The 250,543-nt window shown below is 41.0% G+C and overlaps 4 protein-coding genes and 1 long non-coding RNA gene across 12 annotated transcripts; 3 read left to right on the top strand and 2 right to left on the bottom strand.

Annotated features, from left to right (window-relative positions):
• Positions 1-45,060: 45,060 nt before the first annotated feature.
• On the bottom strand, positions 45,061-52,728 carry LOC128124717 (uncharacterized). The gene is made up of 4 exons (XR_008222944.1): positions 52,621-52,728; positions 46,563-49,441; positions 46,065-46,165; positions 45,061-45,281 (listed from the first exon to the last, which is right to left on the bottom strand). It is a non-coding gene; the product is annotated as an uncharacterized LOC128124717 (long non-coding RNA).
• Positions 52,729-53,393: 665 nt separating this feature from the next.
• Positions 53,394-55,578, top strand: Gemin2 (gem nuclear organelle associated protein 2). Its single transcript, XM_052714223.1, is given in 7 exon segments — positions 53,394-53,402; positions 54,895-54,937; positions 55,028-55,111; positions 55,114-55,212; positions 55,215-55,375; positions 55,377-55,501; positions 55,503-55,578. Coding segments are annotated over 7 exon segments (597 nt in total).
• Positions 55,579-124,677: 69,099 nt separating this feature from the next.
• Ranbp6 (RAN binding protein 6) lies at positions 124,678-129,258 on the top strand. 3 transcript variants are annotated; one of them, XM_052714480.1, is made up of 2 exons: positions 124,678-124,870; positions 125,986-126,178. In XM_052714480.1, exons 1-2 carry the CDS (start codon positions 124,735-124,737, stop codon positions 126,054-126,056), a joined length of 207 nt encoding a protein of 68 aa, XP_052570440.1. In that variant the 5' UTR covers positions 124,678-124,734; the 3' UTR covers positions 126,057-126,178. The 3 variants fall into 3 exon arrangements, with proteins under 3 accessions (XP_052570440.1, XP_052570437.1, XP_052570439.1); XM_052714479.1 differs by having other exon boundaries at positions 124,706-124,929; positions 125,986-129,258; XM_052714477.1 differs by having other exon boundaries at positions 124,705-129,258.
• Positions 129,259-131,621: 2,363 nt separating this feature from the next.
• On the top strand, positions 131,622-217,094 carry Kiaa2026 (KIAA2026 ortholog). Of its 6 annotated transcripts, XM_052714485.1 has the most exons (9): positions 132,389-132,502; positions 151,388-151,484; positions 156,306-156,506; positions 169,876-171,293; positions 182,228-182,307; positions 191,033-191,122; positions 201,529-201,644; positions 210,677-210,864; positions 211,872-217,094. In XM_052714485.1, exons 2-9 carry the CDS (start codon positions 151,456-151,458, stop codon positions 215,486-215,488), a joined length of 5,739 nt encoding a protein of 1,912 aa, XP_052570445.1. In that variant the 5' UTR covers positions 132,389-132,502; positions 151,388-151,455; the 3' UTR covers positions 215,489-217,094. The 6 variants fall into 6 exon arrangements, with proteins under 6 accessions (XP_052570442.1, XP_052570441.1, XP_052570443.1 ...); XM_052714482.1 differs by lacking the exon at positions 151,388-151,484 and having other exon boundaries at positions 131,622-132,502; positions 210,677-210,804; XM_052714481.1 differs by lacking the exon at positions 151,388-151,484 and having other exon boundaries at positions 131,623-132,502.
• Positions 217,095-225,158: 8,064 nt separating this feature from the next.
• Mlana (melan-A) lies at positions 225,159-235,393 on the bottom strand. Its single transcript, XM_052712698.1, has 4 exons — positions 235,175-235,393; positions 230,082-230,178; positions 226,699-226,827; positions 225,159-225,277 (listed from the first exon to the last, which is right to left on the bottom strand). The coding sequence occupies exons 1-4, from the start codon at positions 235,243-235,245 to the stop codon at positions 225,209-225,211; spliced, it is 366 nt and encodes a 121-aa protein (XP_052568658.1). The 5' UTR covers positions 235,246-235,393; the 3' UTR covers positions 225,159-225,208.
• Positions 235,394-250,543: the final 15,150 nt, after the last annotated feature.

Genomic DNA, 250,543 nt, shown 5'->3' on the forward strand with positions numbered 1-250,543 from the left:
TAAACTAGGAGCAGAGGCTGTGCCTGGGAAGCATAGTTCCAGGAAGGGATTTACAGATCAGAATGGGGAATCTACCAGCCTATGGAGACCTGGTAACGAGGGAGGTCAGCAAAGGAAGGCTTTGACCTTTCTCCCATCTGATCTATTCCAAGAGTGACTGATTGTTCAGCTGGAGTCCCTCAATGAGAAGATGGATGTGTTAGCCGACTCCCAGTGTCCCACATCCGTAGCTAAGCCAGAGAACCAAAGACATGGTGCTTCCCATGACTCCCATACAAGAGACAGAAATAAGTGCTTGCTGTAAACACCAGTTTGCTTCTGCACCCTATCACTCAGTGGAAGCTTATTAAATCCTGTCACCTTGCCTGGAAGAGACTTTGCACAAGGACAGCCTATAAAGTCAGGCTGTGTGAGCCTAGAGCAGAGTTGAAAGGCTCGGGGCGTAGAGAAGCACACAGAAGCCATCCAGCCCACAGTCTAAGGATTCTCTAAGGATATTTGATCTATCAGTCATGTCTGTCTGAGGGCATGAAATCTAGTCTTCTGATACTTAGTGATTGCAAGATATGTCTTTTTTATCCAGGTACTTTCAATCTGTGTATAAAGTTTCTCTCTTGTAGAGTATACTCATGGGTTTTCCTCTTTGTAATTCATCTGGAGGTAGTGCAGTGAGACTTCTCTCCCTCGGTGGATCCTATGTGCGTAGACTCAGATTCCTTATACCAGAGTAAAGAGGGTACAGAAGCCAAAGGATCATCAAAAACCAAAGCCTGAGCATGCCCAACGGTGTCCCTGTCATCCATTTTCATCTTTTCAACATTTGTTCCATGCTGTGCTGGTTAGTTTTTGTTAACTCACCACAAACAAGGTTCATCTTGGAACCTCAGTTGAGAAAAAGCCTCTAGAAGACCGGCCTGTAGACAAGTCTGTGGGGTAAGTTCTTGATTAATGATTGCTGTTGGAGGTCCAACCCACCATTGCTGTGGGATGGTTTGTATGTCAAATGTGTTGCTGATTGGTCAATGAATAAATCACTGATTGGTCAGTGTCCAGGCAGGAAGTATAGGCGGGACTAACAGAGAGGAGAATTGAGAGAACAGGAAGCTGGGTGAGGGAGACACTGCCAGCCGCCGTCAGGACAAGGAAGATGTAAAATACCGGTAAGCCACAAGCCACGTGGCAAGGTATAGACTAATAGAAATGGATTAATTTAAGCTGTAAGAACAGTTAGCAAGAAGCCTGCCACGGCCATACAGTTTGTAACCAATATAAGTCTCTGTTTATTTGGTTGGGTCTGAGTGGCTGTGGGACTGGCGGGTGTCAGAGATTTGTCCTGACTGTGGGCCAGGCAGGAAAACTCTAGCAACACACCATGGGTAGTACCACCCCTGAGCAGGTAGTTCTGAGCTCTATTTAAAAAAAAAAAAAAAAAAAAGCTGAGCAAGTCATAAAGAATGAGCCAGAAAGCAGCACTCCTCCAAGGTCTCTATTTCAGTTCCTGCTTCCAGGTTCCTGCCTTGAGTTCTGGCCCTGACTTCCTTAAGGTTGGTGGACTACAACTCTAAGCTGAAATTAACCTGTTCCTCCCCAAGCTGATTTTGGTCATGGTGCTTATTACATAAATAGGAACCTAACGAAGACACAGTCCAGAGATATTTCCTTCTTGAACCACAACCTTAAACTGAACACACTCAGGGATGTTCTCACCCTTTAAATGATTTTCTACATGAATACATTTAGGCAAGTTTCCTTTATTTGAGGAGGACTTTGCTTTGGCAATGACACCCATGATCTGCTTACCTCCTGTAGATGTTCTGTTGGAACTTCTGGCCCTTGCACAAGCTGGAAAACCCTGTCTGCCCTACTTCCCAAAATACATCAATAAGTTTAAACCATAGATTAGGTAGATTGATCTCCACTCAGAGCAGAGAATTCTGAAATGATGAGTTAACATCTCTCCAAACCCAACTGTATTGTAGTGATCTGAAAGAAAATGGCCTTCAAATGGAGTGGCACTATGAGGAGGTGTGGCTTTGTTGGAGGAAGTGTGTCACTGTGGAGGCGGGTTTTGAGGGCTCATATATGCCCTCAAGTGTGACAGACCACTTCCTGTTGTCTGGAAGTCAAGATGTAGGGCACTCGGTTACTTCTCCAGCACTAACTACGTCTGCTTGCACATCACCATGTTGCACCATGATGATAATGGACTAAACCTCTGAAAATGTGAGGGAGCCACCACCATTAAATCTTTTCTCATTATAAGCATTGCCATGGTCATGGTGTCTCTTCACAGCAACAGAAACCCTAACTAAGACATATCAAATAGCTTCTGTAGAAACAGATCCCCTACTCCTCCATGCAAAGAAACAGGGGCTGTGTGCAACCCTGGCATGATGAGAATTTATAAGGAAAGGGGGATGTTTGTGCATGAACTCGGATGTCTCTAAAACCCAGAGTAGGAGCCTCTGAAAAGATGCTAGAATGTCAGATTTGGGGAAGAGCAAGGCCTGTGGAGAGTTCCTTCCCTACGCAAGTAAAAGAAAATCAGGTCTCCTGGAAAAGGGAGTTTAGGGTCTCCAGAACAGCATTGCACAGCTTGCTGGTGTCTCAGCACTCAGACTGAAGCCTCACCCCCTATCTGCTGTGGTCCACCTGAGAACAAAGACAAAGCTCTTCTCCCAGTGACTGAGGGAAGACTTTTTGTTGTGTTTTGTTTTTCAAGACAGGGTTTCTCTTCAAGACAGGGTTTCTCTGTGTAGCTTTGCGCCTTTCCTGGATCTCGCTCTGTAGACCAGGCTGGCCTCGAACTCACAAAGATCTGCCTGGCTCTGCCTCCGAGTGCTGGGATTAAAGGCACGCGCCACCACCTCCCGGCTAGAGGGAAGACTCTTATAAGGGTACTTCAACAGCAAAATTATCCTCAGTGATGACACATCATGATAATAGAAGCAGCCCACCATAATAATAGCTAAGGAGAAGGTCAAAAAAGAGAACTCTTTATAAACAAAATGTCAAAAGAAATATGTTCATATGGTTCGTTAAGTCAAAAGATTTTTGGGATTCTGTTTTTACTTAAAACCACCAAGCAATTCAGTAGATTTTTGTGGGGGTGGTGGTGGGGGAAGCTGTTGATTTGCCACAAAGATACAGAATAAGAAGGGGGAGAGAGAGAGAATCTTTTGGAGAATACATCTGTCAAGATGATTTTTAGGGACTTCTGGAACAGGTAGGAAGGAGAGATTTCATTTTTAACTGATGAGAGGCTGGAGAGATGCTTCTGTGGTTACAAATGGGTGCTGTTCTTGCAGAAGACCTGAGCTGGTTTCCCAGAACTCACGTCAAGTGTTTCACAACCACCTGTAACTCCAGCGCCAGAAGATCTATTGCCCTTTTCTGGTCTCCTCCAGCTCCTGCACTCATGTGGGCTCTCTCTTACAATTTTTGTTTTTAATGTGTTTAAATGTTTTACCTGTGTGTGTGTGTGTGTCTGTGTACTGCATGTATACTGTGTGGACTGAGGCCAGAAGAGGGCATTAGAGCCCCTGGAAGTGCAGTTATACATAGTTGGAAGTTGACATGTGGGTGTTAGGGATCCCAGGCAGCCTAGCTGCTCTCCTACTCTTAATTTTAGACATAAATAAATAAAATCTTTAAAATACATGGAAAATCACTAAAATAAATTGAGAAAGAAGTAAATTAGAGGAAGATTAAATAAAAGTAAATTACTCATCAAAATATCAGATTCTAGTTAGGCATAGTGATGCATGCCTTTAATCCCAGCACTTGTGAGGCAGAGGCGGGTGGATCTTTATGAGTTCAAGGCCAGTCTGGTCTACAGAGTGAGTTCCAGGATAGCCAGACCTACATATTGAGACTATGTCTCGGGAGGGGGAAATCACTCTCTACCTATCATTGGAAACCTCATGCCTTTCTGGTTATAGTGTAGAAAAAAGACTCTAAGGTGAGGTTCCTCATTTATTTCTCTGCTGCTGCAATGAAACACTAACCAAAATCACCAAGGGGAAGGAAGGGTCTATTTGGCTTACAAGTTACAGCCGTCCATCATGGAGAGAAGCCAAGTTAGGAATTTGGAGGCAGAGGCCATGGAGGAGTGTTGCTCACTGGCTTGCTTCCCATGGCTTGCTCAGCCTGCTTTCTTATACAGGCCAGGACCACTTGCTTAGGTACAGCACTTCTCACACAATTGGCCTACAAGACAATCTTATAGAGGCCCTTTCTCAATGACGGCTCCTTCTTTCTTGGTGACTGTAGCTTGTGTCAAGTTGACAATAAAACTGACTGGCACAGGAATATTAAATGTTTTAGAAAGGAATTCAATTAGGAAGCTATTGCAATAGTTTAAAAGTGATGATAAAGGCCTATGCTGAGGTGACATTTTATTTGGAGTATATTTTGAAGATGGGATCAGCAGAAAAATTTAAAATTGAACATTAAGGGAGAAATTGAGCTTCAGAGAGCTCCCATCCCACCCCCGTGTGACATGAGTTATCGTTTGCTGAGATTGGGATAAATAGGTAAAGATAAAGTGGTAAAAAGAAAGACAATCTGAAACCCTTTTGGAGACTTACTGGTTATAAGTCTCTACTAGATACATTTAAGTGGAAATTCAAAGGGACAGACAGAGAGTGCTGGAGTTGGCATTTGTGTGGTTTTGTCGTTGCTCAAAGAAAAAGACCACAAGACTTGATGAAATTAGACAGGGAAGAAGTGAAGACTGAAAAGAGAAGAGACATGAAGATTAAACCCTGAAGCATTTCGACAGTAAGGCACTGGAAAAAGCTAGAGAATCCAACAGCTAAGGCAGGGAAGAGACACTAATGAGGGAAGAGTAAGGAACATGGGATGTTCTGGAAACTAAGTGTAGACGGTCTTTCAAACGTGGTGGCTGGATCAAACCTCTAAGATATTAAGAGAAATTTGTAGCGACAAACCAATACATTTTGTCTGAGATTTTGAAAAGGATAATTAGGGTGGCAGGAGCTGCTTTAGAGGAAGGGTGGGAGGTTATGAAACAATTTTGCCAAAAGGAATGTGGTTCCAGAGGATCTTGATGTGCTGTTAGGGTGGACAGGCTGCTTTGAGAGTTCTGGTCACAGTCCATGCTGATCTCAGAGAGCAAAGAGGAAAGGTACTAATGTAAGGGAGTTTGGGTGACACCAGGTCAGAATGTTTAGGCAGACTCTCCACGGGATATGTATAGGTTACTTTTCTCATCACGAGCAGAATTCTTGGAAGATGTCACCTAAACAGAAGTTTGTTTTGGTCAACAGCTTCAGACATACCGTCCTTCGTAGCTGAGAAGGCATGGAAGCTGGAGGAGCTCAGCCTGTGAGGCCAGGGCTTGTTCACATCTTGGTGGGTCAGGAAGTAGAGAGAGTGGACTAAACACCAGGGTATGATCCATTCCCCTAGCCAGGTACCACAATCTCCCAAACAGTGTACCAGCTAAGGACCATGTGCTCAAATACATAAACCTGTGGGAGCATTTCAGATCCAAACCACAAGATGTGATACACTTTTGAGTTAGCTAATATTAGACCCATGCATTGTTTTAGAAATGGAGACAGGGTACACGGCATCATGCAACACGGGCTATCAATTTGGGTATAGTTTCTGTGAAATTCTGTTTGCTTCTGTTTTGCCTAGAGGACTAAGAATGAGGCCGTTCAATGTTTGCATGGAAAGACTAGAACAGAACAGGACTAGAGGTGTGTCTTGGTTGATGGAGTGCATGCCTAGCATGTACATAGCCCTGGATTCCATCTCCAGAACTACAGAAAACTGGGTATTGTGGCACATGCTTATAATCCAAAGGGAGGGAGAGGCAGGATGACTAGAAATTCAAGGTTATTCTTGTCTATGCAGCAACTTGGGGGTCAGGTTTGTCTACATAAAACCCTGTCTCAAAACAAAAAAAAACAAACGAACAGACAAAAAAGAACAGAGAAAAATAGAATAGTTTTCTGAATCTTGAAACGTTGACCGGGAATACATAAGATTCTGGACAAGCCTGAGTACCACCTACATTTAGCCATCTTACACTTAAATTGAGACCCATCAACATACATTTGCCTTTTTCTTGAGATATATTCAGCTGCTCTAGTGCAAGTACTGAACAGATAGAGAATTGTATTCAACTAGGAAGGATTAAGTTTAGGAGATGAGAATAATAGGAGGAAACAGAAGTGAAGGAGGAACTGGAGGTGTTTGCAAAGCAATGAAAGTGACTGAGCATGGAAAGTAAACTAGAGGGAAAACGCAGTAGTTCAAGAAATGCACAGTGCTCACTGAGGTGGTTAGATCAGTGGACTAAGGACCCATGTGATAACAAAATATTTCATGTTCATTAAAATCGTTACGATAACATTGGTGGTGAAGATGAAGTCTTTAAAGCAGGTATTCAAATCTCTAATGATGATAAAGGACCAACCAAGACAGCGATACACGGTTGGAATAAAAAGTGAGAGGATGGTAGGCGTCATATTCTGATGAAATAGGTCTTATTTGTGTCAGTGACTTCCAGTCTCAAGTTTTCCATTTGAAAATGAGAACGTCTCTGTGTTAGGATAGAAATTACCATTGTCTTCATGTTTTAGTTGACCTCCTCTGGATTTCATCTAGCTTTATTATGTCTTTAATATTTTTACGTTGGGACTTCTGTAATGGAGGTCTCCTGTGAAACAGCTCTAAGTGGTGAAAAATTTAATGAAAGTCTCTGAAAATTGTTCTAAGGGCATCTAGCAAATGGTGAAAAGTATATTCAAGAAATCTTTTCAATAATTTAGTTTTTAACAGGTGCATGAAAAATATATGTAATAGATAATGTGGTGTTTTGATATATGTATGTGTTGTGTATATTCAAAACATGTTACACCTGTCTATCTTCTCAAACATTTGGCATTTCACTGTGGTGAAAAATTTTCTACATCCTTTCTTCTAGCCTTTTGGACTGTCCAGGAAATGGTTGTTATCTACGGTCATCACACTATACACTAGCATACCCAAACTACTTGTTCTTATCCAACTGTAATGTAATAGAGCAGTCAACTTCGCCCCATCTCTCTCCCAGAGCTCTCCTCAGCCTCTGGTGATTCCACATGTGGGTGTGATCATGATTATGTCCTTCTATGGCTAGTTTATTCACTCAACACAATGATCTTCAGCTTCCTCTACATTGTCACAAATGACAAGGTTTCATTATTTGGGTGATTGAATAGAATTCTGCTGTGTGAGTATAACACCATTTTTTTAATGGAGCAAATGTTGTATGAAGCTGCTTTTTTTTTTTTTTTTGGTTTTTCGAGACAGGGTTTCTCTGTGTAGCTTTGCGCCTTTCCTGGGACTCACTTGGTAGCCCAGGCTGGCCTCGAACTCACAGAGATCCGCCTGGCTCTGCCTCCCGAGTGCTGGGATTAAAGGCGTGCGCCACCACCGCCCGGCTGAAGCTGCTTTTATATTAAAAAATTTGGGGGACAGGAACAGGAGGATTGGATGGAGAGGGGGAAGAAAGAAGGTTTTGCGGGAGCGAACATGGGGAGAGACAGCTAGAATTGAGGGACATTTGAGGGTTGGTATGGAAACCTAATGCAGTGGAAACTTTCTAAAATATATGAAGGAAATCCCAATGAAATCTGCAAAGAATGTGTGAGGCAGAGTTCCAACTGACCATCCCTTGTTACGAAACGAAGCTTCTGGTAATGGGACTGGGTCATATCCAATTGAGTTGTCGTCCAAAGGGGTCCCATGGAAATCCCCAAACAACTCAGGTTGCTACCAAGGCTATAAGTTGCTCTCCACAAACTGACAGCAAGGCCCCATTGGAAAAAAAAAAGAAAAAGATTAAAAATTTAAAAAAAATCAGCCAGGCAGTGGTGGCACACATCTTTAATCCCAGCATTTGGGAGGCAGAGGCAGGTGGATCTCTGTGAGTTTGAGGCCAGCCTGGTCTACAGTGAGAGCTCCAGAACAGCCAGGGCTACCTACACAGAGAAACTTCTCAAAAAATAATTTTTAATGATTTATTTTATTTTGTGTGTATAAGTGTTTTGCCTGTATGTATGTATGTGCAGCACATGTCTGTCTGTCTGGTGCCTGTGGAGGCCAGAACACGGTATCAGATCCCCTAACACTGGAGTTACAGACAATTATAATCCACCATATGGGTGCTGGGAAACTGAACCTGGGTCTTTCGCAAGAGGAGCAAGTGTTCTTACCCATTGAGCCACCTCTCTAGCCCATACACCACATTTTGTCTATTTATCACTGACGGGCACTGAAGTTCCTTCGTTTGTTTGCTACCATGTTGCAGCGACCAGTTCCTGTGTGTGCGCCCAGTAACAAGATTGTTGTTGGATCATATGGAATTCTCTCTTTTCTTTTTAGCCAGGAATTTAGATTTATTTATATCACTGCCTAAACATACGACCTTTAAAATAACACAAGCCATGAAAATAGATTGTCTAAACTCTGGATTTCCCTTTCTTGTCTATTCTAATGTCTTCGTCACACTAGGGAAGGACACTGCAGTCCTAGGACTCTGTGGTTCTAAGAAGAGTCTTGATGCTACTAGTTATTCTGTTCAAGAGTCTGATGTGAGAAACAGCTTTCAGACATGACTAGTTTTTAACTGGTACATGAAAACAAACTTGTCTGTAACAGTGAGATAATGTGATATCATTTTAAATAATGTTAAAGCAATACCAAGAAGATATTCAAATTCCTAGAATATGTAGTAGCATTTCTTCCATGGAACATGGCACTGACAATACTGGATTATCCCTTAAACACCAATTACCTTTCTTCTCTATTCTTTTGTCCTCTCCACAGAACAATACTCCTTAGACTGTTTTGCCTTATAGCTGCATCTGCCATAGTACTGTAGCTCACTAAGTCATACACAGCAAGGACCTTTCAAAAAAACTTCTGAACCTGACATGAAAATATAGTGCAGTCTAGTTGCCAAACATACTCTATTATCAGGCAAATCTCTGTGTTTGGCAAACCTTTACATTGAAAAGATTTGTGGTTCTCTGAACAGTAGAGGTTGGCTTGCTACTACGTTAAAAATGGGACGTAAACTGTGGCCCGTGTTACCATCGAAGGCCATGTGGATGGGTGTCCGTGGCCCATGCCACAGCAGAGGGCCATGTTGATGCTCGTGGCCAGTCTGTACTGCCACCAGAGACCACGCTGAAGTCTGTTGCTCGTGCTGACCCTGGAGACTATATGGAAGTCTGTGATCCCTGCTCTCCCCCGCCCTCAAAAAAAGTAACAGCCTAGACAGAAGACCATCTAAAAGAACTCTTAAAGATTGTGATAAGGATGCTGAAATGTGGCTCTTCACAGTTGAGGGCTTCTGGTGGGGGGACTCGGTTTTCTTTAAGGGCTAGGCACTGGGAATTTGACCATACTCCGGTGAGTATGTGGGCAACACAAATTGGACATGCTTTTCTTTCTTTTTCTGGGATGGGGAGAGTCACAAAGGTAGAGGGCAGGCTTGGGAGAATCAAGAAGTGAATACGATCAGGGTGCATCATGTGAAATTCCCAAATAATCAATAAAAATATATTAATATTGAAAAAATAAGATAAAAGGGGGACACAAAGAAAGATACGCATTTTTATCTTAAGCGTGCTAATTGATCATTTCCATCTGCTTAAGCATGTTTGGTCTAAGTGAATTGAATTGAGTTTCCAAAGGGAATATCCATTTATTGTTTCATAGCCAGAGCAATTACATTTCTTTCCCACAGCACTCGCTCCTCACACCCCAAGTTCAGTGAGGGACCTGAAGGAATCAGGTATCACGTGCCGGCACCACGGCTGTGAGTGAGATACTGAGGATGTTGTGGACACTGGCAGCCTTCACTGACTCATCTTGTCTTTATTTTATTTTATTTTAATCGGAATTGACTCAATTAATCTCTTCCTTTTCTGGAAGTGCGCACAGCTCCTAGCCTCTGACAGCTGCTGATGGGAAAGTCTGTGTCATCCCTGTCCCCAACACAGAAGAGCATTTTTCTGCTCTGCGGCAGTGATTTATCTCAGATGGACAAAAGGACCACTCTCTTTCCCCATCAATTTCGAAAGAAGAAGAAAACAAAAGCTCCCCCAAACCATCTATGCATTTAAATTTTTCTTTATTCTTCAGAATTTCATACATATTTCATTTAAGATGACCAAAATATTCCCATTTCCTTCCCCATTTCTACCCACATACCCCCCCCCACCATCCCAACTTAATACCATTTAAAAAAATATAACCCACTAAGAGTACTTATTGCTACCCATATGAGCCTGGAATTTTGGCTGGCTCCAATTACTATTTCGGGGTTGGACTGTGAGACAACATGCCTCTATGTGGGTTTCATAAACTCTTCCTTTGGGTTAGCCCTCCCTCCACCTTCTGGTTCGCCCCTTACCTCTACACCCCTCCCTGCTTGATCCTTTCTGCCCATATCTTTCTACATCCCTACTTTTGCTTTACTTATAACCTACTGCTCCCCCCTTAACAAGTATGCCCCCCACAAAAGGCCCCTTTCTAGTTTCCTGGCTTCCCCGTGTGCTCCAACTTAAACACAAAACAAAAGATTAGAACCGGCATCCTGACGCGAGAGGGAGCAAGCAGTATCTGTCTCTCTGGGCTTGCCTCCTTAGTCTCTCTCCTTTCCAGATCCAGCCATTTACCTGCACATTTCATGATTTCATTTTTTAATAGCCATATGATGTGCCGTTGTGTGTATGTAGCGCTGTTTTCCTATTCGTTCATCTGCTGATAGACATCGAAGTCAACTCCATTTTCTAGCTGTTGCGAACACAGTAGCAATCAACACAGATGTGCAAGTGTTTCTGTAGTAGGATAAAAGCCCATTGTGTATATGCCCAGGAGTGTGTATATGCACTGGGTCATATGGCAGTTCTACGTTTAGTTTTTTGAGAAACCTCCAAACTGATTCCCAAAGTTGCTGGACTGGTTTACACTCCCGCCAACAGTATATAAGTTCCCTTTGCACCATTTGCTGGCATTTGTAATCTTGCTGATGGCCATTCCTGCTGTGGTAAGATGAAATCTTAAAGTAGTTTTAATTTACAGTCCCCAATGGAAGGGATGTTGAGGACTTTTTAAAACTAATACCTTAAAAAAAATATATAGCCGCGCAGTTATGGTGCATGCCTTTAATCCCAGCACTTGGGAGGCAGAAGTAGGTGGATCTCTGTGAGCCTGGTCTAAAAAGTGAGTTCCAGGACAGCCAGGGCTACACAAAGAAACCCTGTCTCAAAAAAACAAAAACAAAAACAAACAACATGATTATATATAATACATATAATATTGTGTATATAAAATATTGTATTATATAATTTGATATATAATGTATTTTATGTAATTATAGGTATCTATAAATATATATGCATATAATTATATCATTTCCCATCCCTTTCCTCCCTCCAGCTTTGGTTTCCTCTGTTGAACAGAGCTTTTTGGTTTTGGGAAGCCCCATCTGTTGATTGCTGACCTGCTTTCCTTGCTCTCAGGGCCGTGTTCAGAAAGTCCCTGCCTGTGCCTGTAAGTTAAAGCGTGCACCCTACCTTTTCCTCTAGCGGCTTCAGAGTATCAACTCCGATGCGGAGGTCCTTGGTCCATTTAGAGCTGAGTTTTCTGCAGGATGAGGAATAAGGATCTAGTTTCATTTCCTGAATCTGGAAATTATTGTCCAGGTGCCATTTGTGGAATATGCTGTCTTTCCTCTAAAGTATCTTAGGGCGTCCTTGTCAACGTTCAGGCAGCTGTAGATTTTTTGGTTTGTGTTCAGGTCCTCCAGGCCATCCCGTTGATCTGTGTATCTGGTCTGTTTTCATCACCACGTCTCTGTAGTATAATTTGAAACTAGGTATGGCAGTTCCTCCTGTAACATTCTTTTTGTTCAGGATTGCTTTTACTGTTATTGGTCTTTTGTGTGTCTGCATAAAATTTTTTATTTTTTCCTGTGTCGGTGAAGAATGGCATTGGAATTTTAAGTGAGATTACTTTGAATCTATAGATTGCTTTTGATAGAATGGACATTTTTACAATATTAATTCTTCCAGTCCATGAGCATGGGCTGTTTTTTCTTCCTCTAGTGCCTTCCTCAGTTTCTTTCTTCAGTGTCTTAAATTTTTCACTGTAGAGGCCTTTTATTCCTTCGTAAGGCTTATTCCCAGATTGTGTGTGTGTATTGTGAAAGGGTTGTTTCCTTAATTTTTTTCAGTCTGTTTGCCGTTGGTATATAGAAAGGCTACTGTGTGTGTGTGTGTGTGTGTGTGTGTGTGTGTGTGTGTGTGTGTGTGTTGATTTTGAGTCCTACAACTGTGCTGAAAGTGTTTACCAGATCTAAAAGGTTTGGGTAGAGTCTTTAGTGTCTCTTAGACATAGAATAATAGAATTGGAAACGGGATATTTTATCTTCTGTTTATATCCCTTTTGTTTATTTCTCTTGTCTTATTGCTCCAGCTAAGATTTCAAGCACAATATCGAATAGAAGTAAGAAGAGTGGATGCCCTTGTCTTGTTCCTGATCTTGTTAGCAACACTTTGAGTTTCTCTCCACTTAGCATGATGTTGACTGTAGACTTGTCATGTATAGCCTTTGTTATACTGAAGCATGCTCTCTCCATCCTTAGCCTTGTCATGACTTTTATAAGGAAGAAACATTACCTGTTGTCAAAGCTTTTTGTGTGTGTATGTATATATTAAGATGACCATGTGATTTCTGTCTTTTATTCAATTAATATGATGAATTACCTTTATTTATTTACATATGCTCAACCATCCCTGTATTGATGGAATAAAGCACATTTAGTCATGATAAATGATCTTTTAAATGTGATGTTGAATTCAATTTATGAGTATTTTATTGAGGATTTTCATAACGATGTTCATCAGGTAGATAAGTTTGCAGTTTTCTGTGATGTTTTCTCTGATTTTTACATCAGAGTAATACTGACTTCATTCAAAGAATTTGGAAACTTTCCTTTGTTTTTTATTTTATGGAATGTATCAGCTATGTTTCTATTGCTTTGATAAAAAACCATGACCAAGGCAGCTTATATAAGAAAGAGTTCATTTAGGTTTACAGTTCCGGGAGGGTTGCGAGTCTATGGTGCTGGGGACGCATGGCAGCAAGCTTCAGGCATGGCACCTGGAGCAGGAATCTGAGAGCTCACACCTCGAACCACAAACAGAAAGCAAGGAGTGAACTAGAAACTGAGTCTTTAAACTCTCACAGTCCATCTCCAACAACACCACACCTCTTAAACTTCCCCAAATAGTTCCATACACTGGGGACCAAGCATTCTAATGCCTCAAGACTCGAACTACCACATGGTTTCACACTACCACATGGAGTGATTTGAATAGTGTTTGTGGTTGCTTGAAGCAGAATTCTACAGCAAATCTGTCTAGTTCTCCATATTTTTAAGGTAAAAGGCTTTTATTACTGCTTCAATCTCATTGCTGGTTATAGATCTGTTTAGACTGTTTACTTCATTGTGGTTTAATTTCAATATGTCATAAACATTTAGAAATTCACCCCTTTCTTTTAAGTTTCCCAATTTAGTCAAGTATGGTTTTTAAAGTATGCAGTCATGATTTTCTGGATTTTATTGATGTGTGTTGTAATGTTTCCATTTTTAGCTCTTATTTTATTAATTTGAGTCTTCTCTCTCCTGCTTTTGGTTAATTTTGCCAAGGGTTTGTCATTTTTCTTTATCTTTTCCAAGAGCTAGCTCTTTGCTTCATTAATTCTTTCTATTTTTTGTTTCTATTTCATTAATTTTGAAATAGAATTATTTCGATGATTTCTCATTGCCTATGGTTTTGTGGTTTGTTTGTTATTATTGTGTTAGTATTGTTTAATTGTTCCTGTGGAATCTTCAGTGTGTTCATTTTTTCCTTTAGACTGAAGTATTCCTTCCACTGTCCTCTGTAGGGCTGACTTAGTGATCATAAATTCCTTTAGTCTATTTTTATCATGGTAAGTTCTATTTTTCCTGCAATTTTAACAGATAGTGTTTCGGGTGTGTCAATTGTGTCTGGATTGGCAGTTGCGGTTTTTCAGACCATGGAACACATCTTCCCAGGCCCTTCAGCTTGCCATGTTTCTTTCTGTTGAGAAACCAGGTGTTGCTCCGATAGGCCTGCCTTTAAAGGTGACTGGGCCCTTCTCTCTTCTGACTTTAATACTCTTATCTTTTTGGTCTGTGTATTTAGTATTTTAAATGTGCTGTGTCATGGGGAGGTTGTTTTCTGGTCCTGTCTACTTGGTATTCTCCAGTCTTCTTGTACTAGATGTCTAGATGGCTCTTTCTCTAAGTTTGGAGACATTTTCTTCTTTGACCTTATTGAAAATATTTCCTATGCCTTTTCTGTGGTATTCTCTTTCTTCTATGTCCATAATGTGAAGATTTGGTATTTTCATGCTGTCTCCTATGCATTCTCTTATGTTATATAACATTCTCCTATATCTATATAATATATTGAATGTATGTGTGTGTGTGTGTGTAACACTGATCCTTATTGTATGATCAATTCCTCTACTTTGTCTTCCAGTCTGGATGCTCCATTTTCTACATGCTCTGCTCCGTCACTGAGGTTTTCATTTGACTCATTGAGGTTTTTTTTTTTTTTTCCTTAGCATCATTTTGGTTTGGAGTACCTTTAGCAATTCTATTTCTTTACTGAATTCAATTTTCATACCTCATGTTGACTTCCTTATTTCATTCAGCTTTTTGGTTTTGTTCTCTTGGAGTACATTCATATCTTCCTTAAATTTCTTGAACATAGTTGTAATTATTCTTTTAGTTAGTTTGCTGGTTGAGGTTTCTTTCAAATTTTTTACTTTTACTTTTTAAATTCAAGCCCACCCCCACTCCAAATTTTCCAGTGGTGGCATCTGTGATATTCAGGAGAGAACCAAGTCATAGTAGGGTTGAGGTGTCATTTGGCTCTGGGGTCAGGGGCTCTATTCCAAGTCTTTCTCTGAGCATCAGGTCTTGTCCTATGTCAGCTCATGCTTCCTTCTTGTGTCTGCAGCTTTTGCTAGTTGTAGAACCCAGCATGTGCCTGTGGGCCTTACTCAGAGTCAGACATAGTCCTCCCCACAAGCCCAAAGATTCAGCTGAAGCAGTTGCAGGATGTGGAATTTCCCTCCAGGTCAGACATAGTCCTTACCCTCAGTCCCTCAGCTTCCATTGATGGTGCAGATGTGGAACTTCCCATGTTTCTCTGGACTAACCCAGAGCAAGGTGTGGTTCCTATCTCAGGTCCCCAGCTTCCATGGAAACATTTGTTTTTATACAGACTCTCATTATATAACCCTAGAACATGATGTGTTGCCCATGCTGGCCTTGAACTTGCACTGATCCTGCTGCCTCTGTCTCCTGAGTGCTGGGGTTACAGGCATGTACCACCATGAGTGACTCTATTTTTAAATTGATGGTGGGGACAGCTGCGTAACTGTGAACATGCTTTAAAATACTGACCTGTATGTCTTTACATGAGCAAATTATGTGCACAGAAATTGTATTTCAGTGAAGCTGTTAGTTTTTGACTAGTGATTGGAACAATTATAGCAACCACTATCAAAGCCTGATTTCTCACATAAAATGTCAGTGCTGTGTCTACGCTTTCATTCTCTTAACTGTCATGCTTATTTCAAGTTATCCCAAAATAAGTATTTTTGTGATAATCACTCATGACCATTTGTATAAGATGAAAACACTTGCTTTAAATTCTTTTGCTATGCTCAATGAAATTTAGAGCACTTATTAAAACTTATTTTCATGAAAGAACAAAGATCGCTTCTCAGATCTGGGTAGAACACTGTATTTTTACACCTTTTATTCCTGCTCTTACGTGTTTTGGAGAAAGAGGAAGAATATTGGCTTGGATATCCAGACACTTTCAAGTCAGGGCTAGCGGCCCTTGCCTGCAGCATTCAGATGGCAGAGGTAGTAGATTGTCAGTTCAAATCAAGGCCAGTTTGAGCTACATAACAAACTCTTGTCAGACAGAGACAGAGACAGACAGAGAGACACATACAGAGAATGTGTTTAACTTTCTAGACCAAGCTCTACCATTTTCTAGGCCAGAGAGAACAGCAGACATTCTTAATTTTATGCACATTTGTCAAAAGTGGGGCCTTTTTGATAATTTGTAGTTATGATAACTCAAATTATGATGAAAATATGTTGAAAGAAAGATGTGAAATTAAGTACCTTTATATTGATTACTACACTGAAAATAAATGGCTGCAATCAAAGTCTGGTGTATTCTCGTTGTAGGGGCTCCTTCACTAGTCAGAGTCACAGGTTCACACTGACGTGCTTCTTTCCTGGGACTCCTTCTCTTAGAGGCAAGAGAAACCGTCCCAGCCCAGCCAGGAAGACAAGAGCTAGGGCCTTCTGAGGAGAGCTCACTCCCACATACAGGAAGCATTGCAGACCCACATGTAACTTAGGAGCAGACCCTTGTGTAGTCTCATCTAAATGTAAGATGGTCAGAGGTGAGGGTCCTTTAAAGTATCACCCCTAACTGGTACTGTATGAGCTGGTAATCCAGATCAGCAGCTTTTTTGCACAAAGGCATTATCCAGGCCTTTCTGCCATTTTTGTTTATTTCCTTTGGACGCCGAATGCCTCTCTCGATTGTCTGTGCTCTGAAGGTTGCGGGAGATGCTGTGATAGGATGTGTTTTCTCTCCTAACATCTGTTACAACTCATACAAAGTCTTAGGAAATATGAAATTTCTGTACAAATACACAAACCCACTCCAGCTTTCCAGTTATGGAAATATCTGCTGTAAAGAGCTGCAGCTAGTCTTTCTTCCAAGAGTGTAGGTATTTTCCATACACCAGGCCATAATTTTTGTGAGTGTGACTCCTCACTTACATTTGAATTAGGTTTTCCCAAAGTGAGGATTTCATTTTGGCATCACATTTCTCTTCTGAGAAATAAGCTTTCTAGAAATTGCATTCAGCATTCCTTGCCAAATACACTACTTAATTTCCCTCTAGTTGACTTTCTCAGAGAATCATTTTTCTGTTGTGACCTAGTTTTTTGTTGTTGTTGTTTTATTGCATCTTAGTTCTTAGGATAAGATTTACTGACATAAATCTCAGGAATCTATGTTCATAAATCCAAGCCATGCTCTGGCAAGTGTCAAATGAGGGTAATACAGAAAACTGAAATGCCTAGAATACTTACAGAATGCCAGGCACTTTTCATATGTCATATCATTATGTGCACAACCTTGTCACTTCATCTACATAATGGTCCTATGAAGGAAACTGAGGCGTAGCTAAGTTTCTCACCCAAGATAACAGTGTAAATAGATAATGGAGCTCGGTTTTAACATAGGGCTGTCTGGTTGCCTTTCTGTGGCTGCCAATGCCATTAAACAGCATAGCTGCTTTCTTCTCAGCCCAAAGTCTGCACGCTTCCGGGAGCCGTACACAATTGGCATTGCTCTCCATGAACTCTTCACCCCACCGATTCCACTCACAGCTCCTCTCTTCCCCCATTCTCCTAGTCTTTCCCCAAGACCAGCCTTTGACAAAATCTACAGTTGGCAGACCTTTCAACACCCTGCCCCCCAGGAAGTAGCGTCCTAGCATTGACTCTTGTCACCCTCTTGGTTTTACAGACCTCTTTTTGTGCAAACTGTGTGGCAATTCAGTGTTCTGGGGCTGAGAGGCTTGGGGTTTTCTCCTGACTTCAGGAGAAATGGGATTTATTGGAAAGACATTCGGTGACTCACACTGGTACAGGAAATCTATAGAAACCGTTTACGAAAGAGCAGGATCCGAGAACTAAGAAGTGATGGAGTTGGGACTGCAAAGCACTTTTGTTCAATGGAAATCACCATAACCAGCTTTCCTTCTTTAGATTTTGAAGGATTCAAAGTCCAAAGGAAGAGAACTAAACTGGTCAGCCTTGGAGGGCAGCCCCTTCACTACGTACGAGAGGCAATTTTTCAAACCAATGCAGGAATTCTGTCACTTAAAGATATGAAAATAGTTCCTGGGCAGAAACGAACCAATAACACCACCAACAAAATAGGAACCCACAAACTGGATAGCCCCGTAAGCCCTCTGACCCATTTGGTTCTCCTCTCTCTCCACTTGAGTCCCTTTCGTATTCCTCTAGGATCAAGGGATCCTCTCCCTTGATGGGTGCAGGGCCATCTTCCTTCCCTCGCTGGCTGCCTGGAGCTTGGTGAGTCAGCTCGCCTAGGAACCACGTTTCCCTTACACAGCTCTTCTAAGCCACAGAGCAGGCGGTACCGTTCGAATGGGAAAAGCCTCCACTGACTCATGTGTCTGAACATTTGCTAACCACTTGGTAGGACACTTTTGGGATGCTTTGGAACTCTGGGGACTCAGGGATGGACACTGGCAGGTGCGAGACACTAGAAGTTGGCTTTGAGGCCTATATCCCAGGCCTGCCTCAGGTCCCATCCTCAGCTACTTCTCTGACACTGGGATGTAGAAACCCCAGCCATCCACCACTGCCATAAACACTGTGGTAGTGGACTAAATCCCTTGTATTGTGAGCCCAAATAAACCCCTCCTCCCCCAGGGTGCCTTTGTCAGGGACTTTGTCATAGCAGCTGAAAAAAGAAAAAAAAGCAACTGATACACCAGGTTTCTGTACACATGTGGAACCATGCATGTATTGACTTAACTTGGAACTTTTGGAAAGGATCCCTTAAGAGGAGTCCAAGTTTCATTTGAATGTGAACAGAGTTTTAACGAACTTTGAATCTGATGAAGATTTCATATCATCTTCTGCGTTCCCTATGGAGGATGAGCTACAACAGTCATGTTTTTTGTTGTTTGCTGTTCTTCTTTTCAATGATTGTGTTTATCGAGTATATAGCCAGTGGGAGTAAAAGAATAAAAAAGTGAGCAGCAGATTGGGGTGCCTCTGTAACAAAACCGCCAGCTGGAGCGTCTGGTCGACAAAGAGGGTCCTGGGGCAGAAAGTCTTTCTCTGGGTGAGACTTTCAATTAGCCATTAGCAGCCTACGTGTTTTTCTATCACGACATAAATTGTAGCTGAGCTTTTGTTTGGAGAAGGTGCCTTGGGATGATTGGCCTGTTTTTTGGCCTGTTTAAGAACACGGTGTCAAAGGATTTAGTCTCTTTCTATTTTTAAGCCACGATGTTTTTACTCTTGGACTGTCTTATTGTTTGCTTGTTCCCTTTAAACTTTGCTGTGGGACCAGCCCACCCCTGAAGAAGGGCTCATGGAAGACAAACACGCTTAGGTCTGAAGTGTGTATGTGTGTGTGTGTGTGTGTGTGTGTGTGTGTGTGTGTGTGTGTGTGTGTGTGTTGGGAGGGTAGCTCATCTCCAGAGCCAGCCTCACAGTGAGCTCAAACAGCACATCCATTGATAGATACAGCGTAAGTTACACTCTACAAACACCAGCATCCCAAGTGACCCTCTGAACTCACAGCTTCCCTAATGAGAACAAAAAACAATGGTGTTTTCTTGTTCTGTCTATACCTTTCTTTCTCTCAAGGAATGTTTTCTGGCTTATTTTGTCCTTCTGGCTGATCTAGTCTCCATATTAAATACCTATAGCTACCATTTATTATGCATCTGTTTGTTTGGAAGCTTTATACATATTATTTCATTTATTTTGCACCAACCCCAATAAAATTCTCACTACAAAGATAGCACAATCTAGGGTCAGCAAAAGTTAAATACAACATTCATATCTGAGTCAGTCAGCCTGATTTCCAAATCTCATGCTCTTGTACGGGATCCGTGCTGCCTGGTGGGGACACAGGAAAAGGAAGAAAGGTTGTAACGTCCACTCCTGGCTCCGGAAAGGTTTTTGTTACACAAGAGAACTTTGGACAGAAGGAATGTGGTAATATAAACAGAATTAGAGGAGCAGGGAAGCTTTCACTTTCGCATTTATTCAGGTATATTGTATTATTTAATATTGACACTTGCAATTAAAACAAAAGTTTGAAAGTTAGCTCAGATGACTGAACACACTTTTTGCTTCCTGCCTGCCTGCCTGCCTTCTCCCTTCCTTCTTTCCTTCCTTCCTGCCTGCCCTCTTCCTTCCTTCTTTCCTTCCTTCCTGCCTGCCCTCTTCCTTCCTTCTTTCCTTCCTTCCTGCCTGCTCTCTTCCTTCCTTCCTTCCTTCCTTCCTTCCTTCCTTCCTTCCTTCTTTTTATCCTTTCCCTTCTGTGTTTTGTTTACAGTCCTGGGCTTAGCAGATGAGTTGATTAACAAGCAAGAGAACTGCAGTTCAGATCCATAGACATACAGAGATATCAAGTGACTATGAGGACTTGCTTGTAATTCCAGCCTCAGAAAGCAAAACACTGGGTCCAGCAAGACTAGCCATATCAATGTCTGGGTTGGACTGAAAGACTCTGTCTGGGAGATTCAGGTGGAGCAGCAATCAAGGAAGATTCCAGATCTATACATCGAGGTACATGCACATACATGAACTTCTGTACACATGTGTATGCATGCACATATACTTGCACACCACAAACATGTGTAAACAGGAAAAATCTGTGTAGATGGAAGTTTCTCGGTCCCACCTAGTCCTGTCTGGGCAGTAGCCACTTTTATAATACTCACTCAGAGGCTTAATATTCATTACAAACTGTTTGGCCTATGGCTCAGGCTTATCATTAACGAGTTCTTAAAAATTTTAAACTATTTTTTGTTTTGTTCTGTTTTTTTGAGACAGGGTTTCTCTGTGTAGCTTTGGAGTCTTTCCTGGAACTCACTTTGTAGCCCAGGCTGCCCTCGAACTCACAGAGATCCGCCTGCCTCTGCCTCCCGAGTGCTGGGATTAAAGGCATACAATACCACTGCCTGGGAAACTCTTACAATTTAATTCAACTCATTTCTATTAACCTATGTTTTGCTATGTGGCTTCTTCGTGGCATCACCGGTGTTCCGTTACATCTTGCTCCCCCAGCAGCGTCAGCATCTCCTCTCACTTCGCCTTTCTTCTCCTTGTCTCTCTCCTTAGGTTCCCTGCCTGGCTCTATTCTGCCTTGCCATAGGCCATAGCAGCTTCTTTATTAACCAATGGTAACAACACATATTCACAGCGTACAAAAAGACCATCCCACAACACTAGACAGTTACAGTCACAATCCTCTCATATCTTAGCTAAGAGAATGTTAGGTACCAGATTCAGATTCTTCAGGATAAGACAGCATTTGGAATAATCTCTGTAATTTTCCATTTATCTATGATCTGCACTTTCAGTATGTTTCTTACTTGATGTTGTTCTTGTTGGTTATAGTTCCATTTTTGTTTATGTTATTACCCTTTATGTCTCTTGGACAATACTTGATAATCATTCTTATTGTATATAGTTTGCATTAGGTTTAGAACTTTCTTATTTAAACAAAAAGGGAAAATGTAGTGGTATTTGTTCCACCCATGATCTTGGGATATATGGCCCAAAGGAGCTAATGCTTCTTACCTGTGGGTGTGACCTCTTAAAAGGAAAGTTAGAGGGGTCATGGCCTCTTCTTGGCATGATTGGACACTGGATGGCCAGGTGCATTCACTTTTGGACAGAATAGAGGGAGATTTCAGCTGTTTACTCAGTTCTGTGTTTCTTGAGTATATTTCCCCAACTTATATCTTAATAAATTCCCTGATACCCCTTAAGCAGATTCCCATGGATTTCTCACATCAAATCTGTTTACAAAGCCCTCTGAAAAGTCAGTTCTATCATTGAAGGCACCTTATCTTTACAGATTTGAGGAGGATTCTGTGTCTAAATGAAAACAGCTGTGCTCATCTCCCTTGCAAATGTTACATTCCTGGAATGATGAGTTCTTTATGTGTATTTGACAAGCTTCCTGGAGCAGAGAGTAAATGCCAGAACACCCCAAAACACAGGAATCATTGCATAAAACCTCATCTGAAAATGCACAATACCGCTGTGTTGTGTCTAAATGGAAGTCGCTGTGCTCGTCTCCCTTGCAAGCATTACATTCCTGGAATGATGAGTTCTTTGTGTGTATTGTGATCAACTGTGACAAAGATTATTTCTTTGAGTTCCCAAAGAATTTCTCCTAAATAGCAGTGTGAACGCCTGTCTTGCTGGACCCTCTCATCTCTCCTGCCTCGGGCATCAACTTGCTGCAGATGGCAGACATCCAAATATCTTTTGTCCCTTCATGGTCATGGAGTTTGTTGTCAGATGTATTGAGAGTCAACATCTCAGACCTCATGGGTCCGTTAAACCAGGTTGAGCCGCTCTTCTTCAAAAAAAACAATTAAGCAAGTAATAGTAATAAACAAGGGTGGGGGAGAGTTATTTGGTGTGGCCAGCCACCTTGAGAAGATGGACCTGGGAGGTAGCTGGATCTTTGTCTCTCTTCTCAATGTGGCCACATAGAACAAATCTCCCTTTTCTGCTTTCACTGTTGTTTCCATAATTGGCTAATTAAGGATGGGTAGCTCTGATACAGTACTGTTCTCCAAGCCAAACTGCCGCCATTGTCATGAGTTCAATTGTGGCCGCTTGTAAGACATCACCACAGCTGGCCTTGTTGACTGCTGGTAACCTCACACAATGCATTAGTTGACAGTCGTAGGATGTGTACAGGACCATCCTCTGAGCCAAACTGTCACCATCTTCACAAGTTCAGCTGTGTCACTTACAAAAGATGCTCACAGCGGGCTTGTGGCCTTTGGGTTTGTTGACTGTTGATAGTCCCCACAGGAGAAGAGGCAGGGGAGGTCTTGGGACTCCCACCCAAGTATCCAGTCCTGCCTCTTAAAACCAGTTGTATACAATTTTTCCCTAAGTGCAAGTGGCCCCAGGAAGGGGCTAGAAATATACAAATTGGGAGGGACTAGGGGGGGGGCCTCCATCTTCGGAGCCATAGGGAAGTTGTTGTCCATGTGCGGTGCAGACCATCTAGTGTGGTTGTTTCAAGGACACCGCCACTCCTGCCCCTAACTTCTCACCCATGCTCTGTAAGCAAGGCTAATAAACCCATTGGTTCCCCAGGGTGAGCTGTGGTGGAATTATACCTCAGGCTGTCTGGAACTTTATAAGGAAGGGAGGTAGATGCTGCCTAGTTTCTCCTCACCACAGAGAAACTTAGCACAGTGGCTGAACCTGGTTTATCGCGGCAGGCAGGGCCCAGGCTGCTACTCTTGTAGCTGTCATCGTTTAAAGGGGGCATGGTTGGCCTTGGTTTCCAGCCATCTTTTCTCCATATGCAGTTTCCTTCTCTAGGACTATTCTGTGTTCACCTCTACAACTGCCTTATCAGTCAATGACTCTTAACTCTGTGTCACAACCCAGACTGCCTTTCACATATCTCTCTGTCTGTCAAAATCTCTCTGGGACAACCCACCGGCATCTGCAGTGATCTGCTCTGAATGGGAGCATTTTCCAATCACTCTGCTCTTCCTGCTCCAACGAGTGGCATCCTCGATTGTCCAAATAAAACCCTGGGTAGTTTCTTTGGCTCTCCTTTTCCTTTGGCGTTCTCCACCCTACAAACCTCCACTTAATGGATAACCAAATCCTTCCAATTCTATTTTCCAAGTATCTCTGGAATCCACGTTCCTCTCTCTGTCACGGACCCTAATGAACTGGTAACTGTTCAAGTAACTGATTTAAAATGTGCCAGAATGTGAGTAATATCCACGTCTTTAATAGTCCACTACAAAATTCCAAGGAAGAGGCTGAAGAGGGAAGATGGTCAATCCTTGTTTTCTCCTGTGTGGATATGCTGGTGGCGTCCATTTACCATTAAAGGGGCCACAACTGAAGGGTTGATGCCTGGGCCAAAGATGAATAAGATAAGGGAAGGGTAACTGTGGGAAAACACTTAGCGTTGAGTCCAAGAGGGAAAAGTGCCTTTAAGGTTCAGAGATAAGATAAAGCCCTCCAAGTGGAGGTGCTTGGATGAGGAACAACAGACCTGGGAAAGCATGGCGGACCGAGTCCAAGCCTGCGACTCCAGAGACTGTGATGCCTTGACTGTGGACCTTGTCAGCTGTAGAAAAGACACGCTCCCCTCCCTCACCTCCCACTCCTGGCCCCGTGAGGCCTCCCCGAGAAAGCTCTGTGATTACCTGCGGTCAAGTTTGAAAGACCACACAGGATTTTGCCCAAATCCTAATCCCACAACTTCTGTCCAGCTCCCCTGGCCCAGGACATAGTCCTCTCTAGCCTCCAGAGTCACAAGATCCACCTCACGGGTGCCCTGGAACCAGTCTTCCCATCCTCCAACCTGATCTTTATTATTAGTGCGCGTGAGCGTAGTGCATGTGTGTGGCATTTGCATACATAAGAGGAGGTGCCTGAGCCTGTACAAACATGTGCAGAGGCCAAAGAGGGTAGTGGATACCCTCCTCTATTACTCTCCACCTCATTCCTTTGAGACAAGGTCTCCCTCTGAATCATGTGGTCATGTTTTTTCAGCTAGGCTGGCTGCCAGTAAACCCCGGTGATCCTGCCCAGTCTCTGCCCCTGCTCCCACCAACACTGCTGGGGTTGCTAGTACATGCAGAACCACACCTTGTAGCAAGTCTTTCTCTGTACTGCTATCGCCCAAATAACAACACAGATGCTTATTATTAATTAGGAAAGCTCAGCCTTAGCGTAGGCTTGTCCCACTAGCTCGTATAACTTAAATTAACTCATTTATTCTAATGTATGTTCTGTTGCGTGCCTCGTTACCTCATTTCTCCATACTGCTCATGCTGTTTTCTCCTTGTCTGGCTGGTAACCCCACCTTTCTTCCTCTCTGACTCCCCTCTGTCCCCAGAAGTCTGGCCTAACCGCTCCCTGCCTGGCTATTGGCCACTCAGCTCTTTATTAAACCAATCACAGTGACACATCTTCACACAGTGTAAAGGAATATTCTGCAATATTTCCCCCTTTTTCTTTAAGTAAAAAGGAAAGATTTTTAACTCTAATGTAGACGAATTTCTAAACAGTCTTATTAAATAAGAAACATGGAGCCAAATATAGGGCTTAAAGCCTTAGAGATAGTGATAGCCACTAACCTTACCTCTCCAGCTCTGCAGCTACCAAAAGGGGCTACTTCCTGTCTAACCTATGCCTTTATTGCCTTGCTGTTCTACCTTCTCATTGGCTCTTAGCCCAGCTACTTCATTTCCTTGTCACTGCCTGTCTGTACAGACCTCCAGGTCTCTATGGTTGGTACTGGAATTAAAGGTGTGTGTCACCATGCTTGGTGCACAAAGACTCTGCCTGCCATGTGATCGGATTAAGGGTGTGTGCTACCACTGCCTGACTTCTGTGTTAATGGCTTGCTACTACCTCTGATCTCCAGGCAAACTTTATTTATTAACATACAAATAAAATATCACCACACTCTAACATAATAAAACTATAAACAGTAAGAATCAGGTAAGAATTACATTGACAATGTCCAGTCTATTTGTATTTGGCATATTTGGAGAAAATACTCTATTATCTATCTTATCTTGATGAATTTAGACTTTTACACCTGAACCATTTCCTATTATAACTTGTATTACCATCTTAAAACTATCTTTTTAGACCTCAAAACATTTTTTTTAGATAGACAATTTAATCTTTTATGTCTCTCAACCTTATATATTTTATACCTCTTTTGTGAGTTTCTTTTCTGAATTTGGTAACAAAGAAAATGTAACTATAACTATTTCATCTTCAAGTCCATTAGAGACCCAAGAAAGATATAATATTATCTGAGTATACAGGAAATTCAGAGCAAGAAACTTCCAGAACTGTGAAATGGCAGAGACATCTGGCTGACTGGACAGTCACCCCAGGGTTCCTCTGCAATGTTGGAGTATCCATTTTTGGCCTACAGGCCTAGAATATCTGACAGACTTTTTTGTGAAGCAGGAATTTTGAAGGACTGTCCCACCTTGTCTTGACAAAGTTCAGCAGTCACCGTCTTTTGTGTCCTGCTTGTCCAACAGCATGCTGTCACCAGTCGAGGCAAGGGCAGTTTCTTGGCTTGTGGCTAACTTTACCACAAATGAAAGCAAACTCCGTAAGGAGGTTCTTTGATACCTGTCATCCTCTTTTGGAATAGATTTGGAGCTGCCAGGAGCAGATGTGTCTCACTGTCATGAAAAGCCTTATGTTATTAAAACATTAAAATGCCATATTCTGTAGGTCACTGAAGTGTTTGAAGACCATCTATTTATTTAAAATATTTCTGTGATTGACCCTAAAAATATACCTAACACGACTATAAGTTTGATTGACTAACTACTAACCTGTATTTCTTTATTTTTCTAAATAGCTTTCAAGAACTAGAACTTTACATTACATTTTTAAATGAGCTGCATAGGTACAATACCTTAAACAATAAGTAGAAACATAATGCAGTATAACAGAAATAACTTTAAACTTGTATCAACATACAAAAATATCTTAGAGCGGAAACATATATACAGTATAACAAAAATGACCTTAAATTTGTATCAATATACAAAAATCCATACCAATGTAAAATATTTGAGACTAGTGGTTGTTCAAAAGTAGATTCAACAATCTATCCTTTTATCCCATCAATTCTACACTATATCTCACTTTTTCCCTTTAGAAAGAGATCCCTTAATCTAATCTTCTTTGTTTATTTTTATTCCTGACCATGACCAATAACAACTTGTAACCAACACCCCCTAAAAGATGACAAACATCCCTAACCCACTGAATGACCAAAAACCACTCACCCTACCTCTTTGGAATGTGGGCATTGTGTTCTCTAGACTGCTTCCTGTTGTCTAGGGGTGATGGAATCTTTAGGGGACCCTGAGAAAATTAGGATAATGGTCATGTCCTGGGAGTGCTAGCTGTACCATTTGTTGTCCAATCTCTGTATAATGAGAAAGTGCAGAGCTTATCTGAAGTCCTGGCAAGAGTAGTCTGTGAGGCTGGACTATCTCAGCTAGCAGCTTTGAAGATGTTCTGGATGCAGAATTTTGAGGAAACTGCAACAGAGGCATTCTGAGAGGCTGGATCACCTGGGCTACTTGTCTTTATTGTTATCTGGTACAAATATGATTTAATATTAAGATCTTATCATGTCCATATCATTAAGAACCCCCAATAGAAATGGACTTTAACTCAAATGGTTAAAATGAAAAGCTTTGGCAATGGGTCTGGTTAGGCAGGTAAGGGCAGGATTAAGGAGATGGGAATATGTGGAGTTGTGTTCATCTGCAGTCCTAAGGGGCAAGAAATGGTTATTCAGAGGGAGCTGGAGCCACAAAGGGACATCTGACAGGACCTGCAGTCAAAGTGAGGTAAACCCACTGTGACAGATGTGGAACTGAAGCAAGGGAGCCATGCCATGGACACTCCAGGGATGGACCCAGTTGGAAGCCAGCAGGCCACCTGGATGAAGGACCCAGTGGGGGTCCTCATTCCAGGCAGGAGCAGAGAATGCATCCAGAACTAGTGAAAACGGAGCAGCTCTTCTGCTTGAAGCTACCCATGTGCTCACACCGCATGTTGGGAGACACAGCTCCTAGATATATATGGTTTCCAGGACCCCTGGGCTGGGCTGGGCCTGCCTCACCAGTTCATCACATGCTCTATCTGCTCTTTCTCTCCCTTTCCACTGTGCTCAGCGTCTTTGGTTCTCTCATACCCACAACTTTGTCGGCATTTTTCTCCTTTTTTTCTCTTTTTTTAGCTACCCTCTCTTTAGTCTTGCTGTGTGTCACTCACTCACTGTATTTCAATTAAATTGTCACTCTCTGCGGGAAGTCTAGTGTCATGTGATCCTGACCAAGCTTACCATAGGTTCCCACCTCCTATTTCTACTTCAATAAAATTCCCAATTTGGGGAAATTTTAGCAAATTTTTCTTGTAGCTCCAGTCCTATTAAAAACTTTGGGCAGCTCAGACTACATCTACCATGTTCAGAGTTGTATTCCCAGGATGCATCTGGTACTGGTAAGAACTTAGATACTTACAGAATAAACATGTATTTAGTATAAGAACTTTTTGTTAATTTTCCTTTTTCTTTAATTAATAGTGAAGCTGCGAGTCTAGTCTGCTTAGTAGGTGGGTTTCCAAAACAGCATGGGCCAATCCTTTTTACATGTATGTAAATATGTGTATAATAAATATATAATATACATAATACATATAATGTGGGGATTTAACAAGGCAACTCCACATAGTTAAAAAGAGGTTTATTTTGGGGTAACTTACAGCCAGTAAAGGGATTGGTTACAGGATCCGGGATAGGTGAGGTACAGTCCAGCGGGATTCTCTGGAGAACTCTGACTTGGTCTTCCATCCAGCATCCAGGATCACAAGGAATCAAGAGACCTGGCATGTCCAGATCTCTGGTCTTAAGGGCTCCCGTCTTGGCCTGCCTCAGGGGCAGATGTGGCAGTTACCAGAAGCCTCACTAGGGGTAGTACTTCCAGGTCAAAGCTGGAACAGCTACCCACTACATACATAAACACATATGAATGTATGTGTGTGCTACATATATATTATTGTACATACATGTGTATTGCATATATATATTATAATATAGGTTAATGCTAAGTGGTATTATTTTAGGAATCTGAAAGTGTGATCTAAAACCTATCATTTAACATCATTCACTACAACAGAAATTTAAAGAAGAAACCCCACATGGTCACACCAGTACTTGATAAAATTCAGTAGCCTTGCCTAGTAAAATCTCCACTTAATGAATTGATGGTTTGTTTCATATTACACTTTACAGTCTATGATGTTGGGAAGCCAGGGCAGGAACTCGGATGGGAACTGAAGCAGAGCCCATGGGGAACAGCTGCTTACTGGTCTGCCCACTCTCTTTCTTCTAGAGCCCCAGCCCACCCGCCTCAGGAGGGCACCACTCACAGTGGGCTGGACCCCCCCCCCCACACTCATCAGTTAATGTCAATTAGCAATTAAGAAACTGCCTCACACACATAGCCACAGGGCATTCTGATTGGGGCAAATTTTCAGTTAAGGTTCAGCACATGCCTTTAATCTCAGTGCTCAGGAGGCAGATACAGATGAATCTCTGTGAGTTTAAGGCCAGCCTGGTCTACATAGTGACTTCCAGAACAGCCAGGGCTGTCTCAAAAAACAAAAACAAAACAAAACAAAAACAAACAAATAAACCCTAATCATCACGGTTTTACCTAAAAACACAAAAGGGGTGGGTGGATCTTGGTTCCACCTAGGAACAGGTTCTACCACTCATAGGTGGACAAAGATTAAGAAAATTCACTGAGCCCAATGTGACAGAAATACAGGAGTTTTTATAGCCAAACAACATCCAAGGTGCTGTTTGGGGTACATAGAACACAGGATTATCGGTAGTCTTAAGGTCACAGTCGCACAGTCAGATGCAAAGAGGGGTCTTGTGCACTTGACCTTAGGAAGAAGGAACCTATGAGCCCCCACGTGTTGTCTCCTGGTATACCTTTTTTTTCTTCCAGTATTGTTTTTATGTGTATGGGTGTTTTGTCCACATGTCTGTCTGTGCACCACTTATGGGCCTGGTCCTGCTGAGGCCAGAGGAGGGTGTCAGATCCCTTGGAACTAGAGTTACACAGTATTGTGAGCTGCCGTGTGGGTACTGGGAATTGAAGTGGAGTCCTCTAGAAGAGCAGCCAGTGCTCTTAACCTCTGCACCATCTTCTCTCCAGCCTCCCTTCTAATGAACCTTTAAGGTAAACAGCCCTAGGCCCTAAGGTAGAGATGCAAGAAGGTGAATTAGTTACAGTCATTTCTTAAGTCCACAGAAGATGTTGAAACACCACCTGATTTTCTTCCCCAGATAACTTTTTCTCTTCGCGGCTCCTCTGGCAGGAAGATTGGGCTTTGAGGCCAAGGATTAGTGCCCTAGGAAAGGAAAGGCAGATGCAGCAAGGCATAGGTCAGTTCCGTGCTTGGGAAATCATGAAACCCCTTTTGGAACTGACAAATTATCTGGTAGGTTTCAATTAGACTGACTCAGAACCAAGTTAGGTAGAAAATTAACCTTGGATTATCTGAAGGACTTCAATTAGACTGACCAAGAAGCAAGTTAGGTAGAAATTTAACCCTCTACCATTTTGATTCTCAGCTAAAACCACAAGTTGCCTAACTTGTTCCCGGAGCCTGTCAGTGACCAGTTGGCTATGGACTCATGGTGTTAACGCTTCCCTGATCCATTACTGTAGGTTTCCACCTTCTTAAACCCCACCCTTGTTCTCCTATTCAGAACAATCTTTTGGTTTTAATCAAATCTGTCTACCAAATCACACTCCCTAGAGCCCTCAAATCAAGTTCTTTTGTACTGTCTAGCCTTGATATTGATCATGGATATTTATTAGATTAAGTCCAGACTTTCAGAGACCCATAAGCTAATGTTTACGTGGTTAAAACAGAAGCTTATGTGGACAAACATAGATGAAATTTCAGTTGGAGAAGTTCCATCCCATGGAAAGTCGCTTGGATGGAAGGGAAGGTTCAAAAATGCTACTGTGTTCATCCGCAGTATCCTTCGATTTTGCTATGCTTATATCTAAGTGTTTTTATAACACATTGCAGGCTTTTTCCAACAGTGCTGGGCAGTCCTCATCTGCAACTTTTCTAACTTCCACCTTCAGCGGTTTCTAGGGCACTGAGTACTTCTGTCATGTGGACAGAAGTGGCAGCTGGGGCACAGGAGGAAGAGGCATTTTTAAAGAATAGATTTGAGCTGTAGTAGACACCTAGACATTATAAATTTTGTATTCAGTTACAAACATCTGCAAGTAACCACATCATTTCCTATGTTTGAATGAGAGATGCTGTAAAGTTGGAGTTACCAGAGAGCGTTGCCGGATAACACTTGGCATCTGCTCTTGCCTTGCCTTTATTTACCCCAGTCACAGGAGCATGCTAGATGGAGGGTGGGGTGGACACACATTGTTAAAAATTTAATTATTTTATGTTTATAGGTGTCTTTCCTGCATGTATATCTGTGTACCGTGTGTATGCAGTGCCCACAGAAGCCAGACAAGAATGTCAGACCCTCTTAGAATGGAGTTACAGACAGTTGTGGCTGCCATGTATGTGCTGGGAACTGAACTCCTGGTTTTTGGAAGAGCAGTGAGTGCTATTAACAGTCGAGCCAGCTCTCCAGCTCCTGGACACACGTTCTTTCAGATGCAAAATGGACAGAGGTGAAAAGGGGTTAGCATCTATGGCATGAGAACATGCCTAGGAAACATGAGACTTTCTAAGGGAGCAGAGATTTGGGGGAATGCCAAGAGTCTGCCTGGACATTTCTTTTCTCACAAATTTGTGGATGCATGACCATCTTGGAATGTGTCTGTGGTGACTGTTGGGGTTTGTACAAGTTAACTATTTTCAATCATGGAACAAGCTAATTAACTTACTCATAAGTAATATACCATTTCTTTCTCACCTCGTTCACATGAAAGAAGTGTTTTTAAATTTTGCCTTTGCAATCGGTCTGTTTTGACTGGCAAACCACATTCTCATTCTTCAAAATGATTGCCTGTGACTTGGGACCCGAACAAAGCCTACGGCAGCCATGACTCAAACACTGTTCCAGTCACATCTCTCCAGAATTAACACAGAAGACTCCAACTGGAAGAAGGATCCTCCTAGAGACTGATTTCAGCCAAATTCCTGTGAGTGTGGAAAGTACCCAGAAGAGTAAGCAGGTAACTTTTTCCATCTTTTTATTTTTCCCTGCAGGTAGAAAGAGCTACCTTTATTATTATAAGTTTTGGGGTCCTTTGCTTTAGATGAAGGGAATGGGAATGATGGTTAGGGAATGAACTGCCATGTCACAGTGTGACCACATCCAGCTATGGGAAAGGGAAGTTGGAAGAGGTTGGTGTTTCTTGAGGCTTTTTAGTGATTTCAGAGCCAATTTTATGATTTTTGCTTCCCCTGTGTTCTTGTGTCAGTATTTTTACAGTAACACATTATTACTGTGATGTCACATTTTGATGTGTTAGCTGTATTTTCCCACTAGGCACGTTATAATTCGAGGGAAAGATTGAAAGAGTCCCATATAACTCAAGTGAGCCTCCACCTCTCATGTGGTGGAGACTGACCTTGAACTCCTGATCCTTTTGACTTCCCCTCCCACGTACTGTGATTACAGGCATTTGCTACCATGCCTGGGAAACATTACAATCTTAAATGGTTATCTCTACACCCAGAGAGGCTGTATGGACCACAGTTTGGAAAACGAGCTTACAGGCTTCATGAGGATCCTTTCAGCTTTAATATTCTAGCTGATTGTCTTTTGCCACATGGGGAACTGGTATTAGACAGCTAGGCATGGGGGACTTTTTGTATTCCCTCTGGTTCTGCATGCGTTGGCTGTATAAACCAGGCGAAACCTCTTACCTACATTGGCTTTTCCCACCTCACTGGGTTGCTATGAGTCAAGGAGACAACTAATGCCAAGTGTTTACTGAGTGCTTCCCCCTGCAGCATGCACTTGGCTGAGTCAACCACTATTAGCAGCACCGGAATCACAGGACAACAGAACAAGGCTTTGCTGCAGGGCACTGGAACTCTAGAGATAACACAGTTTTCAAGCTACCGAATGGGCACATACTTGACTGTCTTGGGAAACTGCTTACTGGCACTTTTCGTTAAGGTTGTCTGGCTTTCTCTGAGCCTAACACCAGTCCCCTTGAGATCAGGAGAAAATGAACTTCAACAGGTTAAAGAGAGCGACTCTAGTTCCGGTGCTTTTGAGACCCCATGCTAGTCTTAAACTGACAATCCCCCTGGCTCAGCCTCTCATGGGGTGGAATTTCAGGCCACCATACCCTCTTTAGGTGGCCATTTCGTTCCCATGAAAGAGGTGTTTTTAATGCTGCCTTTGCAATCAGTCTATTTTGACTAGCAAACACATTCTGGCTTTCTCTGAGCTTTAGGTGACCTTTTAGGTGTGATGGGACCATTTCCTCCCCACAACATGCAAATCACACCAGTGATTTGAAGGGAATGTGTTTCTGTTTGCTCTTAAACGAGTTAGGGCTAGTTCTCACGAAGGGTGGACATGGGGGTCGAGGTGAGCTTTGAGGAGGAAATTGTTTTCCTGTGGGAGTTTTCCTACAATTCAGGAGAAGAGCCCTGCCTTGACGTAAGTTACTTTATGAAAGTGACTATCTCTGCATATTTGACTCTTTCGTGGTTGGTCCTGATAACGTTATCTAAAAGTCATTAGCCTTCTATCACAGATGAGAAAAGTGAGACAGAGAAAATGAACTAACCCGAAGCCGTGGGACTGTGAAGCGGCCAAGCGGCGATTCAAAACCAGATGTTTTGGCTTAGAACATCTGTTCTTACCGTACCAAACCCAATGTCTCAACATTTGCCTTTTGATGATGTAACCTCTTCATCCCCACTTAAAATCAACCCCTAATCTGTCTAGCCCCTATTCAGAGAAATAACAGCATGATGATTAAAGGTAGGTCACGATGCTTACCTCAGCCACCTGCATATTTCTCTGCATATAAAGCGGAAATGGTCATAATGCCTATTTCATGGGGCTCTTGTGGATATTAAATAAAGGGCTTGGAACTCATAATAAACACATCATAACTGTTGGCTATAATTAGTTTCTTCCCTCAAGACTGAATATAAATTTATCATATGTATCACAAAATATTTGAAATTTAGACCCTTCTGTGGTTTGTCTAAAGTGTCTGCAGTTTTGGAGAGACTCCTTCCTGTGGAGCTGCTGGAGCTCCCAGCAGAGTGATCTCAGGGTTCCTCCCTGGACTCTGTGTCCTGGCCTGGCAAAGAATAAATGTGGCTCATACTTGAAGGAAATTCTTTCCTGAGTCTTTTTCTATAACCAAGAGCCTTCCTCCTCACTCAAATCTTTATTTTTCTTTTCATTTTGGAGAGCTTTCTTTTCTTTTCCTTTTTTTTTTTTTGAGGGGGAGGTGTTTGTTTGTTTATTTTTAAATATCTTCCTTCCTCCTCATCAAAAAGTTAGTTTTGATAGGTAATTTGCGGCGAATCTCTGGATTTCTACAATGTTCTTCTCATTCATCCTCTTTAGCTGTGCTCTTACCAAAACAGAATTTAAAAAACCTATTTCTGAAATAGTGCAGTCGTAAGTCTTGAAAATCATTTCTATAAAGATCACAGAAAATATATCACTCCCAGAAAGGGGATATTTCTTTCCTTTCGTAATATGTGAAATAGGAAAACAAACGAACAAAATCCAAATAAACAAAAAAACCTTTTTTGGGGTGGGCAGGGTTTTCGAGACAGGGTTTCTTTGTGTAGCTTTGGCTGTCCTTGAACTAGCAGTCGGGGTCTGTGTTGATATGCATGGCCCGTGTTGGCACCAAGGGCCACGTGGACGCCCAGAGTCTGGGCTGCCACCTAGGGCCAAGTTAGTGTCTGAGGGCCGGGCTCCTGCCGAGGCCATCCGGACCTGAGTGGCCTGAACTGCCTGCCCCTGGGGGCCATGGGGTCATCCAGACCGTGCTGCTGCCAAGGGCCATGACAGTGCTGATGTCTGTGGCTCATGTTACCACCGAGGACAGTAAGAACAGGGCTACAGTGTTGGCCCCGACCCTCACTGCTGCAGCTCTGGGGAGAACCTGCCTGCCCCTCACTCAGGAGAGCTGGCCCTGCACCTAGCCTGAGCAGCACAGTAGAGCTGACCCCACTGGCGGGGATGGGGGGTGGGGGTTGGGGGGGGTGAGCCCGCCCAGAGGCTGTGAGAGTGGGAGAGCTAGCTCCACCGTCTGTCTGTCATGGGGTGGTGTGAGCGAGGGAGAGATGATTCCCTTGACCCTCAACACCTACTGCAGGTGGGAGGGCTGGTCTCAGGATCACCAGAATGGAAGAGCCTGCCCTGCTCCTCACTAGCTGTAGCACACAGGAGAGCAGACCCTGCACCTTGCCTGGGCAGCACACTAGAGCTGGCCCTGTCCGTGGGGTGCTGGTGAGCTGACCCTGAGGGCATGAGAACAGGAGAACTGGCCTTGCTCCTTGCTCATCGCTGCGGTGGATGAGCTAGCCAGGGCAGTGCTGCGGACCTCACCCTGATGGTGACGGTGAGGGAGAGCTGATAGCCTGATGAACCCAGCTACCACCCAGGCTCAGGGCTATGAGTTGGCCCATCCCAACATCCACCTCATCTGTGAACTGCTGGAGCATGTGAAGGGGCCTGACCAGCAGATCCAAAGCTCCAGGATCTCCATAACACAGGACAAAAACAAGATGTCCAAGAGGAGTCCCAGTGAGGGCCCAGTATTGAGGGTATAGCAGAAGCTAGAGGCCTCGAACAGACTAATGAATAATTGTAATGAACACTTACGAGTAAAGATGTATGACCTAAAGGGTATACTGTGTGACTCACTGTGTCACACTACGGCTTCCACACCAAGACTGTTGGTTTGTTTGTTTTTAGTTTTTAATTTTACTTTATTTTGGGAGGAGGTTACAAGGGCACAGGGCACTATGAAGGAACAGGGAGATGAATGGAATAGGAATGCATGATGTGAAAGACACAAAGAATCGATAAAAATGCATCAAGGACGCTGATGCATGCCTGCAATCTCAGTACTCACCTAGGAGGTGGAAGCAAGAGCATCAGAAGTTCAAGGCCAGCCAGCTACCTGAGACTTGGTCTTAAAAACACATTAAAATATTACTTACGTACACTGATCCATTTTACATTAATCTGCATAAATTCATTTTACCTTTTTTTTTTTTTATACAGGGTCTCTCTATATATCCCTAGCAATTCTGGAACTTGCTATGTAGACCAGGCTGTCCTTGAACTCCTACCTACCTACACACACACACACACACACACACACACACACACACACACCACAAATTATAAAATAAAATACACATAAACTTATATAATTTAAAAATAAAATAAATCTTTAACTTTTTTAAAAGAGCAGAGCTAGAGAAATGGCCCAGCAGCCAAGAGTATTTCTAGCATCCATATGACAGCTCACAACCATCTGTAACTCTAGTTTCAGGGGATCCCATGTTTTCTCTGGCTTCTGCAGGCTCCAAGCATGTACAAGGTACACACATACATGCAAGGCAAAACACTTCTACATAGAAAATAAAAGTAAATAAACTCCTTTAAGGTTGTTTTGAAGATGTGCACAAATCTTCATTCTTTATAGCTGGCATTCTCTTTGACCTGGCAATTCCCCCTGAATAATAGTATCCCAAGGAAGAAGTCATATGAAGATGTAAATACTTACACTGATATACATACAACATTATTGATAACAAATAAAGATTTGAAAAGGGCCAGAAATATGTTAGTAGAGAATTGGGAAAACTAATTATAATATACCTGTAACACAGAATAGAAGGGTCCATTGAAATTTGGTTAGTGTCAATTTAGATCAAATGACAAAGGTAATTACTATTTTTTTTTTTTTTTGGTTTTTCGAGACAGGGTTTCTCTGTGTAGCTTTGCGCCTTTCCTGGTACTCGCTTTGGAGACCAGGCTGGCCTCGAACTCACAGAGATCCACCTGGCTCTGCCTCCCGAGTGCTGGGATTAAAGGCGTGCGCCACCACCGCCCGGCGGTAATTACTATTTTAAGTTTTTTTTTTTTTTTTGATATGGAATCTCTCTGTGTAGCTTAGGCTGACCTCAAACTCAAATTCACTTTGTAGCCCAAGCTGGTCTTGAACTCATGATCCTCCTGCTGTAACTTCTCAAGTTCTAGGATTACAGATTCATAGCTCTATGCCTGAATAAGACATGAATTAATTAATATGAAATTTTGTTTGCATCCATGCCTATGCATACACTTAAACGTATATTTAGAATTGTGTCCACTTAAAAGGTACCTTTGGCTTTTTTTGCTTTATTTTAAAATTCTATATTTTGAAATAAACTATAGTGAAAAATTTTTGCTTCAAAGATCATTCTAGCAAAAATGAACATATAAAAACATAAATTATGTGTGTAATTATTAAAGACAGGACCAAAACCACATCCTCAATTCCTTGACTTCTTATCTAAGCAAAAACTCCCTGGAGTTTGCCAAAAAGTTTTTCCAGGGATGCAGTAATTCTGCAGTGAAACTCCACCGTAATCCACGTTCCTACAGGTCTTTCTTGACCCTGAGTTGTGGCTGTAACCGAAGTGTAAATGGCACTATCAGCTCTCCAGTTACGAAGTACCCTGGAACCAGCGCCCTGACCGGAACTCAGTTACTCAAAAGCTGGCTCACACGGCTTTTTTGAAGAACTATCCTCACTTAACCTTAGTCAAGTCATACTTGTGCCAAGGGGTTTTCGATTCTTTCTAAAGATTTCAATTGATTTTTGTGTTGGTTCTTCTTGACTCTCAACTCGAGTGAATTGAGGTTTTCTTAAGAGGTTAGCCAAGTGCACACGGAGGTGTGCCTGTGCACGTCTGCACAGCACAATGACGTACCCTAAGAATGAGCGACTCCATCAACAGGTGGGGGGCCTGCAAGGGAATCCATGAGGAGGGAGCAGGAAGGCACAGTGTGGAAGGATTCTGTCTCTACTTGATGACTGACATGGGGTGAGCTGCTCTGCTCCATCATGCCCTCCCCACCATGAAACCTTAGAACCATGGGCCCAAATAAATCTTCCTTCTATGTTGTTTACATCAGGTATAATTTATAACAGCAACACAAAGGCAACTAACACAGTTTTTAACTAATACATAAAAGCATAAAAGTTGCACACATTTGTGGGATACCATGTAATGCTTAAGCATTACTTACTATACAATGCTTAAATCCAGTTGCATACATCTATCTGCTTGAACATTTATTATTTCTTTTAAAATATTTATTTATTTATTTATTTATTTATTTATTTATTTATTTATGTGTAAGGGTGTGCTATTTGAATGAATGTATGTATCACATGCAAGACCTGGGGAGGCCAGAAAAGGGCATTGGACCCCTGGAACTAGAGTTATGAATGGTTGTAAGCCTCCATGTAAGTGATGGGAATCGAACCTGGGCCCTTAAACCACTGAGCCACTTCTCCAACCCTATTACTTCTTTACAGCAAAAAACAAAAACAAACCAACAGCACAAAACCCTTTTAACATTCTTCTGTCTCTTCAGGGTAGACAGAACATCATTGCTCTCTATAGTTGTCCTACTGTGTAATAACACTGCAGAACTTTTTATTCTACACTGCAGCTCCATTCCCATTCATCAACCATTTCCCATCCTCTCCCCAAGTTCTCAGGTTTTTTTAGGTTGAGAATTCAAGAGACTTTGAATTAAACTTTTTAAATGACAGTATTAGAAACATCCTTTGGGCTCGTGTATCAAGCCCCAGCCTGCTGTACTGCTTTGGGAAATGCTGACAACTTAGGAATTAGGACCTGGTAAGAGTAAGCAGATCACAGGGGTGTACCACCAAAGTGTATTTTTCCCCTGGCCCCTTCCTGTCTCTATCTCTCTTCCTGGTTGTCATGAGATGAGCATTCTCTTTCGAGTGCTCCTCAGTCATAGCCTTCCTCCCCTCAGGCCTAAAACAATAGATCCATCCAACCTAGAGCTGAAACTGAGAGAAAGCGTTTCCCTTTTAAGTTGTTCCTGGTGATCTGTTTCAATAATGAAGAAGTAACACAGAACTCTAAACTTTCAATCCACTCACAGGTATTGCAATGTTTAGTCTTGACTGTCAGTTTGATTGCTCGAGACATGTCCTAGGGATTAGTAACACACCCTTTGGTAGGTTCGGGAGAGCATTTCCAGAGAGGATTCTCCGGGGAAGACCCATCCTGAATGCAGGCGGCCTCAGCAGGTGAACTGGGAGCACAGCTGCTCAGGCAGGCATTCTTTCTCTCTTTCCGTGTTCTGGCTGCCATGATGTACTTCCTGTCTCACCACAGGCAAGAACAGTGGGGCCAAGGGAAAGGGACAGAAACATCTGAAAGTGTGAAGCAAAATAAGCCCGCCTTCCCTTTGAGCTGTTTTCTCTTGTATATATCACAGTGACAAAAGAAGTCTAGCACAGACCTACTAAGAGACGTGTCCCTCAGTTGATCTCAGGGCCAACAACATCGGCAACCAAGATAGACAGTCGAGCTACGTGTTAATTAATCTCTAACCACATCTATGATTTACAGTATTTCCTCTCATTCTGTGGATTGCCTTTTTACTTTGTCGGTAGTGACCTTTTTGTGCATAAAGTTTAAAATTTTTTAGCAGTCTGATTTGTTTTGTGTTTGGTGTGTGTGTGTGTGTGTGTGTGTGTGTGTGTGTGTGTGTGTGTGTGTATTGCCATAATCAACAAATTATTGGCAAATTCCATTTCATAATGCTTTCTCCCAATGTTTTAATACAAAGTTTTTTATGTTTTGTTTTGTTCTTTTTCTTTTTTGATTTTTTTCGAGACAGGGTTTCTCTGTGTAGCCTTAGCTGTCCTGGAACTTGCTCTGTAGACCAAGATGGCCTGGAACCCACAGAAATCCACCTGCCTCTGCCTCCAGAGTGCTGGGATTAAAGGCATGTGCCACTATCGCCTGGCATACAAAGGTTTTATTATTTTAGAGTTTATATATCTGATCCATTTTTAGCTAAATTTTATGCGTAGTAAAGTAAGATTCCAACCTCATGCTTTTCCATGTATGCTCGTCAGCACACTTTAACTACTGGTGGCATGAGCACCCTTGTGAAGAATTATCAGCCAAATGTGTCAGGGTTTACAGTTGCATTGGGTAAAGAAGTGGCCATTTGGAGGGTGGTCTTCCAAATCTGGGGAAGGAGAGGCAGCCCAGAAAGTGAGGCTTTACGGTGACAGAGTGGTCAGATTGAAAGGGCCAAGGGGCTGGGAGGCAAAGTCAACTGGAGGTACCGGGGGCAGTTCAAGCATTCAGCCTTACGTGTAGTTACTCAGTTGAAGTTTGCCAATTCCTGCCAACACCGGAAAGTTAAAACACCAATATGGTATAACCCCAGAGTTCAAGATTCCAGTCTAATTCAAGATTAAACTGGCTTAGCCAGGAAATTTATTCAAGAAAAATGAAGTTCTTTGTGACTTGGTGGTAGATAATCAAGTGAATTACTATGCCTTGGTTGAACCATCTGTGTTTGATAGTAACCACGTATGAATTGATATTTATAATTGTTTCAGTGATGCCTGGCAACTACTCACTTAGTCTTACTACTTGTTCTGAATCATTCAAGCCAGTTTCTTAAAGCCCAACGCCTTGTAGGCTTCGCTCTTGGCTTAGTTTGTGAGTCATGAGTCATGGTATCTCAAATTCACACCACTGATATGATCAAAGAACATTAACACCTCAGCTGACTTTGTAGAAATCTTTTTTAATTTTTAGTTTTTATTGTTTCTAATTACATGTATGAGTGTGATTATGTGCATGGAAGTGTAGCACCTAAGGCAAGGCAGCTGATCTCCCCGCTCCACCAGCTAGAATTACATGCGGTTATGAACTGCCAGATGTGGGTGCTAGGAACCAAATGTGGGTCCTCTGCAAGAGCAGTACGTACTCACAGCCACTGAGCCATCTCTCCTTCCACCAGGAAGGGCCCAGTGATTGACCTCAGGTGTCAGACTTGGCACCAAGACCCTTCCTTCACTTGCTGAGCCATCTCACCAGCCCCAATTATGCCTTTAAAAGAAAAAAACAACAAAAAACCACTGCTCACGATAGTGTGAGTTTGATGTCCTGAAATTCGTAACAAGTTCATCAGAATAAGCATTAAAAATTCAGCGGTGGAAGCACCTGAGTGTATTTCACATCACAGTCACCCAGAATGCGTACATTGTCTGACACCGTCTAAGTTCTTTGCTGAAGTGTTAAGTCCTTTGACTGAGATCCCTTGCAAATAGCTACTGAGTTTTTCTGGTTAGGGTGAGGTGAGATGCTGTCTCCAGAGCCCTTTTGTTTAGAAGAGCACTTCCTCTTAGCAACTCTTCCTAATAATTTCTCAGCCCCAAACAAAACAAAACAAACAAAAAACTTCTTAAAGTATCTCTCAATGCCAAACTCTAGGTGTTGGGGGGTATCCACCAGAGAAGACTGCTTAGACCTGGGTTTAAGCCAATAGAAAGTCTTTATTAGCCAGCTGACAACTACACTGGTGTTTGGGATCCCAGTGTAGCCCTGAGTCTTTCTCAGGATGAGCTTTTAAGCATAAAAACCTCATTTTAGGTTGACATATTTCAGTTAACAAGAACAGTTAGCCAGAAGCAGAGCTCCAGAAGCCAAAAAGCAAGGTTAGTACATTTAGAGACTTTCCCAGAACTATGGACTTTGATGGATTAGGTCTTTCTTTTCACTTTTGGCAGATGGTGCTGTCTATGTGCTGAGTTTTACAGCCTGAATGGCACTTCCATCATGGAGTCAGTTGTGCTAAGGTCTGGGGCCTGTTACATTGGAGAATTTTGGTCGACCTGTTTGGTCAAATATAGTTATGGGAATCGTGTTATAAATTGCTTGCCACGGGAATGTAAGAAGCTCTCTGAGGAAAATCCCTGGGCAAGTCATTGGCTTGCCAACTGTGAAGACAATTTCAAAGCTGGGTCTTTTAACAGCTATTTCCTCTGCTTGTTCAGAGATAGACGCTCAGGTCTCTCCCCAGCTTCAAGGTCCAACTTTATCATATAATATGGTTTCAACTCCTCTTCATCACTCTGAGGGTTAATTTGGAGGCACACTCATTAAAGTAGTTAAGATGTTGTGTGATAGCTTCAGATTGTCTAGGTGTGGTAGCACATGACTTTAACCCTAGCACTCAGGAGGCAGAAGATGGGGTACCTCTGTGATAGATAGATAGATAGATAGATAGATAGATAGATAGATAGATAGATAGATAGATAGATAAAGGCTGCAGCCCAACAGAAAAGTCACTGTACTCTCTATCCTCTATGGGGTGAGTGTCATAGTTTTGGCCAGAGATGGAAGGAACAATTCCAGATGAAACAGTTGTTTTGGTGGTGGTTACTTCTGTAGTTTATTGTTGCTGACTACCTACAATTGCTCATTGTTGACCATTGTTTATACTGAAACTGGGGGAACCCTCTAGCTTCATTTGCTTTAGTGGCTTTTAAATATTACTCTTTGAGATGAACAGAGCTGAGCAATACATTATTCATCCCCCTCTAGTTTCGCTAGGGATGACATTTCCATCTGAAGCTGCCAAAGGGGTCAAAATTTTTTCCCTGGCCAAAGGTGTATTACGTACTGTCCAACCCTGATCTGTGTCTTAAACGGCAGGGTTGGATATTTGTTTCCAAACGAGACATAAGTCATTCAACTTACTCATCTGTGACTCCTCTTTAGATTTTTAGATCTCAGCACATGCAGCATCTTCAGACAACATTAAAATGTTGCCAAGGACTTGCTAATCATGTTATGTAATTAAGAGTACAATGATATTTGACTTCCAGGGAAATGATGTATTTGCTTTAAAAAAAAATTCCAGATACTAGCCCAGGAGATGAAAACCATTTATTAATACAAAGATGTTGTAGAAAGGACTAGAGAAATAGACAGCCAGCAGTTAAAAGTGCTTGGTGCTTTAGTAGATGTCTGGGAGTTTGGATCCCAGGACCCACGTTGGGCAACTCACAACTGACTGAACTCCAGCCCCAAGGGATCTGAGGTCGTCCTCTGGACTCTTCCAGCACCTGCACTCATTTGCACATACCCACATACAGACAGACAGACAGACAGACAGACAGACACACACACACACACACACACACACACACACACACGCACGCACACACACACACACACACACACACACACACACACACACACACACACCGTATATACATAAATTAAATAAAAGCAAATATTTAGGAGAGTAAATAAAAATAAGTTTTAGGAGAGTAAATAAAAGTGTCCCAAGTGACAGATGGTTAGGAGCCTGGATTTGTGTGACTCAGCTTGCAATCTTCTGCCTGTTGCTCCCCGACTCCTTTTCTCCATATAAAAGTTCTTGAATTCATTCTTGGGTTCCCAAAGATCAGCTTCTGCTGTTAGGGCCAGCCTTGGAATAAAACTTAATTTCTGAGCTGCATAGTTCAGCAGTTAAGATGGAGTGCTGATCTTCCAGAGAACCCAAGTTCGGTTCCCAGCGCCCCCATCAGGTGGTCCAACAGCAGCTGTAACTTCAGATCCGAGGGAATCTGACACCTCTGGCCTCCACAGGCACCTGCACTCTGCATGCACATACCCCCACACAGACACAGAAACATAAAAGTTTCGAAACTTGATTTCCTTCTCGCTAACTCTCAGTCCTTGGGTATTGGCTTTCCAGCAGTGAACAGCTGGACTTGGGTTCGGGAACGGTACCAGCTGTTCTGAACAACTACTTCTTTTGGACTGGTTCAGACCAAAGATAAGGTTCTCACTGGCCTAGAACAAAATGGGAAAAATGAAAACAATGTCAGGAGTGGAAACGGGCGACAGTTCTCTTGGGGACAGTATTACCCTTTATTATGATGTACTCCTTCTACTTGATTGGTGAACGAGAGGGTTTTGATCCTGTTGTTCCCAGAGTCTCCCAAAGACCACCAAGAGACCAAATCCCATGCAAATACAAAGAGTCTTTTTATTTTGAGTTAACTCGGGACACTCCGTCTGATGCAGCAGCTGAGCAGGAGAGACCCTGAGTAGCAATGGGGCAGGGTTTTTAAAGCAAGGGGGTCTTGGGGTCTACAGACTACATAAAAACAGACTCAGGCCGGGCGTTGGTGGCGCGCGCCTTTAATCCCAGCACTCGGGAGGCAGAGGCGGGCGGATCTCTGTGAGTTCGAGGCCAGCCTGGGCTACCAAGTGAGTTCCAGGAAAGGCGCAAAGCTACACAGAGAAACCCTGTCTTGAAAAACCAAAAAAAAAAAAAAAAAAAAACAGACTCAGGATTGGTTTATGTGAGTGGCATCATGTTAGTAACTTTTAATTGGCTAGTTAGTTAGGGGTTGCAGTTATCCATTTTGGGGCAGGTCTGGACATGTCCCAGGCTTGGTCCTTGAGCTACCATGGAGGGTGGCTGGCCTAGCATGTACTGACTGTGGGAGCTAGCTCAGTGGTCAGGCTTTCATATTGACCCATGTATGTACATAGCTCTAAGTTGTTGAGGGGTCCCAGACAGTAAACAGTAAACAATTGGCTGAACTTTGAGCGGTCAGAGTATGTGCAGAAAGGGAGCTACTGTAAGGACTGTGTTTTTTGTTCACAACCCTTCCAGAAACTGCTTGCTCAAGTCTCAGGAAACTGAAATTGAGGCCTGATCTCTGAGAGAAGACTGAGCAGCCTGTTATGGCATCTGCCTGGTCCTTTCAATCCTATGTACAATCTGCTAAACTTAACTACAATAAAACTTTATTTACATGATATTCAGAACTAAGACAATTATTTCAATTACTCAGCAGGTCATTAGCAGTGTGTGTTTATTATTTCAATAGAAACCCTTACAAACTCCAGAAAGAATCCTAAATAATTGAAGATTTCTTCCTTTAACATGGCCCAAAGTACCTACAAGTGGCCTCATTTGTTTCAGAACTCAAGATTCCTTAAAGATGAGGAGGATGCTGAGCTTACATGGAGTTGTCAAGAGAAGAGAATTAGGGTCTGGTGATGTACTCAGTTGGTAGAGTACTTGTGTAGTATATACAAAGCCCTGGGTTCAATCTCCCACACTGGATGAATTAGATGTAGTGGCAAATTCCTGTAATCCCAGAATTTAGCTGGTGGAAGCAGGAGAAGTTCAAGGTCATCCTCAGTTTCATAGCAAGTTCAGGACCAGCCAGAGACGCATGAGACCCTATCTAAATAAAAGGAAGATTTCTTAGCAGGTAGCGCATTTGCCAGCAAAGCTGAGGACATGAGTCTTCAGGACATCCTGGGCCCACAAGGCGGAAGGAGAGAACGAACTCCCAGTAGGTGTCCTCTGACCTCCATATGTGCCCCTCCATACACAAATCTTAGAAGCAATGTAAAAAGGGAAAATATCAAAGAAGTTGATTGCTGGGACTTTTCAAAGCAAACTTTTCATGGGGAAAAATATATATAGCTTATAGCTTTCATCTCTGACTTCAGAGAAGCCCAGCCCCTACCTTATTACTCCAGTTCCCTAGAGTCCAGCAGTGCCTGATAAAGTAATAACAATCTTGAGTCTTTCATAGCACCCATATCTGACAATGTTACCTGGGTCTACTCCTCCTTCCCCCTGCATCTCGGATTTCTCTGTGATCCAGTTCCACACCTGTAGATGTAACCAATGGTCTTATTAAATAAGAAACACAGAGCCGATTCAGAGAAGAAAGCCAAGAGGTCAGAGCTAAGAGCCTCACCCTTCCTGATTCAGGGATCCTCTTCAGCCAAGAGAGCTCTCCTAAAGGGACCTACTTCCTGTGTGTATGTCTTTATATAGTCTAGCTGTTCTGCCTTCTCATTGGTTGTAAACCCAAACATCTGACTGCCTCGTCACTGCCTGAATGTACTGCCCTCCAGGTCCTTAAAGGCGTGCGCCACCGCCGCCATGCACTTGCTATGGCTCTAATAGCTCTGACCCCCAGACAACTTTATTTATTAACATACAATTAAAATCACATTTCAGTACAAGTAAAATACCACCACACACACCCTGCCATTTTTGGTATCCAGAATCTCCCTCCTACATCGCTTTTCTCAGATTTATAATCCTCAGTACTCCCTCCAGATTCATTCACTAATTTGTCTAAGATATACTGAATATCTTCCTTGTGCCGACATTTCCCTGGGTTCTGAGGACAAAGATGAATAGTTTGGATTCTTTCCAAAGGAAATATTTGTGTGTGCACACACATGCCATGGCATCCGTGCGGAGGTCAAAGGACAATTTAGGAGTCAGTTCCCCATGTCCGTGGAGGGATCTGGGGTTCAAACTCAGGATGTCAGGTTTGCCAAGCAGGTGATTTTATCCACTGAGTGATCTCATTGGTCCTCGTTTTGGTTCTTGGAAGATGTCTGACTTGGTAAAAGCCAGGAAAACGGTAGACATACTAACCGCTAGTATTGCTGCATTCTTATTATGTAAGCGAAGGTCCATGCTTCTGGTATCTATAGTGCTGTTTCTGCTCAAACTCAACAATATTGCTCTGTCACAGACTAAAGAGAAAAGAGCAGAGGTGAATTAGTCAGGAGGCTTTAGAGGAAGGCGAGAAGTGCTTTATAACATTCAGACAAGTTCACTGAGGCTCTGCTCCACACTGCTCTCACAGAAATGGCCCCCAGAGCACTGGCCCTTACACTTCCTTAGCTCTCAATCAAGTCCCTCAGGGATGTGTGCCAGGGTACCACTGTAGATGGAATTTAAACAGATAAAGTGCAAAACACACGGGACTTTGCAAGATACTAAGAGTGTTTCAAAAGAAAAAAAGGAAAAAAAGAGAGTATTTGATCAGATAATAGATTTTTAAGAATTTAATGAATTAAAAATTTTATTAATTTTATTCACACAATATATTTAGATCATTTTCTTTGCCCTCTCCCAGCTCCTCCTCACCTTGCTCCCCACCCAACTTCATGCTCAAGTGTGCACATGTGTGCTCTCTCTCTTTCTTTCTCTCTAAAAAAGGAACCAAAAAGAAATCCAAAAATGAAAATCGAAACAAACTAAATTTGGATGGTGTTAGATTTTCACTTTATCCAATATAATTTTTGAAAAAGCACCTCTTACAACCAGGTAATTTATAAGGAATAGAGGTTTGCTTATCTCATAGTTCTGCAGATGGGGAAGTCCAAGTTCTTGGAACCAGCATCTCTTGAGGCCCTTCTTGTTGCCTAGTGAGACAACATTCAAGACAGAGAAAGCCTGCTGTTCCTGTCATAACCCAGTCATCCAGGAAGAAAGCAACTCAACGATTAATCACTTTTTTTGTTACTAAAGCAAAATACCAGACACAGCTACTTATGAATAAAAGGTTTATTTAGCTCAGAGCTTTAGGAGATTCAAGGTCATGGCACTACATCATCTTAAGTTTTAGCTGTGTCAAATGCTGGTGGATGCCATGATGTGAGGACAAGAAAGTGGCTACATCTTGGGCCAGGAGCCCAGAAGAGCTTGCTCCTTTTATAAAAGACTCGCTCCTTCTATAGTGACACTCAAGAACTACCAAAAGGGCCGTGTGGGAGCTGTAAGAAGGTTCCCAGAAGACAGCCCTTATGCTCTTAGTGACTTCAACACTTCCCACTGAGCCCTGCTTCTCAACAGCATCCCCTAAGGACCAAGCCTTCAGCTACACTGAACCCCTGGGGACTTCTGACCCAAGCCGTAGCACAATTTAAGAGGGAAAAACCTCCACCTCAGGCTCCCTCCTCAAAATACCATTAAATATGAATGTGGAGATTAAGCTTAGTACAAATGCTGGGAGACACATTCAAACCATAGCCGAGCACTTGCTTGTTGCTACAATCATGCTGTGTAACAAACCATTACCGAGTTCAGTAACTCAGCATAAGCATTAACTTCAAGCTTGGAGAGCAGTAGAGTGGTTTGTTGATTCTGGTGGTACTCTTGTCGCAGGTGGGACTCATCTATTGGCCGGCTGGCTGTTGGTTGATCTAGGATGAGCTAGGCAGGGAAGAATGACTCTGCTCTCTTGTCTTACCCTCCAGTAGCCGAGCTCCTGCATCTTCTAAAGCAGTGGTTCTCTACTTTCCTAGTGCTGCAACCCTTTCCCATGTTCCTCATGCTGTAGTAACCCCCAACCATAAAATTGTTTTGTTGCTACCTCATAATTGTAATTTTGCTACTGTTATGACTCATAATGTGAATATCTATTAGGCAGGTTATCTGATACGTGATGCCTGTGAAGGGGTCGTTTGACCCCAAAGGAGTGGAGACTCACAGGTTGAGAACTGCTATTCTAATGAATGCAAATTAACAAGAAAGAACAGAAGTGTGTAGAATTTGAAGCCTAGGCTTAGGGCTAGACCAAGACACTTCTGTTGTGTAGATAATCTTAAGAGTTTAAAGAAAACAGACTTAAAGAAACAGATTGCACTTAATCTGGAGCTCACTGATCACCTACACTAGACTGATAGCAAGTCTGGAAAATTCTCTTGGCTCTGCCTATCCATCACTAGAGTGACAGATGTGCCATGCCCAAGTTTTTACATAGACTCAAGGGATAGAATTAATGTCCTTATGCTTCCATAGCTTCCCTGGTTTTAGGAAAAAAAACAAACCAACTTTCCTACCTTGGTCCTGTGGCAGAGAGGAAGAATGGTTAAAGCAACATTAGCATTAATGACAAGGTGACAGTCAACATACCAGGGGGTAAAAGATGCCAGATAGAAGAATAAAGCATTGCTAGTGTTCGGCTGGAAATGTTCACATAGTATCTTACGGAGCTACTCAGAAACACAGCCAACATGGGGGCTTCATTAGTCAACTCTCCATCCTTCGACAAAATACCTAAGAAAACAACTTGAAGGAAGAAAGATTGATTTTCACTCACAGTCTCAGAGGTCTCAGCACATGTTCCATTATTTATGGGTCTGTGGTAAGGCAGGATATCATGGTAGCGGCAGTGTGGTAGAGAGTAGACCTGCTCTCCTGATGGCAGCCAGAAGGAAAAGAGAGAGGCGAGAGCCAGAAGAGACAAGGCACACCCAGGGCATGGCCTCAGTGAGCTACTTGCTCCAACAAGGCTCTACGTAGTTCAGTTTCTACCACTACCCAACAGTCCTCTCAATTATGAATGTATCACCAGATTAATCTGTTGGTAAGGTTAGAGCCCCATGATGCAGTCACCTCTGACCACTGAAGCATTCAGGGATCAAGCCATCAACACATTAACCCTCACAGCTGCTTCAGATCCAAACCCTAAGAACGCTTATTCCATTAGCTTTAATCAGAAGCAATTCTGAAGACTATTACAAGATTTTCATGTAGTTTATTTTTCTCTTTTGATATTTCCTATCTTTTCACTTCTCCCACAATCCCACCCCTACTACCTTACATGCTTTAAAGAGCCTATCTTTTGATTTTTTTAAATCCAAATATGAAAAATAAAAAATGTTTACAGAAAACAGCAAAATTAACAAAAAGAAGGACGCACACCCCCAGAGACTAGAAAAAGGATTTTGCAGGGAGAATGACAAAAAAGAAAGGGACATGGATGACAGTTAAAGGGCAGGTGACCTTGTGAATGATTCCTGGGCACCTAGGAGAGCATGCAGAACAAGCAGGCAGAGAGAGGGACTTCTGGAAGATCCTTCAGACTCCATGTAAAGGGAAACAAGACTTGCAGGGCATCTGAAGAGAATATGGCACACTTACTAGAATTCATAGATCCAGGAGCTGACTCTAGGAGGCCATACCTGGTCTGACTGACTTCACTAGCTTGTGTGACCTTGGTGTCTTTTGGCTTCCTTGTTCTGCAAAATTGGGATAAAGAGAGAACCACTTTAAAGGGCTGGTATATACATAAAATTAGCATTTGCAAAAATGTAGCCAATGCCTGGCCTGTGATAAGCCTAGGGAGGGGAATCGGTCATTCCCAACACTGTCATCTCAGCAGTAGTGTTTTTGGTCCTGTGACTAGTTGGGCTTTCAGTGTCTCTGGAGGTATCTGGTGGCGACAGCTGTCACTCAAATGTATCCATCTCTCATGTTTTCACACCGTATAAGTCCCAGGAATTCAGAGTCAACCCCGGAAAAAGAAGAGGAGAATCCCGAGTTTGCCAAAACCTTGTTTCTGCCACTCTGTGAAAATCAAACCTTGGAATAAGGATAAAAGTGATTTTGAAAAAAAAAATGAAGCAAATTTTACTTCTTCTTACTTCATGCTTTGGGATTATCGTCCCTCTGCATGTGCATCCCCTGGACTGGACTGAGCACCTTCTGGTTGGACTGTTGGCCTTTTATGTGCTGAGGTCATAGAACCAAGTACTCAGTGGACAGCAGATGAGCGAAAGAATATGATTCATTTTCTAAGTTCATAAAAATAATTTTAATAATTATAGTAGACATCAAAATTTCCCTCTTCACTGTTTTCAAGTGTTCAGTAATATTAAGTATGTTCATGTTATTGTGTAATTACTACCTCCCTGTAGTCTTAACGTCACCCTAAAAGGAAACTGCAACCCACTAAGCATGCTCCTCACACACCCCTTCCCAGTCTCTGAAAGCCTGCTTCCTCTCCCTCTGTGGATTTACCTGCCTTAGGTAACTTGTGTAGTAGATTCATACGGCATGTAATCCTTTATTTCTGTTTTGTTTTGTTTTTTCTAACGAGAAGGATGTTTTCAAGGTTCATCCGTGTTATAGCACACATGCATTCTTCATCCCTTTCCTCACCAAATAGTCCACGACTACTTATCTGTTTATCTTGTTACCCTTTCTTGACATTCAGATCATTTCCACCTTGGGCTACTATGAGTGGTGGTCATATGAAATGGATGTTTATGTATTTCTTGGAGTACCTGTGTAGTTGCAGTTTTCTCCAGTCCTTTCTGGTCGACAGTCAGGACAAATCTCTCTCAGTCGCTAGTCCCGCAGCTACTTAGACCCAACCAAGTAAACACAGAGACTTATATTGCTTATAAACTGTATGGCCCCAGTAGGCTTTTTGTTATCTAGCTTTTATATCTTAAATTAACCCATATCTATTAGTCTATAAGTTGCCACATGGCTCTTGGCTTACCCGTACTTTACATCTCGCTTTTTATGGTGGCGGCTGGCAGCGTCTCTCTGCCTCAGCCTTTCACTTCCCAGAATTCTCCTTTCTCCTTGTCCTGCTTATACTTCCTGTCTGGTTACTGGCCAATCAGTGTTTTATTTATCAATCAATCATCCACAGCATACCTGTTTTGATTCATGAGGAACTGAGTAGCTAGATAATGTGGTAATCATGTTTAACTTTTTGAAAGATAGCCAGACTTGTTTCCACAGCAGGAAATGTGGTTGCTGATTAAATCAAAAGCCTTATATCATATATTGTCCTTTTAACATCTTTGGGTGGTCAGACTGTAATCTGTATCAGTTTTCCTTTAGCTCAACAATTCTCAGAATCCCTCCATTCTCTAGTCCCTAGAGCCTGAGCTGGACTTCAGGGCTGCTCTTTCCCAGTTAATGGCTGGAGCTTCCCTTTATCTCTTGGAATAACTCCTGGAACAAGATGACCAGATCCACCCTGTCCACATTCTCCTCATTCTTTTGTCCTAGAACTAAGTCTTGGCCCCTCTTTCCCAGGGTGTGTGTGTGTGTGTGTGTGTGTGTGTGTACACTATATAGCATTACAAACTGAAATCTGCCATAACCTTCTTCAAACTAATTGATTCTTTTGTTTTCTCATTAAAATAACATGCACACAAAAGAATACAAATACTTGAATACAAAGAAGGTTGTGGCAGATAAGCAAATGTGTTTCTAATGACAAAGCAAATCTCTTGGTTTGGGTGCTAGAGATCAAACCTAGGACCATGCACATGCTCAGAACACACTTTGCCTCTGATCAATGCCCCTGCTCTAGCAGGCTTTCTTTCAACCTCTGTCTGCTCAAATAGAACTCAGCCAGCTTGCCCAGAGGCTCTGCTTGTGTTCCCTCTGTGGAGAGTGACTGTCCTAACCTTTAGAGGAATCACTTCTTCGCTTTTCTTTCTAGCCTTTCACTCAGCTGTGAATCTCTACGCTTTGTATTTCCTGTACGTTGGTAAGTGGATCCCAGGGACAATCGGAATCCAGGTTCATTGTTTTGAGTGAAGCCTGCTTTACGGGTTCTGTGCCACTCACCTGGAGGCACCCACTGGGTTTGTTGTTCAGAGTCATGGAGACTTAATATTTAGAGCCTTCATTCATTCAATATTATAAAATGTTGACATTCCAGTGCCATTATTTCTCCCTCATTTATTTGTTGGCAGAGTATGCCGAGAGAAACATCTGCTCCTCTGCTATTTAGTTATTCAGCAGGACTGTTTATATTTTGAAGGCACACATTGGACTCTTGCGCCCTCCTTACTAAGTTTCAAAATAAACAATCTCTTGGCATCTTACAGAGGTGCACAATTAGAGTTTCAGAGGACACTGTTAGGAGCAATTAGTCTGGTGCGTTTTGGTCTGCCGCAGCTGTTGCCTTTATTGATGCTGTTTGCCAGTTTTAGGAGGTTCTTTTTTAAATTAGTGTATATTCATTGTGCAAAGTTAATGGGTTTCATTATGATATTTTCACGAACAGGTATCAAGTATGTTGATGTCATTCACATCCCCTCCCGTTACAACCTCTTTGCTACTGCTCCATATTATCACACATGTGTGTCATGTACATTGGTCTCACTCACGTCTCCTCCCATTATACTCTCCTCCCCATTGTGCTAGTGAGGAGTAAATGACCACCGGTTGTATAACAGGATTCACTAAACTAAATCTGGGAAGTCCCTGGGGAAAAAAAAAATCATACTTTTAGAATCTGCTGGTAAAGTGTGGGTCTCTCTCTACCTCAGCAAAAGTACCATGGAGCACTGAACCTGTTGTTAAGATAAGAGTAGCTAGGAAGTGGGATTCTCTTGGGACCCACCTCTGCACCTCCCCCAGCCCAGTCCAGAGTTCCCTTACTCACACATGTGAGCAGGAGCTTGGGTGAGGCTTGTGTCTTGAGAGGTTTCCTTTTCCTCTGATTCCCACTCTGCCCCAGCCCCTTGCTTCTCCAAAGGACACTTCCCAATTTACAAACACACTATTCCTAGTTAAAGGAGAAAGGGGAAAAAAAAAAATCATACTTTTAGAATCTGCTGGTAAAGTGTGGGTCTCTCTCTACCTCAGCAAAAGTACCATGGAGCACTGAACCTGTTGTTAAGATAAGAGTAGCTAGGAAGTGGGATTCTCTTGGGACCCACCTCTGCACCTCCCCCAGCCCAGTCCAGAGTTCCCTTACTCACACATGTGAGCAGGAGCTTGGGTGAGGCTTGTGTCTTGAGAGGTTTCCTTTTCCTCTGATTCCCACTCTGCCCCAGCCCCTTGCTTCTCCAAAGGACACTTCCCAATTTACAAACACACTATTCCTAGTTAAAGGAGAAAAATGGGAGCACTGTTTTGGACTCAGAAAAACAAAAACAGAAGCAAAGTCTCCAGAGACCTTTACTAGGACACATCCTTCCGAAAGGAACTACACAGTGACCTAACTTGGAAATACAAGGGTCCCAGCTGTGTTAGCAAAGGCTTCACCCTGACCTCTGAGGCTTGGACACTAACACCTGACAAAATATCGCATCACAGTTGAATTTCTACAGTTCCTTTATATTTCTTTTTGCAAACCTGTGTTTCCACAGAATTCTCATGTAAGTGCAATCACATGATAGTTGTCCATTTGTGTGGAGTGTTCCACTTGCCATAATGTTCCCAGTATGCATCGATACTGCATTCATTTCTAAAGCTGAACAATACCCATTGTGTGTGTGTATATGTCCATACCACATTTTATCTCTCAGCTCATCTGTTGAACATCCGTTATTGTGAATGGAGTTCCTGAGAACGTGGGTAGATGGGTTTCTGGTTGAGGATCAATTTCTTTCCTTTTTCTTTATTCTTCTTTCATACAGTACATCCTGACCTAAGCCTCCTCCCTCTTCCCCTCTCCCCAGGTCCACTCCTACTCTGTTTCCCTACAGAAAAGAGGCTTCTCAGTGATATTAACAGAATACAGCATAACAAGATGCAATAAGACTAGGTATAAACCCTCATATCAAGGCTGGACAAGGCAACCCAGTAGGAGGAAAAGGGTCCCACAAGCAGCAAAAGAGTCAGAGACACCCCTACCCCCACTGTTAGGAGTCCAAGAAAAGACCCAAATTAGACAACTATAGCATGCAGGCAGAGGGTCTAGTGGAGGCCCATGGCATAGTATTAACTACTGTCTTTAGATCTTTGATTCATTTTGAGTTGATTTCGTTTGTGTTGTACAACGTCTCTGCCAATATAAACAGTGTTCAGCGGTATTAAGTAGCTTTCCCAAATCAGCTTCCTAATAAATCAAGAATTCCCTAACTCTCTGTCACTTCCCATCACTTCCTTTGCTCTTCCCCGATCTGAGTAAAATCCCTTCCCCCCAGTTACTGCTCTAATGTCTTTCCTATTCTCTTTGATTCTGATCCAGCCCCAACAGGCTCGTTTTGGGGTAACGCCAAACAGCTTCTTAAATACCTGCACTGGCTCCACACTGTTCTATCAGGAAAAGCCAGGCTTTTTCATTGACTCTTAAAACTCTAACGTGATCTGGTTACCTCTGTGTACTTTTCATATCACTCTAATCTCCCCCACGCTCACAACAAACCTCTTGGTGTTTCTCAAGCATGCCTCACGTTCTGGCCTTGTGGGCTTGGCCCGGCTGCCCCCTCAAATTAGAATAGTCTTCCCCCAGCTACATCCATGACTAACTCTTCATCTCCCTCAAAATGTCAAAGCGGAGGCCTTCTTGTGTAAAATCGCAGCTGATTACTTCATGTCCGTTTCCCTAGGTTCGCCTACTGTCCCTAATGTTTCCTGCTGACACGTTCCGATGTTACTTCATTATTTCTTTATCATGTTTCCTTTCTTCTGTCTCTCTTTTCTCCCATTGGATTTTTCAGTCCCTCACTGACTAGTAATATTGTCTGTATCACGCTCTGCTACACTCTTAAGTTTTCAGAATAGTGCTTGGCATACGATGAGCATCTCATGTGTGTTTCATTAGTAAGTGAAATTACAGGACAATATAATGAAACCCAAAGTAGGACAGACTGACAAAATCAGTACTCAAGTACTAACTAGTTGGGCTTGTGTATCCCTGCTGGTGTTCAGTCAATATGCCCTTATAAATTACTTCCTGTTGTCTCACTATCCCAGTCCTTTTTCACAGGTCACAGCAACCTCCTCAGGCTCCTCAGACATCAACTCCCCAGGTCAGTCTGTCCTGGAGAAGCACTTTCTTTTGTTCACTCCGGCTGGCTGTACGTTTTCTGTTTTATTCTTAGACTGGGCATATTAACCAGTAAGGATTGGTAGGACTGAAGGCTGTGTGTGGGTACCAGGAGAGGCTACAGTTGAAGAGTTGATGTCCCAGCTATTGGTGGAGCCCACGAAGTGGTTCAGTGTCCAGATCTTATGGCAGCCCAATTTGAGGCGAAGAAATTGCAAAAGAAGGGAAGAGGGAGTGCTTCTGTTTCAGGAGGCCAGCCTGCCCTTGAGGTTACTTCCCAATGCTCCGGTGGCCACCGCAGCAAGTGGCATACATGAAACTGTTCGATGGAAATCCCAGGAGCTGGCTACTAACAACGACAATGACCAAGTCTGAAGATAGGGATGGCTAGGAAGAATTTTCTCTGCGGAAAACGTTGTGTTGCAGAAGGAGCTGCTGGACTACCTCAAGATAAAAGCCTAGCAGCTGATTCTGTGCTGATGGGCTTTCCTCTCCTGCTCGGTCTTGCAAATAGAATAAGTCAGGCAGCAGTTACTAGTGTTTTGGAATAATAACTGGGTTATAGAAAGAGATTTTGCTCCAGGATTGGAAAAATGACTTTACGCTTTGTTGACTTCTCTTTAAAACAAACAAACAAAAAATCTGTATTGCCTGCGGCCCATTCCCGCTTTAATTAACCTGCTTGGTCAGCAGGTATTTCGACCATGTGGTTTAGGCGATGAGCCATCTTGCTGCAGCTCATCTCTTGGGGTAGAGGCCATATCCGACGAGGGCAGCAGCCTAAGTCTGAGGACGTGCAATGCCAACCTGAGGACAGAGTATCCCACTTCTTCCACCCCACGTGAAGGGTCTTAGCCTAATCTGCACAGGTCAAGTCGCTATTCAGAATATAGACGGAGTTGGTGTGAGTGTCTGAAATATCTGAGGAAATGTCACCTGGTATCTGACAGACAGTTTGAACAGTTTTCTTTAGTAACATGCAACGTATCACTAAATCAGTTTACATAAGAACTGATGAGATTTTATAGAGGTCCAGTGCTGTTTCCTTGTTTGTTTATATGCTAGGCATACATATAATTCATTGTTGAAAATGTACTTAGTTTACTCAAAAATCTTCTGACTTGTGAAAAAATTAAAAGACACTGAATGTCCAGAAAATACCCACAATTTCCCCTATTTTATTGAAAATAGATTTTTTTCTCACATAAAATATCCTGGTTATGGTTTCCCTCCCTGTACACCCCTCAATTCCTCCCCACCTCTCCTCCCATCTGGATCTACTCCCTTTCTGTCTCTCATTAGAAAACAGGCTTCTAGGGGATAATTAAAATAAAATAAAATAAAACAAAAACCTAATACGTCAGAATTGAACAAAACAAACAAACAGAAGGAAAAGAGCCCAAGGGAAGGCACAAGAGACAGAGACCCACTCATTTGCACACTCAGGAATCCCATAAAAACACCAAACTGAAATATATACACAATATAATATATACATAAAGGAACCGGAGGGTAAAAAGAGAGAAGAAAAAAAATATATAAATAAATCAAAATTAAAAATAATAATATAATTTAAGAAAGGAAATAGAGAGAGAAAAGGAAAAGCCTTGACATGACCTTATGGGACAAGGGACCTCCAAAGACGCTGCTGAGTTGTTTTCTGTTGGCCGTCTACTGTTGGGCCTGCGCAACTCAGCTCCTGTCAGAGCTCCTATCAGTTCCTTTACACCTTCAGGAGCAGGCACCGGGCACAGAGGACACAAGAAGACTGAGGCACCATTAGGAATTTTCTCTAGGAAAAGATGTCATCTGGGACCCTGCATTCCAGCACTGCCTCAGGCTGCATCTCTGGCCCTCAGACAGATAGGAAGGTGCTAAGAGACAGGGACTCCTGGCCTTTGGGTGGAGTGTTCTCTGTGCAGCCTTCCAGATATACTCTCCGCCCTCCTCAGGACTGCTCTATAACCAGAGAGGCTAGTTTTAGAGAATTCTAAGAAATCTTGCTCTTGTGCTTTTTGGTTCATGGGCAAGGGTGGTAAGCTTTATCGACCTAAACTGCATAGCCAACAACCTCAGATTACTACAAGTATCCGTTTCCATCTCCTGACACCTGAGGGCATTTCCAGAGCTCTGCAGCTTGAATCAGTGCATGCTGCCATTGCAAGTCTGTTCTACATGTCTATCTTCTCATCGTGGGCTCCAGCTAAAGACCAAACACCCTTGGGAAACACCTGATTAGAGCAAGGTCAAGATTTTATTTCCTAGGCTGCTTTCCTCATAACTGTGACTAAATACCTGACGGAAGCAACTAAAGGGAGAAAGGGTCTATTATAGCTCAAGAACTCAGAAAGTCCAGTCCATTGTGGAAGAGCAGGCACGATGGTAGGAGCATCTCTGTCTGTGCTGGTGGGAGAGTAAGGCAACTGCAGTTCATGTGGAGGCTGGACCAGGAAGAAGCACGGGGATGATTGGAAGGGGCCAGGGATCACATATCCCCAAGAAACAACTCCCAGGAACCTACTTCCTTTAGGTAGTTTCCACCTCCTGAAGGTTCCATAATAGCACTGTCAGTTGAGGGACCAGATATTCAAGCACATGAACCTGTGGGGAACAAATCGTGACAGCTCCCTTATTGCTAGGTCTCTTTGGGTTGGCCCTTTGCTTCCACCAACAGCCAGTGACCATTAGACAGTTTCTTTCTAGAACTGTGTTCTGTGGGCCCACCCTGTTCCCTGGATTTGACCCTCCTGGGTGGCTCCTTTAACCCTACGCAGTTTGTTATAACTGGCTCTTTCGTTAACTCTCCTTATTCTGCCTGTTTGGGCATGCTATAGTTCAAATATTTTTCTGTCTATACCAAAATTCGTGTTGAAGCTTTACTCTTCCATGTGCAGTGTTACGAGATGGGGGTCTAATGGGAGGTCATGGAGGCCAAGCCTCAAGGACTGGCTTAGTTAATGAGAAGGTAGGCTTTATAATGTAAGACAACCCCTCCCCATGTTTTGTCTCTCCTCCTGATCCTTCTGCCCTCCCCTCCCTCAATCCTCCACCTCCCCTTGCTACACATACACATGAGAACTTAACCTTCCACACCTGCCTGATCTTGCACTTCCCAACACCCAAAACCATGAGCCAAGATAAACCTATTTTCTTTGTAAATTACCCAGTGCTACGTATTCTGTTACAGCAACAGAAAATGGACTAAGTGCCATGGCTTTCCTGTCAGGACCTGTTTGATTGAGCATTGTTACCAAAGCTGGAAACCACAACGGTGGGGCTGTTTTCAGTAGACAGGACAGGGCACAGAGGGGTGGGGGTGCCTGAGACCACAGAACCTAAATCCTAAGCCAGAAGAGGCAGCCTTGCCAGCAGCCAGGGTGGCCCACAAAGCTCATCTTCCCCTTTGTCTTGTTCTGGCAGCCCTGGTCCTTGCCCTGTGTTAGAATAGGTCTGTCCTCTGTATGCCCGAGACATTCCTGGCATCTTTATCTGTTGGTCTTTCTGCACCCAGGCTTGTGCCTTCAACTTCAGGGTTTTTGTTTTGGTTTTTTGTTTGTTTGTTTGTTTGTTTGTTTTATAATGACTGTTTCCTGGAATTGGATTGAAATTTTGCTCCTCTCCCCTTGATGGATGAGGCCAGGCTTTACAGCCCCCTCCCCGGTAAGGTGCAGTAAGGGGAAGGTGGGAAGAGGGTGGACCAATGGCAGGAAGGAAGCTGTCAGTTCTCGACCAGTGCTTTCTACAGTTTCTTCATCTTTCTCTTCTCCCTGGGAGCAAAACCAAAAGTGTGGTCCACCACCGCAGGTTCTGAACATCATTGTTTGAGGACCAATGAGGTAGATGGCTTTCTGGACCATAGAAGAAAGGGATCAAGGGCACTAGAGCACAAGGTGATCTTGCTGTAGAATGTGTGTACCCTAGCCCCTCAGAACAACCAGATCGCCCCTATAAAGGATAGGCAGTCGTGGGGTTGGCGTCTCTGAAGAGATCACTCCAGGTCTTGAGAAGATGCCTCATACCAGCGCTGTTTGCTCTTCACTTCCCCCATCCTAGCCCATCTCAGGCCCCTGCTTGTCTCCCCATCCTAGCCCAGCCTCCTAAAGCACAGAAACTGCCCGCTATGGCTGGTCTCAAGGAAGGTCAGTTAGCAATACTAAGGATTATCTAATGCCTGTGTCCAGTATCACCTCCCCTCTTCTCACTCTTCCCTGCATCGTTTTTGAGACACTCGACCCCTTGCTAGTCAGACTGTCCAGGGTTATATAGCTATAGATTGGGAAACTGAGAATTGAGTAGCTGACTCTAATAAGATTTCTATGGTTTCCTCTGCCATTAACAGAGGGACCAAAGAATGGCTTAAAAGGACAACACTTTCTATAAATTTAAAACTAGAAATTCAAGGATGTCTTTAAAACAACCACGACCACAATCACAGCGGCACCTCGTTGTAGTGAGAGCCAAGTGATTTCATCTCACTGACACTGTGTCAAATTTGCTGAGATGTAAAATTTGGTAATGAGAAAAGCGGCAAATGTATATTAACACAGTCATGGTTACAAGTTCAGATTTTCATGCCATGTTTATGGCGAGTCCTCTCCCAGTATTTTTTCCCATAGCACTGGGTATTGAAACCAAGCACTTTACTACTGAGCTGTATTCCGTAAACCCGTACTGGCTTTTTTTGTGGGGGGATCCAGGGTCTTGAGCCTTGGATACAGCTAGAAAACAAACCATAGATTCTCCTAAGTGGTTCTGTACCTTATTAAGGCAGAAGTTCCCAAATAAATGATGCTTCTCCCATGTTATGCTATCCTAATCCTTCTCAAGAAACAACTACTTTGTCAATTCTTGGAAATGAATTTGCAAACTTTCTATAAAGCATAATCCCGTGCTGGCATGGCATATGACTCACTGGTGAATCCATCAGATGATGAAGACTGTGTACCAGAAAAAAAAAAAAAAAAAAAGAGTGTGCTCATGAGTGGGGACAGCCTGAATGGGAAATGCCTTTGCAGAGGTGGGTCATGTGGACAAATTGTCCTGGAGTACAGTACAAGAGTGTATTGGGTCCTTTGGTGTGGTGAAGTTCCCCAATGCCAGATCCCCCAATAAGAGATACAGAATCTGTGCCCTAAGCCTCATGCCTAAGCCTTTACTGCATCCTCCACTTCATTTCATACTGCACTTGGTCCAGCACCACTTTAACAGAGAACCCTTCTTTTCTGTTGCCTGGCACCCCCCATCCATCCTGACTTGTCCAAGCACATGTGCATTCATGGATATAAACCAATACAGCATGTCACCACTGAGTGGCAGTTTTTACATTCTTTTCTTTAGAACAGTGGTCCTCAACCTGTGGGTCTCGACCCTTTGGGAGTTCAACGACCCTTTCACAGGGGTCACATATCAGATATCCTTTATATCAAATATTTATATTATAATTCATAGCAGTAGCAAAATTACAGTTATAAAGCAACAATGAAAATAATTTTATGGTTGGGGTCATCACAACATGATGAACTGTATTAAAAGGTCATGACATTAGGAAGGTTGAGAACACTGTTTTAGAGCATTGAGGTGGCCATAGACTCAAGGTGGGATAAACTGTGGTCATTAGTTAAAGTGGCTCCACTTTCGTAAGTTTATATGCAGATGTTTTATGTAAGATTTTATTTGAGAAGAAGTTTCTGATCATGAAAGATGTTTGAAGGCTGCTGTGGTGGTTTGAATTGAAATATCTTTCATAGTCTCATTTATTTGGACAATTGGTCCCCAGTACTGGTCAAATTATTTTGGAAAGAACCACTAGTTGGTGAGTGAGTCACTGGGGGCCTGATCTTGAGGTTGACAGTGTGGGTCCCACTTTCTATCTGCTTCCTAATTACAGATCCAAGATGTGAGGCAGACCAGCTGCCTCACACTGTTGACACCAAGTCTGGACTGTCATGGTAGGCCATAACTCCTTGAATTTTAAGCCCAAACAAACTTTTTCTTCCTTAAGTTGCTTCTGGCCAGGCATTTGGTCAAAGCAATGTAAGAAAGTGAAACTGGCCTGTTGCATGAATCCTAAATGTTCTTATTTTTAAAAAAACCTGGAGCCAGGTATTGGGATAAATGCTGAAAGATCAGAGAGACAAAGGAACAAACCACTAGAGAAACTTCTCACCACTAACGAATCCTCAGGCCAAATGGAAGGCAAGATCCTATCCCCACAAATCCTCTGACTGAAAGCCTCTGAGTTCTCAGCCAAAAAGCTCTAGTTCCTATCTCCTTCACACCTTATATACTGGTATTAAAGGTGTGTGACTCCACAGGCCTGGGATTAGAGGTGTGTGCCACCACTGCCTGGCTCTGTTTCTCTCCTAGAATGAATCAATCTCTTGTAGTCCAGGGTGGCTTTGAACTCACAGAAATCTAGATGGATCTCTACCTCCCAAATGCTAGTGTTAAAGATGTGTGCCACCACAGATTGGCCTCTGTGTTTAATCTAGTGGCTTGTTCTGTCCTTTGATCCCCAGGCAAGCTTTATTTGATACACAATATATCACTACACTAGCCATTCACCAAAAGCAACTCACAGGTTCAACTCAATCCATATCATCATTCCAATGCAGCTTCACATAAGTTGAAAGAGTAATCTTAACAGAGGAAGCCTACACAATGGAAAAAAGTCTTTACTAGCTATACATCTGACAGAGCTAGATATCTAGGATATTCAAAGAGCTCCAAAAACTAAACATAAAAACCCAAACAACCCATTTTAAAAAAGAACATGTAATTGATAAAGACCCCCCACCATTCTATAGGCTGCCTCTTCTCTGGAATGATGGTGTTCTTTGTTGTACAGATTAGTTTCATGTGGGCCAATTTATTGGCTGTTGGCTAAATGCCTGTGCAATTAGAGTCCTATAGCAGCTTCTTTTAATGTCTTATTACTAAATAAAGTTCAGGAGTCAGATATTAGGGTGTAAATCTGATAGATCCACAGAGAGCTGGAGAAAAAGATCAGCTGCCCTCCTCTCCACCTTCCCAGATCAAAAAAAGCCTGTGAATCTTTCCAAGCCCCTCCATATTCCTCTCTGTGTCTCCCTGTCTTCCTCTGGGTCCACCAGAAAACTTTATGGCTTATTCCAGCCAGCTGACTCCACCCTCTGAATCAAGGTTTAATTCCATTGACTGTCTCAGAGCAGCAATATAAACAAACCTCCTGCAACATTTCCCCCTTTTTGTCTAAATAAAAAGGAAAGGTTTAAACTCTAATATAGTAAAACTGTATACAATAAGAACAATTATCACATAAGAATTACATTCACAATGTCCAATCCATTTGTATTTGGCAAATTCAGAGAAAATACTCCATTATCTATCTTTTGTTGGTAAGTCCAAAGTTTTGTACCTAAATTATGTTCTGTCATAATTAAGGAAAACAGTAACTATAATTATCTAGTTTTCAACCCCATCAGAGACCCGAGAAGGATGTATTACCTGAGTAAACAGGAAGTGCAGAGAAAATAACTTCCAAAATTATAGACATGACAGAGACATCTGGCTCTCTGGACCGTCACCCCAAGGTTCCTCTGCAACCCTGGGGCATCCATCTTCGGCCTACAGTCTGACAGACTTTTCTGTGAAGCAGGACAGTTTGAAGGACTGTCCCACCTTGTCTTGTCTGAGTTTGACAGTTCCCTTTCCTGTGTCCTGTTTGTCCAGTTTGGACAGCATGCTGTCAGCAATTGAAGCAAGGGCAGCTTTTTGCCTAGTGGCTAACTTTGCCACAAATGAAAGCAAACTCCATATGGAGGTTCTTCAGTGCTCATCATCCTTTTTTGAAGTAAATTGGTGCTTCTGGGAGCAGACATGTCTCATTGTCATGAAAAGCCGTGTGTTATTAAAACACTTTAAATGCCATATTCTGCAGGTCTCTAAAGTGAAGACCATCTGTCTATTTAAAATATACCTCTATTTGACCTTGAAAACATACCTAACGTGACTATAAGTTTGATTGTTATAGATGACTAACTACTAACCTGTATTTTTTTTTTTTTTTTAGTTTTTCGAGACAGGGTTTCTCTGTGTAGTTTTGCGTCTCTCCTGGAACTCACTTGGTAGCCCAGGCTGGCCTCGAACTCACAGAGATCCGCCTGCCTCTGCCTCCCGAGTGCTGGGATTAAAGGCGTGCGCCACCACCGCCCGGCATGTATTTCTTTATTATCCTAAATAGCTTTCTTTCAAGGACTAGAACTTTACATTACATTTTTAAATGACCTGCATAGGTATAATACCTTAAAGAAGAAATAGAATACAATATAGTATAACAAAAATGACCTTAAATTTGTATCAATATAAAAATATCTTAAACAAGATAGACACACATATATATATAGTATAAAAAACTTAAATTTTTAATCAGTATATGAAAATCCATACCAATGTAAAATATTTGAGACTAGTAGTTGCTTTTTTTAGTTTAAAGGTAGACTCACTAATCTACTCTTTTATCCAATCATTCCTGAATCCTCCCTTTTTCTTTTCAGAATGAGATCCCTGAATCTAATATCCTTTGCTTAGTTTCTTCCCTGAACCACCCCACCCCCAAATGATGACAAACATCCACCAAATGACCAAAAACCACCCACCCCACATCTTCGGAATGTGGGAATACTGTTCTTAAAATTACTTCCTGCTCTCTGGGTGTGACCACATCTTTAGGGGACCCTGAAAATTTGAGATAAAGATCAAGTCCTAGGAGAGATAGTGGCCCAGCCGTATCTGATGGGAGTGGCAAAAGTCGTAAAGCCAACACCGCTGCTTGACAAAGACCCAGCAAAGCTGAGCCCCGTGATGGCCGCTGTGCCACCTTTGGTTTTCATCTCTACCTGTTGCATGCTTGAGGGACTTTTAATATTTGTACAGTTTAGGGATATTGGACTGATGGAAAATTTCTCATGAATAATGTATGACTTTTCTCAGGAATGCTGCTTCTAAGCTTCCCCAGGACAGTCCTGAACATACTATTCCCCTTGCTTTTAGGGAGATATACATCTGCTTGATGGTCTTTATTACTCCTTTTTGTTTATTTTTTTTTTATTTATTTTTTTTTTTTTTGGTTTTTCGAGACAGGGTTTCTCTGTGTAGCTTTGCGCCTTTCCTGGAACTCGCTCTGTAGACCAGGCTGGCCTCGAACTCACAGAGATCCGCCTGCCTCTGCCTCCCGAGTGCTGGGATTAAAGGCGTGCGCCACCACCGCCCGGCTCCTTTTTGTTTATTAAGCATATATTTTTAAAGTGTGCTTAGATTTTTCTATAATGGCTTGTCCTGTAGGATTGTGTGGTATACCTTTAATATGCAAAAAAAAAAAAAAAAAACCAACCTTGTATGGTGATATTTTATTTGTATTAAAATCTTATTTGTATGTTAATAAATAAAGTTGCCTGGGGGTCAGAGCTATTAGCAAGCCATAGGAAAGCAGGGCAGTGGTGGCGTATGCTTATAATCCCAGCACTTGGTAGGCAGAGCTAGGTAGATCTCTGTGTGTTCAGGGATACAGCCAGTATTGGATACACATGCCTTTAATCTCAATACCAATCATAGAAAACCTGGAGGTCTCTACAGAGGCTGTGATGAGGCGGTCATGTGGTTGGGTTTACAACTAATGAGAAGGCAGAACAGGAACTCTATATAAAGACTTTAACACAGAGGTAGCTCTGGTTCAGAGAGGTAGGACCACCGCAGGAGGAAGGGTAAAGTTTTAGCTCTTATCTCTGACCTCTTGACTTTCTTCTTTGCATTGGTTCTGTGTTTCTTATTTAATAAGAAGGTTGGTTACATCTACAACCTTGTTTCATTTTACTACATACATGTGGTGGAGCATCACCAGTCTTAATTAGTACAGGTATCCCCATGATGGCCATAACTTCTACTAAATGTGTAATTACAGAATCAGCCTTTTCAGAACTCAAAGCAGTTGCCCATTGAAATCCTGAATAGGTATCTGTGGTGTGGTGTACATATTTTAATTTTCCAAACTCTGCAAAAACACATCCTTTCGTCAAATTTTATTCCCTTGAGTACCCTTTGGGTTACTTCCTGAAGGTAGTAGAGTTTGGTTATACAAAGAACAAGTAGGACATTTCCTTATAATTTCCTTGGCTTGTTGGCAAGTGATTAAAAAAAATCTTCCTTCAAACCTTTGTTATTCACATAGTATTTCTTATAAAATTCTGAGGTTTCTAGCACAATTCCTATCAATAGCTGATCATTTTTATCATTGCCTTATGCTAGAGGGCTTGATAGGCCTGTATGGGATCTGATATGTGTTATACATAAGGGATGATTTCTGCTTCTGATTATTTCTTATAATTGAATAAATAGCAAAGTTAATTCTGAATCATCTGGAATAAATTCAGAGGTTTCAATATGTAAAACAACTCTTTTTGAATATTGAAAGTAAGTAGCTATAGTAAGAGGTTCTGGAAAATCTAATAATATCATGAGAATAGCATGTAATTCTGACTTTTGAATGGAATCGTAAGGGCTTTGAGTCACTTTACTTATTTTCCCTGATTTAATAACCTGCCTTTCCTGATTTGTTTGCATCAGTACAGAATGTAGGGGCTCTAGAAGTTGCTGTTCCTCATACAAGTTGAGGAAGAATCCAATAAGTTCCTTTTATAAACTGAAGTTTCTTATTTTGTGGATATTTGTTGCTAGTATCTCCCAAATAAATTACTGCAATGTTCATATTTTGCCAATGTTCATTTTTTGCCCATATTGAGGAAATTTCAGCATTAGTAAAAGGTACCACAATTTCTGCTAGATCTAATTACTGTTAATTGATGAAGTCTCAATTTTCCTTTCAGAATCAATTCAGAAAACTTTTCTACATAGGTCTTTAACTTTTTACTCTGTGTGGCAAAATTATGCATTCTAAAAATATTACCTTCTCTCTGCATAAGAATTCCTATGGTAGAATGCAAAGAAGGTAAAATAATAAAAATACAATCAAGCTCTGGATCCAATTGATCCACATGTGCATCCTGTAATTTCTTTTCTACCAAAGCCAATTCTCTCTCAGCCTCACCTGATAATTTTTTTTGGACTATTTAAGTCCTTATCACCTTGCAAATTACTTAGTTCTTGGGTTGTTAATGCAATTGTGGGCCTTAGCCAGTTAATATCTCCCAGTAATCTTTGAAAATCATTAAAAGTTTGTAATTGATTTCTCCTTGATTTGAGCTTTCTATGATGGAATTTTTTTATAAACCTATTTTATACCTTCAGTAATTAATAGAATCTCCTCTTGGTATTTTTTTCAGGAGCAATTTGTAATCCCCAACAAGGTAAAATTTTCTTTAGTTCTTCAAACATTTTTTTTCTATGGCATCAGCATTTGAATCAGCTTGTAAGTTATCATCCATATAGTGGTAAATTATAGATTGAGGTAATGCTTACAAATTATTTCTAATGGCTGTTGTACAAAATATTGACACAAGGTGTGGCTGTTTAACATCCCTTGTGGAAGAGGGGGAATGAGCCTCTTGAAGAGCAGATGTAGGGAAATAAAGAGTGGCTGGGACACAGCATGGGAGGGGACCAAGGCAACTGCCAGGAGCAGTGGTAGGTGACTACCCAGGGAATGCAAGGAGACTGCTGCTGGCTGTTGCTGCTCTGCACAGCTGGGCAGAGAGCACACGTGGTGCACCTGGGGTCAGGCTGTAGCCAGAGACTGCAATAAGAAAGGCCATGACTCACTGGGAGGGTCTGGAGCGATGCAGGAAAGCAGCTGCTGCAGTGGCAGCTCCACCACTTTAATGTGACCTAAGGCCCCATGTTGGGTGCCAGAAATAATGGCTTCCTTTATTGTTTTATTAATAAATAAAGCTAAGGAGCTAGATATTAGGACATAAACCTGATAGATCTACAGAGAGACAGAGAAAAAGATCAGCTGCCCTGATGTCTACCTTCCCAGACCAAAAAAGGCCCATGAATCTTTTCAAGCTCCTCCTTATTCCCCTCTTTGTCTCTCTATCTTCCTCTGAGTCCACCAGAAAACTCTATGGTTTATTCTGGCCAGCTGAATATGGACTCTACCCTCTGAATCAATGTTTAACTCCATTGGCAGTCTCAGAGCAATAATACGAACAAATTGTCCTGCAACAGAGTCCTGTTTCAGGGAGAACTGAAAATAACTGTTAGTGGCTCTCTGCCCCTGTCTCAGCTGTACTAGTGCTGCTCACCCCACAGTCCGAGAGCCATGGTGCTCCTTCTCCAGTTGAGAGGACTTGCTTGCAGTAGATGGGCTAGTTCTTCCACCAGCCGCAGAAAGATGACTTGGACATTAATTAACCAGGTAAATCACAATTGTGGCTGTTTCTAGACTGGACTTAACAGGAAACTCTGGCAACTGGATATCAGAGGAGGGTGATGCTGTGAGCATGCTCATGTAATATATCTTCAGGTCTGAGAAGTATGCAAATCACTCAGTTCCTCACCTCAGAGGCTCCTGATCTCCTTGCACATACCTCCTCTTCTGCTACTCATAAACCCTAAAGTGAGACCAACTTTCTTTAATCGATCTCCGTTTGATAGAGAGTTTTAAACCCACTGTGAAGAGCCACATTCATGCTCAAACTTCCCTTCCTCATCTTTTTCCCCAGATAGACTCAACATATCCCTTACTCAAGTTATATGTTGGAAATTTTTGAAACAGCCACATTACTCAACAATTGAAGAACTTGTAAGTAAAATACACCATAAAACACAGGACAGTTGGGGTTGGTGAGATGGATCAGTGAGTAGGATATTTACCACACAAGCATAGAAACTCAGATCCCCGCACCTGTATAAAAACTGTGTGTAACAACATGTCTGTAATCCCAGTGCTGGAGGTGGACACAGGCAGATCCCCGGAGCTTGTTGGTCAGGTTAGTCAGAGTGGCAAGTTCCAGGTTTAGTGAGAGACCTGGGGTCTCAAAAAATAAGGTAGAAAGAGAGTAAGAGACCTGAAACTCACCTCTGGCCTCCACACATGATTGCACCAGAGAGTGCACTTGAAATATATGTGTATACACACATATGAACACATACAAACACACACACCATACACCACACATATGAAAACAGGACAGTGTGTTGTAAAACTTTAAAAGCAATCTTACTAGGATTTGAAAAGATGGATCCGTGGTCAAGAACACTTGATGGGATTTGTTGAAATTTTTCCTATGAAGATACAGAGCAAAATGTGTTATAGAAAAATTGGAGAAAAATAATTCATGATGTTTTTCAGAAATAAACATAAAAGTATATAAATAGCAATTGTTTTACTAGTGACATGGAAATAATGAATGTTTTTTTTTTTTGTTTTTTTTTGTTTTTTTTTTTTTTTTGGTTTTTCGAGACAGGGTTTCTCTGTGTAGCTTTGCGCCTTTCCTGGAACTCACTCTGTAGTCCAGGCTGGCCTCGAACTCACAGAGATCCGCCTGCCTCTGCCTCCCGAGTGCTGGGATTAAAGGCGTGAGCCACCACCGCCCGGCTATGAATGATTATTTTTAAATTTGTTTTAGTAACAATTTTTAAATGAAAACTAGTACATAGGATTCAGAAAGATTAAGAATGATATTTAAGTAATACTTTATTTCATTGAAAAGAAGAAATGGACAAAAATAAGAGTCATTTGATCATTTTTCATTGTATATTTTCATTGTCTATAGTACTGTGTTACCTAAGAATATTTTCATAGACATATATATACTGTAGAGTGAGGATGTCCAGCCACACCACACTCCCTCTCCCCCTCTTCTCCCTCTGCCTCACATAGGTGCCTTTTGTTCACTCAGACAGTTTTACTTCTACTTCATCATATACACACATGATTTTACATAAGTATATAAAATCAAGGAAAAATATAGTAACTGTCTTTCTGGAAACTGGTTTAATTCACCTAATATTATTTCCAGTTGAATCCCATTTTCTATAAATAATGTAACTTCATTTTTCTCAGCGCATGAACACCATCCCTCTGTTGTAGCCACCTGGGCTGGTTCTGTAACTTAGCTCTTGTGAATAGTGCTGCAATTAACAGTGATGTGTGTCTGTGATACAGTGACTTCCAGTCTTCCAGATAAATACATAAGAGTGTTATATCTGGGCCATATGATAATTCTATTTTTACTTAAAGGACTTCCATTGCTGTGGAACAATCTTTGTACACTGTAAATATGTGTTGCTCTCAATGTTAGTAAAAAGCTGATTGGCCAATAGCTAGGCAGGATTTGGGGGCAGAGAGAATGCTGAGAAGAAGAAAGGTGGAGTCTCAGGAGTCATGAGCCAGATGCAGAGGAAGCAGGATGTGTAGAAAATCAGGTAAGAAGCCATGAGCCATGTAGTAGAACTTAGATAAGAAATATGGGTTAATGTAAGTTGTAAGAGCTAGTTAGTAACAAGCCTAAGGTATCAGCCAAGCATTTATAATTAGTACAAGTTTCTGTGTGGTTATGTGGAGAGCAGCTGGCAGAACAAAAATGTCCACCTATACTCCATACTGATTTCCACAGTGGCTGGACTAATTTACACTCCCACAAATTGATTGAAAGGGTTCCCTTCTATCCTTTCTGCTCTTCAACCAAGACTACACTAACAGCCCAATTAATGTCTCAGTCAAGATTATTATAATGAGTAAAATGAGTTAGTTATGGACTACTTATGGAGATGTGGACAACTATGAACAGCTACATTTTCCTGAAATTGTCCCCACCCCAAACTACCACACTCTCAATTTTATATGGCTCCATGTCTACAACAGAACTGATTCAAACCTGGGTTCAGATGGAAAGTTTACAATTAAAGCAGTGAGATGACTACAGGCTCAGACAACATGGGGCATACATGAAATTACTTTGGGAAATTTATTTTTTTTAAAGATTTATTTATTTATTTATTTATTATGTATACAGTGTTCTGCCTGCACATATGCCTGCAGGCCAGAAGAGGGCACCAGATCTCATTATAGATGGTTGTGAGCCACCATGTGGGTGCTGGAAATTGAACTCAGGACCTTTGGAAGAGCAGCCAGTGCTCTTAACCTCTGAGCCATCTCTCCAGCCCAGGGGAAATTTATGTTTATGTATATTCTACCCTTGTCTATATCAAAGAGTTATTGTCCACCATTGGAAGAATAGATTGTTCCATTGCAGTCTGTTACACAGAGCTAAATGTTAGCTTGACAAGATAGAGTTACTAGAGTTGGGAGGATTAATCTCACTATAAAAAGCAAAATGCAATAGCTAATGCAATACTGATAAAAAATTGGAGGATTAATGTTGCCTAAATTAAAGATTTACTATAATTACAGTAGTCATAGCAGCAGGCTGATAATGAAATGATAGATACAGAAGGATCAGTGGAACAAATAGAAAATACAGAAACAAAATCTTATAAATAGAGCCAAGGTGATTTTAGGCAAAAATATAAAAGTGCTCATTGGAGAAAGGGCAGTGTTATCTACAAATTATGTGCACCACAGTGACCACCTGTATATAGAAAAAGAGATGCAGGCTTTATATCCTACATAACAACTAACAAAAACCATATCTAAAGCTCCAATTGCAAAACTATAAAAATTCTAAAAGAAAACACAGAAGAAAGTTGATGTGACCTTTAATTTACTGATGAGTAATAAACAAAATAAAAGTTCATGAAAGAAAAATATAGAGGGCTATGCCACATCAGGGGCCATACAGATGAGTTGTGGTTCCTGTTGCCACCTAGCAACATGAGGATGCCCAGGGTCAGATCAGACACCTGAGTCCAGGTTGGTGTCAGAGGACCAGGATGCATCCAGATCTGAGTAGCCTGCACTGCTACTCAATGTCATGGTGATGTCCGGGCCAGAGCTGTAGCTGAGGACCATGTCAGGGTCCATGGCTCTACTGCAGCCAGGGTCTCTCTGTGCTGATGTCCAATGCTCCCATTACCATCAAAGGCCATGCAGACACCAGAGATTGAGGGTGGATTTAGCCTTTGCTAATACATACAAAAAAAAAGAAAGGAGGAAGGAAGGAAGGAAGGAAGAAAGAAAGAAAGGAAAAGTAAGAAAAAGAAAGAAAGAAAGAAAGAAAGAAAGAAAGAAAAAGAAAAAAAGAAAGGAAAGGTTTTTGGGCTACATGCTGCTGGATGGAAGCATAGACCCACTGCTCCCCAGAGTTGGCAGTGAGCATGGTTCCCAGAGTTGGCTTGCAAACGTTGTTCTGCCATGTTGGGAAGCTGAGTTGGGCAGAGCCAGCAGCCAAGGCTGCTGCTTCAGTACTAGCCACTGCAGTTTAAAGCAATAGATTCACAATAAGGCAGATTCAGATGGAGTAAGACTTTAAATGGTTTACAATGTGTGTAAAAATGTACATAGGCTTAAAAGAGAAAAAAAGAATATATGCAGTTATATAAAGAAATAGAAAGTTTTCAAAAATGAAGCCTTTAAGAAAAGGTAAAAGTAATATAAAAAAATAAGCCACATAAAGATGGATATTACACAGAGAATCTAGATTGTGTTAAAAATCTTTGGGATTTTTAACTGTAGAAAGACATTTGATTGTAAAGTCTACTCATTTAAACTAATATGTATATTTTAAAGGTACCTTGACTTCAAAATTTGGATCTAAGGATATGTTGGTTTGGAAAGGAGGCTCTGCTTTTGTTTCCACAGGAAGCAAGAGGCTATGGATTTGTTCCAGGTTTGAATCAGTTCTGTTGTAGATATGGAGCCATATAAAATTGGGAGTGTGGTAATTTGGGGTGGGGACAATTTCAGGAAAATGTAGCTGTTCATAGTTGTCCACATCTCCATAAGTAGTCCATAACTAACTCATTTTACTCATTATAATAATCTTGACTGAGACATTAATTGGGCTGTTAGTGTAGTCTTGGTTGAAGAGCAGAAAGGACAGAAGGGAACCCTTTCAATCAATTTGTGGGAGTGTAAATTAGTCCAGTCACTGTGGAAATCAGTATGGAGTATAGGTGGACATTTTTGTTCTGCCAGCTGCTCTCCACATAACCACACAGAAACTTGTACTAATTATAAATGCTTGGCTGATACCTTAGGCTTGTTACTAACTAGCTCTTACAACTTACATTAACCCATATTTCTGCCCGGCCATTAGCTCAGGCCTACCACTGACTAGCTCTTACATTTAAACTCAGTCCATTTCTGTTAATCTATATGTTGCCACATGTTCTGTGGCTTTACCTGTGTGCCATTACAGGCTCATGGATTTGAAAAATTGGTCCCTGGTGGGTGGCACAGTTTGGGGATGCCTAGGAGGGGCTTTTGTTGATCGAATCTTAGGCTTTGCTGGAGGAAACATCAGGAAGGACAAGTTTTAAGGTTTCAAAGTCTTACCCATACCAATGCTAGATCACTCACTCTCTCCCTCCCCTGCTCCCTTCCCCTCCTCTATGACTCTGTCCTTAGTGTGTGTGTCTCTCTGTCTCTGTGTCTCTCTCTATCTCTGTCTCTTCCTGTGTGTCTCTGTCTTTCTCTGTGCTATGTGTTTGCAGTTCAAGGTATGAGCTCTCAGCTTCCTCTTTTAGCCACCATATCTTCTGCCTGTCATTAAGCTGTTCCTGGCCCTCAAGACGCTTATGCTCCAGAACTGAAAGCCCAAATGAACGTCCATAGGTTGCCTTAGTCATGGTATTTTATTACAGCAACAGAAAATTAATGACTACAGAGGGAGTTAAGAATAAGTCTACAGTAGAAAAACCTGACAACTCTAAAATGTTACAGAAGGCAGAGCAGAAAGAACGCAAAATTGGGTCAAAACAGGGATGAGACATGAACTCTGTCTTCAGAGCATGGCAGCCATTACAACCCTGATCTCATAGCAGATGTGGACTTACGAAACACTGGGCCTGTCAGCATCCAATCAGGGATCAAGGAGGGGCTCCAGGGTTCTGGTGGTGGGGCAGTCATTGCTTTTAGTTGCGTATTAAATGGTGATCCTGCCAGGCTCCAACAGAGTTTTAAACCTGTGGCCACACAGACAGTCCTAGTTAAAATCAAAGGGTCACAAAAACAAAACAAATACGGGAAGGGACTTGGATGGGAGGTAAAAAAGCTGGGAGGGAGAGAAGAGAGGGCGAGGGTGAAAATATGACATTGTCAAGGGACAATTTTTTACAGTAAAAAGGAAGAGAAGGGGCTAAGAGCACTCATCGCTCTTCCAAAGGACCTGAATTTGGATCCCAGCACCCACACTGGGCAACTTACAGCCAACCATAACTGCAGTTCTATGGGATCCAACACCCTCTTCTGGCCTTTGCAGGCTCTGCATACAGGTGGTGTGCATACATACATTTAGGCACATAAACATACACATACACATAAATAAATAAATAAATCCTTAAAAAGAAAAACTTGACGAATACTGCATTAGCCAGAGTACCAATGTCCACATCAACAATGTGAGTGTGGTCCCAGGATGCACCTTCCTGTAATGTGATGGGAATGATTCTGTATCTATGCGATCTGCCTCCAAAGAACCTCTAACCCTAATCTAACCATAGGGAGGGGGACGAAAATCTCAAATGGGTGAATATTTTATAAATACTTGTCAGTCATTCTCTGATCTCAAGATCATCTGAAATCAAGAAAATACAAGAAATTGTCAAGCAAAGAAGAACCTAAGATGATGGGATTTCTAAATGTTAATGTGGTAGCCTAGATGGAGTCCTGGGATAGAAAATGTATATTAGATAAATTTAAGGTAATCTAAATAAAATATGGACTCAGCATTGGTGGATCAATATTGATATTAAGTTCCATCATAGCAAAAGTCCTACACTGACATAAGATACTAATGACTGGGGAAACTGTGCAAGGCAGAGGAGAACGCTGACCTTTTTACAGCTTTTCTATGATTCATTTTTCTTAAATGGAGAAAAATAATCACAGGATTTGGGAGGCTGAGGCATAAGGATTACTAGTTTAAGGCTACCCTTAAATACATAATGAGTTCAAGGCTACCCTGGAGTATGTTGTGAGTCCCTCTCTCCAAAAACTGGAGAAGAAAATGAGAATATAGATAGCATTAATATAGATAGACCAGTATGCAACTAATGGAGATTTCACAAACCCGGGGGAAAAAACATACGAAAATTATTAAAGATGGGAGTATGTCCCAGAAGTAAGAGATTCGTTCCAATGAAAGAACTGTCTGCCTAGTATTCACAACAAATGACATATTTTTAAACAGTCATAAGATTATTTCATTTTTTTTGTAAACAAAAGACAATAAAAAATGTTAAGGGGTCAGAGAAGAGTCACGCAGCGCAATAGAAAATTCTAAGCTTCTTCCCTTTTTTGGCTTTTCAAGACAGGGTTGCTCTGTATAACCCTGGCTATCCTGGAACTCACTCTATAGACCAGGCTGCCCTCAAACTCACAGAGATCTGCTCTGCCTCTGCCTCCCGAGTGCTGGGATTAAAGGCATGAACCACCATCGCCAGGCAAAATATTTAAACCACTTTAATAAAAGGGGGGTCAGGGAGTCTAACTTCCTAGAGGTATATCATCAGATGTAGAATGCATTGGAAAATGCTTTAAATATTCCATGGGAAAGCTATTCTTCCTAACTATAGCAGTAACCAAGTGGAACAACAGAATCAAGGCACTTTATATGCATATGTGGCACCAATAAATGTTCTTTCAAGTATTTTTCTTAGGAAGTCATGCTGAATGTGCTTTATCAAATGAGACACTAAAAGAAAGTAGAAAACAAAAGATCCAAGAGTCACGAGCCAAGGCAACAGTGGCAACGTGAGTTCCTGGGGTGATGGTGATGCAGGGTCCAGGGTGGTCTCTGTATGGCAGTCCCCAACAGCACCAGGCACATGAGAGCTCCAGGAAAAGCAGCCAGACATCAATAAGACACCTGAAATTGGAATATGTGTTGATAGTTTATTGTAAAATGTAGAGGAATTATAATAAGTACAAAGACAATCAAGCAATTGAAAAGTAAAAGTCCATTACGGGAAACATCATTATCAACAAAGTCTTAGCATATTTCGTAAGCAATAAAAATATTGAGGTGGATATAATAAAGATTTAGTAAAAAAAAAAAACTGTTTTGCTTTGCTGGGTTTTTTTTTTTTCTTTTTTTGGTGGTAGAGGGCGGGGGAGACAGAGTTTCTCTGTGTGTAGTTTTGGAGCCTGTCCTGGAACTCTCTCTGTAGACCAGGTTGGCCTCAAACTCATAGAGATCTTCCTGTCTCTGCCTCCTGAGTGCTGGGATTAAAGGCGTGCACCACCACTGCCCGGCTTAGTAAAAAATTTTAATGAGCTTCTAGGAGAATAATAATGAAGGAAACAAATAAAACAGGGTGCATCTTAGTTGGTTACTTGCTAACTCAGGCTATCCTAACAAAGGATCACAAATAGTAGGAATTGTTTGTTGACTTAAAAGTCTAGAGCAAGGCTATGCTCTCAGAGAATACCAGCTGGCCTCTTCACACCTTTTAATACCCCAGGAATTCCTTGGCCTGGGATAGCATCACTCCAATCTCTGCCTCTGGCTTCACATGACACTTACTCCATGTCTTTCAAGATGGGGATGATTCCATTTCAGTATCCCCGCTATTCAGTATTTAAAATTGAAGCCACACCATCCTTCTCCCAGAAGTCTCTCCCCATGGTGAACTTCATTGATTTCTGAAGACAAGGAGAGCTAAAAAAGAAGCATCCCTGTAGGGACTGATTTACATCTGAGGGTGTTGAATCCACTGAAAAATACCCAATAAAATGCTTGCAAACTGAATCCAAGAAGACATTAAAAAATCATCTACCATGATCAAATAGGCTTCATCCCAGAGATGTGGAGTTCAATATAAAAATCAGTAAATGTAATCCACCATATGAACAAACTGAAATAAAAAAAACACATGATTATTTCATTAGATATAGAAAAGGCCTTTGACAAAAATCCAACACCCCTTCATGATAAAAGTCCTGGAGAGTAGGGATATAAGGGACTTATCTACACATAACAAAGGTAATTTACAAGTCTATAGCCAACATCAACTTAAATGGAGAGAAACTCAAAGCAATTCCACTAAAATCAGGAACAAGACAAGGTTGTTCACTCTCTCCAAACCTGTTCAGTGTAGTATTTGAGATCTTAGCTGGAGCAATAAGACAGCTGGCGGACATCAAGGACATACAAATCGGAAAGGGAGAAGTCAAAGTATCTTCATTTGCAGATGACATGATACTATACATGCATATGTGACCCTGACAATTCCACCAGGGAACTCCTACAGCTGATAAATACTTTCATTGAAGTGGATGGATACAAGATTAACTCAAAAGAATCAATAGCCCTCTTATATACAAATGAGAAATGAACTGAGAAAGAAATCAGGGAAACAACACTTTTCACAATAGCCTCAAATAACATAAAATATCTTGTTTAACCCTAACCAAGCAAAGTAAAAGACATGTATGATTTAAAAAAAAAAAAAAAAACCTTCAAGTCTTTGAAGAAAGGAATTGAAGGTATCAGATGGAAAGATCCCCCATGCTCTTGGATCAGTAGGATTAACATAATAAAAAATGGCCATCCTACCAAAAACTCTACAGATTCAACACAATCTCTATCAAAATCCCAACTTAAAATCATCTCTAGTGAGGTAACCGCAACCCAGAAGTACAAACATGGTATGTACTCACTTATAAGTGAATATTAGCTGTTAAGTAAATAATAACTAAGCTACAATCCATAGACCCAGAGAGGTTAAGTAAAGAGGAAGAGTCTAGGAGGGGATGCACGGATCTCCCTGGAAAGGGGAAATAAAATAGAGTTGGAGAGGTGGAGAAAGAGAGTGTGGGGAAAGATGCTTAGAATTGGGGGCACTTGAGAGGTGGTATGGAAATCCTTGCAGTGAAAACTTCCTGGAATTTATGAGGGTGATCTTAATGAGGACTCCTAGTAATGGAGGATATGGAATCAACTGACCTTCTCTTGTAGCTAAGTAAGACTTCCAGTGGTGGGACTGGGTTGCTTTCAATTGAGTTGTCGGCCAAGGGGGGAGGGTCCCATGGAAATCCTTAAACAACCCAAGCTGATGCTAAGACAAAGGGTTGCTCTCTGCAAACTGACAGTGGGCACCCATTGCTGAGGACAACATCCGCACAACTCATTGAACATGGAAAAATTAATCTGGTGCCCACATGGAGCCTTTACCCCTAAGTTCTAGTCTCTTTGGTGTGTGAAGGCACTCTGCAAGCTACCAAAAGTGAAACACGGACACCAATCCAGTCACAAAACCTTTGACCTACAATCTGTCCCACCAGCAAAATATGCTAGGGCAATGGTGACACAGAACTTGTGGGAGAAACCAACCACTGTCTGATTTGACTTAAGGGTCACTCCACAAGAAGTAGCCCATACCTGACACTGGTTGGGTCACAAAAAAAAAACAGACTAGATAGCCCAGAGACCTAGGGTATAACCGAATATTATTGGTCTTTAAAAAAATATGTATCGCCGGGCGGTGGTGGCGCACGCCTTTAATCCCAGCACTCGGGAGGCAGAGCCAGGCGGATCTCTGTGAGTTCGAGGCCAGCCTGGGCTACCAAGTGAGTTCCAGGAAAGGCGCAAAGCTTCACAGAGAAACCCTGTCTCGAAAAACCAAAAAAAAAAAAAAAAAAAAAAAAAAAAAAAAAAAATATGTATCAATAAAATGACTCTTAATGATATGCTACTATACTCATAGATCAGTGCCTTATTCAGCCATCATCAGACAAATTTTCTCCACTGGCAGATGAGAACAAATGAAGAGATCCACAGCCAGACATTATGTAGAGAGAGAGAGAGATTGGAGGTCTAAATTGGAGGTCTCTGTCAAATCCCTCCCCTCAGAGCTCAGGGAATCTCTTGGAAGAGAAGGCAGAAAGATTGCATCAGAGGGGATGGAGGATACCAGGAGAACAAGGAAGACCCTCTGAATGGACTAAGCAAGGCACATATGAGCTCACAAAAATTGAAGCAGCAAGCACAGGGCCTACACGGTTTTACCTGGGGTCCTCTGTGCATATATTCTAGCTATTAGTTTAGTATTTTTATGGGACTTCTGACTGCGAGAATGAGTGAGTCTCTGACTCTTGCCTGCGCTTGGGACTCCTTTCCTCCTGTTGGATTGCTGTGTTCAACTTTGATACAATAGTTTATCCCTCATCTTATATTTTATTTTGTCATGTTTGGTTGTTATCTCTTAGAAACCTGTTCTTTTCTAATGAGAGATGGGAAGGGAGTGTATTTGGAGGAGAAGGGAGGTGGGGAGGAACTGGGAGGAATAGAGGGAGGGGAAACTCTAATCAGGATATGTTGTATGAGAACATAACCTATTTTCAATACAAGGGGAAAAGGGAGGAAGGAAGGATGGAGTTCAGATCTAGGAGCTGACCCTGATTCTGATACTCCGAGCAAAGGAGTTGGATTGTGTGATTGTTTACATAGACAACAGAACTAGAGGGAAGTCCACTAACTTCTAATCGTGTTTGCCTCTGTGAGAATCAGGAGAGAAATGGGCTTGAGGATGTAAAGGTAAGTGAGGAACTGGAAACTCTTAAAATAATCCTACATAGCTTCTCTAAATAAATATTCTGTGGTCTGGATATGCTTTGAGCATGTTGTCCCCCCCCCCCCAACCTCACCCAAAGGCCTGTGAGCTCCTGGCTCCTCTGTCAATGTCACAACTCAGAGGAGGTAGAAGCTTTAAGGGAGGGGTGGGGAGAGTAATCAGGTCATTGGAGGGATTGCTCTTGCTAAGGGTTAATAAAGCTTTTCTGTTTGGTTGGTTTTGGCTTTGGTTTTTTGAAACAGGGTGTCTATGTAGTCCTGGCTGTCCTGGAACTCACTTGGTAGCCCAGGCTGGCCTCAAACTCAGAGATCCACCTGCCTCTGCCTCCTGAGTTCTGGGATCAAAGGCATGCGCCACTACCTCCTGGCTAATAAAGCTTTTATAGGACCCAGGTTAGCTCCTATGTGAGATGGTGGTTAGAAAAGGGCTGGCCTGGGACTGCTCTATATAGCTTGTAGCCTCCTGTCTCTCCATGTGATCTCTCTCCATCAAATGTGCCATCTACTATCTTGTGATATAGCCAAGATGGTTCCCACCAGATGGGGGCTGAATAGATGGGGACAACCCAATCTTGCCCTTTTAGCCTCCAAAACTGTGTGTTAAATAAACTTTTTTTATAAACATGTTACATGTAAATGTTATTTCTATCTTTCAATGGTGATGCTACACAGTGTGCTAATTTTTTTATATAGTTACAATTTTAGCTTTGGTGGGGAGATTTCTGATTTTACCTGCATATTTCATATAGCCTCCTTACAGCTAATTTTAACCATGTAGCTAAATTCTCATCAGCCAGGGGGTAAATTAGATGTTTTTCATGGTCAGTGTTCAAAGCCGTACATGGTACACATCGGTACTTTAAAAATATGTATTGAATGAGCTGGTTGAGTTGAAGACTTCCATAGGTCTCCTGAAAGGAAACAAGATGAACAATGCCTTTATCCTTTCTTCCAGGCTGGGTTTTGGAATATCAACACTTAAACTGTGTGAACTGTCTTGGACCATGGGGATGAAGACTAGGGGCAGAGCAGTGACTGAAAGAAATCCTTACGACTACAAAAAACAAACAAAACAAAACTCTGCATAATGTGATGCCTCCTGTCTCTGTATTTTCTTTACTTAATAAAATGACAAAATGTGAGTCATTTCACAAACCATGAATGGATAAAAATCAGCCTCATGTCTCTGCCGCTTCTGACATAGAACTTCTCCCAGGTCCCTGCTCAAGCTCAGTTAAGGCTAGGCCTGTGCTTGGCACTGTGCTTTGAATGACCGGAAGGAACAGAGCCACGTCCCTGTCTCCCAGGAACTGCAGTTTAACAGCTGGAACATAAATGCATAGGGACTGCCATCGAAAGGAGATGTAAGACAAGAGCCATTTATTTTACCTAGACCTTGCCTACCTACAGCCTTCAGCCAGAGAAACTTCACTTCCAGTGAATTCCTCCAGAGGATGTGAACGTTCCCCAGGGTAAAACTCAAGAGGCCCAAGCAGACAGGAGGATGCTGAAACATAATGACACTTCAAGAACTACAGGGTCAGAGCAAGAGGGCCTTTGCGGCTCTCAGGAGGCTGAGGCAGGAGAATCACCACAAGTTTGAGCTTGCTTTGACTATACAGCCATGCGGGCTGGCGTTTTACATGAGTCCTGGGGATTCAAACTCCAGTCCTTAGGTTTGCACAGCAAGTGCTTTACACACGGAGCCACCTCCACAGTCATGGATATTACTTACTTTTCATCCCAATGAAGGCTAGAAGCGATCTAGGTTGCCAAGGTTATGCAGAACTGCAGGGCTAGAACAAGACTTCCCAGATGTGCAAAAGCAAGAAGCCTTTTCCAGCTGTTTGAAGGTTTATAGGCCTGTGACTTCATGCCTTTTAACTTTAGGTGAGTTTAAGACCAATTAAAGAGCAGAGACAAAAGGGAAATTTTCTTCTCTAACTATAAAGGAACAGATAGATGATTCAGGTAGATCATCTGCCTGATGCAATGATTAGTTCTGGTCACTTACTTGACACAGCATAGAATCGCTTGGGGAAAAAAGCCTCAGTGAGGATTGCCCATAGTAGGTTGCTCTGAAGGTTTTTTTTTTTTAAATTGGGTTAATTGAAGTGCAAAGACTGTGGCCATCTAAATAGATGTCCTCCATTGTCTCTGACAACGCAGGACAGTGAAGATAACTTCCTCCTCCTTCTCTTCCTCCTCCTCCTCCTTCTCTTCCTCCTCCTCCTCCTCCTCCTTCTCTTCCTCCTCCTCCTCCTCCTCCTTCTCTTCCTCCTCCTCCTCCTCCTTCTCTTCCTCCTCCTCCTTCTCTTCCTCCTCCTCCTCCTCCTCCTCCTTCTCTTCCTCCTCCTCCTCCTCCTCCTCCTCCTTCTCTTCCTCCTCCTCCTCCTCCTCCTCCCTTCTTCTTTTTTGTCTTTTTTTTTTCAAGACAGGGTTTCTCTGTGCATAGCCCTGGCTGTCTTGGAACTCACTCTATAGACCAGACTGGCTTCAAACTCACAGTGATCAGCCTGTCTCCTTCTCCCTAGTGCTGGGATTAAAGATGTGTGCCACCACAGCTTGGCCAATGAGGACTTCTTGCACACCAGAAGAGGGCACCAGATCTCATTACAGATGATTGTGAGCCACCATGTAGTTGTTGGGATTGAACTCATGACCTCTGGAAGAACAGTCAGTGAGTGCTCTTATAACCTCTGAGCCATCTTGCCAGACCCAGTGAGGGCTTCTTAATCATTGGTGAATGACAGTTGATTTGAGGAAGAGAAGTTGATTTTAGTGGTCGTGGTTTTGTGTGTGGCATTTATTTAACTTTTCAATGTCACTGATCCCTTCCTGCTCTTTCTAACCTCATATCTCTTGTCACTGTAACTACCTCTAAGCAAAATTTTTCAATTTTTCATCTATTTATCTGACTTTCTAACATCTAGCCAGACACTGAACTGTAATCACTATGGCTTCAGGTACCCCCACTGTTCTGTCCACCGTGTTCTCCAAAACCCAGCACAGAAAAGGTGTTGTGTAAATATGTGTTGGACAAATAAAGAATTAAACATATGCTTCCATTGTGCCAGGAGATGATGGAATATTGAAAGAGGAGTCAACATAACGTTTCCTCAAGCACAGTTCTGCCAGCAACTGGCTGACTTTGATACTTGAGTGAACTGTCTGGACCTCTGTTTTCTCATCCATAAAGGAGCAAAGCAAAGGCTCCCTCACAGAAGTGGCTCCGGAAGTGAATAGCAGCATCAACCATGGAGACTTTCTAATTAATTTCCATGTAAGGGCACGCGTTCATTACTCTTCCATTTGTGTCGGCCACAGATCCCCTCTCTGTCTGTGTTGTGAGTTTTGTGTCCCTCCACCAAGAATGTCAACGTTATTGAAGAGGATAAAATATCACATCGTTTCTGTTGAACATGTTGTTAGAGAGGGAGTAGATAAGACATAGAAGTTCACCTTCTAGACTCAGGGCTTAGCCACAGATGAGCACCCTTGGCTGACAGTCCGTGAAGCAGACAGAGCTAGCTGGTGGGCAAGAATGTTCGAATCTCTTCTCCCCCTTCAGCAGTGGTAAGATGATACTGAGCTCCAGCAGTTTGGCCTTTTCCGGTCTACCAGGGGTATTCTCTGGAAGTAGGGTGTGGGGATTTTGGACACTTAACGAAAGGATTGTTTGTAAAGAATGTGAATAATGGAAGGTGTGCAAGGAAGAGAAACAATATTTTAAGCCAAAAGGGATTTGTTCACTTTAAGATTACAACTCAAATAATACAAGGGCAGGAAAGAACATGTATTTGAGTTCTACTTGAAAGTTACGTAAGTTTGATCTTGAAAGTTAGCTTTGGTTAGGAATGCAGGATCAAATGATAATCAGAGTAGCCTGGGACCATTCATGCCCCATGCCTTGAGACTGAACTCATGTAGTGAGTGTGCGGAATGGGTTCCAGAGACAATATGAGTGGCCAGCCAACCTCTCTAGGCGTTTTTATCTGAACATCTGGCTTCTGGGCTTAGCTCTACTGCTTGGCTATGTAACCTGGGGTATACATCTTCACCACTGTTCACTTTCCTGAATGGATTATGAAGATAAAAATGGGACTCACTCAAAAGACCCACAGAGAAGACTAAGTATCGTTCATAGTGTTCAGCATGACTCCACTTCATAGTAAGCTTTCAATAAGTATTAGTCACTAATTATATTAAACTGTAAAGTGCATGCAAAGGTAAGAATACCATACCTTTACTTTTGTCCTACAGTATTTGTATTTCAACAGGGAATTTAAAAAAATGAAATAGTTAAATTAAGAACTATTCATCACTGAGCTTCTTTTCCTCATGAGTTTGAGGGATAACAATATTCTCTTTCCTGGGCTGGAGGTACATCTCAGCAACAGGGAGCTTGCTGAGCATGTGCAAAGCTTTGGGTTCAATTCCCAGCACTAGGAAAAAAAAAGGTATTTTTGATGAAATCATGGGGAGTACTTAACAGCATCATGAGGCAAAGTACAAAGCAATTCTAAGTCAGCCAGCACGACTGTAGACAGTTTATCACTGTGTGAAATGCATGCGTCTTGAAGTCACAAATGTCTTACAGCTGCTGGCATCTTAACAAGATAGGGAGAAAGCACTGAGCCCCATTTCCTGTTACACAGTGGGAATTTTTCCTAGTCTTGAATGAGGAGTTGGGAAGATAAGGAAAAGAAAACTATCAACCCCTCAACACATCTTGTCTTTGAATGTAGTAGACTCGTTTTCATTAAAGGAGTTTTATATTCAATTCTTGTATCTCCTTCTTCTTCTTTCTTATTCAATTGTGCAGTTCTGGTCCCAAGACTGTCCAAACACCAGCTATGCCTGCCAGGCTGGAGGAGGGAGAAAGATGTGTGTTGACATGGGCTTCTGATAGGGCTTCTGTGGGCTCTCTGCAGGAACTCCTTCCAGATGGGTGGTACTGTGCTACACTGGCAGCTGATGGCAATCTTCAGTCTTTCCAGTATTTTCCAAACCAGCTCCATCATGCTTCTAACCTCAGACATACTAAGGAGATAGTATCTATCCTTAAGGGCTTTAGTCTCTGGCCCTCAGAGCTCCTCATTCCAACCCAGAGGCAACAGCTCAAGCTAAGACAAATCCCAGCAGCCCCTCACTTTTCCCAGTACTGGAGACTGAAGTTTGTACCTGCACTTTCTAGGCAAGTGCTCTACCACTGAGCCATACTCCCTGCCCAGTTGACACATCCCTGTTGTACAGCCTTGAGTTTGACCTCTCCAAAGCCCCTTCTCTAGTTATCTAAGATCTAATTTTCCAGCTGCTCCCTTCTGCTTCTCCAGACCCTGCCATGGGGGCAGCTTCTGGCAGTAGATATCCACGTGATACCTTTGTGCTCTTTTGCTTTTGTTTTTCATCCTTCAGTTTCCTAGTTATTGGCCTTTCATAAAATTCTCTCTGTTAAGCAAATAGTGTGGCCTCTATCTCCTGTCACAGTACAAGTAAATCTATTTCCAAGAAAGTTTCAAATTTTCAAGTGCTCAGCATTTACTTTTAGGCTTGTAAAAACAATCACATCTATGGATTACTCTAAAATATCAAATACAAGAGAGCATAGCCATTTCTTTTTTGTTTTTTTTAATTCATTTTACATACCAATCCCAGATCCCCCCCCCCATCCCTCCTCCCGCTTCCCCTCTCTCTCCCCCGACTCCTCATCCCTTTCTCCAACAGGGTAAGTTCTCCCATGAGGGGACAGCTAAGCCTGGTACATTCAGTCGAGGCAGAACCAAGCCCCTCCCCACTTTATCAGGGGTGAGCAAGGTGTCTGATCATAGGTAATGGGCTCCAGAAAGCCAGCTCATGCACCAGGGATAGATCCTGATCACACTGCCAGGGGCCCCTCAAACAGACCCAGCTACACAACTGTCTCCTGTATGCAGAGAGTCTAGTCCGGTCCCATGCAGGTTCCACAGCTGTCAGACTAAAGTTCATGAGTTCCTTTAAGCTTGGTTCAGTTGTTTCTGTAGATTTCCCCATCATAATCTTGACCCCCCCCCTTGCTCATGCAATTACTCTCCCTCTCTTCGACTGGACTCCCAGAGCTCGACCTGGTGCATGATTGTGAATCTCTGCATCTGCCTCCATCAGTTACTGGATGAAGGCTCTCTTTGTCCAATCGGAGCTAGCCGAGTCTGTGTTGAGCATAGCCATTTCTAAGCAGCACTCTACCTTGAATGAGTCTGTTCAACATTATTTAAATATTGGAAAGCAAGAAAGTCCTACCTCATCAGTTCTGATCCAGGCAAACTTTAGTGGTAGTCCTTTTCCTCTGGGGAGTATATTTTAAATTGAACCACACAACTGTCAATTTGGTGGGGTTTAGGGGGATATGCATGCACTTGAGAAAGAAAACTTTCTCTGACCCCAAAGTCTCACTCTACTTTTCACTGTGTCACAGAACATTACTCTGCTACTTCAGTGGAGCAGAGAACTCCAAAATAATCATGATCATATAGAGGGAATGAGGAGGGAAGGGCTGGGGTCAGGAACCAACTTCTGTGAAGTATTTTCTCCATTCCTGGTGCTGTCTCTTGTATGCCCCCCCAACAACCCAGTGCTCCTGTTATCCACACACCTGTTTCACAGGTGAGTACCCCAGGGCTCTGAGGCATTAAACAGCTAATCTGCTCTGAGTGTATCCTCAAAGTTGGATTACAGTTCAGCCCCCTGGGATTCAAATTCCCTCTTTGCTTTAGAAAACACTACCTGGGGGCCAGAGAGAGAGAGCTTAGTGAGGTAAAAGTGTTTACCATTTAAGCTTGATAACCTGAGTTCCATCCAGGGAACTAATGTGAACAATCAGATGTGGTGGTAGGCCTCTGTCCCTCCAGAACTCCTATAGCAAGATGGGAAATAGAATAAAGAGAATTACTTAGACACTCTGGAGCCAACTAGCCTGGAGTACACAGTGTGGCAGAAATAAGGGACACCCTGCCCTAAAAGAGGAAAGGCAAGGACTGGTTCCTGAAAGTATGTGATCACACACACACACACACACACACACACACACACACACCTCCTCTCAATTCTAGAAATAAAGTGTAGCGATAATGCTGTGAACAGTTGTTACTTGTTGACCATGTAAATAGAAATCCAGTACTTGTTTTATTATCATCCACGTGGTCCTGCTCTCCCCACACCCTTTATAAAAAGTTCACTGCCTTTTCTCAGGAAAGCAGCTTGCCAAACATAAGTCTCCATGAATTTCAGAGCAGCCAAATACCTGCATGGCACAACTTTCTAATATTTCTTCAGTGATGCTTGCCATACAAAGAAGCCTTCAGTAAAGACATTCAGCTGAGAAAAATAAATATGGATCCAGGCATAAATATTGGTGGAAATAAAGAGGTCACTGACATTTTTGAGGAAGAAAAATGAGGAGAAAGCTGAGAAGATGTCAGCATTAGAAACCTTGATGATGGAAACAGAGATGGGAAGAAAGATGGAAGTGGCAGGAGCCAGATGAGAAGCCTCTGTCAGCCTCCACCCCACAGTGCCGCCTGGTAGAAGAAGAAATACCGTTTCCTCTTCTCTACTTTCTTTCTCATCTTGAGCTTGCCTGTGTCATAGAGTTTCAGTAAATGTGGTTTTATGAGTAATTTTACATTAGTATGTGTAGGATAGATTTGAGAGAAAGGGGGACCAATAAATGCTATGATACAAAGCTCTATAATTCCTTATGACAGTTCCCGGAAGCGATTACTTGTTGCCAAAGTGATTTCTTTCAAACACCATTTCTGTTTTGGGGAACTAGCCTGAAACAAAACGTTTGCATATGCCTGTTTGTGGTATACACAGGTGTGGATATGTGTGTGCAAGTGTTTGCCTGCAAGGGTGCAGATGAAGACCAGAGGTGATCATCAGAATGTCTTCTTCAGTCGCTTCTTCTTCTTGTGTTTTGAGACAAGGTTTCTCACTGAACCCGAAGATCACTGTCTCAGCTAGACTGGCTGGCCAGTGAGCTCCAGAGACCCTCCTGCCTTCACGCTCCACCCCAAAGCATAGGTGTTACAGGAGTTACAGATGCATGTGGCCACATTCAGCTTTTATGCCAGTGCTGGAGATCCAACTTCAGCTCTTCATGCTTATGCAGCAAGCGGGTTAACCACTGAGCTGTCTCCACAGCCTCAGACTTTTGAAATCAGCTAGGTTTGCCTCTAACACTATTTCTTACATTGCTCTGCTTCCTTTTCAGGGAGCCCTTGCTTTGTGCAACCATCACCCCCACCACCCCACCCTACTTTTATCTCCTACTATGATGACTTGAACGTTGCCTCCTGGCCCATACTCAGGCTTCTACCCTACCAATTAACACGTACTAAGAGTTTAATGTACCCATGAAGTCATTAAGAAGGTGCTGAGATATGGGGGTGGCTAAAAGCTCATTGCCAAGTTATGAGAACTTACAATGTTCTGTGCTTTTTTTCACCACTTTCTTCACTTTGATGGGTGATGAACAGTAGTCAGTATTATGATATAAATGACACTAACCACCCGAAGGAATATCTGCATCCCTGGAGATTCAAAATTCATCCTAAAGGGAAAGTTCCACTGACAGGTGGATATTTTAATAGACAGCAGGTAATGAGAGAGAAATATGCTTGGGCCATGAAGTATATTTAAAATACCACAGAGAATTATTTACATATATTAATAGTTACTTACCCTTGTTAGTAATTGTTTATCCATGTTAAATGAGCTCCACACAACAGGGGAAACTCCTGATACATTGGTCAGATTCATGGAAAGACAAACGGAGAAACCAATGGACAGTAGGTTGACAGACAAATGCCTCTGGGCATCTCGGGGACCCGAAAAGGAGGGTACTGGCAGACAGAGACACGAGACTTTGGGTTAACGTCAAGAAAGAACCATTTTTGTTTTCCCACTGCTGTTTATATGTTGTTTAGCTAACGATAGCATGACAAGCAGAGGTTGAGAAAACAAAATCTTTGACCTCTTCATCGTAGTTCTGTTTGCACTTCCCTGTCCTTGTGGCCTTGTTTCAACCCAGATGATATTCATCCTAGGCTTTATCTCCTGCCTGAAGTTTTCCATGGTCATAGGGCCACATCAGGGTCAGGGTTTGTACTTGAGGAAGGAACTGCAGAGTATCTGGACCCCAACAGACAGATGGCCTACGATGACGATAATGTCTATGAAATCTTGTCACCTATGCAACAAAAAGCGTGACAAGAATTGACAAGGCAAGAAGAGAAAACTAAAGCCATCCTGGCTGGAGATGCTGAAGGACAGTCCTGTAACTGTTGGAGTTGGAGAAACAAAAGAAAGAGTTTGAAATGAAATCTTAGATGTTTAGTCTCATTGAGACAGAAAAAGTGCATTTAAAAAAAGGATAGCCAAGCATAGTGGTAAGTGCTTTGAGACCAGAAAGTCAGGAGTTCAAAGCCATCCTTAACTACACAGAACATAAGGACAGCTTGGGCTCTGAGACATCCACCCCCAATGTAAGCATTGTTTAATAACAACAAGAATTATAATATAATCCTATCACCCATAAATATCCCTGATGCCATATCAAATATAATATGGATATGGATAGCTGTGATATTTATAGCTTAAAATGTTTGAAAATGATATACATGGTTATAAAATGGAAATTAATGTACCCTCCTCAAATTAAGAGACCTGGCAACCGAACTGCAACATCTATGAGTTTGGAGTCAACTTAATGATTTTTAGAAGATATTTTATACTCTATTTAGAAAACTCTGAGCATTAGAACCAAATATTAGAAAATAAGGAAATAAGCTAGGCTCAGAGATAAATATGCCTGATCTCGTCTATATGTGGAATCTTAAAAAGTTGTTCCAATTGGAGTAGAGAGTAGGATGGTGGCTATCGAAGATCAGTGGAGGGAGGGACTAAAAAGAGGACATACTGGCCAGTGGGTACAGTGATACAGTCAGCAAGAATTAATGCTGGTGTTCTAGAGCAAAACACAAATGTTACATGCTTCTATGTACTGTATTCCAGTTATGTTTGTTTTTAACAAGGGTCTTTATGTCAAACAGTTGTCTTGTCCAATAGATAGCCTCTGGGCACATATGGCTGCTTAAATCTGGATTTAAGCCAAAGTTTGAAAACCTTAAGGACTTAACTTCCTTGTCACATTGGTTACATTTCAAACACTTAAAAGCCACAGACAGCTAGTGGTTATGACCGAGAATGGATGTACAGAACACTTCCATCCCTACAAAGTTCTATCAGGCAACTGAAGTGCTTAAAGTTCTTAAAGCTTCACAAAGAAGTATCCACCGATGATTTTGTAGATTGAGATTTGCTTTAAAAATAAACCGGCAGAGGTAGAAGTAGAGCAAATAAGGATATAGACAAAGCAAGTTTATCTTGAAGGGTTTATCTTTGAAGCTGGATATTGAGGAAGAAGGAATTATATAATCCTCTCTACTAACCATTTATTTACATTTTTCCAGAAGAGAAAGTTAAGACATCTTCAACACTCCTTGCCTCAAACATTCAAGGCATGGGGTACACTGTCCTATGAATAACCATTTTCTTTGGAATCCTTACAAAAATAATAAAAATGGTCCACATGTGTATGTGACAACATTTCACATATTACTGATACTTTAGCATGTATAGTGTTCGGTACTTTGTGATTATTAAATACAAAATCCCAGAGAGCTTTTATCAAGCATATGCATTCATTCTGTCTAAAATCTGTTTGGTTTTACATTGTTTTTAAGTAGTCATATGTGGATCAATGTAGAGAATGGATTTGGGAGGATTCTGAAATGTAAGTGGAGAAGACCTGAAGTTACCTCCCTGAGAGGAAATGAATCTGTCTGAGTGATTGAGTGCAACTGAGAAGAGCTTACACCCACAAACCTGTGGTTAATTACATTTTGACAAAGCTATCAAGAAAACACAATGGGAAAAGGATAATCCTTTCAGTAGGATAATCTTTTCAATAGATGGTGTTTGGGAAATGGAGTATTCACATGCAGAAGAATGAAAACAGACCCTTCTCTCACTCTTTATGCACGAATCAGCTAAAAATAAAGACTTAAATATAAGACCCCATAATTAAGGCTACTAGAAGAAAACGTATGGGGAAAGCTATGTGAAGTATGGAAAAGATTTCTTAGCTATGACCCCAAGACACTAACACAGTAAGCAACTATAGGTTAAGAGGCATCAAGTGGAAAGGTTTCTGATGACAAGGAGAAAATTAATCATAACACACAGATTTGGAGAGGATATTTGTAAATAGTAGTTCCAATAATGTGATAATATGTAAAATACACAAAGAACTCAACAGCAAGAAAATAATCTTAAATACAGACAAAGGTCCTAAATGAACGTTTTGTAAGACAAAACATACAAATGGATGACAGATATATGAAAAAATACTCCACATCTCTAATCACCATAGACATGCAAATTTAAACACAATGACTACCACCGTATACTTGTTTTACTGGTTATTATTTTTTAAAAAGATTAAAGATAATGTGGGAAAGGATGTGGAAAGGGCAATTCATACACTGTTGCTGATCACATAAAGCAGTGCCTTCATTTTGGAAAATATGAAAGCTCCTCAAAACACTGAAAGTAGAATTAGCATATGATTCAGCTATCTTGATACTTGTTGTGTCCCCAAAGTGAGTGGAGCAGAAGGAATCTCCAGGCTTGAATATTCACAGCAAAATTATTCAGAATAGCTAATGTACAGAAAGACTCTAAGTACCCATTGATGAATGAACGTATGTTTTTAAAAACATTCTTTCAATCTGGAATGGAATTCTATCATCTTTAAACAATAAAAAAAGCAAATAGGTTTTGTCATTTGTGGCCGTGTGGACAAACCTAAATGATATTGTATTGAACCTTATAAGCTAGGCATGGCGAGAATAACTACATGATCTCATTTGTATGAGAAATCTTAAAATGTTTCACTCTTGTATTAAGTAGAGAGTGGAACGGCGGTTACCAAAGGCCAGTGGAGGGAGGAACTGAAAAGGGGACACACTGGTCAGTGGGTTCAAAATTAGTTAGACAAGAAGAACTAATGCTGGTCATAGATCAAAGCACCATGACTACAGTTAATAATGCAGTAACGTTTCAAAATAGCTAAAAGTATGTTTAAGAATTTTCACAAGGAAAGAATAAATGTTTGTGGTGATGGATTGGACAGTTAGCCTGACTTGGCCATTGCATAATGTATACATATATCAAAATATCACATTTTAGCCGGGCGGTGGTGGCGCACGCCTTTAATCCCAGCACTCGGGAGGCAGAGGCAGGCGGATCTCTGTGAGTTCGAGGCCAGCCTGGTCTCCAAAGCGAGTACCAGGAAAGGCGCAAAGCTACACAGAGAAACCCTGTCTCGAAAAACAAAAAAAAAAAAAAAAAAAAAATCACATTTTAGCTCATAAATACATACAAGTATTTGTCAATTAAAAATAAAATAAGTTTAAAAAATTAACCTTACAGCCGGGCGGTGGTGGCGCACACCTTTAATCCCAGCACTCGGGAGGCAGAGCCAGGCGGATCTCTGTGAGTTCGAGGCCAGCCTGGGCTACCAAGTGAGTTCCATGAGAGGCGCAAAGCTACACAGAGAAACCCTGTCTCGAAAAACCAAAAAAAAAAAAAAAAAAAAAAAAATTAACCTTACATGTGTGAGGGATGAATGTGAGAGGACCACTTTGTGGAGTTGGTTGTCTTCTTGTACATCTACATAGATCTCAGGGATTGAACTCTGGTCACCAGACTTACAGATTAAGCATTTTTACACACTGCATCATCTTATTGACTTAAAACACAACTTTGGAGATTAAAAAAAAATGCTGAATTACATTACCAGCTACAGTGCTGAACTCTACCAAATTTGCTCCTTAAGTATGAGGACGGGGGAGGATTTGTGTCTTTTCAGTTTGGATAAATTACAGTGTGGGTCTTAATGTGGCTAGAGGGAGTAAACAGTTGACCACATGCATCTAAAGTCAGCAAAGGGACAGAGACCCCGAGGCAGTACATTTTGTGCTAGAAACAAAAAGGATGAATTAAATGACATCTGGTTCTTCTGGACCTCATTCCCACCTCCATCTCTCCAACCCCCAAGGAACACACATAACTAGTGTGGCTGTTCCCAAGCCAGCTCCATGATGTTCTGCTGTGTGACTTGCCCATTGCTCACACAGGCACCCTTCCTGAACGCAGAGTGACGTGATTGGTGCTTCAGAAAGGTTACATGGTGGAAAAGGAAAAACCAGGACGTTCTCATTGTTATTCTAATCAGCTACATTTCTAATAATGAAGGCCTAATCTGATCAGTGCAATGGGCACAAAGATGAGAGAACAGACTTGGGGAATACTTATGCTAATTAATTACTCTTCTAAGATTCAAGGCACATAGGCCCACTCAGATTATCTCAAGTGATAGATTGTAAAGAGGAGTGAGGAAATTAAAAAATGAAACTAATTATTTACAGCAGAGAAGTGGCTCATTGTCAGGATGTTACACAACTCATGTATCCTGTTATTTCAATTTACTCAGATTTCTGACTACACATGACTTCAATACCCTGTGACTTTTACATTTAGATTGCTCCCACTGCCCCATTTCTGCATTCTTTAGCATCTGAATGCTTCTCAATCTGTCTTACATTTTAACTCCCTAAGAGGAAATATGCTTGGTTGAATAAGCCATTAGCAGATATAGGATGGCCTTGTCAAGGAGAAAGCTTTTCTCCTCCCTTGTAGGTTTCTTCTGAGTTGGATTCCAAGCCTTCTTTAGCTTAGTTTGTGTATTATGAGCAAAAATATCACCTGTTAAAGTTCAAAACAAAATTTAGTTTGTTTCCACTGTTGCCAGGTGAAGCTGGTAGGTGTCTATCCCCTGGAAAGTTTCCAAAATGATGGATTTCTCACAAAGGATTTCTTACTTCCTTGGTCTTGAAGTCTGAAAAACGAGTTTTAAAGTGTGCCATGATTGAATATAATACTCAAGATGAACCTCAAATATATATCCACAGAGTCTAATGTATGAAGCAGAGTGCCAATTTATCAATTTGCATGCAACTTATACATTCTCTTCACTAGAAAGACTCATCTGCATTTGTTACAAGAAGAAATATACAATCAACAATCCAAAAATTAAACTCAAAAAGTAGAAGACAAGGGCTCAAAACACCAAGGAATCCATTGCAAGAGAAAAGTAGAGATGGTCAAGATTGACAGGGAAGGGAAGTTCCAGTATGAGAGTGTGCAAAGCCTCTAGAGAAACAGGTACACACCGAGTGTGAAACAAGAGTTGACCCATGCATGCAACAGATGAGTTTGTTCATGCTAACAGTCAGTATGCAGCTCTGGTGGAACTTGGCACTAATTAATGAAAGGTACCGAACATTGAGCAGAAAGGCAGTTAGAGCTACAAGAGAAAGAACTTCTGAGTCATAAAATGCTACAAAGGCATTCTGGAAATGTATGGTACATACTTTTTTAATATCTTTGAGTCTCCATATAAAAACAACAACTGGTTTCCAGGTGGTGATGGCACATACCTTTAATCCCAGCAGTTAGGAGGCAGAGGCAGACAGATCTCCATGAGTTCGAGGACATCTCATGTCGAAAAAACAAAAAACACAAACAACAAAAACAAACCAAACAACTAGGGCTGGAAAGACAGCTCAGTGGGTAGGGTGCTTTCTGCACAAGCCTGGCAGCCTGTGTTCACTCCTTAGAACCCACACAGTGGGAGGAGAAAGTGGACTCCTGAAAACTGTCCTAAATATACACACACAACATGACATGCACATGCCTTCTCTCTCACATACACCCATAAAATAATATTAATAATAATACAAAAACTTAAAAACTGCAGCTATATAGTACATCAAAAGATGTCATTTACAATACAATTGAGTGGTGAGTCATTCCCACAAACTCTAAAACACAAGTAGTTACAAAACTTCTAGAAGAAAATGTAGGAGAAGAATTCTGCAGTCTTTGGTGTACACAAATATTTCTTAGGGTATAAAAATTATAAACCATAAAAGAAAATGATAATTTGAATATCACCAAAATTAAAATAATTACACTTCAAAAGAGACTACTAATATTAAGAAAAGACAAGACTGCCACAGTGGCAGATACCTATAATTCCTACATGCCAGAAACTGAGGCAGGAAGGTTACAAGTTTGAGGACAGTCTCAGCTACACATTGAGAGCTTGTCTCAAAATGAATAAATAAATAAGCAACCTAAAAAGGGATACTATATACATGATCTTTATATAACTAACAAGGGACTTACATATTAAATAAAGAACACTTAAAATTCAATAAGAGGAGAACAACTTGATTTTTAATTGTCAAAATGCTTAGCAAACACTTGACAGGAAAAGATCAAAATAGCCCTATACCAGTAAACATATAAAAAAAAATTCAGCAAATTATTTATAAAAAAAATTAACCTCAATAAGGTTTGACTCTCCATTCACTAGAATGGCCACAATCCAACAGTCTGAAGTGTTATTAGATGAAGCTCATCCCATTTTGGAAAAGCCAGTGTCTGAGAGGTCAATGTTGGAGGAAAGAAAGGCTTTGTTCAGAGGCCCATGGAGGGAGAAATAGAAACTTTTGCTGACAAATCAACTTCTCGATTCCAGGGAGTTAGGGGTTACAGACATAGTGGGAAGAATGAAGGAGAAAGACAGGCCAATGGAGAAGAGGGATATACATGTCTTTTCACGGAACAGACAAAGATATTCCAGGAACTCTGGTGTCACATTTTTATGTTTCTTTCATGCTCTGAAGTTCCCAGTCATGGTGGCTGGTACGTGTCTTTTATACTTGAAGGGGAAGGAGATAGACAAGACAGGTCCAGGTCAAGTTAACTTTGTATAGTTAACAAAACATTGCTTAGTGGTCTGCATGTCTACACACAGCAGTGACTAGACTCTAGACCTTCAGTCTAGAGATAAACCATCAGCTTTCCCAGGTCTCCATCTCACCACTTCACCTTGAAAATCTTAGGATTCAACTGCCTCCATACTTACATGAGCCAATTCTTTATAATGATACTCTTTACATAATATACACACATGTATGAATGTCTGCTCATGTATATGTGTGCCATGTGTTCACCCTATTGAGTTTTTTTTTCCTCTAGAGAATTCAGCACCCAATGCACATGATAGGAATATTTTTTAATAAATGAATCTTTAAAGGTCCTCAGGGTCCTAAGCAGCCTTCCTCCCTGCTGCCTTGCCAACCATCGCTAATGCTTCTCTCATCATTGACTTTCATCTTCATTCTTAGATCTCTTTGTTCCTAGAAATGCCATTTTCTAGCCCTTATTCTTGACACAGTTCCATCCAGCCTTTAAAATTCTACTCTAAATATTGAATCTTCAGTGAGGCCTTCTCTTATCCCCAGAGCAGGTTAGGATCACTGCTTATATATCCCCAGTCATCTGTAATGTAAATTTATTCTCAAATACCTGTGTATTATTTGTCTTTCCATGAGCCTTTCAGCCCCACAAACAGAAGGACTCCTCTGTTTTGTTGAGTACTATATCTAAGAGTATCTAATCATAATAAAATTTCGTTAACTATTTGTTAGATTTTTAAGTATTTGTTAATATATGTTTTAGCTTTTAAAGAACAGCCTTACAATCTTTCTCTATGCCTGCCCTAGTAGAGGAGGCTAAGCTAGGAAAGAGCAAAATTTCTATTTTTTTTCCATTAAGGGTAGCATCATTATTAAGCTGAGAGAGACAAGACACTCTTCTGGTTGAGAATCTAAGAAGTATAGTCTCATGGGTAAAGACTGAGTTTGGTCTGTATTCACCGCTTTTGGAGCAGATGTGGAAACTATAGAAATATTTGCTAGGCAGCTAAGTTTTCAGCAACAGATGAAGGGAGAATTTAGTCAGTGCAAAGAGAAGGCAGACCAAGATGGTGACCCTAGAACATTATCACTTGAGAGGAAGGAATAGGGGTGTTATGAAAGGGAAGATAAGAAGGGGCAATCACAAAGTTAGATGGGAAATTAGAAGGATGGTTAATGTAAGTCAACGAAGCAAAGCGTTCCAATACAGAGAATGTCGAGACAGAGTGTGCTGGGAACCACATGAAGGAAGGCAGGCAGGACTGAAAATGTCCTTTGGATTTGGCAATTAGGTGGTTTAAAAGACATGCTGTATTGTGTCAGAGCCAAAACCGGTTTAGCTCAGTCACCGCAGTTCCTACGGGGAGCTAAGGAAACCTTCTCCCAGACCCCATTTCCATGTTGCCCAGTCTACTGACATTTCTGGGATATGAAGACTTTGCTCTGGATTATTATGCTAACTGTACTTGAATTCTAGAAGCTCAGTTATCAACCTGCTCTTCCTGGTGTTCCTCACAGGCTGAAACATGAAGAGAGTCTATGCTTCTCTGTTCAGAACAGCACGCAGGTGAGATAATGCTCGAATTACAGCTTAGAGCCCACACTCGCGCTTAGGAACTCATAACTGATGGCATGGTACAAGAGCTAAAAGTCTAAGTGAAGAAACCTTGTTGTCTAACCCAACATTCCCCCAAACTAGTGTGAGCCTGTATGCTTCTTCTTTTCTTTTTTAGAAATAGTACATCTTTTTTAAAGTTTTCTTTTTTACATTTATTTGCTTATTTATTTATTTATTTATTTATTCTATGTGTATAGATCAGAGAACAACTTGTACAAGTTGGTGCTCTCTTTCCATCGTGTATGTTCCAGGATCAATCTCAGGTGGTTAAGATTGGCAGCAGGTGCCTTCACCCTCTGAGCGTCTCACCAGCCCTAAATATTTTTCCAATAAACAGTCAACAACTCTTGAGGTAACATGTCCTGGAACATCTTTTGAAAAGTGTCTCTGAGGGGCTAGATGGTTCTCATCATCCACATGGCATCTCACAACTGTCTCTAACTCCAGATCCAGGGGATCTGATGCCCTTGCCCTCTTCTGGCCTCCTCAGGCACTGCATACATGTGATGTACTTGCATGCATGCAAGCAAAACACTCATACATATAAAATAATTTTTTAAAAAATTCTGCACCTTGAGGGATGAGAAGTATGTTAATACTGGGACTGAGTAATGAGTACCTGAATTGAATTTGAGATGGGACTGATTAGATTGAGGAAAGGCAGAAGAAATAATGAAGAAAGGAGAAGAGGAAGCTATGGAGTTGACATCAAAGGCTTCAAGCCAAAGCAACTCTGTGTGATGGGGATCCTAGATGGGAAGTCTTGAAGAATGCTTCTGGGAAGAAGAAAAAAAATGGTCAAATAACATGTGGCTTTTGTAAGTTGAGGAGTCACATTGTGTGTGGGGAGGGTCAAGCAGAACTGTTGTGTCCATGGGATTAATGTAAATTGAGTAGGTTCCTGTAGTGATTTTGTGACAGTCAGGTACTCTGGCTTTAATATGCTTTATCCTTCCTCAAATTCATGTTGAAATTTGGTTCTTGTAACAATGTAGAGAGAAGACTGTGTCGTGGAGCCACTGCCCTCTTGAATGAATGGACACAGCTCTTACAGGACTAGATTATCTGCTGTAGGGATGAGTAATTCAAAATGAAACTGTGCTGGTTGGTGTTTGTGAACCTGACATGAGCCAGGGTCATCTGGGAAGAGGGAACTTCAATTGAGAAAAGGCCTCCATCAAATTGGCCTGTTGGTAAGACTGTGGTTCATTTTCTTGATTGATTGATGTGGGAGTGCCCAGCCTACTGTGGATGGTGGCATCCGTGGGCAAGTGGTTCTGGATTATATATACATATATATATATTTAAAAAACAAGTTGAACAAGACAGGAATCAGCATTCCTCCATTCCTCCATGGTCTCTGCTTGAGTTCCTGCCTCCGGATTCCTGCCTTGAGTTCCTGCCCTGACTTCCCTCAGTGATGGACTGAGCTGGGAGTTGTTAAATGAAGTAAATACTTTCCTGTCCTTAGTTGTTTTGGGCCCCAGCATTTATCACAGCAATAGCACACAAAGTAGGACACAAGGCCACCTCCTGTGTTTACGGTTCCTCACACCCACCTGTCCTTCTTCTTCCCCACCCTGCAGCTCTGGATCAAAAAAAACCCCATGAATTATGTAAACTTATTCTCACTATAAATGATCCAGTCTCCATTAGCCCATTATAGCAAAGACAGCCCAGGTAGACCAGATACTAAGAAACCAGTGTTCTGATTGTTATGGGATTGTTGCAAAAGGGAAGTTATGATGGCAAGAGAAGAGCCGATGCATTCGGAATAAAACTCCAGTATCAGAATGTGTCTGGAGATGGTTAAATACACAATAGAAAATTTGAATGAGGGCCTGGAGATGGCACCCTGGGTAAAAGCGCTTGCGGCACAAGCTTGACAGCCTGAGTCTGGATCCCTGAACCCCATGTGAAAACTGGACCTATTTCCTCTGACCTTTACATATATGTTGCAGCATGTACTCACCCTCATGCACCAACAGGTACAAACGTATACACAAAAATAAATATGTGTTCAAGAAGGAGGTAAGGGGAGGGGGAGGAAAAGGGGGTTGGGGGAGAGAGGGCAGTGGGGGAGCCATTGATGTTGTATCAGGAACTCCTGGCAGTATTTTGTTCAGTGGGTCATCAATTTGATACCTACTGGGCAAGATGGCCCTTCAGAGATGTAAAGGAAATGACCACTTCCTGATGAAGTCTTGAGTGAGCTGGTAGGGAGCTTTGGATCCCAGGACTGTAGGCCTGTAGGCCTGTACCTATTTTAATTGATTGAGAGAATACTCAAGACAGTTTGAAAGCAATATGTACAAGTTAAAGAATCCACCATTGATAGGAAAAATAATCTCAGAGTGAAACCCGGCATCTTTCCAAAGTCTAGGTCAATGCAGCAGCTGAGTTAATGGCCAAAGTAATAAGAAAACAGGAAGCAGTAGACAGAAGTAACCGCTACCAGGGTAGTTTAGGACTGAACTTCTGAAGGCCAAGTTAAGTTAGGCCACATGTGATCCCTTTCTGTGCTCAGCGTGGCTCCTGAGGCCTGGGGTAAGCTTAATGAGATTGTTCCCCCCAGCAAAAGAAAAGGAGGACAGAGTTGAAAGGATGGAGACTTGAAAGTGTCTCTATGGAGCTTGTGCCCAAAGAGTCTATCACCTCCAAAGGATGGAAGAAACTGAAAGGCCCAACTGAGTCGTCCATTAGGTTAGACCATCCCAGCGATCCAGAAAGAATAGATTTCCTCCTGCTAGTCAGCTTCACCCTGAAATTTCTTTTAGGAATGGTCTGAACTCTGTCATGTAGGAACAGAGAAAGCAACTGACATCATGTTCCAGAGTTGAGCCTCAGAAAAGTAAATGAGTCCCTGTGTAGAAACAAGTCCATTTGAGACTTCATGGTGACTTTTTAGAGCTGTACCATTTTTAAAAAAATTTTTTTACTGAAGCAAAAGCAGTTATCCAAATTTTCACTTGAAAAGATATCAGTTTAGAAACAATTGTGGTTCTAACAATTTTGGAGAGGGACTTTATGGAGGCATCAGGTGTCCCAAAAGACCAATGTTTGGCTTCTTATTCCCTATAAACTCAGGGTCCAGACCCCCCAGTGAGTTGTAATGAAGTTTTCAATTCAAACTTGGATCCTATTGTTTGTCCTCGTTTCTGCTGGCAAGACCCTACTGCCATACTGGAATGTTCCAGCCTTCATACAGAAGTGTCTGCCAAAAGAATATTTTAAAGGCAGAATTACGACCATTGTACAAATAAAAAGTAAGAATGTGCCAAAAGACTTTAACTTTTTGGCAAGGGACTAATAAAATTTAACACCTTCCTCAGAGGAGAACTCAAAGATACATTCATGTACCTAAAGAGACAACAGGAATACCAGAAATAATCGAAAAATGAAGCCCAGTTGGTTGAGAGTAGGTAAATAGATTGCCCCTCAACTAGACAGAATTCACTTGCACATCATGAATTAGAATCACAGGAGTTGCTACTGGTTTCCAAAACTTAAAGCTAAAAATAGTTCATAGACCATTAGAGGCACAAGACTCATAGAATCCAATAACCTGGAAGGGGTATGCTAAGACTCCTAGATGCTACAGTCTTTCTCCATGACCTACCTTCATGTGCTACCTTCTTCTTCTGCCTTGTGTTTTTAAGACCATATCTTTGACCTTATTTTCCCAGAATAACACCTTCTAGGAATTAACTCTTCTGTGAATGAGGTTGTCCCAGTTTGCCAGGTTCTCTTCAATTCTATTGATTTTTTTCCTTTTCTCTTCTCTTGGTGTGTTTGTGACATGATTTCCTCATGTATCACAAGTTAGTCTTGAACTCTCTGTGCGCTCCCTTCCTCAGCCTCCAGACTACTAAGGTTAGAAATGTTTACCACCATACCCAAATTATTCTCCCCATGTCTTTCTAGCTATAATATGACTAGTTGTGGTGGTCCATGGCCTTCGAGTACAACATTTTTGGATGGAAGCACTGTTAAAGACGAAACTGTAGTAGGCCATGGAGTTATGTTGACACGAAATCTATTAGAAATAAGTAGCCATGCAGTTCAGGAAGAGAGGGAGAACTGGGTCTGGGTGGAGTAAGTGGGGATTAGAGGCTATTAAATAGGGCGAGCTACTTAGGGAATAAAGATATGGTTGAAATAAGAATAATGCCCGAGAAAATGGGTATCGCATGACAGAGTAGTGTGACCCACTATGAAAAGATCAAGGGCTCCTGAGTGCTGTGGAGAGGATACAGGCATCCTTAGTCATAGAATTCTATGTTATTTCTTTTGTCCAGAGTCCAAGCTAAACATCGAAGGTATGTGCTGTGGCACTCTGAGCTGCTGTAAAACAAAGTCTTTATAATGCATTTCACGGTCTCTTGGCTTCAGGAATTCAGAAAAAAAAATAGGAATGGTATATCAAATTCCAATATTGTTTTCTTTAATGTCTTCAACTTTCAGTTAAATCATCTGCCCTGGGATGGATTTCCTCCTCTCTGTTCTTACTACCTCAGATTTGGAATGACCTACAGCTAAACGTATAAAGCATCTCTCAGGAATATTGAAGCCAAAACTGAGGCCCAAGGCCCACCTATATCTTGCCTCCAGTGTCTGGAAGACCACAGCACAAGTTCTTAAAAGTTTCAGAAGATCTGGAGTCAAGTTAAAACACTTAGCAACCAGACTTGTTGCTATACAGTCAAAAGCCTACCACTTGGACTTTGGGTTATAAACAAAGGGAAAGACATTCACTTTAAAATAGAGCTTTTCTCGCCGGGCAGTGGTGGCGCACGCCTTTAATCCCAGCACTCGGGAGGCAGAGCCAGGTGGATCTCTGTGAGTTCGAGGCCAGCCTGGTCTCCAAAGCGAGTTCCAGGAAAGGCGCAAAGCTACACAGAGAAACCCTGTCTCGAAAAACCAAAAAAAAAAAAAAAAAAAAATAGAGCTTTTCTCCCAAGTATGTTCACTGGAAGAAATTAAGTTCACTAGAGAGAATATATAGAGTAGAAAGAAGAAAAACCCATCTAACATCCTGCCAATTGCAACATTTGGTACTTGTGACAATTTCTAGTTGGATTTCTACCCCCAAAAGTGGTTCTGAGCTGGGAAGATAACTCAGGTGTGTAAAAATACTTTCCACACAAGCATGATGATCTGAGTTCAAATTCCCAGAACTTCCCTATGTAAAAAAAAAAAAAAACTAGACATATTGCCTGAATGTTTGTATCACAGTGCTCCTCCAGGGAGATGGAAGGCAGAGACCGGAGAGAACACACACACACACACACACACACACACACACACAATGGTTCTGATCCTACTATATGTGTGTGTATATACATATACACATATATAAATATATATATGTTGCTTTTCATTAACATAAAGCATTTTATTAAAATTCATTAAATTGGGCCTAGAATGTAATTCAATTGGTAGAGCACTTTTATACAAAACACAAAGTCCCAGGTTCCCTCTACAGCAACACATAAATAGGCCTTGGTCACACATGCCCGTGTAATCCAGCACTTAGGAGCTGGAAACAGGCATATCAAAAGCTTAGATATCTTAGACATCTTCTCTTAGATACAGATGTCAAGGCCAGCTACAGAACAGAGACTCTGTAGAAAGAAAAAAGAAAGGGAGAGAGAGAGAGAGAGAGAGAGAGAGAGAGAGAGAGAGAGAGAGAGGAGGGAGGAAGGAAGGAAGAATGAAAGAAAGAAAATAGAGAAAAGAAAACTGTTTTTACTTTAAAAAATTACTAAAACTTGTATTTATATGAATAAATATTAGTCTGGACCCATAACTCATATAACATCCACAAAAAGTCATTCTATGTAGATCGTAGCTGTAGTAAAAGCTAAAACTACAAAGCTAAACCATGAAGTCCAAACACTTAAGCTAAATCTATGAAGAAAATAGAAAAATACCTTCACAATCGAAGCAAAGTATTTTTAGAACAAAAAAAGCCACTAACCATAAAGAAAAATAGCTTTAAACATCCTGCTCACCAGGAAAAGCTCTTTTTAAACATGAAAGAAACAAAAGCAGGTTGAGATGTAACATTTTTCCACAGTAAAGAATTTTAAGTATCTAAATGTATCGAGTTATGTGGTGGTTTTAAAGCTGACCTGTTATAATGAAGTACTGGTACACAGGGAAAGGGAAACACATTGCTCTGTATAAACACTGTGTCCTAAGTGGAAAATGCAATGTCTTAAATAAAACTCTTTAAAACTGGCTCCCCCAAAATAAAAAGAGAAGTAGCAGAATTGGAAGAAAATATTACAATTCATAGATCGAAGAATTTGTTCAGGTAATTATGGATGAGTCCCTCTAACAGTGATTCTCCACCTTCCTTATGTTTCGACCCTTTAATACAGTTCCTCATGTTGTGGTGACCCCCTCCCCCACCATAAAGTTATTTCATTGCTACTTCATAACTGTAATTTGCTACTGTTATGAATCATACTGTAAATACCTGATATGCAACCCCAAAGGGGCCATGGCCCACATGGTGAGAACCATTGCCCTACACGCTGTAATGTGAAAAGGATAATCTAGGTTCACGCTTGAATTCATTTCAAGGCATGGTCAGGTAGCTGCAGGTCATTCTTAGAGGAGGAGTGGAGCCCAGCAATGGGGAGGCAGAGGAAGGCAGATCCTATGAGCTGGAACCAGGTCTATATCACAAGCCTCAGTCCAGCCACGTGCTACACAGTCAGTCCCTATCTCAAACAAAACAGGAAAACAAGAACAACAAACCAATCACCACAAAAACCTGTCTTTCCTTTAAACTCTCATGAAAATGTCTTCAGGCTTCGAAGAAGAAAAAGAAGAGGGAAAAGGAAGAGGAGGAGAAGTGGGTGGATTAGTTTGCTACGAAGCAGGAGCATCCTTGATTGGGTGGGGGGTGGGGTATTTACAATCAAGGAAAAGAAAAATTAAAAGAGAATATCAAGGAAGAGTAAGAACCTGGAAAAACCAACTCAGTATGCCTAAGAGTTGGGTTTACTTTACTTTGGCTAAGGGGTCTCCACAGTTGAGACCCTGTCTCAAAACAAAACAAAATGGAAAAGCCACAAAACAAGCCAACAAACGAAACTACCTGCTTTCAGAGTAGGGTTTGTGGTTGGAGGTGACAAAGTCTCTCACAGAAGGATACTGGTGATATCTAGAGGCTTTTAGGGCTATCACAGTGCACATAATGGGAGAAATAATTCTAACATATATTATTAGATAGAAACAAGGGGTGCTGCCAAACAAACATCCTACCATGCTCAGGGATACCCCCCCAACACACACCTGTCCCCAGAAGAATCACTCTGGTTTAGAAGGAAAAATTAACAAGTTAGGCAATGATACAGGGAAAGATGTTGAATTTGGGCCATTTGTTGAATCCTAAAAGAGCTTAAATACTCTTATTAGAATTTTTCATTGAAAATTTTTATAAAGAATTATCACCTAAAATGATGAAAAAGTAAAAGTTCTAAGCCTATAAGAAGTAAAAGTTGTAGTATATGAACCTACCCTCTCAATTCCCTTTAAAAATTTTTAGTTTCTGACTTATATTCTCATGCCTTATGTAGTGGTTGGTGTTGTCAACAGAATCTAGAATCATCCTGGAGAAGGGTCTGCCTTTGGGGAATTACTTTGATGATGTTAACTGAGGTGAGAAAGTCCACTAATGTGGATGGTACCCATTCCCAGGACTGAGATTTTAGGCTGTATGACATAGAGAAAGTGAGCTGAGTATAGGCATCCACCCTCTCCACTTCCTAATCCTGTGATGAGGCTTCTGCTCCTGTGGCCTTGACTCTCCCACCATGATGAACTACACTTTGGAACTATGAACTAGAACAACCCCTTTCTCCTCTACGTGGTTTTTGTCAGATGTATTTTATCACCGACACAGGAAGAGAAACTTAGACATTGATACCAGGAAGTGATAAATCTGACCATGTGTTTCTGAGGCTGTTGGCACTGTTTTCTAGCTGGAATGTGGAAGAATTCTGGGGTTAGAAAACTACAGACTGTGGGAAGCCTTCATTGTTATCTTTGAGGGGGGGGGGCTTCAAACATAACAGGACCAGCTTAAAGCCCCTGCTGCCTTAATTCCCTTGTCATTGTGGAGCTGTGAGCTAAAGTAAATCCGTTCTTCCTTAAGTTCCTTTTTTTCAGGGCATTTTATTATAGCAAGAGGAAAAGAAACTGAGACAGAAATAGAGATGGTATTGTGGTGGTAGGTGTTAATTGTCAACTTGACAGAATCTAGAATTTCCTGGGCACATCTGCGGGTGAATATCTTGATTATGTTGAGGTGGAAAGACTTGCTCCGAGGATCCTGGACTGTATGAGATGGAGAAAGGGAGGTGAGCACAAGTCCTTATCACTGTTTCCTAACCACAGACTCATGTGACCTCAACCTCCTGAGGTCATGACTTCTCCATCTTGAACTGTGAACCCAAATAAATACTTCCTTCCTTGGGTTGCTTTTGGTCAGAGTGCTTTTTTTGTTTGGTTGGTTGGTTTGGTTTGGTTTAGCGTTTTTGTTGTTGTTGTTATTGTTTTGTTTTGTTTTTCAAGACAGGGTTTCTCTTGGTAACAGTTATGGTTGTCTTGGAACTCACACTATACACCAGGCTGGCCTTGAACTCACAGAGATCCACCTACCCTTGCCTCCTGAGTGCTGGGATTAAAGGCGTGCGCCACCACCGCCAGTCAGAGTACTTCAAAACAGCAACAGGACAAGAAATGAAGACATCCTGGCTCCACATATCACACAAAAGTGATGAGTGTGTCGGTCTTGGGTGCTTACAAGTGCTACAGTTTATTGCACACATAAATTACTGTTAACCAAGAGGTGTCACTGGCAAATGTTCACGATGTCATTTCTGAAGCAGCTCTGGAAAGGGAGAACCTCAGAAAACATCCCCAATAGGTCAAATTCTGGCAACACTGCCTATTTTCAAATCAGCGTCTGTTGAATCCAGTCCCTCTGGACTGGATGTCTGGCAGGAGATGGTTGTTATTACTGTAAAAGTTAAAAAACATTTCCAGAAGATACTGGTGGAGGGAGGTCGGGTCAGATCTCTGATATCTGGCTTTGACCATAAGTGATATTTCTAATGATTCAAACTTTATGTTAGGAGCATGATTAAAACTTTTAATCTTACACACACCTGCCTTTCAGTGTTATTTTAGAAATTACTGTCTTAAAAACCAAACATCACAAACAAGAAAAAAGAAAAGAAGAAAGCAATGATACTATCATTGAACTTCTCTGTGAAGTTAAGGCAAAGTCTATGGGTCCCCTGAAATGTCATTTTCGCCATGATGTGACTGGATGATACTGTTCAGTTAGAACTCTGTTTTCCCTTCAGTAAATGACAGAAAACTAAGTGTCAAACACTATGGGTGAACTTAAAGCTATAGATTTAAAGCAGAAGTCGGGATATTAGCAAATGAAAATCCCGGAGTATTAGTACACGTATGTAGGGATTTGACCAATATGAACTTTGAATGATAGCCTTTGCTTTTCAGGGACATATTGTTAGGAACTTAGCAACCAGCAACAGAATTAACAACAGTTTAAGAATGGAGAAAGAGGAGGAGGACGAAGGGGAGGAGGAGGAGGAGGTAGTAAGGGGACTCATTAAAGGCTACCTAGTTACTCACAGACTCTGTTGGAGGATGAAAAACCAAAGGATAGCAGGGACATACTGTGGGTGGAAGCTGGCTTCCCTGGGTTCGTCACTGCCAGTACCCTAAGTGCCAGAGGTATTAAGGCACCTATGATGCTTAGGACACAGGGCCAGAAGTTCATTTTCTGCCTGAGCCACACCATCCCTGCGATCTCTGGCCCTCTCCTCACTTCTGCATTTGAAGAAATTGGAGTCTCCTGGGAATACATGTTGACTAGTAACAACCAGCAATAATGCTTTAAATGAAGTTGAAATGTATTCCTTCTGAGTCCCAGTGTGCCTCAGAAATGCGGAGGCAGCATGGTACACAGAGGGATGGAAAGTCTTCTGATCTTGCTCCACTCAGCAGCTTTAGTCTCACTGCGCAAGGTAGCATTATCTACATCCTAAACAGGACAGAGGAACGGACAGGACAAACAGATGGCGTGCTTGTGTTCTCTTAAAAATTGTCCCACAGGACAAGGGAGTCCACAGGGAAAATCTCAGGTTCCTGGTGTAACTTCAAGCATTTACTGAGCCTGAAATGGTTTGAGCCATCTTGGCCTCATGATAGTCCAGTGATAACCCATCTTTTCCTGACCTTCTCTTTGAACTTACGCTTAGAAGGACAGCACCCTTGGGTGTCGATTCATTCTCCCTGAACCAAATACCAGTTTTTCACACTTGCTCCTAGACCCAGCTTTGTGCTGGGACTTAAACTCCTCATAGTCTTCCACAGATATACTACGGTTTTCCATCTTTGGCCCCTAACAGTCAAGGTCATCTCAGCAGAGGTGAGCAAAGACCTATACAATGCAGAGGCTACCCCGGTTGATGTGAGAGCGCCTTCTAGAGCCCAAAGGTGGTATGAGGCAAAGCCCTCTCTATTCGCTGCCTTTCAGTCTGTCTTCCTTCTTCATCACAGTCCTTGGTGGCCAGAAGGTGACACTCAAGCTTCTGGATTCCTGTATTACAGGAATTACAGATAGTGTCATCTGTATCTCAAACTCTTTATCCCTTGGTAGAGCCTCAAAGTTAAACAGAATAAGGGAGGAAAAATATCCAGTTTTCCAATGAGATAGCTGACCACATTACTAATAGGGTTAGAAATAATTTTTGGTTTAAAAGAAAATGTATTGCTTCACTATTATTTTTTTCCTTTGACTAAGAGAATAGAGTACTGTACATGTATAACAGATTAAATTGTAATCGTTACTTGACCTTGTAAAATTAAAAATAGAAATGCCTTATCTTATTCTGAAAGCTCTTTTTAAAATGGGAGTTTTCTTAAAGCTGGAGAGATGGCTCAGTGGTTAAAAGCACTGGCTTGTCTTTCAGGGGACCCAGGTTTGATAGTGGCTCACAATTGTCTATACTGCAGTTCTAGGGCACCTAATGTCTCTGTGGACACTTCATGCATGAGGTGTACAGACATACATGTAGGCAAAACACCTATACATATACAATTTTTTTAATTAAAAAAAAGGAAAACAAAAATTTTCTGAATGCTAAGAAAGATCAGTTGAAAGGTTTTTTTTACCATCTTAGAGCATGAATGGAAACATTCATATATTTTAAAGTAATTTTATTAGTGCTTCAAAAATATTAAATTCCGTGGACATATATTTATAACAATCTGGGAAAATCTTTTGTCAGTGGACATAAAACATTTCTTAAAGCAAGTATATTTAAATAAACCATTGTTAATAAGAATGGACTAGCTAAGTCTTCTGGTTCTTAGCCATGAAGAATTCACAATGGTAAGTAGGAACACTGTCCACCACTCCTTTGTGTCTAAAGAAGCTATGGCTTTGTCTTCCCTAACTCCAGATTCTCTGCTGACGCTGTCACCCATCTCTTTATCCCAGATTCACCCCCAAACAAAAGGACGGGACAACTGAAACTTCACTAAAACACCAACTTTCCAAGCTAACACAATGTTGAAAGAAATACTTTTGTCAATGAAAGAAAATTAATCAAATGGAGGCTTGAGAAACATGACTCAGTACTACACATTCATTCAGTTTTTTCATTTCCTGTGACCCACGACTTCCTCTGTGTCATCCTTTCCTTCCTACTAATTCTGCGGCTTGGTGTGGATTCTCACACACCCAGCGTTGATCACAAGAAATTCAGCTCTTTCATATTGTTAAGTATACATCGATTTTATTCTGAATGAAAAATTTCAAATACATACAAAAACAGAGATTATACAAGAGCCCTCCATTCATTTATCACTCTGCTTTGGCAAGAGTCGCTCAGAATTCTGACTTCATCTGTACCTCTGCTCACTTCCCTACCATCACCTCCTCCGCCCCAACTTTTTTTTTTTAAGTAAAAATTGTTATTTGCGATTAGGTGTTAGTTTTGTCCATAGAAACTGCTCTGTGTTGTGTGTGTTCCTCTGTTTTATATACCAGGCCCTAACATCTTAGTTAGTGGGCTTGCATTTTATCTGCTGGAAATTTGAAACTTTCACTTACAGTTTAGGAATATTGTTACTTTCTGGGACTAATTCTCTCCCATCGTTCCTCAGCCATCTATGAAGCCTCCTTGCTTTCTTGCTCAAGCGGCTTGCCTCACTCTTCCTGACTCTTAAAGCAAGGGTGCCACCTACTGGTAAAATTTAAAATGCTTTCTCATATAATCCCTCCTCTCTCTCGCCGATTGGACTCCTGGAGCTCCACCTGGGGTTTGACCGTGGATCTATGCATCTACTTCCACCAGTCACTGGATGAAAGTTCTGTCATGACAGTTAGGGTGTTCGGCCATCCAATCACCAGAGTAGGTCAACTCAGGCACTCTCTCAACCATTGCCAGTAGTCTACAGTGGAGGTATCTTTGTGGATTTCTGGGGACCTATCTAGCACTTCTTCCTATTTCCATGGGGTCTTCATTTATCATGGTGTCTCTTTCCTTGTTCTCCCACTCTGTTCCTGATCCACCTGGGACCTCCTGCTCCCCTAAGCTCGCTTTCCCCTGACCCTTGCCCTCCATTACCACCCCCCTCACCCCCAGTTTGCTCATGTAGATCTCACCCATTTCTCTGCCATTGGGTGATCCCTGTGTCCTTCTTAGGGTCCTCTACTAGGTAGCCTCCCTGGAGTTGTGAGTTGCAGTCTGGTTATCCTTTGCTTTACATCTAGTATCCACTTACGAGTGAGTACATACCATGTTTGTCTTTATGAGTCTGGGTTACCTCACTCAGGATATTTTCTAGTTCCATCCATTTGCCTGAAAACGTCATGATGTCACTGTTTTTCTCTGTTGAGTAGTACTCCACTGTATATATGTACCACATTTTATTTATCCATTCTTCAGTTGAAGGGCATCTAGGTTGTTTCCAGGTTCTGGCTATTACAAATAATGTGGCTATGAACATGAGCAAGAGATATCAAGACCATGATGGAAAAAGCACAAGGACAAATAGCCAAACTAGCAGAAACACATGAACTGTGAACTAATAGCTGAGGAGCCCCCATGGAACTAGACCAGGCCCCCTCTGGTTAAGTGAGACAGTTGATAAGCTTGAACTATTTAGGAGGCCCCCAGGAAGTGGGACCAGGACCTGTCCTTGGTGCATGAGCTGGCTTTTTGGAACCTAGGGCCTATGCTGAGACACTTTGCTCAGCCTTGATGCAAGGAGGAGGGGACTGGACCTGCCTCAACTGAATCTACCAGGCTGGGCTGACTCCCCGTGGGAGACCTTGCCTTGGAGGAGGTGGGAATGGGGGGTGGATTGTGGGGAAAGGTTGGGGGGTGAGAGGAGGGAAGACAGGGGAATCTGTGGCTGATATGTAAAATTAAATTAATTATAAAATAAAAATATTTTAAAAAATAAGCAAAAAATAAAATAAAATGCTTTCTCACACTGTGGTGATTTGAGGATGGCGCCCATAGAATTGCATGTTCGAATGCTTGATTCACAGTCGGTGGAAATGCTTTGGGAAAGATTAGGAGGTGTAGCTTTGTTGAAAGAGGTGTGTCCGTGGGGGTGAGCTCTAGGTGAGGTTTCAAAACGCCAGGCCATTTCCAGTTAGCTCTCTCTGCCTCCTGCTCATGGATCAAAGCACAAGCTCTTAGAACTACTGCTCCAGTGCCATGCCTGCATGCTGCGATGCTCTCCGCCATGATGGTTATGGACTCATCCTCTGAAACTGTGAACCCCCAATAAACTCTTTCTTCTATAAGTTGCATTGCTCGTGGCGTTTTGTCATAGCAATAGAAAGGTAACTAAGACACTGACTGAACTTAAAATTCTTAACCATATTGTTCCAGTTTGCTTTCTGTTATTGTGACAAATACCATGACCAAAAGTAACTTAGAGAAGAGAGTGCTTATCTCATCTTACAGTTTTCCGAGGGATGCTAAGGCAGGGATGTAGTGGGTAGCCATTCCAGCTTTGATCTGGAAGTTTCAACCCCCATTGAGACTTCGGCAATGTCACGCCTACAAGGCGGGGCCAAGGGAGGCGCCTGGGGACCCGAGAGCTGGATCGGCGGGCGCTCTCTCTGTTGCGGGACCCTGGACTGGAGAGGTGGACCGAGCAGAGCTCCAGAGAACACCGCTGGACTGCGATACACCTTCCCCAGACTCCGCGACCTACCTATTCCTTAATTTGTAAGTTACGCCATTAAATAAATCTCCTTTTAACTACGTGGAGTGGCCTTAATAATTTCACCAATACAGGGACTCAGGGCAGGGACCTGGAAGCAGGAACTGAGGCAGAGACCACAAGGAAATGCTGCTTACAAGCGTGCTTCCTCTGACTTGCTCAGCTGCCTTTTTTAAAAAATATTTTTACTTTATAATTAACTTAATTTTATATATCAGCCACGGACTCCCCTGTCCTCCCTCCTCCCACCCCCCAGCCTTCCCCCCTAATCTGCCCCCAATTCCCGCCTCCTCCAGGACAACGTCTTCCCTGGGGAGTCAGCCCAGCCTGGTAGATTCAGTTGAGGCAGGTCCAGTCCCCTCCTCCCTACACCTAGGCTGAGCAAAGTGTCCCAGCATAGGCCCTAGGTTCCAAAAAGCCAGCCCATGCACTAAGGACAGGTCCCACATTCTTGGTTTTTCAAGATTTTTTTTTTTAGTCCATTCACTTTATTCTTCTAAGTCAATTCTTTTTTTTAATAAATATTTTTATTTTATAATTAATTTAATTTTACATATAATCCATGGATTCCCCTGTCCTCCCTCCTCCCACTCCCCAGCCTTCCCCCCCAACCTATCCCCCAATCCCACCTCCTCCAAGGCAAGTTCTCCCCTGGGGATTCAGCCCAGCCTGGTATATTCAGTTGAGGCAGGTCCAGTCCCCTCCTCCCCGCATCAAGGCTGAGCAAAGTGTCTCAGCATAGGCCCTAGGTTCCAGAAAGCCAGCTCATGCACTGAGGACAGGTCTCAGTCCCACTGCCTGGGGGCCTCCCTAACAGTTCAAGCTAACCAACTGTCTCACTTATCCAGAGGGCCTGATCTGACTGCGACATCTGTCACCCCATTGATCTCCAGGATTGATTCTGAAGATCTATGCTGTGGGATGTTCTGTATGGCAAATGTGTTGCTAATTAGTTGATAAATAAAACACTGATTGGCCATTGGCTAGGCAGGAAGTGTAGGCGGGACAAGGAGGAGAATAAAGCTGGGAAGTGGAAGGCTGAGTCAGAGAGACACTGCCAGCCGCCATGATGACAAACAGCATGTGAAGATGCCGGTAAGCCACGAGCCACGTGGCAAGGTATAGATTAATGGAAATGGATTAATTTAAGCTGTAAGAACAGTTAGCAAGAAGTCTGCCACGGCCATACAGTTTGTAACCAATGTAAGTCTCTGTGTTTACTTGGTCGGGTCTCAGCGGCTGTGGGACTGGCAGGTGAGAGAGATTTGTCCTGACTGTGGGCCAGGCAGGAAAACTCTAGCTACAGATCTGGCTGGCTAGGCAGGTGTCCCTTTCCTCCCTCACCGCTCCATGTGCGTCCCTCCGGAAGCTGCGCACTCGCTTGGTAGAAGAGGACGACCTTCCCTGAATAGAGGAGGACCGGTCTTCGGTCAAGGGTATGCGAGTAGCTGCGCTCCCCTGCTAGAACCTCCAAACAAGCTCTCAGCTGCCTTTCTTATATAACCCAGCTCTACCTGTCCAGGGATGTTACATTCCTAGTGGGGTGGACCCTCCTCTGTCAATTAGCAATTGAGAAACTGTCCCACAGATGTGCCCACAGGTCAGTTCAGCAGAAGCATTTCCTCGGTCATCATTGCCTCTTCCCAGGTGTGTTAGCTTACTAACACTGACTATGACATGTGCCAGCCAAATCATTCTCCAGCACATTGGATCTTTGGACTCTTCAGATTAGTTTTAAACACACACACACACACACACACACACACACACACACACGCATGTATGTATATCACACATATATACATATATACATACATACACTATATATATATATATATAGAGAGAGAGAGAGAGAGGGAGAGAGAGAGAGAGAGAGAGAGAGAGAGAGAGAGAGAGAGAGAGAGAGAGAGAGAGAGAGAGAGAGAGAGAGAGATTGAATCACAAAGGAAACAAATTGTATGAAATCACTGTTGCAACCAGGAGTCCATTGACTCCAGTTAAGACGCCATAACAGATAAGAAAATGTGATTGTTCCTCTCTCTTATTTTGTAATTAAGAATCATTATTCCAGAAAGGCTTCAGGAATTGCATCGTACATTGTCCTCACCATTGTAAATATTTATATGTTTTATAGATTTTAAAAAGGGTTATTGAAGACATAAAGGACATTTCTATTCAATAAAAATGATCTACTTGGGCCAAGCAAGACGGCTTAGTAGGTAAAGGCTTTACTGACAGAACTCATGACCTGAGTTCCATCCCTAGGACTTACATGGTAGAAGGAAGAACTGACACCCTTCAGTTGTCTCTAAGTATACACACACACACACACACACACACACACACACACACACACACACACACATTAATGAATAACTAAAAAAATTTTAATTGGTGATTTGGAGAAAAATAATGGGTTGTGTGTCTAAGTTCTATGAATTCTAGAAATTTGGATGCTTTTGTCAAGGCGAGAAGGTAGACTCCATAAAGAAGCTGAGAAAGCTGCTCTGCAGTGGTCCCGCTTCCCCTGCATGTTTTTTCGAGGCCCACAAAGCAGGGCAGAGTACAATTAAATGCTATTCTTCGACTCCTCTAAATAATGTCTGCCGCGGGTTTCTGATGAAGTCCCCCGGGAGGACTAACAAAGTAGCTCTAATCCCACTAGAGGGCACTGTTGAGTGCTGGTCAGATGGTGGGCAGGACAGCCAGCCCTCTAGAGAGACCCAAGAAAGAGTCCCTTCCATACAAATAACCCTCAAGGAAAAGGTACGCAAATGACCTCAGGAAGAGGAGAAGGGAAAACTAGTGGAGACAGCGACATGGTACAGTTTTTCCTACATTCTTATCTTCTCTCGTTTAGATGCTGCAAATCCTAGTGAAGTAGGTTTTATTACTCCCCATTTGAAATAAACAGAGTTTATTCCCCATTTAAATAACAAGGAGGCATTTACTTTACAGATCTTCCTGAGTTCTCTAAGGACAAGCAGCATTCGAGGTAGCTACTGAGGCAATTACAAGGGGCAATGTCTGACTGCTGACCCATAGTGATCATGTGACATCCTTGTAAAATAAATCCCATATTAAACCTGAGATATTTGGGGATGAGGCGTTATCACTCATTACTACAACATAATACAACTCATCTACAGACCTATTTAAATTCATTGAGAGCCAGGCGGGATTCTGTGGCAAGGGCATCTGGTCTGAGGTATTTTTCCAGAATCCAGGACTTCCCAGTGTTAGTTTATTTTAGTATTCCACAAAACACTTCTCAGAACACCTCACACTACCAAGTGCCCAATGTGCTTTTAAATGCAACTTAATTTAAGAAATTAAGTATTTGTATACTCATTCCACAAAAAAATGCATTTTCCTCCTGATCAAAAAATATATTATACTGCATACCAGTTACAAACAGATAAAATTCCCTGCCTTTGTGAAGCTTACATTCTAGAGAAGACAAGTGGTGAATATTATGTTAATGTATATATGTATGTGTAATATGCATATATATTGCACTGGAAGGTACATGCTAAGGAGATACACAAGGCGGAGAGGGCAGGTAAGTGACTCCTTGCATGAGGTATACACATATTAAAGTTTGAAAAGTTCTGATAATAATGGACAATGATCCATAGAATGTTGTGATGCAGAAGAAAGGATGGAAGTGCCTGTCAAATGCAAACCAGCTCTTTGGGGAAGCAGGGAAAGACCCCAAATCAGTTTCGGTGGGGGCTGGTAGAGCCCGACACTAACATACAGGTACAGAGTCATAGCCCACCCTAAGTTTGGGGGGTTTTGTTTTGTTTTTGTTTTTAGAGACAGGCTTTCTCTTTGTAGCCCTGGTTGTCCTGGAACCCACTCTGTAGACCAGGCTGGCCTCAAATTCACAGAGATCCGCTTGCCTCTGTCTCCCAAGTGCTGGGATTAAAAGTGTGATGCCACCGCCCCGCAGCATCCTACATTTTTTTGAAGATTTTGTTTTTATTTTGTTTTTATTTTAAGGCAGGTTCTCACTAAGCAACTCTGGCTGGCCTGGAACTCACAGAGATCCCCCTTGTATCTGCCTCCCAGGTAAGATGATTAAAGGCATGTAGCTCCACACTTAGCCCCAAGATTTGTATCCTTATATTTTAGACATGAGTATGTATGTATTTGTATGTGAATGCTTATGTGTATTAGTGTATAATTAGAACAAACCTTGTTATTTTTTTAAATGCTTATAATATTATGTTGTTACTATAGCAAAAATACACCATAGACCACAGAGGATATATCAGAAAGATTACATTCACATTTAACCAAACTAATCCTGCTTCTGTTCCAAAAGTTTATGTCTCACTTTATGCTCTCTATACCTCATATGCCGTAGTCATTATTAAGCTTTGCTCCTGTGCCGAACAGCGGGGCTCTTACTTCGTTTCCCCTACGCCTTGGCTCTGATTCCAATCACAGTTGCAGATATTAAAGGTCCCTTAGAGCGTCCACTCTCTCTGTGTTGGTAGTGGACCTCATCTCAGGCTTATTCCCGTAATTCCGAACACCTCCCATTCAATTAGGTTTTTTGTGTTGTTTTGTTTTGTTTTAAAGTCCCGGGGGCCTCATCAAGAAAAAAAGCAAGTAGAGAACTCTCTGTGGGCTTGGGTCACAAGTGCCACCACTACAAAAGCCACCACTGAGATGCTCATTACTCAAAATCAAGTGGCCCCTTTGGAGTAGGCAGTCGCCACACCACCTCATTTTGCATGTACTGATATTTCCCAGGGCTAGGAGCTTTGCAATTAACAATCAGTCTCACCTTTATACCACAACCATGAGAGGACCCAGCTCTGAAAAGCATAGTTCCCCATCCTTACAGAACCTCCTTCATCTCCATAACCCTGACAGAAATATCCACTCTGTCTATTCCTAATTCTTTCCCTGAAAGGTACCCAGCATCCTCCCTGTTCCTTCTTCCCCACCCCGCCCTGGCACAGTCTCCTTGATGAGCTGAAGTGTCTACAAAGCAGAGAAAACTATCTTCAGACAACTGCTCCTTTCCTTATAAATAGCCCCCAAGGAAAAGGTGCGTAAATGACCTTGGGGAATGAAGAATAGAAAAAATAAAGGAAACAATCCCATATCAGTTAATGTTGTACAGTGTTTCTACATTCACATTTTCTCATATTTAACTGCCACATTGACCCAGTGAAGTAGATTTCATTACTCTCCACTTATAATGAACAGTGGTCTGGGGGAATGACTCAGTGCTTAAAGCCTTGCTGGGCAAGTGTGAGGACTGGAGTTGGGATCTCCAGAATCCACATAAATACAGGGCATGCATGGCAGCCCACCTGTAACTCCAACCTCCAAAGGCAGAGATCCTCAGAGCAAGTCTGCTGGCCAGACTAGCCATATCTGACTGATCTGGATTTGACTGACAGATCCTGCCTTGTAGAATAAGGTAGAAGTGTAATCGAGGATGATTTCCTACAACAACCTTGGGCCTCCACATGCAATGCAGTCACACAGCTGTTCCCCACAACATACATACACACATATTCATGTACACATATGACAAATGGGGAGAAAGCAGATAGATAAATGATAGACAGACAGATAGGGAACAAACTGGGGACCCAGCAAGATGGGTAAATGCATGTGCTGCTACAAGCCTGTTGATCTGAGTTCAATTCCCAGAACTTGTAGGGTGAGAACAAATCCTTCAAATTGTCTCTTGACCTCCATATGCAAACCGTGGTACACACACACACACACACACACACACACACACACACACACACACACACCATGGATACTATTTATCGGTATGAATTTCACTTTGACTCTTGGTCTTTTTGTATTCAATTTCTGTTTCCTTTATTAAGAGAATCTTATGCTCCCGGTGTTCTTCCACATTGCAGGCATCTTCTCATTTACCTTTCTCTGCTGTATTGATGCTTAAAGGAAGACTGGAATTGAAGAACAGTATTTCAAGAAGTCAATTAGTATGCTTTAAAGTTTATGTTGAGATCTGGGTGTGGTGGTGCACATCTTTAATGCCAACACTTACGAGGCAGAGGCAGGCAGATCTCTGTCGAGTTTGAAGTTGAACTGGTCTAAATAATGTGTTTCAAATACCCAGAGCTAAATGGTGAAATCCAGTATCAACGCCCTCCCCAAAAGGTCTATGTTGATACAAATACAAACAGAAGGAGGAATTCTGGGTCAGTCATAAAATGTCTGCTATTACCACTTGTCCCAGGTGACAAAGAGAACCTGGAGTCCTCCACCATAGCCAGGAAATGATCTGTGGAGAGCTGTCAACATCTAGGCAAATAGGATTGTATGAGCCTTACAGATCTTTTCTGGTTGCAATGGGTCTTAATGGACAGAAGTAAGCACTGTGGCTCTTTGACCCTCCTACTCCAACAGCAGCTGACCCAGATATCACTGTCCTTTCAGGGCTGGCTCCGTTTTAAACTAAGTGACTTATGGGGCAGCTTCATGCTGTGCAGGAAGGAGTCATGCAGGGGTTTTGATGGCTCTGAAACTCCAAGTTTCCCTAGACAGGTTCTGGATGTTCCCTGTGGCAATGAGGACTCACACCCAGGTCAGGCACCAAGAGACCATCACTTCACATTCGCCATGTTTTACACATGTTAGTGCAAAAACCACATCACTCAAAAGAATCAAACCGTACAAAAGTATGCAGAATAGATAGCAATGTCCTTTTGTTACTGGGGAAATTGGGGCTCTCTCATCATGGTTGGTTCTTAGTCATTAATAAAATAAATTTTTTTTTTTTTTTTTTTTTTTTTGGTTTTTCGAGACAGGGTTTCTCTGTGTAGCTTTGCGCCTTTCCTGGAACTCACTTGGTAGTCCAGGCTGGCCTCGAACTCACAGAGATCTGCCTGCCTCTGCCTTCCGAGTGCTGGGATTAAAGGCGTGAGCCACCACCACCCGGCTAATAAAAGAATTTTTAAAAGGGACTGAGAAGAAAACTCATGCACAGCTTTATTCAAGCTTGTGAGAAAAAAAAAAAAAAACTAGGCAGGCAACAGAAAATCTTGGCAGGAACCTAGAGGAGGAGAATGGAAAAAAGGAAAGCCATGCCTTTTGCAATGGAGATTGGCAAGCAGCTGCATGGCTGAAGGGAAGGTGGGCTTTAGAGAGAGGGTAAGAAAGCCAGGAGTGTCCAGGAAAGCATGCTTAGGCTTTTGGGCAGTGTAAGAAAGAAAAAGACAGAGAGAAGGCGAGAAGAAAAAGGTGGGCAGTCCTACTTCTCTGTCATCTATATAACACATACAGCTCGTTTGGTTGGCTCAGGCTGGCTCTGCTCCACACCTGCCACTGTCCCAGTGTTTGTTCAGTGGTCCTGGCATTTTGAATGTCTTGGGGTCTCTACTGTAATTGAAGCTTCACATGCCCCTTCATATACATGCACACATCTTTTTTTTTTTTTTTGGTTTTTCAAGACAGGGTTTCTCTGTGTAGCTTTGTGCCTTTCCTGGAACTCACTTGGTAGTCCAGGCTGGCCTCGAACTCACAGAGATCCGCCTGGTTCTGCCTCCCGAGTGCTGGGATTAAAGGTGTGCACCACCACCGCCCAGCACATGCACACATCTTAAAAACCAGGTGCATTGTGTTGTATAATTTTAACAGTGGCCACAGGTCTTACTATTCATTGTTTCCCTTAGGATACAGAGTAATGCATAGACAGTTTACACAAATAAAACATTTATGAACACAGTTAACAAATAGCTGCAGAATGTAACCAAAATTGCAACACACTGAAATAACATGATTACATTTAGTCACATACTGATGACAGATCCAAAGGGCTCTGATATAGGAAGTCTCTGACCACATACCATTGCAATATATGAAGTTACCTAGAGTTCTGAGATTAATAGTACAATGCTCAGCCCACTGAGATTGTGGCCAGACAGTGTCAGATTGCTAGATTTGCTGATATCCACTATAGGGCATGATAAGTCAAGTGAGTGGAGGGAAATAAGGGGAGCACGAGTCCTTGTACCCTTGGATTTCCCCCTGGACATGTGACCGGTGTCACAACCAATGTAAAGATGGGTGGCCTATAGCAGAGATTTCCTCACTTTGTGTAACCCACCAACTTGATGGTCTCACTGATGGATTGGAAAAATGCTTTCATTTCTGACTTTCTTTGTTCGGCTCCTATAAAAACCCAATGAAACTATTGTGATATTGGAACACGGAATTTGGGGTAACCTATATCTGTATCCCTAGACCACGGTCACTCATACTAGGCTGCTGAATAAACTATCCCTTATTCCCTCACAGGTAAGAGGTGTGTGTGTGTGTGTGTGTGTGTGTGTGTGTGTGTGTGTGTGTGTGTGTGTGTGTTTATTTTAAAGGTTACAAGAAGCTGCTGCCTCTAGAAAGAAGAGCCATTGCTGAGGCAACCCAGAGAAAAACAGAAAGAACAAGAAAGGAACAACCCCTTTCCTGACCCTGCCTCTTTTTAAATCGTCCAGTCTCTTGAGGTTCTTGTTGGCAGAACCCAACAGAGACCCAGCTCTTGTTTCCAAAACCTAACCTTAGCATCAGAGAACAAATTATACAAGTACAGCTGGGTCTGAGCTTCAGACAACTGGCAAATGGCACTTCCAGTTTAGTAACAGAATGTTTAAACAATGATTTCCAGTGGCTTCAGCCTGAACTCTCCATTTTAAAATTCCCAACGTGTGTTTCATCTAATGGTTTAACACATGTTGATTACCATTACCTCGATCCATAGTTCCGTTCAGTGTTGTGGCAGAGCAATCCTCTGACTGAGGCATTCTCTTTGCATTTATTAGGTGGAGTCTGCACAGAGAAACATTCCCTCACCAACTATTTGGTTGATTTGAATTACAATTTGTGCGGGAAAAGACAGGAGAAACTTGATTATTGCTCTTAGTCAATTTTCAGAGTTGCTGACTTAGGAATCTAAAGCTGATCAATGGTCTAATAACTTCTGACATTAGAAATTTGTCACATTTGTTCATAATTTTGATCCTCTTTCAATGTACTGTAGGCATTTTTTTATATTCAGGTTGTCTCATTTTAGGCCACTTAAAGTATTCATGACATTTTCATAGCATTTTGTTTTGTTTTCTCCATTTTTTTAGTTGTTCTGGATTATTCTTGAAAAAACATCATGCATGACCAACTTAATTCTATCCCATTCGTTTGTCTCTAACTCTCCCAGTTCTTCAGTGAAATTAGCAACGTATCCTGAACTTTCCCTGACTTGGTAAGATGCTAATAAACACCTTAATTGTCTGCTGTTGGGCTACTCTGGGGAAATGACCCTGAGATGCCCTCTCCACCAACACAACAAAGCTAGAGTTAATTACAGGACTTAAAATTGTTCAGTTCTAACCAAATTGGCAAGCCAATTTGGGGTATTATGTGCACTTCTCATATGGGGAAAGAGGGAGACAATAACAATAAAAAGTAACTACAAGATGATTATTCATTCTAAAACGAAAGCTAAGATTTTAAATCATCTTCTGTATTTCAAAAGCAAGCAGTCATAAATGACTGCCCTAAAATGGGTTCACTTTTTCTCCTACTGTTGAAATTACAATAATCATTTTAGCACGTGGGGAGCAGTGAGAGAACAAAATATGGACCACAAGATTTACCTTCTTGGGAACAGCTTTTCCCTCCTAAATAGTTAGCAGTGTTTTGATTGACACAAACATTGCTTTTTATTCTTTGAGAAATAAATAAACTGGCAAACAACAGCACCTTAAACCAGATGACCAGGGCAACTCTTGGGAAGATGTTTTAGTCTCCTCCTCGTATACCGTGTGCTATTGATAGCTCTCCAGGCCTTGCCTTCTTTTCCCGCCATCGAATTCAGCTACTGGAAATTTAGACTTTCTGGTTAACTGAACTAGGTAACTGACCAACATAATGTCTCTATTCTTTATGCATCGGTTTTCCTGTTCTTGCCAAAGAAATCATTCTAAAATTTGATTTATAGCACTTGATTAAAATCTTGTCACCTTTAGGGAAAGAACCCACATTTCTTAGCATGGGGTGTTCATCATCGGTTCTCTACTTATCTCCCTGTCTTCCTCCTTGCTGCCCCAGACCCCTCAGGCCCCACACCTAATGCCCTGACACTGGAACACTGGCAGAGAGCTCTCCCAGGTTGCTTCAAGGCCTCTGCATGTCAGCAAGTTGTTCTCTCTACTTAGGACAGTGCTCTTTCTCTTCAAATGGTTAACTAGGACTTCGAAAGCCAGTTCAGATATCACCTCCATCTGAGATTTATGTCACCCACTCTGGAAATTTACTAAAAGGAATAATCACGTTTTCCCCCTGCCTTTTCCTGCACAAATTGTAATTCAGATCGATCAAATAATTGATGAGGGAATGTTCTTCTGTGCAGACTTCCAGTTGATTTCCTCTATACCCCAATGTATTAGGTGGCTCCTTAATGCCATGGGCAGAATTATTTCCTTGAGCTAATTCTGGAACTAATTCCTTGAGTATGTGACATTTACCATCTCTCATAAGCATCTTCATGAAGTTGATCTTTGTGTGTGTGGTGTATGTTTGTGCTCATGTGGGTGTGTGCACATTTGTGCAAGTGGAGGTCAGAGGTCAACTTCCGGTGTCTTCCTAAATTACTTCATCTTATTGAAAAAGAGCCTCTGACTGAACTTTGATGCAGGGGGCCGTGGGAATGTACAGCAGGTGACAACTAGTGTTTGAGAAGTCGACCCCCCAGACGTATAACTCCCTGATGGGGAGCACCATCTGGCAAAGCCGTGGGGTCACTGGCTATGGAAACTGGTTGTTTTCTGTCTGTAACTTTTTCGTGTGCCACTGTTATACCTCCCTGAAAGAAGAGCTGTGGGGTGCTTTCCACAACCCTTTAGTAGTGTGTTTTACGTATTTGGGTATTCTTACAGTTGTAGATGGTCAGGTTATCATTTCTGTTTAAGCTGTATAATTTTGATGTATAGAAATAATTCTGGGATATTTTACATTACTCAGACTGACAGGATTCTCAGTCACAAGGACAGCCTTTTACACAGACAGCTAATTTTGGACCTCAGAACAAATTCAAAACAGACTAAACTTCCCCTACAGAATATACACAAAGACTAATTCCCAGGCATTGTGTATTGCTAAATCAAGGTCAGGCTGTTTACACTGAGATAGAGCTCCTTCAAGTAGCTCTCTTTCTGCATGTACCCTGACCGCTCAAGATTCAGCCAACTGTTTACTGTCTGGGATCCCTCACCAACTTAGAGCTATGTGCACGGGTCAATATGACATCACTGGCCTAAGAGAAACTACGTGACTTATCTTGCCTTATGAGAAGAGGTAGGGCCCTGAAAATGTAACTTATAATTGTCCAGAGTTTGGCTGTGGGGCAGTGGTGGTAGTGTGGGGAGAGACGGCTGTGTGAGAGCTGCTGCAGAATGTGAGTGTGCGTGTGCGTGCGTGTGTGCGTGTGTGTGCGTGAGTGTGCGTGCGTGTGTGTGTGTGTGTGTGTGCGTGTGAGTGTGTGTGTGTGTTGCTGAGTGAGAGATGAAGAAGAATCATGAGAAAAGTGAGGGTGTGAGTGGGTGAGTGAGTAAAAAGTAAGTGAATAATATAGAAGTATGTGTGTGTGAGTGAGTGTGTGATAGAGAGCTGTGTGAAAGAGCTGCTGCTCTGTAGAGGAGCTGTGCCTAGGAACTGTGTAAAGGGCTGTCTGGGGAGAGAGCTGTGTAAATGACATGTTCAGCTGTGGCTGTGTGGAGATGTGTAACTGTGTGGAGGCAAGGAAGATGAAGTTGTGTAGAAAAGAGATGTAGAAGAGAAATGTATGAAAAGATAGATGTGTAGCCATGTGAAATATGTATGTATGTAAAGACATATGGCTGTGCGCAGCAGTGTGGAGATATGCAGTTATGTGGAAAGAGTCAGAGACTATTCTTAAGTTGAAGTAAAAGAGAAGGTTATCATCAGAAAGCATGTGTTTCCTTATTTCACCAGTCACAGATAGATGAAAACTTATTCCTAAATACCCTCCCATTAAAAGTTTCCTATCCCTCCCTACTCTGAGGCATTCCTTTTATTACCCTGAGCTGATCGTGGGAGCTGGTCTCCCATGCTCTGCATTACTTTGAGCTCATCATTTGTGTCGGCTGACCATTGAGCTCTAGAGATCTGCCCGTCTCTTCCTGCTCCCGCCCAGTGCTGGGTTATATATGTGCAGCGGGGTGGCTGGCTTTTCCATGGATATTGAGATCCAAACTCAGGTACTCACCATGTTTACATCACAGGAACTTTATCAACTGAGCCATTTCCCTAGCTTCTCTTGTATTTAATTTTTGATGTTCAGCACTATACTTGATATAGCTCCAATGAATAGTTTCTGATGGAATAAATGTGTGACTGAACAATCTTAACAGGATTTCAACCATTTTTTCAAGTTGTACTGTTATATGTACTCCCAACAGAATATAACTGAGCTCCCTGAGGTTCCACATTTGCATCAGCCTTAGCATTGTCAGTCATTTACATTCCAAACACAGCAGTGGGTCTGTCATTGTATCTTGCTGTAGCTTTAATAAGCCCTTAGTATGCTAATGGTTGTAGCTGTAAGGAAAGCATTTCTCCCACATTCATTAACATTTCCTAAAACTGCAGATGCTGAGGTTTTTTGCAGTCGAATTTTTTCTAGGAGTAGTAAGTATGGTACAAGATGAAGAACTATAAGGAATATCTTAAAATCAGAATGAAAACCGATCTGATCCAGAATTCTCAAATTTGGGTATTTATATGAAAACTCGCTGTGCATATTTAATTTATACATGCTAGGATTACAGGTCTCAGAATGCTAGGATAGCAGTTTAGAAGCTGGTCCTAATATCTGTATTTCACAATAAACATCCTAAATGATCTTGACATGGTCCACAGAATGAGGAACACTATTCAGAGAATAGTTTCATATTACAAATTAATTTATGAGAGCACTCTGTCATCTTGTTAATGTGAAAACTGTCTTTTCTCCATTTTGTGTGTATATGCAGCAGAATTCCACAAAACTGAAATGCCAACCACTTGGCAAAGTTTAAGACAGAAAACAGTAAGTGAAAGTCTCTGATGATGTTGCAAAAGCAAGAGTAGCTACGGAGAAGTTCTGTGGTGAAAAAGATGCCACTTTAAGAATAGGTAGAGTTTAGACTTGACTGTTGTAGGCAAGTCCTTCAGTCTCCCCGGCTCTCCATTTCTCACCTAAAAGTAGGACTATATCTGTCCTTATCAACCTTATAGAATTATATAAGGCTTAAAATGAGTGTGGCAACTGCTGACAGTAAGATCTATTCACAGACAGTTACACTTTATAATTATGGTTTTAAATGACACACCTGCCGAAATTATAAGATACATAGCCTCGGGGACTTTGTTCTTAGGATAACCTTTGCAGCTTCCTATCAAAGGGCAATTAGGATTCTAATAACTGAACTCGGTCATATTGCAGTTTAGAAACACATGTAAGGAAAATCTTGAGTGACAAAGATACAAAATTAATTTAAATAGAAGACCAGGATTGAAGAAGTTTTTTATTACTCCAGATCATTTCACCATACTTACTTAGCTGTTTTTACTAATCTCTATTATAATTCACAGGACAAGAGATTATGATGTACACCCAAATTTGAGCATCACCGTTCTACTTCGTTGGATGTGGTAGTGGGGAGGAAATCGTTATCCTTTAATTGAGCTTATTTTGCAAACAGCTTTATTATGGTATTACTCACGTATCCTATTCACCAATTTAAACTGTAGAACTCAGTAATTCTTAGCATAACGGCATGGCATTGGGGAACCATCATCACTATCAATTACAAAACATTTCCATCAACCCTCAAAAAGAAATCCCCGGAGAGCGGACAGCAGTTATACTCCATTCCTCCCCTCCTACTCCATAGCAACCGCTAATTAAAGTCCGTATAGACGTGCTTATTTGAGATCTTTTATAAAAAAAAAAAAATAAGGGCATCATACAGTATGTAGACTTTCGGGGCGAATTTCTCTCCATCTATCTCCTTCCCGCCACTGCAGGCGCACACGAACCGGAAAACACAAGGACGACACCTCCAACGCGATCCCTGCTGCCTGCTAATCTTAAAAGCCCGACCCCCGCCTTCCAGCGTTACCCCGGCGTCTGCCCCGGGGAGCGAACCCCGCCCATCCCCGCCGTCGCCTCAATGACGTCACTGCTCCAGCCGCAGACTCCCTCCCTCCTTCCCGGTCGCGGTAGCTTTGACAGCGCGCGATGGCGGCGGCCGGGTCTGCAGGGTTGCCGGCGACCGTGTCGGAAAAGCAGGAGTTTTACCAGCTTCTGAAGAACCTGATCAATCCAAGCTGTATGGTGCGGAGGCAAGCAGAGGAAGTCTATGAGAATATCCCAGGTCTGTGTAAGACTACATTCCTCTTAGACGCCGTCCGAAATAGAAGAGCAGGTTATGAGGTGAGACAAATGGCTGCCGCACTGCTACGACGGCTTTTGTCCTCTGGGTTTGAGGAGGTCTATCCAAATCTGCCTCCTGATGTGCAGAGGGATGTCAAGATTGAACTGATCCTGGCTGTTAAATTAGAAACGCATGCTAGCATGAGGAAAAAGCTTTGTGATATTTTTGCGGTGCTGGCCAGGAATTTGATAGATGAGGATGGCACTAACCATTGGCCAGAAGGTCTGAAATTCCTCATTGATTCGATTCACTCTAAAAATGTGGTTCTGTGGGAAGTTGCACTTCACGTTTTCTGGCACTTTCCTGGGATTTTTGGGAACCAAGATCGCCACGATTTGGATATCATCAAGAGGTTGTTGGACCAATGTATTCAAGATCAAGAGCATCCAGCAATCAGGACATTATCTGCTAGAGCTGCGGCTGCATTTGTCCTTGCTAATGAAAACAATATTGCTCTTTTCAAAGACTTTGCAGACTTGCTTCCTGGAATCTTACAGGCTGTGAATGATTCCTGCTACCAGGATGATGATTCGGTGCTAGAATCCCTTGTTGAGATTGCAGATACTGTACCTAAGTATTTGGGTCCCTATTTAGAAGATACTCTGCAGTTGAGCCTGAAGTTATGTGGAGACTCTAGGCTTAGTAATCTGCAACGCCAGCTGGCTCTGGAAGTAATAGTGACCTTATCTGAAACTGCAACTCCGATGTTGAAAAAACATACCAATATTATTGCCCAGGCCGTGCCTCATGTATTAGCGATGATGGTCGATCTCCAAGATGACGAGGACTGGGTAAATGCTGATGAGATGGAAGAAGATGATTTTGACAGCAATGCCGTTGCTGCTGAGAGTGCACTAGACAGGCTGGCTTGTGGACTTGGCGGAAAAGTTGTTTTGCCAATGACCAAGGAGCATATCATGCAGATGCTTCAGAGTCATGACTGGAAATGTCGACATGCTGGATTAATGGCCTTATCAGCCATCGGAGAAGGTTGCCATCAGCAAATGGAACCAATTCTAGATGAAACAGTTAACTCAGTTTTGCTTTTTCTTCAGGATCCTCATCCAAGGGTGAGGGCTGCTGCCTGCACTACACTGGGACAGATGGCTACAGATTTTGCACCTAGTTTCCAAAAGAAATTCCATGAAATAGTGATTACAGCTTTGCTGCGAACCATGGAAAATCAAGGTAATCAGCGTGTGCAATCTCATGCGGCTTCTGCTCTTGTTATTTTTATTGAGGACTGCCCCAAATCCTTGCTAATTCTATATTTAGAAAATATGGTCAAAAGTCTGCATTCCATCTTGGTAATTAAACTTCAAGAGCTGATTCGGAATGGAACTAAGTTGGCCTTAGAACAACTTGTGACAACCATTGCCTCAGTTGCAGATGCAATAGAAGAAAGCTTTGTTCCATATTATGATATATTTATGCCCTCACTCAAACATGTTGTTGAGCTCGCCGTTCAAAAGGAACTCAAGCTTCTTCGGGGAAAAACTATTGAGTGCATTAGCCATGTTGGTCTTGCCGTTGGGAAGGAAAAATTTATGCAAGATGCCTCGAATGTGATGCAGTTACTGTTGAAGACACAATCAGACTTAAATGCGATGGAGGATGACGACCCTCAGACTTCTTACATGGTTTCGGCGTGGGCTAGAATGTGTAAAATTCTTGGAAAAGACTTTCAGCAGTATCTTCCACTGGTTATCGAGCCTCTAATTAAGACTGCCTCAGCTAAACCTGACGTCGCTCTCTTAGACACACAAGACGTGGAGAACATGAGTGATGATGATGGCTGGCAGTTTGTAAATCTTGGAGACCAGCAAAGCTTTGGAATTAAAACTTCGGGACTTGAAGCAAAAGCAACTGCTTGCCAGATGTTGGTATACTATGCTAAGGAGTTAAGAGAAGGATTTGTGGAATACACAGAACAAGTTGTGAAGCTGATGGTCCCTTTGTTGAAATTTTATTTTCATGACAATGTTCGAGTGGCAGCTGCAGAAGCCATGCCCTTTCTCTTGGAATGTGCAAGAATTCGTGGCTCAGAGTATCTTTCACAGATGTGGCAGTTTATATGTGATCCCTTAATCAAGGCTATTGGGACTGAACCTGATACTGATGTACTTTCAGAAATAATGAATTCTTTTGCAAAGTCCATTGAGGTAATGGGGGATGGTTGTCTTAATGATGAACACTTGGAAGAACTGGGAGGAATTTTGAAGGCAAAACTTGAAGGGCACTTTAAAAACCAAGAGTTACGGCAAGTAAAAAGGCAAGAAGAGAATTATGACCAACAGGTTGAAATGTCTCTTCAAGATGAGGATGAATGTGATGTTTACATTCTGACCAAAGTATCAGATATTCTACACTCATTATTTAGCACTTACAAGGAAAAGATTTTGCCATGGTTTGAACAGCTACTTCCACTAATTGTGAATCTAATTTGTTCAAGTAGGCCATGGCCAGACCGACAGTGGGGATTGTGCATATTTGATGATATCATAGAGCACTGCAGTCCAACCTCATTCAAATATGTTGAGTATTTTCGGTGGCCGATGCTACTCAATATGCGAGATAACAACCCCGAAGTCAGGCAAGCTGCTGCTTATGGATTGGGCGTCATGGCACAGTTTGGTGGAGATGATTATCGTTCTTTATGTTCAGAAGCTGTTCCACTGTTGGTAAAGGTTATTAAGTGTGCAAATTCCAAAACCAAAAAAAATGTCATTGCTACAGAGAACTGTATCTCAGCAATAGGAAAGATTATGAAGTTCAAGCCCAATTGTGTAAACATAGATGAAGTTCTCCCACACTGGCTGTCATGGCTTCCGCTGCATGAAGATAAAGAAGAAGCTATTCAGACTTTGAATTTTCTCTGTGACCTAATTGAAAGTAACCACCCGGTTGTGATTGGTCCTAATAATTCCAATCTTCCAAAAATCATCAGTATAATTGCAGAAGGAAAAATTAATGAGACTATTAGCCATGAAGACCCCTGTGCCAAACGCCTAGCTAATGTTGTTCGGCAGATACAGACTTCTGAAGAATTATGGTTGCAATGCATATCCCAACTCGATGAAGACCAGCAGGAAGCTTTACAAGAATTACTCAACGTTGCTTGAAGCACTTTACTATCACTTGAATATCAGCTACCATAAAAATAACTACAAAGTGTTGTGAGTGGATCCATTACAAATGAGAGATACCGCTTCTCTCTGCTAAGCAGTTCATACTTCCATGTTTCTCCAGGATTAGTGTTAAGGTCTTCTGTTCATTTTGCATGTGTCATCTCTTAAAGACACTGTGGTTGTAACTTGTGCTTCCAGTTGTCTTAGAGCTATTTGTCACCTTCCCTCTAGTGTGAAATGTATAAATCATTGCTGTTTGTCTGAACTGTTGACGCTGGGTAAACAGTATACTTGATGCCAAGATGTCTGTGACTATCACAAGATGTAAAGAGCTGACACGGAAGGGAAACTTCCAGGATAAGCATCTTTGGAATTGAGGCTGGAGTATATTAGCAGACTTACTCTTCCTTGGTGATACTTCTGTTCATTATGGTAATGAAAGGATGCTAGAACTGAAAGAGTTTCAGGGTACTACGTGGATGTAGGAGTTTGTTTCTATGCTGTAAATGAACCTTTTCGTATAGAACTCCTGTAAAGTGCTTGGAGCATGACTCCATTCCAGTTTCCAAGGTGTCCGGCTGAGAGTTATGAGAACTTAACCAAATTGGTCTTAAAAAATTACCTAGAACTGAAACATTCATGGGTGTGGAGAAGGAAGTGCTGATACATCTAACCCTGAGAACATGTGACAGACTCTAACAGAGCTTAATAAATAAAAGTAGTCGATGTTTGTGGGAGTCAGTTTCTGTTACATGTTTTAGCAGAGTATTACTTTGTGTTTGTATGTAATATCCCCCTACCCCCACACCAAACAAGGAAGGAAACCTTTATTTGGAATGGGGATTAAATAGATTTGTTTGGAAGCAGTTCCTAACAGATTCTACAGAAACAGTGAGACAAAGTTAATTTTATCTTTAAACATTAAAAAGAAAAGAGCTTTAAGAGTGGTCATGCATCAGTGTATTGTTTTACAAAACAACTCTATGAATTTAGGGTTAATTATATTAATTGAAATGTCTTTACTGTTGAAGGTGTTTTGTAGAGTAGAAAAAAGTTTCTACTTAACAAAACTTCTTTCAAAACTTCCAAACAAGAACGTCTGTTGTGATTTCCTAAGCCTGTTGTGAGTACTGTGTACGTAATGGAGCAAATATGTCAGACCCAGTAAGTGCTCAATAAATTGTCAGTGTTACTACTGTTGGTTCTTCTGCTGTGCTCTTTTTTATACTTTAGAATTTGGTTTACACAGAATTGCCCCCTACTAGTTCTATCTAGACTACTGTAGACAGGATATAAAGTTACTTTTAGGCAGTTAAGATCTTGATATATAGTATGGTTACAGGTGTATTTAAACTAAATAGAAAAATAGCTACCTTGAAGTTTAATCATTTCCTCTGAGTGGTGGGATTAAATGGCAACTTTCCCTCTTGTCTATAATTTACCTGCAAACATATTTCTCATATAATAAAGTGTTTTTTGTAACGTTCAAGGACCTGATTACTGTCATCTTGACCTCTTCATGAACTGGAGTTAAGTTCCTTCTACTTATCTGTATCTTGCTCTTTATGTGGCTTAAGAAATCTTTCAGCAATACATTGTTTTCAATTCATACAGTCTTGTGAAACTCTGCCAAATGATTTGTAATTGGGTCCTGGAGTTTTGAAGAGAGTTTTTAAATTTGAATCTTGGCAAACTATTTTCTTAAGTGTTCATTTCCCCATCTGCAAGATAAGGATAATCCATAGCTTATGGGATTGTTGTAGGAATCGAAGGAGATAATGAATAAAAAGTGCTTAGCAGCACAAGGGTCAATAAATGGAAGCTACTGTGTGAGGATTTGAAATAGGTCTGGTGGCTAAAAGGGAGTGGGCATTTGCTTGAGTTTGGTAGGCTTTAGATTCCTGGGTTTTGTCAAAGGAAATGAAGGAAGCCCAACCAGACATATCTACCAGTTGCTGAAGTAGAACTGGCCCCTACCTTTTCCCCCATGAGCTGAGGTATGTCTGAAGAGAGGAAACCATAAATACCAGATGAGTACATGCATGTGTGAAGGTGAGTGTAAGTACTCCAAAAACTCATGTTCACTTTTCACTGTTTTTTTTTTTAACCTACAACTGATATTTAACTTACCGATCCTCCCACAACAAAGTTTTAAGGCATTACATTTTATCAGTCCTTTAAAAGTCTTTGTTTATACAGAAGGAAACAATCTTGAAGGTGAGATTATCTCAAACTTTTAGATATAAATTTTATGTTCAAATTGCATTTCTATAGTTTTGGTTTTCTGTATCATTCCAAGTTTCAAGCAAGTAAGTCTGAATAGTATGTGCATTAGAAAACAGTAATGTCTATTTTATGTCTTATTACTATCTCATTAATTTCCCCCTTATTTTATGCAACATGTAAACTAATGTGAATGAGTCCACTTTTTAGTCATTTAAAAATTAAAAATATGTAGCGAGATTGTTAAAGCCATACCGACGACAAGCTGTACGTACAGCTTAGAGTAGAAATAAGTGGAGACTTTATAGCGAGCTTGCATTCTCTTCATTGTGAGCCGAACTGAAGAATCCAAGTGTTTTTCAGTTTTAAAATTTCAATAGAAAACAGGATTCGATTTAAAAATATAGTTTTAAAAATGTTAACTGGGATCTGGCGTTTCGAGAACTAGGGTTCTACAATCCTCCACTCGTCTTTTGCGGAGTCCTTAAACTTCCTTTCTCATTTTTCCTAAAGCTAGTTTTATGTAAAAAGACCGGCAGTCACAAGGGAGGAGGGGTGCAAAGATACTATTTTACTACGGAGACGATTTACTTCTGTGCATTTCCGTTATTCACTTGTCCTTAATAAAGGTTGCCTAGTAACTGCTTTGAGAAAATAGTATTAAAAGTTGTAGGACCAGCAAGGGGGCTCACAGAAGCACTTTTCAGGCTTTGCAAGCGCGGCGCAGGCGCCCTGCGTCTCCCTCCACTCCACCCCTTACACAAGTCCGCATGTTGATGACATCACCGGCCCGCCTCCACACTCGGCCTCCGGGGCCGGCGGGGCGGCCAAGTCCTGGCTTTGGCGTAGCAGGGCGGGACGCAAGGGGGGGGCGGGGCCACCCCGCGGCACTACGCATGCGCGCCGGGAATGGCGACGGCGCCTCTTTCTTTGCCTCTCTCCCCGGCTCTCCCCGGCTGGGGGTGCTGAGTGCCCTCCCCTTTCCCTCTCCGCCCCTCCCCTTAACTCCCCCCCCCCCCCGCCGCCCAGCGGGGCTTCTAACTGACAGTTGTCGCCGGGCCCGGTCCGTGCGCCGCCTCCTCCTCCTGCCCAGGTCCCCCCGCAGGTAGCCAGGGGCGGGAGGGGGTGTGAGGGAGAGGAGGAGCCGGAGCCGCGGCGGCCCGGTGCTGCGGCTCCCTCGGGAAGGAGGAGAGCCCTCTTACTCCTCGCCCCCTCCCAGCGCCCCGTCGGCCCGGGAGGGGGTGGGGCGCCGAGGCCGCGCCGGCCGGGCCGGTGAGCGAGCGAGCGGGCGAGCGAGCGGGCGGGCGGGCGGGGGGCGGGGGGTGCAGCCGGCGCGGGCCTCGCGCCGCCGGGGGGGAGGGGAGAGAGGAGGGCACCTCGGCTCTCCTCTCTCCCCCCCTCCCCTGCGCGCCATGTAACCCCGCCCCGCGGGCGCGAGCCTGAGACCCCCGCGCGCGCGCGGGTCCCGGCCGGCGACGGGAGAGAGCGCGGCGGCCCGATGCGGCAGGGGCTGCGCGGCGCCACGGCTCTCTGAGGAAGCGGCCCCCGCGCTCCCGCGTCTCCCCGCGCCTCGAGCGGCCGCTCCTCTCCGCCCAGCCTGGGCCCGCCGGGGGGGCATGAGCGTGCCGGAGACGCCGGGGGAGATGGAGCGGGCCGCCGAGGAGGAGCGGCCGCCACCGGCGACCGGGGAAGGGAACGAGGAGGAGGAGGAGGAGGTGGTGGCAGCGGCGGCCCGGGCCTCGAGGCTGGTCCGCAGGAGGAGTGCCTCCTCGTTGGACGACGAGGAGGAGGAGGAAGAGGTGGCGGAGGCGACGGTGGTCGCGGGCGGTGGCTGCAAGGAGCAGGACCTGACCTACGAGCTGCAGCAGGGCTACCGCATCCTGGGCGAGTTCCTGCAGGAGAAGCACCGCGGCCTCACCGCCCCTTTCCTGCAGCCCTTGGGGGGCGTTGCCGCCGGGGACGAAGAGGTGGCCGAAGGGCGGCGCAGCAGCGGGGGCCGGGGCAGTCGCGTCCTCCCGCAGCAGCCTGGCCAGGGCATGTGTCTGTTGAAGATGGAGGAGAAGTTCTCCAGCGGCCAGTACAGGGGCATCACGGAGTTTGTGGCGGACTTCAGGTTGATGCTGGAGACGTGCTACCGCCTGCATGGAGTCGACCACTGGATCTCCAAACAGGGCCAGAAACTGGAGATGCTGCTGGAGCAGAAGTTGGCGCTTCTCTCTCGGTAAGCGAGCCGGGTCCCTGGTGGGACTGACAGACCGACACAAACACACCCGCACACGTGTCCGAGGAGGGGCTGGGCCAGGGCCTGGGGGGCGGCGCTGATAGGTGCTGAGACGGTGCTGGAACCGCGGGAGGAGGAGCAGCGCTGGGCGCGGGGCCGGAGGGGTGTGGTGGGCATGGCTGGAAGCGGGAGTGCATCCACGTAGAAGCCTAGAAGGAAGCCCGGTCCTAGGAATCCAAAACGCCCAAGAACAGGCAGAGAGGTTCTAGATGTAAGAGCCACACGAGTAGGCAGAGGGAAAGCCTTTTGTAGGATGGAAGTTGAACCCGCCACTTGTAGACGGTTTAAGACAGCGTGCAGGGGAAGAAATAATTAGAGAAGAAATACTTACTTCTTTAGAGAAATAATTTTGGCTCGTGTAGAAAGATGGTCGCGTAAAAATTTTCTACTATCAGTTTCAGCCGTTGGAAATTTAGTGTTATTAAATGATTCCGTTTCATCTGAGGAAGTTAAATTTTTGCAGTGACAAGAAATGAGTGCACAATGTCTTTCTTAAGTTTAGACTTGCATGGGGGGGTGTGTCTGTGTCTTTTTCTTCTAGTGCTAGATAGAACAGAGGGTTTCAAACATATCGGACAAGCACTCTACCACAGAGTTAAGTACCCAGTCTTAGAAAATTGTTATTCTACCAGAAATTACAGGTAATTCACATTGTACCATGCTTTTGGTATACATCATCTATTTACTCCCCCCCTTTTAGGAAGGGAATATAAGTTAACATAGGACACTAAAATTAAGGTATTTTATACAATAATCACTATATAGTGGGCATGAGTCCGGTTAATTAAAATTCTTCAGTAATAGCAATATCTTTAAATATTAGGAGTGCTAATAAAGATGGAATAATTTATTACCAGAGTTTTTTTATTTTGTGTGTGTGTGAGAGAGCGTGTATGTGCACTTGTGTGTGGGAGCGTGATCACAAAGTGGAAGCCAGAAGAAAGTGTCTGGTGTCTGCTATCATTCTCCACCTTTTCCTTTGAGGCATGACCCCTCTCTGAACGTGAGGCTTGCATTTTCCTAGAGATTGGAAGCCAGCAAGCCCCAGCCAGCCTACTGGCTTCCTTTGGAGGTGGGGTTATGGGCTTGTTCCGTGGTAATGAGAGCTGAACTCGAGTCCTCTCTATTGGGCACCAAGGGCCGTTACTACTGAACCATCTCTCTAGTCCCTGGAATAGGAGTTTGACTGTTTATTAGCTGAATGAACTTGACTGAACCACTTTTTTTGGCCTGTTTCCTTGCCTATAAAATGGGAACAATATTATCTACTTAAAAAATTGCTATGAGCCCTAAATGGGTTTTTTTAAAAAACAAAGGCAATACTGTTGGTCATGTAACTCAATGTAATAATCACAGTAGTGCAATAAAATGAATATTATCTCAAGTCTGAACCTGGGCATTTTATATATGTAAAATAATCTATTCTGCATTTATCTTTGGCTGCTCATATATTATTTTCAAATCTATTGCTGACTAATTTCACTGAAAGAGTAATATGGTGAATGCCTAAGTCATTAAAAAGCAAATTCCCTGTAAACAAACTAAAGTTGTTTTTGCATTCTTCAATAAAGTAGAATTATTTGGTAATAGGCTAACTATTTACAAATTAGCTTTGTAGAGTATTTTAATATTTTTATTTGGTGGTTGATATTTCTTACTGTGTTACTCATCTTTACAGAGCATTGTGGCAGATATGGTACATATTAAGAAACAGTCCATTCACATGTCATCATTTTAAAAAGCTTTTTTTAAAAAAAGATTTATTTTTAATGCCAGTGTGTGTGTGTGTGTGTGTGTGTGTGTGTGTGTGTGTGTGTGTGTGTGTGTGTGTGTGCGCGCGCGCGCGCGCGCGCGCGCGCGCATATGTGGAGGAGGTTATTAATGTGCATGTAAGTGCAGTTGCCCTTGGAGGCCAGAAGTGTTTGTCAGATGCACTGGAGCTCAAGTTACAGGTGGTTTGAGAGCCACCTGAAGTGAGTTGGAGGACTCAAACTCTGGTCCTCTGGGAGAGCAGTAAGTACTCTTAACCATCTGAGCCATCTCTCTAGTCCCACATGTCGTTATTTTTAAATAGCTAGATATACTCCATACTGATGTCACAGGATTTTAAACACAGAAGGAACCCTAGAGTTCTTGTAGTCCATCTAGTTTTACAGGTGGAGAAAACAGGCATGTAGAATGAGATAGAACAGCTTCGTGGAAGTTCTAGAAAGTAGCATATAGATATAGGTAAACTGTAGATATTTTCAAAATTACTGTGTACATAACAAATCTTTGGCCTCCAAAAGGACATGTTACTCTTTTCTGTTATGCAGGGGTTTTTGTTTTTTGGGTTTTTTTTTTTTTTTTTTTTTTTTTTTTTTTTTCTTCGAGACAGGGTTTCTCTTTGTTGTTTTGGTGCTTGTCCTGGATCTCGCTCCGTAGCCCAGGCTGGCCTCGAACTCGCAGAGATCTGCCTGGCTCTGCCTCCCAAGTGCTGGGGTTAAAGGCTTGCGCTACAACTGCCTAGCGCAAAAAATTTATAAGTATCATTATGCCCAGTGTTTTATGCCCAGTAATATTCCCATGTGATCTAATAGTGTCTACACTTAGAAATTAAACTTATAATGTTGTAAAGTTAATAAAAAATACTTATCTCTGATTCATTAGGCCAAAAGAAATAAGTTTTGTGTTTTAGTAGCAAAAGTAATATGATAGTCTCAAATAGATAAAGTTGAGTCTCTCATGTTTTTGTACCAGTATTTGATGTATGCAAACATTTTGTAAGTGCTAGACTATATTTGTGGATGCTAAAAAAATTTTCTTATAATGTATTAGCTTAAAATCTGAGTCATAACTGAGTAAGTGTTTTGAGTGGGCGGAACTTGGTGAAAGTTACAGCTGCTTGGAATCTAAGTTAAATATATAGATGTTCTAGAACAGTATACTACAGACTTTGTGTGTGATTAGGATCGTCAGGAAATAGATAACTTTGTGACTGTCTTAAAGTGATACATGGTATGTTAGTAATTAAGCCATGTTATTTGATTTCCCTTGTCTTGTGATATGTCTTTCTTAGATACCTAGTTAACTGTTATTTTCAAATGGTAAAGATGACTTTGAAGTGGCTGCATATATGAAGCTGGCAAGAAGGCTCAGTGGGTAAAGGCAGCTGCTGCCAAGCCTGAGAACCTGAGTTTGATCCCTGGAATTCATGTGGGAAAGGGAGAGAATTGATTCCTGAAAGCTGTCCTCCGACTTTCAGTTGTGGAGATACACACCCCCTTCCATAAATAAATGTAACAAAAAAAAAATGGTTTTTGAGCTGCTCCATACTGTTGCGCTTTCTGTTGAGCATTTGCTGAGGTATATTAGGTAAAGATGCCACATTATCATTAGAGAGCAGCCTAGTGGTCCTGGTCCTGGAACATGTTAAAACAAATCTCAGTTTCTTCATCCATACAGTGAAAATGTTAGACTTGCTTAGTTGATGGTACAAATATTTCTATATTTAGTAGAGTTAGGCATTGTCCTTGAAACGAAAACATCAAAACTAAAAGTGGTGGCACACACCTTTAATCCCAGCACCAGGAGGCAGAGGCAGGCAGATCTCTGAGTTTGAAGCTAGACTGGTTTACAAAGCAAGTTCCAGAACAGCCAGAACTACACTGAGAAACCTGTCTCAAAAGAAGAACAACATGGGGGCGGGAGGAGGGAGAGAAGAGAGAGAAATGAAACATCAGTCTTTGCCCCCAAGTGGTATGGAAACATTTAAAATAATAATTATATGATTATTATAACGATTGTATAATGAATATACAGAACAAAACTTGAGGGGAAGTTGGCGTAAAGCTTAGGGAGAAGGGGGAGCGGGGCAGGTGAGAGGAGAAAAAGAGTAGTTTAAAGCTGCTGGAGGGTTTATACTTGAACTGATTCTTAAAGGAGTTGAATAATGTTCTTGGATTTTTCAGGAGGGTTATATGGGAACATTCCAGAATGGTAAACTACAGTGAATGCAAAGTATGAAACAGTTTCTAGAAAGTACAAATAATTCTGTATGCTTTGGTAGGGGTCTAAAATCATATCCATGCCACAGAAAGGTATGTAGAATGATCCATTGAGGAAGGGAAGAAAGTATGAGAACTTGTTTTAGCTTGTGTCTTTGTGGCTTTTATAATAGTGTTAAACATAGAAACCTATAAACAAAGTTTGTGTGGGTTATTAAATTGTTTCTTTCAGAATTAGGCTTGAGACTCAGGTCTGTTCTTTCAGTTTCCAAAACCTGGTTAAATGCTTGCAAGCATTCTAAATAGAGCTACAGATATCTATTCTTTTTCTAAAGTGATGCCGTATTTTTGAAAGGCCCAACATACTTTTTTAAGTAATTAATTTAAAAACTATACTTAATACTACTTGTCTTAGTTTCTGCTGCTGTTTTTAAACACCATGACCAAAAGCAACTTGGGGAGGAAAGGTTTAATCTTACAGTTCCATAGTAAACACTATCACTGAGGGAAGTCAGGGCAGGGACTCAAGGCAGGAACCTGGAGGCAGGAACTGAGGGAGAGTGATAGAGGGGTGCTCTCCATGGCTTGCTCAGCCTGCCTTTGTAGTTGGAAGATTTTTCCAGTCCTGCCCGGGCCCTGCGGTCAGGACAAATCTCTCACCCACAGTCCCATAACCTTTTATAAAATAATCACACAGAGGCTTAATATTATTTATAATTGCTTGGCCATCAGCTCAGGCTTATTACTGACTAGCTCTTACACTTAAATGAACCCATAATTCTTATCTATGTTTAGCCATGTGGCTTGGTACCTTTTTTCAGTTTTGTCTTGTCATCTTGCTTCTTCTGTGTCTGGCTGGCGACTCCTGACTCAGCCTTCCTCTTCCCAGAATTCTCGTCTTCTGCTGGTCCTGCCTATACTTCCTGCCTGGCTACTGGCCAATCAGCGTTTTATTAAACCAGTGTACAAGGGCATTATCCCACAGCATGCCTTTTTATACCATCCAGGACCATCTGTCCAGGGTGGCACTGCCCACAGTGATCTGGGCTCATCCACATCAATCATCAATCAAGAGAATGTACTACGGGCCAGGTTAGTGGGAACAATTTTCTAAATTCAAGTTCCCCTTTCTAAAATGATACTAGCTGTGTCAAGTTGACAACTAACCAGGATTCTTCCCATTCCTATAGACTCTTTTCTCTTTACACAATGTGTGTATTCTCAAGAAAGTTAAATTGTGGAAAGAATATCATTTATCATTTGAGGCAACCAAGAAATACCAGTTAGCATTAGAAATGGGGATTAAGCTGGGCATGGTAGTTCACGCCTTCAATCCCACCATTCAAGAGTTAGAGGACAGCTTGGTTTTTATGTATGTGTGTATATACATATGTACACACACACGTTGAGATCCATGTAGGCCAGCTTGAGCTACATAGTGAGACCTTGTCTTTAAAAAAAATAGAAATAGGGGTAAAGTTATGTAAGTGGAAAGGAATAGAATGAATGTGTAATAGGAAGTTATATATAAAATTTAGGAAAATGGACTGAGAGCTGGTTCAGTAGTAAAGAGCACTTGCTGATCTTACAGCAGGCCTGAGATCACATTCTAGCACCTATGTCAAGCAACTCATAGGTGATGCAGTGGCCTCTTTTAGCTTCCACACGCGCACACACGTGCGCATGTGTGCACGCACACACAAATCTTTAAAAGAAAGATTTAGAAAAATGACACATTTTAAGATTCTTTCAAAAATTGAGCAGTGGAGGTATTTTTGAAAAATTGAAGACTATTTACATGGGGCTGTAGAAATGGTTCAGTGGTTAAGAGCACTAACTGCTCTTCCAGAGGACACAGGTTCAATTCCCAACACCCACATGGCAGCTCACAACTGTAATTCCAGTTCCATGGGATCAACATGCTTACACAAACAAAACACCAATGCACATAAGTAAAAATAAGTAAATAATTTTAAAAAAGAAAAAGAATAGTTACATGTAGTCCAAGATAGCTTTATCTAGTTTTAAAAGGTTGACATTATAAAATATCCATCGTTGATGACACTAATGGCGGTGAATTAAGATTTTTGCATTTGAACATTTCAGATATTTTGATGAAAATAATCTTAAATATCCTTATTAAAATTATTCTTTCCCAATTAAATTGCTATTAAAATGATATGTGTATGGGTTAAAATATCTCTTAAAACTGATTCTCAACCTTCCTAATGCTGCAGCCCTTTAATACAGTTTTTCATTTTGTGGTAACTCCCAAGTATGAAATTACTTTCATTGATACTTCATAACTGTAATTTCACTACTATTATGAATCAGAATGTAATTATCTGTGTTTTCCAATGGTCTTAAGTGACCGCTGTGAAAGGGTCATTCGACCCACCCCCCCAGAGGTTGGACCCACAGGTTGAGAACTGCTGTCTTAAACTATAGCTGAAGATTAGTTTAGTAATTGCTTTTTAATTGGCAAAATGGTTTCCTTGGAAATAGAAATATGAAAGCATCATTATTGTGGACAAAAGCCTCAAATTTTAAAAGTTGAGATGTCTAAGTGCAAGCAGTAATTGAATCAGAATGAATTCTGTAGACTGATTTTAATACTGTCGTAAGTTAAATTTGAGGTTTGGTTATTTTGACTAAGATCAAAACCCAGAAATTGGTTGAAAAATTTGACCAGATGCTTATTTTGAGTAGTCTAGCCCCTCCCACCAAGTGCTGTCATTCTCTTTTGTGAAAAAGTGAAAGGTTTGTAGGAGCTCAAGAGAACCCAAAGCATAGAACTCTTTTTTTTGTATCTAGTTAAACATTGGAGACTTTGGGCCTTTAGTAACAGAATCTGGACTTGCCTCTTGTTCAGAACTGTAGACTATTAAGAGTTTGATATTGCATATAATTCTAGTTATAATAATTGCCATTTGTTTTAGAATAGTTTTATTTAGAAAGGGCCCTGAAATTGTTTAAATGTGGGATGAAAATAGAAGGACTCAGTAAGACATTTATTGATCTCATCTTTTGTTCTAGGGTTTGAGAGCACTCCCTATTTCCAAAAGATTTAAAAACACATACACAGATGTGGTAAAAGGTACCACATATTCTGTGATTCTCAAAATAGCTCCATTGACAGAACACTTAGGTGGCATAATGCTAGAATCACAGCGCCCTTGATGTGGTTATATGTGACTTGCTTTATTTTTTCTAAAAGGTCCAAAAGGCTTAAGACAATTATGGGAGGAAGCCCCTCATGGAAAAGAGTATATCTAGACCTTAACTGTTTTTGTACTCCAAATTGAGAAAAATAATTACTTGATGGAGGTTGGTTGGTAAATCTTGGCTTACTTTATAATAAAGTACTTTGTGTGTTCCATGGGAGCATATTTTAGGAATACTGTGATGAGCTATGTTCTAGAGTGTTAGAGGTATGTAGAGGTGGCATAACTACTATTGTCGGGACGGGAGTGAAGTTTCAAATCCCTTACTATAGTTTATTTAAGACATTGTAGTTTTGAGCCAGATGAAATTGATCTCATTGAATAAGTGTTTAAGCAGTTCTGGACTTGATAGTACATAAAATTTTCTGGATATATTGGTAAACATTGTCTTGTTCCTTCAGGTAGATAGGTGAAGAAATCACATAGATGTGGAGACTGGAGTGTACAGTGTGAGATGAGGGTACCAAAGTAGCACTTCATGTGAGAATTGATTTTCTTTATCAGTCTTCGGCGAGAAAAAAGTTATGGAAGATTGTGATTAAAATGAATATACCATAAATAAAAAGCTGGACAGCTTGATAGGAAGCAGCTAGTCAGGCTTAGAAAGAGTATATTATGGCACCAATAAAAGGTATTATTTTTAGTACTGTATACTTTATTGTCTAAAGTTTCTGTTTCACTTGAAAGTATTTGAGAATGTTGTAGATTTCATATAATAAAAATGCCTTGATGGAGTGCAGTGTGTTTTTACTTTGTAGCCTGTCAGTATGTTTGTAAGTTCCAGGACTATGGCCACATACTTGAGAAAAACAACTTCAAGAAGAAGTTTATTCCATTTTATACTTGTATTTTAGCTTTCAGATCATTTTTAAGCTAGCTTTTTAAAATTAAAATTACATAATATCATTTTCATTGTCCACAACCTTGCATAATATTATGAATCTTTAAAATCTTTATTACATTACCTGAGGTTTGTTTGTTTTGCTTTAGTTGGAAAAGACTAATAAATCTCAGTGGTAGGTAATGTTATCTACCAAACCTTTGGCTATATCATCTTCCACCTGAGACTTGTAAATGTTCTAGAATTATTCATACTTAGGTCTCAAGATATTGAGTGTATAGACTTTGAAATAAGGAAAATCAACAAAATAATAATTGTGGTTATTGCCAAGTAGAAAGTTGCTAGATTTAACCCCCACCTTTTTTTTTCCTTCCCAGAGTCTCCTAAGTGTCCTAATCCGACCTTGAATTCACTGTGTAGTCCTACAACACACCTAGTTTATGTAGTGCTGGGGATCAAACCCCAGGGTTTGTGCATGCTAGGCAGGCACTGTGCCCACTGAGCTACATTCTCAGCCCCTTTTAAAAACTTTTTCTGTGTATAGTCCTAGAGTTTATATAGTAAGTGTATAACTTTTATGTTGAAAGATTTTATTGAAAAATATTTATAATTTTAAGTAAGTTATATAGGTAAAAAATGGGTTTGAATATGAATAATCAGGGCGGTTATATATTATAGAATATGTAGTTGTAACTGCATGGTAAAATTGTGGGTATTTAATTTGTCTTTCTACTCTTAATTTTTCTGCAAAGGCGTGTTTTGCAGTTTTATTTTTTTAATTTCACTCAAAGTACAGAAGTTTTCTAGTTGTAGTTTTAAAGATTTAGAAGAGCTAGTAGGGCTAGAGAGATGGCTCAGCTGTTAAAGGCTAGGCTCAAAGCCAAAAGTAGAATAGCTAGTACTGAGGATTGAATCCAGATTTCGCTGTGTAAGGCTTTTGAGTACAGACATCTGAAAGTCTTTTCAGATAGAAATAATGCTTCTGATAGTGTTTTTATACTTTAAGAAATGTTAGACTTAGAGTTCACATTTGTTCATTTGATGTTGGGATCCACTAAAATATTAAAAAGTAGTGAGTATAGAAGATAAAACTGCTTGCCTTATAAATGTTGCTCATCTGTGAAGTTTGTCTTTTGTGTTAAAAAAATCAGTGAAAAGCAATGCTAAGAGATAAAATTCAGGAAGTGTTTGAATTGGTAATTTAAAACATGAAATGTGCTTGGGCTCTTCCTTTCCCGAAGGATATCCCTTTTCAGATACATTCCATTGGTTAAGGATGAAATTTCTTTCAAATGATAGCATTCTAATTTGTACAAACTACAGCCTTGGTTTGCAAAGGCTTGAAGGTTAGCATGTTAGAAGTTGAAACAGTTTCTAATCCAAACCAGTCTCACAAAGACAAGTTATCATATGTTTTTTTCTTATATGTAGAATGGTGGGGGGCATATCATGAAAGTTAAAGTTGAATTATTAGCATGTGAAAGGGTAGAAATGGAGAGTCAGGGGTGACAGGGTGAATATGATCAAGTATGCTGTATTCATGTATGGACATGTCACAGTGAAACATCCTTGTACAATTAATATATGCTAACAAAAATAATTTTTAAGAGGAAAAAAAATGGAGTGAAGAGATGGCTCAGTCAGTAAACACCTTCCCTAGAAAGAAGCATAAAGACCTGAGTTTGGATCTCCAATTTTTTTTTTCTTTTTGGTTTTTTGAGACAGGGTTTCTTCATGTAGCTTTGGTGCCTTTCCTGGAACTCACTCTGTAGCCCAGGCTGGCCTCGAACTCACAGAGATCCACCTGCCTCTGCCTCCCGAGTACTGGGATTAAAGGTGTGTGCCACCACCACCTGGCTTTCCAATGCTTTTGTAAAAGCTGTATATGGTAGCACTGGGAGAGAGATGGGGAGATGTAGAGACAGGCAGGTTGACAAGGCTTTCTGGCAAGCCAGTGTAGCCTGCTGGTAAGCTCTGGGTTCAGGGAGAGAGAGTGACCCTGCCTCCAAACAAGGTAGGAAGGGTTGGAGAGATGGCTTGGTGGTTAAGAGCACTTGTTGCAGTTGCAGAGTACCCAGGTTTGATTGATACCAAGCACCTGCATGGTGATTCTGCAACCATCCATAACTCTAGTTCCAGAAGATCCAATGTCCTTTTATGACCTTCATGAGCACAAGGTATGCACATACATACATGCAGGTAAAACACTTGTATACATAAAGTAACTCTTGCCAAAATATTAAGACAGAGAGTGATGGAGAAAGACACCCAGCCTTGATCTCTGGCCTGCATGTTTGCACTAACTCATACATGCACACAAACATGCACATGTACACAAGTTGTTTTTAAAGGAAGAAATTACACTTTACTAGCATAATGTATTTTGTGGTAGTGTATATTCTCAGCCTTTTTGGTTGATATTAAACTTTTCCCTAAAATATGCACTCAGAATACTATTTTCCCAGGAGCATTTCATATGTTTTGTTTTTATTTTTTATATTAATTCTTACTGTATTTATTTATATGTTTATGTGCATGTGTGCACACATACACAATAGTAAGCATGTAGAGGTCAGAGAACAGCTTGGGGAAGTCAGCTCTCTTTCCATCATGCGTGTCCTAGGAATTGAACTCAGGTTGTCAGACTTACCTGCCAAGCAATCTTACTGGCTAATATTTTTGTCTTTAAAATTGCTTTTCAGACAGACCTGATTACTCATGCCTATAATTCCAGCACCTGGAAGTCAAGGTAGAATAAGCTGTTCAAGGCCTTCAAGGCTCTATGAGGCCCTACCCTGGAAAAAAACAAAAAAACAAAACTGAAACAAAATACTATACCAGAGTTGTGGAGCATGCTTTAGATCCTAGTGCTTGATCGTGGAGGCAGATTAAAATCCAAAGAACTAGAAACCAAAAAATGCTTTCTTTTAAAATTTTACTAAATAGACAGTTCCTCAAGAGACAGTTCAGAGTATTTTCCATGTTTGTCCTCAAAAGGAAGAGTCCATTTCACACAGAAGGCAACAGGCTATTTAAAAAACTCATTACATACTTTTCTCCTGCAGTTACAAAACTATTTTTGACATATCTGAATATTTTAAATTTGAAGATGAAAATATTAGAAAATAACAAAACTGAAGACATGTTTAATATTTGCTTTGAATATTTATGCTTATATTTGGGAATATACTACAGATATGTTCATTTCTGACTCTCTTATTTTCTTTCCTGATGCTAACTTATCTAGAATTTTCTAACCCTTCTTTCTTAAATAATTTTCCTCTTCTGGATCATTATCACCTTTAATGTACTTTGTTTTTAATAGGTTTTTTGTTTTGTTTTGCAACCTAACACATAATGTCATTCAGTTTATGTTACATATAGTATATTTCTCTCCTCTCAGTAGAATATAAACTGTGAGCAAAGAACTTTTTCTACTTGATTTGCTATTTAACTTTTGTGAATATTCACTTGAAATTAAAAAGTAGGAGACTGTTAAAGAACAAAGGAATTCTGTAATTACTTGTTGGGTTGTAAAGAGGCTCCATACTCTCTCCCGTAAGGAATGGATACAGTTTTAGAAACCTGATAAAATTCAAGTTTGAAATTAGGTCAGCCTGGGCAATTGAGTGAGACCCTGCCTGGGATGGATGGGGTAGTAAGTAATACTAAACTTGCCTCCTTTGTACAAGGTGCTGGTGGGTTCAGCGTCCATACTACAGAAAGAGGGAGGGAGGGAGAAAATAAGAGAGACAGACAAGTGTGTATATAATAAAAAGTAGTGTGGGCTGGAGGAGATGGTATTTACTTTTGCTACCAGCACTTTAGAGGTAGAAGCAGGAGGATCTCAAGTTTGATACCAGCGTGAGCGATGCAGTGAGGCCCTTTCTTAAAAAAAAGAAAGTAGTGTATGGTTACTGTGGGCTAGAATCTAGACTGAATAAAAAGGAGAAAGTGAGCTGAAGCAGCATTCATTTCTCTCAGCTTCCTGACTGTGGACCCAATGTGACTAGTTGTCTCATGTTCCTGCTGACATACTTTGCCTGCCATGATGGACTGTACCCTCAAACTGTGAGCCAAATATTCCTCACTTCCTTAAGTTGCTTTTATCAGTTTTCTTTACATAAATAAGAAAAATAATAGAGCTGCTAAGAAAGAAGAGAAAACCACTTTGACTAAATCGGCCTGACTCATTAAAAACTAAGTTGATGCCTTAATCAAGCCATGATGGTTTTTAAAGAATTATAAGTAAAACTATACCTTACAAATATTTTTTTTTGAAATTTCATGTCATACAAAGTTAGCTAGTTTCCTCATGTTTTCATTATTTCATTCTAATTTGTAACAGTACTCTCATGGTTAGTGTATCAGTCTAGAGCAGTGGTTCTCAACCTTCCTAATGCTGCCACCCTTTAATATAGTTCCTCATGTTTGGGGACCCCCCCCAACCATAATACTTCATAACTGTGATTTTGCTACTTTTATGAATTGTAAATATCTGATATACAACCCCTGTGAAAGAGTCATTCAATTCCCAAAGGGGTCGTGACCCACAAGTTAAGAACCGCTTGTCTAGAGCAAGCACTAGATAAAGAGCCTGTCTTGGTTACCTTTAATATACAGAATCCCAGCAAAAGTTTTGAAATTACATTTTAACACCAGTTAACATTTATTGTCACTGCTACCTTGTTTGAAGGGCTTTACATACATTGTTCTTAAGATAATTATTGGGAGGCCACAGAGATGACTCAGAGATTAAAAGCACCAGCTCCTTTTGCAGAGGATCCCAGTTCAGGTCCCAGCACCCACAGCAGGTGGCTCAATACCATCTGGAACTCCGGTTCCAGGGCATCCAATACCATCTTCTGGCTTCGTTGGGCGCACTGACACACATATGGTACACGTGTCTACATGCAGGCACTCACACATATACATAAAATAAAATCTTTAAAAAAATAGTTATTGATTTCATGAGCTGTTTTACAAATGGAAAAATTGGGCCACTTAAAGATTAGTTTGCCCAGACTAATTAGTGGTAGGACCTGGATATGACTGCAGGTGGTTTGGTTTAAAAGCCAATGTTTAACCACTGCGCTGTGTTGCCAAAAGATGTAGGGAATGAGAAAAAGGGAGTCTACTGAGAGACAGGCTAGGAGGAAAAGAGTATAAGGAATTTCAAGGAACAGGGGCCAGTTAGAGACCTAGCGTTGTAGGACTGACAGTATTTGCAATTTTATTTTTAAAAAAATAACATAGGCAAGGCATGGTGGCACATGCTTTTAATCCTAGCACTCGAGAGGCCAAGAAAGATGATCTCTGAGTTCGAGAGCAGCCTTGTCTACACACTGAGGCTAGCTAGAGTTACATAATGAGACCCTGTTTCAAAAAACCAAACCAATAGCAAAACACATAAAATAGCTATTAAGGAAATCTAAAGAAAGTGATTGAAGTGTATCTAATGTGTGTTGAATAATTAGCAATCCGGTGATTAATGTTTGCATTGTTAATTGTTTATTGGTTTAAGAAATGGTGTGTATATCTGCTAACAAAAGCTAAATAGTATAAGAAGAAAGTAAAATTTTTCTAAGAATTCTGCTTGACTAGGGAGTTGGTTTAGGGGGTAAAGTACTTACTGTATAAGCTATGAACCTCAGCACCCACATAAAAATTGGGTGTGACAGTGTATTCCTGAAATCCCAGGACTGGGAAACAGAGATGGGAGGATGGTGAGGAGCTTAACAGACCAACCAGTCTAGCCAGTTAGTGAGCTCCAGGTTCAGTGAGAGATCCTGTCTTCAAAAATAGGTGGAGGCAATGAGAAATACACCAGATATCAACTTCTGCCCTCCACAGTTCTACACACAGGCATGGCACTTGCACACATATGTATATTGCACACACATGCGCACTTAAGTAAATAAACAGTATCTCCTTTTACCAGCCATAGGATCTCTTACTGTTTTGAGGCTACAATTATTTCCTATCTCTAATTGGTATGTAATAACCATTTCAGACATGTTCAAACCTGTACTTGTGGCTTGTTTTGTTATGGTAGTGATTATAGTTTTACTGTTGCTAAGCCTATGTAGCTCTGGCCAAAAAACTTGTGTTTTTTAAGTTTCCTCCAGTTCATTTATTTCCCTTATTAAAAATAGCAATTCTGAGCTTGTATGTTTCTAATGTTGCTACTGAAGTTCCAGCGATTACCATTTCTTACCTGTAGTTTCCTAATTTCTGCTTTTTCCTTTGAATTCACTTTCTATCCATCAACCATTTAAAAATATACATTAAGAGAAATCATGAAGTAATCTTACAGATAAGTGCTTCACTGACATTTTGGGTATATTAAAGAATTTAACTCTGTTCTTCTTATATACCTGTCAGACCACCTACACACCAACCCACCCCCCTTTCCGTTATTTATTTGGTGTTTGGGTGAATGTGCTATGGCTCTCGAGTGGAGGTCAGGAGACAAACTAGGGAGTCAGCGCCCCCCTTCCACCACATGAGTTCTGGGGATCAAACCTGGGTCATTAGGCTTGATAACAAGCTCTTTACATGCTGAGCCATCTTACCACCCCCCTAAACTATTTCTCACCTCGTGTCCTTTGTACTTCGTCTTTTTTGTTTTTGTGTTTTTTTTTGAACACATATTCCTAAGTTGGGTTTTTTTTCCCCCTATTTGGATTTGTTTTTTGCATGGTCACTTCCTCAGAGAAATTATTCTTGACTGAACTAAGAGTATGTAACTTAGAACTTATGTATATGTTTGTTTACTTTGATTTTATGTATCTTTACTGTAGCAGTTGTACCATACATAGCCACACTACTTATAAGCATTTAACTAATGCTGAATGAAGACATAAATAAAATGAAAAAAATGAATGGATCTATCTAGGATTTGTTAGTCAAGAAATGAAGTTGAATTCCAGCTGTTTTGTTTTTCTCGTGCAGCCAGTTGTTGCAACATCACTTTTCTTCATTGATTTAAAATACTATCTTTGTGATAACATCTGTCATCTGTAGTGTATTTTGAATTCTCCACTCTGTTGCTGATTTTTCTTCATTTGTTGATGTATTTATTTTTGTGACTTTAAATTTATTTGTGTGTGTGTGTGTGTGTGTGAGAGAGAGAGAGAGAGAGAGAGAGAGAGAGAGAGAGAGAGAGAGAGAGAGAGAGAGAGAGAAAGAGAAATACATGCATGTGTACTCTGCTTACATGTGTGGAGGCCAAAGGACAACTTGGGTGTCATCCTCAGGAACACTGCCCATCCCTTTTGAGACAGGCCTAGACTAGCTGGCCAGTAAGCCCTGGGGATCCTCCTGTCTCCACAGTATTGGGGTTACAGCTACCGAGCACCCCACCCAGACTTTCTAACCTGGGTTTTCATGGTGAGACTTAGGCCCTCAGGTTTGCGGAGCAGGTGCTTTTAACTGATTGAGCCACTTCTTCAGCTCCTGAAGTCCTTTCATTATGGTAAAATGGGGCCTCTGCTGAGACCAGTTGTTTGTTCCTCCCTGCAGTTGCTTTTCTTTTCCTTTCTGTAACAAGTTTGTCTTTTTAGTAATTCAGTGGATTCCACATTTGTAAAAACCCATGTTAGCTGGGCGGCGGTCTCGCACGCCTTTAATCCCAGCACTCGGGAAGCAGAGCCAGGCAGATCTCTGTGAGTTCGAGGCCAGACTGGTCTAGAGAGTGAGATCCAGGACAAGCATCAAAACTACACAGAGAAACCCTGTCTCAAAAAAAAAAAAAAAAAAAAAAAAAAAAAAAAGAACAAAAAAGCCCATGTTTTGGTCCATTGGCCCAAGAAATATATGAGAAAACCATACAAATTACTGATTTGTAGAGAATAGAAATAGTTTTATTCTCATTTGTGAAATGAAAGAGGAAAAGAACAGTTGAAGCATTAGGTATTTTTTGTAGATATCACAATATTCAATTGCCACATCCTCTTAATTTTAATTTTGTTTTTTAGCTTTGCTAGGTTCCTATATCTTTGTTAAGACTTGTTACTTTGTTACATGTTGACAAAGGCAAAACTTGATGGGTTTATCTAAATCTGAAAGTTTTACGAATTTATAATCTATTTCAAAGCCTTATTGCTGCTTGGTAGATATAGAGAAGAGCCAGGGCGAGGAAGCTAATGTATCTACCTGCCTCAGGTATCTTTTAGATAGCACCAACATATTTGGACAATGAGTTATTAACTCACTTAATAATGAGCTTATTTATGTTCTGCCTGCAACCTGCACTGAGACCTCTTAAATTACTCTGTGTGGCAAGAATTAGCTCTAAGTAGTAGTAATATGTTTGGGAGAGCAGGCCTAGCTAACCAAAAATCAAACTTGTCAAGTTTGGTAAGGTATTTTTCAAACACATTTTTATGTAAAAGAGAACTTTTTTTACCAATGAATCTTAAATTCAAATAAAATCAAGACATAGATTTATTCTAAGCAAAATGTGTGGTTTTAAAAACTTAGAATGGTCTGTCTTCAGTTTGGGGTAGTATGTTTATTTATCTGCTGCTGTTTCTGAAAATGTCCAAGGCATAGAAATGTTTAGCTTGTAAGGGTCTTTGCAGTAGTTCCTACTCAGGTTGTCTTGGCTTTTACTAATAATTGAATGCCCTCTTTCTCAATCCTTGGCTTTCACTTTGTTCTTTCTCAGTCTGTTTGGAAATTTAAGAGTTTAGATCACTTAACAATTAAACTTTTGGTCTCATATTTTGCATTTTTAAGTTATGCCTTAACCCATCTTTTCAGTGTTCTTTTGCTGGTTTGTTTGTTTTTTTAAATCTGTAGGTAATTCCTGCAATTGTGCCTTTAGAGCTTACGTTTCTTTATTTAGTCCTCTAGATACATTACTTGTTTTCCATGGCATTGCTTATCATAAGATTTCCAGGTCATTATTTTAAGACCTCTTTCCCTTTTAAAAAATAGTTTATTTCTGTCCATAGAATTTTTCTACTTAGTTATACAACTGCTACCTCAAAAATGCTAACTATTTCTAACCCAAATCTCTTTGTTTTCCTTTGGGCTTTTAGATTTTTTTTTTTAGGTTTTTGTTGGTGCTGTCACCATTGTTTCAACCTGAATGTATCAATCATCTTTGATATTTATACCTTTAATTTCATATATACAAATTGTCAGTATATTTATTGTTGAATCTTTATTGTTTAGTAGATATCTGAATGAATTTGAATTGTATGAATAGATATTCCCTCTACTTTCCTATCCCCAAAAGTCTTGTGTTAAGTTACAGTTAATGGTCATGAGAAAAGAGTGACTAGATAAAAGCGAGCTTGAGTAAAATAAAAACTGGAAACTATCCCTTTAGTTTCATAACAAGAACACTGGGAAGAATGGTTCAGTGGAGTATGTGCAGGTAGTTGCCATGTTCTGGTAGATTGAGGTGTGAACACAAGGACTAGCAGTTTAGGTTTGAATATGTTCAAGGGGAGTGGCTGTTTTTAATCAGACTTGGACTTGATTTTATGCTAAAGGAGTGCACAAAAGAATTCATGAAACACAAATACTGAACACCTGTGCAATGATTGGTTTTAGGTCAGAGACATTTTCACTGAAACATTAAGACATGCCTAAATTCAGCTAGCCTTGGTTTTTCAAAAGCAGAAATTAATGGATATCTTACTTAAGAACCATCTTACTAAGTTCTAGTGGGCAATAGGGTGAAGCTTTTACATAATGATGGCATTAGAAGTGACTTATGGGCACAAAAGAGGATGTTAACTACCTTCAAAGAGAGTCTTAGGATAGGTTGAACCCAGTTGTTTATAGCTAGAAAAGAAACTACAAGGCTTTGTTTTGTTATTAACGGTAGTGCTTTAGTAGTAGAAGTATATGAGCAGAGGGTCTAAAGGCGAAGATTTAAGAGAAGCTGAATGCAGAGGATAGAAAAGAAGTTGGCCAAGGGCAATAAGAAAAGTTGTTAATGCATTTTGAGTTCCAGCCGATTTTCATGACTAGTGAAAAGAAGCTGAATTATGTTCAAGCAAATGAAAGTCAAGACAAGGTACTTCTTTTCTGAGTGAGTTGAGAATTTCACAGGGAGTAAGAAGAATGGCCGAGGAAACAAAAGGGAAAGAGGAGTAGAAAATAACTATAGTTTGTGATTAGTGCTTTCCTGCAGATGATTTCTTTTTCTGAAAAAAAAAATCTTGGATATTAAGTAGCTTAAAGATAAAAGCAGTAGTCTCCAAACTTGTTTTTTTTTCTTTTTTTAGCATATATTATGTACAAAATGATTGGTTTCACCAAGACATTGTCAGGTCTCTAAACTTCTATAAGCTGATCTTTGGAGGAGGAAAAAAAAAAGAGTCTGTATTCTATAGTATGTTTATACTTATTTATAAGTTGCATGTAAGAATTTCTCTAAGCATTAATAACACAAAAATTATTTTTATGAGGGCATTGTGATTTGTTTGTCAAGGTTTGGTTTAATACTTGGCTGTTTGAGATATTTGAAAAACTTCTTTTATGCTAGGCTTATTTGGATACTGGGTTTTAATGATTGGTGCAGCTCAGTGCTCATAAAGGTACTCACATTTAGAGTACACCTCCAGCTGCAATGCCTACGTTGCTTATCTATCAAATGTGCCTAAGTTTTTGTTGAAGTCCCTAGTAAATCTGTCTTTTCTAATTTCATTCAGTTGTTCTTGAAAACTAATGCTCAGGTTGTGCTGTGCTGTTAGTCATCATATGCTTCTCCAAATGCGTTCTCCACCCTTGTATACTCTGCTCTGTGCCCCAGGAGGCTGATTTCTAAGGACTGCATCAACTGGTCTGCCTTGTCCCCTGACTTCTGATTGGGTTCAGCCAATGGAAGGCACTGACAGGAGGACCGAGAGGTAGGAGTATTTCCTTTAACATCTTCTTCTTTCCTGGCCTGCAGGTTGTCAGTAACTGTGCTCAGTCATTGTGTGGTTCTCTTCTTTAGTTATAGCTCTCTTGGTCTAATAACTAGTCCCCGGTCCCTTCTCTTCCTCTTTTAGGCTTAGAGTGGGAGTAACTCCTTGTTATGGCTGATCCAGGAACACTTCGTTTCTTCCTAGCTTCTCTTAGCCTTGCGTGCACATCTGTACATAGTCCCTGCATTAGTTACCACTCACTGTCTTTTACGTGTCCTTTCTTCTAGGACCTTGGGGCTTGTAGGGTTGTAGTTGAATTTTAATGTTTTTTTTAAATGAACTTTTAACAAAGTGAAACTTTTCACTTAGAATATTAAACAGATTAGGTAATTTTTTATTTCTAGGTTATAATTGCAGAGTGTGTGTGTGTGTGTGTGTGTGTGTGTGTGTGTGTGTGTGTGTGTGTGTGGTATTGAGCACAGGGCCTTGTGCATGCTAAATATGTTCTCTACTTTTGAGCTTTACTTCCATACAAATAGTTGTACTATTAATGACCTTCATATTGCTTTAATAATATCAGCCAAAAAGTCCTCACATAATAATGGAAACATTCCTAAATACTTGTTTTTAATAGGAGGCAGTATCTGTTTGTATTGATTATAAGTAAATATAAAGTATATTTTATATTAGTTTTAAGTATTGATTACTTACCGTCAATTTGCTTCTTGTTAATACTTGTTTCAGTAATTGTAAGTAGAATTTAGTGTCTGAATTCTGAAATTCAGAATGTGTTAGCATAGACATTTTATGATTTAAAGGAAAACAAACCAATAGAATGATGACAAAAACTCAGTGAGTCACCTATAATTATTGCCAAGGTTTTGTGTATAGTTGGCAGTATATTATTTTCAAACTACTGACATTGATTTAGTGGAATAATTTTCCTCATAGGAAGAAAAGAGCTTGGGTTTTCTTTGTTGGTTTTGTTTGTTTTTTAAGGGAAGACTTATTTTAGTGTGTTTATATAGTCCTAGATATGTGACACTTCTGATTGGAGGTGAGGTGAGTTTTTTAATTTTACTTCATGGCATTTTATTCTCTAATGAATAAAAACCAAATAACATGTTTAATCAGGACTCTTACTATGGACAAATACATCGATTGGAGTTTTAAATTTACTTGTAACTGAAAAATGTGAAACATTTTGACTCGTATGCTTTCAAAGATATTTAAAAAATGCATGCACACACATGTACACATGTATACATCCTATAGTTCAGAATCAGAAAGTACAGTCAATAAGGGGAGACAGGTCCCTTATGTTCCTCGCTCTTTCCTTCTGGTTGCGGGATAAATAATTATTTTTTAATTGAAAGTTTTTTCATGCAATATATTTTGATCATGTTTATCTTCTTCCAGATCCTTCCCACCTCCCTACAAACACAATTTTATGTTCTTTTTTCCTCCCTTTCTCTTTAAAAAAAATAAAGGAAATCAAGAAACAGACACACACATAAAACCCATACAAAAACGGAAACTAAATTATACAAGCAAAAGACCATAATACAAAAAATGCCCAAACAAAGCAAAATGAGACAAAAAGTCTGTGGAAAAAATACTATTGAATCTGTTTTGTGTTGGCTAACTTCTCTTGGGCATGGGACCTACCCTGAAGTGCTAACAGCTATCAGTTGCAGATAGTTTCTTGGTTGAGTGTGATCCCATGTTCAATTTTACTCTCAGTGCTGGGACCCCGTCTGAATTGAGCCTGTGTGGGCCTTGTGTGTGCTGCCGCAGTCTCTCTGAGTTTATGCCTGCTTCAGTCTTGTTGTGTCTCAAAGACCGTTTCCTTGGAGTCATCTATCACCTCTGGCCCTTACAGTCTTTTCGCCTCCTATATGGCACAGATCCCTGAACTTTTTTAGGGGGCTGGGTCTGGGGGGCGCATAGACAGTTTTAAATAAATGCTGATTAAAACAGTGTGGTGATAAGTAAAAGACAAAGAAACCAATATAAGGGCATAGAGTGATAGGGGAGCTGTTATTAAATATCACAATCAGAGAAAACCCTCTCAGATTTGGTGGCAATTGAAACATGGTTGAAATGACAGACCTACACATGAATATCTGCAAAAGAGTATTTTTATGGAAGAAGAATGGAGCACAAAATTCTAGGGAAGTAGATGTGTTGGTTTAGCTTGAGAATAGATGGAAGAATGGCTGGAATGCAGAGAACAAAGACTTAGAAAGGGAGGCCTTAAGGAGGTAAGGACCATATCACACTAGGTCTTAGAGGTTATAAGAATGTCATATGTGCTCTAAGTGTGACTGGAAGATTTTGGGGGAGACAGCAAGGTAATGACATATTCCAAGCAGCTTTTAAAAGTACTGCACAGGTTTCTGTATCAATAGAGCAGAATGAAAGGAAAAAGCCTTGTCATGAAGCATTTGTAGTAATCTAGGTTAAGAGTTGGGACTCATGTATATATAAGCACACGTACTTCTAGATGTCATTTATATTTGTGGTGTTTGTAGGTTAATTTTACACTTAGCGTATAATGATGTCTTTTTCAATGAGTGCATATACACATACCTGGTCTTTTAGATGAATGGTTTATATTCTCTGATATGTTAATTAATATAATCTGGGCCTTGGAGATGGCTCAGCAGGTAAAGGTACTTGCTACAAGTCTAATAACCAGAGTTCGTTCCTTGGAACTCCTATGGTGGAAGGAAAGAACCAACTTCCCCAAGTTGTCCTCTGATCTCCACATATACCTGTCTGTGTACACAGACAATAAGGAAATAAATGTAAAATTTTGTTTAAAGGTAGAAAAAATGTCCTGACACTTGAAAGCAATCCTCCAATCTCTACAGGCATAGTCTGGCATGTGCGCCCCCCAGTACACAATAAATATAAATTTTTAATTAAAAAACTAATTTTAAAAAGTGGTAACAGCAGCCTGAAATAGCACACCAAATGAGCCCAAATTCTTTATTAGAAAACTAATGTTCTTATCCTGTGAGAAGCTATAAATCAGTGCCATCTCCTTGTAACAGAAAACAAAACAGTAGTACAATAATTTAGTAGACTATTCATGGGATCCAGATGCCAGTGAAGATAAAATTGATAAGTTATCCTAATTTATAATCATAAACTGATGTGGACACAGTTTAAGAAAGGAAGGAGTTTGTATCTCATAGTGTAAAGTTTTATGTTTCAGTGAACTTTTTGACAGTTTTTAGGGAAGCAGGGAAATATAGCCATAGTCAACATTTAAGTCATATAAATTCTTTTTTTTTTTTTTTTGCATGTGTGGTTTGTTTAAACAGAGGGAATGTAGATTTATTAAGGAAAAGTAAGAAAAGAACATCCAAGAGTGGAAAGGGCTCCAAGGGAGGAAAATCCTCATATAAATTATTATGCAGTAGTTTGAGTAATTGCCTTTCAAACGGACTTTGAGTTTGCCATTGTAGAAATAATGTATGAGGGGCCTGGAGAGATGGCTCCGAGGTCACGAGCACTGGCTGCTCTTCCAGAGGTCCTGAGTTCAGTTCTCAGCACCCACATGGTGACTTACAACTATCTGTAATGAGATCTGGTGCCCTCTTCTGGTATGCAGGCATATGTGCAGGCAGAACACTATATATGTAGTTGAAGTAGTAGTAGTAGTAGTAGTAGTAGTAGTAGTAGTAGTAGTAGTAGTAGTAGTACTAGTAATAGAAATTATGTATGAATTTTCAGAGGATTTGGCATATCTTACAAAGGTAGAAAAAGAGGTATTTTCCCTGATTTGTTTTATTACAATTACTGTTTGTATAATAGATACAGACCTAGAAATCAATAGTTGGACTAGCTTTTACAACTTTGCAAGGTCAGTGTAATGCTTCCTTTTCTAGTGTAAATATGTTTTTACTGACTTTTTTTTTTCAGTACTTAGATCAATCTTTGGGTCTTATGTTTGCTACCTCTGAGCTGCATCCTTAGGTCTATTACAAATATTTTTAATTATTTCAAATTCATTAAAGTGATTTGTGCACAATTGAGTGAACTGCTGGGATACTATTTTTAAGCATTAGACCAGTATCTCAGTGAGTTAATAAAAATATCATGAAGGACACATTTGCATTGAGATTGAAGAGGAATTCTAGAGTTCTAAATTCTGAATCTGAATCTGTTCAGTTAGAAGATAGATTACATTGTTCATTCATATTTTTATAATATATTCTCTTTCATTAGTACTGATAAAGCAATTAATGTTACATAGTTAGATCACTTAGTAAAAACACATTTAAACAAGCCTCTACTTCATCTCTTCAGGGTTTGTTATTGCTAGGCAGCTGTTTTCCTTGGGCCTTATAATTCCTCACTCTCTGGGCCCATGTAATATAATTGCTATATATTATAATGCTGTCCTTATTTATAATTTCCCCAAACTATTTATATATCAAAATCTTTTTTCCCAAAATGTTTTTATATCATTGTATATTTTCTCATACATCAGTGAAACAGTATGATACCTAATGCAAACAAAAGCTTTCTATTGATGTTTATTAATAGAATTGGTGTTTTAGTCCGTAATTTTAATGCTTCATGCTTATATTTTTTAAATATAGAGGAAGGACTATCCCTCAGTGAATTTTATATGAAAGAAGTTAGAATTTTGTGTGGAACAGATAAAACCCTGGAATGTGGCAAAGAAAGGTTTAACTAAATATTTTGTAGTAGTCAGCAAAAGAACTTCTACTTAAGGTACTAGTGAAAGGGTGTGTTGCTTATCCAGAAGATTTGACCTTGTGAACTGACTTATTCTTCTCCAAGGCACTTGAGAGAAAAGACAACGATAGCAGTTACATCTAGAGGCTATTATGGATTGGAGGAGGAGAAGGGAACTGCATGTACTTCAACAAGGCGCCGGTCAACACCTCGAAGTTTGGCAGGTTTGACAAGTGGAGTTTTTGAGTCTATAATGGTTCAAGTTTTGAGACAGGAAGAACAGCTGAGAGCAAAAGAAGAAAAAAGGTAAATGTTAAAATGTTGAATGTTCAGATTTCTAAGAATTACTTTTTAGAGAATAGCTGCATTTATATGCCAGTACCACATTTTTGGTCCCATTTTAGTAGTAATCCGTATTGAATAGGTTTAATAGTAATGCACTGTTAACAAAATATGAATTGTTAATGAGTCATAGTGAAATTTATTTTAAAGTATAGTTTTAAATTTTAAAACATTATTTTGACAGTATACAAAAATAATTTTTATGAAAGATTTTCAAGTTTTCTAGAAATATTCCCAAGGGAACTTGAAATTATAGCAATTTTTATATACACTTGTGTTTTTAGAATAGAATCACACACCATTAAATTATTATCAACTCCAGAAATAATGATGTTAGGAATGACAATAGGGGCTAGAAGCACTTGCTACATCCACAGAAGATCCAAGTTCAGTTCCCATCTTAGCTCACAACTGTTTAATTCTAGTTCCAGGGAATCCAATGCCCTCTGGCCTCAGAGGGTACCAGGCATGTATGTGATGTCCATACATGGGGTCAAAACACCCATACACATAAAATAAAAAATTAAGTTTAGATTATAAAAAAAAAGAATGACATAAATACATCTCTGCCATTTCCTGCAGTAATATTATTAACTCCTTGGATAACTGCTTGTTTTAGACTCTTCAAAAAATGTCTTGTACTCAATTAGTGGTACATTTGTGTGCCCACGAACATAGAGTGATGGCCTTATAAACATTTTATGTGTAACAAAAGGCAAGTAGCCGGGCAGTGGTGGTGCACGCCTTTAATCCCAGCACTCGGGAGGCAGAGGCCGGCGGATCTCTGTGAGTTCGAGGCCAGCCTGGGCTACCAAGTGAGTTCCAGGAAAGGCGCAAAGCTACACAGAGAAACCCTGTCTCGAAAAACCAAAAAAAAAAAAAACAAAACAAAACAAAAAAAACAAAAGGCAAGTAGAGCCCCAAGAAGTAAGTGAAACTCGAGTTTCTGTAATTTACTAGTGATTTTACACCAGATCAAATCTCAGACTATGCAAAGAATGTTTGCTGATATAATTAGGATTTGCTAATACTAGTTGAAGGCAACTTAAAACATTTTGTTGCTCTTATATTAATAAATGTAACTTGCTTGATAATTGTACGGCTAAAACTCAGCCATGATACTTAAGCAATCATACTTTTTATAGCAGTGATTAATTTGGGAAATAACTATGAAACACATTTTTCCCCTGTTCAGCACCTCAGAATTTTTCTGCTATAGGAAATGGGAATTTTGGGAAAGAATTAAAATTAACCTGATAATAGTACATAATTGATTAGAATGGGAGGAACCAAAAAATTGAAAGGCTTATGGAAGAAGACACGTCTATTACTAGTTACCAGAAATAGAAATTGTTCTGGGAAGAGGCATCAGACTTAAAGCCTTCCTTGATATAAGTAGAGGAAGGGAAGAATGAAAAATGGAGCACAGCTGGGTGCGGTGGCACTTGCCTTTAATTCTCATACTCAGGAGCTAAGGCACACATAGCCACACACAGTAGGCATGGCACTGTTGTGACACGGAAGAAAGCTTCTGAGTGTAGTATTTATTTCCTGAGACAGGCGTAGCTCTCAACGTGTATAGTCAGACTGTATCATGAGTCCAGAGAAAGCGGTTTGCCTAAAGTCACACAGTTTTTGGGTGGCTCTTGGGCCTGTCCTCCGAAGCAGTGATTTTTAAAGCAGCTGAAACGAAACTGTAAGTTTGAAAATTTGAGCTGAAAGGGAAGGAACTAAAAATTGTCTAAAAATGAAGGGATTGAGATGGTGATAAATGTTTAAGCATCCAAGTGAGAATGTATAGTAGGAAGCTAGTCAGTCCCAAATCATCTTTTTTTTTCAGCCATACATGTATTTATATTACCTTTGCCACAAATAAACATAGGAGAATAAGCCATGGAAGAACATTGTCCATTCAATGGCCCGTGTACCACTGCACCCAACTCTTATATGTTTTCTTGTTTAATTGCAATAATTCTTTATGTATTCAAGATACAAGTCCTTTGCCAGGTAAATATGACTTGCAGATGCTTCTTCAAAAATGTGTCCTGCCAGGCAGTTTTGGCACATATATTTAATCCCAGTTCTCAGGAGGCAGAGGGAGTTGAATCTCTGTGAGTTTGAGGTCAGCCTGGTCTACAGAACGAGTTCCAAGACAGCCAAAACTGTTAAATTGAAATTGAGTCTTGAAAAACAAAAACAAAAAAACTGTGTTCTGTTTTCAGTGTTTTTCAAGAAGAAATTCTTACCTTTGACATTCAGTTGATTGGTTTTTTTTTTTAAATGGGCTTTTTGTGACTTGTATAGGAAATTGTAACATAACTGGGGTTATGAAATTTTTTCCTCCAGTATTTCTGTGTTTCTGTTTTTATGATTATTCAGTACCTAATTGAAACTAACTTTTGTGTGTAATGTGAGAAAAGGATAAAACTAATGTTTCCATTACTGGTAGCCAGTTATGCCAATATCACTTATTGTGAAAAACAAAAAACAACCTATCCTTTTTGTACTGAATTCTCTTTATTGAAGTTAATTGAACATGTATTTATGAGTCACTCTGAACTCACTTATGTATAGATACATTTATGCTACGACTGCCTTAATTTGATGACTACTTTATTTGATACTGTTGTAGAGTACTATTTGAGTTTATATAAGGCTTTATATAGTAAGCTTTGAAATTTAAGTGAGTCTTCCAACTTTATTTTTATTATTTTCAAATTTGTCTGTACTATGACCTTTTCTTTTCCATGTAATTTTAGAATACTGTAAATTTCTTTCCAAAAATAAGTCTGAGGGGATTTTGATTAATATTGCATGGCTATTACTGGTTAACTTCTGCGTAATTGTTTTCTTTAATTTCTCTCAGCAATATTTTGTATTATAAATCATTTTAACTTGTAATTATGTAGAAATTTGTAGTTACATAGTGTCGTGACCTTTTGTCTGTTTATTAATTCTATCTGATTATGCTTCATCTAAAGTAAAATGTTACTACATATTTGTAATTTTTTTTTTTTGAGACTGGGTTTCTTTGTGTAGCCTTGGCTGCCCTAGAACTAACTCTGTAGACCAGGCTGGCCTTGAACTCACAGAGAGAGAGATCTACCTGCCTCTGCTCCCCAAGTGCTGGGATTAAAGGGGTGTGCCACCATCGCCTGACTTACTTGTGATTTTTTAATTTTAAAAACAACTCATTATTGTACAAATTAGCTGGGTATGGTGGTGCATACCTTTAATCTCAGCACTTAGAAGATCAGGAGTTGGCCACCTAGGGAGTTTGAGGGTCAGCATGGTCTATATCAGGTCCTGTCTCCTAAAACCAGAATTGGGCTTGGGAGAAGCCTTAGTGGTTGAAGTGCTTGCTGGGCAAGCACGTGAGATTGCAGTTGACCCTGTTTAAGGAAAGAATACATTGTGTAGACCTCATTTATTGAACAAAAAAGTATATAATACTTTCAGAAAATAAAATGTGTTAAAAGGACATACTGACTCTCTACATAAATTCTGGATTTTTATTATTTTTTGTGTGCTCCTTTGTCTTAGTTTCTTTATCTTATGGGACAAGTGTTGAGATCTCAGGCATGCACTATCTTACTCAGTATACAATGTGACATTATCAGATAGTAGTTTTGATACCTTAATTGTATTAAAAATATTCTCACAATTGCCTTTTATAAAATTTAATGTTTAGATTACCAAAAACTGTATCCTTTAATAGTCATTGTTTCACATACCCATATAAACTAACTCATCTTTTGATTTGGAAATCACCATAACTAAAACAGTAAGTGGTTTCTATATTTTTGTAAAATAAAAATTCTGACTTTATAATCTATTTTGAAATTCTCCAACAAAAAAATAGCAGTGCTTTGACCCCCAAAAGAGGTCACGATATACAGGTTGACAACTGCTGATCTAGAGCAATAATACATTTCTTTAAAGAGATAGCCATTTGAATTCTATTTTGTTTTATGTCTCATAATAGTAACATAGACAGAACAGCAGAGGGCTGTATGATTTTATTATTGATTCAATCCCTTTACAGGTCAGTGATATAATCAGATGTACAATTCTTCAGTAACCAGCCTCAGTGGACTGTAGAGTTAAAAATTGTCTATTTCTTCTGGATTATCTAGTTGTTGAAGAATAATTAAAAATCATCTTCCTTTAAAATAAAAAAAATAGCAGTGTAAGTATAGTCACCTGCATTTTTTTTATAGGTTTCCAGACTTTTGCTATTTTCCCACACAAATCTTGACGTTCCTGACAAATGCCAAAAATTTTAAATTCTCACACCCACTCATATCTAAGGTGAGGGCATGTGATCAGGTCTATATTTCTTACATGAAACTGTATAGACAACACAAGCAGCAGTCTGAGATAGGAGACTTTATATCTTGGCAAAAGTGGCAGTAGGAGTTTCTGATTATTCTAGGTTCTTAGTTTCAGAAGTGTGAAATACCACTAGAAGTCTTAATTCTCCTGGAGAAGTGTATAGATATAGTTAGGTTAATTTGTGGCTTCTTTTAAATTTGTGTCTCTGACCCTACAGGGCTTCTATAAGTTCCCTACTAAAATTTAAATTCCTGTTTTGTTTTAACTGTGAGACTCTGTTGTTAGCAGATAAGTTAAAAACCTAGCTAATAAATTTGATATTAGTGGTTAATATTCCTATAATATAATATGTATTACTCACTTTAAAATGCAGATGCCTTAGCTTTCCTTTGTCATACCATCAGTTTTGCCTACATTGTAGTGTTTCTTTAATGGATAATTTTTAATTGAAGCTTATATGTTTTTTCTAGATTGCAAACTCTTGAGAAAAGGGGGGGTTTATATTTTTTCTTTCTTCCTTCATTTATAATAAGCATTCACTGAAAGTTTATAAAACGAGTGAGGGTACTTTCAAATGTAATTTTTTTTTTTGTAAAGCCATTCATCATTAGCAGTGCTTTTTATAAATTATGTATGCATGGTTAAAGTAACACTTGTTAGAATTTCTGTTAGTATTTCATACAGTAGCAGGTAAATATTCTCCAGGCCTAAAAGGAGCAACAACAACAAAGCTCATCTAGAAAAAAGAAATAAGGGCCAGTTTTTTTGTTTATTTGATTTTTAATGAGTGATTGTGGGTTTTATGATCCTTAGTCTTATTTCCCCAAACAGAAGGCTTAGTATCTAGAGTTAACATTTTTAAACCATGTTTTATATACATGTATATAACAGAAAGCAGTGAAGTGCTCTGTGTGCATGTATGCCTGCAGGCCAGAAGAGGGCTTAAGATCTCATAGATGGACATGAGCCGCCATGTGATTGCTGGGAATTGAATCTTAAGGGCTTTGGAAGAACAGCCAGCGCTCTTAACCACTGAGCCCTGCTTTCTTTTATTTTACTACTGTGCCTTTAAACAAATCTTTGGAGAGCTGGTTTAAAAGTCTGTCTTTATCAGCAAAATATGGTTAGGTTCAACCTGCCTGTGTCTCTGTCTCTCTGTCTCTCCTCTCTCTCTCTCTCTCTCTCTCTCTCTCTCTCTCTCTCTCTCTCTCTCTCTCTCTCTCTCTCTCTCTCTCTCTCTCTCTTTTTCTTTGAGGCTGATCTCACTATACACCTTTTACTGGCCTGTAACTTACTATATAGCCCATGCTGGTCTTGACCTCACAGAATACACCTGATGGTTCCAGTGGTTAAGAGCACTTGCTGTTCTTGTAGAGGACCAAGGTTCGATTCTTAGCACCTAATGTCTTCTGCGGGCATTAGGTACACATGCAGTGCATTTACATACATGCAAGCAAAACATTCATATATACAAGATAAACTTAAATCTGGTAGATTACATACATTATCTCTAGAGCTCTAGGTACTAAGGCTATCCCATTCCCTATTCACCACATTTTTAAGAATCAATTGAAAGATTTCACATTCCTGTTTCCACAGAACTAGTTTAAGCCTGGAATGGTGGTATTCACCTGTCATTCCAGCACTCAGGAGACATGGGAGATTACTTCAAGGTCAAGACTAGCCTGGGGTATATAGTGAGCTCCGGGCCAACCTGGGCTTCTGCATAAGTGAGACCCTATGTCCAGCAAAGAAAACCAACAAACAAACCCACAGAAACCATGTACTTTGTTTTCTTCTTCACCCCTCCTTAGTAAACCCAGAGTCCATGACTAGATTCTAACATCCTCCCCTGAAAAATACAGTTCATGAGGAGTAACATTGCAAACAGTATTCCTTAAGTAACTTCACGTAGTGCACATAGAGTTGGCAGCGTGTTTCCCCTGCATGGTGGCTCTTCTCGGGCCCTGACCTAACAGAATGTATGTATCATTGCCTAATTTCCTTCCAAAAGTAACTCAATTGATGTTAACTTTGGCCTGCCAAGTAGGCTCTGCACTCACACTGTCTTACACTGACTTGCTGTGGAATTTGAAGAAGTCATCATCTCACTGTTCTATGTGTGTTCTTAGTGTCTCCATTAGGTGAATAGTTTCAGCAATTACCATATTACTAACCTAATAACCAAAGGTTATTTAGCACTGCTTTAGGTAAAAACAAGTCATTTATTTTTTCATCTGCTTAAATTTCCTCTTTCATTCTCCTAAGCACTGGTTGCTTTTGTTTCCATCTCTTCAGAAACATATGATTTTTCTCTATCAGAACGAAGAGTAATTCATTGGTATTAGTCATTTGTGCATTGCCTACAGGATCCCAGGATTCTTTTTATTCTCTTTCTCTATTGATTATCATCATCATTGTTATTATTTTATTATTGTATCCTCTATTCTATGTTTAATGTTCCTTCAGAGGAGTTGAGCATACTGGATTTAAATTAAAAGGTTTAACATTCCAAAATCTGATGCTTGTAAGCTCTAATAACACCACAAATGGAAAATTCCATACCTGATGAAATTTACACTCAAATTTAAAAAGTTTATATGGGTTGCATTCATTGCACAGGTTCATTAAAGTACCATAAAACTACCTTCAGTCAATATGTATATGTGTGGAACATAAATTAATGATTAAATTTGGATTCCATCTTCAAGATGCTTCATTTTATGCATATGAAAATACTGTGAAATCCAGAACATTTTTCCCCAGCATTTCAGATAGAGATACTCAGCCTGTGAATTCAGTCTGTGAGAAAAAACAAAGTATTTCACATTTTGATTTTTTAATTATGTTTTTCATTTTTTTTAATTTAATTTTTTTTTTTTTTTTTTAGTTTTTTGAGACAGGGTTTCTCTGTGTAGTTTTGCACCTTTCCTGGAACTCACTTTATAGACCAGGCTGGCCTTGAACTCACAGAGATTTGCCTGCCTCTGCCTCCCGAGTGCTGGGATTAAAGGCGTGTGCCACCACCACCCAGCTTATTTATTTTTAAGTGTATGAATATTTTGCGTGCATATATGTATGTACACCATACATGTGCCTGGTTCCTTTGGAGACCAGAAGAGAGTGACTGGTCCCTTGGAACTAGAGTTACAGACAGTTGTGAACTGCCCCTGGGTACTAGGAACTGAACCTGTGTTACCTGCAAGATCAACAAATACTCTTATTTGCTGAGCCATCTCTCCAGCCTTGAATTTTAATTTTTTAAAATGTGTATGTGATATGTGTGTGGGAGGGGGCGTGCATTTCTCAGTATATATGTGTAAGTCAGAGGACAACTTTACCTACTGAGCCATGTCCCCTGATTGATTTTAAAAATAGAAATCTATCATAAATATCAAGATTTTTCTAACTGCTAAGTGATTTTACAGTAAGTTCATAGTCAAAGGTTATAATGAAAAAGTTGATCAAAACCAGTGACAGACATACTAAGTAAGCTGCGTTTTTTGATGTTTGATATTCTAACTGTAGCTAGAGTTTTCCTGCCTGGCCCACAGTCAGGACAAATCTCTCTCACCTGCCAGTCCCACAGTCGCTCAGACCCGACCAAGTAAACACAGAGACTTGTGTTGGTTACAAACTGTATGGCCGTGGCAGGCTTCTTGCTAACTGTTCTTACAGCTTAAATTAATCCATTTCTATAAATCTATACCTTGCCACATGGCTCGTGGCTTACCGGCATCTTCACATGCTGTTTGTCATGGTGGCGGCTGGCAGTGTCTCTCTCTGCCTTCCTGTTCTCTCATTTCTCCTCTCTGTTAGTCCCGCCTATACTTCCTGCCTGGCCACTGGCCAATCAGTGTTTTATTTATTGACCAATCAGAGCAACAGATTTGACAGACCATCCCACAGCACTAACAGATACAGATGCTTACAGCAAACATTTAAGTTCTTACTTAAATTTTATGGGAAATGACTCAAAACCTTTTGTATAATAGTTAACAATAGAATTTTAAAGAGGAAATTCCGTTTATCTTAGTTTATAAGTCTATAGAGATTCCATTTATTGGTAAAATAAATAGAATCTATAATTCAAATTAAATAAACAGGATCTTCAAATGACCTGACTCATCTTTGGTTTTTAAATTTTTGATTTAGGATTTTTTGGAGCCGGGCAGTGGTGGTGCACACCTTTAATCCCAGCACTCAGGAGGCAGAGGCAGGTGGATCTCTGTGAGTTCACGGCCAGCCTGGTCTACAGAGTGAGTTCCAGGACAGGTTCCAAAGCTACACAGAAATACCCTGTCTTGAAAAACAAAAAGATTTTTTTGTTGGTTTGTTTTTCAAGACAGGGTTTCTCTGTATAGCCCTGGTTTTCCTGAAGCTTACTCTGTAGACCAGGCTGGCCTCGAACTCACAGAGATTCTCCTGCCTCTGCCTCCCTTGTGCCATGATTACAGTCATGTACCATAACACGTAGTCTATATTGTTTTTTATTAATAATTCAGCCATATCATTTTATCACCAAACTAAACATTACTTTTTATTAATATATTTACCCAGATGGTTTACAGTTTATTCCTAATCATTGTTGTTATTTTATAATTTCTTTCTATGATCATTTTTCTTAATTAAATATATTCTGTGAAAGTATTTTCCTTCATGCATTTTATATTCACTGGTCTTTTTCCCTGTTGCCTCTAATTGTCATTAATCCCATTTAGTGTATTTTTTTTAATCTCAAGCATTTTAATTTTCCTATAAAAGTTCAATTTGAGCCAGGCGGTCATGGCGCACACCTTTAATCCCAGCACTCGAGAGGCAGAGCCAGGCAGATCTCTGTGAGTTCGAGGCCAGACTGGTCTACAGAGCGAGATCCAGGACAGGCACCAAAACTACACAGAGAAAAACCCTGTCTTGGGGGTAGGGTGGGGGGGGGGTTCAATTTGGTTTCTTTTGCAGGGGGTGGAGGTTCAAGACAGGGTTTGTCTGTGTAGCCCTAGCTGTCCTGAAACTCACTCTGTTGACCAGGCTGGCCTTAAATTTAGAGATCATCCTGCCTCTGCTTCTCCAGTGCTGGCATTAAAGGTGTGCACCACCACCGCCCAGCATTGGTTTGGTTTTGTTTAAATACATTCCAAGTTAAGTGAAATTTGTTGTTTTGTTGTTTGGCTAGCCTTGGCTAATCTAGACTGAATTTGATCTTGAAGCAGTTCACCTGCCTTTGCCCCCCAAGTGCTGGGATCACAGGCTTGTGCCTCACACACCTAGTTTAAGTGAACTTCTTGACCATGCAAAATACAGTTTCAATAACTCTCACAGTGTTTGCTAATTCTAACACCATTATCATTTCTGGATCGTTTTGATTGATTTTTTTAAATATATTAATTCTTTGAAAATTTCATGCAATGTAGTTTGATTATGTTTACCCCCACTCTTCCCTCTCACTCCTCCCAAATTTACCTGTTACTTCTCTCTCATGTTCATGTCCTCTTTCTCTTTTCAATAACCTACTGAGTCCAGTTTGTGCTGCCCAGCGGAGCCCGGCCAGCCTAGGAGGGGCCACACTCTTAAGACAACTGACTCTCCTCCCGAGGAGGCAGCACCTGCCGTAGCTCATCACTTATGCCTGGGACTTGTGATCCTTTCCCCTACATTCCAGCATGTTGACTGGCTTAATCTTGTGTGGGTCTTAGGCCAGCAGCCACAGCTGCTGTGAGTTCCTGAGTGCAGCATTCTGGTCATGTCCAGAAGACACTGTTCTGCTCCGGTCCTCCTGACCCCTGGCTCTTACAACCCCTCTTTCCCACCCCTCTTCCACAATGGTCTCTGAATATTGGGGTGAGGGTGTGATATAATTGTCCTTACTATGGCTGAGCATTCCATTGACACATATTCTCTGCATTGTGACTAGTTAGGAGTTCCTATGTTTGCCATCATCCACAGTACGTCTCTAGTGAGATCTGATAGCTGTGCTAATCTGTGTGCAGAGAAAGAGATTTAGAAGGCAGTTTGATACTCTAGCCATTTAGTAGAATAATTGTAGGTTTATTCCTGGGGTCTGTGAGCTCCCCATCCATGGGTCCTTGGCCAAATTGGCAGTACCAGGTGTGGTAGTTAGGGTTTTTATTGCTCTGAAGAGACATGATCACAACAACTCTTACAAAGGAAAACATTTAATTGAGGCTGGCTTACAGTTTCAGAGGCTTAGTCCATTAACATCATGACAGGACATGGCATCATGCACACAGACATGGTACTGGAGGAGGAGCTGAGAGTTCTATATCTTGATCTGCAGGAAGCAGAAGCAACTGTGTATCACACAGTGTAGCTTGAGTAAAGGAGACCTCAAAGCCATCCCCACAGTGACACACTTTCTCCAACAAGGCCACACCTCCTAATAGTGTCCTTCCCTCTGGGGGCCATTTTCTTTCACACCACCACACCAGGCATTCATTTTCTCCTGTGGAGCAGGCGTTAATAAATCCAGCCAGAAAGTGGTTGGTCACCCTCATAACGTTTGCACCACCTTTGCACTATGAGATATCTTGCCATAGTGGTGGTTATTATAGCTCATGGGGTTCTCAGCTGGGTGAGACTGTTGACTTTTTACCCAGCAGCCTACATCACACCTTCCAGTATTATGAAAGCCATCACAGAAAAAGCTTTCTGCTTAGCACCAGCTTGATTTCACCATCTCCTATGACCTATATATGTGGTGTCTTCAGCAATAGGGTCTTTCCATTAAGTTCTAGTAGGCAAGCAAGAGCAGTGTCAATAGCCTGTATTGCTTTGAGGGTCTCTGGGAAACCTCTGACCAACTACTGGAGGGAAGGTAACACACACCTGGCAGTGGGCTTTTTATTTGGCAGTGTATGGCTTTGCAGAGAACCAAAATTCCCTGTGGAGGGTAACTAGTTAAATGCTTATAAAATGGGTTTACATGTGGCTTTTTAAAATATCCTTAGTGCTGGTTATAGATAGTGTATGCCATTTGACAATCTGTTGCTGACTTTTTAATTTAGCTTCCTTCATTCTCTTGGTCAAAGGTTTAGCATACTCTATAGCCTTATTTTTCGTAGTGTGTTGTTTCTTCAGGACAATACTTAAACATTTATGTTGCAGAACATGGGGAATAACTAGACACTGAATCGTGGGTGCTTTGGTACTAGGTTTCGGACCATTGTTGACAGGTTTTCTGACAACATGTAAGACTGAAAGTTTATGGATTCTGCCATCCCTTTTGGGCCTGAACTGCTAAGGCACAGCTGTATCTATCATTCTAGGAATATGTTCTGTTCTTTTTTTTTTTTTTTTAATAATCAAGTTGAAACCTCTCAGATTGGTGTTTTTATAAAGGAAGAAGCCAGATTCTTCCAGCATGCTACTCCTGCCACTCCCATGTAGTAAAAATAAAATTCTTCAAAATTATAAACATATTAGAGGGGGTATCTTCTTGTTTGTTCTGTTTTGTCATAAAATTAAAACTTTTTTAATATGTTTGTGTTTGCTCCTTACCTGCATATAACATGTATTTGGAAGTCAGAGGGCAACTTGTGGGAGCCGATTCTTTGTGTTCATCCTGGAGGTCAAATTCAGATCATTGGGCTTGGCAACAAGTGGCTTGCCCTCTGAGCCGTCGTGCTAGCCCTCAACAGCTGAATCTCGTTAATGATATTTAACACTGTTTGGATGTCCAAATGCACTTAGTTCTTCCATTAGATTGATTTTGTAGTTTCTATAAATGAGTGAAAACTTGGAACCTTTGTTTTTCTGTATCTGGTTTATTTTTCTTGCATCATGATTTCCAGTTTTGTTCATATTGCTAATAACAAAAATTAATTCCTTTAATGGCTGAGTAATATGCCATTGTGTGTATGTTACCACATTTTCCTTATCCATTTATCTATGATGGATATCTTGGCTCGTTTCATATACTGGCTAGTAATATAATTTTTTTGTGTATTTATGGTATGTGTACATGTGTCTGAGGTGTGTGTTCATGTATATGCAAGTGCATGTCTGTGTAGAGACCTGAGCTCAGCATCAGATATCTTCCTCTATCACTCTCCACCTTATTTTTTTCAGACAAGGTCTCTCACTGAACCTATAGCTCACTACTTGGTAGGACTGTTTAGTCAGTGAGCTTTGGAATCCATCTGTCTTTACCACTTTGCACACACACACACACACACACACACACACACACACACACACGCACAAATAGTGGGCTCACAGCTGCACACCACTGCGCCCAGCTTTTGCATGGAGGCTGGGATCAGAACTCACAACCTCATGCTTCTGCAGCAGGTACTTTATCAGTCGAGCCATCTCTCTATCCCCTACAGTTTCTTTATAGTTCCTTTTTTTCTGTCTAATAGAGCTCCATGTAACACTGACAAGCACATAACTTTTTGCTTAAATTATTATTATTTACTATTTATTATAATCTTTTCTCTCTTTTTGAGTCACTGTTTCTCATATTCCAGGCTGATCTCATACTCACAATGTAGCTAAGAATGGCCTTGAGCACCCTGTTTTTATGCAGTGCTGGGGATCAAACCTAGAGCTTCTTATATGCTAGACAGACACTCTACAAACTGTCTACATCCCCAGCCCCACTGCTATAATTTTATAGAAATGAAATAATGTGGGTAAAAATATAAACATTGTATAGCTTTTAAATGAAGTCATAGTATAGAAATGACTACAGTCAAAATTCACTGTCTTATTAGCTAAAGTAGATATATGTTATAAGTTCAAGTGTTTCACCCTGGAGATGGTGTTAGTGATAGGTCTCCATCCATAAAACTGAGGATACAGGGGAATATGTATTTCTTTATGAGGATTGAGGCACAGCGTACTTTTAATGGGGCACTTAGGACTCATGTGGAAAACATAAGTCAGTTGTCTTAATTACTGAAGATAAATATAACTTTAAATTTCAGTGTTTTATGCTGCTGTCTGTAAGTAATAGTAGTATAATTTAAATTTTGTTTAGGCTTCGGGAGCAAGAAAAAAAAGAAGCGGAAGAAGCTTGTCAAAAGGAAGTAGAAGAGTGGGAAAGAAAACTCCTTGCTCAAGCAGCTCCAGCCTGTATGGAGAACATGTGGGAAATTCCAGCCATTGGGCATTTCCTTTGTTTAGCCCAACAGATTCTAAACTTGCCAGAAATTGTCTTTTATGAACTGGAACGCTGTCTTCTGATGCCCCAGTGCAATGCCTTTCTGTCTAAAATAATGACTTCTTTACTCAGTCCTCCCCATCGCAGACCTACCTTACATCGAAGACCCACTTTGCCTTACCGGACTTGGGAAGCGGTGCTGAGACAGAAGGTACAGCAGTGGTATACTGCTATGGGACAGACCGAACATCCTGATAACTGTGCTGAGAAACTTGGCTTATGTCCTCAGTTTTTTAAGGTTCTTGGAGAAGTTAATCCCTTGGAAGAAAAACCTTTTCACGAGCTACCTTTCTACCAGAAAGTGTGGTTACTTAAAGGACTCTGTGACTTTGTGTATGAGACACAGAAAGAAGTTCAGGATGCTGTGCTTGGGCAGCCCATTCATGAGTGTAGGGAAGTCATCCTTGGCTACGACTATCTGGAGAATGCTTATGTGCACTTTCCACAGTTCTGTGGTGCAGATGTACGGATTTATAAACAAAGGCCCTTCCAGGCTCCAGAATTTCCAGTTCCACCCATTAAAGTAAAAAGAGTACCTCGAATTAAACTGGAGAAATTCAAGTGTGACCATGTTAGTACAAGTAATGGAGAACACAGATGTAATAGAGAAAGTCTGCCCTCAGCCTTCAAGAAAGAGCAGGAAATGGAGTTTGATCCAGCCTGTTGTCCTGCTAAAATGAACTTTGATAATCATGACATCTCTGTTGAAATGGAAGTAAAATCCAACTGTGACATTAAAGTCCACAGTCCATGTGGAATGGAAAAAACTGATTGTTGTAAAGAAAATTTGGAGAAGCCCAGAAGTCCAGGAGAAGTTACTGCTTTTGGAGAGCCACTCAGTCCAGGTGAAATAAGATTTATAGAAAATCAGGAAAAATATGGTGAAGCTTCCAGAATAAAGACAGAACCCAGTCCATTAAAAGAAAATGCTCTGAAATCTTGCCAGATTCATATAAATGGAAGTCACATTGATCATCAGGATATTAACTGCCACAGAGTTGTAAGAGATATATTGTTAGAGCACTCGCTACAGAGCCACAAAAAACTCAAACTAACTAAAATGAGGGCGAAAAAGAAGAAAAAGAAAAAAAAGAAATTGAAAGATGTTTTGAATGAAAATTTACAAAGAAAGCGTGAAGGTCTTCATTCTCTTGCCTTCAAGTCTTACAAACCTGAGATCCAAAATAAGTTATTGATCATTAAAAAGAAAGGAAAACACAAGAAGCACAAATCTGGTAAGCTGACCCAGTGGGCAGGACTTCTTATATTTAAGTGTAATTACATTTTTCTTTCAATTATGCATTATGGAAGCTCTGGTTGATAGAATGAAATGCATCTGTGTACTTACTTATGTGTATGTGGGGGTCAAGTTTTATTTCACAGGATTAAAAACCCAGGGCAGGAAACATTTTTATATACTAACAAAAATAACTAGTATAATACATTAGAATGAATCTCAATTTGACATACTTAAATATTGTATTTTTATATTTTTCCCTGTAAATGATGTGTCTCATCACTTACATTAAGTGATATTTTTTTTCTTCCAAGCTAAGGACACACAAGTATAGCAGTTCATTTCTTTGTCTAGAGTAATCATATTATTTACTGTGTCTGAACTTATTCCCCATATTACATATTTTTTAGAACTTTGTTTTCAGTATATATTTTCATATCTAGAAAAAAACTGAACCTGGGAATTATGTCAACTAATAAAACACCAAGTATAAAGTATATTACTTATAAAAAGATTTGTAAGCCAGGTGGTGGTGGTACACACCTTTAATCCCAGCACTAAGAAGGCAGGCAGATCTCTGTGATTTCTTGGCAGGTCTACAAAGCAAGTTCTAAGATAGTCAGTGCTGTTACACAGAGAAGCCTTGTCTTGAAAAAAAGGGAGGGGCATTTCTAAGTATGTCTTTTGCCCAATTTAAATGCCCTGTATATTTGCCATCAGCCTATTTGAACAACAGAAGTTTTTTTTTTTTTTTTTGATAGGCTTCTGTTGCTTTTGCTTTTTCTGTTGTCTGTCTTAATCGGTTTATTTCTGATTTACTACAGGATAGGTGAGATGAAAACATATGGTCAGTTTTATTAACCTTTATTAAAAAATTGCTTGATGGAAGAAAAAAATAAGAATTGCTTACCAAAATGACTTGTGGTTCCAAACATCATTGTGCATTTCATTTTCATTCCTTCCCACAGCAACATAGTTAATTAAATTGGCCAAATGAGGAAGTGATTTTTTAGTTACTTAAATCGTTAAATAGAACACAGTATGTTCTAAAACATGTGTGTAATGAATCATTGATAAAGTATAGGGCCAGAGAAATGATTGAGCATGTAAAACTCTTGCCACCAAACCTGATGACCTGAGTTCTAATGATCATACATATGCACACACACATACACACACACACACACACACACACACACACACACACACACACACACACACACGGGGCGGTTTTTAAAGTAGTAGTGTAATGTTTACTACTAAAACAAGGCCTAGCTTGTTTAACTAAAACTTTGAAAGTGGTCCATATTGACCTAACTTTTTGAAGTAACTTTGAGAAATAAGCCTTTAGAATGAAAATTTACAAAAACTGTGTGAATGTCTTCGTTCTCTTTCTTTCAAGTCTTACAAACCTTAGATGTAATGGTATTGCATCAGATGTTATAAGAATAAACCATTTGTTTTACATCATTTCAGGCCACTTGTTTTGTACGTTTTTATTATGTGTTGAGGTAGCATGGCCTTATCTAGCTGAGTTTCCATCATGTTTGAGTTCAGTGCTTCCTTTTTATACTTTGTAGGAAGTGAGCTCCATGGTCATAGGTTTGACAGGTTTTCCTGCCTCTGCCTCCTGAGCGCTGGGATTAAAGGCGTGCACCACTACCACCACCAGCTTTATTATGTATCTTTAATATAATTTTAAGACATACGTTTTAATAGAATCAAACTATGCATACTTTTTTATACTTTGCATTTTTCTCACCTTACAGAATACATGAACAACTGTGTGTAATAAATAGATGTTTGCTGCATCATTTTAAATGGCTGTATAGGATTCTGTATTTTGTAGTTTATTGAGCTGGGCGGTGGTGGCGCACGCCTTTAATCCCAGCACTCGGGAGGCAGAGGCAGGCGGATCTCTGTGAGTTCAAGGCCAGCCTGGTCTACAAAGTGAGTTCCAGGAAAGGTGCAAAGCTACACAGAGAAACCCTGTCTCGAAAAACCAAAAAAAAAAAAAAAAAAAGTATGTAGTTTATTGAACCACTTTCCTTAGTGGATGTTTTGGTTATTTTAGTATTGTTATAGATTGTGTGAAGCAAATAGCTCAAATTAATTTAAAATATAAAGATGCATTTGCAGTAATAAAAGACATATCTTAAAGTTATCCATTTTAAGCTAGTTTTAGTGTAAAGGAGTTTTCTACTCTCAGTAATTATTTTCAACCAGATCATTTTGTGATACTTAGAAACTGATCTAAATAGATAAGGCAAGCAGTCTTTTTTCTAATAGATTAAGAAACTGTGGTCAGCAAAATGGCCCAGTTGAGTAAAGAAAGGCTCTTGCTCCCAAGCCTGATGATCTGAGGTCATTCGTGAGAACCATAGGGTAGAAAGAGAGAACCAACTCCTCCAAGTTGTCCTTTGACCTAAACACACACACACTCTTTTTAAAAAAAGTATATGTGTGTGTATAATTAATTTTTTTTTTTTTTTTTTTTTTTGCTTTTGAGACAGGGTCCCAACTGTGTATCTCTGGCTAGCCTGGAACTCTATATAGACCAGGCAAGCCTTGAACTCGAAGGAATCCACCTACCTCTGCCTGCCAAGTACTGGGATTAAAAGCGTGCCTGGTTAATTAAAAAAGAAAGAGAAAATTAAGTTCACCGGTAAATACAGGTCTGTGAAGGTGGCTCAGCTATTAAAAACATTGGCTGCCCTTGCAGAAGCCCTGAGTGCAGTTCCCAGCCCTCACAAGCGGACTCATAGCCATCTGCAGCTCTGTGTCAGAGGATATGACACTTGAATGTAGTGCACATACATACATGCAGACAAACACTTATACGAATATATAAACCTAAAAAAAAAACCTGACAAATAGCCTTCTCAGTTTAATAATCAAGACCATACAATCAAAAAGAGGAGGCAAACAGGAAAACTCGGTGTATGCCATGGGAAGATTTCCCAAAGAATGAAGGACTTTGAAGAATAATTAGGCTTCAATAATAATAGGTAATAAATAGGTAAAAAAAATGATTAGTATCATGAACAAAGCATATTTATAATTAATCAAGTTGTTAAAAAATAGCAGAATAAAAATCTTTGAAGTAAAAGTTGAGATGTTAGACTCTATTCAAGAGTATGCCGTTTGGGAGAGACCACTTTCTAGGCATATGATGCTAGCTTAAATAATTGAATCAAGATCCCAAGAGCAAATGAATGAGCTTTATATGAGATGTGTCAGATATATAAAAAGCAGTTGATAGAAAATAACAGAAATAATATAATTCATAATATTTGGTTACTTCTAAGGCATTTGTGAAGTTTGTAGAATTCTGTATTGATAGCATCTGGAACCTAACTAGATGTGTCTTCTTGGAAAATATTTTTAGAGTACCAACTAGAGATTGCAAGATTATGTGAGAATGAAATAACTTACTGTGCGTCTTGTCACTTTATTTTTTTTATTATTTTACAGTGCTAGAATTGCAATCCAGGTCTTTATGCATGCCAGGCATGTGTTCAACCACTAAGTTACATCCTCAACCCTGTATCATTTTTTTTTCATTCCCTTCTATTTTTTTCCTCAGGAGAATTAATATTCATGTAACACTAAATGTTAGCCTTTGTACATGTTATTTCATTTAATCATAAAAACTCTAAAAATAGATAACTACTGTTAGTCTCATTTATTTTTTCATTTATTTATTTATTAGATGTTTTTGAAGACTTATTTTGTTTTTATTTTATGTATGTAAGTGTTTTGTCTTCATTTGTATATGCACATCACTTGGGTGCCTGTGCTGCATGAGGCCAGAAGAGGTATTGGATCTGGAACTGGAGTTAGAGATGGTTGTGAGCTAATATGTGGTTACTGGGAACCCATCCCTGGTCCTCTACAAGAATAGCAAATACTCTTAACTGCTGAATCATCTCTCCGGCCCCAAGATTTTATAGATATTCTTTAAAATGAGGAACAAGAAGGTCTATTTACTTGTCCAGTGTTACACAGCTAATAAATGGTGAGATTCAAAGATACTTAAAAGATAATTCGGGTGCCATTAAGTAGCCATGAAAACAAGCTGGTAGAGTTTAAATAGAGCTAGAAGATGACTTTGAAGAGAAAATTAAACACAAATAAGAATGCCATGTAACTTTTCTGTTACATTGGCAGAAAAAAAAAATTCTCTATCAAGAGAGGTGTACAGAAAAAAAAAAGAGAGAGAGAGAGGTGTACAGAAAGTAGCACAACTTGGCATCTAATTGTTATTTTTTATTTTTCAGTTCCTTCTACTTTTTCTCCCCAGAACTAATATTCATGTAACACTAAGGTAAAGAGAAAATTATTGGATGTTCAAGAGTTACCATATTATGTGATTAGGTAAAAGAATTACCATCATGACAAGAACATTCCTCATAAGCAAGGAGAACAATATGAAAATCAATTGTTAAAGATCAAATTTTTTACTTATGGCAGTTCAGGAACTTCTTATATTTTTGGTTGTGAGCCTAGCCTTTAACGGCTGAGCCATCTCTCCAGCCTGCATTTCAGGAACTTCTATAGATTAAATATCAGCTTAAGACATGCACATGTAGTAAATAACATGCAAGGTAAACTCCATTTCTGTGGCTTGACATCCCAAGCCCTTCCCAGATCCACTATTTAATATCATACAATGTCCTTGAATTTTTTACTTTAACAGTAAGTTAATAATATTCCTAAACTGGCAAAACTGAGGAGGTAATGAATATGTTGGGAGAATTTTAAACCATGAAAAGGTTAGATCCAGAAAAGAATTGTTGAAATCTTTGAGTAGCCCAGTGGGCTAAGGGATGAAAACAGACACAGGAAAACAGGTAAAGGATGGGAATACAGATAAGGCATAGAATGAAGGAAAGGAAAATTGAATTGCCAGTTCTGATTATAAAGGATGAGGGAGGCATTTGTGCCTCCATTAAAAGATAATGTATTTTTTTAGTTGTAATTTTTTCTTAGGTGGAGTATGAGTTTCTTAAGCTATTCTGAGCATGGTTTTTAGAAAGCTTATTAGGTATACTACTGTAACATTAATTGCAAAGTTTTATTACTAGGATTATTAAGATATTCTTATATGTTTTCCAAGCACAAATTAACTTTTTGTACATAACAATGTTTTAAACTCAGTGGTGTGAGATTAAACCATCATTTTTTACATTCCGCTTATATTTTAAAATGACTTCTGATTCACACACAATCTTAAATCTGGATTATGGTTGTTTTTATGGGGCCAGGTGATTTGGGGCTCTGGGAGTGAAAACCTTGATTTACTCAAGCCATGAGAATGTCCCACTGGTGGCAGTTTGTAGCTAGAGTTTTCCTGCCTTGCCCACAGTCAGGACAAATCTTTGTCACCCGCCAATCCCACAGCCGTCAGACCCAACCAAGTAAACACAGAGACTTATATTGGTTACAAACTGTATGGCCATGGCAGGCCTCTTGCTAACTGTTCTTATATCTTAAATTAATCCATTTCTATAAATCTATACCTTGCCACGTGGCTCGTGGCTTACCGGCATCTTCACATGCTGTTTGTCATGGTGGCTGGCAGTGTCTCTCTGACTCAGCCTTCCCCTTCCCAGCTTTATTCTCCTCCTTGTCCTGCCTATACTTCCTGCCTAGCCACTGGCCAATCAGTGATTTATTTATTGATCAATCAGCAGCACATTTGCCATACAGAACATCCCACAGCAGCAGTTAGTATATGTCTTGTCCTAAAACAAAAACAAATTACCAAATAACTGGAATATGATGGTGATCTGGCTGTGCCATCCTTCATTCCATTAATCAGCCAGAGTTGATTTGGCTTACCTGGCAAGCCAGACAGGTGTGCCTTTCTCACAACTGTTTGTATGTTCTTGCAAAGCTGCCTGCTCAGTGAATGAGGACAGCTTTTGCCTGAAAGAAAAGGACCATTCTTCAGTTGTAGCTGTAGGTGTCTGTACTTCACTGCTAGCTTCTCCAAATAAACCCATATATTAGCCTGTGGTTTTGTTCTAGTCTATGCTTCATATAAAAAATGTTTAATTTTATTTAAAGGCCTGAATTTTAGCAAAGAAGGGGTAAATAAATATCCAGGCTATCTTTTGAGGTTGCACAAGATGTTAAGTAACGGTGAATGTACAAATCTTTGAATCCTGATCAAAAAAGATTACTCTGAAGTCAGTCATAAGCACATTTCATCCCTGCATAAGTCTGAAAGGAAGCTATATTATGTCATCAAACAGCACAGTTTTGACATGAGGAAAATGTAGCTGATAATATCTGCTCCAGTACATAGCAGCTATAAAGCCTCCAATGATTTCTGTTTATAGTCTGTACATTAGTATAAATGAGCTAATATAGTCTCTAGCTTGCTAATTTTCTACAAGATAAATTAGAGTAGAAATTCATAAAACCCATCATGCTTGTCAGTTGGTTTGTAGTAAGAATCAACAGATGGTAGCTGATTTTTGTGAACTAGAATTACATAGTGGAAGGAACTTGGACTTTGGAGTTAGAATCCCTGGGTGTGGTGCTTACTTACTGGCACTTGAGTAAGTTAACTAATCCTTTTGATCTTTAGTTATCTCTAGTAAAATATTGGTTTCAATAGTTGCTTTGAGAATTAAATAAAATTTATATAAAATCATTTTTAGTAAGTTTACGTCATATAGTATATGACAATACCCCAATAAGTGTTATAATCCTCTTATTACCACTATAAACATTAGTCCTCCTACGTCTATGGTAAATAGTATAAATTAAACCAGGAATGATCAGGCCCACTTAGAATCCCAGGTGCTACAGAGGCTGAGGCCAGAGGATCTCAAGTTCAAGGACAACTTATGCAACTTACCAAGAGCCTATCTCGTATAAAAAAGAATTGGGGCTATAATTCAGTGGCAGAGTATTGTCCAAGGAAGCATGGTGCTCTTGGCTTCAATTCCCAGTACTGAAAAAAGTATTAATTACTTAAAGTAATTTCAGTGTGATCTTCAATACAAAATGGACTCAAATGGATGCACAGAATAGTTAAGATATAACTTGCCTCTCTTTTTCCCTACTACTACAATGTCAAAATTTCTGACGAAAAGTGGGATTCTGGTATTTAAGGATCACTTCTTGGAAGCTATGCATTGTGTGTTGAGAGTAATATAATTTCTGTCATTAGTAACTCACAGCATAGTTGGGGGGGAAAGCATTTAGTTATAATGCCCTGATGGGTGGCATCAGTGGACTTACTGTTAAAAAAAAAAAAAAAAAAAAAGCAGGGAACATGGACATAAGAACAAAAGCTATGGAGGAGAATCAGGGACGGGGGGGGGGGGGGGGGGGGGGGGGGGGGGATTAAAAAGTAAGATTTGCAAGGCCTAGTGAGATGGCTCATCACATTAGTTAAAGATACTTGGTACCAAGCCTGTAACCTGAGTTCATTCCTCAGAACCCACGCTGTGGATGGAGAGAGGCAATTTCCACAAGCTGTTTACTGACCTGCATGTTGCTAGTAGGTGACTATAGCAGATGTCCAAGTCCACATAGCTTGGTTTCAGAACTCAATCTTAAAGCCCCTACATGACTACTGATGCAAGTCCAGGAACTTAATAGCATTTAATCAGCCTAGTGACTGAAGGACATAACCACATAAATTTCCTAAATCCACCCACACAGAGTGGCTGCTAAAATTTATTAAGAATTTACTATATGATTTGAAAAGTCTATGAAATAACAATATGAAGTGCATTTGACTATTAAAGGTGTCTGTGAATGAATGAATGATTGTAAGCTAATTGGAGAAACTGGGGATGGGGCTCAGTTGGTAAAGTTCTTGCCCAACATGCATGTAGCACATGCCTGATCCCCAGCATGGTACAAATGGCACTGTAATGCACATGCATAATCCCAACAGGTAAACTGAGGTAGTAGAATTGCCATGAGTTTGAGGACAGTTGGGACTACATGGCAAAAAACTCCCCCCGCAAAAAAAAGTGGTGGTGGGACTTGTAAAATGTCTTAACAGGTAACCTGCTGCCAAGCCAGACAACCCGAGTTTAATCCCCTAAACCCACATAGTAGAAGGAGAGAACATACTCTCACTAGTTGCCCTCTGACCTCCACGAGTGTGCTGTGATGAATGACTACCCACATACATGCACACTAAATAAATAATTATTTTTTATTAAAAATTTGTGTTATTCATTTTACATATCAACCACAGATCTCCCTCTCATCCCCTCTCGCACTCCCTCCTAGCCTTCCTCCTCCTAAATAATTATTTTTAAAGTAGTGTAACATGCTTATTACTCGGCAGTTGGAGGCAGGTTCAGAAATTCAAGGTCGTCTTTGACACTAAGATCTAGGCTAGCCTGGGATACAAGAAGCAGTGTCTAAATAAATAAAGCAAGCCTATTAGAGCAGTAAAAGAGAAAGGATTGAGGGGGAGTTTCCTCTTGTTCAAATTGTGTTTTAAAAGCTTCCCCACCTAATGTAAGGCAAATTTACTTAGCAAATCTTTTTCTATGAACTTCCTAAAAAGAAGATAATGGTGAGATGGCTCAGCAGTTAAACACTTGTTCTGAGACCCACGTGGTGACTCACAGTGTTCTGGAACTCCATTTCTAGGGGACTTAATAGCCTCTTTTGACCTTTTTGGGTACCAGACACACATACAATACACAAACATACATGCAGGCAAACCGCTCATACACATAAATATATCTAAAAAACGATAAATAGAAAATGCATCCTGGCATTCAGATTTTTGGGGTTTTATTTGTTTGTTTTGGTTTTGGTTTTTCCAGACAGGGTTTCTCTGTGTAGCTTTGCGCCTTTCCTGGAACTCACTCGGTAGACCAGGCAGGCCTCGCACTCACAGAGATCCACCTGCCTCTGCCTCCCAAGTGCTGGGATTAAAGGCGTGCGCCACCACCGCCCAGCTTGGCATTCAGATTTTGAAGACTCCTTGAGCTAGCTATATTTTACAGACACTAAGAACTTAGTCATTTCTGCTTGAGTATTGTTTAACAGCTCACTCATTCCTCTAGTTTCCTAGATTTAGTACTGTCTTACTAACAGTGTGAACATAGAAGCAAATAATGGTGATGAGAAAGGAAATGTTTGTTGGGTGATTATATACTCATTTAATTAAAGCAAGAGTCAAATTACAGCAAATTGATACTTATTTAAACCAAACAATGAAATCTATATGAACTTAAGCACCTCAAAATTCACATAGTTCATTCATAGTATACACATATTTTGAGTCAAATGTTAGAATTATCCAAGTTATAATTTTGTGATTTCATTGAAAGGGAATAGAGAAAATAACAATTTTATTGTAATTGGAAATTATTTTAGTTGGGCTTAGTAAAATGTTGCAACAAAATTAACATCTGTTATATAAGATCTTTTCAATTTAGAAAAATGTTTAGAGAGGGATATTAGAATTATGTAATTTTATTTTCTCTTTTGAAAAGGTAAATATTAAGTTGATTTTAGCCTAGAAATAATTGTGTATCAAAATTAACAGAGAAGGACTGCAAATGTAGCTCTGAAGTAGAGCACTTGCCTAACATGCACAAGGCTTTAGAACTAATCTCCAGCACACACCAAAAAATTTAATAGAAACATTTTTATGCTCTTAAAAATCATGAACTCCTAGAAGACAAGGTCTCCATTTAATAATTCCTTATTCTCATAAACTAGTGTCCTATATATAGCATTTGTTGAACAATTAAGTTTATTTATTTTGTGTATGTATGCTTTGCTTGCATGTATATCTGTACACCATGTGCATGCAGAGCCTGTGAAGGCCAGAAGAAAATGATCTCATGGAATTAGTTGTAAGCCACCATCTGGTTGCTGAAAATGGAACCCAGGAGACAGGGTTTCTCTGTGTAGCTTTGCGCCTTTGCTGGAACTCACTTTGGAGACCAGGCTGGCATCGAACTCACAGAGATCCGCCTGCCTCTGCCTCCTGAGTGCTGGGATTAAACGCGTGCACCACCACCGCCCGGCTCAGCCAGTGCTTTTAAAACCCCTGAACCATTTCTCCAGCCCACAATTAAGTAAATTTATTATTTGATAGTTACACATAAGGGGAAGATGTGATAGTTCACACATGTAATACCAGCTCTTGGGAGCCTGAAGCAAGAGAATTTTTGTGAGCAGCCAGCTCTGGTTACAGTGTGAGATCTTCAACATTAAAATAAAGTAAGGAAAAATTTTAGCATGTTCCTTGCCAAAAATGCATTTATGTATGTTTTATTTTGCAACATTAATGCAAAGAAGTAGCTATATACTTCAGATGTATTCTGGAAATTGGATTCTTTAAGGATGAGATTTATTTTTCCTCATGATTTCTGAGTGCATAAAGTACTAATTGCACATTAAAGGGATATGTTAATTACACTTTTTAAAACTTTGGATCTCAAATAATGCCCAAAACAGCCTATTAAATAAATGCAGAGCTAAAGGAAGGCATCCTTCCACTTTTGGTTGAGGAGACCATAATCTTTAGATAAAATGCTTACCCAGGTTCCTGACTGCAGAAGTCATTTTAAGGAAAGGCTTTTTTCAGGCTCATGTAAGTTGTGAATGTAGATTTTAACTGAGCAGCAGTTTTGTTTGTGGCTTTTTTGTCTACTCCTTTGAACAAATTCTAATGTTTTTGTATCACCTTGAACAGTGTAATAGTGTTGCTTCTTACATAAAGAAGCAGAGTTGTTGGTGTGTCTGTTACGGGTAGCTGCAGTTTAATATTTGCTTTCACTGAGGCTTGTTTGATTCATTATTTTCATTTGACTTACTAGCAACCATCTGTTAGTTACAGTTTAACTTTCAAGGCTCTGTGTAAATTGGTTTCTGTTAATGAGGTGCTGTAAACAGCATTATGAAGTTTTTCTCTTTTAATCTTGAAAGGAAAAAAATCCATATCTAAAAAAGCAATCACCAAGAAGAGGAAAACTGTCACCAAGTCACCTGCTCTGCCGGAGTTTCAGGTAAATGTTCCAACATTGTCACCAAGTTCTTGCGTTTAATTTTTTGCTTTGGTGTCATTCCTTGAGAGAACGGCCAAATTTCCAGAAACTACAGGGTGTATACTTTTAATGACTGGTTTCACAGTGTGCTTCCCTTTAAAGTACGGATGTAGGCAAATCGTAACTTTACCTCTCTCTCTGAAAAACCTGGTGTTTTTAGTTTCCAACCTATACTAACTTTTGTAGATGTAGTTTAATAGAAATGTATATATACATATCTCTCTTCTTTATGTCTGTGTGCATATATCCCTCAGTATATGTAAATGAAATTCTTCTAAGAAAAAAGTCATGGTTTGTACATAGTAATATTACTCTGGTAAGCCATTTGTACATATTTAACCAATATAGAAATGGTGGACTGATTAACTTGAAAAACAGGTATTTTAACTCTTAGCTATAAATAAACTTCAGAGAGAATATTTAGTAAAGGCTAAATATAAGTCTTCAAACATTTTTGAAAAAAAAAACATTGCTGCCATATGTGAAGTTGCTAATATTGAAATTAGGCAACCTCATCATAAGGTTTATTTTCTACTTATCCAATAAGTGTTTTCTTCAACAAATGACACTTTCTTTAAAAATTTTTCTTTGTAGTATTGTGAACAGTCCATTTCCAAAAGTTTTATAAGCTCATAAAATAAAAGTGATATATTTGAATTTGTAGGTTTCAAGTAGTTATGAAAATAAAGAGGCAAGAAAAATACTGTGTAACAGTATCCTACATCTATTTTCAGTAAAATCCTCTTTGAGGGAAATGGAAAATGGATAAAAATCAGGTATCTTTAAATAGTAAAAGAAAAAAAATTATATAGAGATATATATAAAATAGTAGACTACTTTAATGACATTATTATGATAAATTATATTCTTTAGAATTTTTTCACATAACCTTTATACAGAATATCTAGTAAAATACAATTTACTGTTTGGTTGGAGGCCATCCTGCCCAATTCATTGCTTATAATGATACAATATTATATTTTTATGCTTCCACTGGTAATCATGCTAGCTTTTTGTTATTTCCCCCATTTATTTTTTTCCTCAATTTCTTTATATATAATTCTATAGCTCTTAGGACAGAGTGACCGTTTTTAGTATTTTTCTTGTTTCTGTATTAATGAGTAGACGTTTGTATATAATAGTAACACAGACTGCATAAGTAGTGTTTTGTACAGTGGTGGGTGGTATTAATGATGTATGAAATCAACTTTAGTGGATTGCATGGCCAGTGTTTCTTTTTTAAGTTATCAATATTAAAAAGAATTTATAAGTACATCGTGTATATTCAGTGTGTCACATACAGTACCATGAATATGTATAGTTGAATACATTGTTTTTTGAAACTTGGGTTTTACTTGCCTCTGTGTATATGTGTGTTGACATGCATGATAAAATGTATTTTTGACTCTGACTCATGGAAAAAGTTGGAAAACACTGTTATAAGTGATACTTCCAGTCAGTTATTGACCATTTGCTTATCACTCAGAAATTTAAGGTCAAAAGTACATGTTTTGTTAGATTGAACTGTTCAAAATAAATAAAGTCCCTTTCCTGGTTCTTAAGGCATGGGGGTAGGGGAGCTAGCGCTCTCTCTCTCTCTCTCTCTCTCTCTCTCTCTCTCTCTCTCTCTCTCTCTCTCTCTCTCTCTAGCTGTCTTGTTTGTGAGTCTGTATTGGACTAAGGTAGCTCTTATTTCTAGTTTGCAGTATGAATTCTATGTTGTGATTCGTGAAGAGAACTTGCAACTGTCTTCTGAAATAGAGATTGAAGGACCCCGAGAGGTAGCTCAGCTATGAGGACTTCTGCTGTACTTGCAGAGGAACCAACTTTGGTTCCTAGCCTCTACACGATAGCTTACAACCATCTGTACCTCCAGTTCCTGGGAAGCCAACACCCTTTTCTAGCCTCCAAGGGCAGTAGGCATATGTGTCATATACATATATACATACGTACATACATACAGGCAGACACTCATACACATAAAATAAAAATAGGTGAATCTTAAAATACCAATTATTATCTAATAAGTGAATTTTTTTCTTCCCTGAAGTACTGGCAGTATATTTAGCACCTTGTTTATTAGTATTGAACATAAAAATACCTTGTAGAAATAGTTAAATAAGATTTTAGTAGTAGCCATTCTAAACTAAAATGTCCATTTGTATTACTGAAAATAAAACTTTGATGCATAAATATTAAATCGCTCTTATAAAACCTGACCTATTTACCAACATTTTTTAAGTGTTAATGTGCTAAAAAGGTGAAACCTGTTTTGACTTCTATTTCTTTGACAGTGTTTTTGTTGACTTTTTAAACACTAAAAGTTAAATTTGCTTCTTTTAGTTGCTTCTTGAAAATTCATGTTTATATGTATGTACACTATAAAACTCCATGTCAGGAAATATCTTCCCATTTGTATTTAGAGTATGCAGTAGGGACGTTCAAGTGATGGCTTCGGTTTCATTTTGTGTATATATTGCAAAGAAACTAAGGGTATCTGTGTTAGTATGCCCTAGTTTCTTAAAGTTTATAAAGTATTAAAAGAATCTGATACCTTTATTAAAAGTGAAGATTCCTAGGTCTCATCCTCTTCAAAGACCTTAGAGTAGTGGGTATCAGTGAAATACATAGTAGTTAAAACATGTGGATTCTGGATCTCGGCAACTTGAGTTGGAATGCCAAACCTGCCACCTGACTATTCTATCACCTTACATAAGTTAGTCAACCTCTGTGAGTCCAGTTTTTCATCTGCACAGAGGAGTGATAATAGCCAGTACATTCTTAGAGTTGTTGTGAGGATTAATTCCATAGTTTACTGTTGTAGCTGTTCTTACTTTTTCTTTTCCAAATAGGCATAGACTTAGGTTGGAAAATCTGCATTTTAATTAGGACAGTTAATTAGGAACTTACTTAAGAGTATCTATTGTGCTAAGTGCTTAATGGCTTTAGCACTTTTCCAGCTATTTGGGACATTGAAATAAATCTTAAATTTGGTCTCATTAAAATAGTACTTGATGGAAACTGTAAGAATTTTAAAGTGAAAAACCAAATAATAACATCTGTCCACAGAGCAAAACTAAGACTTTCTTACTCTAGTATCCTAATTAGTATACAGTGACATCAGCAGAATTGTGGAATTTATCAGCAGTAACTCTAAAACAAGAAAAATAGAGAATTTTTTTATTTCAGATGGTTACAGTAGTGATGGTTTTAAGTTTTATATCAAGTTTAACAGTTATGATTTTATAAATTAATTTTTTCTTTATTTTGTAACATAAAGATTCTTAGACTCAAAAGTAAATGTCAGTTTTCCTATTAAAGTTGATTTTCACCACCCCCCCCCCAGAGCCTTTCTTATTTTCAGTATTTGAGAACTGTAATAGTATATAAATTCTCTTTTTGTGCTAAAATAAGTTTGAAAGTATTTTTAAAACATGATGTGTCTAGTCCCAGTAAACCGCATTTGTGAAAAGGAGGAGCTGGGAAGGTGGTTCACTGGTTAAGAGTACTCAGTGCTCTTTCAGGGATTGGAGTTGGGTTCCCAGCACTCACATCAGGCATTCACAAACTGGCTGCCTGTAACTTTAGCTCCAGAGGATCCAGTGCCTCTGGCCTCTACAGGCACCTGTACTCAACATACACACACACACACACACAATTAAAAATAATCAAAATTATTTCTTAAAGTTCTAGTAAGTAGGGGCTGGAGAAATGGCTCAGCAGTTAAGAGCACTTGCTGCTCTTCCGGAGGACACAAGTTCTGTTCCCAGCACCCATGTCATGTGGCTCATGAGTGCTTGTACCTCCTGCTGCAAGCGGTCTAGTGCCATCTTCTGGCCTCCACAGGCAGTCACACACTTGGTATTCACTTACACAGACATACATAAATAAAAACAGATAAACAGGCCGGGCGGTGGTGGTGCACGCCTTTAATCCCAGCACTCGGGAGGCAGAGCCAGGCGGATCTCTGTGAGTTCGAGGCCAGCCTGGTCTCCAAAGCGAGTTCCAGGAAAAGGCGCAAAGCTACACAGAGAAACCCTGTCTTGAAAAACCAAAAAAAAAAAAAAAACAAAAACTAAAACAGATAAACATAAAAATATAAGAATAATTAAGTGGCCTTAGTTACCATGTTTCTGCTTTTCCTTGGTAATCTCCACACACACAAACGCACACAAAATACTTTTTTGATGAGTGTATACTTGGCATCTGTTCTATACATGCTATTTATTCTATAGGTTAATTTACAAAGTAAACCCACAATCCACATGCTAAGACTTACACAGTATTGTTTACAAACATAAACTTTTAACTAAGATCCCTGAAAAAAAAAAAGTATATTTTTCCACCTACCCAACTAAGGAATAAGAAGTCAAGTATTATCTTTATATAACAAATTGAGACTAAAATTGAAATTAGAATTTTTAACTTTCCTATGTTATAAGGACCTATAGATTAAGTCATAGTTTAATTTCTACCTTTTAAAATACATATTTTCAACTTTACCTCTTTAAAACCATTCAATTTTCTTTAAGGCATTGGAAAAACATTTTTAATTACTTGGTATTTTTAAATATTTTGTTAACTTGTTTGTCAAAATTATTTTGTTTTCACGTTAAGTGGATATTTTCTGTTATTTATTTATTGTCCTTGCTGTTGTGGTACAGTGATCATAAGAAGTAATTTTCCTGTCAGCATAATTCTAACAACTATTAATATAATTTTTGTTTAAATACTATATGGATTTTTATTTGTATCATATATTTAGTGTTTTACTTATAAATTTTAAAACAAATCATAGGATCTTTTTAATAGAGTGGTAGTGAAAATAATCCATTTTGTTTGAACATATTTATTTTTTTCTTTTCAACATGATTTTCCCTTTGCTTTTTTAGTATAACCTACATTTTTTTATTTTATATGATACTTTATTTGAAAATGCCTTTCAAACCTAGTATACCTCTACCAGAATGGCATGATTTCGGTGATTGAAGTTTATGTAAGGAAATTTTTATCATGTAATTTTTCTGAGATATGAAATTCTTTTATCTATATAGTACTTCCCTTACCCTAATACCTACAGTCATTCCTAATTTTTTAGTTGAATAGAAGGCCTTTTAATACTGTCAGTCAATGAAAATAGTAAGTTATGAATTGTATCCTAAAACTACACCTTCAATTTTTGCTAGTTTTAAATTTTTTCATTTTATTTAAAAAGCCCGCTTGTAGAATGTGATATTAATAGATGGAGTTTATAGTTCTGTTGTTTCCTGTCCCGGCGCATCATCTTAGGTCATTTACATCTGTTGCTTTGAATTCTTGGGTATCAATTGAAGATAGGCCTTTTTAGCCTACTGTAAGCCTTGAACCAAGTGACATAATTTAATCCATTTCATCTGTAAGTTGGTTGATTGTGGCTCAGCCTTGATTCAGTCAAGTGAAAAGCTTACTGTAACATGAGTGTGTCACTCCTATGGTTCTCCCTGCAGGAAAGCCTCTCAGAGTGTGTGTGGTAATCCCAGCAGCTCAGCTGTCTTCCTTTTCTCCCAGGAGGCCCTGTGTCTCAGAAGCACTTTCTAAATTAATACTAACAAGAAAGGGATTTAATGAGATGCTTTTCTTTGTTCTTACTAAATGCACCTGTCTTGTTACTAAAGTGAATTTTTACTGTGTGTTATTAGTTTTCATAGAGTCACCATCTGAAATTGAAGACTTCCATTATTTTTGTTTTGTTTTGTTTTGGGGTTTTTTTTTTGTTGTTTTTTTCAAGACAGGGTTTCTCTGTGTAGTTTTGGTGCCTGTCCTGGATCTCACTCTGTAGACCAGGCTGGCCTTGAACTCATAGAGATCCCCTCAGTGCTGGGATTAAAGGCATGCGCCACCACCGCCCATCTAAGACTTTCATTTTTGAAAAAGTAGGAATTGAATTGTATGCAACATAAAGTTGGCATCAATCAAACTATGTTTCTACTCCAGAGTTTTCTAATACCTTAGCATGATTCAAAATATTGTTATGTTAGGTATACATCAGATACATAGAAATATAAAGAGTATGTTTGCATATTAAGAGTATAAACCAGGCCTGGTTGTGATAGCACATATCTGTGACCCCAGCACTTGGAAGGCTGAGACTAGTCTAGGCAACTTAAGTTTGAGGGGCATCTTGCCCTATGTAGTGAGATCCTGTCAACAATAACTAAGGCTCTAAATTATTATGTAGACATTAAGTTATTTCAATGTACCTTCAAGATAAATGTCATTAAAATATTCTGACCCTCAAATTTAGAAAAATTATGCTTAGAACTTAGATGAGGCAATTTAAGAACATTATCCTAAAAATACCCCACCCCCTAAATTCAGGAATTAATTACTTTTGAGTTTTCATGTTTATTAGCTACATAGCACCAGAATGTTTTAATGGCTCAGTAGCTGTGCTGGTTTGTAATTCAGTCATTAAGTAAGTACATGACTACTCAAAAGTGGGATCTACGGACTAAATCTAGAAACTCGTCAGAGAGGAGACGTACTAGAACAAAACTATCCAGGTTCCCCTGCAATTCTTATGCACACTGAAATTTGATAAGAGTTGATGTAGCACAGCTTATTAGCTAGGTAAGCTACTTAGAAGTGTTACTTCATTTACCTTTTAACACTTGGGCCTCAGCTATGTTCCAGGAGATGAAATATAATTATTTGTTGATGTCATGACTAACTGATAAGTAAAGAACTTTAAAGTTTTTAGGATGTGTTTAGTTTGTTGGGTATATGCCTTTGTTTTCTTATAAATTTCTACATGCTGCAATTAAAGCATACTCTCAGCCATTTTAAGTGAAATACCTAAAATATAAGGAAAATTTCTCTGAGCCTTGCCATATAGGTAAGTGAAAAATCTATGCTGTGATATTAACCAATACACCAAGTTCAGTGAAAAAGGATAAATCTGATGTAGCAGTAATAGGAACACACTTCAGTGAGTACTCACTAAAACCTACTAGAAAGCTGATGTTGCTCTATGGCTTTATAGATGTAATGGAAGTACTTACCTAGTTGGCCAGTCTACTGCTTAACCATCATTGTTTTTTTCATAACCAGATTTAGCAAATTGGAATGTGTGATTTCTAATAATTATCATTTACACTCTCCCAATACAATACTATGTAATATTTTTTACTCTGAAATTGTTTTTGTTTTTGTATTTTGCAAGTATTCTTACCACTGAGCACATCCCCTGTCCTGAAATTGTTTAATTTGGATTACTTAAGTATATACTTACCCTGCTTTATCAGTGCATTTGAAGTTTTATAGATATTTATAATAAGTAATTATTAATACTAATTATGGTATAGTATCTGTGATAATTTTTTCTTAATCTCTTAGATTGAACCATATTGCCATTTTTGTAGATAAATGTATTTCAGAATTTCTTATAGTTTTAACCAAATTTAAAGCATTTCCTACCTCCTGTCTTAACTACTCAATAACAACTAGCACGTATCTTGTTATGACCCACTTTTGCTTGTTACTTTTGTCTGAGTTTCTAATGAAATAAAGTGTGCATTGTAAGAAAACAGTAACTTTGCATTAATGTGTGCAATAAGCATGGCGATGATAAAGGTTGGTGATAATTTATAAATATATAGCATATTTTAAGTTATACAGTGTAACCATCAAGATTTTCTTGGATCTGAAACTTTTTGTCTATGTAGATGCAGTTTTTTTTCTGAATTTTCTGTTACTTTAGATGTTCCTAAATTGCTTAAATTATTTTAGAAAAAGGGTTAGACATATTAAACTCATTGAAAAAATTCAATATAATTTTACAGGAACCAAAGGGAGTAACTAATATTTTTGTTAGTATTTCTGATGCTTCAGTTTATAAAACTGTAGTAAGCTGAGCTAGGTCAGTTAACAACTAAGAATTCATCATTGTGGTCATTTGCCAGAATTAACAAGTAAAATAAAATGAACCACACAATTACAGAAGGAAATAGATACTGCTTGTAAAGATGGTTTTATTACAATCTGTTAAGCTCAGTTGGGCTGGGTGACTGAGCAGAACCATCATAAATTTGAGGCCAGCCAGGGATACATAGTAAGACCCTTTCTCAAAAAACAAAACAAGACAACAGCAACAAAACACAGCAGCAGTAAAAACCATTAAACTCATGGCGAGAATGTGTACTTAATTTTTTCCTGTCTTTGACTGTATGACACATGATTTTGTCCTCTAGTAGCACTGCCACTAGCAGCCACTTGGTGTATTACATTATATAGCTAGCAAACCAAAGCAGAGGGATCATGGCCACTCTCACAGGGCTGTCATCGACCTGCTCAGAGACTGCCTGGTGCAGTTCTTTCTTACAGGTGATTCAGTAACCTGTAAAAGCTAATGAATTTCCAGATCTTTGTCATTCTGGGCTGAAAGTTAATAATACTAAGAAAGTAGCGGGATTATAATTTAGAGGTGTAGGACAAGAGTACCAATGTTGTAATTTTAGCTTATTTTATATGAAGCCTGAAGTTCATACATTATAACAAGTAAATACCTCAGGAACTGTGCAGCTTTCCTTGCTTTTATTATTGCAGAGAAGTATTCCTCATTTCAGTATGTGTTAAACAATTTCTGTTACCACATTTTTGGTGTTTTATATTATGTGTTATCAAGCTGTGTTTTTGTGTTTTATTTTAGCTTATTTGCACTAATCTTGATGAACTCAGGGAATTAATCACAAAAATCGAGAATGAACTCAAAGATCTGGAAAACAGTAGAAAAAAATCGGTAGGTGTTTATCCAAAAGTTCTATCTATTATTGTCAGCATTAAAATTTATTCCTGCTTTTTTCCAAAGTTTTTTAAAATCTTGTTCTCCTAATTACATGAAAATTTACAATTAAAGGTAGAAGCATTGTTTCTTTCATTTCTCCCAGGTGGTCTAATTTTCATTCTTAATACAAAAAGATGTTATCGGGGCAAGAAGATTAATTTTCTTTGCCTGGTTTATAACAAGTATAGCCTTAGCTATTACTCAGTATGTTGATGGTTTTCTAACTGGTAGCTTTTTAGATACTTCATGTTCTTAATTACTTATCTTTAATGGACACCTATTGCATAGTAACAAACTTTTTAAATTATATGTAGTATAAAGCAGACCAAGCCCTAGATTCTTTTTATTCTTAACAAGGTGACTCCTAAAAGAACCATTATCAGACTATAGGTTTTTAAAATTAATTTTACTGTATATCCTAACAGTAATTGATCAACTCATTTCCTGACACTACAGCATGAGAGTGTTACATGTATGCTCTTACTTGGTAAAGTGCTCCATGTTGTTCTTTATTAAATAGATAACACCTACTTAGCTGGCATTTATAATTGGATTATGTCATAGTAGAAACATAATTATATACCAATAGATGGGGAAAGTATCAAATATTTAAGAAAAATAATCATAAAAAACCCTTTTATCATGAAACCACTTGCTTTGTACTTAAAGCCTGTTAATATAAATGTGTATAATTATGATAACTGATTGAGCAGGTTTACAGTAGCCATTTTCATGCTGTTAGGAATGATATGTTGGAAGTACTTTGAAGGGAACAGACTGAAATGTCTTTAGGTTATTTAACGCAAGAATGAAAGAACCTTGAGTATTTCAGAAGCCTGTTGTCACATGATACCTCTGAGAAGATCACTGTGATCTAAGAGGTGAAATAATATTCCAAATAGTCATCAGCCAGATGTGGTGGCGCACACCTTTAATACTAGCACTCAGGGGAAGCAGTGGCTAAAGGATTTCTGAGTTTAAAGCCAGTCTGGTCTGCATAGTGAGTTCTAGGCCAGCCAACACTACTTAGTGAGACCTTGTCTCACAACAAAACAAAAACAATCTTAACAGCCATCAGTTAACAAGAAAAACCTTATACCATCGGAGAGTGGGAAAAACATTTCAGAAATACTTCCTTTTAAAAATAGTTGTGACACTTATATTTTCATATATACTTTAGTATCTGAGAAGTCTCTTGATGTGGAAGGCTGTTTGATTAAAATTTACTGCAATAGTATGTTCTACAAAAAAATTCACGTGAGAATATTTTCAACCAAAAGTTCTTTCATCTTACTTAATATTTTATGTTCATAAAAGGCTGATTCCTTAGTAGGAAAGGATAATCTTTTTTAAAAAATCAGGGTATAACTTAGAGTTTTGCAAAAGCTATTTAGTTATTGCCTCCGAGCTATTGTTTTCATATTTCATAACAGCAGAGTTCTGTGAATTGCTAAACCTTTATATACTTCACTTAAACATAACTTTATTCTGTTTATATATTTTAAAAAATGTTCCTACTACGTAGTTTGAAGCATAGTTGATTTAAGCACTCAGCACATATTACAGGAAGAAAACTTGTGCAAGCACTCAGGATTTTCCTCAGAGCCGTCCTCCTTGCTTTGTTAATGAGGTGGACTGCAGTGTGAGCATGTTGCCTTCCTTCGTAGGATCAAGTAGAAGACCGAGGAAACAAAATAAAGGTACTTGACAGTGTAGTCTTGGAGATGTTTATTACAAGTTTCAGATCATAGAGGGCTCGATGAGTTCCCTTTTGTGTCTCCAAACTGCATCCTTTGGTATTTCTAAGTTGCTTTTACTATTTCTTGAAGAGATGGGGTTCTTGGAACTGTACTTTACCAGGGATAATTTTACTGAAGTACCAACATAGGGTGTAAACTATTTCCCATTGACTGAAATTGCCTAAAGGAATATTACATAGACAATTGTCTCAGCCAGCGAAAATGGCCACAGAGCATGAAATAGGAAAGTTTTCATTTTAGAATTCTCTCTCCTCCCAACACATCTTTTTTCTTTACAAAATCTGATGGTGAATGTGATCTGTATAAATTGCAGAAATTAACCTTATTGAGTATTTGTTACTATTTAATTCCGGCGCTTGTATTTGTTTGGTATCATTTAAGAGTAATATGCTCTCCTTAACAAAATTTTTACATAAACTAAAACTTAAACATTAGTAAATATAAATAATATCAAAAATCCGTATTTTAATCATTTAATGAAGAACTTTCCATGCCTCCTGCTATCTGAGCACACTTTAAGCCTTTGCAATCGACTCCAGGGTCACTGTTGTGAATATCAATTGTCTTATTATTGTACAAATCTGTTGCTATCACTTGTTCTTATTAAAGATTCATCCATGTATTTTGAAGGATTATTTTGATATGTTTGCTTCTGGTCTTTTTTTTCTTTTTCATTGCCAGGTTATCTGTCAGTTATTACCCCTTATTGTGTTCATGTATTTGCCCTAGTTGAATACTGTGAATTAAAAAAGCAGGTAACCATACTTACTAGAATTGGGCTTACAGTGAGGGCCATTGCAGGAAGGCTTGTCATAATAATACAATGTATGAACTTCACGGTAGAGATAGCTTCCTTGACTTATTCCTTATCTTGTAATAAATTAAGGACTAATATTTATCACCTGAGGATTAATGTCAAGGCTAAAATAGTATTTAGAATCAAAACATTTCTTGCATTTAATAATGATTTTCATTATTTCAGTGATAATGAATAGCAAAGAAGATGTAAATGTTTAGTTTCCCATAAGTGTAACTACTTAAAGTTAGAAATTGCACATGGGATATTGGTGTAATACAGATTTATATAATAAGCACCTAGCTGTTTCAGAGAGTTTCTTCTCTCTCAGGTTTGTCCAAATACTATTTCTTACCAAACCACAAGAAAAGCCAGGCACACTGTACATCCCTGTAATCCTAGCAGTAGGGAACCAGAGAAAGTTCCAGGTTGTCCTCAGCTACATAGTGAGCTTGAAGCCAGCCTAGACTATATGTGTCCTTGTCCTAGGGGTAGAAAAAGAAAATCCATTTTCTTATCCAGTCAACAATGCATTAAAAAGGTTATTTTTGTCTTCTAATTTAACAGACTTTATAATGTAGAGCACTTTATAGTTCAGAGGCTTTTTAAATATCTCAGATTTTGCCATTGAACTGTTTATTACGATGGAAGATTATAGTTTCTTAAAATCTAGGTTGTTTCCTTTGGATTCTATAATGCTGTACTTAATCATCTGCCTCAGCTTTGTCTAAAGGGAGGCCTCTGGTTGAGATGGAGAGAAACATATTTTGACGAAACCTTTTAATGTTTCTTATCATAATTCAGGTCACAGGAATTTTTAATGTTCTCAAGGAGGAATCCCATTTTTACTACTTGTGTTCTGGTGGCTTTAGTTGAGATAAAATTTCCATTCTCCTGAATTATTTGGAAAACATTCTTGTCTGAGATTTTTTTTTTCTTGAAAGTTAGAACATGAATGTTTCAGTATATTTACTCATTCATAACTATATTTGAAATTTGTTAGACATACTGCATTCTAGGTAGTAAAAAAATGAAAGATTTTTGCTACTCTTAAAAATTTTTCATGTGAGCCTGCTTGTTCATCATGTTTACTAAATTTGTACTTTATCATGGTTTACTCAAAGAGGCATCTGCCTTTAAGCAAAGATTTGCATCGAAATTGAACATAAGAAAAGGTAAAAACTGTGTATGGTCTTTTTCTTTTTCTATGAAGAGTGAGCTGCCTCACCAGGAATGTGGTCTCTGCATTGCTATGCGCACCAGTGCTGTCCTCACAGTGTGATCATGTGCCTTTGTACTGATTGTAATGCTAATTTAGCAGTCTAATCAAACGGATGTATATACTGTTCATTGTGAGACTTAATCTTAAGTGGAAATTGTGAGAGTAGCAATAGAAAATTTTACTCTGGCATTGTTAAAATACTGTTTTAACTTTTTTCATAGTAATATGCAGTCATTTCACTGTATCATCAAAACTAGCACTTTTCAAAAGGCACTATATGACAGCGAGATTAAGGTGATACTTTATCTTCTAAACTGAATATGCAGGACTGTGGAAATGTGGAGGTAGTTTCTCTAAGAAATTACGAAAGCAGAAAATACTGAATAAATGTAGTATTAATTTTTCACTTACTGTTATTTAGACTATTAAAAATGTCAAACAATTTAGTTTATTAAAATAGTTTGTGTTTGTGGGGGTTGTTTTTTTGTTTTGTTTTTTGTTTACTTTTGTTGTTTTTTTCAAGACAAGACTTCTCTGTGTAGTCCTAGTTGTCTTGGAACTCAAGAGATCTGCCTGCCCCTGCTCCCCAGTGCTAGGATTAAAGGAGTCCACCACTACCCCGGCTAAAACAGTTAGATTTTATTTGTGCTGTTTCCGTTCATAGGAGTTTACGTTCTTTACAAGTCTCCTTTGGATTGGATTGGGCTTTAAATGAGCCATCATTGATCATGAGGGATTCATTGACACTTTGAGAGTTTATTTTCATTTATCTTGAAAATTATAATGCAACGATATTAATAAGTTGGCAGTCCTTTTCCACCATAGGATTTCTGTCTGTGGTAAGAATCAGGCGTGTAATTACAAGTACTTTGCCTTGTGATGGATGTTTCCTTCTATGCATAGCATTTATAAGCAGAAGCATTTTAGAAAGTAGCATTTAAAAAGAAATTTTTGTGCATTTATATGTGATTTAACTTCCTTATTATATGGCTCCTAATAACTTTTTTTGATTATATACAACACTACAGGAAAATCTACATAAGAAATTGGATGGTTTGTAAAAGTGAGTTTGCCATACAAAGTATCTGAATTTATTAATATGTAAACATTACCGCAACGATAAGATACTTAGTAAGTCTAGAATTTGTTTTCCTAATTTTTTTCTCTTAACTTTCCAATGTCTCCAGCATTAGAAGATTGCCAACTTCCTCTTTACAGCACCCTAGCTCGTGTTAACTGACATTGTCAAACTCATCTCAGATTACTGCAGCAGGATGGAGTTGTTCTTTAGTTATTAGATAAGTTCTCCATGCTCATTTGCAGTTTTTCATTTTACAATATTGTGTAGTTTGTAAGTTTGTTTCTTTCCTCATATGGTTCCTTAGGTTATTGGTACATTATATTCAGAAACTTAGGAAACTTCATAATATAATAAAGGACTTACCTTGTGACCATAAATCAGCTTCTTTAATAATATTCCCTAGAGGGTCATTTAAAAACTCCATGGTTTGGTAGTTGAGCATCTAATACAAAGGGAGCTGGCAATTTGCAGATGCTGTGGACATTGGATGAGAAGCAATGAAAGGTAAGCTGCAGCCGGGCGGTGGTGGCGCACGCCTTTAATCCCAGCACTCGGGAGGCAGAGCCAGGCGGATCTCTGTGAGTTCGAGGCCAGCCTGGACTACCAAGTGAGTTCCAGGAAAGGCGCAAAGCTACACAGAGAAACCCTGTCTCGAAAAACCAAAAAAAAAAAAAAAAAAAAAAAAAAAAAAAAAAAAAAAAAAGAAAGGTAAGCTGCAAATTTAGACTATTGAGAATTGTTTCTCTGTTGCATGCTTGAAATTCATTGTTCACATTAAAGTTTAGAATCTGTTAATTTAAAAAATACATTACTCTTTGGGCTGGAAAGATGACTCAGTGGTTAAGAGCAGTTATTCTTGCAGAGAACCAGATTCAGTTCCCAACACCTACAAGGTCCTCCACACCCACTGTAACTCTAGTTCCATGGGATCCGATGCCCTCCTCTGACCTCCTTTGGTATAAAGTACACACATGGTACACATATATACATGCAGGCAAAACACACATAAAATAAAATGAATAAATCTTTTTTAAAAACTACCCTATTTTCATTAAAGTGACATTTAATGTTCATAATACTAAATGTATATAATGCATTTGAATTTTATCTTTAAAATTTTTAATTCCTGAAAATGATCAGAATTGTGTTGATAAAAAAGGTTAAAGTTTCCCTGTGTTCACTTGTTTTAAAGGAAGTAATCAGATTATAAGCATAATTTATAGTAAATGCTGTACTAAATCCGTTTTTATTAATGCTTTAGCACTGTAGCACCTAACTCGTTGCCCCAGATACCTATCCTGTCTCTTGATCCATCTGTCTGCCAGTTTGATTTTTAGTTCTGTAATCAGTATACATGAATATTTAATATAATTTACATTAATAAAGGTAGGGAGCACACTGTTTTTCCTCTTACTTTCCTTGGAAGCATACTCTGTAGCCCAGGCTGACCTCACACTTGCAGTAATCCTCTTGCCTCCAACTCCAGATGCTGGGAATGCAGGCTTGGGCCACCATGCCAGTTGTTTTCCTTAGTTTTCACTATGTTTTCAAATATGTCACTTGTTTGAATTCCCATTATACTTTTAATTGACACAATCTTTAGAGAGTATAACTTTGAACATCGCAAGTGTATCTACACAATATAATCTACACTTGTTTAGGAATTGGCTTTGTGGGAACCAGGAGAGACAACACAGTGTTTTAGGAGAGTAGGTTTTAACATTTGTAAAATGCAGAATTTTAGTCTGAAGTCAATTCCATTTTACAAGTATTTCCTGAGTTGATTTTTTAAGACAACTTTCTTCTAGAAAATTATGCCTTTTTGTGTTTTAATAAATCCATCTTGGAAGAAATTTCAAAATTATTTTTTCTCATATCTATATATAATAAATAAAATTGATCAATTAGAAAAGCTATTTCTGGCTTGTGGTTACTTACTTGGTTTAAACATCAATAAATATTTGTTGATTTGAAGTAGATTTTTGTATTGGACCAAAGTAAAGCAGATTGTTATTAGCGCTAGTTGCTTATTAAAAATAGATTGCTTTAGCTGGGTGGTGGTTACACAAGCCTTTAATCCCAGCACTCAGGAGGCAGAGGCAGGCAGATCGCTGTGAGTTTGAAGCCAGCCTGGGCTACAGAGTGAGTTCCTGGAAAGGCTCCAAAGTTACACAGAGAAACCCTGTCTCAAAAAAACAAACAAAAAATGGATAGCTTTTATGCCTTTTGTAATAGTTCCACTGTATACTGTGAAAATGAAATCACTACTTAGTAGAAAGCAGCAATGTTAGGACTAAGGAGTTAGTTTGGTGGTAAAATGCATGGCTCAGGATTCAGTCCTCAGCACCAGTGGTGTGGGGCACAAAATGTCATTATTTAATTGCATTTGGATTGTGAGCATCATGTTTTATCCAGATGACACATGAAACTGTGAGTTCCTCTCCATCTGAGTAGTTGGGTGAAAACTTTTGCTTTAAACACCAACACAGGCAGTTTAATCTACTCTTCATCACCTCAAGACTATAGATTCACATTCCCATGGCAGTGTGCAAGGTTCCTTTCACTGGAGTCATTATATTTTTTTATAGTTTTATATATTTTATTAATCTTCTAAGATAGAAGACCATAGATATTTAAAACAGGTAAGGCAGTTGTATGAAAGTTAGGAATCTGATCTCTGATTAAACATTTAAGTTCCCTTCCTTGTATATAATCTTTGATTCAGTAGTGTATTTTGTAGATGTTAATTAATTAAAATTAATCAGAATTAAATGAACAATTTTAATCATTTTTAAAATCTGATAATGCAGAAGTTAATTTAGTAATTTAGTAGAGACACCACTATAGTAAGGTCTTGACATAAAGATTTCCAGATATGCCGTCTACCCTTTATGTTCTTCTGTATATCCCTAACTGATGTCATCTGCAGTCCCACCCTGTCACCACTCTATTTATCCAGGCAGCAACTGTGCAAGCCGGCTTAGTTTTGCAGGTGTCAATTTTCTCCTTTGGCCCCCACTAGTTGTTCTCTCAAGACTTGAATCTTTTTTTACTGAATTCTACCACATAGAGAATACTCTTTCTGCTTTCTTCCCTAACAGTCTTCCTTCTCTTAAGTTTAAGGAAAATTGAATTCTATTCTCTCACCATTTCTTTTTCCACCAAGTAGTTGCTGAGTGTATGATTGTCACCTGTAATCCCAGCACTTGGGAAGCTGAGGCAGGAAGCTCAAAAGTTCCAGACTAGCCTGAGCTACATAGCAAGTCAAAGCGTTCCATAGTGAGAGCCCATCTAAAACCAAAAGAAGTGTGGTTGCCCTAGATGAATACTAATTCTTATTCTACTTAATAGTTTAGTTGCATGGATTAGAATAAGCACTTAATACTGTGTCACCAATTCTTTTGAGAAAAATTTTAGCTTTTAAGGTCTGACTCACTGCTTACTTGGTCTGACTTGTGCTTTTCTTAGAAAATATTTGAAAAGAAGCAAGACCATTTAATTTAATATGTTATAGCAGTGTCTCTCAATCTGTGAGCCGTGACACCTTTGGGGGTTGAACAACCCTTTCACAGGGGTTGCCTAAGACCATCTGCATATCAAACATAAACATTACAATTCATAACAGTAGCAAAAGTACAGTTATGAAGTAGCACTGAAAATAATTTTATGGTTGGGGGTCACCACAGCATGAGGTGACCTGTATTTAACTGTATTAAAAGGTTGTGGCATTAGGAAGTTTGACAACCACTTTGTGGTAGGAAATAAAAATTTTCTTAAGCTGGGTGGTGGTGGCGCATTGCTTTACTCCCAGCACTCAGGAGGCAGAAGTGGGCAGATCTTTGAGTTTGAGGCCAGCATGGTCTACAGAGAGAGTTTCAGGACAACCAGGGCTAAACAGAGAGACCCTGTCTGTTGTGGTGGTGGTGGTGGGGTCTTAATACCATGATCTGACATCTTATTAAGATGCAAATTAAGGATGGAGAGATGGCCACAGTTGTTACTATGTGCTGCTCTTGCAGAAGACCTAGATTCAGTTACCAGCACCCACATGGAGATGCACAAGTACCTGTATCTCTGATTCCAGAAGATTCAGCTCCCTCTTTGGACTTCATGTGCATTCCATACATGAGGTGTGCTTATATACATGTAGACAAAACACTCATACCCATAAAATAAAAATCTTTTTAAGACATGAATTAGCATAAGGTTCATATTTGGTGTGTCCACAGCATATAATCCTACATCTTCCTACTCTTCTAATAAACAGTTCCCCATTCTAAGATTCAAAAACCTCAGAAGAAGTATAGCTCTTTGTTTATGTAAATACCCATTCTGTTGCTTTGAAGTACTGAAACCTTGTGGTCAAGCTATACTACTAAGACTTTGAGTTAGAAAGTTATAGAATTGTCATTTAAAATAGCAAATATTTTATGTATGTGTATGTGTGTGTATGTAAAAAATTGGCAACTCTGTGTACAACTCTAGAATATACGTTTGCTATAGATAGTGGCCTTACCCTTCTACATATGGGCAGAATGACTCGGCAGTTGCTTACAGGATGAAGTCTGGTTTTATGATGTGTTAAATGTGATCTATAATATATAATTGTGTGTCTTTGAAATAATACATATGGATTATATGATACAAGATATTTCCTCCTTTTGTAAACTCCTATTTTAGTTGCTTTTCTATGCTAGAAACTGCTAAAATAATTATAACACCCCATTCATAGGTAGGTAGGTAGACAAAAAGTACCTGTAATACTAGAAAATGGGAGGGACATCAGGAATAATTAATTTTAGTGTAGTGGTTTAGATTTTAAAAACCAGTTGACTGGGTTGAGAAGGTAACTCAGTGGGTACAAATGCTTACTATAGAAGTAGGAGGACTTGTAACCCAATGTCATCCTCTGGTTTCTACGTCCTCATGCACATGCACACACATCTACATCACCACACATGTAAAATAAACAACAGTTAACTGTTTTAGTTGCTTTTCTGTGTTGGAAACTGCTAAAATAATTGTAACAATTCCTAAGGAAGTTTAAGGCATCTCTTTTTTCCTCTCTTAGAAGTTACAAAAACTACTTCATGAGCTATATTTACTTTTTTGGTAAATTTATTTAAATATTTGTACCTTTACATGGTTTTGTTCATTTGTTGGGGGGGGGGGTTTACCCCACGTTGGCACTGGAGATGAAACCCAAGACTACATATATTTGGTAAATGATTTATTAAGATATTTACAACTGACATAATTAGACAATTTTTAAATACGCATTTCCTACTTAGATGTTAAGCATTTGGGATTTCTTCTGTAGAACTGAAGATCACTAAACATTGATTTCTTACAGGATATTCCCTCCTTTTGTAAACTCCTGTGGAAGAAATATTTTTGATGAGTTGTTGGCATTTTGTTACTTTTTTATTAGAGGATAAAACTTGGTTGATACTGATTTTAGATTAAGTCTAAGAAATTTACTTTTTAAACTTATGTTTCTAGGGCAAATGGTACCATCGGAGGCAAGCTGTAAAAGAATTGCATAGTACACTGATACGCCTTTTAAATGAATTGCTGCCATGGGAACCAAAGTTAATGAAGGCTTTTCAGAGAAACAGGTAACAAGCTTTATGATGTATTTAACTTATTCTAAGACCCTTAGTTTATGATTTGGGGTTTTTCCATTCATTTGTAATTCAGCAAATGCAAAGACATGTTCTCTGTGATTTACTTTCTAATAGAAGAAATACAGACTGAAATGTGATAAATGCTAGTGGGGGAAGGTCATGATGAAAGGGGATGTGAAATTCCTGTTGAGACTGTGAGGGCTACTCATGAAGGAAATGAGGTGCGTATTAGAAGGAAAACAGAATAGAAAAACACACTCTCAAAGTATAGAAGTGTATTTGGCATTTGGAGGAAACACAGTCAGTTACAACCAAAGGAAAATGATTGATGGAGATTGAGTTAGGACATAAAAGTCAGAGGTCAAAGACGCCAGGTCAGGTAGCACTTAATCTTTTAAGAGTTTCTGTGGACCAAGATGAAAAGCTTTTGAGAGGATTGTACAGAGACGGGTGGTGTCTTCCGTGTTTCACTCGCTCCCTTGCTGGCTGGCAGTGCTGAGACTTGCATCCAGAGCTGTACACATGAGTCAGTATACCACTGAGCTGTACCTCTAGCCCTGAGGTTTTGGTTTTTGTTTGAATTTGTTCACGTTGATGGAGTGTGTGAGTGTGTGTGTGTGTGTGTGTGTGTGTGTGTTGCTAGAGTTTTCCTGCCTGGCCCACAGTCAGGACAAATCTCTCTCACCCGCCAGTCCCAAGCCGCTCAAACCCGACCAAGTAAACACAGAGACTTATATTGGTTACAAACTGTATGGCTGTGGCAGGCTTCTTGCTAACTGTTCTTACAGCTTAAATTAATCCATTTTTATTAATTTATACCTTGCCACGTGGCTTGTGGCTTACCGGTACTTTACATCTTTTTTGTCCTGATGGCGGCTGGCAGTGTCTCCTCACTCAGCCTTCCACTTCCCAGCTCTATTCTCCTCCTTGTCCCACCTACACTTCCTGCCTGGCCACGGGCCAATCAGTGATTTATTCATTGACCAATCAGCAACACATTTGACATACAGACCATCCCACAGCACCTCCCCTTTTCTTTTCTTAAAAAGGAAGGTTTTAACCTTTACACATCTCCAAAGTCAGCTTGGTATATTTGGGAATTTGGGCGTAGCTTCTCTTACTACTTCCTGCTGGAGGGGGGCGCTGTATCTTCTGGGGAAACAAAGAAAATTTTAGGATCATGGAGTAGTCCGTGAGGCTGTATCATCTGAGCCAGTTGTCTTGAAACGGTTCTGGATGTTGGATCATCTGGGCCATGGTGTCATCGGAGACCTTTCAGGGGGTCTTGGCTGGTCAAACCTGATGTATCTTACTCTGGAACAAATCCATAGCCTCTTGCTTTCTGTGGAAACAAAAGAGACTCTTTTCCAAAGCAACATATCCTTACATCCAAATTTTGAAGTCAAAGTATCTTTAAAATATACGTACTGGTTTAACTCAGCTTCCTTTACAATCAAACATCTCTCTGTAGTTAAGAATCCCAAAGACAACACAATCCAGACTCTCTGTGTAATAGTCATCTCTACGTGGCTTATTTTTTATATTAATTTTACTGTCTCTTTAAAGACTTTATTTTTTAAAACCATGAATTTGTTTCTATACTGTATATATCACCTTTTTTTGTCTCTTTCAAGCCTACGTATATTTTACACACATTTTAAACTATTACATCTGAATCTGTCTTATTGTGAATCTATTGCTTTAAGCTGCAGCAGCTGTGGCTGCTGGCTCCGCCCACCTCAGCTTCCCAACATGGCGGCGGCGGTACTGTAGTTTTCCGCCAGTTCTGGGAGCTATCGTGGGTCTATGCTTTTATCCAAGCAGCGTGTAGCCCCAAAACCTCTTTTTTTGTTTTGCACCAGCAAAGGCTAAATCCACCATGCAGCTCAAAGTGCCACTTGCAAAGGTCTCATTCCCGCCATACTGCAGATCGAGCGCACACGCCAGTAGCTCAAACCGGCAGCTGCCGCTCATTTGAGAGAGACAATTAGGAACTGTTTTTAGCTCTGTTTTAGAATCTTTTTTCTCAGTTTTTAGGTGGAAACTCTTGCCCCACGTTGGGCGCCATTTGTTGCTAGAGTTTTCCTGCCTGGCCCACAGTCAGGACAAATCTCTCTCACCCGCCAGTCCCAAGCCGCTCAAACCCGACCAAGTAAACACAGAGACTTATATTGGTTACAAACTGTATGGCCGTGGCAGGCTTCTTGCTAACTGTTCTTACAGCTTAAATTAATCCATTTTTATTAATCTATACCTTGCCACGTGGCTTGTGGCTTACCGGTACTTTACATCTTCCTTGTCCTGATGGCGGCTGGCAGTGTCTCCTCACTCAGCCTTCCACTTCCCAGCTCTATTCTCCTCCTTGTCCCGCCTATACTTCCTGCCTGGCCACGGGCCAATCAGTGATTTATTCATTGACCAATCAGCAACACATTTGACATACAGACCATCCCACAGCAGTGTGTGTGTGTGTGTGTGTGTGTGTGTGTGTGTGTGTGTGTGTGTGTGTGTGTGTGTGTGTGTGTGTAGGGCAGGGGCTGGAATTACACTTGTGTTTGCTGTGGTGCACAGGTGGAAGTTAGAGAACAACCTGCAGGGAGTTGGTTCTTCCTTCCTCTGTGTGGGTCTTGGTGCAAGCACTTTTATCCATTTGAACCATCACTGAGGCTACCTGACCTTAAGTTTTAAAGCATTCACTCTAGATGCCATGTTGAAATAGCTGTAAAGGTAGAAGCAGGTGAACTAGTTTACTATAGTAGTTACCCTGAAAAAAGTGGCAGTCGCTCATAGTATTGCACATGACAGGAAGTGATTGGATTTTAGATACAGCTTCAAAATAGAATTGGTAGAATTTGCTTAATGAGTGTATTATGGAGTGTGTGGTGGGTTAATCCTACTGTCAACTTGATGGCATTTAGAAATGGTATGGAAACAAACCTCGGGCATGTCTGAATGGGATTTTCTAGATTAGGTTAATTGAGGTAGGAAGGCTCACCCTAAATGTGGCCTGGGGCCCTAGACTGAACAAAAAGGAGAAAGGGAGCTGAGCTGCAGTATTGTCTATGTTTCCTGACTGGGTCCAAGGGAACAGCCACTTGAAGCTCCTGTTGCCATAATGGACCCTCAGACTGAGATAATAGACCCCTTCCTTCCTTCCTTCAGCTGCTTCTGTCAGGTATTTATACCAGCAGTTAATGAAGTAGCTAATATAAATGTGATAGAAATTGATGAGTAAAAATTAATTTTTGGTCTAAACAATTATCATCATGGATTTGCCATTAACTTAGACAAGAATGATTGAAAGAGAATCAATTTTGAGGAATAATAGGGATAAATAGTTTGGATTTAAACATGTATGTTAAGTTTGATATTCTTTGTAGACACCTAATTGGTGGTGTTGAGTAGGTATTATGTGAGTTATATAAGTAAGTCAAGAGCATTACTAGACTTGAGGTACGAATTTGGGAGTTACCAACATTGATTATATTTAAAGCCATGAGATTAGTAGAAATTGTGTGGACAGTGGACATTCTAACATTTAGAAGTGAGGAAGCAGCAATCAGGAGGCTGAGGCAGGCAGATCTTTGTGAGTTCAAGGACAGCCAGGGAGGGCTATTACAGGACAAGCCAGAGAAACCCTGTCTTGGGGGGCGGGGGGAGTGAGGCAGATGAATAGGATGAGAAGAAGCTTTGGGAGAATGCTTAGTAAGAGAAGAGGATAACCAAGGAAGAAAGGTGTCTTGGAAACTAGGTTAAGTTGAGGAAGAAGAATCTCTGGAAGAGAATTAGAGGAACTGAAGGGTAGTCCTCTTTCTTGTCCTTTGGCATAAAATGGAGGAGAGAAGTGAGGTAGCACCAAGAAATACAGATTGGGGTATAGACATAGCATTCGGGGTTCTAGAGTTGCTTGTTTTATTAATTAGATAAGTAATTGTTTTGGATTAAATGGAGGGGCATTTAGTATAGTAGTATCTGGAGAAGAGAGGATACATGTAATTGGGAGCGTTAACATAGGTAGAGAGATGGAAAATATGAATAAAAATAAAGATATTTGCAGATAAGATGTGGAGCATATAAAATATTTTTCCAGTTCTTTTTATTTTCTGTGAAATACAAGTAGTCATTAGCTGAAAGTAAGGATAGAAATTACCACTGAATAGGTAATTTCTCTATTCTAATACTACAGATGAGAAGATAAATTCACTTTACAATTATTCTTTGCTAGCTCACTTTAGTATCTCATAGCCCCATTAAATCCTTAAGCAACAATTTAAGATAAATTGTAAAGAATTACTTGGTAACACTTGTATATGCAAGTGCTGTACATACTGACACACTGTGATGTGCTATTGTTATCCCCAACCTGTAAATGAATAACTGATACTCCAGAGGGATTAAGGAATTTGCCAAAAATCTTATAATAGAGGTAGTGCTTAAACTCCAATATACACAAATAAAAACTTGTAGTAAGCCGGGCAGTGGTGGCGCACGCCTTTAATCCCAGCACTCTGGAGGCAGAGCCAGGTGGATCTCTGTGAGTTCGAGGCCAGCCTGGACTACCGAGTGAGTTCCAGGAAAGGCGCAAAGCTACACAGAGAAATCCTATCTCGAAAAACCAAAAAAAAAACAAACTTGTAGTAAAAATATACTGAAGAATGTATGTTCAGATTTACATTGTGAAACAAAGGGCCGGGGAGATGGTTGGGTGCATTAAGGTACTTGCTCCTGATCCCCACCTGACCTGAGTTCCCTTGGGACCTGCAGGATGGAAGGAGAGAACTGACTCCTGCAGGTTGTCTCTGACTTCACACTCACTGCTCTGTGACACACCTGCTCATGCTCGCCCTCCCGCGCGCGCTCGCCCTCCCTCCCTCCCTCCATCCCTCCCTCCCTCTCTCTCTCTCTCTCTCTGACACACATACACATGATTGATTGATAGATGGGTGGGTGGACGGACGGACGGATGGGATGGATAGATAGGATGGATGGATGGATGGATGGATGGATGGATGGATGGATGGATGGGTGGGTGGGTGGGTGGGTGGAAGGACGGACGGATGGGATGGATAGATAGATAGGATGGATGGGTGGGTGGATGGATGGATGGATGGATGGATGGATGATGTAAACAAATTTCAAACAAGGTAAAGGTTAAGGGTAAAGTAGAAAACTTAGTTTAATCATAAATAATAATAAAGGATCTCCAGAATAGCATGTAATCATTTGGAAATGTTCTGTCTCTCTAGTTTCTCAGAAACAACCAGAATCCTATAATAGTTAGAGGTCATTTCAGCTTTGCTGCCCTAGGCTTCATGAACACGATTTCTAATAAGACCAAACGTTTCTTACTCCTAGGACTAAGTGATATATTTGTTTGTGATAATCTGTATAACATTAATAATAATCAGTACTGTCACTTAGGACTGGTGAGATAGCTCAGAGAGGAAAAGTGCTATGTAAGCCTGGTGAGCGGAGCTTCAGTCCTCAAACCCATGGTGGAAACTCTCCTCTGATCTCACATGTGCACATGGCACAAGTGTGCTTTCTTGCAAACATGTGCACACTCGCACGCGCACACACACATATTAATAACAAATAAAATGCAAAATTATTATCACTTAATTTTTTAATGATTTTTCTAGACTGGCACAGTGGTGTACACTTGTAATCCCAGCAGTTGGGAGTCTTAGGCAGGAAGATTGTAAATTTGATCTAGGCTGCTACATAGTAAGACCTTCCTTTCAAAACCAAGAAAAACAATCTAGACTGCACTGTAATGAGTAATTTAGGGCTATATCAGGTTGGAGTAATAGTTCATTTGGTAAGTACTTATCTTGTAATAAAACGATTGCCTTGCAAGCACAAGGACCAGAGTTTGATCCCCAGAAGCCATGTTTAATGCCAGGTGTTGTGGCGCACGCCTTTAATCCCAGCACTTAGGAGGTAGAGGCAGACATCTCTTAGAGTTCAAAACAAGCTTGTTCATTATAGCAAGTTCCAGACTGGCCAGGGCTATATAGTGCTACCCTGTCTTTAAAAAACAAATAAGCATTCGGGAGGCAGAGCCAGGTGGATCTTTGTGAGTTCGAGGCCAGCCTGGGCTACAGAGTGAGTTCCAGGAAAGGCGCAAAGCTACACAGAGAAACCCTGTCTCGAAAAAAAAAAAATAATAAAAAAAAATAAACAAACAAAATCACCTTTTTTTTTTTGTTTTTTTTTGTTTTTTCGAGACAGGGTTTCTCTGTGTAGCTTTGTGCCTTTCCTGGATCTCGTGCCGTAGACCAGGCTGGCCTCGAACTCACAGAGATCCGCCTGCCTCTGCCTCCCGAGTGCTGGGATTAAAGGCGTGCGCCACCACCGCCCGGCAAAATCACCTTTTTTAAATAATTTTTTATTTAAAATTTTTTTTGCCTTTTACATACCAACCCGTTCTCTCTCCCTCCCCTTCTCCCGCCCCCCCCCCCCCACCTACTCCCATCCCCTCCTCATAGAGGGTAAAGTGTCAAGCATGTACAAGACATGCAGATAGATCCCTGGGGCTTGCTGGCCAGTCTTGCTGGTGAGCCCCGAGCTAGTGACGTGGAACTCATTTTTCAATTCAAGTAGAAAATTTTAGGTATTTATTGCTTTTCTTTTTCCTCAAATATAATATTCTTATTATTTGGGAATTTTGTACAATGCACCCTGATCATACTTGCTTCCCATTCCTCCTAGGTCCATCCTCCTACCCTTGCACCCAAAAGCCCCACCAAGTCCAATCTGTGTTGCTCATGTATTCACTGGAGCATGGTCAGACGCCCATGAAAGAAAACTGAGCCCTTCCCTACCCCTGCCAGAGGCTATCGGCTGTGAAGAGCTACACATCAGCATCTTTCTTTAAAAAACAAAAACAAAAACATTTTTTTCATTTATTTTACATACTGGCCACAGTTTCCCCTTCCTTCTCTCTTCCAAGGTCTCCCCTCCCCTTCCACCCCCCCCCCCCCCCACACACACACACCCCGGTCTCCAGTCTCCATTCAGAAAGGGGCAGGCCTCCCATGAGCTTGAGCAAAGCTTGGCACATCAAGTTGAGGCAGGACCGAGCTCCTCCCCTTGCGTCAAGGCTGGGCAAGGTAATCCAACATAGGGAACAGGTTCCCAAAAGCCAGCTAAGCATCCGGGACAGGTCCTGATCTCACTACAAAGAGACCAAGCATACACATGCTTAGGTGAGTCCCATGGAGGCTCCCTAACTGTTGGTCCAGAGTCCATGAGCTCCCATCAGCTGTCTCTGTAGGTTCTCCCATCATGACCCACTGGCTAATACAATCCCTCCTCCCTTTTTCAAGCAAGACTCCTGGAGCTAACCCAGTGCTTGGCTGTGGATCTCTGCATCTGCTTCCATCAGTTGCTGTATAGAGTATCTCTGATGACAATTAGGGTAGTCACCAATCTGATTACAGTGGATGGCCAGTTCAGGTACCCTCTCCACTATTGCTAGGAGTATTAGCTGGGGTTATCTTGTGGATTCCTGGTGGTTTCCCTGGTGCCAGGTTTCTCTCTAATTCCAAAATGCCCCCCCCAATCAGGACTCTCTTTCATAACTATCCCCCTCCATCCTGCCTCCAGCCTGCCTCCCACACCCAACCCTCCCAACCTGCTCCTTTAAGATTTCATATCTCCATCCCATCTCCCCCTCCCCCCAGTTTACTCAGGAGATCTCTTCTATTTCCCCTTCCCAGGGAAATCCATGCATCCCTCTTTGGGCCCTCCTTGTTATCTACCCTCTCTGGTTATCCTATACTTTACTCCTACTTATGAGTGAGTACATACCATACTAATACCAATACTCCTCAAATTGTTCCACACATAGAAACAGAAAGAACATTGTCAAATTATTTTTGTGAGGCCACAGTTACCTGAGTATTAGGTACTACACAAAGACTTGACAAAGAAAGACAATTACAGACCAATTTCCCTTGTGAGCATTGATGCAAAAATACTCATAAAATACTGGCAAACCAAATCCAAGAATACATGCAAAAGATGATACACCATGATCTAATATGCTTCATCCCAGAGATGCAGGATGGTTTGACATACAAAAATCTGTCAATGTACAAAAATTACCATATAAACAAACAGAAAGAAAAAATATGATCATCTCATTAGATGCTGAAAAAGCCTTTGACAAAATCTAACACCCTTTCATGATAAAGGTCTTGGAGAGATCAAGGATACAAGTAATATACCTAAACATAATAAAAGCAATATACAGCAAGCCAACAGCCAGCATCAAATTAAACAAAGAGAACTCAAAGCAATTTCACTAAAATCAGGAACAAGACAAGGCTGTCTACTCTCTCCATATCTGTTCATTATAATTCTAGCTAGAGCAATAAGACAGCAAAAGGAGATCAAGGGGATACAAATTGGAAAGGAAGAAGTCAAACTTTCGATATTTGCAGATGATATGATAGATATATAAGTGACCCCAAAAATTCTACCAGAGAACTCCTACAGCTGATAAACTCCTTCAGTAATGTGGTGGGATACAAGATTAACTCAAAAAAAAAAAAAAGTAGCCCTCTTATATACAAATGATAAACAGGCTGAGAAAGAAATCTGAGAAACAAAACCCTTTACCATAGCCACAAATAATATAAAATATCTTGGGGTAACCCTAACCAAACAAGTGAAGGACCTGTATGATAAGAACTTCAAGTCTTTAAAGAAAGAAATTGAAAGAATTGAAGATACTACTTTTCTTAATAGTTCTAGCTACAACCCTCAGAAAGACAAATAGATGGTGTATTCAAGTTTTATTCAGAAATTGTAAGATATAACCTTTAATTTCTTAAGCATATAGCATAAGTTTTATCTTTTTGGGCAATTAATAATTGGCAAGACTGAACTAATAGGCATTTTAGATACACTTAAAACATCATAATTTAATGACAATTGAAAGTATTTCAAGGTTTAATTTAAAATGCTAATTAATTTAGCTTCCAGAAGCTCCACGTTACATTGGTTTATTTTAGGAGCCGCCTGAAGAAAGACTATGATGATTTCCAAAGACAACCCGATCACGATCAGTTTACTAGGGAACTATGGACTACTGAAGACTGTGAAGGGAACCCTGAGAGAGAGCCTCCTAAAGCAGAAATCAGTAAGTCTGTAGATGCAGCAGAACCTCTAGACAACCTGGAGAAAGAGCACGTGGATTCTGGTAGGCATTCAAACTTTTTAAATATAAGCACACAGAGAACTTTGTTTGTTGTGAAGGCAAAAGGTAATGGGGTCAGTGACTGTTGATTGAGGAAGTCTGATAATTTACAGACATACTACCCATATTCATGTAAGCAATTTATTATAGTCGTTATTAATTTTCTAAGAGTCTCTGGAGCCAGTGCCTAACCCTAAGTTATAGATGTGCCGTTGCCTGTTGCAGATCAGACACTGCTCATCTGTTACCCATTTGGAAGCCACTGATCATCTTTTTTTATTGTTACTGCTCTTAAAGCTCTGTTGGTAAAGTTTGCTGTAAATGAATTTGAGAAATCCGTAACATTCTAAAGGTTTTTTAAAGTGAGGTGTGTGGCCAAGGTTGATGGCTGACTAAGACCAAAGTAAACACATCATTCTAATAAGTATGGGTAGCTAAAGCAAATTAAATGTGATTCATTTCAGCTCATCAGTGGCATTCTTTAGTTATATGAGAAGTTAATATGAAAACTTGTGGTTAGTAATATGTTAACATATTTCATATCTTTTGTGAATTGTAAGAGTGAACTTCTTTTGACCAGATAGGACCACAGTTCTTTAAGGATAAAGAACAAGAAAGACTGAACGTTTGTTTTCATTTTTAGTCTGTGAAGACTAAAATACTGAATTGTAACCATTCCTCTATGGTTTCCCTATCTAGAGAAAGAAAACTAGCCAAATTAAACTGAGTATCTTTTTAAAAGCCGTGAGTTTTTCCTTAACACTTAAGCATTGGCAGCAGGGTTAGTCCCAAACGAATCTCAGTAATAAGTTGCTCTTAAGCATAACTGGGATATGGGAAGTCAGCATGTCAAAGGTCACTGTTACCTTCTTTCGTAGTGCTGAAGCTTTGGAATGACTGTACAGTAGACTTTTTAAATTGCCTGCTCAAAGATTGACTTTAATTTTTATAATTGGTGTTACACAGTCACTGTTTTCTATAAATAAAATGCTTGTTTTTACAATTTTCAGATGATATGAAATTATCAGAAATAGGCTTTCCTTTGGCCAGAAGCAAGTTGTTGAAAAAAGAATTGTCTTCTAAAGATGTAGTGAAGATACTGCCTAAAACACTTAAGCGACAGTCCAAACAAAGTAGTTATCTGGATGATAGCACAAAAGAGCTTTCCCCAAGGAAGAGAACAAAGCTCAGCACAAATGAAACCGCACTTGAAAATGTAGAAGCTGATATGCAGATAGACTGTTTGAGTGAGTCAAAACATACAGAACTGCCATTTTCGGAGTCATTGGCCTCAAAGGATTCAGTACCAGTGTCCACTCTCCAGAAAGGGACCAAACCTATTCAGGCCTTGCTTGCAAAGAATATTGGGAACAAAGTGACCTTAACAAATCAACTGCCCCCTTCCACAGGTAGAAGTGTTCCTGCTGTGGAAAAGCCAGCTCTATCTCCTGTAGAAACAAGCACCGTAAAACCAGCCTTGACCTGCCTCACCAGTACAAAAGGACCTTTACAGATGGTATACAAAATGCCCTGTGGTCAGTGGTTGCCAGTCGACCTCCACAATAGTTCTGTCAAGATTCAGATGCAGCCTGTGGTGGATTCTAAAACAGGAGAAAAGATCATGCAGCAAGTTCTTATTCTGCCTAAGAACTTTGTGATTCAGCACAAAGAGGGGAAAGCAGTTGCAAAAGAGCTAGCAGCACCCCAGCAGAAAGGTGCAGAGCATTGTTCATCTTGCCCCCAGACAACAAGTGTGACCTGTTCTTTCGTGTCTGTTCCTGTCACGTCAGGAGGGACAGTTTCTACCCAACTGCCTGGTACAGTTTTCAGTAAGACAGTTGCAGCTTCATCAAATGTGAGTGCTAGATCACAACCGTTGTCACCTGTGACCTCCGGAGGGAATGTGTCAGTGTCCCCAGTGAAGACTGGCCAGAGTGAAGCAGTTTCGTCGGCCTCCTTCCCCCAGCCTCTCACTTCAGCCACCATTTCTTCAACAGTTCAGCCTCTCTTACCAGCAGCACCACTAACTGAGTCTACAGAGCCTGGCCTTTCCCTCCCCTCTTCCTCACAGCACACTCTCGATTCTTCTGAAGCAAAGCAAGAACTGAAGACCGTGTGTATAAGAGATTCCCAGTCGATTCTTGTTAGGACGCGAGGTGGGAACACTGGAGTTGTCAAAGTACAAACTAACCCAGAGCAGAACTCACCCACCAGTTTATCTTCCAGTTCTCTCTTCACCTTTGCGCCTCACCTTCAGGCCTTTCTGGTGCCAAAGTCAACCTCATCCCCTGCTTTTTCACAAGTAACTGGAAGGACTGCTGCATCTAATCTCCCATCTTTCAGTCAAACACCTACTTGTGTTTCTATTTCATGTGGCTTTCATCCATCCGTGGGGAAAAATTTCAAACCTATATTAAGCCAACCCTCCAGCAGTGGCTGTGTGGGCCCCCTGATAGAAAAAACCTCCTACATGCCCTCTTCACCCTTGAAGCCCTCTGTTTCTTCCAGCTCATTGCTACCATCAACAGCAAATAGTTCAGTTAGTGTAATTAGCATATCACCAGGAAATTTCGGACAAACCAATCCGAATGTTATTCATACATCAGCTAAACCTCAACAAGTAGATTACATCACAAAAAGCTACTCAGTTACAAGATCAGAAGCAACAGCAGCAATAAATGGAGATGTGCTCAGTGAGACTCCTGTTCAGAAACTTATGCTGGTATCAACTCCATCTGCTCTTCCTTCTAGCAGTGGACCTTCAGTTAATATGGCACCAGCACCAACATCTACGAGTGTTTCTACCCAGAAAGTAGTTTTCATTAATGCTCCAGTTCCTAGTGGCACTTCAGCCTCAGCTATTGTTGCAGAATCATTAAAACAGACACTTCCTCCTCCCTTGAATAAAACATATGTTAAGACTCCAGAGCAACCCCAAATAGTACTAATTCCGTCTACAGTGGGAACACCAATAAAAATAAATTCTTCACCAACTGTGTCTCAGATTAAAGATGTGAAAATTGGACTGAACATAGGTCAAGCAATTATAAACCCTCCAGGAAACCTGCCAGCGATACCATCAGTTAATATATTGCAGAGTGTGCTGCCAAAAGGAGAAGACAGAAGTAGTAAGGGCCATGGTTCACCCTTGTCCACAAGTGGTGACTCAGTTCCAGCAAGCTCAAATACTGTGAATCAGAACCTTCCTCCTGTTAATGAGTCAGTAGTTTCTACAGCAAGAGCTACAAACAGGTTTTCAGGAACAGGAGCAAATGTACCTTTGAGTTCCCTTTCAGTGACCTCATCCTGTGCTTCAGTTGGGACACGACCTCCTGTCTTAGTCAGTGGCAATGATACCTCTTCAAGAATTATGCCTGTTTTGTCAAATAGACTCTGCCCGTCAAATCTGGGAAACACTGTGGCTATATCAACTGTAAAAACAGGACACCTTGCGTCATCTGTTCTCATTTCAACTACACAACCAACAGTGTCTCCTAAATGTTTGCCGTCAGCCTTGCAAATCCCTGTTACTGTTGCCCTGCCTACACCTGTGACTACGTCTCCAAAAATAATCAACACAGTTCCACATTCGGCAACAGTACCAGGAGCCACACGCCCTGTATCTCTTTCCAAAAGACAGTCTCGGACCTCTCTCCAGTTTCAGTCGCCAGGGCCTTCAACTACAGTGCCAACAAATGCAAACACAAATAAACCTCAAGCTGAATTACCATCCCTCTCACCAAGTCCAGGTAAAATAACTAATACTTCCAATATTACATCTATGCCAAACCAGCATATGCCCCCTTCGTTAGTAAAAACAAGTCCCAGTAACAATTCTACTGTAGGTGGCTCTGCCATTCACACTTGTGCACCGCCATTAAATATAACTAGTCTGGCAGGTGCTCCATTCAGTGACCCTTGTATTCAGCAAAAAATAGTTATCAACACCAGTACACCTTTGGCACCAGGTACTCAAATCATGATGAACGGAGCCCGGTTCATTGTTCCACCACAAGGTCTTGGAGCTGGTAGCCATGTCCTCCTCATCTCTACTAATCCAAAATACGGACCTCCTTTAGTTATTAACAATGCCCAGGGCATACCGGCTACACCAGTAGATAACCCTGTCCAGAAGACCATACAGACATCAAATAATTCTTTAAGTGGGCAGCCTTTAAAGCATTCTGTAAGAAACTCGACAAAGATTGTAAACTGTCTTGGAAGCCCAAGTTCTCTCTCTACAGTACATTCAACACCACAAATCGTAACCACACCTGCTAAAGTTTATGTTCCCCCTGCACCAACGGTGCCATTGACTTCGGTAATGAAGTCCTCTCCAGCTGCTCTTTTGACGAAGACATCTTTGGTTTCTGCCATTTCCTCCAATAATCCTCCACTGCCAAGTAGCACATCGGTGTTTCATTTGGATACCTCTGTCAAAAAGTTATTGGTTAGCCCAGAAGGAGCCATTTTAAATACCATTAATACTCCAGCATCTAAGGTGTCTGCGTTGTCTTCATCTCTTCCTCAAGCTGTTGTGTCTGCTAGTCAAAATCCTGCCTCTGTCTTCCCTGCTTTTCAGTCACCTGGTTCAGAGAAGCCTGACACAGCTGCATCTCGAGTTTAGACTAAATGAGCCAGTTTTTAAATAATGGGGCATTGTTTTAACTCCCACAAAAATTTTAACTGTTTGTTATACTGTTGAAAACATGCTGTTCATATGTGTGTGTGTATGTGTGTGTGTGTGTGTGTGTGTGTGTGTGTGTGTGTGTGTGTGTGTATGTGTGTATGTGTGTTAAGGTATCTCCATTAGCTTGCACAAGACTTTGTTTTCTTGGGGAGGGCAAAGTATACCATTTCACTCATTGGTGTAAAGATATTTTCCAAGGTTCTTTGTTCAAAATATGTCATCGAGATTTACCTGTCTATATAACATAAATTGAATAAAGTCAAGTTTGACTAGTTTAAGTAAGCTAGCCTTTACATAATTATATCGATGTTTCTTCTTAAATTTGGACTGTTGTGATGTATCTACCGTATACTATTCTTTGTCATTAGTGACATCTTATTTTTGTTTCTGTAAAAAGAATATATATATATATATATATTTATGCATTAAGAAAATGCAGTCCATGATGTAAAATTGTACATATTCCTTAAATCCCTAATAATCTGTTCTAAATATATGTACAAAGAACAATACTGTCTTATTTATGTTTTGTTTACATAATGTATAGTTTTTTAAGTATTTTAGTAATTTTGGACCAGTGAACTGTTAGCAACAATGCAGAAGAATCTGCATATAATAAAGTGAGTTGCTGTATTTCTTTGTTTGAATACCATTTTTAAAATGTGTTCTTGTCCATTGAAAGAATACATGGTATAAATGAAAACAGTCCTTTAAAAAATGTGTTCAGATTGGAAGTATCTAGAAATAGTAGCACTTGCACAGGCTTTGCACTTGACAGAGCTTCCTTTCTTGGATCTACTTGGATCTTCACAGTCATCTTGGGAGCTGAGTAGCATGTCCACACTTACCAGGTTCATGGGAAGTAGGGCCAGGACATGATCTGATGCTTCACAGTCTTTCTCCATAGTTCTACTTTACTTTTGGTTTGAAGTGTTCATTCACAATTTTATGGTTCCAGACATTTAAAAAGAATAGGAAAAAAAAACCCACCAAATCTGTATTGACCAAACAAATGTGTGTTGTTGTTGTTTTTAGATAAGAATATTTTGGTTTATGTCTATACATCCAAAACATGTTTCTTAAAACTTTTTTTTTAAGGTTTCTCTATGCCCCTAAACAGGCCTGGAACTTTCCATATAGCCCAGGCTGGCCTTGCCTCAGCCTCCTGAATGTACCAGGATTACAGATAATGTCCTACCATGCCTGGCAAACTTATTTTTTAATGATCTGGGTTCATAAGAGGTTGCAAAAGTAATGCAGAGTGGTGATGTTCTTTACCTTCCTTCTCCACATTTCTGCTTAAATTGAGGTCTTGTTCATTGTTACTGATCTTCCAAAACGATGTCTAAGAACATGAATTTCTCTGTCATTTGGAATTAAAAGTGAGCAAAACTAGTAGTGCTCTTTCTTCTTTTCCACATGCTATGGAGCAGCTGCTGAAATTCTCGTGTGAAGCCGCTGCTGTTGCTCAGGTGGTTTGACTCAGGGCTTGACTTTGCTTGAGAATGTGCTTCATTGTAAATAAAAGGTAGCTTTGCACTTCCTGGAGCTTTATATCTGATTATCTTACTGACATACTGATACAGACACAGTCAACTTCAAGTATTCAGACCCTTCACAGCGTTCTAGTCTCAAATGTAAAATAGTAGAGTAGGCTTGGGCCTATGAGATAACTTAGTGGGTAAGGGTGCTTGCCACCAAACCAGAAGACCTGCTTTCAATCCCCATGTCCCACATGATCGAAGGAAATAACAGGCTTGAGCAAGTTGTTCACTGACCTCTACATATAAATACTACTTTAGGATATTTTTCATTATTAAAAAAAAAAAAGTGGAGAGATAGCTCAGTGGTTGAAAGCACTTGCTGCTCTTCCAGAGAACCTGAGTGCATTTCTACTACCCATACCTGACAGCTCACAACTGCCTGTAACTCTAGCTCCAGGGGATCCAGTACCTTCCTCTGGCCTCCATAGGTACCCACACAACACCCACATACATAAATAGAAGAGAAAAAGAGGAGGCCTAAAGATTTCCATTCAGATTGTATCAAAATAATGTTATTAAAGTGGAAAGGACAATGAGTGTTCTAAAATGTTGCTCAGATTTCTCAGACAATTGTTTTATACTGATGACATAACTCAATGGTAGAGTGTTTGCCTAATTTGTACAAGGTCATGGGTTCTACTCCTAGCACCACAAAAGAGAGAGAAGAAAAATCACTTAGTGTGGAAGGGAAAATGGAATCGTTTTTGTCAGTGTAGGTTAGGCTAGCCCCAAACTCTTGATCTAGCTTCCAGAGAACCCAGATTCAATTCCAAGCACCCACATGGCAGCTCACAACTGCCTATAGCCCCAGTTCCAGGGCTCTGACACCCTCACACAGGCAAAACACCAGTGCAATAAAATACATATATAAATCATTTAGATAAATAAAACTTTTTGTTTTTCTAAATAGGGATTCTGTATGTTAACAGTTCTGGCTGTCCTGGAACTTGCTGTGTAGACCAGACTGGCCGTGAACTCACAGAGATCCACCTGCCTCTGCCTCCCAAGTGCTGGGATTAAAGGTGTGTGGGGGGGGACCATAACATCTGGAAAAGAAGAAAGAGCACTACTAGTTAATTCCAGCACTCGGGAGGCAGAGCCAGGCGGATCTCTGAGTTCGAGGCCAGCCTGGTCTACAAAGCGAGTTCCAGGAAAGGCACAAAGCTACACAGAGAAACCCTGTCTCAAAAACCAAAAACAAAAAAATTTTTTTAAAAGGTGTGTGCCACCACTGCCCAGCAGAACTGTTTTTCAATGTGTCGTATTACACATGGATGGTACTTATTCAATGAATATGTTTATATGCCCAATTTATAAAGCAAAGTAACCTAACACTTCACCTGCCGTCTCAAAAGAATTCTCTAAGCTCTTTATAGAACCTAATTTACTAAATTACTGTGGCCTAACTTCAGTCCCAATGGAGACTAAAGAACTGGAACTAACCACTGAACTTGTTTCCAATCCCCAAATCCAGAATTTTGATACAATCTTGAAAACTCAGTATGAGCTACTGACTCCCTGGAGTGAAGCCTTGATTTTGGCTGTCAGGTGTATGATTTGCCTGCTTCTCATTCCTCTCACCGTACTGGGCTGTAGTTTCTAGAAAGTTGGAGACTTATCTCCCTTCTCTGACTTTAAAGCTTGATTATAGCTTCTCATTGCTCAGTATCTCCCTCTCACTGCCATACCACAGCTACCATGATACTGCAGTCACGTATAGCCTGAGAGCAGCACTCCTTCACAACTATGTATTTGCCTGCTGTTTTTAAGAGGGACCTCTTCAGTCACTATCATCCCAGCCATTAGCACATGGTATGCAATACGTATTTGTTGACTAGAGTTAGGTAGCTTTTTATCTGAAGGCCTAGTTTACTTGGTTTTGAGGTGATAGAATTCTTGCCTAGCGTGTGTGCATGAGGACCTGAATTCAGACCCCAACGCTAAGGAGGCAGGAAGATCAGAAGTTCAAGATCCTTCTCGGATACATAGTTGGAGGCCAGCCTGAGATACATGAAGCTGGTCTCTAAGAAATGAAAAGGCTGACCCAGTCTTCAGTTTCAGAATTTTCTCAGACTCCGAAGGTTGAATTGCATTTCAATTTCCCATCCTCACAGTTTTAGGTTTTGTTAAAAATTATTTCCACCTAAAGTTCTTATGACACAATATAGTTTTGCCATCACTTGAGATTAAGGAATTTTGATGTCTCAAGAGACTGAACTGTTGAAGTCAAGCCATAAGATGAAAATGTTGAGGACTCCTTCCTGTTCCATTGAAGATGTGAGATATCTTCAAGTCAAGTAGGCCTCTCCAGATGTTTACAAGTGCTAACAAGCTTAGCATTTGTAGCTTCAGGTACAGTAATTTCATCAATTATTAAAGTCAGTCTTACTGTCTAACTGATTTAATGATAGTTGATAGAATTTTGGCGAGTTTTTCCTTAAGTTAATATGCCTGCTGTTTACCGTAGCAGTAATCATAGTGCCCGTATCGATCTCCATGGGAGTCTGTAGCAGCCTGAGCCTTGGATTCAAGCAGTCCACGGTATCAGGACTGGAGGAGAGAAGAAAGGCAATTCTATAAAATTGTTCTGTAACTTTGTTCAGCCCACCTCAGTGAAGATGGTGTGACTTGTACGTGATATTTGGCTAACTGGAAAAGACTACTCCTAGTCAGAGGAAATGAGTCATGAGTTCTGGCCACTCTCGTCCATCTGGCTCTCGGAAAACGAGATGAAAGCAGCACCATACCCTGAACCCTTCTCTGTCTGCAAGTGGGCACACTGCCGTGGAGGCTTGATCTCCTAGGCTCACATTTTCTTCATCAGTAAGCCAATCCTACAGAGATGACAAGGACCTCCCCTCCCTGAGGCCGTTTTCTCCTTGCTGTAGCACGAATCTTAAAAGGTCTTACTAATAAAAACAAACCCGGAGCCAGGTATTGGGGTGAACTCTGAAAGATCAGAGAAACAGAACAAGCCACAACCAACCTCACCTTGCCAACTTCTCAGCTGATCTTGTTTCCTCAAACTGGAAGCCTCTGAGTCCTCATCTGAATAGATCTCAGCTGAACTGCTGCTTAAAAGCCCCAAAGCTTAAAAAGCCTCTAGTTCCTGGTCCTCATGCTTTATGTACCTTTCTGCTTCCTGCCATTATTTCCTGGGATTAGAGGTGTGTCTTTCCCAAGCAAGACATGAGATCTCAAGTGCTGGGATTAAAGGTGTGTGTCACCATGCCTGGCCGTTTCCAGTGTGGCCTTGAACTCACAGAGATCTGGATCTCTTTCTCCAGAATGCTAGGATAAAAGGCATGTGCTACCACTGCCTAACCTCTATGTTTAATGTAGTAGCTGTTTTGTTCTCTGACCCCCAGATAAGTTTATTGGGGTGCACAATATATCAACCACACCTTGCTTTTTCAGTCCAGGCATCAAAGGCCTCGAAATCCCAAATTCAGAGCCTCAGCATAGTGCTTAGTGGTCTTTAGTGTCAGAATGCCGGTCTTAACATTCATGGATTTTCTGTGAAGCTGTTTTCTGATTCAGTGTGAGCATTTCTATGTGGGCTAGACTTCTCCCGTTGTTAACAGGCAGACTCCTAGCACCATGTGCCACCTCTGTCTTTAGCAAAGGGCTCTCAGGGTGGCCTGCAGTTGATTGTGAATCCAAGGAGTAGTCTTTAGAAGTAGGGCTACAATTTTGTACCTCCTATTTCTTTCAACAAACACTAATTTCTCTCTGGCGTACTCAGCCCAAGCCTATTGTCTGTCATCCCTGACACTCTGAAGGACACTGAGAAGCTTTCCTCATGGAAAAGAGATTTGTCAGTGTCTTAACAGTGTGGGAGGCTGGAGAGGCCTGGGCATCAAGCCGGAGGTCCCTCTGAAGATGCGAATGAGGTTCAAAGACCTTGTGAAGCAGGGGTTGGGGTCACAAAATTCCTCTTCATTAGAATTCATGTATTTGAAAGGAGAATGGTATTTTAAGTGATAAGATAGAACAGGAAAGGCACAAACATTTTAGTATCTCATTGAATGTCATTTTTCTGTTGTGTTTATCCCTTTAATCTTTTTTTTAATATTTATTTATTATGCATACAGTGTTCTGCCTGTACCTATCTCTGCAGGCCAGAAGAGAGCACCAGATCTCATTACAGATGGTTGTGAGCCACCATGTGATTGCTGGGAATTGAACTCAGGACCAGCTAGTGCTCTTAACCTCTGAATCATCTCTCCAGCCCTATCCTTTATACTTGTCTTTGGTAGACATGGTCTTGTTAATGTTATGCTTATGTTTCTGGTGACAAAAGGTATTTTAGATGATTTATTGACAGCATTAAATAAGAAAGAATCATATAGTGAAAAAAAAAACATTTCTTTAAACAGCATTGAGTTCTCTATGGGTCTTAATGTCTCCAACAAAGCAAGCAGGTCTCCGGCTCAGATCTTTACAGCCCTTCAGTCTTCTAGGTTTTAATTTAAAAGCAGCCTGTTTTTATTCTCACTTTCATTTTGTAGCTCTACCTAGGAAAGTGACATCTTTGCATTTAGGGTGAGCTAGGTGTTAAAGGGCACCGGGTTCATGAACAGGAGCTGACACGGTTACCCTTCAGAAACTGTGAGGAACGGGAGCCCCAACTGGGTCCTTCAGGGTTCTTCTGTCCCAAGGAACATGAGACCAAAAGCACCTTGGGGAGGACAGGGTTTGTCTGGCTTACACTGCCACATCACAGTCCATCACTGAAGGAAGTCAGGACAGGAACTCAAACAGGGCAGGATCCTGGAGGCAGGGCTGATGCAGAGACCAGGGAGGGGTGCTGCTTACTGACTTATTCCTTATGGCTTGCTCAGCCTGCTTTTTTTTTTTTTTTGGTTTTTCGAGACAGGGTTTCTCTGTGTAGCTTTGTGCCTTTCCTGGAACTCATTTTGTAGACCAGGCTGGCCTCGAACTCACAGAGATCCACCTGGCTCTGCCTCCCGGGTGCTGGGATTAAAGGCGTGCGCCACCACCGCCCAGCAAAGCCTGCTTTCTTATATAACCTACCTTGTGTCAAGTTGACATAAAACTGGCTAACACAAGAAGAGAGCAGGCTTTGAGATCTGAAGAGGAGCTTCGTGTAGAGCCATTTAAATTCCCAGGACAGAGAAGGATTCTGAGTTCTGCACCATGTGACTTAGCCTGGGCTAGATGTGTGCTGAGGGTCACAGAGGCAGCCACTAGGTAGGATCAAAAGTTTATCTTGGAATTGCAAGAGGAGGAAATGGGCTTGCCTCTCCACTGAGACCTGAGCGCAGTCATCTGTCAGTTCTTTCTCCTGGAGTGTAACATGGGGTAGGGGTGGAAGCAGCCTGATTTCTGGCAGAGGGGGAGAAGCCAGCTAGAGGGTCTCTAATCTAAAAGGGCGATCATAAAATTTTGGCCATTTTTTTTTTATAATAGGCTAGGGATGCAGATCAGGGGAGGGATGCAGATCAGGGGATAGAGTGCTCGCCTATCGAGTACGAAGTGCAAGAGTCAGTCCCCAGCACTGCATGAACAGCCTGAGGTTGGAGCACTTGGAAGGTAGAGGCAACAGTACCAGCCTGGTCGCAAGCTACATGAGACCTTGTCTCAATAATAATAATAATGAGCTAACCAAAAAGTGTTATGTAATCGATAATGGGAATGAAAAAGTCACTATGTAAATAATACCACACAAGAATCTCTGGTTCTTTGTCATTTATTCTGTATGCTCCTGTAAGAGTTAGAGAACTCAACAAAACTAAATAGGGGTCAGGGAGATGCCCGTGGGTAGAAGTACTTGCTGTGCAAGCCTGGAGACCTGAGTTTGGAGCACCGGAGCCCTCACAAAAAGCCAGGTGTGACAGTGTGCATCTGTGATCCCAGCATTCCCCCGGAGAGATGGGTGGTAGAGACAGCACTGGCTGGGGGCTTGCAGTTCAGCTAGCCTGCAGTGTGCAGTGCAGTGGCAGAAACGGTAGACCCTGCTTTGAGCTGCCAGGAGGACACTTAAGACAATACACAGACAGCAGCCAAACTGGAGCTTCTTTTACTTTGAAATCCTTACACCACTTTCAAGCTAAACAGAAAATTAACTTACCATTCATTATGAATGTTGAAGTAAATTATAATTAAGACTATTTAATATGTATGGTTTAAGACACAGGCTCTTAGCAACACTATATGGACTCAGTAGGTTTTATGCACATTGCATATATACACACACACACACGTATGTATACATATAAACATATATATGTATACAAGTGTAAGGATAATAATTACAGAAAAGAGACCCTGCTTTGAGAAAGACGGGGGCAGTAAACCCTTTCATCCAAACATCATTATTTTCAAGTATTCCTTGTGGTGAGAGCCAGTCAGGCACTATTATGGTGAGCAAATGCATGGTGCGGTGTGGAAAGGAGAGAGGGACAGAAAGGCTCATGTCCTGTGGACAGAGGCACGTCTGAAGAGGTGAAAGCGGTGAGGAGTGGGCGGAGGTGGGTGGCTCGATTTCCACCCAGGTGATGTCTGAGCCTGAGCTGCTGGTGGGGCCCATGTCTGAGTTCATGGCCCTGATGTAGCTTCAGTCTGTGTTGATGTCCGTGGCTCCTGATAACAACGAAGGCCATGAGGCTAGGGCTGCTCAGACATGGCCTCACCCCTCACTGGCTGCAACACTGGGGAGAACTGATCCTTCCCCTCACCAGCTGAAGCATTTAGGAGAGAGGGTCCTACACCTCACCTGGGTGTCACAATAGAGCTGACCCAGTTCAGCATGGGTGAGGTGGCCCTGAGGGCATGAGAATGGGAGAGCAGGTCACACCCCTTGTGTGCCATATGGTGGCGAAGGCGAGGGAAAGATACCCTCCCCCCTTGCCACTGCCACCTCTTGGTGGACAAGGGAGCTTGCCCTCCCATTACCAGCTGCAGCACTCGGGAAAGTGGACCCTGCACCTCACTGGGTAGCACAGTAGAGCTGACCCTATTGACTGAGGTGCAGATGAACCAGCTGAGAATTTGAGCATAGGCGATCAGGCCCCGCCCCTCACCTGCCATATGGTGGCGTGGGTGTGGGGAGAGGGCATCTCTGTGGCAGGTGAGAGAGATGTTCCTGAGGTCATAGAGCAGGAGAGCTGTCTCTGCACCTCACCTGAGCAACATGGTAGAGCTGGCCCTGATGATGTAAGTATGGGAGAGCGCTCCTGAGGATGTGAAAGCAGAACTGGTCCTGACCCTTGCTCTTTGCTATGAGGGTGAATGCACAGGGAGGGAGGGGGGATGCTTGAGAGTTCACCCTGGTCCTGAGGACGGGGAATGCTGGCAGGCCAACCAACCCTGCAACTACCCAGGCCCAGAACCAGGGTTATGAGTTGGCCCACCCCATCGGTGATCTGCTGGAGCAAATGAAGGGGCCAGTCATGCAGGATCTCCATGACACAGGGCAACAACAGGATATCCAAGAGGAATCCTAGTGAGGGCCCAGCATCAATAGTGTAGCAGAAACCAGAGGCCTCCAACCACACCAATGCTCTTTGCAACGAACACTTGCAAGTAAAGATGTATGGATAAAAGGGTTTACTGTGTGACTCACTATGTCACAATACACCTTCCATGATGAGATTCTTTTCCTTTTCTTTTTTTCCTTTTTTTTTATTCCTTTTAAACTTTATTTTATTGGGGGGGGAGGTTGCAAGGTCAGAGAACAGATACGAAGGGACAGAAATAAATGGGATCGAGATGCATGATGTGAAAGACACAAAGAATAAATAAAGTTAAAAAAATCTTTTCTTCACAAAGAAATCAGGTGCTCCCAGGTCATCCATTAGAGTTTACCCCTCAAAATGATGATGATGATGATGATGATGATGATGATGATTTAATAGTATTACTTCTGGGACAGATACTATGCATTAAAATGTTTATTGAAGTGTTTCCCAGGTTCATATTTCTCACCATTCCTCACTATTTCTCTGGTTGCCCTAACAAGAACGTAACACTGGCCTGTTAGTAGAGACGCACATTATGTAGCATTCTAAAGAAAAGCACGGGTGTCTACCAGCCTTAAAGCGAAAGTGTGAGGGGAATCATCTCAGCATTCTTGGCCCCTTGCTGGCGCTCAGGGTGCATATGGTGGTGGTGACCGGTCTGAAGAGAGCTTCTCATAGGCAGGTGGAGCGTTGGGAACCTGTGAGAATGAAGAGGGGAGAGTGAGCTCGGCAACAGAGTGCGTGTTCTGGGGAGGGAGGAGGCAACAGTTTGCATCACGTTTATCCTTTGCTCTGGACTGAAGCTTCTAAATGTTCATACATATTTTTTTGTGCAATGGGATAGTTGTTAAATTTTGCAAATGCATATGTTGAAACATTGGCAGGAAGGGAAAATGAGAAGAGAGGCTTCCCAAAACCTGAAAGTGTATTTATGCCCAGATTGCTCATGTCAGAGTTTCCAAGTCCTAACTAAAGAACATTGAGTTAGTTAGTCACTTATTTTGTTTATAGGGGCAGCACCTGTGCCACAGCACACATGTGGGTGTTAGGGAATAATTTGGGGGAATGGGCTCTTTCTTGTTACCAGGTGGGTCCCAGGGATCAATCTGGTTTGGCAGCAGGTATCCATTGAAGCAACTTGCCCGCCCATGAATTCTTGAATCCTGTGTGGCACTCAACAAACCTGCCGTCTTCACCACACATTTCCCTGTTAGTTGTGTCTAAAGGCATATTTAAGGCTGGGGGGAGGGGCAGCTCAGTGATGGACATCATCCAAAGACGACACCATGGAGGTTGGGGAGACACATTTGTCTACCAGCTGAGCACAAATGTGTCAGTCACTCAGTTAATGCTCACAATTCTAGGAGATGTTGTCAAGTGGAAAATGGGGCATAGGAAAGTCACTTGCCCTAGGTCACAAATAGTCATGGGGCTAAGAATCAAACACAGTTATCTGAGTCAATAGTCAGTGTCCATTACTTTGCTATCCCTAATGTGCACCACTGCTATAGAGCACAAATGCATGCAAGTCACAGGCGGAACTTAAGTTCGTAATAACCTCACCTTCAGAAAGCAGGTGAATCAGATAAAATACTTACGGTGGTCAAACTACAGTCATTTCAACATGAAATCAATAAGTCAGTATTCTTTTCACGTGTTCTGTCTCTGAATATATGTCACAAAACTACTTTCAAACTACTGTTTCAAGTGTTTAATACATGTGGTGGGGGCTCAGTTCTATAGAAGAAAATAATGCTGTGGATCTTACATGTAGGGCTCTCATTATTGACTGTGAAATCTAAGTATAAGAAGATACAACTTAAGAAAACCTACTTCCCATTTTGTTTACTTTTATTATAGAATATACAAACCAAAAATGATCACTTTGGCCTTTCTGGAGGAGGGGCAGTCGTATGGATTGAATCCAGGCCCTCGTGCATGCAAGGCAAAGTGCTCCACCATGAGCTACGGTTCCAGCCCTAATTTCGACCATTGTTGGTCAATTAAGAGTTGAGTGACATTCAGTATATTCACATTGCCTTTTCAGTGGAAATCACTTTGTTCATTTGAGTTGAAAGCAGCTGGCATGAAAATGCCCGGATGCACAATCTCCACCTACCACAGGCTGATGGGTTTTTTCTTGAAAAGCCAATGGACTGTCCTGATGACCAAGACCATCACATGAGTATTGTTCACTCGGGCATCTTCCCTTCAGGATACTTTGAGTACCAGCATGTAGCCTTTTTTCCTGAAATATAAAGTCATGAAAAATGAGTGGTTTAAAAAACACAAAAAGAACTGAGTCCCTTAAAGCAAAGAGAAAGGGACCAGGTTTTAAAATGGGCTTTAAGCTAGCTGCTGCCACTCACTTGCTGTGGGTCCTCGGGCCACTCCCTTTCCTCTGTGAATTCCGGTTGTTAGATCTGTGATAGCAGGATGGTTAACCCCACTTCTCAGAGTTGTTGGGGTCAACTAAAGACAGCACTAAGGCAGTGCCTGGCACCAGCCGACCCTCACTGAGGAGTTTTGAAGAGAAAGGGAAGTCTGAATCTACAAAATGAACAATTTATGAAATTGTACTTCAAAAATAAGGAGATGAGCCGGGCGGTGGTGGCGCACGCCTTTAATCCCAGCACTCGGGAGGCAGAGCCAGGCGGATCTCTGTGAGTTCGAGGCCAGCCTGGGCTACCAAGTGAGTTCCAGGAAAGGCGCAAAGCTACACAGAAAAACCCTGTCTCGAAAAACAAAAAACAAAAAACAAAAAACAAAAAAAAAAAATAAGGAGATGGGGCTAGGGAGATGGCTCAGTGGTTAGGAGCATTTACTTTTCTTGCAAAGGACGCAGGTTCTGTTCCCAGCACTGGCATGATGGTTCACTACCATCCATCACTCTAGTTCCAGGGAATCCAATGTCCCCCTTCTGGCCTCTGTGGGTACTACATGCATGTGGTGCTGCTCTTTCATCCATGTAGGCAAACATACACATCAAAATAGAGGAGGGGGGAGAGGAGGGGAGAGAGAGAGAGAGAGAGAGAGAGAGAGAGAGAGAGAGAGAGAGAGAGAGAGAGAGAGAGAGAGAGAGATATGGGGCAGTTAGAAGCATTTACTACTCTTGTTAAGGGCCTATGTTCAATTCCCTGCACCTACATTTGGTGGCTCACACTGTCTGTAGCTCCAACCCCAGGGAGACCCTCTTCTGGCCTCTACAGACACAGACACTTCTCATGCACATACCCACAAATAGACACACACATACATATAATTTGAGATAAAAATAAACGTAAAAGATGATGTGTGAAGTAAAAACTAAGAAACATTTTTTTTTCTTCATGTTTTTTTGTCATGACTAGGAAAAATTAATCTAAGGTCACCAAGCAAGTCCAGGGTGGACAATGAAGCCAAATCTTGATGCCCTACAACTGAGTGACTTTTATGTGACTGTTGAGTCAGGGGACAAGACAGTAAATAACCAATTGCAAGATAATGTCATCACTCCATGCCATAGGTGCACAGGTGGAGTCGGAGGCAGAAAGTGAAGTCCCTCCCCTCCTCAGCGTGGACATGGCATTACTCTATGGGCAGGAGTGCTAGGCTTAGGGCAATCTCCGGTTTTCCTGCAGTTTGTTTGGAGTCTTCTTATCCACACTTTAGTGTGAACTCACTAGGGGACTCTGCTTGGTGATGTGTGGGTCCCAATGTGCCTTGCCTCTTTGGTTTACATTCTGGACCCTCAGCTAAAAAGGGCAATTAGAGAAAGAGACGCAGGTGCCACTTGGTTTCCTGGAAAAGAAACTTTTCAGCTGCAAGGCTACAGATAGCAGGCACTCAAGAAATGCAAGTGTAGCCAGGCAGTGGTGGCGCATGCCTTTAATCCCAGCACGCAGGAAGCAGAGGCAGATGGATCTCTGAGTTCGAGGCCAGCCTGGTCTACAGAGTAAGTTCCAGGATAGCCAGGGCTGTTAAATAAAGAAACCCTGTCTCAAGAAAAAGAAAGGAAGAAAGAAAGAAAAGAAAAGAAATGGGAGTATAATCCAAGCCTGGGGACTGGGGGCATGGCCATGCCAGGAAGGCAGCCTGGGCAGGCACTGGTGGACTTTTGTAAGGGTCTCCCTTCCTCCTGAGAGGACAGAGTGAAGGTTTTCTGCAGCCTTGAGAAGTGTGGGTCAGCATCACAGAGGGTTTACACTCCTGAAAGTTTCAGTCCACTTTGCCATATTTCACCCACCTGAGTTCAGTGCTTTGTGTTTTAGTATGCTTTTGCTGTTTCTAGGACGATGTATATTGATGATTCTATGACAATCTAATTTTGAAGTGATGTGTTTGAAAACCTGCTTGGGGATTTATTATTTTTTTAACAGGTTCTTCCGGGTCACCTTTGGTGGCCTGAACACTCTGCCCTCCTGCCTCAGCCTTCCAAAGTGCTGAAGTTACCACCGTCCCTAGCTAGGGGCTTTAATTTTTTAGTTTACTTATTTAGTTTATGGGTATGGGTATCTTGCCGGAACGTATGTCTGCACAGCACCATGTGCACACCTTTTCCCTGCAGAGACCCGAAGACCCCCTGGGCGTACAGGTACAGAGTGCTGGGAACCACCATGTGAGTGCTGCAGAGGCCCGAAGACCCCCTGGGCCTGCAGGTACAGAGTGCTGGGAACCACCATGTGAGTGCTGCAGAGGCCCGAAGACCCCCTGGGCCTGCAGGTACAGAGTGCTGGGAACCACCATGTGAGTGCTGCAGAGGCCTGAAGACCCCCTGGGCCTGCAGGTACAGAGTGCTGGGAACCACCATGTGAGTGCTGCAGAGGCCCGAAGACCCCCTGGGCCTGTAGGTACAGAGTGCTGGGAACCACCATGTGGGTGCTGGGAGCCGAACCTGGGTCCTCAGAAGAGCAGCCAGTGCACTCAACTGCTGAGCCACCCCTCCTACCCAGTGGCTTTCGTTTTTTGGAGATTTGTTTTTACTATGTAACACTTGCTTTTCCTTTGAGATCACGTGTAAATTTCCCTTTCGTGCTGTGCCTTGCTGGCCTCAAAAAGCCCAGACTTTGTTTTGGAACCTACACAAATGTTCAGGTTTTCAAGGCCCCTTCTAATGTTAGCGGTATGACAAGTTTGCACGTGATCTTTACGGGACCAATAGACAGATAAATGGATGAAGGAAGACTATTCCATGGTGCCCCCGATGCTGCAGGGAGGATGATGCTGATGTGATCATCCTCAGGAAGACCTTGGATACCGTGATATGACAGAGTTAGTATGACAGAGTCAGAAGAACTTGGAATTCGGCAGGGATACAGCTCAGCAGAGGAGAGCGTTTGCTACCCGGGCTGACAAGCTGAGTTTGCTCCCAAGTCCCACATGATGGAAGCAGAAAACCAACTCCAAAAAGTTGTCTTCTAGCCTCCACACCCATACCCTGGCATGTGCATATACTTGCACACACATGCATGGCATCCCCAGAAGTTCAGAGGAAGATAGGACCCTTCAGGGGACCACACTCACGGTCAAGGTTCGGTATCCACTTCGTCTTCTACAATACCAGCAGCCGATGAGCAGAGCAATTCCCAGGACCACAGTCAGGATGCCAATCCCTGCAGCCCTGGGCCAAGAGATAGACACGTCCAACGCAGTTCAGAAACATCGTTCCAGACTGCAATGAAACAACCAACCTTCTCCCTCTTCGTGGTCCAGAAAAGCGTCTTCTAGTCTCCAGATAGTTTGCCATTTTCTACAAAGGGCATCTGACCAGACCTCCAGCTCCAATATCTAAGGACAGGGCCTAGTTTAGGAACACCCAAACCCCAAGATTAATGGGTGCCCTGGCACCTGACCCTTATGTGGACAGCATATTTACCAAAATAGATTAACCTTTTCTTCTCAACACAGCTCTTTTAAAGCATTTTTTCCAACTCAATCCAGAAAATAGAAGTAGAAATGAACACTGACTATGAGCCAGGGTCCTAATTCTGCAGCAAGGAATTCTGCTGCAATCATTATCTCCACGTCACAGAGGAAGAAATAAATTCAGAGGACCAGTGGCTTGCCACCCAGAGCTATCACAAGGCAGAGTCAGGGTTTGAACCTGAGGTTCCCTGTGGCCCTGGGAGAAGAGCCTGAGCTGGATCTAGCGCAGAGTTACGCTGTCACTTATCTGCGTATCTTGTCCTGAGCATCAGGCTGCTGTTCTGAGGCTCTTAGCCAACCGCTGTGTCCTGTGTCCAGGGTTCCCTGGGAAACATTACAGTTTGCTGCAAAGGTCCCAGAAACAGTGGCGTGTGTGTCCCTGCACGGCACTGCCAGTCGGCGTGATACGCCCTGAGGACCGGACACTGGCTGTGACTGTGAACTTGCTAAGAAATGCTCTGCTGAGCTGGGTTATGTGTCCTAGACTGAGTAGCCACAGGGTGCCAGGGTGGACGAAGGAGGGAGTTTTGCCAGGGCCACCTACCCTCATCTCAAGGCTGCCAAGGCATCAAGCTTGTCCTGTCCAACTCTAGATGGGATGGAGAGATCTGGAAGAGGGCTGTTCCAGAGGGAAGCTCTGCCCTAGTGGTGTAGGCCAACCCATGTGTAAGCGCTACCAACTGTGTGACGCAGATCCCCAGGTCCCAGGCATCGGAACCACCTCTGCCACCATTCTGTGCCAGGTGCTGTGCTACCCATCCCCCTTGTTCATTTTCTCTTCTCAGTAATCCTCTGAGCTAGGGAGAGCTCATTTTACAGCTGACATCAGGCTGTCAAAATGCTCAAGGCCACACAGCCAGCACATGGCAGAACCAGCAGAGTAAGTGGAACTGGACAGCCATCAGGAAGCTCTGGGATTCAGACCAGATCTAGGTCCACTGTCCAGTGCTTTCCTGGAAAAAAAAATCCATCTACGATGACACTGTCACAAGGAGTGGCTCTTATGATTGAAGGCAGCTGACACAGTTCCCAGCATGCACGTGCTCTCGCTTCACCCTCTGCTCAGTCTCTGAGCGTCTTGACACAGACAGAGCTCTGTTCCAGCGTCTTATTCTCAGTCACGTTGTACTTAAAACACACACACGAGTGACTGAAAGCATAAAACATCAAAGAATGCCAGACACGCCGCAGGGAGCCGCTGCCCAGCCTAGCAGGGCTCCTCAGTCACTCAGACACTGGCAGCAGTCACCTAAGGTGCAATTGAAGCTCAGATCCTGGGGCCCCCACGCCTGGCCTGAACTGATTCCTCTTGAAGGCAGCACCTAGGAATCTGCATTTAGGCAAGCTCCCTGGATGACTCGTTCCCACTCAGGTGTGTAAGAACCCCTGTCTACTGGGGCTTCAGAGAGAGCCAATGGACAGCAGGTGGCTAGCCCTTTTTGACTGGCTATGGGGATTCACGTCATATCGTTCTTCCTCATTGTACCTTTGGCAGATTTCAAAGGAGGAGAAATATCCTCCAAGCACCTCAGAGATGTATTGCTTCACTGCAGATGTCTCTGCTTCCTCTGTGTCTGACCCTCCCGTTCAAACAGACAACGAGATGAGTAGGGTCCTGATACTGGTGGCCTTGTACGGTGATTTTTTTCGTGTTCTTCTCTGGTCTCTTTCACTACCCTGCACAAAATCGTGTTCCATGATGTTTCAGGTACTCTGTGGTTCCCTTCTTCAAGGACTGAGGTTAAAGGTGTCACTGCATTGTGCTGGGGCCTCGGGTGATGTCAATGGACGTGATGGCATCCATATATGCAGATTGAGTGGGTGTTTTTCTTCTGTGCTGGAACCCGGGACCTCTCTGTGCTCTTGGAAGACACCATAGTACTCTCCTGACCCTGCATAAGCACTTTGGTCAGGATGTAAGAAAGCATGAGCCTCCAGTGAAGGGGTTACTTAACGCGATGCTGAGAAGTCCCAGGTGCCCTTTGTAAGCTTGTCCCCAACTCCAAACCCACCTTCCTATGCCCTGCCCTGGATGCTGGCACTGGACTCTCCAAACCCTACTCCTGCTTTGCCCGTGGGCCTCTGCACAGTGTCCAAGAAGAGTCTCCACGGCAGTTGGCTTCCTGCTCTGTTCAGGCATCATCCATAGCAGCTCTTCACACTGCTAGTCAGCTCAGTCGCCAGCTCGCTCCCTGCCACTCCCAGAACCGGCCTCTCCATGCCCCTACCAGCTGACCAGGGCCCCACCGGCCAGACGCCTGAGCACACAGGAACCAGCAGACAGAATTCCCCTTCAGTCATGTGGGCTCCATTCTGTGGGGTCGCTCCCCTCCATTTTAGGTTCCAACTGCCTTTCCACTTGTCCCCTCAGCCCCAGGGACAGAAGCAGCATCCTGTGGTTTTGGCTGCCCAGTGTTACTCCTGTGGATTTGTCTCCTCGAGGCCCCCACCGGTTCCTCATGCTGAAGGTGAAGTGACTTGCTGGCATCCATCTTCCTTACTAGACCCGGAGAGTAATTTTGCATTGGCTGTGGGTGCCGCTTTACCAGCTTCGCCAGCTGGGAATGATGGCTACCCACCACAAAGGATGACTCAGCTTTCAGCCTGCTGAGCCCACAACGCCTGCCTCCAGCTTCCAGCTTCCAGCTTCCAGCTTGGCAGTTAGAGACACTGATCTCTGGCCTCTCCTCTCTTTGAATGGGATTGTGCAAATATTTGCCTTTGTTAGCCTGCCAGCTTAGTGCTTCGTGGGCAAACAGAGCTGTACTCGAATCCCAACATCACCCCACGTCCCCTAGTCTCTCTGAGCCTCCCCACCCCATACAACACGGCAGGCAGACATGGTGTCATGATATGGAGCATAGAGAGCGGGGCTATGTGCAGTGGGAAATAATGGCCCCAGCCTTCCCTTGGTTTCTCAGTTTGGTTGCGGAACACAAAGATGATGTCATCCCATCCTCACTTAGACAGAGGCAATGTCCAGGGGTGACAGCAAGAAAGAAGGGAACTGATTGGTTAGGGCTCCCAGACTACTAAATGGGAGATAATAAAATTCTAGTTTAAGAATAATATAGTTTAAGTGGAGTCCTCCATATGCAGTATGGATGAGTATTGAGACAATTGGCCATATATTGTTGAGACAATTTGCTAGAATGTATCACCACTCCTACCCCGCACTGGCCATGCTGTGGCATGGAAAATCCACTGGGAAATTCTCGTAGCTAGACTCCATTGATGGAGTCTGTACCTTTTTGCTGTTTGACTCTGTGTAGTTTACGTAAGATTTTCCAGAAACTCTTTCTACAAGGGGAGCAGATCTGCAGGGGTTCTGAACAGACGGCATAAAGATGGTCTAAATCAGTGGTTCTCTACCTGTGGGTTGCGACCCCCGGATCGAAAGACCCTTTCACAGGGATCAAATATCAGATACCCTACAAATCAGATATTTATGTTATGATTCATGACAGTAGCAAAACTATAGTTATGAATTAGCAGTGAAATAATTTTATGGTTGGGGGTCATCACATGAGGAACTGTATTAAAGGGTCTCAGATTAGGACAGTTGAAGACCACTGGTCTAAATCAAAGCCTGGCTGGACTCCCGGCTCAGGTTCACCTCCGACCACGTTTCTAACACCTGCAGAGTATGTCCGGTGTTCCCCTAAGGGCACTTACAAATACTGGAGTTACTCTGTGCCTAACTCTCCCGCTGGACTCTGGCTCTTTTTGGAGATATAGAACAGTATCTCTCAACCATGTACTTAGTTCTTAGAAGTAGTAATCACATAAATACTTATTGTTAATTAACTCAGAAGTCCAAATATCTTCCTGTAGGATGACATTATTGTGCAAAAGTCATGGCCACCATCTTCAGACTGAAGTCTGCATGCAGGCTGAGACCCACACACATGCCCCTCATCCACAGTGGCTCTTTTTCTTTTTTTCTTTTTTTTTTTATGTGTGGGTGTGTGTGAATTTTTTCTTTTTTTTATTATTAAGAAATTCTCTTTTCATTTTACATATCAACCACAGATCTCCCTCTTCTTTCCCCTCCCCTCCCGCCCCCCAGCCTTCCTCCCCAGCCCACCCCCCATCCCCACCTCCTCCAAGGCAAGGTCTCCCATGGGGAGTCAGCAGAGCCTGGTACATTCAGTTGAAGCAGGTCCAAGCCCCTCCCCCTGCACCAAGATTGTAAGGTGTCCCACCATAGGTAATGGGCTCCAGAAAGCCAGCTCATGCACCGGGGACGAATTCTGATCCCACTGCCAGGGGCCCCCTTAAACAGTTCAAGCTGCACAACTGTCTCACCTATGCAGAGGCCCTAGTCCAGTCCCATGGGGGCCACACTGGCTCTTCAGCAACTCAATGCTATTCTGTCTACAAAGTTCCCACAGGAGTCCTGAGAGGAGCTGATGGGATAGGCTTTAGGAAGGAGGTGTCTGGGTCCTGGATAGCTGTTTCCCAACTTGAGGACCAACAACCAAGGCCCGAGAATGCAGACAAGAATAGCAGTTTCTAACTTTTCTCACCTCTAGCTCCCCTCCATTTGGCCCCAGAGAAGTGTGAGTGAGAGCATTCTAGGGCCACCAGGTCTCCCTGGGTGGCAGTGGTTGGCATGTGTGGGTGGAAGTCACCAGGCTTGGTCCGCGAATGGCAAACTGGAAACCCAGAAGGTCTGCTTTTTAACTTACTCTTCAGCGGTGACGTAGGAGTGGCTGTGGCCCTTCCTGGGGTAGCCGAAGTGAGCCTCTTCCCGTGGCATTGTGTGGACTCAGAGCACAGAACACCTAAAGGAAGAGTGTGTGAACGTTGTTCAGTATATCCAAAACACCCTCAAGCATCTCACAGACACACAGAGAGTGTCCCCAGGATGGGTGTCAGCTAGCACATCCTCTAGGTCCTCCCTGTGGGGATTCATACCTCCTCTCACTAATTCCAAGAGGGTTAGAAATAGCTCAGACGCCTTTTAATTACTGGAAAGGTCTAAGAAGAAACTACAAATGAAACATAACAATTAAAACTGAGTTATCATGGGGGAGTGTGTCTCCCCGGCCTTCAGTTTGACTCTATGACAAAATCAGGGAGGCTTTTATTCATTCTTTCTCTAGCTTTACTGGCCTAGGGCAGCAGTTACTAGAACAAGAGGTGGCGCTGGAGGAATGACTCAGTGTGTAAAGATGTTTGCTACACGAGTCTGGCAACCTGAGTGTGATTCCCAGAACCCCAAGTAAAGGTAGAAGATGACTCCATGACATTGTCTTTTGAGCCCTACATGTGCACTGCCCCTCTCTCCCTCTCCCTCTCCCTCTCCCTCTCCCTCTCCCTCTCCCTCTCCCTCTCCCTCTCCCTCTCCCTCTCCCTCTCCCTCTCCCTCTCCCTCTCCCTCTCCCTCTCCCCTCTCTCTCTCTCTCTCTCTCTCTCTCTCTCTCTCTCTCACACACACACACACACACACATACACACATGGTATAATAATAAATTTTAAAAGAAATAAAAGAAGCTAGACGGTAGTGGTGGCACACCTTCAATCCCAGCACTCGGGAGGCTGAGGCAGGAGGATCTCTGTGAGTTTGAGGCCAGCCTGGTCTACAGAGCTAGTACCAGGACAGCCAGGGCTGTTACACACAGAAACCCTGTATCAAAAAACAAACAACAAGAAAAGAAAAGAAAAGAAAAGAAAAGAAGGTGCATTATTTTTCTCCAAAATCACCACTGTCATCAATCTCTGGCCAAGTAGAAGGTTCCAACCCTCAGTGAGATATATTTCCCAGAGCACCGCACCCTGAGGCTGGCCAGGGTGTGTATAGCAGTGACAGAGCATCTTCCAAACCCACTTTTCAACAAGGGAACCCCTTCTTTTTGGCCAAGTACAAATCACCCAAGACAAACCAGTGAAATGAAACCTCATTTCATCTAGTACTTTGTTTCTCCTCCCATTCAATTCAATTTCTATTTCTATCTATCCAGGTCTCATGCCTAGGAATTAAAAACTTTTTTTTGTTTTGTTTTTTAGACTGAGTCTCACTGCACTGCCCTGGCTGTCTTAGAACTCAAAATGTAGACTAGACAGCCCTTGAGCTCATAAAGATCTGTGTTCCTCTGCTGTCCAAGTGCAGGAGTTAATTAAAGGTGTGTGCCACCACATCCAACCCAAACACACACACACACACACACACACACACACACACACACACACACACACCACAAAACAAACCCTAAAATGTGTGTAAATGAATACCAACAAAAATCTCATAGACTACATTGGTCATAATTAAATTGAGCTCATTAAAAAGCAATAATGGGAGCTTCACTCCTTGCTATTATTGTGTGGTAGTTTTTTTTTTAATGGTTTTTATACATTTTAAAGGCCTATCCCCATGGAATTACATTAATTAGCTCCATTTTTGAAGAACAGGGATTATGGGAGAGCAAAATCAGGACTTTCTTTATTTCCCTGTGACTCCTTTCTACAGGGGTCATTTTGCATGTAATTTGCCCCTCCCAGGTATAAAAAAGAAATTACAGTTGATCTCACAGATCATCTCAGATGGGTAGTATAGGGGTGAAGCCTGTGTTGACAGACAAGAGGGTCAATTAATTCTGCATTCATTGTTTTTTGTGTGCATCTTCCTCAAGCTCAGAGCCTTGGCGAAGAGTTACAGGACAAGCGCACCTCACCCACTCAAGCCAGCAGAAGTCCCTTTGGGTGACAGACTACAGACTACATCTAGTGCAAAGGGGTTCCTGTCACCAGTAACACGTCCCCCCTTCCCCCCCCAACCCCCCGTCACCATTCTTGGCAACCTTGGAGGACTGAGAGGGAATCTAACAGACTGTGGACTCCAGAAGTGAGACAATTACAAACAGGGACAGGGAGAGGGGAATTCTGCTGACACTTGAGATTCAAATAAAACCCTGAGGAGTCCCCAAGCCCTGTTCTGGAAGAAGCTAGAGCTCTTACCTTCTTGAGGAGACAGTCCTTTGTGCGTTGACTGACTGGCTGTGTGTGTGAAGACGGCTTCTCTGGCTATTAATCTAAAAAAAAAAAAAAAACACACTTTTTTTTCATTCTTGATCTTGAGTCTCATGATAGTCATGAGTTTAGATTCCTAATGGGTTGTCTGTGATTCCTTATTTGGCATGAAAGAAACTAACTTCATTCTACCCTTTAGGGAAAACACACACACACACACACACACACACACACACACAGAGAGAGAGAGAGAGAGAGAGAGAGAGAGAGAGAGAGAGAGAGAGAGAGAGAGAGAGAGAGAGAGAGGGAGAAAGCTTTTGGTGGTCTGTGTTTCCCCAGTTCCAACACTTTACCCCAGGGAGGCCATTCATTTTAAGTTGCCTAGTGGGTGTCCAGGTAAACTTGCATTTCACATAAACAAGTATTCTTGTCATACATCTAATGTAATATTTTTTTTCCTTACTCTAAAAATGCCTCAGCCATGGAGTGCTCAGCCCTAAATACAACTTGCATGTCACAGTCTGCCCTCGCACAACTCTGGGATCTTCGAGGAAGACGAGGCGGAAAGAGTGTAAGTGTCGGAGGTGGTAGGTGTCTCCAAGGAGACAGTGTTCTCCAGACACAACGGGGCAGCTGCACATAAAGGAATTCTGACAGCGGGCACAAGACCTGCTCAAACCAGACAAAGCTCACCACCAGCTGAGGTAGTTGATAGCTGCAGGAGAGAGAGAGTGAGATTCCATTAATGGTGTTGACCCTGGTAGGGTGGCCACACTCTAGGGCAGAGTCCACTCCCAAGAGTAGTTGGGCAACCCAAACTGCACTCCATAGGTGAAGACGAGGAGGAACAGGGGGAGGAGAACTCAAAGTTGGGTGGGTAGGGAGGTCAGAGTGAGAGGGTGGGTCTACGAGGAGGTGGAGAAGGAATATGATCAAAATATATTGTATGAAATTATGAAATTTTTAATAAAATGTTATTTAAAAAACATATCAAAAAATTTTAAAATGTCTCACATATTGTTGGGATAAAGTTACAGTAAAGAATTCTATTTTTTGAGCAAGGCATGGTGGCTCATGCCTACAGTAATAGCACTTGGGACATTGAGGCAAGAATATCACAAGTTCAAAGCCAGCTTGGGCTATACAGTGAGACCTGCTTCCAAATATGTACATAGTTTATCTGAAGCCCAAGTTTAACTGGGTGCCTGACTTTCACCCCAAAGAACTGAAGAGCTGGTAGGCTGAGGTCTGGAAAGCAAGCCCCAATAGTCCATGTCCTCGTTGTCTGTAGTGGCCCTGGGGTTAACTGTCCACTGAGGGTTGTGAGTTTCCATGCACTTGTAAGAGACAGGTGAAATTTTCCTTTTCAAGGTGAACCTACTTAGACTCCCACTAAACTAGAGATAATTCTACTTACCGTCAAAATCCAGCATGTAGCAATGGCACAGTGGTCACCTTTGCTAACTGGCCTTCCCTAACCATCACAGACAGACAAACCCACCCCAGATAAAGGAGTACAAGAGTCTTCATCAGCTAGGACTTGGATAAACTGACCACAAAGATCCCTTCCCCTCACATATGAGGTCCATATCATCTCAGAGCCTATGATTCTAGTTTCCATGCTGGGCTATGAACAAGAGCTTGCTTTGTGTGAGGGTAATATGAGCCTACTGGAAACTTAGTGACTGTCACTAGAGTTAGCAAGGGACACACAAAACAGAGAAAGAAGAAAGTTGACCCTAGGGGAAGCCTTTCTGCTGTAGAACAATCTTTGTACACTACATATGTATTACTCTCATAATTGGTTAATAATAATTAATAATAATGACTGGCCAATAGCTAGGCAGGCAGAGATTGGGCAGGAGAGCCAGACTAGGAGGATGCTGGGAAGAAGGGCAGAGTCTGAGGAGATGCCATGAGACGCAGAGCGAGCAGGATGGGAGGTACGACCATGAGGTAAATGAGCCTCAGGGCAGCACATAGATTAATAGAAGTGGGTTAATTCGAGTTATAACAGCTATCTAAAAAAAAAAAGCCTAAGCTATCGGCTGAGCGTTTATAATCAATACTAAATCTCTGTGTGGTTATTTGGGGAGCAGCTGGTAGAACAGAAAAGTCCATCTATACTTTTCTGCAAAGGACAGACATTGTTAACTAAGAATTAAATGGCAGCAGGGAGAAGGCCGTGCTTTTCATTAGGGCATTCGGGGTGTGGCTCTGTGGCAGAGCAATTATGGGGCTCTGGGTTCAATCCCTAGCCATGTTTTAAAAAAAAGAAGAAAGAAAGAAAAGAAAGGAAAACAAGGAGGAAAATCTTCTCAGATAGAGCAACAGCGCAAAGGCACTGAGGCAGAAGCAGAGCATGAGCTGGCCCAGAATCGGGTGGGTCGGTAGATTTTTAAAGACCTACAGTCTGACCTGCCCATAAGATATCCTGGGCAGCAGTGGCACAGAACTCGTGGGAGCAGTCCATCACTGTCTGATTGGACCTGAAGCCCACCCCATGAGACGAAACTGATACCCAACACCGCATGGGTGGCCAAGATCCAGAGACTAGCTAGCTGAGAGACCTGGGGTGAAACAAAACACTACTGGTCTGAAAAAAAAAGAAGAAAAAATTCATTAAAATGACTCCTATCGGTGCTCTATCCAGTCATCATCAGAGAGGCTTCCTCTGGCCTCTCTGATGGGAAGAGATGCAGAGACCCACAGCCAGGCACTACATGGAAAGAAAGTCTAGTAGAAGGTCTCCATCGAATCCCTTCCCTCAAAGCTCAGGGAACCCCAAAGAAGAAGAGGCAGAAAGATTGTAAGGGCCAGAGGGGCTGGAGGACACCAGGAGAACAAGGCTCTCTGAATCAACAAAGCAAGGCACACGTGAGTTCACAGGCTGGAGCAGCAAACACAGGGCCAACATGGGCTTGTACTGTGCCCTCTGCGTATACATTATAGCTATTGCTTAGTATTTTGACGGGACTCCTGAGTGTGAGAACAAGTGGGTCTCTGTTTCTTGTGCCTGCTCTTAGGACTCTTTTCCTTCTCTTGAGGGTCTGTTGGTTTGCCTGGTCCAACTTTGATGTGATGGTTTTTCTTTTATCTTATTACACTTTATGTTGTCACGTTTGGCTGGGATCTCTTAGAAACCTGTTCTTTTCTAATGAGAGCCAGAAAGGGAGTGGGTCTGGAGGGGAGCAGAAGAGGGGAGGCGCTGGGTGGAGTAGAGAGAGGGGAAATTGTAATTAGGATATAGTGTATGAAAAATCCATTTTCAGTGAAAAGAAACAACAAGGAAAAAAGGATGTAAAGTTGGTAAAGGGAAGTGGGGGGATCTAGGAAGAGTAGGGGGTATAGGAAGTGAATATGATAAAAATACATTGTATGCATGATTGAAATTTTCAAAGAATTCAGCCATAATGTTATATTAAAATTAAAAAGTTATATTAAAAACTGAAAACTAAAAAAAATTATTATTTTTAAAAATCTTATTTTATGAGTACAGATGTTTTTTCTGGGTGAATGTGGGTGAGCCACAAGTGTGCCTGGTGCCCAAGGAGACCAGAAGAAGGTGTTGCATCCCCTGGAACTGGAGTTGCAGATGGGTGTGAGCCATTATGTGGGTACTAGGAATGGAATGGTAGAGCGCTCAGAGCTCTTCACTGCTAAGCTATCTCTCCAGCTCCCCTCGCCCCCCCCCCCTTTTTTAAATTTTTCGAGACAGGGTTTCACATAGCCAGAGTTGGTCTTTAGTTCACTAAGTAGAGAAAAGGATGAACTGAACCTCTGCCTCTCTACCAAGGGCTGCAACTAACAGACAGGTCCATGCACCCCGACCAGTCTGTGTCAGGAGATCTGTATAAAAGTTGGGAAGGATGCGAACCTCGGTATCTTCACATCTGGAGGCAGCAACTTCAGTCTAAACCTTGGAGTTACGTCTGGTGATCCAGCTAGTGGTGGTCGCTGATCTACAAAGAGAGCTGCGGTTCTGAGCTAAGGAGCCCGATGTTTGCGCCCAGGGGGACTCTACAAACAAGCTGAGTGCCTGGATGATGAGGGCGAGACCACTGAGACCATGGACGAAGGAGGTGCTGTCTTGGATCTCAGGGCAAAGTGAAGCTCCCAGGTCTCAGTCGCATCCTCCGGTGGCACGAGCCGATTCAGAGAATTTGAGTATGTCCTGGCATTCTTGCAGGGTGGGGACATCTAAGAAACTCTCATCAACTCCTCCCACAGAGGGGCTCTATGGACAGATGCAGCATGCTGATAGCACTGCCGTATGCCAGGTGTGTACATTCTCCAGCTCGTCTGTTCTGTGAAACCCAAGGAAGCCGTCATCACTAGATCTACAGGCGCATCTTTGGGGGTTTTAGTGCCTTGCAGTCACTGAGGTTCCGGATTCTTTAGAGTTACAGTACCCAAATGATCTGTGTGGATGCTCCGGGAACCTTAGCCTGAAAAATAAAATCCTACCACATCCTGTTTCTTGGACTCACACAACCTCCGGGAAGTCCTCCATCGTTAGGTCTTAGTCACTGTCCTTGGACTGGCCTCAAGCATACTGGAGCCAGCCCAAACCAGACCCGACCACCCCTAGCCTCGTTACTTCCAAGGGACTGCATTTTCTCCCCCAGCGAACAGCTGGGGCTGCGATCCAAACTGCCTGCTCCGCATCTATTCAGTCTAAACTCTGACCGCCTCAGTTCACTCATCTGAAGAACGTGAGGCTAAAGGCATCCGCTGCGCAGGTGGATCGTGAGACTAAATGAGGTAACGCTCGTGCGTGCTCGCACAGAAAGGGCTGAGCCACGGCAGGGGGAGCTGTTCCCGTGACGCTGCCCACACCCCAGCTCTGCACGCCAGCCCTGCCTTTGTCCCAGGTGAGAACTTGCACCACGTACCTGCCAGGCCACTGACTGGCTCTCTGCTGCCACCTATTGGACACTCTCTAGCACCCCAGGCCGGTCTCAGGAGGGTCGGGTGTGGAAAGACCTTTCCTAACAGGAATGGCCCCCGAATCCCAGCTCTCACCGTTTATTACTTACCAGTTCACTAAGTGACTCCCCCCTCTGCGCTTCAGAGTCCTTATCTGTAAAATGGGAAGAAAGAAAAAAAAAAAAAACCCACGGAGTTGCTAGCTCAGAGCCTGGCAGCTTACTGAAGCTGGAGGAAGGCTGGTGCCTCCGAATTTCCTGCGAACCCCCAGGTACGCCTGAGTTCGCAGGGTCACAGCTAAGTGTCAGTCTGACTAAATGCCACTGCCTAGGCAGGGAGGTTCTGATGATGATGGGCAGGGTGAGGTAGACAAGTGAGTGATGCAGACCGTCTAGGAAGTACCTAACGGGACGCTCTGCAAGCCTGTTTTTCCTCCCTGACAGGCCCAAGCAAGAGCCCATCGCAAGCAAGAGAAAGGGTACCATCATCTGGCCTAACTCATGCACAACAGCTTACTCACAGGTGAGACACAGCTCTGCTCCCAAGGTGAGCAGAGAGAAAATGAAAACGTGAAATCCCGTGGTCACAGTGAACAGTCACTGTCCATGTTTGCTCTGACATCAGATTACAATCCCGGGTTCTTGTCTAGAGAGCAGTGGGTGTGTCGGTTCCATGTGGAGCAGGAGAGGTGAAAAGGGCCAAGGGAATATGGACTTTTCTGGAGCCTGGGAGGGCAAAGTAGGGGTTTACCAGGCATGAAAGGGTAATTCCAAAAGGAAGGTAAGTGCCACTCATGAGGTGATGATGGTGGGAATGGGCAGTTGTGGGGAGGACTGGTGGATGGGGAACTCTGTGTCTAGAGCACGTTATGAGAAAGAGACAAAGAAACCTGGGGTCAGGTTTTGGTCTTCAGAGGGCCTGGATTGCCACCAAGGCTGGTGGTGGCTTGAAAGAAAATGGCCCCCTGAGGGAGTGGCACTATTGGGAGGTGTGGCTTTGTTGGAGTGGCAATGGCCTTGTTGGAGGAAGTGTTCCACTGTGGGGGTGGACTTTGAGGTCTTTTTGCTCAAGCTTCCCTCAGTATGACACTGAGACCTGTTGCCTGCAAGATGTGGGACTCTCAGCTACTTCTCCAGCACATCGTCTGCCTGCAGACCGTCATTCTCCCCATCATAATGATAATGGACTGAACCTCTGAAACTGTAAGCGAGTCACCCGAATTAAATGTTTTTCTTCTAAGAGTTGGCACGGTCATGGTGTCTCTTCACAGCCGCAGAAACTCTAAGACAAGGCTATTGGACTGACTTCTTAAACCATTTTGAGTAACAGGGTTCCAAGGTTGTCTACTTTCTATGTCACCGAGATACCCACCACTAGAGGGCGAGGGCTGCCTGTGTTACAGTGTGGGTAAAACATTGGGTGAAGTGCAAATTATATTGAGGTAAGACGCCAAGAAAGCAGCGTGTTCTGGACAGGCTGAACACCGCATTGACGATATGAAGAGCAGACAGGAGACATCTGGGGCTTCGGATTCAGAACCAAATGCTTGCTCCAGCATTGACTGGTTCTGCATCTTGGCGTTCAGAAGTGGTTTCCTCTGCAGAATGGGAATGTAGCCTCTCGGGGAGGCTGGTAGCCGGGATCAGCTGACATCAATTTTATCTGTTGGTTTTGAGCAATGAAAACTTGAACCTGGTTACTGAGGGAAATGGAAGGGTTGGTTACCACAGAACTGAAGATGTTTAGTAACTAGAACTTAGGACAGCCGGGTATAGTAATGCACACCTGAGATCCCAGCACTTGAGAGACAAAACCAAGAAGGCAGAGCATTCGAGGCCAGCCTGGACCACACAGCGAGACTGTTCAAGCTACGACCATCCCTGTGAGAGCAGCTTTAAGGATATTCATCTTTGTGTATAATATTCAAACTCTGTGGGAATCTTGGGTCTCGGGGCCAGTCCAGCACTGTATAAAGTGGCTTGGGTGGGAGAGAGAGTTACCAACTATCAAGGCTGATGATGGGGAAGGGGGAATTCTTTAGAAGATGTTTAGATTACTGCCACCCAAACAAGCCGGAAAAGGTTCAAGAGAGACAAAAGACTGCTTCTACTTCAGACCACGGCCCTCAGTTAGACCCGGTTCATCCAGCCCAAACTTGTCCCTCACCAGCTCTTGCTAGTTCTTAAAAAGCCCTGAGGGAGGAACGGGATTGCGTATCTGGACATCCTGCAGGAGAGAAGGGAAGGCTGCCAGCAGCTCTCTCCTCATCCTCACAGCCTGGCGCTCCCTGTCTGCTCACATTCGCAGTCTGCCACAGTTATTCTAGGGATGGGGTTATATCTCTGTACCTCTGTGACCCTGCACACCGTAATGAGGTGGAAAGAGCAGTGAACCACAGTGTCGCTCAGCTCTCATCCCCTGAGGCTTTTAAAATAAGCTCCACTATCAAGGAAAATGGCGCAGTCAGTCAACATTAAGGACAACAGCTGTCAAGCTTCTGTTGATTTTATTTTTTTGGGGTTTGGTTTGAAAAGGAAACAACTCCCTCCTTTCTCTACCCAAGCATGGTCATTGATAGTATGGTCTCTTTCTTGAGCACACAGCCTTCAACAGCTCCTCCCAACATAGGATTCAGAGAGGGAGGGCTCCCGAGTGCAGCCATGAGGGTGGCCTTGCCCTGGCAGCACTGGGAATAGATATGTTCTTCATGGCTCCCTCTTCACCTTTAATATCAAAGAGGAAAGGGATTAGTAAAACATTTGCAAGTATGGAGTGTTTTAAGTATGAGACAGCTCGCTTTCCCTGTGTCCCCAGGAGCCCTCTCTCCTTGGCTCTCTGTCCAGTTATAAAGTCTATGACCCCACAGGGCCTGCTTTCCAAGGACATTTTGAGGTTTGTGGAGTTTTTTGTTTGTTTGTTTGTTTTTTGTTTTTCGAGACAGGGTTCCTCTGTGTAGCTTTGCACCTTTCCTGGGACTCACTTGGTAGTCCAGGCTGGCCTCGAACTCACAGAGATCCACCTGGCTCTGCCTCCCGAGTGCTGGGATTAAAGGTGTGCGCCACCACCGCCCGGCGGTTTGTGGAGTTTTTAAAATGTAGGGACAGGCTATTTAACTGTTTCAGCAAGAAGGCATTTCAACCTGCCCTAAATCCTTCTTAGTTCCTATTTCATAGCCTAAAGTATCTGGAGAAACAGCCCCCAGACAGTGAACAGATCAAAACAACCAGAAAAAGAAAGAGTTATCGTGTATGGGGAGAACAACCCAAGCGTTTGACAGAACTCCTGTTCCTACCATGGGGGGCTTAAGACGAGATTTCCTCCTTAGGACAAGATCTTATGATTTCAAACCTTATATTAGGAAAAAGAAAGGGGAAGTTGAAATTGCCCAAGGCTGGTTATGCTTTATATGTTTTAAAACTTTTTATTATTTATATATATATATGTAATGTGTGTTTGTGTATGTGCCCAAGGAGGTAAGAAAGGGGTCAGCTCCCTGAAGCTGGAGTTCCAGGCAGTTGTGAGCTGCTTGATGAGGGAGCTGGGAATCGAACATGGGTCCTCTGGAGGAATAATATGTCCTCTTAACCACAGAGCCATTTCCCTAGCCCATACTTTATATTTTGTAGGATAATTTGACTTCTTTTCCAACTTGTATCCTCTTAGTTTCTGTCTCTTACATTATTGTTCCAACTAGCGCTTCAGCACACAAAATTGGAAAGGAGTGAGAAGAGTGGGCATCTCTGACTCCTCCTTGAATTTAATAGGATTGCTTCAAGTTTTTCTCCATTCAGGATGGTATCATCTGTGGGTTTGTCATCTATAAGCTTTATTATGTTGAGGTATGTATGTTCCATCCAGTCTTTCTCTCTCTGGGATTTTTATCACAAAGGCATATTGAATTTTATCAAAAGCTAATTTTTATTTTTTTTGCATCTATTGTCTATGTTCATGTGATTTTTGTCTTTAAGTCCATTTATATAATATGCATATTGACTTACATATGTTGACTCATCCATGCATCTCAGGCATAAAGCTAACTAGAACATGGTGTGAAATCTTTTTGCTATATGGCTGTGTTCAACTTACAGGTATTTTATTGAGATTTTTAAACACATGTTCATCAAGGATATGGGCCTGTAGTTTTTTTTTCCTTTGTCTCTTTACCTCGTGTCCTGGTTAGCTTTCTATTGCTATGATAAACACCCCCCCCCCAAAAAAAAAAAAAAGAATGGGGAGGGAAGAGTTTATTTGGCTTACACTTCCAAATCTGAGTCCATTGGTAACAGAAGCCAGGACTAGAATTCAGGGCAGGAGCCTGGAGGTGGAGCTGATGCAGAGGCCATGGAGGGATGTTGCTTACTGACTTGCTCCCTATGGCTTGCTCAGCCTGCTTTCTTATAGAACCCAGGACCACCTGCCCAGGGGTAGCACTGCTCACAGTGTGCCAGGCCCTGATTTTGCCTATTTCTTTTATATTTTCCAACTTAATTACAAGGTCCTTTCTTTCTTTCTTTTTTCTTTTGGTTAGTTGGACCAAAGGTTTGTCAATCTTGTTTACTCTCCATGAATTTGGGGTTCCTAGGGATTTACTTACTGTTAGTTTCAAGTTCACTCTATTATGGTGAGGTAGGACATACAGAGTTATTTCCATTCCTGAATTTGTTAAGATTTATTCTGTGTCCCAGGATGTGCTCTATTTTAGAGAAGTTTTCATGGGCTTCTGAGGAGAATATATATTATTAAGCATTTGGGTAGAATATTTTGTAGATATTTGTTAAGTCCATTTGATATATGATGTCACTTAATTCTAAAGTATTTCTGTCTATTTTTCTGTCTGGATAACTTGTCTTCTAGAGAAAGTGGAGTACTGAAATCACCTACTTTTCATGGGTTGATGTTAGTCTGTGACTTTAATTATAGTAATATGCTTTTTATTAAATTGGGTGCATCAGAGTTTGGGGTGTATATATTTAGGACTGTAATGTCTTCTTGCTTAATTGCTCCCTTGATTAGAAGTAAATGTTCCTTTTAATTTCTTCTGATTAGTTTTAGTTTAAATCAATGCCTGCTTGCCTCTTGGTCCCATTTTCTTAACGATTTTTTTTCCAATCTTCCACTTTAAGGTGACTCCTATTTGTAAGTTAAGATGAGTTTCTTGGGGTTGGAGTGATGACTTGGTGGTTGAGAGCACTGGCTGCTGTTGTAGAATATTATTTTAAGGTGTGTTACTTTTGTTTCTGTTGCATTTGTTTAACCCTGTGAAGCTGTGATACTTTGCCCGTATACAATACCTGATGGTCTAATAAAGAGTTGAATGGCCAATAGCAAGACAAGAGAGAGAAATAGCTAGGACTGGCAGGCAGAGAGAATAAATAGAATGAGAAACCTGTGAGGAAAAGAAGAAAGAGCAAGAGAACAAGGAGAGGAGGACTCCAGGGGCCAGCCACCCAGCCACCCAGCCAGCTAGGGAATAAGAAGTAATGAAAGGTACACACAAATAGAGAAAAGGTAAAAGCCCAGGGGCAAAAGATAGATGGGATAATTTAAAGTTAAGAAATGTTGACTAGAAACAAGCCAAGCTAAGTCTGGACATTTATAATTAAGAATAAGCCTCTGTGTGATTTATTTGGGAGCTGGGTGTCAGGCCTCTCAAAAGAGTAAAAACAGCCAACAAGAGACTGATCTTCCAGAGGACCCATGTTCAATCCCTAGCACTTATATGGTGGCTCACAACCGTCTGTAATTCCAGTTCCTGAAGTCTGATGCCCTCTTCTGGCCTCCATGGGTACTAAGCATGCATGTGATGTATTGACATATAAACAGGGAAAACATCAATACATATAAAGTAAGATAAATTTTAAAGCTAAGATTAATTTTTTAAATAAATTTATTTATTTATTTATTTATTTATTTATTTATTTATTTATTTATTTATTTATTTATTTATTTATTTTACATCCTGGCTGCAGTTCCTCCTCTCTCCTTTACTCCCAATCCCTCCCCCCAAGCCCTACTCTGTTTCTACACCCCCAATCCCCTCCTCAACCGTTTCTGTTTAGGAAAGGGCAGGTTTCCCATGAGTATCAACAAAACATGGCACATCAAGTTACAGTAAGACTAAGCACCTCCCTGTTATTAAGGCTGGGCACGGTGACCCAGTATGAGGAGTAGGGTCCCAAAAGCCAGTAAAAGAGCCAAAGACAGCCCCCGTTCCTGCTGTTAGGAGTCCCACAAGAGGATCAAGCTACACAACTGTAACATATATGCAGAGGGCCTAGGTCAGTCCCATGCAGGCTCCCTGGTTGTTAGTTCAGTCTCTGTGAGCCTCTATAAGCCCAGGTTAGTTGGTTCTGTGAGTTTTCTTGTGGTGTCCTTGACCCCTCTGGCTCCTACAATCCTTTCTCCTTCTCTTCTGCAGGATTCCCTGAACTCAGTCTAAAGCTTGGCTGTGGGTCTACATCTGTTTCCATCAGTTGCTGAATGATACCTCTCTGAAGACAATTGGGCAAGGCACCAATCTGGTCACAGGAGAAGGCCAGTTCAGGCTACATATCCACTATTACTAGGAGTCTAAGCTGGGATCTTCCTTGTAGATTCCTGGGAGATTCCCTTCTGCCAGGTTTTTACCTGACCCTGAAATGTGCCCCTGACTTTCCAGTAGTCTCTTTCAGTACTCTCCCCCTTTGGTCCCCCACCTGATCCTTCATGTTCCCATCCCTACCCTTCCTCAGTCAACTCATGAAATCTCTTCTATTTTCCCTATCCTTAGTTATTTTCAAGTGTATACACACACACACACACACACACACACACACACACACACACACACACACACCAGTTAACAATCAAGACAATTCCCACCACTAGACAGGCCCACAGGTCAATCTGATCTACGCAATTCCTCTCTTAGATAACTCTAGGCTGTGTCAAGTAGGAAGTCAAAACTAACTAGAATAGGAAGGTTTAAAATTTTTCAGCAGTTTGTGCCAGATGTTGACAATGGTATAGAAGGAAAATGGGCTTCAGAGCTCTGTGAATTTAGGCAATTTGTTCATCCTGAGTTTGGGGTTTCTTTCTTAGAAAGTGAGTGAGCAAAAGGCAGGGAGATACAGCTACAGAAAATTTATGCAAATGACACCTCATTCCCGAGGAGCAGACAGGAACTATTTATTGTTCTTTCATTATTATTTTTCTGCTCTTTTTTTTAGAAATGAAAATTAACAAAGTTAGAGTTGCCAGATAAAATAAAGGATTCCTAGTTATGTTTCCGGTAACAATAAACACTTGCTTTTGGCCTGGGAAGACGGCTCAGTTGGTAAAGTGCTTGCCTTGCAAGCGTGAGGAGCTGAGTTCAATCCCCCAAACCAACATGAAAAAAGCCACACACAATGGGGCGTGCTTGCAGTCCTGGAGCTGTGAAAGTGGAGACAAGAGTGGAGGCAGACTTCCCTTTCCTGCCCTCCAGTTCCCAAATAACCGACAGAGACTAAATATTAATTATAAAGGCTCGGCTGATAGCTCAGGCTAGTTACTAACTAGCTCTTACTTAAATTAACCCATTTCTGTTCATCTATGTGCTTCCCCGAGGCTTGTTCACTTCAAGTTTATGAACTTCATGTTGCTTCTGCATCTGGCTCGAGACTACTCTGACTCTGCCCTCCTTCCAAGATTGGTTTTTTTGTAGACAACAGAAGATGGATTTTGGCTTTTTTAATCCATTCATCCAGCCTGTGTCTTTTGATTGGAGAGTTGAGAGCACTGATATTGAAAGTTATTGTAAAGTGTGTGTTGATTGCAGACACTTTGTTGCTGTCTGTGTTCTTAGTTGTACTTGATGCTCCAGTAATTATGTTTCATTTGTTTTCTTTCTGATCTTGTTTGTGCTTATTCATTTTTTCAGTCTGATGCATTGCTTCTAAAGCTCTCTTTAGCTCTGGTTTCATGGACATGAATCCTGTTAGCTTGTTTATATCATGGAAAGTTTCTCTTTCTCCTTCCACTATGGCAGATGATTCTTCGGGGTAGGGTAGCCTAGCAGTCCTTGGTCTCTTAGAACTTAGAGTGCATTGCTCCAGAATCTTTTGGCTCTCAAAGTTTTCATTGAGAAGTCAGCTGTTATTCTGAAGGGTTTTTCTTTAAATGTGACTTGCGTTTTTTT

This window comes from Peromyscus californicus, unplaced genomic scaffold (assembly GCF_007827085.1).
Source record: "Peromyscus californicus insignis strain IS unplaced genomic scaffold, ASM782708v3 Scaffold_4__1_contigs__length_199733344, whole genome shotgun sequence".
Lineage (NCBI taxonomy): Eukaryota > Metazoa > Chordata > Mammalia > Rodentia > Cricetidae > Peromyscus > Peromyscus californicus.

Coding starts and splice junctions, on each gene's coding strand:
- Mlana (XM_052712698.1), bottom strand. CDS start 235,245: ATGCCACGGGAAGAGGCTCACTTCGGCTACCCCAGGAAGGGCCACAGC. Junction 226,828..230,081: donor GTGGATACCGAACCTTGACC/GTGAGTGTGGTC, acceptor TTTATATTTCAG/GAAAAAAGGCTACATGCTGG. Junction 225,278..226,698: donor AAAAAACCCATCAGCCTGTG/GTAGGTGGAGAT, acceptor TCATTCTCACAG/GTTCCCAACGCTCCACCTGC.
- Ranbp6 (XM_052714477.1), top strand. CDS start 124,735: ATGGCGGCGGCCGGGTCTGCAGGGTTGCCGGCGACCGTGTCGGAAAAG.
- Kiaa2026 (XM_052714481.1), top strand. CDS start 131,898: ATGAGCGTGCCGGAGACGCCGGGGGAGATGGAGCGGGCCGCCGAGGAG. Junction 132,503..156,305: donor AAGTTGGCGCTTCTCTCTCG/GTAAGCGAGCCG, acceptor TTCTTCTCCAAG/GCACTTGAGAGAAAAGACAA. Junction 171,294..182,227: donor ACACAAGAAGCACAAATCTG/GTAAGCTGACCC, acceptor TAATCTTGAAAG/GAAAAAAATCCATATCTAAA.